The sequence below is a fragment of the Plectrocnemia conspersa genome, unplaced genomic scaffold, assembly GCF_051122295.1.
Source record: "Plectrocnemia conspersa isolate PC_06_02 unplaced genomic scaffold, ASM5112229v1 ptg000010l, whole genome shotgun sequence".
Classification (NCBI taxonomy): Eukaryota; Metazoa; Arthropoda; class Insecta; order Trichoptera; family Polycentropodidae; genus Plectrocnemia; species Plectrocnemia conspersa.
The window spans coordinates 30,579,332-30,816,471 of record NW_028277174.1 but is presented as its reverse complement, the minus strand read 5'-3'; the positions used below and the strand labels follow the sequence as shown (position 1 = coordinate 30,816,471).

The 237,140-nt window shown below is 29.4% G+C and overlaps 3 protein-coding genes and 2 long non-coding RNA genes across 60 annotated transcripts; 2 read left to right on the top strand and 3 right to left on the bottom strand.

Moving 5' to 3' along the window:
* The first annotated feature begins 15,842 nt into the window (after positions 1-15,842).
* Positions 15,843-154,140, top strand: Hr3 (nuclear hormone receptor 3 ROR-beta). 50 transcript variants are annotated; one of them, XM_088196060.1, is made up of 13 exons: positions 105,131-105,220; positions 122,957-123,029; positions 123,294-123,694; positions 137,920-138,033; positions 139,029-139,142; positions 147,523-147,685; positions 147,762-147,994; positions 148,676-149,374; positions 150,498-150,612; positions 150,690-150,844; positions 150,917-151,141; positions 153,523-153,673; positions 153,745-154,140. In XM_088196060.1, the coding sequence occupies exons 3-13, from the start codon at positions 123,454-123,456 to the stop codon at positions 153,866-153,868; spliced, it is 2,334 nt and encodes a 777-aa protein (XP_088052186.1). In that variant the 5' UTR covers positions 105,131-105,220; positions 122,957-123,029; positions 123,294-123,453; the 3' UTR covers positions 153,869-154,140. The 50 variants fall into 50 exon arrangements, with proteins under 50 accessions (XP_088052196.1, XP_088052193.1, XP_088052186.1 ...); XM_088196051.1 differs by having other exon boundaries at positions 137,920-138,042; XM_088196055.1 differs by having other exon boundaries at positions 122,957-123,164.
* On the bottom strand, positions 103,942-105,196 carry LOC148231349 (uncharacterized). Its single transcript, XR_015811213.1, has 2 exons — positions 104,306-105,196; positions 103,942-104,232 (listed from the first exon to the last, which is right to left on the bottom strand). It is a non-coding gene; the product is annotated as an uncharacterized LOC148231349 (long non-coding RNA).
* Positions 151,027-154,195, bottom strand: LOC148231347 (uncharacterized). The gene is made up of 2 exons (XR_015811214.1): positions 152,343-154,195; positions 151,027-152,302 (listed from the first exon to the last, which is right to left on the bottom strand). It is a non-coding gene; the product is annotated as an uncharacterized LOC148231347 (long non-coding RNA).
* Positions 154,196-164,602: 10,407 nt separating this feature from the next.
* LOC148231346 (uncharacterized) lies at positions 164,603-195,726 on the top strand. Of its 5 annotated transcripts, none has more exons than XM_088196021.1 (15): positions 164,603-164,749; positions 164,994-165,118; positions 165,190-165,325; positions 165,965-168,432; positions 177,759-177,897; positions 187,172-187,992; positions 188,060-188,198; positions 189,059-189,252; positions 191,818-191,956; positions 192,017-192,222; positions 192,302-192,479; positions 192,544-193,511; positions 193,573-193,683; positions 193,746-193,917; positions 193,985-195,726. In XM_088196021.1, exons 2-15 carry the CDS (start codon positions 165,019-165,021, stop codon positions 195,423-195,425), a joined length of 7,212 nt encoding a protein of 2,403 aa, XP_088052147.1. In that variant the 5' UTR covers positions 164,603-164,749; positions 164,994-165,018; the 3' UTR covers positions 195,426-195,726. The 5 variants fall into 5 exon arrangements, with proteins under 5 accessions (XP_088052147.1, XP_088052146.1, XP_088052148.1 ...); XM_088196020.1 differs by having other exon boundaries at positions 164,737-164,783; XM_088196022.1 differs by having other exon boundaries at positions 164,738-164,787; positions 193,576-193,683.
* Positions 195,727-195,859: 133 nt separating this feature from the next.
* Np (serine protease notopleural) lies at positions 195,860-236,650 on the bottom strand. Of its 3 annotated transcripts, none has more exons than XM_088196026.1 (10): positions 236,054-236,650; positions 222,679-223,111; positions 206,517-208,310; positions 206,003-206,455; positions 205,643-205,777; positions 199,396-199,573; positions 199,172-199,324; positions 196,595-196,710; positions 196,369-196,524; positions 195,860-196,298 (listed from the first exon to the last, which is right to left on the bottom strand). In XM_088196026.1, exons 2-10 carry the CDS (start codon positions 223,019-223,021, stop codon positions 196,138-196,140), a joined length of 3,489 nt encoding a protein of 1,162 aa, XP_088052152.1. In that variant the 5' UTR covers positions 223,022-223,111; positions 236,054-236,650; the 3' UTR covers positions 195,860-196,137. The 3 variants fall into 3 exon arrangements, with proteins under 3 accessions (XP_088052152.1, XP_088052153.1, XP_088052151.1); XM_088196027.1 differs by lacking the exon at positions 236,054-236,650 and adding an exon at positions 230,275-230,610; XM_088196025.1 differs by lacking the exon at positions 236,054-236,650 and adding an exon at positions 230,432-230,610.
* Positions 236,651-237,140: the final 490 nt, after the last annotated feature.

The window sequence follows — 237,140 nt, the reverse complement described above, 5'->3', positions numbered from 1 at the left end:
CTAAGATTTTCGGTAAAAAAACTTAATTTTTTCTGCCTAAATCGAAGAAACAAAGTTATATTAGAAAAAATATTATTTTAGTATTTTTGTGTTTGGTTTAATTAATTTTTTTATACTTTTACTAAGCATTTTTATGTAAAAGTGTGAATTTTTGACATGCATTATTTCTACTTAAATTAAAAAAACAAAAGTTTATTCATACAAATAATAGAAACAAATTGGAAAAATATTTTAGTATATTATATGTTTGGCATTTAAATTTTTTGCTTATTAAATTAGGCATATTAATGGAAATGTGTGACGTGTTGATTTATGCACTATTTCTACTTTATATTAAAAAGTAGAAAAAGTAAATATATCTACATAAATCTAAAAAGCTAAAAAAATATATTTAGTATTAATATTTTTTAAATAAGTTTTATTTGGCATTTTTATGTAACGCATTATTTTTACTTTAATTTTCAAATTAGAAAAAGTATAGTATACAAATCTAAAGAACAAAGCCATTTTTCGTTTAGTTTATTTATGTTTCAAATTCATGCTTTTTTTATAAATTCAATTTAGAATTTTTATGACAAAGTGTGACATACTTATATCAACAATATTTTTACTAAGATTTTCGAATTATAAAAAGTGAAGTTTATTAATATAACTCTAACTAAGTAACGTAGCCATTTTTATAAATAATAATATATAGTAAGTGTATGTTTAGCATTTGATTTTTTTAATAATTAAATTAAGTATTTTTATGGCAAAGTGTGACGCGTTAATATCTTAATTATTTCAAAGTAGATTAAGTGAAGTTCATTCATACAAATCTTAGAAAAAATATTTTAGTATGATATGCATATGATTTTTTAATATTTAAATTTACCTTTTTTATGGCAAAGTATATTCCATTAATACTTTTAAAATAGAAAGAGTGAAGTTTACGTATACAAATTAAAGTAACAAAGCGGTTTTGGTCAAAAAAATATAGAATATATATTTTTGGCATTTTATTAGCAAAGTGTGACGCGTTAAAATCTACTGGATTTTCAGTAGAATTTTCAAAATAGAAAAATTAAAGTTTATTTATACAAATCTAAGAAACAAAGCCATTTTTTTTTAAATAATATAGTATATGTAAGTTATAAAATTTAATTAGGCATTTTTAAAGCAAAGTGTGACGCGTTAATATTTGTATTATTTTTACTATAATTCTAAAATTGAAAGAGTGTAGTTAACATATACAAAGTATTAAAATAAGCGATTTTTGTGAAAACATATTTAAAATATGTATTTTTAGCTTTTAATTTTAACAATTATAAAATTAAACATTTTAATAGCAAAGTGGGACGCGTTAATATCTACTTGATTTTCAATACAATTTACAAATAGGAAAATTAAAGTTTATTTATTCAAATCTAAGAAACAAGGCTATTTTTTTAAAAATAACATTCGTATTTTTTATAAAATTGAATTTAGCATTTTTATAGCAAAGTGTGACGCGTTTATATTTGCATTATTTTTACTAAAATTTTATAATTAAAAATGTAAAGTTTACATATACAAAGTAACTAAAAAAAAGCGATTTTTGTAACAAAAATATTTAGAATATGTATTTTTAGCAATAATTAAATTAAACATTTTAATAGCAAAGTGTGACGCGTTAATATTTAATTTACTTACACTAGAATCTGCAAAGTAGAAAAAGTATTTTTTTATATACAAATCTAAAAAACAAAGTCATTTCTGTAAAAAAATAATGTGTAGTAATCATTTTTTTTTGGCAAAGTTAATATATATTTTATTTTTTACTAAGATTAAAAGCGAAAAAACTAAATGTATATAATACAAATTTATGAAACGAAGCTAAATTTAAAAAGATTTAGGATACAAAAAGGCACTTAGTATTTTTACAAATAATTTAGTCGTATCTTTTTAGCACGTAAAAAAGAATAATCAAATATTACGTATTAAAAACGTATGCATTTCTAATAAAAAAATATATTTCATTAAAAAATAGCAAATATTTCATAGATACATAATTTTCAATGTAATACAATAATAATTTAAATCAAAGATTAATTTTATCTTTTATTTGCATTTTCTATATTTGTGTCAAGAATCTCTTCTGTAAAATATTATATGTATTATGATATAATCTAGAAAAATAGTGACTATTTATTTTAAATTGCCAAGGAAATAACAATTAGTATATTTCTACAACAATATTTTTATATTAAAAACTCTATATAAATTGAATTCAATCAATTTACCTTGAAAAGTGTATTCGCTATTAATACATCACCTTTAAGTGGTAGCTGTATCACATTCACTATAATGTGCTGAGTGAGAAAAGGATGTAGATTTTGTGGCAAACTTGTAAAAATTGGACTCATTGTGATCAAATAAAGAATATATATTAAAATCGAATGCTAAATATAGCTTTTCATCGCAAACTTATTTAGTTTCTCAGCAATAAATAAAATATTATATATGTACATTCAGTGTTATCTATCGAAATGCCATGTTTGTAATAATATTTTAAATACTCCATTATACTTTTTTTTATTGAATCTTGCAACATTTACATATACCTAGATATACGTAAACTATCTATAGTCGTAACATTTTAAAGGTCTTATATTTTATTTACCAGTTTAGCATAAATATGGCACTTAAAAGAGCAACTAAATTGATAGTAACTTTACTAATGTTTCTTTGATTTAATGATATGATAATATAATATAATGAAAATTTCATATTCAATCCATGTGATTCGTAAGCTTTTGTGGTGTATTTTAGTGTCTTTCTAATGACGGGTTATTGGTATTTAACTGTTGTTAAATTTCTAAAGGATATGACAAATGTTACTTGGTAAATCGCTTGTTACACCATCATAGATCTTACGTCTTGTGTATTATTGGCATTTATGCTGCATTCTACAGTATATACCTATTATTAGTATTATTAACTCAAACCATTTGTTTTATATTGTAGTGCATATATACCTATGTGTAATATATAAATAGCAGCAATAATAAAAATATTATATAAATCATGCGATTATTTTTATAGTGAATTATTCTTAGGCGTAACTAAAATTGCAATACTGTTAAAGTCGTAAAATAAAATATTAAAATTTACACGTCCTTAGAAGCAGATAAAAATAAATATCTCACTTAACTAATATATAAGACAACATCAAAGAAAAGCTGGTAATAGATTTTCATTGAAATAAAAATATAAACGATAAATATTTTTACTGCTTCTATACATAACTTTCAATATTTGTATTAAAAGATTAATATAAATTATTTTATTGATAATGTTGTATGCAATTTACATACCTTGAGCAAATATTATAGAGAATTTAATCTCAAGCTCAGCAAACTTTGACCTTTTACTCACGAAAGCTCTTACAAAGCTATCTGGAAAGTAATTTAAATTTAATATGCAATGAACTTGAAGCTTTATCAGCAAATAAAAAATTAAATCGTACATTCTCACCTGTTGTTCTCTTCCGTACGAGATAAGAATGCGAGATTTTAGCGACTGCTTACACATTCAACCTCCATTGACCTTAAGGGTCACTTTTGGATTATTTTATAGTAGAATGTAGCAATCATTTATTATTTATTATTATAAAAGAGTAATTTGGGTCATGCTAATAAATAAATTATTGCAAAATAATAAAAAAAAAATCAAACGGTTTTTATTAATCAGTCGATGATATCATTTTTCGGAACAAACTTTTTTGTATTCTAATTGTTAAAATGATGCAATAAAAAATAACGGTGCCTAATATACTCAGTTATAAATATTTTATTTATAATAACGGATTTTTTTATAAACAATTATATGTAGAGTTTATAATGAAATTATATATATTATATAAATAGTTTAAAATATATATTAGTATTGTCTATTTACTAAAACTTCAAATTAAAGTCAATAAACATATTTGATTATGTAAAATATAGAACGCCTTATATTTATTAAAATAAATTAGATGTTAATTTGTTAAAATGAATTAACATCGAAATTTACGTTAGGATATATAGCAATAATCATCATGAAAGTAAATCAATATATTATAGTAAAATAAGCATAAAAATTTAAATATTTGTGGACATACAGACAAAATGAGACCCAACTTATTTTTTTAAATAAATTTATATGTACTGAACCTTTTAATGAAGCATAAATTACTAGAAAAAACTTTTTCATTTGAACTTGTACTTTGTTTCAAAGGAATTCTAATAATTTCTGTATATTTCATATGTGTGAAATAATAGCGTAATGATTTTTTTAATTATCAAGCATACTAGTGTTATATCTAAATTATTAAAAATCTAAATTATTGTGGACATGGACTTTATTTCTTGATTTTATTTAAAATAAGTATAAAGTTTATAATAAAAAAATATGGCATAATTTAAATTATAAAAATAATAAAAACTTATTTTTTTAATTAAATTTGTTAAAAAAAAGGTATTGCGTCAGTTTTACGCTTCTTGTTAAAAAATTGCATAATTAAATTAATATAGCACCACAAAAAAGAAATTATTTTTTCAATAAAATTTGTTTTATTATAAAAAATATCTATTGCGTCATACGTGTGAATTGATAGTGCAATATTTTTTTAAATAATGTATACAATTACAAATTTTAGATATACACTTATTCAGGGAAATATGCAATACAATAGAGTAAATTACTTAAAATTTAGATAAATAATTCTATACATGTTTGTGGACATTCAGACAAAATAAAACTTACCTTATTTTAAAAATTGAATCTGTTCTTTGTTTTAAAGAAATTTCTATAATTTATGTATTTTTTATATATGCAAATTAATAGAGAAATATTTTAATTTTAAAACTCATCACTATTAATAAATTAATACAATTATTTGGAACAATATACATACACAAAATAAATCGCATAAAAATCGAATAAAACCGCTCTTTAAATAGTTGCAGACATACAGACTTAACCATTTTTTTATTATTAAAACACAAGTATAAAGTTTCTTTGTTAAAAATATAGCATAATTTAAATTAAAAAATCGATAAAGCCCGACTAAATAGAATCTTATTTTTCAATATAATTTGTTTTATTTAAATAATATGTATTACGTCATACTTTTGAATTGATGGCGCATATTTTTAATTTCTCTGAATTTTAATATGCTGTAATGACAAACTTTAGATTTTAACTTATTTAAAGAAATCTAAAAATATTAGGCAAACAATTCTCTACATAATTGTAGACACAGATAAAATTACACTAATTTACTTTTAAATTATTAATAAAATTTATCTTATATAAAGCACAATTTTTTATCTTATATAAAGCACAATTTATCTTATATAAGGCACAATTTTAATTAACATTTAAAGATAGCACTACAAAATAAAAACTTTTTTTCCATTAATTTGTTTTATGGTCATTAATCTGAATTGATGAGACTTTTAATTTCGATGTCATACAATGACAAAATTTAGATATATTTTTATTTGGTGAAATATACAATTAGATGGAAAAAATCGCTTAAAAATGAACCGTTCTCTACATATTTGTAGACATACAGATAAAATAAATATCAACTAAATTGTTTTTAAATTATAGGTAAAACACACCTTTATTTAATAACTTTTTAATGTAAATACATAAATATTACAATTTAAACTAGAAGATAAATAAACAGGGTAGCCACAATAGAAAAACATTTTTTCCACAAATTTAGTTTGTGTTAAAAATATGTTTCAATGGCGAAATATTTGTTTTTAAGTTACTCTTAATTCCAATTCTGTTCAATGGCAAAATTAATATGTGCTTTTATTAGAATAAATAAGCAATATAATGGAGAAAATCGCTTCAAAATCGGATTAACTGTTCTCCACGTAAATTTAGACATACAGTTAAAATAAAAGTTAATTTATTTGCTTTTAAATTATTAATAGCACAACACACATATATATAATTATAACTGTTTTATATAAAAAATGGCACAATTTAAATTAGAAGCTAAATAAACAGGGTTTTAAGGTAGCCACAAATGAAAGAACTATTTTTTCTATAACTTTGATTTATGTTTAAAATATGCATCGATGGCGCTGTATTTGTTTTTAAGTTGCTCTTAATTTCAATGACAAAATGTTCTGAATTTTACCGAATAAAAATTCGATAAAATATACAATATGATTTACAATAATAATAGACAAAATTCGGTAAAATATACAATACATTGGAAAAAATCGCCTCAAAATATGATACAGATAAAATAAAAGTTATCTTATTTGCTTTTCAATTATTTATTTAACACTAGTATATATAATAACTGTTTAATATTAAGAAATAGCTAAATTTAAATTTTAAGTTAAATAAAGTGCGTTTGATGGTAGCCCTAAAAATAAAAAATATGTATTACGACATACATCTGAATTGATGGTGCAATATTTTTGATGCAGTGTAATGGCAAAATTTATATAAAAACTTATTCAGTAAAATATATAATACATGAAAATCAGACAATTCACTCTACACATAATTATTGACATGAAACTTGCCATATTTTTTGATTAAAAGTATAATAGAAGAAAATAAATAAAGCACAACAATTGAGGCATTATATTTTTTTAGTACTGTCTGTATTCCGTAATACACGCGAATTGATAGCGCAGTATTTAGAAAAAAATAATTAACGTCTTATATTATATATTAATATATTTTTTTATTTTGTTTTAATTTTCTCATTTTATGTACTATTTTTATTATTATTACATAACTTATTTTATTGATTTTTATTAAAGACAGATGTAAATTAACTATTTATTCAAATAAAAATTCATATAAATTATGACTTCATAATAGTTTTTTCGAAAATTTTATTTAAAAACAATAAAACAATTTTTATTATACAATATTCAATTGTTGAATCGATTTTTATAAACAAAACATACCTGGGCTACTTTTAAATGCGCAATTTTTAATATCAAGCTAGAGTTTTTTATTTGTATTATATATTTTAAAAAAATATACTTTTTATGATATAAATTTTATTAAATATATTAGATTCTATATTAAGCAAACAAATAATTTATATTAAAAATATTAGGAAATGAAATAGGGAAGGTGTGAGAATTTTATTTATTAATTAAATAAATAAACTTATAAATATTTCTACCTGGCGAGTTATCTATTGATTATTATGACTTCATAATCTTTGCTAATATCTCTTTCATCTTTTACATATTTATTTTCCATCAATACAGAAATAAAAATTGCAGAAAAATCGCATTTTCTAAATATATTTGTCTAAGATATTTATTCCTATCGCTGTACCAAAGTTGTTGCTGTGTTTCTAGTAAATTTTCCGATCATTTTAAATCGAATAGTTCCCAGCAAATCTCATTACAACTAGCCTCGCGCTGTAAACATGTTTACTAAAAATAAATATTTACACAATTTTCTAATTCGGTGAAATGTCTCAAAAACGCAGGAATTGAGACGATTTTCCAGCTTTATAAAAATTTCACCACATTTCCAGAAAAAACCTTTTCTCTCTCGACTACAACCCTGAAGGCCTGGGGCGTCTTTTCGTTGTGTTTTCTTGTCTTCTCTCGGCCGATAGTCGCACCGGTCGCGGAGGTGTGTTGCTGTTGTGTAACGGTCGTGGAGATGCGGCCGCAGCGTCCCGTTATCCGGTCCCGTTACGGACAGGTGGGCCGTGACGTCACAATAACGGCACACCGGCCAGGGATCGACAACCGGGCAGTGCGATAAATGGGTCAATGGCGAAACGGCAACGTCATCGCGTCGTTCGCAACACACCTTGCACTTACGGTTTCGTACGAGCGCTCATTTTCCGAATTCTTTGCTCGGGATTACGTGATCTCATTTTGTGACTGCATTCGTTTAAAAAATCATTAAAAGATTCTTTTTACAATTAAAAACAATTCTTTAATATAAAATTTCTAGATTAATTTTATACATATTAAAACAGAAATCGTATACCTATTTTTAATTTATTAGGTTGATCTTGCTTCATAACAATCGCCTAAAATTATTTGTTAATATTAATATAATATTAGCTTAAAATTTAAATCAATTTCAAAATTTTATGCTTCTCAAATTTTTTCAATATTATTATAAAATCCAGATCAACATAGTTTCATTAGGTCAAGTTGGGTTTGGGTTTGAACAGCAAATGAACGTTTCGAAACTGCAACATTTTAGAGCAGTATCAGTTAAATTATATTTTCGCTAGTATATATATATATACATATATATTTATTGGTGAAAATGTATTCGGACTTCACTAGTGAAACTATATCATTTATACATCGCATGTAAATAAATAATGATAAGTATGTAAATGTATATATTACTTCTTATGTGATAATTGAAATCATTTAATTTTACTAGCACATGCCAGATAAATTAAATTTTCACTGGTAAAAATATATATCTACCGATATGATTTAACTGAAATGACATATTTTAGAAAATATTTTCGGGATGGATTCGTGACTGTTTTCTTTATATTTTATTTGAGGGATAACCTGAGAATTTCTGGTTTAGAATTAGGGACGTCATTTTAACTTTTTTCAGAGAGGGAAGGGGGGGGAGGCTTAAGTTGTTTTAATATTTCGAATTTATAGTATTTCAATAAATGACATGCATTTTTCTGGCCAAATTCAAGCACACGCGGCAACTGTTTTAGAGTATTCGTACACTTGTACGATTCTCTGTTTTTATAAATATACCTGAAGTCACTGTGAAGGTAGTCGTTAGGCAACTTACTGTCTTGAAGTATTGCCAATTGTCACATTTTAATATTTTTTAGATGTTTTTTCGCGCTGAATTCCCTTATAGTATTTGCAGAAGTATTTTAACCAGAAATACTTCCATCGAGGATAAAGTGGCGTTTAAGCGGAAGTGTAGACTAATTATGCTGATTTACGGTCTTTACAATACGTTATTTCGTAGTCTTCAAATATGAAGTATTCAGTTCAAAATAAATTTCTTAGATATTTCTACATGAAAGAGTACGGATCGTGTCTGTAAAAATAACTATTTCTAGGGCACTTTTAATATTACTAAAGGGTGGTGCCCAGTGGTGAAGTTCTTAAAAATAAGTACCGAAACGCTACTCTCCTTCAGGTGGTCATTGAGATTTTAGGTTATGTGAACCTAAAGACGAGATTCGTGTATATTATTTATTAAAAATACAGTTTTTAATGATTTTACTATATTATAATTAGCTAAGAATATACTAATCTCATTGTCAATCTTATGATTCTGGAGTACCACAAGAATTAAATTTATGTCCTCTACTCTTTCTTTCCATTATCATTGATTTACATGTGGAAATTGAAAACTCATGTTATGTATTATATGCTGATGACCTGAAAGTTTTAGGGTATCCTCACAAATGCGGATTCCCTGTCTTTATAGAAAGACTTTGTAGAAGTAGTCGATCATTCAGCATTGCTTGGTGTCACATTTTTCAGATTTTCTCACGAAATACCCCTATAGTTTACTAAAGTGATTTTAAATTATTTTTTATTAATTTTTTAAAACGTTTCATATAATTAGTGATGTGTATATTTAAATATTAGCTGATTTGCAGCATATGTATGAAATGTTTTAATTAATTTGTATAAAAAAAAACAAATAGCATAGTCTGTAAGGTGCTTGATTAATAATCCAGAGGCCACTGGTTCAGATCCCCGCAGCAGACTCGAATTTTGGTTTTTAAAATAGCTGTAACGGGACATAAATTAGTTGTGAATTTTAATACATAATAGTTTATTTTTTAATAAGAGACATTCAAATTTCTTTCAAACAATTAAAAAGTATTTTAAAATATGATTCTTTTGGACATTTCTAAAACTCAATATATATTTTTTAATTAAAATTTAATACTAGCAAGTTTTAATGTCAAAATCTGCTATTTGCTACAGCTGTTATTCATAATTAAACTATTATTCACTAAAAAATGCTATAAGTTGCTATTAAATTATAGCAAATTATAAAAAAATTAGATGTTTTAAGAATAAATAAAGATCAATAAAGATCTAATTATTATCACAAAATTAATTTAAAATAATATTTAAAGAAATAAATGTGATTTTTAATTAAAAATATTGCTTAGATCGAATATTCCGTGATACTTGAGATCCATGAGATCAGGAAAATCTAGCAAAATCTAATTTATCAATATTTTAATTATAAAATAAAATTTAAAAATACCTAGGCCTTTTCTCCTACAAAAGTAATTATTTTGTAGGAGATTAGAAAAAATAAATTTAAACAAAGGCATTTTAATCGCCTTAATGTCTCAGACTAGTAATTTTGAGGTGGCGGGTTCGAGTTCCGATAGCGGCACTCGAATTTCATTTATAAAATTGTACTAATATAAAAAATAGAATATAACTTTATATTACACATACTAATTTATAATTAATAATATAAATGTGAATTATTCCCTAGCTTTCAGTCTGGTGGTTAATTCGTACTTGAAGGTATTCATTATGTTTAATTGATTTACCCAGTAAAACCCCGCTGTAACGCATTGGGATTACGCCTGTAAATTAAAAAAAATAATTATGAAAATATACATAGCTTCATTTATTATTGATCAACTGAATATTTAATCTAGTAGTGTTAAATAAATATTAATGAATATTAATAGCTTTTAACTTACTTTTATATTTAAATAAAAATAATTTTATATTTAATTAAAAGTAACACATACAGTCTGATTTTATAAGCTACAACAATATTTGAGCAGCATTCATTTTGAATTATTAACCTTCAATTGTTTTTATAGCTTTTTTAATATGATATATAAAAATAACTTTTGTGTTGTCTAATATATTTTAGTTAGGATAATATTAATTTTATGTTTATAAATACATAAACATGTTATTAAAATAGTATTTAAATTAAAATACAGCTAATTTTAATTAATTTTATTTCTAAAGGTATTAATTGAGTCTATGTAGGATTATTTTAATTTGCATTATCTTTGATAATATATCACATGATTATCTTATATACATAATTGTTCTATTTTACATGATTAATTTAACCAAAGTTATGTGTAATTAATAATATGTTATTTAACAATGCATTTAATATATTAAAACTAAATAAAATTTCGATATAATTTGCTCAAGTGTGCCATTTTTAACAAGTACTCAAAATGGCGCATTTAAGAGTAGCCTGAATGATAATTTTATTTAGTTTTAATATATATTTGATAGATATCGATCTTCTAATTTAAAATTAGTAAATTCATTTTACTGATTTTAAATTAGAGAATCGATTTCTGTTTTATTTTAAAGTGCATTAAAAAAAAGCAAAATATTCAAGTTTAAATTGGTTATTTGAACCATCGTCATTCTGAGCAACTCCGGTTTAATTATTTTAACCTAACCCAATGACGTCTTGGCACAAAACCGATATCGATACCGACTTTCGTCACCAAGCATTTTCGCACAATTCCTCGTATCGCACTTGCTCTTATTTGGGTCAACGTGTGTTTTTCGCGAACCGGCGCCGGCCCGCGGTTTGGCGCCCCTGATAACCACCGTAATATGCCGGTAACGTAACAGCAATCGAGCTGTATGCAGCGCGAGTGACGACGAGCTTTAGGCAATTTTGCGCGCGCGGAACATAGCGTTACTTTGAACTCTGAAACACGAGGAACGGCGACCTCGACCCATTTACCTTGCAATGGATTCACGGTTGTGGTCGTGGTTGATGAAAAATACTCAATGTGAGCCATGAAAGATAAAGAAGGATGTAGCGGTCGGAAAAGTTAAATGATTGGCACTGATTGCAAACAGTCGTTGAACCTTATCATTTTGTTTTGGACAGATATCAGTAAATGTTATGCAATGGATAAATACTTCTTAATAATAGTTATAAATATTATTAAAATAATATTTAATAGATATTGTATATATACATATACATACATATACTATATATATTTGGATTTATACTTTTCAAACGCAAATCATAAGTAAGCGGAAAATTGCATTACTTTTATGTAGAAGTAAGTTTAATCGTAGAATATGCATACCTAATTTACTGTAATTTTTCAGTAATTCAATATCACATTTGATATATAAAAGTCTAGTTGTTCTTGAAAAGATAATTCTTTACAATAGATGAAATATATTAAACACTGTATTCGATCTGAAAATTCAGATCGAATACCTAAGAAAGAACGATAAATTAACAACAGCACTATCTGAATTATATAATTTTAATGTTTTTATCGATTGATTAATGCAGCAAAATAAATAAATACTACATTCAGTTTCATGTCGTTATTCCTAAATTCTCGAATCTATTCCGAAAATATTTTTTAAAATATGTCATTTCAGTAAAATCATATCGGAATTATTTTCACCAGTAGATATATATTTTTACCAGTGAAAATATAAATTATCTGGCAGGTGCTAGTAAAATTATATGATTATAACTTTTCTATATGTAGTAATATATATATTTACATAATTATCATTATTTATGTACATCCAATATATAAATGTTACAGTGAATGTATATTTTTTGGTAAAGTTATATTTTTACTAGTAAAGTCCAAATTTATTTTCTACAGTAGATATATATTTCTACTAGCGATACTGCTCTAAAATGTATATGAAACTCAATTTGACAGTTGCGAAACGTTCATTTGCTGTTCAAACCCAAACCTAACCTAATGATAGTTCTAAAACTAATTTTAGTTTTAAAACTTTTATTAGGTCAAGTCCAAAATACAAACTATTAGGGGAAAATTAGCGGCAGAATAACTACAGACAAACATCGAATCTCACATATTGCTCCATAGTTTGTCTGCATTTCGATTTTACACTATGTTTTAAAAATATGACAGCTATCCTTATTGATATTATTATAGACTTCTAATATAAAATGGCTGTTCAAAATATATTCAAACCGAATTTTGGTCAATAGGAGAGCGCAAAAACAATTATCACTTCTCAGAAGGCAAAAATTCGCGGCAAAAGCAATAAAATCGTGTCGGAGCCGTCGCAGTGGGAACGCTCGGTAACGAGCGTTCCCACTGCGACGGCTTCGACACGATTTTATTGCTTTTGACGCGGATTTTTGCCTTCTGAGAAGTGATAATTGTTTTTTTGCGCTCTCCTATTGACCAAAATTCGGTTTAGATAAACTTTATTCAATTCTCACTCAAAATATTTTTATAAAAATGTTGATAATCGAGTTTTCACCACGATGGCACGATTGTATTGCTTTTGACCTGGACTGTAAGTTCAATATATGGCAACACTGAGCAGCAAAGAAAACACAACTAATTATCAAGTAAATATTATGAGTATTTTTAATGCATAATTAAAATATTTTGCATAAAATATGGTTTCAGACTTTTATATTTATTTGTAGCATAGAAAGGGTTTACTCGTACCTATTCTTATTTATTTTAGAAATTATATTACGATGTTAAAAATATATAAAATGCCAGTGTTGTCCCCAAAATGAGGCCCGGAATCATTGTTTTCTCAGGATATTGGTTCGCTCTTATAGTTTTAAAAGCAGAATAGTATTTATTATACACATCTTTAGTATCAAATCGTTATATTCTCTCTATATTTTCTTATCATAAAAACAAATTACACTTAAGCATTGATGAAATACTTGAAATATATTTTTATTTGCAATTTTATAAATTATTACCATTCTTAAAAAAATATTTTAAACAAAAATATGAAAATATAGATCTCCAATATTTTTTCTAGATAAATACTTCATATACTTTAACAGTCTTTTAAATGTATATTCTCTGCATAACATATCAATTCTTATCTTAACTACAAAACTCGATTTTACTTTAGCATTGATTAAATACTCAAAATATATTTTTATTTACACTATCATAGTTTATTACAATTACTTTCAATATTTAAACCAAAACCTTCAAAATATACATCACTAATATTTATTCTAGACATAAGGTATATATATACTTTAGTTTTTCGAATACATATTAATTGTTTCAGAAATCACTATATCTTTGACCTAATTAGTATAAAAGATAAAAAGTGTATTTTTTTTATTCATATCTTTAGTATTAATCATCGTTATATTTTCTCTATAACGTTTTAATTTATTTATTATTACAACAACATAACACAAAGCTTAAATCATTCTATTTTCGTCAATGATAAAATACTCAAAATATTTTTTTATTTGCACTTTCATAATTTATTAGGAGTTCTGTAAATATATTCAACAAAACCATAAAAATGTATTCTAGACAAACAGTTTTTAAATACTACAAGTCTTCCAAATACCAACGAATGTGTATTTAACTGTTTTATGAATACACATATCATTGCCTCCTATAGTTTTAAAATCAAAGTAGTATTTATTTTTCACATCTATATTATCTAACATCGTACTATTCCTTTTATAACTTAGCAACTCCTTACTTATTATAACAACATAACATAAAGCTTAGATAACTCTATTACACTTTATCTTTGATAAAATATTTAGAATAAATTTTGATATGCACTCCATAATTAATTTCTGTAAATATAATATATTCAACAAAACCATAAAGATATACAAAACTGAAATATATTCTAGACAAAGAACTTTTAAATACATTTACAGTCTTTTGAATACATATAAATGATTTTTTAACTGTCTTTCGAATATCTTCAAATATTTATTGAACTGTTTTATGAATCTCCATATTTTTAAGGAAAAATTCTGTTTGTTATTATAATATTCAATATCAATCATCAATATATTTTCTATATCATTTTTTAATTTAATTTTTATTAAAACCATAAAACACAATGTTTAGATAGCTCAATTACACTTCAGCATAGTATTTTCTGCATTCTTATAAATTTATGTATTCTAAAACTTCTGTTGCAACATGCCACAGACGTCAGATCAATACGTTACAACGTGGTATACACACACAACAACCACCAAATAAGTGAAACAGTCGAAGTCTGAAAATTAGTGACTTACATATGCATCATTGTAAAACTATTGTTAACGCTTCTTATGCATCATTAAATATCGGTAAAAATAATATCTGTTTCAAAACTATTATTGCAGCTAACAGCTACGATTTATTTTAATTATTAATTACGATATTAACCCGTGAGATTAGGAAAATATAGGAAAACCTAATTTGTAATGATCAATTCGAATTATAGTTAATTTCATATGGGATTCAAAGTCATGGCTTTCAGCTAATGGTCATCAAATTATACCACTGGACTATCTGGTTATAGTTTAATACAATTCTTAAGATTATTTATAACAAAACTAACATCGATTTAATGCATTTAAAAGTAGACTAATAAAGTATCAAACAAAGTTTTTCTATGCTATTTTATATATAATATTACTAATTGTATGGTATGTTTTATCAAAAATAATGATATGAACTTCAGTAATCGTATAAATTCTATTTTTAATGCTATTATCTGTTATACAATTTTTTTTAAACCTGTTAAGTACTATCATTATTGATGTATTTTATAATATACAACAATATTTTCAAGCTCTTTATAAACTGCTCGAAACCATTTATGTTAAGCATGAATTTATACTAAATATGTTTTTCTTTTTGTTTCAGAAAATCCCCACCGTCCAAAAAAGTTAATTTTTTAATATTTTTATTAAACATAGAACATACATAATTTATTTTACACATATATAATATATAAAAATACAAACATAACATATACAAACACATACGAAGATTATTATTATTACATAAATATATTTTAAAGAAGAGATTTTTGAAATCATTATTATATAATATACAAAAAAAATTGCACAGTGCCTTGCATATACAATATTCATATATAAAAATACAATTACACTTATATAATTTATACCGACTATAAACACCTGGGAATACGAGTGACCTGTGACATCATTGGCCTTGAACCTGGAAAGAAGATGAAGAGTTGGGATTCTTGCTGACGAAAACCACGACACAAAATGCCGAGTACAATAAGAGGTGAGCGATATTATTATGCATATATTTTTTGCGTATTTTGGGTTCTCCTTTTTCGGCCCGGGGTCGACGCCCCAGCGCCGGGGGATGCTAATGAACTTTGCTCGCCCCCGAGCTCAGGGGTTGATTCCCTCTTTGTGGACCGACACGCCACATTTTCGCTTTCGTTCTATGTTTTTGGTCAGTTTTTAGATTTTTACATTGATAGTGATGCGATTAAAAAATCGACTGACAGGAGACGGTGGGGTTGTAAAACAATAAAAAAATGTCGCCCAACTCTAGTTAAACAGTTGATAAGGTTCACGAAATGCATTTTTACAGTGCACTTAAAAGTGTTTAGTCTTAGATAAAAAAATACTTTTTACCATGATTTTCCTGTATTATCTTTTTTTATTTATTTTTCTGATTCAAGTTGTTTTACTGCTATTTTTAATAGGTGTGCTCAACCTAACAATGTATAGAAAGTTTTAGTAATAAATTTCTCTATTTAAATATAGTTTAGTCACAATCAGCGAATATATTATAATATAATTGTTTAAAATCTTAGCATGAAGATGCTTTATATTTACATAAATTGTGAATGTATCATATTCTATTTTTAACTATTATAATTTGGCAAAAGTCTAGGTTTTTATAAGAAAAAATAGACATTTTCTTCACATTTAAAATTTTACAAATAAAATTATTAAGCATGGTTATTCATTAAATAGTTTTTATTTATTGCTATAGTTTTTAAATATCCGACACACTAATAAAAGGCTACTTTTATACGCGCCGGTTAAAAAACTAAGCAATTATCTCTATCAAGTTTTTAAAATTTGACAAAAATATATACATACATTTTTAGAATCAATAATTTTAAATATCATATTTTTTTAATAATATTCCACAAAAGGGATTTTATAATCAATAATTCTAGATTTTAATTAGAAAACAATCTAAAAACTGGGAAATATATATTATACATTTTTAAAAATTTTGATTACTTAAATAGTTTTTGTGTAAAAAAAAACACATTTTTCTAAGCAAATTTTTATGGATATAAAAATTATATGTACAAAATGTAATTTTATATATTATAATTAAAAATAACATCCTTAATAAGAAGCTACATTTAATTGCACAGTGTATAGTAAATGTATTTTTTTTTATTTTTCGAACTTTTAAAATTTAGAAAAAAGTCTAAATTTTTATAATAAAAAGGTTTTTTTTTTCACTTATTAAATTAAATACATAATTAAAATTAATTTAATATTTTTCAATAATAATTTATTAGGTAATGATTTAATTAAAATATCTAACACAATAAAATGTTTTTTAAATGCATCTGTAAATAAATTATACAATTTATACCCTTTGACAAAAATATAAACAAATATTTTAAGAAGATTTTTTTTAAATAAAATTAATGGAAAATGTAATAATGTAGTTAATTAAGGTTGTTATATTTAAACTAATTATGGGCTACTTTTAAAAGCACTGTTTAATAAATGTATCCTTTTATATTATATTTGAAACCACTAAAAATCTATATTTTATTTACTTAAAAAATTGTAAAACTACAATTAATAGACATTGTGATTAATTTAATGGTTTTTAATTACCGAAATATTTGAAATAATAAAAGTGGACTACTTTTCAATAAACATCCTTTTCTATTTTAATTTTATTTTTTTTTAATTCTGCAAATAACTTTTTTTTATGATTTTCATAAACAAAAAATCTATATACTAGTTACTGTGAAAATTGTATAAATAAAATGATTGCACATTGTGATTAATCACATAATTTAATAAAACGAAAAATTATATCGAAATATCTGATAAAATAACATGGGGCTACTTTTAATAGCACTATATTTTCAATATATTTTATTCTGTTTCAAATTGTCATAATTTAGAAACATTGAATTTATATTGTTTTAATGAACAACAATAAAATAGTTTACATTTATTATGAAATAGACGTAATAATATAATTGGGCTACTTTTAAATGCGCCGTTTAATAAATATTCAATATTGTTAATTAAATTTTTTTATGATGAATTTTTATTTACCAAAAATATTTTAAGTTGTACAAAAAAAATATACAATTTTGTGATTAAAATTAAGCTTGAAAAATGTAATAAAAATGTAGTTTATGTTTGTTATAAAATATAAGAGGCTACATTTAAATGCGCTGTTTATTAAATCCTATGACATTCAAATTTTTATTATTTGTTAAATTTCTAAATATTTTATTTTTCCCATATAAATATGCTAAAATTATAATAATTACAAAATTTTCAATACTAATAAGGCTGTTTTTTCTGAATTTTTACATATATTTGGTCTTTACGATGTTTGTAAAAAAAAGGTGGCTCATTTAAAAGTAGCCTCGATTAATCATTTTTAGTATTATATATAAATACACATTATCAAATTTGCTTTTATATGATATATTTACATTTATATATACAATTAATAGAGATATAAATTATATTACTATAATACTCACTCACTCGAGATTATAAGATCACGGGCTTATATGCAACTAGCGCTTTAATTGCATGTTTATTCAATTTTATATAATACAAAATTATAGTAAACTTATTTACATTTGTTTGTAATGATACACTTTGTATTTATGAAGTAGATTTTATTTTTCACCTTTTATATTTATTTAATAGCGGATTTATTCCGTTGATTTTGATGAAAGCGTGTTATTAATAATAGGGTATGATCTCAGTGACTATAATATGGCTTTTTTACGAGAAAAAGCACAAGAATAAAGAAATATCCTTATATTTTTCATAAAAAAATCACAGTAACATAATACATGAAAGATGAAAACAAACCCACGTGCATTTATACGGAAATCCTCTCCCAAAGGTGTTTCTCGTCGTTACGATCGATTTCCCGGAAATAATTCAACTTCCGATCTGCGCGTCTGAGGGGAGGTGACGAGAGGGGTTCGGAAGGCGGAAATCGGGGTCGAAGAACCCCCTCAAGGCCGTTCGTTGACTCCCTACGCGAACAAGGGTTGCGGTCATTCTAACTAGTCCGACGCTCCTTGGGGTCTTCGCCCTCAGTTGACGCTCCGAAATGGAAATTTCGAACTATCTCAAGTGTCGGTTTTAATTTTCCCTTTCTTGCGTATCTGAACCGAGAAATTTGGTTCGAATCTGGGTCAACTGATAACGACACGGTTCACTATTATTCAGTCACCATCCTGTTCCTGTGCGAATAATTGGCGTGTGCGTTACTCATATGCGATAAGTCGAAGATTGGTTGGTTGGTTTTTCAAAGAAAGTGATGGTTAAAATTGCCACGTATCTGACGCAAATAAGTTGTTAATGACATTAGAAGACTCTAGGTCAAGAACATTAGTGGCATTTTTGCCAAAGATGAATATATTACTATTAAACCTGGTTATGCGTGCATTATCCCACATTAATTGTTACAGCTCTTTGAAGTGATCATTGTGGCAAAATGGTTGAGAAGCGGTAGCTCATGTAAAACTGGGTATTAATAAGTTCAGATTTATTATTTAAGCTCGATTTTTACTCTTATTATAAATATATATTTTTGCTTTGGGAATTTCCCCGTCTCCCCCCATTCTTAGCAGGACCGGCCGTAATTAATTTTCTAAGCACGTCACATGTTATCCTCGTGACTTGTTGATTATCGCTAAAAGACTGAGAAAGTACGCGATCTGAGACGCGTCGCTTGGCACTCCATATGACTACTATTGAGGCTGACGTATTTTATTCACAGAAATGAACATAAATTTTGCTATTTGAATAATACTTGATTCTGGTCGAATTATATCTGGCCTTATATTATTTATTAAATAAATTTCTTTAAATTTTTCGACCCTAATTTGTTTTAAATCTATTGTAAGAAATATCTGATTAACAAGTCCTAATCTTCTGCAACAAGGCGTACTTCACTTTGCTGGGATCCCAGACATTGAAGCTATATTCAGGACGCTACGAATTAACAGTCAGTTATGTGCATACTTAATCCAAATTCTTGCTCGAAGTTCTCAACGGAATTATTTATTAGTACAACATTTCTACCTACAGCATAAGAGAGATTATTCGGGCAATGAAATGTAGAAAATGTAACACTATTTAGAATAGCTAGCTTCTTGTTAAAACAGCGAATCAATATTTGTGCGTGAAGCCTATTGTGGCCACGGAACAACACGGACGAAAACCGTGTTGATGGTCTACTAAAACCTGCCGACAAAGAGTATATCAAACAACAAAGCTTTCCATATACGTTTTTTATTTTTTTTATTGTCATTACCAAGGCCATGTTTGACCTTTGTAAAAACATCCTTCGCTATTATATTGTTAATAACATATGGTATTTTAATTAAATTATTTGCTAAAATGCTTTTAAGTATGTACTTTTGATTAAAAGACATTTCATAGTTTTGAGAATAACATCAGTCTCGAAATTATGTTTAGCATTGATAAGACATAATATATGGAATTACTTGGCATTAAAGTCAAAGGCATTTATATTAACTTTTCGTTATAATGGTTTGAAACATTTGTAATAATAACTAAATAAATATAGTATAATGTTAAAAAAACACAATTATTTCTATTTTTTTATGAATATGTAAAAAATAATAGAATTTAAAGACTAAATATTTTTATTGAATATCTGTTGACAAATAAATGTTAATATTTGTTATATCAATAGTTTTAAGTGTAAATTAGCTGACTTATTCACAAAAAGAAATAAAAGTGAGTTGTTACTTGTAATTTATTTGTTATTATTAAAAATATTAGAATTTAACATTTTTAATTTTTTTGTCAATATTTCATGAGCTGGTTTTTATTAAAAATTATTTTTGATTACATTAGATTTTCATGTCTAATGTATGTAGATACATTAGAACGGTAAAAGCAAAACGACATTTTAAAGTATGTTTTATCTAAATATAGATGTAGATAATTTGTCGAACATTTTATTTTTTAACCAAAATAAAAGCAAACCAATGAAAGCTTTATTAACTTAATAAATCGCTTAAAAAGTCTTTAAAGAAAACTAATATTACTTATTTTGTAACGAACACAAATGCTGTTATCAGTTACATATATAAAAAATATAAAAAACGCCTAAAGCTTAGGGATTTAGCACAAAATTTCTACTGAGAAATAACTGAGAATACCTTTTTTTATTGCTTATTATGTTATGATTGTAAAATAAAAAATTAAAGAAACACTGAAAGCTTTGTGACAAAAATAATTTTGCACAAAATTGTCACTAAAAAAATACTTTCAAATATTATAAAAGCTGTTAAAACTGAAAAACTCACTCAAAATTGCCTCTAAGACATAACTAAAGAAAATTATTTTTTGTGTTCAGCTTCACTTATACTTATTTACAAAATGACGCATTTTAAAGTATCCCAAAGAGAAAAATAATACATGAAAATGTCGAAAACCCCGGTTATTATTTATTTATATGTCAAGAGTTTATTCTTAAAGCAAAATAGCAAATATAAAATCTATTTATATTGGTGTCAATAAAATATTTTTGTAGTGAACCGTAAGATAGTATATTTTTATATATATGTAAACACTTATAGGAGTATAGTATAAATAATAAAAAAATGATAGACTTAGAAATATAAATAATAAAAACTGAGTCATATATAGGATTGCTAATTGTGAGATGAGTCATTTTTAGGTCAATGTAGCAATTATGGCTAAACCTGCCGAAATGGTCGCGAAAAATCCCCTTTTTAAATTTGCTCAATTATTTTTATATCCTTATCGCGAGGGTTGGTTTTAATCATATTGCCTTTGATAGAATCAAGGGGAAAGTAGTATGTAAGATAGCTTGGTTTCTAACCCAGGTATTTGCATAATTTAATGAGCATTTTGAAGGTTTATACAATATATGTACATATGTACTATATACGAAGATGCTAAGATAATAAAATTAGAACTGACAAACGAAATTACAAATTGCCTACTTCTATTTACAAGAAAAATATACAAAAAATGTTTTGGCGAGGACGATGATAAATATTTTCATTTATCAATAAAAAAGTAGTATTTGATTGATTGATGACACATTATTATATAAAATATTTGGCTAATCTTTTTTGAAAAATTATTGAATTAGACTAACTCTTAAATATGGTTATTATCACGTGCTTTTTATGTACATATACCATAATGACCTTCGATGAACTAGGAACTGTCCACCGATAAGAGGTCAGCCTAATTCTCATGGATGTATGTATGCAAAATAGTCTAATACCATATTCCGTATTTATATTGTAATACTACTTTTGCTTTCATTCAACACACAACATGGCCAGATATAGCTCCGGTGGTCAATCACCCACGGGCCGACTTCCCGGCCAAGTTTTTTGACCCTATGACGTCACGCGGCGCAGTCAATAAAGGGGTGGTATGGGGAGGTCCGTGACCTCCCGCGGGTCAAAACGTATAACACCTCCGAATTACGGGAGAGAAGTAACAACGTAACACATTCGGTGACCCCTCGATCGCAATCGAAAAATACCCCGTGAAAATAGCGTAAAATATCCGCTTCCGGTACACTTTAGCAGGGATTTATGTCGAATTTATGCGCAATTAGCGCTACTTTTTAATAATAAATATTAGTGTAAGTCATTAATTATGCTTTAATTTCAGTTAAAAGTAGTTTAAATACGATAACAAGCAATTCATTTTATATAATATATTTTACGATCGGAAAATTAGTGGTTCAAGACTTTGCTGAAAATTCGTTAAATAGTATTTTTTTATTTCATGAATAAGTAGCTAATATATTTATATAAAATATATAAATGCTTTTTTAATCATATGTACATTACATAATATTTGTTTCAAAATTAATTTAATTATCCAAAGATCCAACCATTAATAATTAACAACTTTCAATTTTCACCGCTAGATGTCTATAACAAATTTCGTTAAATATTTTCTTTTTCCTTTCGCGTCAAACAAAGAAATTCTACGTTAATATCATTCAAAAAATAAATATTAAATAACAACTGTTTCGTAATCCAAAGAACGATGAAAAGTTTTTGTTTTGTATTCAAATAAATGTCTTTGTAACAAACAAAGATTTATCAAAAGATATTGATTGTCTTTATATTGAGCTTAATATTTAATATTTTGACTTATGAATTCAATCGCATTGAAAAGCTCTTCCAGAACCGCTTTTAAAGCATAATTTCGCGCTCCACCCCACCAGTCCATTAATCACTACTCCCTTTTTCCCATAGGCATAATGAACGCTTTTTAAAGGTTATACGTGGTTGTGTAATGCATATTATAATATGCAAATAGAAATACTATTTTTTATGTAGTAGTTGTTTGTAATTAGTCATTGGTTTATCATTTAAAGATTAAAAAAGAGAATTATAAATAATTATTAAAAAAATATAAATTACTTTTTACAAATAGTAATAATAAAAACCACTATTCTGTTACTTTATTTACTAAACTCAAATATTTAATTTATATATAACTATATATTTTTTGCCCTGTAATTTGCGGTTTATTAAAATTATATTTGGCAACAAAAATATTGACACAAAAATTTACATGTATGTATATAAATAGCTGTACAAATAGTAATCGTTTATTTATGTCTGATATTTTGCAAAATTAATCATTTTCCTCTGGCAAAAAATCAATTTCGTTACTGTTTTTCCTGATGTATCATATTAAGCTATAATGTAAAGTATGTTTAAAGTAAACTTTGTTATGAAAATTCCTCAGTTATATTTATTTTAAAATAGTCGCTTAGTTTTTACGACTACGTATATTATTTTAAAACACTAATGCAATAACTAAAATAGTATGAATTTAAAAGCTTGTTTTAAGATTTTTTTTGTAATCATTTTGTAGTTATACCAATATTTTGCTGAGCTCTTAATCTAATTATTGAGACATTTAAACATGCATTTTTATATTTCGCTATCGTAGAATGTGTTTTGTAAATAAAAGTTTTTTTATATAGAAAATTAATATTTTTCTGAACTAGTAATTAGGACGAGTCTTCCTAATTTGTATAATATTTTTAGCAAACCTGAAGATTTTATTTCATGAATTGAATTAATTTATAAACATTATTTTCTAATAGAGTATAAATAAACAGTAGGTATTTTTCAAACAAATGTTTAAAAAAAATCTATAAGAATCTACTTTCAAACGTTTATTTATATTGCCTATATAATTATTATTTAAAAAAAGGTATTTAGAATATTTTAGTTTCTAGAGAGCAAAGAAAATCTACATTATTTTCGTCGACATCTGAGAATTTTCTCAGTAGTCTGCACTATGTTATTTTAGATACGTAAGAATCCTATTATTATTCAAAATTAGTTTACTGTTGCATAATACTTCTTAAGATTGACACTGTAGTATGTTATATAACACATTAGTTGTTTTTAAAATTAATTGTTTAAAAATATTATAAAAAATAGCTTATTATTTTCGTTTCGGGTCACGCGGAAACCGCGTCAATTCAATTCTTTGCGTGTTTGCGGGCGACGCGTATTCCGCGTCATTCGTTGTACGAAACTTGCCTTCGCAAAAAACCTTCGACGTATGTGATAAATACACTATTAAATTCATATAATATGAGCATTAGTAGTTACACCCTCGACTTTCAATCACAATTTTTTTAATGAATTCTTACGTATTATTTGAGAGTTTTATTAGTTCTCACAGATGGCGTTAAATATATTTGTATGATTATTTAGATTTTTTTGTGTCATAAGTCGCATTTTTAAACAAAGAACTCTTCTATGCAGCTTCGCAGCTGTAGCTGCGGAATATAAAGTTTTAGATGCTTTTATGGCTATGTTGAATTATCGCTGCGGCCCTCAAAGTCATTGCAAATGCAGTGTAGAACACCATGTAAGATTCACATAAAAGAGCAAAAGGGTCTCTTAGAGATTATTTTAATTTGAAAGTTATCAGTGTTTTTTTTTTAATTGAAATTCGCAGAACACAGATTGAAAATCACTAAAAAATATATTTTTGAAGTACATTAAATTATGAAAAAGGAATTTCTTACAAAATTCATAAAAATAAATATTTAGCGTCATTAGTATTAAGATTGATTTGGAAGCTTCCCAAAATAACTCAAAAATAAATTGAATACGTTCAATTAGGAAGACATATCATAATGTTTATTTTCAAGATACCGCTTAATTTAAAAGTTATTGATTTTTTAATATACTATCATGATTTTTCAAAAAAAGCACTGTATTGATTTGTATCGACGATGCGACGAAATTGACATTTGTCAAAACCCCTTATTAACATTATTTACTTTCGACAACTTAAGCTTTTTAATTTATGGTTGTTGATGTTCTTTCAGCTAAAATGAAAACATATTTTAATATTAGTTTTAATGATGTTTCTAGATCAGAAAAAATACTGTTCTGTGGTACTGTATATACCAGGTCGGCTTTTAAGAATAGCGAAATCAAAAGCTCCGTTTAATTAGGCAGTCGGAAAAGAACAATGCTGATTCCGACCGCGCGCTTTTTGGCCGTTGACCTCTTTTCTCTCTTAGCCTTTCCATCATACTTTCTGACTTTTTTTTAATGCTGCAAAAGATATTTTGAAAAACCGTTTTCTTTTTATAAAAAATGGGAGAAAATTTTGTTTATTTTCTTTCTTATGACAATAATGTGAAGTGTAATTAATTTATATATTATAAACTATGGATTAATTTGTAAATTTTATTGTCATTAATAAGACTTTACTGTACCACTGAATATGCGCTATTTAGTTGCAAATCTTATTTAATACAAAAATAAATATTTAAAATAATTAATATGTATATAATGTTTGAATTAATGAATCGGGAACATCCCTAGGCAAAGCAAAATGGCGAAATGTCAGTCACAAATGTCAAAAATTGGCGCCAAATGTCTGCATGACATTTAGCGACCGACGATCAGCTGTGCGTCGACCGCCATATTGATTTTCCCTCCCCGCCCGTCTGCGTTCTATTTTGAAATCGGGGCGCGCCGCTTCCACGTTATCTTCCCCCGCCCTCGGTGCGTTTGTTGTGGCTACTCGCCGCTCGCTCCGTCTCTCTCTCGCGCGCGGCGCGCGACAGGGACGCCAACAGGGAAAAGCCATTTCCTCGGCGGCGCTTTCCCCCACCCGACGAAAATGCGTGCACGCGCTAATGGAAAGTTGTCACAATGCGTGCGCACGCGTGTGGGTGTGTGTTTGTGTTTGTATTGACGGCTTATTGCGCAATAACATATGTGCGCTTTGAAATGATAAATGCTGGATATCTCTTAGGTGCGGTTGGATTTTTATACGCTGCGGGCGAATCGTGTTATGTTGTATCGAAAGGTAAACTTATACGTATAAAACTTATAGAGGTTTATCTATGATGCGTGCAACTAAGGAAACGTCGATTTTTATTACCTTTCGCATTCTGCACTAAGCTATTTATTATAAATATATAACTAAATATATAAAACATACAGCTTATAATGATTGGCTAAGAATTTACTTTAGAAATAAATGCTTATCTCATGATCAATTTTATGATTTTGATGTACCGCTGGGATCCAATTTAAGTCTTCTACTCTTTCTTTCCCTTATCAATGACATATATGTGGAAATTGGGAGCTCTGGCTATACATTACATGCTGGTGACCTTGAAGTTTCAGAAGTTCCACACAAATGCGGTTTCGCTGTCTTTACAAAAAGACCCGGAGTCACTGGTAGTTGATCATTTAGCATTGTCAAATGTCACATTAGTACTTTTTACAGATCTCCTTACCTGGCGGAATTCTACTTTAGTTTAGGCGAAAATAATATCTTTAATGATTTAGGGTTGACGCGCAGCAGAAGTAGAGACTTTGCGATGCTCGACTTTGTTATGCGGTGCGCTTGTCACTTTAACAATTTTTCTGTAAGATATGGTAGATCATAGCACCCTGCTAAAGTACTTCTTAATGTTATAGAAAATTCAGGCAACAAATCAAATGGTCAGGAATTAAATTAACTTTGGGTCAGAATAAAAATCAGCCTGGTCATAATTATATTATTCAAGGTCAGAATAAATATCGAATGGTTAGATTAAAATTAGCATACGGTCAGAATAAAAATATAGGACGTTCATGTGAATTAAAAATATTATAGCATTTCATAAATATAAATTGGCAATAAATTATTTGTGGTGTACTTTTTTTTATAAAAACGAATTCAGAGGATTTTTCTCAAATATATCTATATTTATTTGTATGCATTGCATTCTCAACTTAAATAACTAGCAGAAACACTCACATGTGTATTTTTGTGAGAGTTTTATATGAATAATACATTGGCTCAGCATTTTGAGTACTGATTCGTAGAATGTAGGTTTAGAAAAAAATATCCGATCTTAAATTGCTATGTCATTTCCTTTAATGAAAATAATTTTCTGCATACTTTCCTGTACAAGAGCCAAAGTTTAAAACCTCATCAAGAATTAATAATTCTGTAATGCATATGATATTTTGTTTTGGTATCTTTTAAATGCGATATGCAACCAACTAATACCAAAATTTATTGCACCAATGGCAAAAAATCAACATAAAATCCATGCAATCTCAGCAACTGCTGAATATGATTATTTTTATTCTTGCTCTTTTCCTAGAAACATTCGCAAACATGTTTTCTCATTCCCACAGAATCGAAACATATTGGTAGATTTGAGTGTAAATTGTTTGTATATAGATAGTCTATAATTGCCGACAGTAAATTATAATATATTTTAAGGTTTATTAAGATATCTGAGGAAAAATTTTCATTAGTTCACTGACGTTCAATTTCTATTCTATGAAGCTACTTTTAAATATTTTGCAGAATTGTCGTTTCTGAAATTATTTAAATTGTCACAAAGAGTGATATTTCTTAGTAAGTCGTAATTAAAAGATGGAGGAATGTGAGTAAAAATTGTACATAATAAATAAGTGTATAAACGGCATATTAAAAAAACATTTACTAATATCTTAAAGACTTGAATTTCAATTTTATATGGACTCTAATGGGTTATTTTTAATTTTCATCATATCTTTGAGATTGATATTAGTTTTTATAATATAATTACAATTACTATCGATCATCACAGATTGGGTTTTCCTAGATATTTATGTTCTCACGGATGAATATTATAATAAAGTAGAGCTAGGTTTTTGCAAGGGAAAATTTATAATTAATGAATAAATAAGTATGCTTAATTTAATTTTCTTAATTGGAATTTTTGTATATAGCAATAATTTTATTCTAAGTACATACAGGTTACCATTGCAATCACGAGTCACATTTCTTCATATTTTTGATCTGATACATGATCAGCTATAAAATGTAACTCTTCGTGCCAATTTACACAATGTGGACGCTGCAAATGAATACCAAAAAGCTATTACGATTACGGTAACAGTCAGTTATAAGTTAGTCTCTCATGAAATTATTTATTTTTAAATGTTATGTGAAATTACTTCCTTTTAAAAAAATAAAAATAAAACATGCATATATATAAATATTATATAAACATGATCTAAACCTAAATTAGTGCAATATAAACACATATTTGCGTAATATAATTTAATAATGCAATAATACAGGGATTTTCAATACCGATAATTATGTTTTGTAGAAATTTGTGACTTGTTGATATTTTGTTAGATTTTGAATTGTTTTTTTATTACATTACAATTAAATTACAACTATACCTAATTTTTATGTTTAGTATCTTTAAACATTATTTAGTCGAATTATCTGATATGTTCATTTATTCAAAGTCAAACTGAATAAAACTATGCTTCTTATTTTTCTTATTGGTTTTTTTTTTTAAATTATAAGTGTACTTATTACATTTTTCTGTACTTAGTACTTATTACATGTATACATATTAATTTTTTAACTTTAATGTATTAAATTGTAACTGAAGAATAAGTTATTTCTTACTCATGCGGAATTACATAAATAAAATAAATAAAAAATTTATGCTTTGATATCTGAATTGTATAAACTACTGTGGTCTTCATAATTTTTTTGGGAAACATAATAAACAGGTTAAATTTCAACTTAAGTTGTCAACAATTATGTCCAATTATAATAATATTTATGCATACTTCGTGTTACAACCAATAATAACAATCTTCCATACAGTCAGGTACTTCTAAAAATACTTGATACGCTGATCCTTTATTGTGCTGTCTACGAGCTGCAATAAATAGCAATAAGACGGCTGTGTACAAAAATACTTTTGTCCCACTTATTTTTAAACTTTCATATATCCATTTCATTGTCGAAAAAAAATATTTTTGGAAATGCGGGCGGCAAATCTTTCTTCTTTTGGAACAATAAATCTAGATAAACATCGTCTTTGACAAAATATCGACCGCTTATGGATGCTTTCTAAATTTTTAATCCAGCGGCCAGAGCACCACTCGCCATTTTATTTCAATAAAATATATTCTTATATTACTTATCATTTTTTGTCATATACGATTATCTAAAAGAAATTTATGAAATTTTTATTATTTTATTTATTTAAGAATATCTTAATAAAATTTATTTTTGAAAGATTTATTTCTAGTATATTTATTTATTTCTAGTCATTTTAAAAGTAACTTTAATTAAATAAAAATATATAAATGTTTATGTGAATAATATAGAATAAAAATTACGTGAATCTGTATTATTGTACTCTGATATTTTATGTAGATAACACTACTTAGGATAATTCCCTATAATGAGCATAATTTTAGCTTCTGCTTTCAATCAATATGAGCATAGTTGTGTTCGTAATTCTAAGCCTTAAAAATATCTTTTCCTATAAATACAATGTACGTATTTAAAAAATATTTTTTTTATGGTACTACTGGTATTTTATTTTGTAATACTGTTAGTATTACCGGTACTGCAATCCCTAATAATAATATACTACAAAGTAAAGGATAGGAAGTCAATATATATTTTTTGCGATATATAATACAAACATATATATATTATGTAGTATATACCAGTTTTTTTGAAAATTTGTGACTACGGCGGGTGCATCATTACCGAAATATTAAATTGTAAGGTCTAAAGAATTTAATGTGAAGTTTGTAATACTTTTATTACAATTTAGCTTTATAATTGCAGATTTTTTTTGGGTTACTATCTAAATTTGTCAAAAATATATGTTTTAAAAAAATATTATTTGCCAATGAAGCAAATACAATGTAGTGCATTAAAACTATATGTGCTTCTTTCTTCAAAGATTACGTTGAAATCTCTCCAAAGTAGCAAATGCCGATATATAGGACTTCGGCAACTAAAGGGTTAATAACACAATTTCCGTTGTACACAAATTTCGAAGTAAAACTAAACCCTTGTTCTAGATTAGTTGTAACCGATAAGATTATATTGACCAAGTAACTTACTATCCTAGATAATAAGGATTAATTGAATCCTAACTTTTCAAGTTAATCTATCAATATACCACGTTAAACAGAATCGATTGCTTTGCCGAAGTCAAGCCGATAACCATATACTAAAGGAAAGTCGTATATTTTCTTGAACCTCCCAAGGCGCGTTACATAAACGCTTGTGTCAGGCCGCGCCTCATACTTTCGGGTCCGCACGCGTGCGTGGAGGGCCACAATGATGTAATATCGGGCAGGTGGTGCGTTCGACGACAACGGCGGTGCACATTTCCCCGTGCACGCGGAAAAGTGTGCTTTGTTGTGAGATGGCGGCGGGAGTGGGGGCGCAGGGTGTGCCTGTTTGGGGGTGGCTCGGGCCATCGACCAGCCGAGGGGGCGCTGGGAAAAGAGGGGCGCGCCCCACTGCGCATGGCAGGACACGTGCGACGCGAGAGGCCGGGCTTACACGTGGTCGAGTCGTGGATAATTTTTAATTTATTGTAATATTAACACTCACTTTTTTGTACATCTTTTTATAATCGAACAGTAACAGGTTCGCTTCACAGCGGCATTAAAGATTCGATACCACAAAATCTACAAAAATGACTCCATTCCTAGCAAAAAAATTAGTCGATTACCATTAATCACTTCATAAATATTATAAAATCACATTCAAGCAAACCGATTTAATTGATCTTAGTAAACCGGGTATAGATATTACGCTTTCTTTTAATTTTAAATTATATAAAATAAAATATGCTAACACGGTAATGATAATACAATATAGTCTGATGAACAAATTGGTTTTATATGCTTTCATTCCGCTGCCGACCAAATAGATACTATATAGATTTGTGAAACATATTCTATAAGGATGCTCACATGGTCAGTATTTATGTACATTGCTAAAGCTTTTAATCGTGTTGGAATTTCAATAAATATAAATTAATTTTCTGAATAAGTTATCTGTCGAATCATAGACCTTCGTTTGAAGTCTGAGTGAATCCGCAATGTACAATTATTTAGACTTTAGGGATTTTTACTATTTTATTCTTCAAAATTTGAGGATTAAAATGATGAAATAATATGCGAAATGACATATTTAATAATAAAGTATTCTGCTTTTAATTTACTATTTATACATTTAGTAAAAAAACATTTAAAATAAATAATGTAATTTTTGTCAGCACAACTGTCGTATTTTCTTACCTTTTTGTAATATGTGGAAGGCGATTTATTTGGCTACACTGGAACTGGGCGGCATACTGGCAACACTGTAGTTGCAGGCATAACTATGTACCTGTTTAGGTGACGCGATGGCAGTACATCTGGCCCGTAATATTTTTACTTTTATACTTATACTATATCAGTACTCTCTAGGGCACTCGCAGATTTTCATCTGCGACTGCCCTAGAGAGTCGCGATTGCGTCCTTAATCCTTAGTTGTCACGGCCACCAGGTCAGCGTTTTAGAACACTCTTCTTGCACCAGCCATAAAAAAATAATGCTTGCGTATAGTATATGTATGTATATACTATATGAAATTTTAAATATTTAAAAAAAATTAAACAGCTGTGTTTGGTAAGCCATTTTGAATCTAACTTCAATCTGGGTTAATAATAATGTTGGATCACCACTGCAAAATATTCATTGTACGTTATAAATATTACACTTTACGCTGGCATTCTCGTTCAGTCGCATCGCCTAACAAAGTAGATGTCTTCGCTAACGCTACATCCGCCTTGCCAGTGTACCGCATAGCTCCAAGGTAGCCAACTAAAACCGACCCCCATCAATATAATTGATGAATGATAAATGATCTACATATATTTATTTTTGCTTAGTATTTACTTCAAATCCTCGCAATCATTATATTTTTAGTATTAATATTTTTATCGAAAATTAATTAATCACAATCAGTCGAAAATTATATTATTAAAAAATATTTTAAACTTTTATGAGACATTTTCATTATTAGTTAATATTTTTTAGCAGAGATATTATAGCATCTCTGTGGCTTGCTACTTCAATTAGATTCAGTTCCATTGTGCTACATACTTTAGTAGTTTTTCCCAAAGTTCTAAAGTATTTTTTTAGCCGATGAAATTCGGGACAAAATCACTTATTAAGAACAATTTTTTTGAATCATATTCAAGAAGTGTTATGTTTATTGTTTGTGTGGTTAACTATAAAATTAGTCACAAAAATATATTTTGTATGTATGTATATTTATTTTTAACTGTTTCAGGAATTTAGATTACGTTTACATTAATTTGTTATGTAGCGTTCATATTAAGTCTCTTTATAATAATATTATGACTTATAGTATAGACTTAGTGAGAATCGAATGAAGTTCATATAAACCAAATTTTAGCCAATAGGAGAGCGCATAATACGAAGCTAAAAGTCCACGTCAAAAGCAATAAAATCGTGTCGTCAACGCTCGTTACCGAGCGTTCCAAAAATATTCCCTCATATTGACCAAAATTCAGTTTGAATACTTTTGATCAATATTCTCATATCAGAAGTTCATAGTAACCATATTTTTAAAACATAGTGTAATAACAAAGTGCAAGCAAACTATAGAGCAATATGCGAAGTGCGATCTTTACTTATTTTTACGCTTATTTTCCAATGTCGTCAACATCGAGGCAGCAAACTCCTCAATGTTTGTGACAACTTGAAAAGACGGCTGAATAAAACTCATTTACTTTTAGTGATTGAGTAGTGAATAACAAAAAATAATTTGTGTTCGCCAATGGGTGAATATAGTGTTTTAAAACATAAAGTAAAATTAATTGTTGGTCGTAAACAAGATCAGTTTTAATATATATAAAAAATCCAATAAGAGTTGTGTTGGCATTTTTTACTTGACCCAATTAATGTTGCAAAACTATAATTAGTTTTAGAACTTTCATTATGTTAGATTTAGGTTTGAACAGAAAATGCACGTTTCGCAACTGTCATATAATTTCACTAGCGCCAATCAGTTAAATTATATTTCCGCTAGTAAAAATATTCATATCTACTGGTAAAATTGTATTCAGATATGATTTCACTGAAACGGTTAGTGAAATTATATTTATACAAGTTAAAATATATCACATTTGTCTATTATGGCAGTTTTTAAATATTATATTTGAAGGTTCAGTGTAAAACAGCCTTAACGGAGCACAGCCGTAGGCCTCCTCGTAGAGCCTCCCCCCGCCCGCCTCTCCCCTGCCGTCGGTTCAATCCCACCAAAACAGCGGCGCGACCAGCACCGAAAACCCGGATGGGATTTTCGATCCCGCCGATCCCGAAGATCCCGGTCGATCGCTGGATCGCTGATCCCTGCTGATCGGCGATCCTCGGTAGACGCTAACGAAAACCCCTGAACGTAAAATGGACAAACATTGAACAGAGCAAAAAATCATAACAAATAAACATAACGTGAATTTGAGTGTGTGAGTGAGTGAGATATTGACGGTTTTCGTCGATATTGACTGATGGATCGTTTAAGGCTGATGTACACAGACTGATCGTTGTAAAGGTTTTTCCGCGCTTTTCACCTTGTGACCTTTGACCCAGATTCTAGCCTGGGGAGTGCAACACGAGCTGCTTCGAGTTTTCCCGGTCGATTTCGGCCGGAAAATGCCGAAGGCTGACGCAAAACAAACGCGGGCTTTAGGCGCTGCGGACGCGACATAACATCCGGATCCGGGTTGTCAGAATCGGGGATCGAGAATCACCGTTGTGTTCATAACGTATCGATTGAAGAAAGAGAATCCGACTGATTTGATACGCGGCTCGGGCGCTCGCTTAGTTGATTTAAATATAAATAAATAAGGTGTTCATTGATTAGTGCTAGTTGGTATTGTCGTCCTTTATTTATAGTATCTATATTATATTATATTATATCGAGTGGAGAGCTTTCACTATAAATGTTATCAATGTAGTAGTGTATAATATCTGTCCGCGTTATCGATTTTCTTCCACTTGCATTCACTGTTCCACTGCGGCGTAGTCGGTCATAGGTGCGTTTCAGCGCACATCTAGTCAAAATTGTGTTTTAGAAGTGCCGGTCGATAATCTGCGGCGCAAAACTGGCAAAATGTGCGGACAAAAGGTTTTGCTGGTGTACATGAAACCCGGTCAGATCAGCGGCACTATTTTTGACAGGCGCAAAGGTTGAGTGTTGAGTTGCTTTCGACTTTCGGACCTTCTGTGTTATCACCACGGTGCAACACCAAGCAGCCAAGCTGGCTAACCAAAGGGATAGTCAAAGGGACATTCCCCTGTCGCTGTCCCACCACCATCATGTTCCAGAGACGCAGGTCCAGGTGCAGACGTCCTCGGGGGCGTCTGGCACCAAACATCACCAGATCATTATCGATATCAAGCAGGATATCGACATGGACGAACTGTCGACCAGGGCTCTCACGGAGTCGGTCATGGAGACTCTGGCCGCCAGGTCAGTGCTCATCGACAACACGCACCACCACGTTTCCAACGTGGACGAGTCGTCCAACATCGAGCTGGAGACGTTGACGACTGTGAACGTGATCGTGGCCAGCGACGGAAGCGTCACTCCAGCGAGCACCGTTATCAGCTCGCCGAGCAGTCAGAGTCAGCAGGAGCTGATCAGTCAGCAGAATCTGTCCACGGCTGGTAGGGTAGTGGCGGAGAGAATAGCAGAGATCACGGCCAACGTTTCGGGCCAAACGTCCGCGCCTTCGGCTCCCGAGACTAACAACACCACGACGACGGCGGCCTCCTCAACGGCTTCAGGTGAGAAAGCGATTTTCGAACATCATCAAATTTAAATAAAATAAAATAAAATGCATACTATGCATTCTGCCTTGACAGTATTTCTTACATTTTGCATACATATAAAATGAACACATTTTGCAGGCAATGCATTGTGTCGCTGTTGTCTATGAATGCATTAGAAATAACCATCTAAAAATAATATTTAGTCCAGTGAAATTTCCCCGTATGTTTTGAGTCAAATCTTAATCATCAAGACGAAAATAACCCTTATCTTAAATTGCTCAATAGTCATAATTTGTTTCGAGTATTCTATAAATAATCATATTCTTTACAAATTTGCATAAAGCACACAAACATCAAATTAAAACCTGTTGCTTAATCGTTTTGTAAATACATAATATAATAAGATTTGTTTTAAATAACTCAGCCAAATTAATTCTTGGAATCTATTTTTAAGAATAGCAATTCTTGATAATTTAATTATAATCAAAATGGAGCTTTAATGCATAATTACTATTTACGAAGATATTGGTTGCTTTTTATTATTTTTCCATTTCATTAAATTTCATAGTATTTCATTAAATGACATGCATTTTTCTGGGCAAATGTCTGCAAAGTCTGGGCAAATGTCATGCTATTTAAAGCCGCTGGAGCGCCTAAAAACCAACATCCGCCATTTAATTGATATTATCTTTAATAATGAATAAAATACGGCAAATGTAATATAATACATTAAATTTGTGAGTTTTTTTCAAAGCAAGTTCAGAAACAAAAGTTGGATCAACTTTTACATATGATATACAACTGAAGGACTACTCTAAATTAAAATAAAACATTTAGCCTAATTAATTCTCGCGATGTGATAGACAAAATCACATCATATTATAAATAATACAATAACATTATTTTATGTTATTGTTAGAATTACCGAAAAACATACATTTCTAAGCATTTTGTTATCATATAAATATGTTTGAAATCAGTTAAATTAGGGTATGAAATAGACTTTTAACCTTTATAAGTCCAAATGCATGTATGTGATGCCCAAAATGATTTTACCATTGCAGTCCAGAAACATCTGTCATGCCCAATATATTTTCTGAAGCCATTTTAAATGATTTGATGATAAAACTTCCAGTATTTTATTTGTAGCTCAGAAATACTTTAATTAATATATGACAGTAAAAAGATTTATTAAAATTGTTAAGTTACTAAAATTCTTCATAAAATCCGTTAATCCATCGATGGATTTTGGACACAATTTTTTGACCAGTCTGTACCAATCGCTCAAAACCTAGACGTGTGAAATGTTTGATGGTTTGTTTTTGCATTTACTTACATATTTAATTTTTTTAATAAATTAAACTACTATTTTGTCGAATAAATTGGCATATATTTATTATTTTGTGTCCTTTTATAGGTCTATAATGTCACGAATGCTTCATTTTAATCAAGAGTACTCCTTCAGTTGTACGATAGATTTTTGCGATACATTGTTCATGCTGAATGATAGCATTTGTAAAGCTTGATCCCACTTTATTTCTGAACTTTTTTGAAAAAAAAAACATAAATGACATTTATTTCATTCGATGTATTTCAATAATTATCAAAAAAAGTAGCGGATGTTGGTTTTTAGGTGCTTCAACGGCTTTAAGGCGCATGATGTTGGTGAACAGGTGCCCTCTTGAATTTGGCCAGAAAAATGCATTCGAAACATAAAAAACAACCAAATATATAAAAAAAAACACCCTCTAGGAAAAAGCTGTAATTATTCTAAACCAGAAATTCTCGGTTTATCTCTCAAAGAAAATCTTAAAAAAAACAGTCGAATCTATCCCAAAAATTTTTTTTTTAAATATGTCATTTTAGTGAAATTATATCGAAATACATTTTCACCGGAAGATATATATTCCATACATTAAAATGTATACATTTACGTATTTATCATTATTTTATTGCATGCTATGAATAAATTTTACAGTGAGTGTGTATTTTTCAGTGAAGTTATATTTTCACAAGTGAAGTCCAAATACATTTTATTGTAAAAAAGTATCGTTTTAAAAATAATAAAAATAATTTTCGGTACTACCGAAGTACAACTTTTGCCCAAATACCAGTATCGGTACTAACGGTATTGTTATAATTGTTATAAATAAACACGAAAAACTATATATAAATCTTCGTGAATTTTATACACCAATCTTTTAAGTATTTTTATTTTCGACTCACAATCACTGTTATTCAATCGTTTAGATATTATCTAAATAATTAAGAAACACAAAGGGAATCAGATTATTATTCTTGAATGTGCTTAAACATTCTTTACATTATAATTGGCATACAGTCAAGATTTTTGCTAAAAAATCGATCAACATAAAATATTACACGCTAATTTAATCGTTATTACGAGCTTCGGTTTTTTCAATTCATCGTTTTTTAATATGTGCATTAAAATAGTTGATTTTGATAGACTATGATGCATTGTATTTTCCAAATTGCTATCAAATTTTTTTATTACAAAATTTTAATTGTCGTGTCCATTGTTATAGTAAATATTTGTTTGATTTTATCATTTGTATTACAAAATATGTGATACATAGGCATATGCGCTATTTTATTATATATATAAATAACCTAATTTATATGTAACATTATTATAAGACCTTAGGTACGATGAATCAGACGCAATTGATTGATATTTTATAATTACATTATATTGTATGGCACCCAAAAAGAAAGCTCTGGTTAAATACAGTAAATACAGGTCGTCGTTCTCAGGACGTAAAAATGGCCCAGAATCTTTGCTGACTCCTTAAGAAAGATCTCACTTCGTGGTGACAACTCTGTAGGTTGTAGTATCGGTGGAGAGTGTCGTTAGCGGCCGATACCTTAAATGGTTCCGGTTATTAATGCGCAATTTTTATTTACGCAATAATCCCGATCAATCTAAATCAAATACATGCTTGTAAGAGACATTTAATGGAGACTTGACAAGCTATGTGTTAAGTATACCCTGCGCCATGCCAAGAAAAAACGTGCATTCTTCTCTGGTCGATGCCCCAAGATCAACTGTAGGGTGACTCAAAACGCTTATTATCCCTGGCTTCTGGCACAGGGTTGAGGTTTCTCGGAAGCACTTAGAAACATGTTAAATGTTAACTATTTTTTATATTTTATAGAAAGGCTATAATTATTGTTTTGTCTTTTAAAAAAAAAGTTGTTCCAATAAATATTAATATCTAAGAAATGTCGTCATCATGTTTGGCGAAGTTAATCATTTATACTGATGTTTTGCAATAAATTTGCTTTACATATAAATCAAATAATTAAATTTTTGTGGCAAAAAAATGTATTTCAGTGAAATAAAGGTGTGTCATGAGTAGCGTAAAATAAAAAAATGACATTATTATAATGATAACAAATATTGTTTTGTGTGACTTATTTTTTATTACGTTAATTGTGAATTATTTATTAATAAAATAATTTTATTTTTAATACCTAGGATGTCATAGTGAAGTTATATTGAACTATTTTTTTATTTAAATAGGGTTTATATTGGTTTAGATATAGTTTTTAACCCTGATGATTACTTTTTTCTTAGATGCTTTAAGAAAAAGCATTTATCGAACCATTACTACAACTTTTCGTTAGTGATTCAATAAATACTAATGAAAATATTTTACTATGCAATTTCAAAGAAAATTGTAACTACTGCAATAAATAAAAAAAAAATTGAGTCAAGAAATAAACGAAAAGCCCAGTTCCAAAATCAAAATTCCTAATTACTACAATTGCTCCGAATTTTACGTACCTCTCTTATACTTCGCCGTCGAGAGGTAATTAGGAGTCAAATAAACGCATTTATCAAAACAGCGTAGCACGAGGAATTTAATTAAATAAATTTCTAAAGTTCCGCACATCTGAATGAATTTACACCTACAACTCCCTTTCTCTGTCTATCGCACAATGTTTGCCCATCGACCCCTCTCTTTCATTCCATTATGTAAGGAGAACGAATATTCACTCGCACATATTGCGCAATAATTCTCATTGTTCGCGCGAACGCATGCACACACGGACAGGTGTTGCGAACCTTTTTTTTATTGCGGACCCAAATTACCGTTACCTACTTGAGATGTTTTTTTTTTTGTTTTTTCAAATTATAAATTATTCTTTCTCTCTATTCAAGATCACCGTTTGCGCAATCTTTCACACGGACACGTTGCGGTATAATCGCGTTAATTAGTATCTGATTGTTTTGCAACCGTGTAGTAAAGTAGATAGAGAAGATCCCGTTGCGTACTACCGTTTCGCCCATTTTTCTTCTCTCTCTAATCTCTCTGTCGTCGCTGCTTAACCCTTTGAAGCCGTGCGAAAGTCGGCGTCATTTTGTGACGAAACAATGGTGTTCGATTGAAAACTACAACGAATACTGTAAACTATTGTGGGTCTACTTTTAAACGCGCCAATTATAATGTTTCAATGCATAACGTACTTTAGATCGAGACAGTGTTTTACATTTATATGATATGTAATGACACACTATCTGATTTTATAAAATACAACGATATTATTCTCACGCCTCATAATTGACTGGGCTGATTTTAGCAATTCAATTTTTAAATTTGAATATTTATTATGGATAAATTAAAATCTTACGAATAATAAGTACAAAAAAAATCAGTATTTATTAACGATTATGATATTATGATGATTACTTATACAGTTTAACCTTTTGTTACTCGTTTAATTGCTCGTATATACAGGTTTCTGAAAGTGTATGCTCTTTTAAAATACTGCGCTTGAGACATGCTGATAGTCTTTTATATAATAGCGTTTGACATATTCAAATAAATTAAAGGGCATTTTTGTGTCAGATTAGTTAAAAATACGCAGACGCGTGTTATTTGCTCATATTCTAATGCAGAGTTAAAAAAATTGTAATAACATACAATAGTTACAACGCCATCTCCGAATTTAATCTGTTAAAAATTATGTATAATAAAAAAATAGTAATGTGAATTAAATTTATGAAAGAATAACACTATACAATAATTTTTTTTATTTCATAAAGATAAAATAGTTCAATTTACAAGTGAAATACATTTTTTTCTCTTTTTATGTATTAATTTTATTTTTCAATTACAATTTTATAATTGTTAATGATAAATTCTAATACATGGTATATATAGATTTTAATTAGAATTTAGTTTTGAGCTCAAAATTATAATCAAAGATTTTTAAAGAAAATGTTTTTATTGATCGTTTCACATTTTAGTATAACATACTTTTAAGTTGCAATTTAAAGAGTGAATAATTTTATACAATAAAATAAATAATCTCTAGATTGTTCATTTGCTGATATAATGACTTTATATCATGAGAATCGTGAATAGCCGATAAAGGAGCAATTACTTTATTAATTTGCTATTAATAATTACAAAATAGTATACATAGATCGCAAAAATAATAAAACATTAGTTAGCATTGATTAAAAATGCCCATGGAGATACGGGTTACAGAGCACATTATCCGGGGGCACAGACCCATCTTGGGGTTCTTATCGGGGGGATGTATTTTGGTGTCGTTTTTGTTAAAATCACTCATTCGGCGGTGGGGCATGCCTCAAATGAGGCCCAACTAGAAAAAGTTTCAAGCTCGGTAATGAACCATATACCATATATTATTTAATTGTAGGCGGACAAACCAAAGGTTATATAGGACGTAACGTCTCACACTAGTAACTCTGAGGTTGCGGGTTCGAGCCCCTGCAGTGGCACTCAAATTTTTATTTTTATAAAAATGCGCTATTATTAAAAAAAATATGCCCCAGCTGCAGTGACATCTATTGATTATAAATTGTATAGCACATAATAATTTATAATTAATAATACAGATGTCACCGATTCCCAGAATATCAGTCTGATTGACTTACTCATTTAATACAGATTTGCCCGTTGTAACGTATTAGGCTTACGCCTGTCAGGTTACAACGGAAGATTTATTCATAAAATAAAATAAATAAATAAACTCCGGTGTCAATCGAAGATAAAGAAAACGCGCTGTCTGACGACCCAAGATCAACTATGATTTGGCTCAAAACTTTTAATATTCCTGGTGCTTGGCGAAGAAGCGAGTTTCTTGGAAGCACTCAAAAACGTGTGATAAGCCAACGATTTCAATATTTTTTCTGTATCATATCTTTCTCGAAAAGAAGTTTATTTTTTGTTTGCCAAACGGTAGCCACAATTTTAATAGTTTATCAGATACATTTGCGGTTTGTGATACTATTAAAGTCTTCAATAAATAGCCCGATCAGTCGAGGGGAAAGGTAGATTTTTGAGGCACTCCTTAGATAGCTTTATTTAATCTTTGCCAGTGGTTTCAAGATCAGTAGCGTAGCGAAGGGGGGGTCCAGGGGGTCTGGACCCCCCCCCTATTTGACGGAGCGCAGCCGGTGATTTTATGTTAATTAAATATAAATTACAAAAATTATCTTACCTTTTTTCTTGACAAACCCCCCCCCCCCTTGACAAAACCCTGGCTATGCCACTGTTCATGACTGCAGAAAGCAGTGTCCAAGAAACGTTTGACGCTGAACGGTTGACAAAATATATTTGCTTTAAAAAAATGCGGTTTTATCACAGGTGCAAAATTTATCATAATTTATTTTTTTAATCGCAAATAGAAAATTATGGCAAAATAAAAAATAATATTTTTTTGACTCCATTTTATTGAACTATAAATTTATTAAAATATTTTGTTCATTTGTGTCATTTTTTGCAGAAACTCGTAAAACATAGATAAACGTATTATTTTGCTGTAATTATACATTTTTTGCCACAAAGATTTAATTTTATGATTTTTGTAAAGTTATTAATTTACTCCTAGAATGTGTATTTTTTGATAACATTTTGTGATGATGACAATGATTAAATTTGTAGTACCACTATATAAATCAGGCCTGGACAAACTTTTTTGATAAAGGGCTACATTAGTAATTCAAAATGAACAGCGGGCCCGCAAGTGAAATACTGTTTTTAGATATATGTTATTTAATATCATGAAAAATATATTTCGACATAAAAATTAATTGATTTCCTTATAACCAACAATTTAATAAGACGAAACTGTTTAACATCTATCAACATTTTATTATTTTCCAGAGTTAATTTTGTAGTTGTGATTCTTAAAATTGTTTTTAAATATTAATCGGTGATACCATTTATATCATTTATATTATAAATGATAACAAAAACTTTAAGTATTTAATTTTAATTTTATTTGTGTATCTATTATCAAGCATTTTTGCTCTTTTTACTCGTTTTAACAAAGCTGCATTTTTTCTTTTTTTAAACCTAAAATAAAAAAAAGCTTTCGTTTCTATTATAAAACGTTTTTGCTTATTATTTTTTTACTGTAAGATTTTTTTACGAGCTAGGATTTAAAAAATTAAGGTCGTCATTTTAAAAAATGTTTGCGGATCATACTGGCTAACAAACTTAGCTAAGATATTTATAGGATTAAATATTATTAATCATGTTGATATAAATAAAACTACGGCAATTATCATGTACTAAAAAACCCACATTATTTTTTTTATTTCTATTTATATTTAAAACTTCTTTTCTTATAAATATAGTCCAAATGTACTGCGTATTATAATATAGTATAATCAATCATAAACATGTATTGAAAAACGATCTCTGCAAAAATATCGACGCTATCAAAAATACCTTATTGGGAAAAAATAATGAAACAAGCATTTAATTTTACATATAAGTCGTGTTATTTTATCTCTGTGTCAAAAATATTGCTATACAGTTTAATGAATATTATTTGTATGAATTAATTTTTTATTCAATAATCAGAAATGCGAAAAATTTAATTTTTATAGCCTGTTCTATAGTGTAAATTTTTATACCATTATAAGCATGGACTATATCAATATAATACCGAATTACACCATAGAGCAATGTAGATAGTTATTTGATTATGTTACATTCTTCCTGTTTGTGTTAATATACCAAATGACTTATGTTTCAAATTTTTACGCAGTAATGCAAATTTCTTCTGTCGCTTCATGTCACATTCTATCATTGAAAATGCAGCATCGCCAGTTATTCCTCCACGGCTCAGAGCCATAAGTCATGGCGTGAGCTTCAAGCACGCCGTTCGAATCTATAGATATTTTATACATACACACACAATATATATTTAGTAATCGTATCGGAACATAGTATGTTGCTGGATCTGAACCGGTATTCTCGAAGTACCGTTGTTCGGTTTACAGCGAGCGGTACGACCACCGAGCTTGCTTCAATAGAATATTTATTGACTAAAACCGGCTCTGTTAAGCCTCCGACTCGGAACCCCAAAGCTCTTTGGCGAAAGCTCGCGCAGCTATTTGGCATAGGCAGGACTTTCGTCCTTTGTCCTTCCTCGACTATTCGGTGGAGGTAGGTCATGAGATCGGCGTGTGGTGAATCGCAGTCGAGGAAAACGATTACCGTTAACTCCAACTACTGCTATCTAGGTAACGGGAGGCTCGAGTAACGATCCAATGACGAGGAGGAGCGGTGGCCAAACTTTTTTTTTCAAAGAGACAATAATATAAACCTTGCCTTATATGTATTATATATGTATACTAAAACGTTGCTTTTTCTTTTCCGCAGGTAAAGGTGAACGACACAAATCAATTCTTGAGTTATTTCTTTAGAGTAAGTACACTAGTAGTAGATTGATCCATATGATGTTATTGTATATTTTTATAAGTACTCTTTTACTGTGTCATTAATGTGAAAATTCAGTAAAAAAAACAGAAACGGTTTCGTATCGTTAACCGCACGGTAGTTGCCAAATAACAGATCGTTTGCGCGGAAGTTGTGCAATTTCGTTTTGCATACTAAAAAATCATAAAACAAGCCATTACAAATGACTAGGTATCTTACGTTTTAAATATCATGTTATCATGTTTAAAGACAAGCAATTTTCCCATAGATTTATTTTATAACTCGTGGTAAATCCAAGGAAATACAGTAAAAGCACAAAACATACGTTAAGATGCGCTAACATTTTTTTTAAATTAATAAATATCAATTTTATTTTTTTAAAGTATTTTACTGTGAATAATACTCATATTCAATTAAATTAAGATGCAGTTTCATAAAAAGCTTGGTGACGTATTTTTTTGTCAATTAATATTTTTTCTTGTATTTAAGATTTATTATTAATATAAATTATTTTAAATATAAATAATAAAAACGCACGGCGCCACGCTTAAATTTCACAGTTGCGAAACGGTCACTTGCTGTTCAAACCCAAACCTAATCTAAACGAATGTAATAACGGTATAATCGTTAATTTGTTTAGGTTAAGTTTGGGTTTAAACAGCATGGAAACGTAATAGAGAGTAACAACAGTTTTTTGAGCTTGGCGCCGTGCTAAGCAACTGCCCTTTAACCTTCTCAGACCCAGTGCACATTGCAATGTACAATAATTTTATTGCTTGTTTTTGAATCCATTTTTACCGGGACATTTTGTACATCAGAGTGTGTACCATATTATTAAAAAGTACACCATATTATTTAAAAATACAAAAAAAATATTTTCATGCCCATTTTGTACGAAAAATAAATAAAAATATTTTTCATGATACTTTAATGTATTTAATAAAAAAATTAACTAAAATATTTTTCCTACGAAAAACTAAAATTTAGGTCTGTGTAGGTTAGCACATTAGTACAATTCCCCACTTATAATTATTACTTTATTTAACTGAATGCCACATATACACTTAACCCTTTGATATCCGAAATCCGATATATCGATTTATGCTACTTTGCCAAGAATTGCCGAATTTAACGTCATCATTAAATAATATAGGCTATATGCTATTTGCTCCAGCGTATTTTTTATTAAATAATATTTTTATTATATATGTCGATATTTAGATACTGCTCTCAAAAAGTTCGGCAATTCATGGGTTAATTCGTTTTAGCGAAGATGATGATTTTTACTTTAAATATTTATCATATAAAAATGATGTAGATTTAAAATAGAACAAAATAGAGCTGTTTTATTTATTAAATATTAGCACAGAATCATAAATATTTGTTACAATAAATTGTAATTATTTTGAATCCCGATAGAATAATAATTTTAAGTATCGTGTAAATGTTAGCAAAAAACTTATGAATTTACATTAATTTTAATTTTAATTTATGTTTTGTAAAGCAAAAATATGATAGTAACAGTTTTATTATAAATTAAATAAAAAAAAAATATAAAATCGCAAAGCTCAACTTTAAATTAATTAAATATGTAGATTGTATCATACATAATTTTAAATTAATTTTAACTCTTTAAACGCCAGCGACTAATTAGTGAGTCACTTGTTATTTCTCTTGACGTGTCAGTATCTCTTTCTGAAAATGATTATAAAATACTTAACTTACTTTTTTTTTAAATAAAATTAATTTGCTTAATAAAAACTATAATTCGCTTAAAAAATAATCAACAAGGGACTGCTAAACGCTGGCGTTTAAGTGGTTAAAGTATTGAAAAATTATGTGTTTTGTCAAAAATCGCCTAAAAATACCTCTGATAATTATTCTTATAAAATAAGTTATTTTGTCTTAGTAGTATATTTTTTTATTTAATTTATATGCAGTATATTCTTATTGTGATTTTAAGTGTGATTCTTGAGAAAATATCTTAATAGCATAAAGTATAATTTTCGCTACTAGTTAAAAATAATATCTAATATCAAAAACATTTGTTGGTAAAATTGATATTTTTTCTAAATATTTAAAAAAAAATTACAGGATATTTTGACTGTTAAAATTTTTTAATTAGTGAATGAAAATGAGTTATATTTTTATTGTTATTTCGTTTTAGAATATACCATTACCTTAACACACCCAAAACTTCTGGGTCAAAAATGGATTATATAATATTTCATTGAGTTTATTTAGTCTATATAATCAAGTAACTGAATTTTCTCTGATGTTAACTTATAGTGAATGAACTGTACTTTTAATATACAATAGTTTTGGTTTGAAAACTGATTTATATCATATGTTAGCGAGTTCATTTAGACAATATTATAATCAAGTAACTAAATTTTCTCTGATATTAACTTATAGTAAATTAACTGTACTAGGTATTAAAATACATGTTTTTAATCAATCAAATTTTATGGTCTCTGCCTCCATAGTTTTTAATTATATGATGGTAATTTAATAATTAAAATCGAGTATATTTTGATTCTATCCATTGCAAGAATTTCAGATATTTTAACTTTCTAAGAAAAGATCATTGATTATTCGCGTAAAAGCTTATTGACTCAAAAAAGTGAAGTTGTTTGTTTTTATATCAAGTCACAGCTATGTGTATTATATTATTAGGTAAAAGTGTGTTTATGGTTTTTTCTAGTAAATAATCACACATATATTTTATTCAAACAATAAATGATAAGTGCTGCTTTTTATCAAAGCACTACCCAATCTAACGGTACATCCCTTAACAAAGAATCACTTACGCAAGGTCTAGTATCTCAGAATCGGTGCGTGCGTGGGAATTTTTTATTTTTTATACTTATGCCATTTTTTTATCCCTAATCGAGAAATGCAAGCGAACGCCGACTCGTCAGCCGACAAAAGGTTAGCGCAGCTTTTTTACGTAAGAGCCGGCGCCGTAGCTCAGTAGCTCAGCTCTTGCGGCTCGGAGCGGTCGTACAGTGTGCGTCGGCCCGCGTGCCACCGGTGTGGCGCAACACATTGCGTAAACGCGAATACGCACCGTTAACCCTTTACGGTCGGTACCCCGAAAGAACGCGCCAGTGACATTAGTGATTTATTGAATTTTTTCAAATGCGAACGACTCGATTGTGTTGATTGTTATCGACTAGGGGTTGGTTCACCGTAATTAAGTTTTATCAATTGAACAACTAGTGAAAGTGTTTGTGATTGAGAGGATGCTATTGTTTCAAGTGGCCCTTGAACCGATCTTCGTCTTGCGATTTTGAAACTCCATGTCATTTTTTCAGTCGTGCCAACGTTCATTACACACGAGCAATTTTCTAACGCCGAATTATTATGCAACGCACGGTGTTACATGCGCCGTAGTAGTAGTAGTAGTATACGAAAGTTGCACAATTTAACGTATCGATAATTACATAAATGCAATTATGCGCTAATATTATACACACAATTATATAATGTTGATATAAAATGCAGTACTTTAAAAACTGACTTTGAAATCATACTTTTAAAGTTGAATTATCGTATGACTCAATAACTTTCGTTAAGTTTTAAATGAAAACACATATTCAGATGATTACGTTGTCTTTTCTACAAAGGTTAAATTCAATGTTTATGTAAAATTACAATTTGATTTCAGTTGTATATTAGATTTTCATTATTTTAACCCAAATTAATCGATAGAAAAATATATATAGTACGTCTGATTTTAAACCACTAAAACGCCTTTTGTTGATTATTTTTTTTACAAATCATTTTTATTTAACAAATTATATATTTTTAATTAATAAAGAAAATTTTACTGGCTTTATTTATTAGTAAAACAAGTATTTTATATTTATTATTAGAAAGGGATACTGACCCGTGAAGGGAAATAACAGGTGACTCATAAAAAGTCGCTGGCGTTTCAAGGGTTAAGATCATATATCTCAACTTATAAATAAAATTACATGTTGATTTTAGATGTATCATTAGTTTCTTATTTTCTTTAGCTTGTATAAAATAAATCTGTTTTTAAATGATAAGGACTACTCTATTACGTTAGTAAATAACAGACTAAAAATAATTAAAAAAAATTATACTAAATTTTTTTTAACTACAAAACTTAATAAATGTAAAATACAAAATTGAGTTATAAATTACCTTAAAATATACTGTGCATATCAACCTATTATAATCAAGCACAAAAGTGCTTTAGGGCTATATTTTAAAATCGTTAGTTTTTTTAACGATATGCGGTTAATAGCTTTTTAACTAACAGTCAGTAGCTTTTTAACAAACAGTCAGTAAATTTTTCATTAATAGTCCATTGCAATTCTAATATTTAAAACTTTAATAATTATCAAAAACAAATATATTTATCAGATATTATTATTTTATGGAAAATAAAAAATAACATTGCAAAAATATTATTAATTAATATAATAATATTTAAATTAAGTTATTTGTAGGATTTCAATGTCATTACGATTTATTTCTTTATCATCGCCAAAACTTAAGCATATCCTTACGTTTTGCAATTAATGCAACAGGTTGAATAGCTTCTTCAATATAAAAAACTGACTCTTATTTTAAGTACTGATCATTGAATATAAGTACTGTCTGGTTATCTACTGACTACTGATGAACTGACTGTTTAATACTATGATTACTTAATATTTAATTAAATTATTGAGGAAAATAAATCAAAATTACTGTATAAATAAATATCGGCCTTAAAAAAAGTCAGTATTTATTGAGTCAGTAATTTTGATCAATTTGAATAAACTGTCAGTATTTTTAATAAATGGTCAGTAATTTGTACTGACCATTTAATTAAACTACTGACCGTTTGATTTTAATACTGATCATATTTAAACAAAATTACTGATTAAATAAATATCCGTATTTATTGAGTCAGTAATTTTACTCTAAAACTTAAATAAACGGTCAGTAGTATTAATACATAATCAGTTGCTTTGATAAATATTTTAATTGCTCAGTAATAAGTTGTACTGACGGTTATTAAAACTACTGACCGTTTGATTTAATTACTGACCAAAATAAAAAAAAATTACTAGCTAAATAAAAACTTGTATTTATTGGGCCAGTTTGTTTGATTTTGCTCAGTAATTTAAATAAATGGTTAGTTTATATATTAAATTGTCAATAAATATTGCATAAATGTAATTATGCGTTGCTAAATATTAAATTGAAAATTTGTATATACATATATAAAAATCACATATAATTCTTTAGATAGAATTGTTAGTATGTATATATGTAATAATATATTTAATTAGTGTTTGTATTGACGGAATGATGGGTTATTGAGTTTTATTGCCGTTTTTTAAAAAGTAACTGACCGTTTATGATATATTTATTGAGCATATTTTAATATTATTAGTGACCATTTAAACCTATTTCTAAATAAACTTAATATTTACTTTGTCGCCTTACCTTTAAAAATTAAAATAAAATAAATATTACAACTGAAATTATTAATAAATATAATACAAATTGCTATTAAATTGCAGTAAAAGGCATATACTTATTATATAACGACATTTAAAAGTAGCCTGATGTTATTGTCGTTTGTAAGTAATATCATGACACAACATATTTTTTTGCCAATTTTTTTCTATGTGATATATAAATCTTGATAGATAAGAGTTTTTAAAGTTAAATTAGCAATAATATGATTCCTAGTATCAGAAGTCCATATATATACATATATAATATTTACAGCGGTATTTGTTTTGATTGATATCTTTATTTATAAAGCTCAAATATCAAAGATACCGATAAAGTGATGCTGAATATTGTAAAATAAGGCATTTAAAAATCTAAGAAAGATATCGAGTTATACAGATTTTTATTATATGATTGATTAATTTATCAAGATTTTATGAAAGTATGTCTTTTAGTGGTGTAGTATCGCTTTAATATTATTTATTGTTTACTGATAGTGAGGTATTGATTTATAAATTAGAATAAATTTTAGCGATAATGTTATTTTAAAAATTGAAAATAGGTTGTCTACCTCTGGATAATACATAGTACTATTTTATTGTGTGCAGTCGTGTCTCTATGCTAGTTTGCGCAACTTGGTCGCTTATGCGTTTGCGCAATCGTGTGTGTGTTTGTGTGTATGTGTGTGTGAGTAAAAGTGATGCATTTCGTGCAATTTCCCGACTTAATTTTCCGAAGCGCATTCTAAGCGCGCGCGGCGTGCGAGTGCGTAGGGAGCGTTCGCTTAGAATGTAAGCTACTGGGTCACGCAACAAGTTGTCCCATTTGGAATTCGCTTCGGGATAAAATGGGTCAGCGGCTAAATTGGGTTAAAGTTTGATGAACGGATACGCGATATAGTATAAATATATGCATATACTACACGCATTCACGTATTGTGGTATTATGTGATCGTAGTAGATGACATCACAACCGCAGTAGCATTTTTTTACATTTTCTCTATATAGAAGCAATTTAATTATACGACAAGATTTTATCAAAATTATGTGTTGATATAATATGTATCATTACTTTTGGTTTTAAATTACTTTTTTTGGGTTAAGTTAATTTACAAAAAATAATCGATTTTTACAGTTTATTATGATAGACAATGATACAAACATGTTTTTATAAAAAAATTCGAAGACAACCTTTTAGAATTTTTAAAATTAATAAAAATTACAAAAGAGTTGTACTGTAAATAATTGAGATTTTTGTAGATTTTAAGTATGATTTAAATAGTTTACAAGGGATTTTGAGAGTAACTCTTTTAAAAATTTGTATTTATGGCATAAGTCATTTAAAAAAATATTTATCTATATTAAATATATTTTATAGTATTTTAAAGCTATATAAAAATCATTTTTAATTCTATTTTATAAGCTCAATAAGTTTTATTTTGTTATAATAATCACTGAATTTTATCTTAATGGAAAATAGTGTTTTTAACAACGGAACATATTATTTCCTGTATATTTCTATTAAATTATTTAGTTGTCATATTTTTAATAGAACAAGAAAACAATATTCAATCGTATATTATTTATTTTAATATTCATGATTTATTATTTATGAACATTACATAGTACAATACAAAGATATTGCCTTAAATGTTAAAGCTATTCTATTATATCTACATTGATTACTTAAGTATTTTATATTGTACTAAAATTTCTATAAATTTTAAAATTACTAATAAGAATATGTACATACATATGTATACATATGTATAGAAACATTAAATTTTAATATAAAAAGTAATTTGATATTAACATAATAAATATTACTTCATAATATTTATTAAAATAGAAATACCATTTCTTAGTAAGCTTACTGTTCCTATTACATAGTAAAATATAATCACACAAAAAATGTGATAATTGCTATTTTATTATTATAAAATTAAATTTTATATCGATTTTTTTTATGTAATAACATACTGTTTTTATAAAATACAACAATAAATAGTAATTATTGGATTGTATAATAAATAAAACATACTTCAATTGGAAGTAAATATATATTTTTTTTACTGTATTTTATAAACTATTTTTTTAATTTATATATTAGGTAATCCCAAAAAGAATTTCGTTTTTTTAATGTATTAAAAAATCATCTTTAAATGTTTATTTTTATTTTATTTCTTACTAAAGAAACTCGGCCATTTTTTATCCATCTCTCGATCATTATTTCAAGTGTAAAATATTCCGATAGCCCATTTTTCATTTAGAAGTATTGCATCGATCGAAATTAATAGTAGTCTATCAAAGTCAACGATACTATATATATATAAATTTTGGGGCCCATTTTTTTAATATCAATTTATGGAATCCATATATACACATACATAAATGTTTTTTTTTCAATTTTTTCTTGCATAGTACTATGTCACTCTAACTTTATTTATCCCAATTATTTGTAATCTCTTTTATAGATAAACTATGTTACTGTTTTAATAATATAAGTTATTGAGTTGTTTGTATTATAAAATTGTTTATTCTATGGTGCTAGTTTGAATGCCTTATATTGACACTTATAAAATCTGATACTATGTATTCAGATTTTACAGGTGAGAGGTGATGCGTTTATAATTCTGAATTTAAATCAGGCATGCTATACCGCTATTATCGTTATTAGATAAATATAACTTATAACTAAATTCCGTTGCAATAACACGAGGTCGTATATTCCGTGCATTTTCTCGCGAGCTTTATCTTTCGAAGGCTAATCCATAGCTATTCTATATACACACACACACATATCAGTTTATGAAAATGCAACCAAAGGTCTTCCTTTGTTGAGCAACGAAACTCTTTGTTCCTTCGCTAAACCATTATCCAATTATAATAACATCTTGAGTGTATCTACATTGGGCATCTAAGTCTGAGTCTTAATAACGGGAAATTTCCAAATTCTAATATTTCACGGTGCCGCGAACAGTCATGAAGATGGACGAAGATTCTTCGGTCACTACGCACCCATTTAGCAATCGTAAAAAGTTCTTAAAAACAACAAAAAAAATAGAAGTAAGCTTAAATCTCGAAGCGCAATCTGCCAGCTCACGACTTTGCAGTTAATGGCATAATCGTGTCGTACATCCCACCGAGACGACTCAAAGGCATTGTGAGTGCTAAAACTGTCCTTTGCTATAATACTGTACACTGAACGGCAGACTAGAGCTAGACCGCTGGAGGTGAACAACCCAGAATTTGATAGTCATGCGAATTAGAAAAAAAATCCGCGCTTATCACTAAAACCGAGCGTATCGCGTGCGACTAGAAATTTGATCGATCCAGTTAATGGAAATGCTGTTTCATTCATGCCATTACAATGATATATTTGATTACTGGATGTAATAAATTATTGACACAAATTTGATATTCACGTGTATTTAATCCTTTTCTTATTTTACTAAAGGGTAAAAACTCAAATGTTTAGGAACATTTTTTGCGATAATTTTGAGAGACGAGTTATGTTTATGCACTTTAATTGGAAATGCTTGTCGCATCTAAATTAAATAATTAATCTGCATTAAGTCAAAGAGGGTGCTGGGGGAAGTGAGGATTACTTTGAGATTATTTAGGATAAATTCTGTATGAAAATAAACAGTGATGTAAAATATTTCCGCCATTGTGCTATCTATAAAATATTAACTTCAATAAACCAAGACTCGTGATTTAAATCCACTGCCTAAAATATGTATCACATCCATCATCATTCAATCAGTCGCCAAATGCTTTTCCGCTTACGAAATCATTTCGCCATACCTGGTGACTAGTCGAGTTCATTAAACCTGACTTCGGTCATTTACTGCCCATTTTTTTCACGAATAGCGGATTGTTCTTTGGCAATCAATTCATTCCAGCTGTAAAAAGCGGTATACGTCACGTCAGATTTGAGCAGGACTACCTTAATTTTTCGTCCTTTTTCTTTGAGTTTATGATTATAAATGCACGTGTGTCCCGGTTTCTGTACATATATACATACACGTGCATGAATATATGGCCTTATTTTCTATGCATGAGAATGCATAGAAAGAGCGCATTAACGCGAGGAAGACCATCAGCAAGATGGACCACGTCAACACAAAGGAAAAATGAAAAAGTAGGTTAAATACATGTGGAAAAGGATAGCGATGAGAAAATTCCGAGCGTCTTATGCATGAAAATCATTTTTGATATGTACACCGTATACATAGATAGAGTTTCCGGTACTTTGTATGTTTTTAAAATACAATTTTCTATATCAATCCTATTGATAAAAATATTTTTGCTCCTACTAAAGTCTAACAGACACATATAGAAACAACTCACTTGAAGCAAATCATAACTTTCTTAAATATTATAATTTATAATATAAATTAACATTATCCTTACATTGTTTAAGAATCAACATTTTATTACATTTACCACATTTTATTATTTTTAAATTCAACTTATAAATACGGCTTGGATATATATTGAATATAATAGTTTAGTTTTATGTTGATATTCACAAAGAAAATAATCTCACCCCAAGTTAAAGTTGAGTTAGTTTTCATATTGTAAATTCAAAGTAACATAATATTTAACAGGAATAAATATTTACTCAAATATTTGGCAGTATTATTTTCAACTTTTTAATGTTAAACTTCGTAGAAAAACAAATTGATAACTTAAAGTTTATCTCCATTGCAAAGTTGGGCTAGCTTAAAAAAAATAAGAATAAGGCACAGCTTAAAATTAAATTTACCTTAGCTCTAAGTAAGAGGTTAATTTGTTTTGTAAATCAAACTAGCCTCACCTAAGTATAATAAAAAAAAAAAATTTTTTAATTATATTTATCAAATTAAACTAAACTCATCTTCAAGGAAAGTTAGTTATATTTAAATGTAAATTATTGTTATTAATCTCACTTTTAAGTATGTTAAAATATAAGTAAGCTAGCTGTAAATTTTGTTTGTTTTTTTTATTATTAGATAAATAAGTTTACTTACACTCTATTCAATCATATTAATAATGCTATTTATAATAAACGTTGGTATGATTACTTTTTAAATTTAGTTAGAAAATTAAACTAAATATAGTAATTAAGTTGAACTCAATGTTAGGTGGTCTTAAAAAATTAAATGAATTTGATCTATAAGTATAGTAAATAAAATATAAAAAAGTTTTTAATCCGTAAAAATATAGCATTTTAATTATTTTTTTAAATCAAACTAACCTCACCAAAAATTTAGGTTATTTTTTTTCACAAGCATATAATACAATAATGTTAAATTAGAGGCATTTTAAAATATATTAAACTTATCACAAATTAGCTTAAATTATCAAATTATATAACATGTAGGAATGAAGTTTAAATCAAGGTTAGGTTAGTCTTATTTTTAAATTATATTAATCTTATCTACCAAAATCTTAAAAATTAAGTAATTTGCTAGCCGAAAAAATAGGTTATTTTAATTTTTTTTAAATTATACCTATTTTTATGATTTACTCTACAAACATGAGATTAATGCTATTTACAGTAAATGGTTAGGTTATTTTTTTAAATCAAGTTAGGTTAGGTTGCTTTTAGGTAGATTTTTTTAATATTATGCTAGTTTAAATTATAAAAAAATAATATAATAAAACTCAATGTTATGTTAGTTTTATTTTAAAAAAATGGAAAAAAATCATTTTTTAAAATTTTTTTTTATTATACTTACCTTGTCATAAGCTTAAGCTTAAGATTAACTTATTTTAGATAACTTTAAGTTAGATAATTAAATAAAACATTAAAAACAACTTCAAGTCAAAGTTAGGTTAGTCCCATTTTTACTTAATGTAAATAATATTACTGCTAATATGAGTGCAGTTTAATGTGAATTAATTTTCATAAAAAATCACGTAATTAGTCAATTGTACATTAAACATGAAATTTAAAGATTTAATTACGATTTTTTTGTATGTATATATTTATTTTATGGTACATCTATGATCACCTTTAGGATTAAATCTTTAAATTTATTTTTTACTGTATTATTGACTACATGACCTTTTATAAAAATTTATTTAGCACTTAAAAAAAATCTATTATATTTTATTGAGCATGAGATAAATCCGAATTTATCTGCACCTATCACATAAAGGGTTAAAGTCAAGTTAAATTAATTTACTTTAAGCTAAAACAAAATATTATCGTGTAAAAATAAAGTTCAGCCTTAAGTTGGGTTAGTCTTATTTTTTAAATGAAATTTATTTTGCAACTGAGATGAGTGCGTTTTAAAGTAAAGTAAGGTTAAGTTAGTTCAAGCTATAAAATTTCAAAAAAATATGCAATGAAGTTCATATCAAGGTTATGTTAGTCTTATTTTTTAATGATATTAATCTTATTCTAAAAAACAGTTAATAGTTAGCAAAAAATAAGTTATTTGAATATATTTTTTTAAATTAGACTCAAGTTGGATAATTAAATAAAACATTAAAAATCAAAGTTAGGTTAGTTTTACTTTAATATAAATGTTGAAATTAAAGTTAAAGTTAATTTTCTTTAAGCTAGAAAATGAAATATGATTTAGAATAAAGATCTACTCAAAGTTAGGTTAGTCTTTTATTTGAAATAAAATTTATTTCACAACTGACATGAGTGCGTTTTAAAGTAAAGTATAGTTAAATTAGTTTTAAATACATTTATTTCACCCCTAAGTAAAAATAAGGGTGAAAATCAACGCAACTTACCTTTAGATTAATTTGTGAAAAAACCTACGCTTGACTAAAGGCTACAAATTAAATGTCAGTTTTTCAAGAACAAATATTTTTTGACAAATGACAAGCATATTTACTTTTTAAAAATATTTCATGTTGATTTTATCTAATTTTATTTTAAACCTGAACCATTAAATGCATCATCAATGTATATTTTTATTTCTAAATAAAAACATACAAAGAAAATATTTTATTTGTATTTGTCAATTTAACAATGAATTTTTGTAATGTTTTTTTTTTTGAAAAATGACATCACACTTAATAATATAAATTCTTATTGCTTGCGACACTTAAAATATAAACAAAAAATAAATAAACACTACTCTGTCGCTATTCGTCAATTCTTCAAGGATGTTTATGTTTTATCTCTCTCTCTCTTTCCATTTTCCGTGTCCTAGTTAAGGGTAGTTTTTTTCTTCTCGCCACCCGGAGCGAAGGAATGGGAAGTGTGGATGCATATACAGATATATGCATACACGTATAGTTCTGGCACATAGAGATTGTGTGTAGGAAAGTGCATGAAAGCAGATCGATGCGACGCTTGCGCAGTAGCGGCGTGCACCGACTTGCATCCATATCCATTTTATCGAACGAGGGACACTCAGTTCGCAATTTTGTCTGCAGAGACTGGACCACGGTTTGCATCCTCTCAATCCCTCATACAAAAATATGCTCAATACACGCAGAGCCGTATTTTTGATTCGGGCGACCGAATCGTATAAATGCGCCCCTGTGTGTATGTATCTAACCTCTTGTGTAACTTTTGCAGTAACAGACGTGTACAAATTTTCTACGGTAGTGTTAACTTAGTGAACTTAAAACTAGTGACGATGAAATTCGTGAAGAACGTTGGATATATTTTGGCCACTGACTGACAGTGGCTGAGCAAATGTTGTTGTTATCGTTTTAAACTATTGTTTAGTTATGAAGAAGAAAAGGCGAGATCCTGTCTGCTTCAAACATAGATCGAGGAACAAGGACGTGTTACTGTCCATGATGTTCGATACGTGAACGATTTTCACAAATACTCTTAAAACGAAGTGCATTGAACCAGACCAATTTTTATACATTCATATTCGAGTGACTATAATTTAATAAATAATATATATATAAAAAAAGTGATAGTGACCTTGAAAAATATAAAAAATACAAATTAATTTAATATTTATATTATATTAAAAGCCCTTTATATATATACAAAATAAAATATATTTATATTCGCGCGCGATAATTTGTTGCCCTGTTAATGAAAATTTATATAAATATTTATAGTTGAATAATAAAAGATATATTATTATATAAATATTAGAAGAAAAGTTACCGATTTCTACACGCATAATATTAATAACGGTTACCACGTAAAAAGCCAAGTTTATTTTATATATATTTAAAAATATAAATATATAAATATAACCCTGTACAAAGCAATATACCGTAATAATTTAATACTAATATAAATAATAGTGTATAAATATTGTATTGTGTCATACAAAACAACGACGTATGTGCCAAGAAGAACTCGTACACTTTGATACAAATTTATAAAATATATTTTTTATACGTTACGGAGATCTTCAAACTTGAGCAAGATGAACAGTTCCACGATGTTCGAGATGTGGAACAGTGTCAGTTCCAAATTGGAACAGGCGCAGTCCAACATGCAACAAACGCAGCAGCCGCACACGTCTGGCGGAAGTATCAAAGGTATTTTTGCACATTTTAAAACGAGATTTCGCGAGGAAGAGCGTGAAGATATGTATTATTGGAAAAAAATAAAAAGAGGAACATTTTGAGATGCACTTTGTTGCAAAATGCGCTTCTACTGAAACGTTGCTCAATAGCGTACCGAGACATCCTTATTGTTTGTTGATTTTTATTGTTGTTTGTTTATTCGCGAATTTTCTGTTAGGTTATGCAACTCTGCAGTGTCGTTTATATGCATGTGTTTCTCAATGTGAAAATAATATTATTATCAGCGGTTTTTCCACACCGCTTATTATGTTACGTTGTCATATGAATATATTGTGTATATATTATATGACACAATGCAAGGTTTTAAATCGATTTTTTCAGTTACAAAAATATCTTCTTCATACCAAACCCAAATTTGCTCTCCAACTATTGATTAAAAAAAGCTTATTCCTAGAGTTAAGCCGCGTAGCGAATTTTTTCATTAATAATATAATTATCTAGTGAATTACATTTAAAGTACATAAATTCCAATGCAAGTTTTTATATACTGGGATGTGACAAAATAATTGGACCAAACATTATTTTTTGTATTTTTGTATATTCTACCTATATGTAATTTAAAAAATTAAAAATCATATTTTTGCACATTTTCAATTTAAAAAATATTATCTATAAAAGTAACATTTACTCTATTATTCGCTATTATAGTCTGAATCATATCTGCCACTTGAGGGCTGTTTTTTTTAGACTTTCTGTGCCTGTGTCGATTTGGTGTGAGCTTCACTGGTAGCAAATTCACGGCTGAACTCTCGTATTTTTCTATGTCAGAAGAAAAGTGAAATGAAAATCAATTATGGGTTGTATATGGTCAAAGAAATAGAAAAAGATCAAATATCCGTTGACATCTTCGTTCTTATCTTATAAAAGTTATTAGACTTATAAAATGCGCTTTTATTTAAAACAAAGTGACATTTATTGATTTTAAACTATAATTAATAAAGACATTGTTTAGTTATTTTCACACTAAAGTAGAGTTAGCAAATTTACACTTTAAGCCATACGCTGTTCTAAAATTTCTATGAAACTCAATTTAACAGTTCCGAAACGTCCATTTGTTGTTCAAACCCAAACCTAATGGAAGTTCAAAAACTATAACGAGTCTTAGAATTTTTTTTAGGTTAGGTTTGTGTTTGAACAACAAATGGACGTTTCGCAACTGTTACAGTGAAGTTATATTTTTAATAGTATGAATATAATTTTACCAACTAGGTTAAAATGTATCAATCGATTCATTTATAATTCTGCTGGTCAATATCAGTGAATCTGTGTTTATTCACGGTAGACGTACGTTCGTAACATTTATTGAGCTATAAATTGTTCATGTGATCAATTGTCGCGGCAGTAAACTGCTAGCGATTAGCTGCTGGCGGTGAATTGCGGGCGATATATATTCATATACTCATTTTATATACGTAGCATGATAGGTTCATATTTCTGTATTATTATAATCACTTTTTTCAATAAAAAGTAAGCTAAGTTAGAACCTAACCATACCTTGGGCAAAACATATTTTTAATTTATTTTTAAATTAGGAACATGAACTAAATATGCTTTGCATATTACTTGTTTTATCTGTTTTTTTTTGTATTAAAAGTTTATTCTTAAATTAGATGGTTAGTTATATTATAACAAAGCGCAAAATAATGGATTTTTCAATGAATTTTATGCAAATGTATCAATATAACAAAAACTACAGGCATATATTATTAAATAAGTGAGCTATTTTTAAATCGAAGTCCATTCAATTGTATATATAAAGCAAAGAAAAATATAGTATAGAATTTCTTGCGATAAATTCGGAGAAAATTGAGTAAATAATTTAAGGATAACTGTAATATGAGTAATTCAAGTTTTAATAAACAAATAAATTGAATTGAGATCCGGCTTTCTACATGTTAATATATACACGTATATATAAGAAAGTTTTTAATCAACAACGGATAAAAAAGCGCAATAAATCACTACGCGAGTTTTGAGAATGTTTAGCATATTTAAAGAACATAACACTATTTTATAATTGATATTAAATATTCTTTTTCTCTAAACTTCAATCGATATTTGCAACGCGACACCATGTATAAAAATGCACGGTACAGTCTCGTCATTTTTTATATCTTTTAATAACAAAGATTGCTGTACGGTGTACGGTATCTAGTTAAAAAAACAGAAGCAGGTGATGTTCCCACAGAACTTTACCTGAGAGGGGATATTCATGTGGACTTTTATTTTTGGATTTACACGTGTTTAGATTACAATACATGTCGATAGGTACTTCTCGTATTAGTTTATTTGATAGACAATATGATATATAATTAATTTGATAATATAATTGTAATTAATTTGATATATTAAACGTTAGTATAAATATACATATTTTTTAATAAAATTCAGTTTGCAATATTAAATTCCTTTGCGTTTAACGCGTTTTATATTCGCGTTTCACGTTCATGATAATTATTAAAAATATACGTATAATTAATTTTACCACAGCCACGTTCGCTCAGTACGTGATAAACATAAATATTGCTCAAAACGTACATGGTAATTTTGTATGGCGGTTTGCCCATCTATGATTTATAACATCGTGGTCGATTTTTAGCAAATTTTTGTTTTCGCAATGTGTTAATTTACAGCGTAGTTTATAATCATAAAATAGTATGAGAGTTTTTTTATACATATGATCAAATATCATAAAAAAAGAACAGATAATATATTTTTATTAAAAATACATCATCATTTTAACAATTAATACAGGATAAAAACATATTTTTATTATTTTAAAAAAAACTGTTATTCAGTAACGTAATTAATAAAATAGTTAAAGTGAATATTGCCATTTAAATGGTAAACCCAAATTATTAACACTGTTACACAAATTACTAACAAGATATTACTAAACTATTAAATAATAGTAAAATAAAAAATAAAAATTTAACTTTGAAAATATATTGATTTTTTTGTGAATAATAAATAAAAAGTTTAGTTCTTTAATTTTAACTTATAATTATGAATTTTTAAAGTAGAAAAAGTAAAATTGTTTGTTTTTGACATAAACTTATTTTCCATGTACTACTTTAATTTCTCAAAAATATTAATAATATTTAAATAAGTAAGATATTTTTTAGTACAAACCTGATCATTATGATTTGATAATCCTTTATATAAAATAGTTATAATATTTTACTGATTTAAACAGGCACTCATAAAAGAAACGTGTACCATACAACTTTTCGTAAATATTGGTGTATGACTAGCTCGTTTTGAAGCTGGTTGGCTCATGTAATGGAAGAGTTTTCGAGCGCTGTCATCCTAGCCGCAACGGTAAAGAATAATAGACGCAGTCGCGACTCTCTATGGCAGTATTAAACTGTTTTAATCGCGTATTCTTAAGACATAAAATGCACTATGCATTGCCCTAAATATATATTAGTCGTTTTTAATGAATTAAAAATCACTTTTAACTGCTTATTTCAATGATATAAAACTCTTTCGCCGCGGCTGATTTTTTTGCGCACCATTTCTAAATTTGTTAATATTATCTGGAGAGCACCTACTCATGCCATATTTTGTAAAATATTATGGTTCAATAAATTCAAGTGATTTACAGCCTTAAATAATACTATATAATCATATTATTAGGCTCAAAGGTTTATTGCACCTTTTGGTGCTCAATGAGTACTGGCGATTTTCTTTCTGACTTCCATAGAAGCCATCCGCGGTGAAAAAGTTGAGATATAACCTTTCAGCTTCCGTTATTTTTTTTAGTTAAAAATATTCCGATATACATTTTTTCACATCTGCATTTTGATTTTTTCCGTCTAGGAAGTGTTTCATCGATTAAATTAAATGGTAGTTGGAGCAAGGTCTGTAGAACACGGTGGATGAGATAAAACTTTCCAGTCCAGATGTGCATCAAGACAGATATAACAAAAGACATTCAGGTTTCAACTGACTGTTAAAATCTAAGTAAAAAAACGACATTTATTTTTAGATTTCCAATTACACACATTTGTAAAACAAATTGAGCTAAAATGATTGCAGTATTAATTGAATGCATCGCGGTTGTCAATTTCTGTTTTATTTGCTGTTTAGGATCGTGTATTTGTCAGTTGGCGTATCCTTAAGTATCGATTCACTTAGGGTCTCTTTGGGGAACCCTAATCTAAAACAGTCCACAGTCGGAAGCTAAAAATCTTCATCTACTGATTGTTGACAGCACCCCCCAGCAATTTAAAAAAATTGAAGATACGTTGAATTGTATCCTAAAGCTTATAACAAAAATGCACTATGATATATGTAAATACAGATCATAAATCAAAGAAATTTCATCTGAATCCTCTCTTGATAAAAAAATATTCGCAATGATTCAATTTACAACATTTATATCATCAATTGTCTTCTAATGGTTATTTTTAGCATACGTTTACCAAAACCACTGCTCTACGATCTTCGCAAACAATAAGGCTTCTACTACATTACGTCGATTATTATGTTGAGCTCATCTTCTGGGTTTATGTCGAAATCCGATTTATTTAAAAAATATATAATAAATTATATAAAACCTGACCTTTCTCAACAACTTATTTTTATCTTACTATGCCGCGTACTTTTATGTTCATTCATCTCAATCGATCCTACTTTCTTCGCATTTATAAATGTATATGTGCTATTTTAAGTGTATGTTCGAGCGGGTCATTTATACATTAAATAAAAAAAAATATATTTAAAAAACGAAAAAAAAATCAACACCCTGGCTTTCCACCCACATCTTTTACCACACAATCAACATTCAGAGAAGGGCTCCCGCGGCACGCCCACGCGGAACCCATTTCGCGAAGCGCTGGATCAATGCGTCCGAGAATTGCGCCACGTTGCGCCACCGCGCTTAATTATTTGTAACGAAATTCAGATGTGTATCTCTAAAACCGGACGGATCGGTATATATCTGTCTATATACATATATATGTATATTATCCGGTAATGAGCACGTACGTTGATAATAGGCACGTTGTATGTAGGCAAAACGTTACGCGCTCTTACGTTACATAAAAATTCACGTGGCCCGCGATTGGAAAGTTGTGTCGTTTTTTCTCTCTCCAAACACGTCCAAAGACCGGAGCCAAAATCGTGATTCAACTTTCTATGGGGCCCGGGGCTGGCGACATCGCAACGACAGGATAATTACCACGATAAGCCGAATTTTTAAGGTTTGAGGTTATATAAGCGCGCCACGACTATCCGTTGTTAGGCGCGAAGGGATGTTCCAAAGTTATGGCGCAGGGCATGAGTTACAAAATGATTAAAACTGTTTTATAAATAATGCTAGTTATGTTTGTGGTAATTAATTCTGATTTTATACACTGGGTACGGCTAGTTTGAATGAATACGTTTACCGTTGTTTGAGTACTGTTTCAATTAATACAAAACGCCTCCGACCACCATATGAATAGATGCTGAGTAATATGAAATGGTGGCATAAAAAATCACCATCCGCTTCTGGTTTTTTTAACCACCATCTGAGAACTATCAATTTGGTTGGACCTTATACGGAAATGCACCGTTAGATCGCTCTTTGTCCGTTTGCACAAAAAGGAGCGGATCAGTGATCGATTATTATGTACATATAATAGTATTTTTTGTCCATTGATTTATTTCCTGTGATTATACGTCGTTCAACGGCTGTTTAGAACATGTGAAACACACCTGTCTACTCATCCAGCTTTGATTCGATTAAAGACTTTTAACAACCAGCTTGAAGTTACACATTCATAATATATGTTAAAAAAGGAAGCGACTCTAAAATCTATGTTGCTATAATAATGATTACATCAACTTAGAGAATGTTTTCATGTACTATATTTATAATCCTTGCATCACTTTGCATTCGTAACAACTTTGGTGCAACCTAGGGTTCTATGATCTCAGTCGCCGCAGAAGGTCACAAACATGAGCTCGGAGCGATCATTAATCCCCTTCAGCTATGAACCTCTCGTTATAGGCTGAAATACTGAATCGTATTAAGGCTGTTATTGGCCTGAAGCACAGTGCATGTATGACCTACTTAAAACAACTGCTAAATATTCCCAATAGCATATCCTTTGATTCGTATCAAGTATGATGAATTTGACAGACTATGGATCAGTTCTAACGTTGGATTCTGATCGTTATAATGTGTGTTTAAGTCTACATGTGAATGGTAGACATTTCCAAGGTTTTCCACACACGAGAGCCCTCCGGCAGATCAAAGAAGTGAATTGGTGTTGTCCACAATGTGACCCAGGTGAGCGGATTGAATGTCTCGACAACCACCGACTGTTGCAAAATCTGAGGGTTTCTAAACTGATATTACCACGGCAAAGAAATGGCTTAAGAGGCAGTAAAACCTGCATTTAACCGAAGAATAAAATCTATATGTTACAGCCTTTTTTTGCAAATGCTGTAATACAATATTTTGTGACATTAAAACCTTTAAAATATGTCAGTAAATATCTATATATACATATAAGACTTTCTTAGGTTTATAAAAATTTAATAGACGGTGAGTAAGAATCAACAAAAATCATAAACAATAATTCTATTGAATTCATTACCTTCCCAACTTCTCAGTTGATAGATGGAATTAATTTTCATGTAAGAGTTTCGTCTATCTTTTTCGATATGGTCTCTATACTTGTTCCGTTATTTTTTTTTATATGAATTAGTTGGAGTTTGAAATATCTATCGCAAAAATGACATGACATTGTTTGTCGATTTTCATATCGAATCTCTATATCCATATTTTCGAGACCTCGATTTTTCTTATTAGAGAATGATTTAGAGTCTATTCCATAAAAAATAATGTAAAAAATAGCATTGATTTTGTATGTATAAAATAAAACTGATTCTTCTGATCTTTACAATTATTTATTTTATTATCAAGGGTTTTTTATAAATAGTGAAAGTACTTAAAGTTCTGTATGTATTTCACTTTTTTAAAGTTTATTATAATATACTATTTATTATAAGTCCATTAAGACTTAATTATTGTGCTCTATACTTTGATTATGAATATTTGCTTCTGCAAAATAATAAATAAACACAAATATTTGTGCTTTTTGATATCGATTATGATACATAAACTATATATCTTATATATAATTGTTCTAAGCCGTTTCCAGACGCGTATGCTTTAAAAAAACATTATATTACATTATAACGTTGCATAATAATACACGTAAACAAAGGAAATATATTTAAATATAATAATAAAAATAAAAATTGAATTTGATCCGTTGATGTTTGGGCCACCAGTAATGTATTCTGTTGTTTCGACCAATGAAAAATAAGCATTCAAATATAAAACAAGATGGCGGACAGTAACGTGACAGTTGAATATAATTATTATTTATAAATAAAATTTCGTTACGCGACAATAATTTTCATTAATTCGTCATTTGACTGAATATAAATAATCGGATTGCAAATTAAATCGGTGTGTTATAACTATGAAAGTGAAATATATACATATAGTGTTGAGGATTAGAAGAATACATTGATTAAACTAGATAAACAATCATAAAACAATCTTTGTAATGAAATCTTCAAATTTTGAATTCCTGGCGACGGGCTCCGAGGCCGAAAAGTGAGTTTTTTCTTTTATAAATAATCGGATTGCAAATTAACTAGACGTGTTTTAACTATGAAAATTAAACATATACATAATGTGTTTAGGATAAGAAGAATACATTGATTAAATTAGATAAACAATATTCGTAATGAAACCTTCACATTTTGAATTCCCGTCGCCGGGCTCCCAGGCCGAAAAGTGAGTTTTTCCTTTTATATTACATAAACATGATCATTGCTTCCGATTTAATGCACATATACGTTAGATTTTAAGAATTGTAAATAAGCCAGGTACATTTTAAACGTGAACGTGTAATGTATCCTTAGTATGTATGAGGATTGAAAGTTAATGTCGATCAAATCGGCGCTGTCGCAGTGGAAACACTATATATATCATCCAACGGACTGCTTACAAATGAGTAGTTTCTTGGATGTCATTTAATAAACGACATTTTACAATGATTATAAATATGTGATTGCATACCTGGAATAATCGATAGCCAAAATATCTAAGAGTGGTTATTTTTAATTCCGATATGGCAAAATATGTATACGTCGTGGTTTTTATTCAATTTTTGTTCTGTGCCATCATTCCTCTTTCGGAATATCCAAATTCAAGATATTCAGTTACATCAAACTTATGTAGTATGTTCTTTATAAAATGAAATACTTGCTGACAGTGACTTCAACATGAGAAGATTCACTCTTGGTTTATATATACCAATTCTACATTGTAGCCATATAGGTCATAAAATTGTTCCATCATTGCTTCTGAAAAATAATTAAAAACACGGTCTCAAAATTATTAATATTTTTAAAGCTCACTTTTGGTCTAAAGTAACAGATTAGGTGCTTGATATTTTCAGTTTATTGTTTCTTTCTAATTACTAAATGTAATTAAAAACTGGCTTTTATATTTATACATAAAACATATAAACATTTTTTTAAATTATAAAGTAACTTATGGTGTAACTAAAAAACGTTCTTATTACTAAAATTTAAATTTATGATAAAATTGTGTTATATGCAGCGTTATAATCGCTCACATTGCACCAACTATAGGTGATCGCTTGTGTTGTAGCATCAGTAAGGTGTAGCAAAATATTTTTAAAAATCAGTAACATTTTTGAGCGGATGTGTAACCGATGCTATTTATTATTATTATTTATTTAAACTGTAAACCTACTTTTAAATTATACAAAATGTTACGTTTTAATATTATTTTATATTCAAAACATTTTGGTATTTTTTTGTTCTATTAATATTTAGCTGAGTTTAAAAACAAATTTAAAAATTAAAGAAGCGGAACATTGCCTTCAAAAGCACCCATTTTCTTGGTAATACTTTCACAATAAACATTATTTTCAAAGGGACAGATTGTAGTTTTATGACGCGGCTCTGTTTGTGTAAAATTTGTTTGAAAATTATTGTTGACTTTATTTCTTTTTGAACGTTTAAAAAATATTAGACATAAGAAGAAATATTCAACAAATATTAATTAGTGGCAGGTAAATTGAATCATAGCCCGGGCCTTGGAAAAACTGTGATTCCGGACCTTATGACAAAAATAGCATTTTATATATTTTTAACATAGTAATAAAATTTTTTGAATAATTAATAATAGGTACGAGTTAACCCTTTCTATGCTACAAACATATATATAAGTTAGCCACCGTTGCGACATATTTTCTGAAATAATATTTTATGCGAAATATTTTAATTAGGCATTAAAAAATATTAAAAATATCTACTAATAATATTAACTTGATAATTAGTCGTGTTTTTTTTTTGCTACTCAGTGTTGCCATATAGTGAATTTTACAATTCAGGTAAAAAGCAATAAAATCGTGCCATCTTGGTGAAAATTCTCGATTATCAAGACTTTTTATAACAATATTTTGAGTGAGAATCGAGTAAAGCATATCTAAACCGAATTTTGCCCAATAGGAGAACGCAAAAAACAATTATCACTTCTCAGACGGCAAAAATCCGCGTCAAAAGCAATAAAATCATGTCGTCGCCGTTGCAGCGGGAACGCTCGTTACACGATTTTATTGCTTTTGCCGCGAAATTTTGCCTTCTGAGAGGTGATAATTGTTTTTGCGCTCTCCTATTGACCAAAATTTGGTTTGAATATATTTTGTTCAGCCATTTTATATATAAAAGTCCATAGTAATATCAATAAGGAGAGCTATCATATTTTTAAAACATAGTGTAATATCGAAATGTAGACAAACTTTGGAGCAATATGTGAGATGTGATGTCTGTTTGTACTTATTCTAATGCTTATTTTCCCCTGATAGTTTGTATTTTGGACTTGACCTAATAAAAGTTCTAAAACTCTAATTAGTTTTAGAACTTTCATTAGGTTAGGTTTGGGTTTGAACAGCAAATGGACGTTTCGCAACTGTCAAATTGGGTTTCATATACATTTAGAACAGTATTAGTTAAATTATATTTTCGATAGTAGAAATATATATCTAGAGACATGTTTTCTGAAATCATATTTTATGCGAAATATTTTAATTAGGTATTAAAAAAATATTTAAAATATCTACTCATAATATTAACTTGATAATTAATCGTGTTCCTTTTGCTGCTCAGTGTTGCCATATAGTGAATTTTCAATACAGGTAAAAAGCAATAAAATCGTGCCATCGCGGTGAAAACTCTCGAAAACGCCTTTGTATTGTATTTATTTCTGCTTTTTCGTCGCTCTAAATATCTTTGCATCATAAATACAATTAAATAGATTCGTTGCAGATTATTCATGGGGTGTTCAATGTTCCGACCAACATCTTTCCTACATTTTAGGTGCGAAAGAGATATTTTATTTTATATTAAAATATTTCTAAAATTAATAATTAATTAAGGGTGGAATAGCGTATTTCGTCTATCTCAGGTTTAATTGTTGGACTTCTAGCGTTTCTATAATCTATAAAAGAAGAACATAGAACTTTGATGACACTCATTAATTTTGTCCATTTTTAAATTATAATCTTTAACTACCACCGAGATGAGTATAATTTGTATAACAATGACATGAGTAGAATAGCTCAACCCTTATAATTACGATAAGTAAATCTCACCATTACGCATTTTGTTAATTTTTAGCGCATTTTCGCGAAAGTTTCACAAGGCTTCTTTACAATCGACGTTGGAAAAAAACGGCAATGGCCATTCAACTGATATGCGATCATCAACAGTTGCGAAACACCACCGCGGTGCGTGGTTATACGTATGAATGTAGAAAGTTTTGTCGGTTGTTTGCCGACCGGTATACACACAATAATACCTGCGTATGTATGTATGGGTTAGCGAAATATGCCGAGTATTATTTTCGTTTCGCTTCCTTCGATTCCGCACCAGGATGCACAATTTTCAAGAGTTGGAACGCTTCCAACCGATTGCATGCCTTCATCTTTTACCATCGTGCATCCAAGAGTACCAAAGCAAATATGTTTGCTTCTTGTAACGTTGTACGTGACTGTTATCGAAGTAATACAATATGTCATAGTTAGGTACTGAGGCTTTCAATTCTGGTATAAATTTTAAGGGTAGTGTTATATTGAATAGAAGGAGCATTTTTATTATTGAAATTATACATTCAATGACTGATTTAATAATATCCAAAATTTTGCCAATAATAATTTTCCAGAAACATGTGTTCTGATTCCTGCGGAGAGTAGAATCGAAATGTATGTCTTATCATATTGTTATTAAATTTTATGTTATAAAGAAAAAAATATTATAAATAATATGACAAAGATTAGACAAATATATCAATCAACTCTTTTTGACTTGGTTGTAATATTGATGAGATTTTAAATGTGTATTTTATTTTAATATTTTTAGTAAAGTTACCAATCTAAGATTAAATTGTTTATCATTAATAAGCATCTGAGAAAGACTTTCATGGTTAATTATTACATATGCAAATCAAAGCACATTTATCCGAATTAATTAAGCGCCTGTAAACGGCAACGACCATTTGATGGTTTCAATTATTTTAAATAGATACAAATTACATCTTGATTTCGCACGTGTCATTATTATTACATCTGTTGAATAATAATCGAGACGAGTAGTTGTTGTAGATATAAAAAAATATGATTGTCATTTGCTTGGTCCGTTGCACTATGAGTCCTTGGTTGTGACGCAATAACACAGATCGACCAACAAACAAGAACATTAAGTTTTAGGTTTCTAAAAACAATCATGTTAAAAATCAGAGTGCAATTTTATCTCACTAGTCCAAAGTGCGAAAAGAAATTGGAGATAAATTTCGCTGTTTACTTAATAACCGAGATTGATTAATTGGTTTTGACGTATAACGTTTTTGATATTTATTGCCTTGCATTAAATTTTATTAACTGTTTTATCGTCTAGACAAGGTCTTAATGATTTTATGTAATGAAACGAGTTTTACTAGATCAACTTCGTCTTTATAATGTATTGCATAAATGTGTTTTATGAAAGGAAAACAATAATAAAGCAATTTACAAAAACTTGATGATTGAATAAATAAATATTAATATTAGGGACATTAAAACCTATCAGTCTATTATAAGTAATATTAACAGATTTTGCCACAAAGATAAGATAAATCGACATATTTAGTATTTTTTTCAATTGTTTTAAAAAGCATATATATTTCTTGATTTTTTGATAGATTTTATTTATAAAAATAATCAAAACTCATTTTTAATTTATTCTTTATTATGAACTATGATATTATATAAAATATAGTACATATTTAGTACATCTATATCACAATTTTTTAATAGAGTATAATTATGGATTTATGCAATCAAATAAAATAATATCAGTACAAAAATATCAACGTAATTTTAACCCTTTAAACACCAGCTACTATTTATTGAGTCACCTGTTTTTTCTATTCACGCTTCAATATCTCTTTCTAAAAATAAATATAAAACACTTGGTTTACTGATAAATTAAGTTGGTAAAATTATATTAATACTTAAAATAAATTGTAAATAATTCAGTAACTAGTTGTAAAAAAATAACATTAACTATAATATTATTTTATTCAATTAGTTTAGTTAGTTTTTTCAAAAATAAATGGTCAGTTTTTTATTATAAAAATCATAAAAAATAGTTCAAAATTCATCGTTTTTTGATTGATTAGCTTTTAAAAATACTCCAAAAATACTATAATAAATAATATATATTTATTAAATTTAATTAATATTTTTTATAAATAACTAGATTTTACTTACGGATGAGTAAAATCTAATAATATAAGAGCAAAATAAAAATAATGATACGTAAATTAGATATTTAGTAAATTTAAAAAAAATGTTAGTAACTTTTAAAAACAATGGTTAGTGATAATTTTAATATATCGACATTAACTTTGAAGATAAAAGCCAGTAAATTTTTTTAATGTTTTATGATTTTTCTAGTTACGATTATTATTGAAACATAATATTATAAATAAAAAACATAACTAATAATTACTAATGCCCTTTTAATATAATTGACAATCGTTTATTAGAATTACTGACCATTATAATAAATTACTGACCAAAAAATCGGCTAACACAACTTATGCAAAAACTGCGATGAACTGTAAAATCGGCATTACAATTTTTAAAATAAATTTCAACTATATAAGATATAGATATTATATTAGATAAAACCTAGCATAGAAAACACACAAAAACGTTTTTAATTTTGAAATTTACAAAAGCAATGTTTTTTTAAAAAAAATATTTTTATGAAAAACGCTTGGCAGTTTTCGCATATATGAGGCAAAGACATCTGGCATTAAAAAGGTTAAAAAAACACTATTTATTGTACCGCTGATTTTATTTAAAAAAAATGTTTAACACAGGTATAATTAAAAAAATACTATAACAGAAAACTATATACATATGTACATAATACAATCGGTACCACGCTATTTTGTTTAATCATACAATTTTGAAAGGAAAATCGACGAGAAAACCCTTGAATGTTTAAAATAAACTGGTCATACTGAACACATGTAACTCAAGTTAACTTACATTCACATACTAATGAAAAGAGTTCTTACTTGTACGATTTTATAATTGCTAGTTCATTAAAAACTAATAAATATATTTCTAAAATTATTTCGATAAAAATGATTTCATCTAAAACCGTCGTCCTTGCAACATAACAAGGTTACACCCCTAACCTTATCCCCTTTTCCCATTTCCCTGAAGTAACAAAGCGCAGTATCCAGCATCCCACGTCTTTTACGACCTTCCTTTACGTTTCCATATTTGGGTCACGTTTCTAACTTTATTTGCGACTGACGGTTAACCGAAGCGCATTCAGGAACTTGTCTACTTAATCTCTATAATATGAAAGATTGACGTTGTTGCTATTTAATGAAAATATTTTATTTATTTTGTTATATGGCTTTAAACGTATAAGTATATATAATTTAACTCATTTAAAGATCTGCGGAATATACAGCACCATAATTGTAAACATATATTATGAAAATTGATAGTGAAAATATTACTATAAATTCCATATTCTCACACAGTATGCCTGTTTCTGGTTATGGCAATTAAGCGGCCTATAATCTAATAAGAGAGTTCTAGTCGGCCGTTTGCGGCCGATGGCAAAAACCAACGCTCGTGCGGCCAAACAATAAATAGGTCGTGGTCATTCACTTTTTCCACCGCATGACCATTTGAGACTCGTCTCTGTCGTACCAGGACCGATTTTAGACTCAGATCGACAAGTGTCTCTCTCAGGGGTATCCAACCGCTTTAGCGACGACTAACCGAGACCGCTCCCCGCAAACTTGCGGCCTAACTTAATTATTCACCGGGTCCGCGGGGATCGGTCCAGACTGAGTTTCATCCTTGGTCTGACCTTTGAGTCTTCGCTAATGAATTTATAATTACACCGTAAAACAAGATTTTTGACACATAGATAAGATATCTTGACTGTGTATAAAATTACACGCTGATTACAGCTGATTTTTTCCAATTAAGTATTGTCATATTATCATAATACATACGACATGTGACTAAAAAACTGTGCTGTCCCCTTCATTTATTTTAATCCGAAAAACGTTTATAGAATGCACTATTAGATAGGATAGGAGTTAACTCCGAGATTTTACTTATATCTCCCCTATGGTCGCGAAACTTTGTTCTTTTGAACTCCTCTTAATCTGCGGGAACAGGAAAAAGTTACAGGGACCAATAATTTACGAATCAATAATGGAATATGAGCCAATTGCGTTATCGTAGTGAAAAAAACAGTAAAGTGAACATTGAAATCAGATCGAACGTGACGTACTTTTTTTTTCTTGGCCCTTTTATGACAATTTCATTACTTTAATTGATATAATAAATCACGTGAGCGTGATAAAATGCTTATTTTCTTAATTAACATGTTTATCACAGATAGTAGTAGCAACATGATATCGAAAACAAATAACGTTATTTTTACCACATCTCGTACAAGGGACAACTCGTGACTTAGTTTATATATACATATATATTTATCGATTTATTGCATCTTTGTGGCAAAAATGAATGCATTTTTTTTTATACAGTATTACTGTTTAATGTTGAGTTCGCCTGATATGAATTATCGACTCAATCAGCCGCAGGGATTATGACCATTTCTAGGCAAAGTCTTAAACAGTGTACGTCCGCGGAATATTAATTCGACACCATAACAAATCATGTATCGGTTGTGTAACATGTTTTCATTTGTGCATTGCGTTTTGTAATATTTGTCATATTTTATATGAGTCGGGAGTTATTGGTTCAGAGAAACTCACAGGTGTAGAGTCGTGTATGTTAATTTTTTTTAATCAAAAATGGAGACAATTTATGAGTTCGTGCATAATTGTAGATTTGGTTGTGTAATCATTAGATTTTTTTATTTGAAAAATCAGATATGAGTGGCGCAGCTAAAAGTAGCTTAATAAATAAATTTGATTAAAATGTGTTCAGGAAAAAAACTATTTAGGAGCATTAATAATGTTATATATGTCCTATATCTAGGAGAAATAATTAATTCATCACTCAAATAAATATTATTAAAACTATTTATTTTATTAAAATAGACGCGTGAAAATAATATTGTTGTAATTTATAAAACAAAAGAGTATGTTATTATATATAAACATACTATCAATATAGTCTATAATTTTATGTAAATATAATAGATATTATATTTTTCACGGAAATATGATTTATGATATTTTTTTAAATTTTATTTCAAAAATATTTTCTTCCTATTTGTATAAATTAAAACAATGTTGTAAATAAAAATTAGGATAATGGTGAAAAATATTTTTTGTATGAATTGACAATTCATTAGCCAATTCATTATTGTTGGTCTGTAGTGACAAAAAATATTTGTTTAAAGCTTAATATTAAAATAGCATGATAATATATAATGTCTTAAAAACTGTTTCAAATCCCAAATGTACCCTTGGTTTTTAAATTTCTAACGTGTCTGGGTGATCAGAACTAGTGAATTATTTATCATATACATTAGGTTTTCCTGGATTTTCCGAATCTTGCGGATGAATAATTAAAATAAAATTGAGCCATACTATTTAATTATATTTTAAAATTAATAAAATATATATGTAACACTGATTTTTGGACCTTGATTTCAGTCCGATGTCTCACTACTTAGTAGTTGTTGATTGTCTTTACTTCGTTGTAACGCATAGAGTGCTTGTCATGTTGCAACAGAAGATTTACAAATATTTATACCTAGTGTTTTTTATTTCTATCGTGTTTTTGAGGCTGAAATTATTGATTATTAATATATATATATATCATCACAAATAAGTTTTCCTAAATGTTCTTAATCGTGCGGATGAATTATTAAAAAAACGAGATATGTTGTATTATACATAGTTAAATATATTAAATTTAAGCTATTTAATAAAATATATGTGGTTTGATTTACAGATTTGATTTTAGTCTGATGTCTCACTACTTACTCAGTAGTTGTTGATTGTGTTTAATTCGTTGTAACGCATTAGACTAACGCCTGATGTGTTACAACAGAATATGGTACAATGACATATTTTTTATATCATATACTATCTTAAATTTGATGTCGAAGACATCGCTAGTACTATTAGGTAATCCCGGAATTAATGTCGTTTTTTTAATAGGCAACTTTGGCTTAGTATTTTTGGGTCCGATGAGCAGTGAAGACGTGCGTTGTAATTTTTTTCTTCTCTGTGATCCTTTGCCTTTCTTTTAAACAAAAAAAAACTTTTCTACCCCATTTACAAACAATGGCAGAGACGTGTCCTTCGGAAACACATTTAAGAAACTGTATGCTGTTTTCGTTTCATTAAAAAAAACTGCGATAGAAGCAACAGAATGCATTTATGACATTTACGATGATATACTGGACAAAAGAAAGTGCCAAAGTGGGTTCAAAAAATTTCCAACGGGCAATCTCGATTTGAAGGACGAGCTTCGAAGTGGACGGCCCAGTCTAGTGGATAGTCCAGCTCTAAAGGCGGAAATCGAAGCAAATCCGATTATGACCATTGATGAATTATCGAAGAAAGTCGGCACATCACGGTCGAACACCCATCGTTATCTTGAGAAACTGCGAAAAGTTAAAAAATAAGGTATCTCGGTTCCTCACGCGCTCACCGACGCAACAAAGCTCAACGCCTCAACACATGCAAAATACTGCAAGAAAAGCAACATTTTACCCCGTTTCTCCATGACTTTATCACCAGAGACAAAAAATGGGTTCTTTATCATGATATAAAAAAATAGAAACAATGGTTAAATCGAGGTCAAACCCCAATTCCAACACCAAAACCAGGACTACATCCTCGGAAAGCATTATTGTGTGTGTGGTGGGATTCGAAAGGTGTAATTTATTATGATGTTTTAAAACAAGGGCAAACTGTTACTGCAGCCCTCTATTGTGAACAGATGGACAAATTAAATACGACGTTACAAAAAATTAGACCTGCTCTTGTGAATAAAAGTAATGTCATTCTTCAACATGATAACGCCCAGCCGCATGTTGCCGATATTACCCGTAAAAAAATCCAGAACCTTAGCTGGGATGTTTTATTGCATCCACCCTATTCTCTGGACTTGGTACCGAGCAACTTTCACTTATTTCGCTTTTTAGAAACGCAATTAGGGAACAAAAAATTCGACAATTCGACAAAAACTGAAATCGGGTCTTTCGGAGTTCTTCGAATCTAAACCAAAAGCCTTTTATGAATAAGGAATTTTAGATCTAGTAACAAGATGGCAAATAGTCGTAGATAACACTAGAAATTACTTTGTATTAAAAAAATATTAAATAATTGAAAAAAAAAATAAGTTTGAGTTTTAATAAAAAACGACATTAATTCCGGGATTACCTAATATAAACGTTTTGGTGCAAAACATGAAACGAGGCTCCAACTGCTCGTCAACATCGATGTAGTCAAATTCCTCAATGTTGACGACTTAAAAGGACGGATAAAGAGGACTAAGTCTTTATCATTACTGACACTCATTTACTATTAGTGATTTTGTAGTGTAGAACATAAATTTTTTGGACGGCAATGGGTGAACTTAGTGTTTAAATAATATTATTGGTCAAAAACAAGTCCAGTTTTAATGTAAAAAAAATCTTTAATTTTTCGGGGATTTATGGTTGCCTCCTTAGGGGCGAATTCCAGTAGAAAATATGTGCGCGTAAGCGTCATTTAAATATATGTTAAAAACTATCAACAAATTACATACAAATTAAAAACTAGTTTCAAATTTTAGGCATTCTAAGTTGGTACTAAACGAATAGATATACATAAGTAATTTAATTTATTGCTTCTTAAATAATTAATACAATTCAAAGTAAAGATTAAGGACTATTTAAAAATGCTTGATTAATATATTTTACCTAATAAATTGTTAAATATGTTTTCATATTCCATGTAAGTTCATAATTAATAAGAGAAAAAATGTATAAGGGTTCATATTAATAATAACAAATAAGTTTACTGATTACTTATTACAATTTTAATTAATAAGTTTTGAACTTGAACTTGAATTTGTTATCCGATGCAAATCTGGTACTTTATCAAACACAAATATTATTACATAACATCAACAATAATGTCGATAATTCATGATGTATATATTTACTCGCGAATCATAATATTTACGCGAATCCGCAATTTTGTATACACAACGCTCTCGTATAGCGAGTTCATTCATTTTTTGCCTTTACTATGATAATTATAAGCGTAAAAATTGACCTTGATTTTTTTTCGGTCATTCTTAAACAAATTTATAAACTATATTACGCACATACGAAAATAAGCATAATACATAGTACATGTTTGTATGTGTTGTGCAAAAATACACACACTTTCTGTTTAATATTATGTATAATATATGCGTGTCTGTGTTGTAATTATAAAAAGGAAGGATGTTGTTGTTGAATAGTTGTTATTCGCCGGTCACTATCTGTTAAGATAGTGTTTACCGCTGCACTGACATAACGCCTGTACTGCACCTTGCGTCACATTCGCAGATCGACAACTGTCGGACGTCGAACGCAAAGAATTAAATATTTTTATATTCTCAGTTATTTTTATAACAACGCTTCATATTCTACGGAAGAATTTTAAGATGGCACTCTCATAAATAATTTATGATCTGACGTTTCGGCCACACTACTGTCTCTCCACCTTCAATCGAATTGATACATATATATGTATAATTTTTTTGTTCAGATTTATTCATCGTCCAATTATAATTATGGATTCTAAGCGACAAATATGTCAACACGATCGTCGCTTATTAAGGAATGCACTAACATTAGACTTATTTTATTAAGGCGGCTCTATTTACGTTTGCACATCCACTCTGACATCAAAGTTAATTCTTGGAAAGTGTTTACTTTATCCACTGGAGTGGAGTGTTTTGCCTGTTTTATGTAGCGATGTTGAAACTATCGATGCACTTAGATTCAGAAGCATAATTTCCCTTCCACTCTTACATAAGCTATTTCAAAATATTAATAATAAAATATATTTTAATTGAAAATTGTGTATTAATATGTATTCATAATTTTATTGCTGTAGCAATAATATAATAAAATAAATTTAGCCAATATTAAAATGTTAATATTTTATTAGTATTTTAAGTGTTATTTTACCTGATTTTCAACCAATTCCTTTCTAGTTCCATATTTATTACATAAAGGTGCTAATTAATAATCAAGAGCCGTAAGCTCAATTTTCGCAGCAGAATTGAATTAATATCTATTTAAATATTAGCTATTAATAAATATGGCGTAGACTTCATAGTTATAGCAATTAATTGTTTATAATTGAAGAAAAATATGTCACTGATTTTTAGTCTGGTATGTTGATTAGTACTCCGTTGCAACGCATTGGTCTAACGAATGTCGTGTTACAACATAATATTTGAAAAAAAAACATTTAATTCAAATATTTGATATAGGGTTAATGAGGTAAGATTTAGTTATTGTTCTAATATTTACATAATGTAAAGCATAGTTCTGCGATATTTTATAATTATAACAAAAATATTAGTCTACTACTATAGTTGCAATTTCTTTATGTCTAGTGGGCGTTACTATACATTATTACTCGTTGTTAACAAGGAAATTATATGTACAAGAAAAACTAAATTATCATAGCTTCTGATAATTTAATCTTTGTGGCAAAAATGTTATGCAGATTCACGTTTAACCGTAAAAATTTAACAATAAAATAATGCATGAAATCTTATCGGAATACATTTTTGCTGATAGATATGTTTTTCTACTGTACTCTATTTGCGTTAACACAGTCAGTTCGAGGGCTATCCATTTCATCATTATTCATAATTCAAATAAAGATGGCAAGTTTTGGTTTACGCCCCTACTATTAGCTCTAAAGAACACAATATAGATAAACATACGATTTACTTATCTAATAGGGGCGTAAACCCAAACATGTCATCTCTCTCTAAATTATGAATAATGATGAAATGGATAGCTCTCAAACTGACTGTGCTAACGCAAATAAAGTGTAGTTAAAATTTAATTGATCTTTATATTTTAATATCGAAATAGCGTAGTTTATAACGCATGGACTGGTAATTCAGAGGCCACGGGTTTATATCTTCGCAGCAGACTCTAATTTTTATTTATTAATATATGCTATTATTAAATCCTGGCCCTGCTGCAAAGTGGCATCTATTGATTGTAAATTAAAATTCATAAAAGCTTATTATTAATTATATAGATCATTGTGTCTGTGTTTTGATACTAGTCGGTACTGATTTATTCCGTTGTGACGCATTTGGCTTACGATTGCAGGTTTCAATGCAATATAAAAAAATATATTTATGTAAAAAATATACATAAAAAATATAAATTAAGTTTTAAACACATATCATAATCAAAATCATTAGCAAAGCTAGTTTTTTCCTTGTCGGGTTCATCAACTGAATTAAATGTAATGTATGTAGTTGATTATTATAAATTTATCTCGGTATTGTCACCATAACACATTACATACGCGTGTAACATATTAATCAAATTATCAATATATACACGTGTAATGCATTAATCGAATAATATGTAATTATCTTTATACACACGTGTAGCACATTAGTCATGTTATTACGTTTTAAGTATAAATGCAGAAAAATTAAACGAATAAATAATCAGTCGCTAGAATTTCAGAATCATACGGTCGTATTATTCACGGAGCATCCTTACTCCGTTTCATAACATTCGTCCATATGAAACGCTGTGCTATAGATCATATTTATTTTTATTAGAATTGCTTTGAAGAATGTTTAATAATCTAATTGAATCAGTTATTCGTTTTATAAAATATAGCAAATCTTTTTATTCCACAATTTCTTGTGAATTTGTGGCGAGATTCAGCTTCAGTATTATCAGTTATTTTAATAATGAAAAAATCTTTCCTTTTTGATACAAATCGAAAGCATAAATAATGTTGATATACAATAAACGATATATTAAAAATAGACACGAAACAAAGGTTGATCTTATTTTTTAACTCCTGGCTAATATTTGGTGACGAATATCAAAGCTGTATTTGCACTCCCAACCAGAGATGGAATCTAATTCTCAATTCTGATAGCAAGCAGTCGTCTTGGGATAATGTAAACCATTTTTTTCAAAATATCCGCAAGAAGGGTAACTTCTGCTATATGTCCATAGTCATTAGCCCCATAAAAATCGTTTTTTTTTTTTATTTATTAAGTTGGTGTAACATTGCAGGTGGAGCGATTATATTCAAAAGATTTCAACTCTGGGTCTGTTTTATGCATTGGGCACATCTGTCTGTGTTTACTTTGCCATTCTGCGTTAAATGCAAATAGCCGTCATTTCCTGTTGCACCACTGCTTTAAAACGAGCAACTAGTGATGCTTGTAAGCTTACATATGAAATTGAGTTGTTTATTTTTGTCAAAAATTGCAAAGTTACCGTATAGTGTGAACGACCCGTTCTCCCCTATCACGGCAAGGAAACTTTCTTCCCCCACCCCCTGATTTAGCACTACTCTGTGGGGAGTCGTATCGACCTGGTTGCCGCTGTGTGCGTTTAGAACAGCCGCGTTCGGGTTATCGACGCCTGCGTCGTCCTTGCGCGGCTGTTCAACCGCTGACACAGTTAGCGCACGCCCGTGTGTGCGTGAGCGGCGCGTGTTCACACACGCCTATGCGCCCGTTGGTGTGCGCGCGCACGTGACCGGCTGTGGGCGCACGGCTAAACTGCACCGGCGGAAAATCCTAATAACAAGTATCGCACATTATTATTTTATTTTAGCTTTATTTTTTTGTTCCAAATCTTATTTTGTTCGTTATCTAAAAAAATTACAACCACTGAACGAGAAAAAGTACATTCATTTGACATTCAGAAATAATTAATAAAATAGAAAAATAAATAAAATAGAAAAAGCGTTTGATAAAATGACTTTTGTAATTGCTAAAATTCCAGAAATTACTCATATTTCCGAACCAATGTTGTGTAGCTGTGGATTTTCTCAATGGCTGGTATTGATTTTTATCTCTTTTAAATCAATACGTATAATTTTAACTCTGTCTATACTGATTTATTGTAGTATTTTTTTTTGTACATACTGAGTAATACTTTTGGTAGAAGTTATATACATATAAAATTAAGCTTCGTACTGATTTTAAGCTTAAAACACTTTTTATTTTCAATAAATTAAAATAAATAGTCCCAATACTTTTTATGGAATTTTTAAAAACATTATTCAAACTATATTTTTTGGTTCTTCATATTTAAATATTCGAATATTTTATCGTCTACTATTCGATATTTGAATAGTTGAATGGTGAAATGGATAGCTTTCGAACTGACTGTGTTAACGCAAATAGTGTATAGTTGCAACGCATTGACTTAGGCCTGTCAGATTACAACGGAAGGTTTAAAATAAATAAATAAATAAATTCCTTAGCGAACCTCCACTGGAAGACGACGACCTGCGGGGTCTCGTCCGCCGATCTTTCGTATCATAAATGTATATTATCCATGAGCATCATATACCTATTATAATTACATGCATTAAAGGCGTTTGCTAAAACCCTAATGATGACATGAAAAAAAGAATAATAATATGCAAATGATTGCAGTTACGATATTTAATATTAAATAAATAAATATCCTCTAACTAAGATTCATTCTTTATCGATAAAAATTTCAAAGTAAATGATGAGATACTAACATATTTCATCGAAAATAATTTATAGGCAATTTACAAGGCAAATAGAAAAGCAATAAGTGTGTTAAAGCATTTTTAAGCTTTAATAAATAAAGGTTATTTTTAAACATCATCCGCTAACTCAATGGAATAATATTGATTGTTCTCTAGTTATGTGTGTAATTATTTGCAATTATTTTTTTTAATTTTTGAGGGCAGTGTTACGTATAAATAACTTATAAAAATTATATTTATAAAAATCAGATTTGTTAATTTATTAATAATTTATTTAGTTTAATAGTTAATTGTTACACCAAACAAATTTTAACTAAACATACATATAATACATAACATGAATAGAAAATAAAAAAGACATATTATTATAATGTATTTCTTAATGCAACGGATTGTCCTAGAAATATTATTATACAATTTCAGAATTCCATACATAATTCCCCTGGCAGTACTCGTTTTCTTATACATATCCTTAATTTTTCTCTATTTCTAGTATTAAATCTATGAAAATACATAGCTCTTATGTTTAGATACTTAATGTGATATATACGTTTTAATGCACCCAGTATTTTTTTTATCAAATGATTTTAATTACTAAGATCATATAATTTATATGTTAATTGACTCTTGCCACTAAAATCGTTATTTATGAGGCCTATGGCATTTTTTTATATATTTTTGAATACAAAAAAGTAGTTAAAGTGTAAAACTTTATTGTACGCTAACACAATAAAGTGCTATTAAAAACCAAAAATTCTATACTTATACAAATGCATATATAATGTTTTGTCATCACGATAGACTCGAATTTCATATGAACCTTATATCGTTTCTGGGAGATCGGAATTAGTGATTATTATATAATTATAATTTCGATTGATAATCATAGATTAGTTTTTCCTAGATTTCTTAGACTTAGCTCATAGAGAATATCATATACATATGTATAATAATAAAAATGTTAATATGGAATAAGACTTTGGGGTCCAGCCGTCCCCCTATTCGAACAGCGTGTATATTTTTAATATTTCATTCGCAATCCAATTAAAATACAATACTTTGATTATTTAAGTTACTTTACTTTAATTGTGTGAAAGGAAAATGCAGAGTTACCCAAAGAAACAAATGTCGATACTATTAAAGAAACTTGTGTCTACTCTAACGTGTATTGTAAAATTAAAAACTTCAGCTCACAAAGAGAGAGGAAGATATTTTAGTCCCGTAGATTTTTCAAAGCGTTATTCCTAAATACAAAGGACAGTAAGGGTTTGTCTCTGCATATAAAAATAAAAGAGTGTTTAACGGTTTTCGTAATAAGAAGTGTTTCAAAGCAATAGAGAATTGACAAGTCTCATGAGTTCATGTTGTCTGAATTTATAATAAACATATTTAAACATTTTCTAAAAGAAAATAAACCCAATAGACAGATCAGTTGAAACTTAATCTGAAAATTTTTTTAAAATATTATCATGACCTTGAAAATTATATGGCATTTCTCAACGTTGATATTCAGTCACGTAAAAAATAATTATCTAGTTGCACAATATGCTATGAGAAAACGTAATTAAAAACGCAAAAAAATATTTTTTTAATTAAAATTTGTAATAAATTATATATGTTGTTAGTTTATTTAAATACATTTTAACATCGTTTATTTTATCAAATGTTTCTCAACTTCTGTGTATGTTCCTTAATTTTTGTGATTTGATTCTGTTAAATATTTAAGGTTTTATAATGGTTCAGATATATTTACTTGCACAACTGATTTATGACTATAGTGTTATCTAACATTTTTTCCACTTATGCATGCATCGTGGTCATACTTTTCGATTGACAATCGGTTCGTTTCCCATTGTCGATTATTCTCGATTTCTAGGGGAAATGTGGAAAGAGTCGATTGTTTGATTTTTCGCGGAAATCTTGCCCCCGATGCGTAACAATGGAGATCAAAAGATCGTTAAAGACGTCTAAACCTATGGCAGTCGAAGCAGTAGAAGTGTTAATTCTTACCTTAAGAAATTATTAAAAATAAACAACAATACCAAGGGTCTAGCTTAGTTGCGACAGAATGGGTCATTGTTCTGCGAGGTTAGCGCGATACGCATTGATAAGAAAATTGCACGTACACTCAACTCGAAAGTGTACCATTTCTTCGATAGTGAAACAATTCAAATAGGCTATAAATAGAACCAGCTTTAGAGTCTACAGAATTTCAGATACAGATACGAGCTCGATCAAAGTTTAATTAGAATTCAAGGTGCAGTTTGCTGATAGCGCGCGTCTCTTGTGTACCTTAGTATCTTGCCTATCAGTGTATACCTTGACGGTTTTTTTCCAAAATAAACAAAAAGATTCGATTGCGAAACGGCCTGATCTGTCACAGCCTTTTACGGTCTACCAAGTCGTTTCTATCCTCATCTGCGAGGCTCAAAGCCACAGATGCCTCCATCTGCTGTACAAGCACGCCATAATAGACGATTTCACTTATTAAACCAAATATACATCCATGTTAAAATTAACTATAGTTTTTAAACGGTTATTGCTGTCGTTGATGAGTTGGAACAACATCAATTGTGAAGGTTCTGAAAAGATTTCCGATGGGTTTGCTAGATATTTTTAAACCGTATACCATGACGATGGGTCACATTTAGATTTTACTTATAATTACAATGAGACACAGTGTTCATCGTATTTGTTATCAATCAAAAGCTTTAGTTTGGTTGATATGGAACTAACTTTATTTCAAGATCATTGGAATTTGGTGTATAAGTGGACGTCATATACACAGATTTTGAAGAGGCATTCGATAAAGCTAATCATGCTTTACTTGTAAAAAAAATGAACTAATTTCGGGTTTTCTGTAGGTCTTATAAACCTATTTTCAAATTACTTGACCAATAGATATCAGTTCATCAAGTATAAAAACTCTTTTTCAGAACGATATAAGATCTCTACTGGAGTACTTAAAGGATCCAACTTGGGTCCATTGCTGTTTCTATTGTTCATTAATGACATAGAAATAGCAATGCATCATTCATTTTTTTTATTAAATGCAGATGACTTGAACATTTTCAAGAAAGTGCAGTCGATTTCGGATTCCGTCCACCCGTAGGAGGATCTCAATTTTTTTGAAGTGTTTATATAATTAAACACTAGAAATAGACAACCCTTCGGTTCTCGAGCAGCTCCAAATGTGGGCTCCGGAAGGTGGTTATAGTTCTCGGTCGCGTCCACTGTTCTTGTCTGTAAAGTCTAGAACTGGAGTACTTGCCAGATCTTCTCTGGCAAAATCAGTTTGTCTGCTCAATACTGTGCATAGAGATATTGCCATTTTCTCGTGCACATATGGGGTTTTGGTTCAATTCGTGTTGGACAATGCACATCTGTTCATGTGATTTGTGTCTGTTTTTATTTATATGTGTTTGCGTATATGAATTTGTATGGATGCATACGTATAAATGTATATATTTGTATGTATTTTAAGATTGTAATATATTTTATACTTTTGGCAATCGTGACGCATTAGGTTAACCTGTCAGGTCTCAATGGTCATATTTTATTAAATAAATAAATTAGGTCAAGTTAGATTTGGTTAATTGTTAAGGTAACAGTCAAATTGCATTTCATAGATATTTTAAACTCTAAAATAAAAGTTAAATTATAAAAATATATGTACAACTGCCGGTGAAAATGTATTTGATTATGATTTTACTGAAACACTCAGTAAATTAGTAATATACCAGTGAAAATATATCTTCACTGTAACATATACAACATAAACATATCAACTTCCAGCAATTGTTTTTGGGGAAATCAAAGATTCGAAGTTATTTTGTCATTCTTCCAGACCGTTGCACTTTTTTTATTATCGAGGATCTAATTAACAGGTGTCTCTATCTGTCATATTATAAACAAAAGAAAATTTGCGACACAAGATGCAGTCAAAAAAATATGTACTTCAGATTTTCTATCTACTACAATTTTCTATAGTTAAAATTGATGGTAAAATTATAAATATATATGAGAACCCATAATAACTTGAAGATGATTTATCACACCCAATTTTCTATCTTAATCTTCAAGCATTAAAGCCCCACATATACATATACATAAGCATACCAGTGCTTAATGTCCTTATTAAAAAGATCTTTTGAATAAGATTATTATGCAATCCAAAAATACATCTGAGTGCGAATTTGAGTAATAACCCGGAGCGAAACTGTCGTCCTTCCAGACCGTAACTTTCCCGAGTCCTTCCGGCGCTATTTTTAGCTGTTGATGGGTTTTCTTATTTTGTGCAGCAGTTTTCCGAGCGAAGGGCGCCAAACCGAGACGGAATTCAATGCTGTGAAAAATTTCACAATCCCCCTACCCGTGTACTTGCCTCAGCACGTACTCACCTCGTCGTCAGGGTCGCCAGTTTCGACATGTACATTCTAATCACGAAAATGCTAGTGGCGTCTTTAGGACTGGAGAAAAATCTAGTGGAAAACCTAGAGCTAAGCAAAAAAAATAATAATAAATTTATGTCTAAAAATATTATATTAAATACAGATATATTGCGAAGCTTTTCAACTTAAAACCAGACAATAGTTATACTGGCAATAAAAGCTATAGGGGTCATAAATAAGTCGCAATATACAGGGACATTGTAGTTTTACGATCTTATGCAAAGATTTTCCAATAACAAAATCCATAAAGACCTTTAAAACTAACTAAAAAACGCCAATTTTGACATCGATTCTTAATAAAAGTTACGTTACTGTAAGCACGTCTTTGCACTTTTTAACAGCTACCGCAATAAAATGACCATCAAACCGCAGTACTGTTAAATATATGCACTGTAGTTTTGTAATAAATTATACTAAAACAACTGACAATGGACCATAAAAAAGTTTAATTTAAACGCTGACTTTTAAAGTTAACTGTATAATTTAACCGTTAGCGTGCTTGATTTTATAAATATAATAAGCACACTTGCCAATGTGTACAGATGCTGTTTATACACATAATTAAATTATCCATGTACCTTAAAGTGTTAAAAGACGGTGATCTTTTTATTCGTGTTATATGTATGCATCACATGCATTCGCTTTCACATTGATGAGTCACACCGATGAGATTACAACTCCTTTTTGAAGCTCATCGTACATTTTTTCAGGGAGTATTATTTTTGGAATGCACTTCTGGAGTCATATGTCATGCAGAGCATTTGCATTCTTAAATCTCATCTTAGCGTTGAGTAATTGTTTAATGGTGACATTTTTCAAGTTTACGAGAGCGTTCTAACAGTTATTTATTTATTATTCAAGTGCTTTATAAGCTCTACCTATTTTTTTTACATTTATCTCGTGTACACGGAATTCAACTTTTAATATATGTATGTATTTATGTCTTTTTCAATATTTGTAATAGGATTTAATTAAAATTAATAGTTTCTAATATTAAATATTGATGAATTGCTCAAATATTGTCGCATTTTATAAAAAATATATTATGTATAGTTGTATTTTTAACAGTATGTTACTATTGTATCATATATATTTATTATTTCATTCTTCTTATCTTTTATGCATCTATACAGAGTGCTTCGAAATAATTCAACAGGCTTTTAAACCATATGTCATGAACCAGTAATGCTGTTTAAATAATCTTTATTACTGATATTAACGTATAACATTTAAATGTTGAAGTATTGAGTCAATGTTACGTTAAAAATAAAGTTAAAGTTTAATTGCGATTTTTTTATAAGGTCCACTAAATACAGGTGGGGCAAAAAGCGGTTTTCACTATTCTAACCGGTACACAACAATGTTAGATGATTTTTTCTTCCCGGAATTACAATAATTTGAAGTTTTCACTAATTTGAGGTTAAGATTTGCACAATTTTAAGATATGACTTTCCTGAATATTTACTTTTTAAATTTATTACGATACGATTTAATTTTTTTTTATTGATTTATTCAATACCGCTCATCTTTTTGCCCACCTTGTATTATTCAGATATACTGAATAATGTGGGATAAATCCGAACTTTGCATTTGAAAATCTGTTGTGGATTTATCCGCAGCTTATCGTCATTGCAATGGGCACAATAGCCGTTTGAATAGCTTTAAAAATAGTAAGATTATTTCTTAAGCTTCTTTAAAAAAAACAATTTTCGTATGGGTTTTCATAGAGAATCCATTTCTAATCGCAGATAATGATTCTCTTCAAGAATAGTTCGCTATTGTTTCTTAAAACTAATGAAGAACAGTCTTCGTTGCAGTTTTTGCCTTTCGGTCAATTCGTGCGGTACCTATTTGCCCATATTTTGCAACTTATCTAAGTCATCCAGACGTTGTAAAACAGTTGCAGGAACAAACACTTCCTTAGGTGTTATTTCAAAGACTAATATCACTAATACAAAATTTCTAACAGTACCTTTGCTGCCTAATTCCAAATTGTAATTTTTGTGGGTTGCGCCACATTTAACCACTTCATGACTGAAATGTTTAAAAAATACTGATATTATTTACTTCTCTCTTTTTTATATAAATAATAAATATCAGAAAAAATGTAGAACATTAACTCGAAAAACACGCTTTTTTATAATATTTTAATAATAAAATTGAACAGTAGAAATAATGATTTATAATTATATCTTTGAAAATCGAAAATTCCGCACATGTGCGCGACCCGTCCTTAAGCGTTTAAGTGTTGAATTAATTTTCATAAAAAGTAACGTAATTAGGCAATTATAGAGTAAGATTTAATTACGATTTTTTTATATGTTTATATTAATTCTATGCTACATTTATGTATATGCACATTCAAGATTAAATCTTTAATTTTACTTTTTACTGTATAATTGACTAATTACGTGACTTAATATGAAAATTAATTCAGCACTATTATTTTTATTGAGCGTGGGATTAATCCGAATTTCGCACTTCGCACGGATTTTTCTGCACCTAGCACATAATGGGTTAATAAGCTCAAACACAAAAGGATACGTAAATATTTTGTCGACACTAAAATGCATAGAAAGACCAAAAACATTAGGTAAAATATATAAAGAAATATGGCTATTTACTATGATCGTCTTGTTCCAATCATACAAAGACATCATTTAGGGATGGGACAGGTAAAGGAATTTGCCCCCCCCCCCCTCGAGCTTGGTTGAAAAAATGCATGTCATTTAATAAAATACAACGAATGAAATTTAAATTTATAAAAAAAACGACTAGGTACTAACTAGCCAACTTTTGCCCCCTCCCCCTCCCTAAATAAAGCTGCAATGACTTCTCTAAATCTGCACCATAAATTTTAGGGTTATCCCTAAAACACTCTTAAAAACAGTTTCGAATCTATCCCAAAAATATTTTTTAAAATATGTCAAAATTGTTTCTAGCATCCATCGATGGATTGACAGATTTTTTGTAATTTGCCAATTAGAGGTAAAAAGGTTAATAATTAACACATCTTTTTACCTTAATATATTAATAGAAGTATCCCTAAGTAACTAACAAAATAAAATATTGGAAATTTCAGCATCAAGTCACTCAAAAAGTATATTGGGCATGGAATAGATACCTTTGGACTGCAATGGTAAAACCATTTTGTTCATGGCATACATGCCATTGGATTTCTAAGGGTTAATATTTTGGAGAATACACTCCGATAAATCACATTTTGAGTTAAGAATAGCTGATAAACAATTGTTTATTCTCTCCTTTGTTGTGCCATCAAGATGCATATTTTGTACAAAAGATGTTATGTTCTATTAACCCTTTAAACGTCAGCGACTTATTAGTGGGTCACCTGTTATTTCTCTTCATCCGTCAGTATCTTTATTAAAATTAATATAAAATAGTTGGTTTACTAATAAATTACGCTATTACGTATTAAGAAATAATCACTTTTAAATAATTATTTAATTTATTTTAAAAAAATTATCAACAATTAATTCACTACTTACTTTTAAGTGATTAAAAGTTTAAACTGAGTTACTGGCGTTTAAGTGATTAAAAGTTTAAACATTTTTTTTTATAATCAACGAAGCACCTAATCATTGACTTATTATAATCCCGATTAATCTCGACAGGGACGTGACATGACAATAACATCCCTAAATCAACCAGAAACTATTCGGTTATCGGTTTCCAATCTATCCCGAAAATATTTTAAAAAATATATCATTTAAATGAAATTATATCGGAATACATTTTCACCGGTAGGTATATATTTTTACCAGTGTTATAATTTTACTGCCATGTGCTAGTACAATTATATGATTTAAACTTTTCTATACGTAGTAATATATATATTTACATACTTAATTATTTATTTACATGTTACAATGAATGTGTATTTTTCGGTGAAAAATACACATCTCAAATGACGTCCTTGTAATCATAGTATGTTTTTGACTATGTAAAAATCAGCCACTTGCTATGAAACAACCGAATTGAATAGAATGATATATATGAAAGAAACACTAATAAAAATGTCACTTGAGACATTGTGCACATTATCCGGGGGCGCAAACCTTCAACGATGCGCCATCTATTGTCGTTTTCGACTGAGTAAAAATATTATAGTTAAGCGATGACCTATCGTACTGACTTTTAATTTGTTATTTGAAAATTTCAAAGCTTGGAAAATTTCCAGAAAATCATCATATCTGTCCATTGAACCCTTGACACACTATTGACTTCTAAGCCCTCCAAGAAAACCTTGATGCATCATATTATTAAAATCTTCCACCGCCTGAGATTCTGCTTGTAATTCTCGACGCATTTCCTATCGTCACGTGACGCCATTGACGGTCCAATTCGGATGTTGCGCTGACCTTCGTTCTGTTGCGCAACCTAAACAATTTTCCACGTGTGTCGTGACGAAATTCACCTGCGTGCACGTGTAAATCTAACAAGCAGTTCGCGCGCTATCGGTTTGCCATCGCTGAATTTTAGCTACGAACCGAATAGAAGGAAAACCCGCGCGCGTACGAACCTAGGCAATTGGCTTTCACTTCTATGTGTCGGCTCATGTGAGCGCGTCGAATGTCAAAGTGTGGCTCGGGAGAACATAGATCACACGCAGGGCCGCATATGATTTTACTAAGCAATATATGTAATATATATAATCTACAAATCTGTATTTGGATTTTATTAAAATATAAAATTGTGCTTAAAATAACAAAAAAATACGCTGTGCGGTCAAATACATATATTTTCATTCTTCATAAAATATTTTTTTTCACTACGAGAGCAATTCAATCTCAGCATTTTAATTTAGACGCGGGCGAACCTTCATAGTTTTATATTTTTTCCGATACTTTTTGGGTACTTGTATAAACTAGATTTTATTTTGTTCCTATAATAAATAGAAGTTCACACAAAAAAAATCAGAAATATTTTTTAAAATATATTTATAAAAACATATGCTAAAAAAATGCTTGGCATTCTTAGCATACACCGCCTAATTTATCTTGGCACTAAAAGTGTTAAGTCTCATTGTCTTGGAAATAATAAAGTGGATTAAATATTTTCGTTTCTAATTTTCCAATTGGTTTAAATCTTCCATAGATTTTTAATCGATTAAATTGCAGTATTTTAGTGTAATTTAATAAGTGACATTTAATTAATCTTAAAGGAAAATTTCCAGTTTTTTTTACAACAACAAAATTACAGTGTAACATATTCTTAATTATAGTATAAAATTAACAATATATATTATACAACGGTTGATCTAATTTAGGCCAATTTAAATTGCATTCACACGCAGTTTTCTTGTGTTTTTCATACGTTTTAAATTTTATAATAAATATTTTAAGTGTACTTATTATATTTTTCTAAAATAATACATATTGTACTTATTATATTTTTCTAAAATAATATGTATTAAATTGTAACCACAGAATGAATTATTTCTTACTCATGCGGAATTAAATAAATGTAAATTAGAAAAAATCAGGAAAACATAATCTGTAATAATCGATTGGATATATATTTATATAATAATCAATAATTCCGATCTCACAGACACGATAAAAATTGAAAAACGCTAGAGTATATTTGAAATTTGAGCCTACGTCTTTCAGGTATTAGTTACCAACTTGCACCACTGATCTATCCATAATCTACTTTTTGGTTTATGGAAAGTGTATTATATTGAAATTGGGTGTAAAGTTACTTTAAAGTTTTCCTCAAATATAATTTGAAAAATGATGATTCTGATTGCAATGAAATGAAGTGCATTATCTATATGATTTATATTTTTTACTAAATTATATTATAATTGAGCTGAGGGCTATATTGACAGTACCTATACACGTTTGATCATATATTAACCATAACTGTTGCAACCAACTTCATACGGTACGCACGACAATGATGAACGTTACGATAAGAAAAATACGATTTACGATAATACAAAATCTATTGCTATTACATTGTGAAACCGACTTACGCAACCTCCAACCGGTCACCCGATTAAACACATAATATAAAACATAATAAATAATTCAGTGCAAATTATTATGATTGTGTCACGACCAGACACTCTATTTTTCCATGCGTCAAACGTACATTTTTATGGGTGGGACCGGTCGTCAACTTTTTGCGTAATAATTTTTTTCGAAAAAAAGAAAGTACGACGAACAACCGAGACACCCCACACGGTACAGTTTGAGGGTTGGTGGACGCTAGAAAGGGAGCGCGCTATGTGACGGTGCTGCGAGTGTGCATATGGCGATTATATCAGGTTACATAACAGCTCAACTTCGCTTTCTGCAAACCGATAGAAGGGGTAGCAAACTGGTGGCACGCGAATCATCTTCATGAGATTCCATTGAATTGTATTGCACCAAGATTTTTGGCAAAATATAACTCAATAAAAATATATTAGCTGTAACATTAGTCGTTTCACAATGAGGACTGGTTCTTAAAACTTTTTCTTTGACGAAGTATTTAATCATAATGTTTAATTACATTTTATGCTACTATACTAAAAATGCTAAATTTTATCTTTTAATTATAATTTATTATTAAAAATTAAAAATAAAATTTCGGTGCTTTAAAAAATGTCTCTGTTTTTTTAGATTAAAATATGTTACAAACTGTAATTTCAAAAGAATGGAAATTAAGTTACGCGTCACTAGTAGCTGTAAAAAATTCGATAAAAGTGTCAAGATAAGGCATTTGAATACATATACTCTCTCAATGTCAAATTGGTTCAGTTCGAATACTCATTTATATTTTTGCTTGATAGATGTGTCTATAAGCAATTGATTTTATATCATTTAATGATTCATCCAGCTACTATTCAGGACCGCCATTTGATATGGGCAGGTGGGGGCGTTTGCGTAAAACAGTGTAAAAAGCGACGTAAATGTTTTTAACTGGCAGTTGTAAATTCCACTTGTTAAATATTATACACCACCAGCGTAATTCGTTTCAAAAAATAGTTATAGGTGAAACGTCACCTGTTAAGGGCAAAATGTACCGAATCATTGCACACTGAATAAAGTTCACTGATCAGTGAAATTATAAATCAATTATTTGATACAAATTTAATTGACATAACGTAACGTCCATTTATTTATACCTAAAAAGAATCTAAACAAATTAAATAAACCCAATTTAATTTGGTTAGGTTTGGAGCTAAACAGCAAATGGACGTTTCGCAACTGTCAAATTGAGTTTTATAGATTTTAGAGCAACATATAATTTCACTAGCACATATCAGTTAAAATATATTTTCGCTAGTTGAAATATAATATATACATACAGGTGATTGCTTTCACTGAAATAGTTATTGAAATTATATTTATATTAGCGAAAAAATACACATTCAATGTAATATACACATATGTTTTATCGAATCGGTGAAATCGCTTATTGCGTAAAATGGACAAATAATTGTCCATTTGCTTCATTCGTGAATTAGGCAAATAAAAAGCCATTGAGATAGTAGCGCCCCATTAGTGTTTTTGGAACTAAGGCAAGTGTCATTTTTGACAGTTGCGAAATGTCACGTTTATGAATGAATATAATTGCAGTAAAAACTAGTAGTCTATGCTCTTATACTATCTGGTCGTGTAATGCCGTGAGATTAGCAGATATATTGTAATTTATTAAAATAAAATAATTATTAATTATAACAAGTTTTTCATGTAACAGTGAACAACTCATGAATAACTAACTCTCTGCAACGAATTATGGGTTGTTCACTGTTCTGACCAACGCTGTGTACCTAACCTGTAAAATTTGTTGTACGCCATATCATTAGTTCTTTTTTTGGCATTCTAAATGAAGATGAACTTCATTGTAGTTAATGATTAATTTATTTTTACATAATCAAATGACATTTGGCCTAGTTAGAAAAAATACCACCCGAGCGCTACTATCGCACCTAACCTATCCAACAGTTACACCGTAAGAGTTTAAAAATCGACCATACACCCACTATATATATCGTAAAAATATCTGTTAATAAAATTTGTACCTCGTCAAATTTATTTCCCAGACGCCAGAGTAGTAGGGGGTGGGGAGGGGCATAATTTAAATTTAATTCGCGTATAAAATCATTTATTCAAATTTAATTTAAATAAATATGACACAATCGATCAGCTTGCTATAGAAAAATCAAAAATAAATGCTCTATTGATAATTTATTTTTATTTATTATGAACATTTTTTTCTTAATAAAATTATCTATGCATTTTTATATTATAATATTTTTTTAAATTATTATTGTTAAATTTTGGTGTACTCCATAAAGAGTAATACATATTTAATAAAAAGATTAAATTTATATTTCGAATGGTAATATGTATTTGGAAATTGTAAAATATATATAAATGGTCAATTCGCGCATTCGGCAGATAATTTGCCTAATTCATGAATAAAGCAACGAGCTTGCACATTTCATGAATTAGGCAAATTGTCGCTCATTTTACACATTAAGTAATTTCACCGATTCAGTGTAACATATACATCAATACAATAACAATCATAAAAGAGAGAAAAAATACTTCGCATTTTTGAACATATTTGCCATAATTATGATCTAAATATAAAAATCAGCTTTTAAATAATTGAACATATTCGTTGTATCATATTTTATTTTTATCAATTGTGAAAATATAATTAAAAATTAAAACAATTTATTCTATGGCTAAATGATATTTGTTTTAATAGTAAAAATATTTATAAACGCCGTGTCAACATTCCAAATAGAAGTAAGGCCATGGATTCGGATCGAAATATTTAACTGACATCTCCGTAATTTTTTTGCTTTCATTAAGTTTTTATCTTTAAGATTTCATAAACAATGGAGGCAATTATTTACAAAGCAATCTTAATTAGTCTTACTGTAATAATAATTCATCACCGACAAAGTAAAAATTATTATAAAGCTAACCTAATATTTAAACAACTTATTTTGGTTTAATTAAATTTATTCCAGAATTTTGATACAAACGGGTGAAGTAAATATGTACACAACTTTATTTTATTAATTTATTAGCGAAGTAATATAGCTTAACATAACTTGAGCGAATATGTTGCAATAATGGGATGACTTAGCGTGCATACCCGAGCGTATAGAATTGATATCTTAAACTTGGCACCTATACTTTTGTATTTATTATAACATAACTATTTACTAATGAAATATACATACATTTAAAAAAATCAGCTTGACACATATATAATCAAAAGTGAATTATTTTTATTAGAAAGTAACTTTCTCACAAGCTTAATTCACTTTTAATTGGAAAAAAACTAATTGGGATACACTGAATACGAATGTACATACATATGTATATGTTAATGAAAAAATCAGAATTAGAACTTAAATTTATTTAAAATCTGGCAGATTACTCCAATATATAAGGACTTAACGATATCCTTCAAAGATTCTTAGACACGCCAAGAGTCGAAAATTCGTAGTTCTCATGTCTCACGTCTTCGGCGTTATATTTTATGGGAGATTCGTGCATTTTTTCCCCGCGAAGAGATCCATCGTGCATTTCGTAGCACTACTCGAGACGTGATAGCACAATCTCGTATTGCGCAAGATACAGACGCAGAGACGTGAGGAGAATGTGTCACGGGGGCCCCGAAAAACCTTCCGGTGAAATGTTGGTGAAAAAAGTCGCCTGCGATACGTTCGAATTCGACAAGCGAAAAAAAACTCGACGGGTTGTACGAAAGAGAAAGTTTCGAGAACGAGAATTTTTTCCTCTCAGTAGAAAGTCTCTGCTATATAAGAGTTATCCTTGCGGTGGACCGAAGGTATATATTTCGGGCTATTTTCTTTTGTGTGTGTGAATCACTGCTCGTTTAGCGATAGTGCAGTACCAAGAAGCGAACGAAATTATTATTATCGCACTTTCCTCAAACATTTAGGTCAAGGATCGATAAACTCTAGCCATGTACAGTTATATTAGTTCTCGCTAGCGCGAATAGCCATAGTACTTCATTCAACATGCATGTGTTCCTGGAGAAAGTTTGAGCAAAATGTAATAAATGCTAATCTGATCATACGAAACCCAGAGACGTTGGACTTAACGATAATCTATGTACACACAATAACAATCCCATGAACTTAAATCACGATTTAAAATTTAATGGATTCAAAAAATGTCTTCGAAGTAGTGAGGATGAAGTAATCGGGTTATTTTGTGTGATATTGACTAATTCTGTGATTGTAAAGCTTTCAAGGAAGGTCTGAGGTATTCCATGAAACTCAGCAACTCTTTTAAATTCCTAGATGCAAAGTTTTTTGCAGAAGGTTTTGCGATCTTCTAATGAAACTCTAGGTAACTTCTGTTTCTAGATTTATTGATAAGCTTATTGATATTATCAGTGTCCTAACTAAGGGTTCTCCGTCGAATATTGGATTATTCGAATTATTTGCCCGATTTTAAACTATATGAATATTCGAATATTAACTTTTTGGTGCAAAATATTTTGTATTCTTTAGGTATTCAAATTATTACAATACAACATAGGTAGTCGTTTTCTCTCTCAATATACCTGAGTGACTGGTGCCGCTCCAAAATCCATAGTCCTTTATTTTGTTTCGAAATGCGAGACAACTAGATGGTTTTTTTTAATAAAAAATATTTGTCGGCGTATATACTATGACCGAAATTCGCAGAATTCGTTCTTTGAACGAAACAAAATGTTGGAAGGTTCCGCCCTTTTTTGTGCGCCGCAAAGTTCGTGTTACGTCTTTGTATTTGCAGTCTTAAGACGCAAAGATTTTATTTCAATCATTTAAATAATTAGATCGCGGTTAAATTATTTTTATAGATACGGATACAATCTTAATGTATATCAAATTCGTTTCAAACATCGATAGTTATTGTGTAATATATACAGAAAATTGATCAATAACTATGTAAAATAATGAATTAAGCATTTTTTTGACACCCTTACAGTGATTTTCACAGCATTGTATATATGTAATTAATGATTAGTTAAAATAAATATTATTAAACAATAATTATATTTTAATTAAATAATATTTTATAGGCAATTAATTGATTTTATGCACTAATAGTATAAATAAATAAATATATATAAAAGCAAAATAATTCGAATGTGCAAATACTTCATCCGTTATATATTCAATACGAATAATTGCGAACCTTAGTCCTGACGGACCGTATGGTACGGAATGCTATATGAAAATGCCTATTCCTCTTCTCGTCCTGAATTCATTTTTATCACATATGTGCAATTTAATGCACCTATTTGTTTTTATTTACAAGTTAGATCATAAGTTGTTTACTTATATATATTAAGGAATATTTAATTCAAGAAGATTATTACAACCTCTGAACGAAATTTAATTATAATATTTTCCTTTCTATTTATTATTATACACTATGCTTTAAATTCGCATATATGAAATTAAAATTAAATTACGTGTGATATTAAGGTAAAATCACGTGTAGGAAGTAGGGTGTTATTTAATTTTGTACAGCATAAAAAAGCATTCTCATTCGTAGTAAGAATCCAATAAATAATTTTGAGAAGTTAATTAAAAAGTGTTAGAACTAATTATTTACTTATTTTATAAGTTTTCTATTGTTAAAATATTTTCTGATATTTTTTTATAAAACTGCAATATTTATAATAGCAATTCAATAACAATTTCAACAGCGCTGTAATTGGAAAACTTTCTTAACTTTTAAAAACTTTTCACTGGAATTATAATGAAACTGGCGTAGGAAGTCATAGGTTTGAATTTAAAAATAAGTTGTGTTACTAATTAAAAATATTTTGTCACCAAGGATACATTTTTAATTGCTAAATAAGTTTTTATTACGTTTTAAAAATTTCTCTTCACATAATATATTAAAATTTAATTTAACTTTACAAAGAACAAACTGTGTCGTTTATTTCAGTTGAAAAACTTAGCTTTAGTATACATATTATATTTTATATTAATATCCTTTGAATATAATAATAACTATTATCATATTCTCCAAAATCCAAGTGAAGCGTAAGTGGAAATAAATAGAAAATTTCTGAGATATCTCTATATCCGTATTTGTATCCTATATATGTATACACTATTTGGGTTAACACAGCCAGTTCGAGAGCTATTCATTTTATAATTATTCATAATTGGGAAAGAGATGGCAAGTTCTTATTTTTAGATTATTGTAATTAAGTAATACATAATTATATATTTAAATATACTTGCATAGTTTATTTCATATACTAAAAAAGTTTCAGTTTTTCATATACTATTTTTGAAAAAATAAAACTTGGTGTTGTATTAAAATTACGGAATAATTCTGCCCCAACTCGTTCCGAGGAAAAAAATATATGAATTTACAATTTTTTGCCTTTTATCTTGAGTTCCAGGTTGCGCAAAATATGCTCTTACAGTATTTAAAAAAATGTTATATTATTATAAAATTAAATAAAAAAACACATTTGTAAACTATCTTCTATTCATTTTTGCAAATTTGTTTTATCCTTACCTCGGGTGCTGCGTTTCTTAGCGCCGGCCCTGCTTTGTACATATATGTATGTATTATGAATATAGGAATTAAATAAAAGTACAAATTTAAGAACTATGATTTTGGAACAAAAACATACACTTTATATTGGGAAGCTGCAGCCATGCAGTCCATATGAACGGGCTGCTACTGATGTATACGATATACATATTATTTTGATTTTTTAATATGATTTTTATTTATTTTTTGTTTATTGTGACGTTTCCTTACTTATATGCTACATACTTCTTTACAAAATCTTCAATTGGTGAAAAATGGAACTATTTGCGTCAGTTAGCATAGACTCGTGACATGTGAGTGGGCAATTTGCAATGATGACAGCGTAGAAATAATGCATTCTTAGATTAATACGGGTATTGCGTTCTTTACTTAAAAGCTTCTCTCCTCTATTCTATTTTCGTATAAATTCAACACGACTATATCATGCTTATAGTTGGAGTATGTAATAATAATAAAAATAAAAACACACCCATAGGAATTTTCTCATTTTCCGATGTTCTCAATATAATCCAATCTGAACACTGGAATCTATACTACAGCAGTGCAACTCAGCACAATAGAGGGCACTGCCCTTATTTTCCCACATAATGCCCTACATCCTTATCTCTCTATCCGCAGATAAATAACTCTTGCGGATTTCTACTATCTCTGATCAGTTTCAACACAGCTACTGAAAACAACAGTATAAGATAATATCATATAGTACATCCGATCGAAAGGGAAAATTTCATAATCGGCATACAAGGTCGTCACATAACGTATAATACACGTACAATCGCGCCGGCGGCCGACCCGCGAATAAATCCCAGTGCATCGTGATATCTACGATGCATCACATGAGCTGACCGAGTTTGGCCGAAGATCGCCGAGTGGCGCCGAGTGGCTTCAAACGCGCATGTGCGCCCCGCGAAACTGGGTCACTAACGTGTCCGTGCATTTGTGTGCGTGTTGCACATCCACTCATATACACATATTCTAACACTACACATGACAGTAGGGATGTACAATGAATATTGATATTTTTCGATTAATTAAATTTTATATGCATTCTTTGCTGTGTTTATGGCGTTTTATACAGGTTTGTCATTTGCCTCCCTTCCCCATGAATTTGGCCATAAAATTAATCTAATTTAATGAAATACTATGAAGCTTAGTAAAAACGAAATATGGAAAAAACTAACACTGACTGGCTAACTTCCTAAGAGAAAACTGAAATGACGTCCCTGATTCTAAACCAGAAATTCTCAGGTTATCTCAAAAATATTTTTTTAAATTCATCATTTCAGTGAAATCATATCGGAATACATTTCACAGGTAGATATTTATTTTTACCAGGGAAAATATAATATATCTAGCAGGTGCTAGTAAAACTATATGATTTCAACATTTCCATATGTATTAATATATTATTTATTTACATGAAATGTATAAATGTTACAGTGCATATTCATTTTTTAATAAAGCTATATTTGCACTAGTGAAGTCCAAATACATTTTAATCAGTAGATATATATTTCTACTAGCTGTTATTTTATTTAACTGATAGGCGCTAGTGAATATGCTGCTTTAAAATATCTATGAAATTTAATTTGACTATTGCGGAACGTCCATTTGCTGTTCAAATCCAAACCAAACCTAATGAAAGTTTTAAACCTAATTATAGTTTTAGAACTTTTATTAGGTCAAGTCAAAAATACAAATTTATCTAACTCATATCTCAGATAAAATAAGGTGAAGAAGAAGTACAGACAGATGTCGTATCTCGCATATGCTCCATAGTTTGTCTGCATTTCGATATTACACTATGTTTTAAAAATATGATAGTTTTACTTACTGATATTACTACGGATTTCTGATACAAGATAATATTGGTTAAATTGTATTCAAACCGAACTTTGGTTAATAGGAGAGCGAAAAAATATTTATCACTTTTCAGAAGTCAAAAATTTATGTCAAAAGCAATAAAATCATATCGTTACCGAGCGTTCCCATTGCGACGGTGACGGCACGATTTTACTGCTGTTGAAGTGGATTCTAAACCTTGACTTAGGCCAGAAAAAGCTGAAATGAAGTCTATGGTTTTATAGTCATGATATATTAGAATAAAAAAATTGTAGTAGTAATTAAATAGTAGTTTTTCTAAATAATTATAAATGTGATTAAACCGCGTCTTGCAGGTGTATTCCTGTAGCATCAAGAAGTAGAAAGCTAATTCTGACGTACTTCTTGTTTATATGTTTTGTAGCTCCAAAGCTCGGCTGATCAATATCTGGGGTTCATTAGTTAGCATATCGAATCACCGTATTTTAATGAATTCTGTATAGCAGTTGGTGATTGTCTTAACATTTTAAAGTCTGAGAGAAGCTAGAATCTTGAGGCAAGTCGTACTTTTTCTTCAATAACTTTTAGGTAAAATGAAAAACTGTGCGTAATTACTTTATCTTTTAAAGAGCAAATATTATTTACAATTGTGCTATTTTATGCAATGATTTTTGTTAGGCCTTTAACCTTTAACGGCCGTTATTTAAATTAAAAAATCCAGTTAATTGAAAAACTGCAGCCTAATTGTTTTGTAATATGAAGTTGAATTCAATTTAATATTTCCTTAATGGCACGCATAATATAACCTTTAATATATTTTTTTCTAAATAAGGATGTAATATAATTTAAATTATGCTTTATCTAATAAAACATTTATTTCTCACGTGTCAAATCTCAAACTTACACGTAAAAGCCGTAACACATATACATATGTATTACAAGAACAATTTAATTATACATTCTTACCATATTTTTATTATTTTTTTAAAGATCTTATAGTCATGACTTGACAAATTTCCATAATGCGTCGTAATGGCCGATATACAAATAACAATTAAACATTTAAAAAATAGTAATAAAATTATTATGGTGCACACGTAAAATAAATGAGCACCATTCCACATAGTTTTCCAGCTTCTCATAGCTATCACCAAAAACATTATTGTGTTTGACAAGCTCGCTACGAATCTTAATGGCTCTTGCAAGAGAAACGTTCTCAAGCGCTGTTCTGGCTGTGACAGACGAGAATAAGGGACGCGATCGCGACTTTTAGAGCACTCTAAGGGTCGCAGCCCATAGTCACCAAAATTACGGATTTTGTAACAACGCCTTTTAATTAACTTTAAAAAGTGCATCATTGAGTAGACGCTACGTCGAGAATAGTTCAGTTAAGCCGCTCTTCATTTGTTGGCTCTACATGGGAATATAATAGTGGATATATTAACTCATTTTAGACAAAAATGTTAGTTTTTCTAAACATTTTTCAAAATATACATATGTACATCATTGAAATTATCTTCAAACGCAATCATGTGTCAAAATGACGGTTTTTTATTAATAAGAAAATCAACAGTTTTGTGATTATTGATCCTAGAACAACTTTTACCTTTTAATCATAAATCTTATTTTTATGTTTATTAGATCGGATAATGCGAGTTGATTCACAATTTATTTTTAAATTTGTATAATACACAACATATCCAATATGTTAACTGCTTGCTGTAGTTGTTTATTTGCTCATTTTGGAACTTTTCCACTCATTTATAAAAAAAATATTTAATGCGTTTTTTTATATATAAACACACACTCTTAACGTTTACAAATAGCATGATTGCGTAGTTGGTTATTCCTTATTTACCTCCTTCCTCGTTTATAATGTAAATATCAGGAAGACTAATAAGGTGTTATTTTCTTATGGTTGTTTCATCATAAATATGTTGAAATAGTAAAAAAATCGAAAATTGATTAAATTTTTACGGATATTTGTACTCCCCCACCACTAAAAATGCCTTGTTCCTATCTCAAATACGAACTCTGACACACATTTATATATTATTAGCATTAAATGATTTGTATATTATAGCATAATGCACTTAATTGTGTGAAATAAATAAATAAATAAAAAAAATATATATATATATACATATAGTATATAAAAGTTTAACCATCACTATGGTTACGTAAAAAAATTGACACACACACACACACATACGCGCGAGGTGTGTCGTAATAGTTTTACGCAGCTCTATCGGGTCAACGCACTCGCGAGAGTACATGCAAGCGAGAGAGAGACGGCACTAGCGCGCGAGAAAGAGAAGTCCGCACTACGTCACGACCCTACACAGCGAAAGGCCTTGCAAACGCAGAAGAGCGCCAGGGTTGCCAATCTGAAAAATAGTTTAATTCATTTTATAGGCAATTAAAAACGGACGTGCGTGATCGCCGTTCTCTTCGTGCTATTATAAAAATCAGATTTAAAATTGCCGTTATTTTTTATATTTGCTATTAGTATTGTAAAAATGTTGCTAGAACTCCTTGACCCGTAAACCGTTAACGTTGCGAGTCCCATTATGCGAATTTGCGTTTTTATCAATTACGTTTCATTATCACTCGACTTGGGTCTGAAAATTAAGTATTTACTACCTATGTTGTATTTCCACTTGAGTGTGTAGCTAAATGTTATTGCACAAATACCACACGTTTTTATCTACCGAAGATCTGAAAATGTGTTTGGTTTTCATTTCCGCGTTGCTTGCGAAATTAAGATGCAATTTTATGTTACCTCTAACATGACTGTTTAATTCTAAGAAAATGGAAATTTCTAGTAATACTGGTTTGCTGTTTTTGAAGAATTTAGAATCGGAAAATGATTCTTACCCATGACTATTTTTCATTAAATTTCTACTGTATAGTGGAAGTTTTTTACCTTGAAATGATTTTGGTTTATTATGCAGAAAAAATGTTTTTTTTTTTAAATAAAATATTAAGTTGCATAAAATATATTTCATTAGCATTATAAGAAAATAGCAATATTATTCGATCACATTTATTCTCCTAGTTGGTAATAATTAAACTAAAAATAATATATACATATTTGGTAATAAAATATATATTCATTGGTATACAACAAAAGACGGGCAAAGAAGATTTATAAACGGGGAAAGCAAGAATGGAGGATACTAAAAGGGGAATTATGAACAAAGGTCTTGTGTATATTGAACTACCAGCTGAACTAGAAGAAAGAAACCTATATGTATACTGTAGATATTAACACTGCACAGCTTTTTCGTTTAAGAACATAGCACGACCTCAATGATAATCATTTGAAGCTTTAAGAACTATGAACAGAAAAAAATATCAGAAAACATAATTTTAGCATTTAGAGTTGGTAGACCCTAAGCGAGCAGTTAAAGATTAGGAAATGTATAATGAGCCGATTTTGTTCCAAAACTTAGATTGGCAATTATGAACTGAGACAAGTCAAATCTATTCTAGTATAAATGTATACTTAAATCTAGAAAGTGTCTGACAAACGCAGTATTGGAACCAGTGGTGTAGTGGGACCGGAAAGATTTGTTAGAATATCTGGTAAAATTTATTTGAGTTTAATTGAATAGTCATCGACAGCACAGTGAAAAACACAAATACAACGCAACAAATAAAAAAAATAGGATATTCGTCTCCGAGTTCACATAAACTGAAATCTTATTGGTTACCCCAAAAGGGAGTATCGTTCCGGTATTTATTTTTTAGAAAACTGTTTGGGACGGGTTTTAACAATTGGGTATAATAATATTCATTATTAAGTGTTAAATCCCTTTTAATATTCTCAACTCCTTGTATAGAATAATATTCATGTGCAGTATTTTATCGGTACATGCGTATATTTTTATTTACAACTAGCAAAATATGGCAATACAAACAGTTTGTGCAATAAGTCGATATAATGATATAGACGTTCTGGAAGCCGTTCCGTATACTGAGTGCGATTCTTGTAGATTCAACCAGATCGGTCGGTCGAAGCAGCTGTTTTTCATAAGCTTCCAATGGTCGATTAAGCGAAAGCTTTAAAGTCGGAAGCAACATAGTAGTTCTTTAATTAAAATAAAATATTATTTGGGATGGAACTGAAATCATTGTTTGTATCTTATTAGACTCTAGCTTACCTTTTTTTGGTAATGTGTATCATGACAACAATGGTCGCTACCTGCTGGCTCGGATACGATATTTTGGCAAGTTGATTTCTTGGGGGTATAGTTTTATCGATTCATACCATGACATATTCCTTACTATTGATACCAAGATCACGATTACTTAACGAAGTATATGCTGAGATAAATCATGAGACATCTTTCACGTTTTATAAATGGAGCTGGAGTGCAAGTGCATTTGCGTTAAGATGTTTGGCTTATAAATAAATATTTTTAATTATAGTGGAATATGTTTCGTTATTACGGCTAACTTATAACAGCCGTATAGCGAGGCAAACAATTAGAAGCAAAACCAACAATTGGCATAATGATTAACATATTTGTTTTCTTTGTTATAGGTAAGCCTCCAATCCTGATCAGAATTCAGCATATCACCAATGAGGTTTGTTTTAAAGGCGCGCCTTTAGCGAAAAGTTTTAAAGTCGCGCCGGGGCGCGAGATGAGGTCGACGACCGTCGAAAATTTTACATCAAAGAACCGTTTCTCGCGAATAACATTGTTGTGAACCTATGGCCGTCTCGCTCTGGCGCATGCGCAGCGTCGAGACCGCGTCTCTCTCGACTCTGCATGCAAACGATGAATAACATTGCGCAATCATAATTTCGCGCAAATGTTTTGATTAATTTAATTAGCAACGATGGTAATAAACTGTCGAGATTGTGCATGACGCGAGACGAAGATCGCCCGCCGGCGTCGAAGAGGCGTCTGGACTGCGATCGTCGAGAGGGCGGAGGCGTGGGGGGCGAAGGCGCGGTGGGGGCTACGACTCGTTCACTTCCTAGTTGCGGCGCGCGCGCGCTCGCCGTTGCGCGCTCCGGTTCGGGCGGAGCAGGCGCCGGCGCGACTGTCGCCGTTCCGACTTTTGACAGCGTCTGTTTTAGTTGTAAAATTTGGCCGAAACGCTCGGATTTACGCGCACAATTTAAAAAAACTCCCGCCGCCGCCTTACGACAGTGCATCGAACTAACGAATTAGTGTAATATAAATATTTGAAAATCGTATGGGACTGGCGAGCAGGCGCCAGTGCGACTGCCGCTTTTCCGATGTTTTTATATTCATTTGGCCGAGGCGCCTCAAAATACGCACATTTTCATATTTTTAATATTTGGCCACGGCGACTTTAAAATGTACCAGTTTCGCGAGTGGCCGTTTGACGTTTCGACGTTCGGTAAACCGTGTCAAATTCGGCCGGCAGTTCATCGGCCCGAACGACGCCCACCGTTCTTATCGGTCAGCCAGCGGCCCAGGTGACGTCCGCCGTACTCTGGCTTATCTCAGCTCCGAGACGAAGATCGCAAAGCTTTCGCTTCCTGGTGAGATCGAGTCTTTCGACCGATCGAACGAAAACAGGGTTGCCAATCGTATCGGATTTACGAACATGCCGATGATTTCCCCCCATTGCGTGAAAATAGTGCGTTAGCGTGTTTTTACATAATAAAATATAATGTAAACCGTTACAGAGTGGACAGGATTTTTCACAAATATTTTATTATAATATTGCAATGTTGGTTTATAATTTACATGTGTACTAACGAATTTAGAATATGAACGAATAAACCGGATTTTACTTTATATAGGCAAATCCTAATGCAAAATCAATTTTTGTGATATTTAGACATTTGTCAATTGATCTTTATTTTAATTTTATTATAAAGCTTTTTGACAAAAAAGATAATTATAATTTTGAAATAAACAGATGGGGACGACATCCCGCAGACATCCCGCCAAGCGTGAGACGGTCCCACGAAAACACAATTTGCCCGATAGACATTTATGGAACGAACATATTCAATACATTCTTGATGTAAATTACATTTATTTTATATCCCTTAAAATAGTGTTTTAAGGGATATAAAATAAATCCTATCCTATCTTATTTTGCAGTTGGGAATTCCCTCTTTATGTGATAATGAAATCTTGTATTTTTATTTTCATCTTCCTGATTTAACTCTTAATGAGGTCTCGGTCGCTGGAAGCAATTGTGAGATGCTCTTTTTTCCATTCCGAAACTCATGCGCTTATTTGTATATCGCTGCATTGGAAATTCTCTGGATTTTTAACAAAGCACAAAGCTTTTTCTATATGCACGTTTAGCGTTTAGTATCTGTCGATTGCTTTACTTTGATGACTTGATTTATGATTAACCGGATGGGTGTGCGCGTGGAACTAGAGCGAGCGTTTTAGATAGTATAGTTTGGATAGATTTTTGTAAAAATTAAAATAATATACTATATAAAAAAATAATTGATCGAAATCCGATTTTTAACCGGATCTTCCCAACGTTGATTTTAGAAGACGCTAATTAACGGCAAACGAGCCTAATCATTAACGTATCTCTCGTTTTATGGCGGTCTACTGTCGGGAAATGGGCTAATCTAGAGAATACGGGCAAAGGAAAATATTAATAATTCACCGCAAGGCTGTGCTTGCTTTGTGTAATTTTATAGCGACGTTTTTAATTAGGAATTTCGATTTTACGACGCGTTAATGGTTTATATTAAAAATGTGATTAAAACGTAGGTGGGTTGGCGTGTAATAAAATTATTGCTTTAAATAAAAGCTGCCAAAGACTCGTGCGTATACGTGTTTTATTACAGTTTTTAAGCCCTGTGTGAAGCAACAGGTGTTTCAGTAGTTTTGCCAAAAGTTTGCTGGCTCGTTATCTCTTGCAAGTTTATGATGTTATTTATTTAGTTAATGAATTCAAATATTTTTTTATGTATATGGAAGCAATTTTTTTTGGTTTGTAGTATCTATCTTAGAATTCTAAACTTCTACTGTTCAACATAATTTTTTACGTCTGATGGTGTAGAGCTAGTGAATTGTACCGTTAATGATATACAAAACGTCACCATATTATTGCGCAATAGGTTCTAGGATATGTTAATAAATAAAGCTCAACAAGTTTTGCCATATGCTTACTGGTCCGATTCAGGAGCAACAGTATATCTTTGGTCATTAGGAGATTTGATTGCCAGACTCCGGATTAGTCTGGACTTTAGATCTCTTGTCTGGACTATATTTTTTCGGATTTTTTTACTATTTGTTAAGCTTCCAGGTCGATTCAAATGTCCACGTCAAAAGAATTGATAAATTTTAGTGATTATTTTCATACTAACAGAGTGGTGGACATCTGCCAAAATTATTACTGAACTTATCTTCTGAAATCTGTCAAAAGTTGTCAAAAAATTGAAAACAAGACTTTCTGATTTAATTAAATATTTTACGTGATTCCTGAGGAAAAATCAGTTAGGCTAAATTTACCCCCATTATCTTAGAGAAACTGCATTGTTTGGATAATAATACATATTTAATAGAATTTTAGATATTAATACATATTTTTTATACGTAGGACCTACATTTGGTCTATACATGCTGTAATGCCACAATTGACAAAAATGTTTGTTTTTTGGTCTAAAGTCTGATCCGGTGCTTTATTAATTCAAAATAGCAGTTATAAATTTCAGCGATCACAACCTCGTGTGTGTGCTTGAACTTTATTCTGATAAAACAACACACTTTTCGCTATCATTTCCAAGCGTCTTTCTTATTTCTCCACAAATTTCGTGTAAAAATATAACTTTTTAGTAGTATTATACTATATTGTTATGGTATGGCCCTTAGATTGGTAATCAATGATGCTTTTTTAGGAGGCGGTAAATCACTATTCTTTCACTGTTTCGACTTTTGTTTTTTATTTAGGCTGATAGTAGTGAAGCCATGCATCGTTGTAGTAACAAATCTTTCCATAAAAATATCAGGATTAGCAGCATAAAAACTTACATGCCCACATACTATACTACACATGGAACCTTGATTCGGTAATCTGCCATGAGCATATCGAGAAGCAAATCGATGTTTTCTTCAGTGGTAGCAGTTGCAGGATTTCAACTGTGATGGTCATCTTTAATGCTTTCTCTACCATGTTTAGCTTCAGCTGCCCACGTTTGAATATTGTATATGAGAAAAAAAGCATTCCCAATGTGTCTGCCATATTTTCACAAAGCCCTTCTTATAAAGGCTTAATTTTTGCACATTTTTCATTTTTTTTAAGTCGATAAGCACTGCTTCAAAAATTCTAAAAAAAACACAATTAACGACAAGTGACACTAATGACAGTTCACAAAACATACTTGTGCATTTAATGTTACTTTTAGTGTTTTCAATATTTATGATACAGTTGAAATTAGCGTTTAATTCTACGTTTACCCAAGTAAAGCGTGATTCAACTTCATTTTTCGAATTTTTAAAAAAAAACACAAATTTATGGATATCTTTTTTTTTTCTATTCGAACATTTGCTGTATTTCATTAATTATGAAAAATAGTATTAATTAAATGTCCGATTCTGGATTTTTTACAGCAGTCGATTTTTTCGATGACTTTTTCGTACATTTCAGACGGTATCTTGGCTATATTTACGCGGATGTTGGTTTTTACATGCACAAATGTTTCGGGTTTGTCGGCGTGGACATGACTCTTAGCGTAACTCCACAAAAAAATTCAACGGCGTAAAATCACATGATCTTGGCGGCCAGTTGACGTCACCAAAACTTTTCACGCAAAACATTCAACGTTGCATCCGATGTGTAACAAGCTGCGCCGTCATTTTGGAACCACATGTCTTCCACATCAATATCTTCGATTTTGTGGTAAAAATAATCGGTTATCATGCGTCTATAGTGCTCACCGTTGACTGTTACAGTGCTACTTTAATCATTTTCAAAAAAGTAAGCCCTAATGACGACGCCTGACCACAATGCGCATCAAACAGTCACTTTTTGGGCATGTAATGGTCTCTCGTGAACCATATTAAGATTTTTCTCACCTCACATGCGTCAATTTTGCTTATTAACATAACCAGATGTAGAAATGTGCATCATCAGTGAAGAAGATTTTCTTTGAAAAATCAACATCAACTTCCTGCTGCTCAATCCGCGTAAATTATTCGCTGTCCAAGATTTCTGGGCTTTAGTTATTGTAGTATTTATACTTGATACGGGTGTAGGTGCAAGTCCAGATGCAAAATGCGCCAAAGGGAGCCACAAGAAAAGCGTAAAAGTTGCGAACGCTGACGAATCGATAATTACGGGTCTTCGGTCACACTTTCACTTACAGCAGCAATGATATCGACTGAACGGGCGCCACGATAATGCACAGGCCTTACCCTATCAACAACGCTTCTAGTCTCTTCATTTTTTTTCATTACGTTGCGAATTGTTTGGTTAGTAGGACGATGACATTGACCATACTCTTCCCATGAATTTCTATACACAGTTCGTACAGAAATGTTATTTATGTATAACAATTGGTTAAGCGATCCATTTTGTAAATGTGTTATTGCAAATTATCATTTGCCACTTTGAACACGCGTGATTATTGACAGCTGTCTAATGTATAGTGCTGCCAACATAGGAAACTCGAATTGGATCAATCTGTACATTGAGTTATCATATGTTTAATAGCGCAATGTTAAAATCTTTACTGTGCGTCTTTTACTGTTACAAAGCTAATCTTCTTTAGTTTGATGACAGGTGACGGTACACGAATAATAAAATCGTGCCTTGTTTATTGTTAGTATTATTATACTATTCTTAAAAAAATGTAGAAATCAATTATTATTTCGGATGATTTTGTTGGAATGAGACTGACCTTTTCATCGCAAAGATAACTCCAAAGAAAGAATGACACGCACCGAGACCGCAAAGAATGCGCGCACGCATGAATGACCATCGGTGCCTTCAAAGGTCGCGCGCGACACCTCGTCGTCACCGCTATCCCCGAAAATTCCGCATCGGCGTCGCGACGCCCGGTAGCACCGAAGAACCACATGCTTGCAATCCGCACACGCACACTCAAATACTCGGTCAGGTATTTGTCGTGTGTGAGTGTATGCGCGCGCGCACAGTTCGTTGACTCGGTGACTCGGGGTCGCTGAACGGACCCAAACCGACGCGGCTGCGTCATCGCGGATTCGCCACCGCTGATTGCCTGCGAGGAAACCCACCTGACCGAAGTTTCCCGGGACAAGCGGCCGATGCTTTAGGTAGATTTCGATTGATACACTACCTACTGCAGGGTCTTACATCGTAACTTCCGCATAATGTCAATGCATTTCTTTGACTCTGCTCAGTAAACTCCAACATAATCATCCACCACACCTATTTTTTGCAACATAAAATATATTCAATCGTAACAAGCTTCATCAGCTTGAATGCTAATTTTCCAACAAGGGATTAAATTGGACAAGTCTCAGCTTCTGTCTGTCGATTCGTCCGGTACTCACTTATGCAGCTTTCTCATTTTTCCTATCGCAGCGAGGTGGCGAAAAAGTCACTAATTATGGGTCTCAATTATTGATATATGGCCATTGTCGAGATAAAATATTATTTTTTTAAACTATAATCAAATAGTTCCCTGACTAGCAGACCTTCCCTCAAATGCCAATTTAACTGTAATTAATTTCAAAAGATTGATAATATAATATTTTCTTAGATTTTTTTATGAATGGCACTCGTGACATGCTTTTGAGTGTTTAAAGACAATATTTTAACAAAAAGAGCCACTTCTTTATAATATGCTTAATATTCTGAATTATAAAGTCGGTTTTATACATTTTATATTTACCCTTTCGCTTTATTTCTTTTTGCTGATTGATTGTTCTAGTCATATATGTATGTGTGTATAATATGTACATATCGTATTTGTATCAAAGTGCCTTTTGCTAAGAAGCGTTAGGATACAATTCATTGCATTTTAGGCGTAGCGTCTACTCAATGAAGCACTTTTTGAGTTACTTAAGGGTGGTGTCGACAATCCATAAATGCCCTAGAGAGTCGCGATCGCGTCCCTGATTCTTACCTGTCTCGGCCAATATGTCAGTGCTTAACCGTTTATGTGCCAAAGTAACTTTGCTTTGTATTTCACATCAATGCCACCTATTTTTAGAATTAGCAAATATATATATCAAGTGTTAAACACTTGTCAAGAGTTTTTATAACCCAAAAGGAACCTCTGGGTGACGTTTTCAGTAATTTAAACACCATTTGTGTCAGTTAAAATCGAAGTGCTAGGGTTCTCATAACAAACCATAAATGAGTTGATTTTGCTTTATTAGCAAACTAAAATTTTTATACAAAGTAAAACATACAACAATGTATGATACTATTGCTTCATCCAAATATTATTTGAAAAAATCTAATTTTGCTCTAACTAGCAATTTTTAATAAAAATTTGCAAGTGGCTAGTGCCACCCCTGTCGACGTTGAAAAGAAATATTATTTTAGCCATTTTTAATAAAGCTATTAAAGTAGTAAATATACATAAATAGATTTAATATTATTTCATAGCGTAAGTAAGAGTTTTTGTGAGAGCCCCGTACGTGGCTCGTGTCTTTAGAGAGGTTAAACCCGTTTGAACGATTCATTCAGTGATGTTTTCGGCGATAGCTATGAGGAACTGGACAAAATATGTGGGATAGTGCTTATCTATAATAGTGTGAATCTTTAATAATATCTCTTTTCACCCCTCCTCGGTTATACCCAAGTTAACTCGGATCAACAAATTTCTCGAGAAAAATTATCTTAGCCTTTTTTTCTTTAAAATTACATTTATACGAATACGTTTTAATGTTTTACAACGACTGCATATTTTTATATCGTTGCATAGAAAAGAGTGGGTCCATGCAAGAAGTTTTTGAATCATTTTAGCAAAAGTACTGTGATCGAGAAGTAGTTAAAAAGTGTGTGTATGGTATGGATACGTATGCATTTTAGCGTATGTTAGAGTTGAAATATTGTATATGTATATATGTGAAATATTGAATACAAATTGGTTGTATTATGGTCATCATGACGCATTGGAGAAACATGTCAAATGATCATGGTCAGATTTGTAATAAAAATATATTATATATAATCGTATTTATGTGTTAAATATACACATATATTAAAGATCTTGTATATAATATTTTCTCGAATTTATTTAGTCTATATGACACATACTTATATGTTGTGTATTGCTTTTGTTCACCTTATTGTGAATAAACTTCTTTTAAATTACAATAAGAGCTCAATGACTGCATTTTCCCACTTCTTTATAATGGAATCCGGAAAATTTATAGCCCGCAATTTACCGCCAGCAATTAATCGCATTAGGAATTTATAGCCTAAAAATGATCGCTAGCATATTTTATCTTCAGGCAATTTATATAATATACATAAATTTATTAGTCATTTTAAATCGAAAATAATGTATTATTTTTACTATCCGCGCAGTAAATAAATACAATTTCACCGATTCTAAATTACTGTTTGTTACATTTTAACTGGCCTAGTTAATAAAATTATATTCATACTATTTATAAAATATTATATAGTATTAATATTAATATATATAAAATATAACTTTACTGTATCAATTGCGAAGCGTCCATTTGCCCATTCAAACCCAAACTTAACCTAATGAAAGTTCTAAAACTAATGTTTTTAAGCTTCAATTAAATTGATTAATTGAGGTTAGGTTTGGGTTTAAACAGAAAATGGACAATATGCAACTGTCAATTTGAGTTTCACATACATTTTAGAACAGCGTATAATTGTAACCTCTTAAAATACGCTTTGATTTAAAAACATATTTTTTAGACATGCCATACCGTCAATCAATCAATGAATAAGCGAGTTTGTATAAACACGTCTTAGATGCTTCTAGACGGTACAATATGCTAGCGATAATTTTTAAGCTATAAATTGTTTATGTGATCAATTGACGCGGCGCTAAACTGCTAGCGATCAATTGCTGGCGATAAATTGTCCTAGATTATAAAGAAGTACATTCAGATGTGTCTAGAAATTGTATCACCTGAAAGTAATTGGGCAGATTGTGGGTTTAATGCAGGTGTTTTGTGTCATAATTATAATTATTTTAATTTGGATTGCTTGGGCATAAGAATATTGTATATATTGATGCATTTATAGCTACGATCAGATTTTATGCACGTTGTCGATATTTGCCCTGTGCTTGATTTCGACTTCCGCAATGCGTGAGAAATTGCTTCGAACTTTGTGTAATGCCTTTGAACTTTATATGGAGCATAATATGATTCCATCGACTATTTTCATAATATAACAAACATCCAGATCCGTGTATAACGCTTTGAAATAAGTCGCAATTGATGTTATAAATATTATATTCATTAATGGTATCCATATAAAAACATTGAATTCATTTTTATTCATCCACTGCCACGATAACACAACACAAACCGCAAATATGATTAGCTTATTTTTCGAGTTGTTTATATTGGCTCGAGCAAAAATTTGCGTATTACTCATTTTCAATTACCTTGGAGCGTTTGGTAGAAGTCATTTCAGAAAAGAATGACATTTGTACAGGTGTGGTGTCAAGTCGAAGTCCATCTCTTATAGGAAAATTTTTGATTTTAACTATTTTACCATAGCGTCACTTATATGCCACGGTTCAAGCAGAGAACAATGCCATTTTTTATTATCGCCTCTTATCGCCCTTTCTTCTCCTCGGCTGATAATCGCCTACATCTGCCGGCTGAGATAACGCGCAGCTATTGCGCTATCTGAGCGGTAAACACTGAAGTTGATAAGGGTTCATAGGAGTTTGTGGAATAATTCGTCACTTTTTGGCGTTTGACTCGTGTGATGTAAGTTGGCAAAAGGAGGAAAGCTTTCCTTGGAGCGGCGCCAATAAACTCACTTCTGGGGATCATCGCTCTGTCACTATCGTTCACACGTCAGTATTTCCTTTAGACAGGAAAGCGTTCATAATTCTAATGAATTACTTCATCAAAAAATCGTTCTTTGTTCATCGAGTATTCCTCAGATATATTTTATGCGTTGAAATGTGAAATAACACCTGTTTCCTCTGTCATCCAGGTGTCGCCGTGAAAAAAATCTTGTTAACGACGATCGTGTGTAATTATAGGGCTGAGTGCTTTAATTGGTATATTTCAACGAAATCCATCTATTTCTTATAAATATAATAACTTTTAGGAAATAATTAATTATGTACAATAACTAGTACATTCTCAATTTAATGCGGTTGAACTATTGACCCATAAGATTGTTGATTGTTATAAATATCTAAACACTTACAATTTTTGTATCAAGATATAAAGATAATCTGGTATCAACTAACATATTTTTTTCTACGTAAAAAACATATCCTCAAGTACTCAAGACAGTGGCATAGCTAGGGGGGAAGGGGAAGCGGACCGCCCCGGGCGACACTTGCTTGGGGGCGGCATTTTTGGCATGGAAGGACCGTTCGTATAGTGTGGTTCTTAAACTGAATTCACTAAAAAATATTTATCTACGAATAGCTAACTTGAATATAAAAAACAATAAATAACAGTTTAACAAATGCTGATTTTATGCTTCGACCGTTCATAAAATACCGCCGTTATACGTTGTACTTTTCTCTATAATATTTGTTTTTGGTTTTTGATAACACAGCTGAAGTCAATTCTAAAACTACAGATAATTCATTCTGTAATGTTTTCTGTTCTTAAATTTAAAATATGTACCATATTTTATATGAAAGACATGTGACATAATCACTAGTTTTTTCACATTTAATGGCACATATTCATTGAAGAATATGTGCCGTATTACTATTTACATTTTTGCCTCAAATTATATAGTTAGCTCCCAAAAAATAGTTATGCTCTTCATATTTTATAAATTGAAATAAACTAAATGATCATTAAAGATTAGGTTTTTCAAGATATTTCTAATCTCACGGATAATTATCGTGATGAATTCTTAAAATAGTGACATGTATTGATTGTTAGCTGTACTGATAGTTTATAATTAATAAAACATATGTCACAGATAGGGCCGGCCGGAGGTGCATACCGCACAGGCGGTCGCCTGTAGGCGCCAAAAATCAAATTAAAAGAATAAAATTTCATGAAATAATTTTAGAGCGACACAATGATAGTCTCGTGGTAATCATATATTTTACTTTCTTCACTTCATCGCTTTTTTATGCACACTTTGCATAGTTACTATTATATTCTTTGTTCTGTGGTTGCCATACAGTTGTTTTAAATTTAAAAAAGCTTGTAGTTCATTTTAATTACTATAATTTTTTAATTATTTGCCGGTAAAGTAGTATTGGTGTATGATATTTGAATGTATATTCGAAACGGAAGATTCATGAGATACATGTAGATCAATTGTCAGTTACCACGTTTCTTGTCTTAGGGTTTGAAAGTATATATATTTTTTATATTCCTCTGTTCTTTATAGATTCATATTGAATAGCAAAGTGAATTCATATTGAATAGCAAATTGTATGCCATATAAAAGCCTCTAAGATGGCATCAATATTTTCAAACATCTGGCACGGACCCACCTTTTTTATGCAGCGTTTTTTTTTATTTTAAAGAAATGAGAATTCTCGATTCAGCTTTTTTTTGAGAAATGGTTCTCGAGAAGAAACACTAGTACTATTATACAGAGTATATAAAAGATAAAAATCTTAAAATACAAATACCTTCATTTGACAGTAGACTTCTTTGACTCTCAAAAAGTAGTCTTCCAGAAGTTATACTCTGGTGACATGCTAATAAATAATACGACTCCATCATTTTTCTTGGATTGAGTTAAAATATGATGTGTGTCTTGCGCACCCACTCATCGATGTCCCCCAAAGGCTGCGCTCCTTTTCCGGGTGTCTCAGTTTGGGAAGCACTGCTGCGATTTCGCATCTTGTCCGCTAATAGGTCGCGTGTGTGTGCAAACAGCTGTGAGGGTATCCCGCGGGTCACTGCACTTGCATGGCCTTTGCACGCGCGCGTTGCACTCGTCAGCACGTGCGCGCCAGGACTCCCTCGTCCCATGTGGGGTGCTAGTAAGAAAAAAGTTTGAGATTCGCAGCTGGCGCGCGCGTGACTCAAACGACGGTTCTCACCTGAGATTTCTTGCTGTAGTCTTTCGAAGATGAGACATCGAACGATGACTTGTGTTGCGATTCATGATGAAATGATGCGCAATACCGAAAAGAAATTAATTTTTTAATTCTTTAGTGACATTTATTAAAAAGTATATTCTTCTTTTTTTTTACAAACTATTTCGTTTTGACTTATTGTTAGTACTTTCGGGATTATTAATTTAATTAATAGGTGCATATAAACGATAGAAAACACATACAGAGCTGCGGTCAACAATGCGCGCTCTAATCTTATGGAGGACGTAGTGGTACTGGCTTTTGACTGGCCTTCAAAGTGGACTCTACTCCGTGGATACAGCTTTAGGGAGTGCAGTATTTGATGCCAATGAGGTCCACTCTTCGGATGTGCCTTCTATGTGGCCCCAACCAGTCAAGGGCGAAGCCCCGGCGGCAGGCCCGAGGTTGTAGGTTCTCACTGTGGTGCACGATCTCATTTTTTTAGACCGTGAAAAACAGTTCTTATCTAGTTCCGAGAAGCTGTTTAACATGCACTTATGTGCATAGAAAATAAACATACTAAAATATCAACACCTTTATCTTTGCTATTGTACCCCCTTGTCATCATTTTAGTCTAATGCTTTATTTTTGAGTCGAATCGTTACTGAATATGAGAAGTGGATTCTTTACTTTTAACCCATCGGCCTACCTAACGCCCGATTCGGCTCACTATTTTGATTTTACCTTCAAAGAATAAATATAAAAATTAAAAGAAAAAAATAATTAACGTGAATATTATTAAATATGGTTTTCAGTTAGACGGGTTCAGTTTCACGCGACGTAAAAGTGGTTAGATGGCAATCAACTCCTAATTCCAACCCCGAGAACAGAATAATGTTATGCATTTGGTAGGATATGAAAGGCATAATTCATTATGAGTTATTGGATAATAGGCTAATAATTACGACAGACACATAGCGTGCTTAGTTAATTTGTTTAAAAGCGACTCAGATCATTAAAAAACCTTCCCTTATAAATTAAATTAGGGTAATTTTACACCAAGACAGCGCTCGTCTTCATGTATACAAGAAAACGATAGAAAAATCAATGTGTTTTCTAAGGAACTCTTTCCTCACCTACATTTAGATCTCTGCAACAGTTTTTAGGTGGAAAAAATATTTTATAAAAAATGAATTAAAGAATTTATTGCTTCCAAAAAATACATTTTTTTTTCGAATCTGATATAAAAAAAACGATTAATATGTAGAAAAAGACGGAAAGCATATAATTTAGTAAAAGTATTACACGTTTTAATCTATAACTCATTTAATTCGCATCTTAAAAAACACAGTTGTGTAACACCCTGATACATACATTTTTTTAATTAAACTTTTTGTATGGTATTGTTTATGTTTTTGACTGTAATGGGAGATGGTAGGGCTTGCGTATCGCGCCTTTTCTCTTTCTTAATATTTTATCTAAACATGGTATTATATATAATTGTATAGCTACGTAGTTCGTTTTTAAAATGTATAGAAATAATAAAGTTAGTTCAAAAATACTATTAAAAGCATAACTGTTGGTGTAACGTGCTATTATTGCGGTAAATGACCCATTTCATATTCAAAGCTCTTTGTCCAAGATCATAGATTTGCACGCTGAATCTGAAAGATAAATGATGTGCATGTTATCCATGCGGATTCATGTAGTGATTTTATGTTCTAATTTTGTTTAATGCATATTGAACGCCCTTACTAATTATAATAGTTTAAAACCATACAACCATGGTAACGTGCACAACAGCCGCTTATAAATTATGATTATATTGCCGTGGCTTACATTAATGAAAGTATCTGAGCTTTTTTACTATCTATCGTAGACTAAAACTGGCCGTTTAAAAGCCTGTGGAGCTTGTAAATATATTGTTTCAGTTTCTAATCCTGATTAGTCATATTATTTAAAAATCCTAACTGTAGAATTTTTCAAACAGGTACTGTGCCCAATACAACCTTAAAGTAATACATCAATAAAAAATTCCTCGTGATGTTTTTGTTTTTCTTTCTATAGCTTGAACAGTACACGCGATATAAGAATTTTAAAAATCGTTCGGTTTTTGGGCCACCTGTAAGTGAAATTACCGTATTTACGTACATTTGCATAGATTAATTGCCACTCCTATCCGAAACGTAAAAATAATGTCGCAATAAATATAGCAATACGAATTGGACGTATCACAATCCGCGAGACGGTTTTAAAAGAGACTTTGATATATTCGCGACATTGCCTACTATTAGCCCAACTCAAAAAGTTTTTTTTTTTGTGAAAATTCGCAAAATAAATAAACGCTTCTGGATGTATTTACGTGCTCGGTGTCAAAGACCTTTGACAAAATTTATTCAGTGTGAGGTAATGAGATACGATAGTGAGAGATGCGGTGGCTGCGTGTTATAGGACGATACCGAAAATGTAAAATGCATAATAATAGGACGTTGAACCGAACACGTCGAGAATTGCTAAACGCCTCATTTACATCCTTTTCGAAAGTAAATAAATGTGCGATGGAGTGTACGGTATCAAATTCCGCAAAGTCCTAGATTTTTAATGCGCGTGGATTTTTAACGAAAGCTCTCGAATATCTTCGATGGCTATAATACATTTCGTTCAATCTTTAACTTTTGACTCTCACTATTTGATTGATATGTATTGATAGATAAGTTTAATGTAAATTTCAGATTAGATAATAAAATTCTATCATATAAATATCGTATCTATGAAGATAATTCGAATCATGAAAATGTATTGATAATTAGATAATAACGTATACAATATACTATATATAGTAAAAAATATATATAAACGTTAATACAAATGTTATAAAAAGATTTAAATAAATTAGCCAAAATTTGTTCATTAGGAAAATCCTTCTACATGGTCTTTAACCTTTTGGGTAAATTTATACACATCTGTTAATTTGTTAGTATACACCTGGGAGTGAGTTAATTTTACGTATTTTTTCATAATTATTTCCGTTGCAATTTATTTATTATTATTTTATATTTCATTTATAGTAAATTATATATGAAATTTTGTAATTCTCAGTGTTTTAGTGCTTTGATTGAATTAACTACTGATTAGTATGTTTTAATAATTTAATTCAGCATTTTTCTATTATTAAAATTCGTTCATTTATTCCACATATGTTTTATATATTATTCGGCTTTTGTGGATTTTTTATATATCAGTTCAGAGACTCTCAAAATTTTTCATAAAATAATTATAAAATATTTTTTGTCATGTTCATTTAGTTAGTACTCAATTATTGGTATTATTTTCTATAAAAAATATTTACATTAAATCAAACATAATTTTTTTATGTAAACACGTTTTTTATTTATTATTTCTTCAGTTATATATGTATGTAAATACAGTGAAATCTCTTTGAACGAATCCCGAAATAACGAACTTCCCAGTATAACGAATCTTCAATTTGTCCCCGAAAAACTTTCATACAAAATATTTTCATTATAACGAATAACGTCTCAGTATAACGAACTTTTTTGATCTTGCCACAATATTTCTCCAAATTCAGTTCGTCCTTGACGTGGCTTGTGCCAGATGGGTTCACAAGTGACATTCAAGGTGTTTCGCTGACCCTCAAACTTTTTTTATAAAACAATTTTTTAACAAATTGTGTTCATTACAGTATACTTAAAAGTGGTCAATTTGCTATTTTGATGCTGTAGTAATATAGTAATTAAAAATTAAATAAATATATATCATCTTCCTTACATTCAATATAACGAATTTTTTTCTTTGGTCATTTGAGCTTCGCTATACTAAGATTTCACTGTATATTACTATATGCGGTAACTTAAAACAGTGAAAGATCGACCACCGTACATGTACGGCGATACCAATTAAATTTAAATTGAATGAGATTTTATTGCTCTTGATTTTATTGACAAGCGCAAAAATCGCTTTAATGGCGTATAGGTAGAGGCGAGCTTAATTTATTCCGTTGCAACATAACAGGTGTTAGCCCAATATGTTTAAATGGGGTAAACACGATCAACAACTACTAAGTAAGTAGTAAGACACCTGATTGAATTCAGTGATATATATTTTATTAATTATAAACTGTTATTACAGTTTAAATTAATAAATTCACAACCGATTTTATTTTATTTATTCATCACGATATCAGTAGGATTAGGAAAATCTAGGAAAACTTAATATATCGTTATATCAAAATATAATTGTATAATAATCATTAATTTCGATCTCCCAGAAATGATAAAAATATAATATTACTATGGTCAATATGGTAGTTGAACTCAGATATTTCGGATATTAGTCTATAGCAATAATAACCAAAGGGGCTACATTCGATTACTGTAATAGAATTTCTGCCATTTTTTAATACATATATGATATTATCTATGAGTTCTTTATTATACATGTTTTTACACTTAATATTATTTAACCTTTCTAATGCCGCGAGAACATTTTATCGCTCGATGTAGTCACGACTCTAGTCTAGTGCCGCGCGAGACTGTTTCTCTTTGGCAAGATACTATTACTTAGGCTAAGAAAAATGCATTACAAGCCGTGTTGAGTTTATAGAGTTACTTATGAAGAAACATTAAAAATTATGATAATTTGAGTAGCAAGTTTTAAAACCACGAAAACAATATTTGTTTTCTTGAGCGACGCCAGCGCTTGTAACTACGTCCATACATAAATTACGTATTTTTTTTAAATCTAAAAATACGCATCACTGTGCTGGTAGATATGTAGTACACATTGCGGCACAAAATCGGTTAAATTTTACCCGTTAAACTAGAAAAAATTAGAAAAATCTAATAGATGATAATCGTTTGGAATTAAAATTATATAATAATTAATAATTTCGATCCCCATTAAGCGATGAAAACATTGAAAAACACAAAGGTTCATATGAGATTCAAAACTAGGTCTTTCAGATATTAGTCATTACTATACCACTGGTCTATTGCATTAATTATTTTTCTGAATTATTTTTTTATACGTTGCTATGCTACATTAGCAGATTTATAATAATAAATGCTAATAATACTTTTTGGATTGTATATATAATTATATAACTTACTTTCTGGAATCTTCAATTTCGATTCAAATTTGTTAAGATTTGATTATAATTAAGCCATTAAATTATACAATGTAATAATTGGAAATACCATTTCCATCAGTATTAACGACAGGCTACGCCCAGTAGTGTAGCTAGTGGGGACTGCTCCGGGCGGCACTTTCTTGGGGGCGGCATTTTCGCGATGGAAGGACCGTTTGTGTAGTGTGCTTCTTAATCCGATTGTTCCAAAAAATACATCTATATCTACGAATAGCTAAGAGCAAAGTCGAATATGTGAAAACGATAAAAAAAAGGTTGGCCGGTCGAAAAATTTGGCTAGTTTCTAAAAATCGTGAAGTTACACCATTAACATATTTCATTGAACTTGACAATTTTTTTTTTTTACATTAATTTTATAAGCATATAATATGTGAATGGTATATAGTATAGTTGGAGTGGGGTAGGTTAAAGTTTTGCCATATTAATGAACATACATATGTACATTAAGTTACAGATTTCTAGGAAGGTCAGATTTTGTATTAGATAATTGTACGGGGGGCATTCCCAGGCGGCATAAACCCTATCTACACCCCTTCATAAATTTATAAAAAAATAATAATTGTATCTCTATAATTATTAATTTATGAAATATTTTCTAGAAATGTCTCACTGCGTGGCAGGTATATTTTTACATGAAAACATCAGATGTTTCACCCCAAACTTACATTATTTTTCAAACCACCCAATAAGATTTTTTATAATCTAAATTTTGGATATTATTTTCTCAGGAGGAATTAATAAGATTCTAAAATAATTGGTTATATATAGAAAGTGTGTATAATATATTCTAGTTTATTTTAATAATAAAAAATGCTTTAAGCATATACAGGGGACGAATAAAGTATTGAGTTTTATAAGTAGTATGTTGAAATGTTTGTTGTAATTGGCCAGAAAATATTTTAATGATACATACAGATCATAAATAACATAATAATAACATAAAAAATAGTAATAGTGATATTTGTAGTCAATACTTTTTTAGTGGGACCTTTGTGACAGTAATTGTACAGTACCCATGCTTTTTAAGGTTGATTAACATTATATCAGAGGTGTAGGGCAGAGATGTGTAGACTACACGCGCTTTTTGAAGCTGTTATCACCACTGTTTCTACTATTTCTTACCGTATTTTGATTTATAATGAACTGTTTGGTGATTTTAGTGTTAAGCGATGGTATTTGAAAAGCGATAAAGAACTCGTAATTACCGTTGTTTGATCCCGCACATGTACTATTGTAATAATCTAAAGAGGTGTATTTGCTCGTCGCTTTAATGGCGCAACGTGTCATCGCGGCCAGATATCGGAGATAGTAGTTTATCGGTCATAGTACATTAACCTGTCGATGTGTGTGTGTGTGTGTTACGTATTTTATTTTTGGTCAGAAGCTAGTTTTTTACGCGATTTCGCCACGCGCGGTCGCGTGACGCCACTGCTCTCATACGATGCGCGGTCAAAGGCGACGACTGTTTGTTTTTATTTAAAAAAATACTAATAATCAAATGCTATATAACAATTGCAGATCAGTGCTTGTGTGTGATAAAAAGTGCCTTTAGTGAACCAAAAAAATGTGCAAATTTAAACAATTTTCGCGAGTGAGAGGAAGTTGAATTTCTTACTTTCGAAGTTCCATAAGCTCATCATTTCGAATCGTTTTTGCAAAGCAAATTATTAATTTAGTTTCTATTACATAGTTTTCATATTAGATTCATTTAAATAACGTAATATATGTAATTATATTTTTATTATACTTATTCCAAATTTATCATACATTCTTTTTTTTTTTTTTTGCTGTAAACTCGTTTGTTTTAATAATTTGTTACTGCAAAATTCTTCCCCATTTGATGTGCGATTTGCAGTGATGAGCGGCCGCTTTTAGGACAAGTGATCTATAACTGAATCTCGCCTCGAGCTAAGTGACGGTGCCATAGATTTAGAGAAGGTTGTGATATAGTTTAAGAATGAGGTGTAGAGATAGTGTCGGAAAGAAGGTAACGCAGGCTAGATAGTTCAGATGTCATGGATCCAAATCAATTCCATGAATTGTTCGGGTCCCAATGGCCGCCCGATTGCCTGGGGCCGGGCGGGTCCTCGCAAGGGCCCCCAGGTCCGCCGCAGGGCCCGCCGCCTCTACAGGGGACTCCGCCCGCCCCCAAAAGAGAAGCGCCCGACAGCACGACCCCTCCGCCCGTCGATGGATCCTACGGATCACCGGTACCTGGAATGTATATTGACAAGAAGGGTCCTAATTCCATCAGAGGTAACTAGAAGACTAGAATATGAATAATACATAAAATAAAGGTTGAAGCCATTGTTCTTCAACACTACAACAATTTTACACTAATTTTTGCAACAATTTATATGTAAAATTACACGATTATTTCAACTGCATCATTAGTTATCTTTTAAAAAAAATTAATTACATTTTACATTAATTACAAACATAGTTTTGAGCTCTAAATAAAAAGCGAAAATTTATGTTTTAAAATTGCTCAACAATAAAAATGCTATTCAAAAAGATTTTTTTAAATTAAGAGTTTTGAAACTATTGTGTAATTATATATGTATGTAAAAACAGAATTGTTTAAAATCACTCGAGCTTAACAATAAAAAAACAATTGTTTTACAATTAATTTTATTATAAAAAGTGCTAGTAGATGTCTAGCATATATTCTTATTTTTCGTCGTTTTGATTATCACTAAGTAAAATGCAAATCCATCCTATTTCTTATGCGCCTTACGTCAGTTATATACTTTTTATTCGTCTCTTCAGTAGCTTTTTCATGCATATTTAAGGCAGTATTTGGTACTCTTTCTCAAACACTACACTATCTGTCTAAAAGTAGGAAAACACGCGCTGTAGTCCAATACCTGGTACGCTTACTAATAACACGTTGGATGGTGAGACCGCGCCTAGCGCGTTCATTTTTACACAGTATCGATGCACACAACGCGCCAGGCGCGTTGTGCCCCAGAATACAGTCTTTTAATAGTTATTTGTAATTTATGTAAAAAATTGTGCAAATAATTCAAAATTTTAATTATTATGATTATTGTATGAATATACCTTTACCTCACTTGGCGTAATTTTGACCATTGCATACGTGTCTACAAATATAAGTGATCCAACTTGAGTTTCTGAACTTTTTTTATCAAACGAAAATTTGATGTATAATATTTCTTTAATTATTAAAAATAATAGCAATTAAATGGCCGCCTCTAGACCTATGTATATTGCAGCAGACAATACTTTCGATGACTTTTTCGTACATTTCGGGTGGTATAACTTGCCGAATGTTGGTTTTTAGGTGCTCCACCGTTTCGGGTTAATCGGCGTAGACACGAATCTTAGCGTAACTTTACAAAAAAATTCAACGGCGTTAAATTTCATGATATTGGCGGCCAGTTGGTGTCACAAAAACGTGAAATAATGCGTCATGGGAACTTTTCATGCAAAACATCCTACGTGTGGCATGTTTTGCTGGAACCATGTTTCTTCCACATCAATATCTTCGATTTCGTGCTAAAAATAATCGAATATCAAGCGTCTATAGCGCTCACCATTGACTGTTGCAGTCTGACTTTCATTGTTTTCAAAAATGTAAGACACAATGACGCCGCCTGACCAAAATTTGCACCATATAGTCACTTTTTGGCCATGTAATTTGTTTCTTATGAATCACATGAGAATTTTCCTGGCCCTATATGCGGCAATTTAGCTTATTAATATACAAAGAGAGATGTGCCATCAGAGAAGATTTTATTTGAAAAATAAGCATCTTCTTCCTGCTGCTCTAGCACCCAATCTGCGTAAATTTTTCGCTGTCCATGGTCTTCAGGTTTTAGTTCTTGTGTTATTTGCATTTTATACGGGTGTAAGTGTAAGTCCAGATGCAAAATGCGCCAAAAGGAGTCACAAGAAAAGCGACACAAATTTTTTGAAATTTTGTTATAATTTGACTACCGCTGCTGTATTTTATGGCAGAAATCTCAAATCATTGTAGAAAAAACGGCCAAAAGTTCAAACGAAATGGCGGTCAAAACGATACCTCATGCATCCTATTTGCAATTTAACCTTAAAATAAATAAATAAAAAATCGTTAAATTTAAATTTTGCGAACGGGTCGAAAGGTCAACGTTTTGCAATGTTTATATGTGTATGTAGAAATACGCGTAAGTTTATACACGATTTAGATACAGCGATCACGAAAAAATATACTATATCAAGAAAGGGGTCTCGACCCCCGAATCCGTCTTTGTCGTCACTTATCAACGCCAATCTGACTCATGCGGCCCACCCAGGACATTGAACTTGGGCTGCGCGGAGACACGAGGAAAAGAAAATGGCCAAACCCGCCTCGAGGTCCGAAGGGATTGATCCCGAAACACGTTTCGTGAGCCTCGCCCCTCCCTTCCCTGCCACTATCCCTCCTTCGGTTTGTTCCTGTCGAAGTAATGACACCCCTGCTGTCTTTTAGAAATTTTGACTCGTTTCCGACTCCTTCGATCACTTCGCGGGGCAATTTCGAGCGAGTCGACTCGCGTGACCTTTCGCAAGTCGGCCGTCGTAATTTATCGACGAGTGCGAAATTAAAGTTCGAAGAAGCAGCGATATTTTAAAAGTGGACAGATTGCTTCTAAGTTATGGTCGCGAGTTTCAGCGTTTTGTTCGCGGGTTTTGGCGACTCACGTGCGACTGCGCGCGATAAAGTGACAATTCGACAGTGAATGAAGCAATTATCGCATTTTTTCGTACGTTCACTCGTGACATCATAAGTCAAGGGATTAATTGCGTGTCACGCGTGTTTTATTTACAAAACAGCGCTGTCTAATTGGCAATTTGCCATAAATAAAAGTAACATTATCTATGAACACACAATAAGCTATCTAGGGCATTTGATACCCATATTCAATATTTTTAAATAACATATATAAATATATTTTTTTCAAATTAAGCTTTACTTTACATCGCTGTTAGACAAATTAGTGGTAACTTTAAACCTCAATATCCAATGACAAAATTATTTAAAAAAAAATTGCCTTGAAAATACTAAATAATATGATTCATTTTCTTTTAATCTGTGATATTTTCTTTAAAATAAAAATCGGTTAGGTAGTAACATAAAAAGGTAATCCCACTTTAGTTTCAGATTTAAAAAAATCTTCGTTTTTTTTAAATTCTCGCCCCATATACGGAATTTTTGCTTATTAACATACCCAGAGAGGCGGAAATATGATTCGATACGTTGCAAATTAATCACTCAGTAGGACGATGAAATTGATCATAATCTTTCCGTAAGTTTCAATACACAGTTCGTATAAAATTGTTATTTCTGTAGAACAATTGAACAATATTAACGTGTTGAGCGATGCATTTTGTAAATGTGTTGTTACAAACTAACACTTGACACACGCATGATTATTGACGGCTGTCTGATTTACAGTGCTGCCAAAATAATAAATTTGAATAAGATCATTCTGTATATGTATACAATATATACGTTTCTTTAAGTCACATTTTTGATGTGTTAGTGTTCAAGCAATAGATTATACTCCAAGGTATTTCTTGCTCAAATCGTTTTTGCTATGTCAGACTAAGTATCATGTATCTAAATGTGATTGATTCAAAGTTCAAAAACATAACTTGATTGAACTACCATTTGACATTTAACTATCAATCGGCGATATAAGTAGAGGGGGTGGGTTGCATGTAATGCATTTTCACATATGGACTATAAATACATAATATATTTTTCATCTATGTAGTGCTTCACAAAATACGATTAAAAATATCATAGATTTTCTTCACACACAGACTTAACTGCATAGTAATGTTTTTTCCGATTTTTCTGATACAAAACTTTGCTTATTAAACATTATAATTAATAACTGGGAATCGCTGACATATATTTTAAAAATGATTAACTTGATGCCACTTTTAATTAATATATACAACTGGGGCAGATTTTTTATTAGTAGTGTAAAAAAAATGATATTGATTAATAAATTGTGAATCGTATTTTGATAAATAGATTGTAAAAATCTTTGATTTGTATTTTAGTATTTTTAAAAATCTATAAAAACAACACCTCTTTGTATAGAATAATTAGCATGAAGAGAATAAGTTTTGTTAATTTAATACTTATTATAATAAACGAATAAGATTACTGATAACAGTACTGACCTACCTCATCATTATTAGAAAAACTTTTCTTCCCCGAAAGGTGTCGTTAAGGGAACCGTACGATTGTAAATCGCTAGGAGTAAGATCAGGAATATATTGAGAATGCTTGAGAAGTTCCCATTTTTTTTTTTGTAATACGAATAGCAACATATCACGCATTTTAAGAGGAATACTCTGGATAATCTTGCAAAATAAAACACAATGGAGCACTGCTCGAAAATGGTATATTCACTCATTGAGCGGTACCGCCATATTTCAAATGCAATATGAATTAGCTGGCAGTTATAATATTAAAGGACAGATTATATTCTAATTATAAATAAAAATAAATTTATTCACCCACATTTGAATAGCAACAATTTTGCCATCAAATCGTCAATGATTAATTTAATCGATTCAAATGATTTTTATTTAATTGCCCAGCTTAGCGTAGACAAATCTCAGTAATTTTTTTACAAATTCAAATCTCAACTGCGTGCGCTTCGTCCGGCGTGGACGTCTCTTTTTGGCAATAACTGCTCGGTTCTCGGGCATCATCATCGTGTCTTTGGTTAATTTGCCGTGTCAATGATGGTCGGCTAATCGGCGCGTCTTCTTCTCGACGACCTCTTAGCAACGGGCCCCGCAACTGTAATCGCCAAACATATGATCGGCGAGCGGCATGTAAAAATATATGCGGTAGTACGGGCGGCCCCGTGTGTACGAAAGGGGTCGATGACTTTAGCGGGACGCACACAGACGCGCGTCCGCAAACGCTCAAACTTTTAAGATTCGCAACTTATTTATTATTTTTTACAATTTAATTACACTATATAATAATTTTGATTTTTGTCGCAAAGATGAAATTACTCGGTTTGTATGGAAAAATACACGCTGATTTCAACCGTATCATTAGTTATACTCCAAAAGGTCTCATTTTTGAATTAACAATATTTAGAATTTTTTAAACGAAAATATAAATATAAATTAATTTAAACATTTTTTTATATAAATGTATATACATATATATTTCATAAGAAATTATTTACGATAATTTTATGGGCATGTATGACATAACCAGAACAATAGGCAAGTAGTGTAAATCGGTGACTAATACCTGAAAGACCTGGGTTCAAATTTCATATGGATCGTAGTGATATCAATTGTTATCATGTCAGGGGTATGGGAATTCATCGACGAATATTGTAATGAATAATTTAAAATAAAAATCAAGCTAGGTCGTATCTCAATACTTAGTAGTGGTTGTTTATGTTTATCCTTTTGCAACGCGTTGGGTTAACGCCCGTTATGTTGCATTGAAAGAAATATTAAAAACAATTTTCACATATACTTATCATAAATGTGATATGGATATTTGATTTTTAATAAATTTCATTATACTGAATTAATCTTCAGTATAACAAGATTATTGCCAATAAACGCACGTCTTATCTAATTATTTTACATATTTCTGAAACAGAACAACATGTTCTCCTCAGCAGAACATAATGTCAAACAACATTTGTGTCAAGAATATGTTAACTATACATACGTATGTACTTCCACGCGTAAATTATGTTATATTTGATTTTATTATGTGTGATAAAATCGAATATGACAAAGAACTAGGCATGCTAAAATAAATGCACTTTTGAAATCAACTTATAATAGATATTTGGGGAGGATCACTATATTATAAGCTTGATCCTGGTGAAATACATTAAGAAGTAAAAAAAATTTTGCCATATAAAAAAATAGAAAAACATAAAATAAACTGTCAATATATTATTAATATAAAAAAATCGATTCAACAATAGAATAAAAACTATAATAACTGTCAAAATAATGATAACCAAAACTAACGACATGAATATTTTATATACTATATAATATTTTTAGAATTTTATAAACAATTTTTGTAGTGATTTTCATATCAAAATATTTTTTTTTTACTTCTAAAATTCATATTTTTAATGTACAACATCAAACTAAGCTTTATATTATACTGACTAGATCGATAGATCAATGGTGTAAGTAGGTGACTAATACCAGAAAAGCCTAGGTTTGAATCTCACATGGGCCCTATCATTTATCAATTTCTATCGTGTTTCAGAGAGCAAAATTAGATCGAAAATAACCCCCCCCCCTAGATTTTCCTAATTTAACGAATGAATATCGTAATAAATAGAAATAAAATTAAGTTAGGTACATAGTGACATCTATTGATTTTAAGCTGTAATATTAGTTTAAAATTAATAAAACAGATGTCACTGTTTTACAGTCTGGCGTCTTACTACTTAGTAGTTGTTGATTGTGTTTACTCTGTTGCAACACATTCAACGGAAGATTTAAAAATTATATTTTAATCAATCGTAACATGATTTTTGAGTAATTTGTCAAAGCAAAAATATTTTTTTTGTTAATTTTAACCATTTGGAGTACTTTGTTCATACTATATTTATAGCTTTGATATAATATAAAAGAAATAGTTTTTTTATTTTTTTTTATTTATTGATCACTAAATTATTTAAATAAATATATTCATTCAAAATCATCATTATTTTTAATAAGGTAAAAGTATAAAAAAACTTTTGATTAATTTATCTTACTTTTAAGTACTCCATTCCTTTGGTTCCACGAAAACACGTCATTCTTGAACCATCTGATGCATGCTTTATCCTTAACATAAATCTCATATAAATAAAATAAAACTAAAAAAATTTAAGCTAATATAATATACGAATACTTCAACAATGATTAAGATCGTATACAAGCTATAAGTGTGTTGATGAAATACGCCGAAAGATATATTATTAAGTGGCAATGAATGTCATACTTATGCTATAACCATCATAGTCTATCAAGTTAATTGGCAATAATCACGTTCTAAGCGTTTACATTTTGTTTATAAGAATCAGTGAATACTGACTGATTTTCCACCAGTTGGTAGTTTTAAGTTGTACGGTTATTCAATCATAGGTAAAGGCATTTCATTAGAAATAGTTAAATATATTTTATTGGATATATACTATTATTTATACATTGTATATATTTTCGATTAAATCACATTCACTGAACGTGTCTTACCTAATACTTTCACAGATTCATGGAACAATAAAAACATTGACGAGTTTATGTAGCTAAATTCAAAAATCATTTATAGCAAGAATATGTTTTAGTTTAACATATTCTTGTCGTAATTTATATATGACTCCCATAGAACATGCTACATATTTAAGCTGTTTTTGAGCAATGCGTTTACTTGAAAGAATTCACGAAAATAAGTATGTATTGTTTATTATAACTAATTTTATATTTTTGCTTTAAAATCATTTATAAAAAATATTTAAATATACGTAGCTGAGAAGAGTTCTCGGAGAAGAGTTGAGGGCAAAGATTGTTCCCACGCCCGATTAGAATAGAGGCTCTGCATCAGTGCAAAATTTTGTTTTCCAATTTATTATATTCCTACCCATAAATTGGCGATAGTTGGCCGTTCGATGCGCAGATTAATCGTCGGCGTGTCAAAGGTCAAATCTGAGGGGTTATTGAACACCCAGCGCCGTTAATCATGGCTGTCCGTAGATAAAAATAAACGTTGCGCAATTACACGGAGAAAAGAAGCGAAATCATCGATCCTTCCGCGTGTGACGCGTGCCACGCGTCACCGGTCATTCGCGTGTCACATCTACGGTGACGGAATTCCGTGTCACTGGCTCACCGATTTTATTTCTGTTCGTCCATATACGCTCGAACATCGGCGATGAATTGGCCATTGTCCAAGAACGTGAGGCATCCCTATACAAATCTTACAATTCCTTTAAGCCACTGGTGCACGATATTAACTTGTAGCTCTTGTATTCGGCCGTGCAGCAAGAAAATGTCCAATAATTAAGAATTTCTTACATAAGACTCACAATACTTTAATTCAATGTGTTATACCCTGTAGATATTCTTAATGAATTTTTCTTTTTATAATTAGGATACTTTTCGAGGTAAATATGGCTTTATGTTTCATTGAACAGATTATGTTACAGATAATTGATATGAACATCGTATCCATCTAATATTCATTTCATCATGATTATATTTAACCCTATAAACGCCAATGACTAATTATTGAGTCACCTGTTTTTTCTCTTCACGCGTCAGTATTTCTTTCTGAAAGTAAATATAAAATACTTGGTTTACTGACAAAATAAACTAATACAATAATCATTATTAATTAAAAAATTGTAAATAATTAATCAATTTGTTTTAAAAAATAATCAAAAAGTGACTCACCGGTGAGCTGACGTTTAAGTGGATAAGAATATTATATATTTTATTTATTATTAATTATTTTACGTAATAAAATTAAACCTACCACAGTACGACGTTTCTTCAGCGCTTTTTGTAGTATCAATAAAAGTAAAAACGTGTAACGTGTATTAGATTGCGCATAGAATACGAAAAAAGTACGGATCGCTCACAGTATTCTATAACCGCTTTTCACGCTCGTTATTACGTGAATTGCTCGTTTATGTAATGTACGTAACGGCTTCGTAATTCTGTGGCGTGTCTATACTACAGATATTTATTTTTCTATTATTTATTCGATTTTTTAAATGAATCACTATTATTTATTATTATTTATTTTTTATTTTAATTGTAGAGATAAAAAACTGGTTTTGGAATGTGCAAGTCCATTTGATCAAATATAAAAACAGATTTTTTTAACAACACATTAATGATAAATCAAATTTTTATAATTTTTATATTGGTTGAATGATCGAAAACGATCGTAAAAAAATATTATAATAATATTGTAATTAGTTGCTATGTAAGTATTATGCATAATTTTCCTCGAGGCCTAATCGTCATAGCTCATACTTTTCTTGACCTATCGCAAGGTTTTTAACCCTTATCGGTCCAATGACGCTCTGAAGCGAACTTCCGGATATACAGCTGTGCGTCTTGCTTTTGTGGTTTATATTGAGTTAATAGTAACTTATTATAATGACGAATTTTATTTTATTATTTGAGTACTAAAAAAAAATTGCACAACAATATACAGCATTTTAAAAATTAATTACATATAAAATTATTTTAGGTTGACATTGAGCTTTGATATTCTTTTAGTTAACGAAAATCTCGTAGTTTTTCTCAATTTAAATATTTATGAAGAGCCGCATATGTAAATCTGTAGAAAGTTAACATAAATAAAGTAAAAAATAAATTTTAAGGGTTAATTAAACATATATATGATATTGCACAAAAATTAATTATACAAAAAATATTTTAAACAAATCTTGATTTGTTTGAAACATATTTGTAAAAAAATTGGTATGATTTATCTTATCTCAATTTTTTTGAAAGACATGTAATTTAGAAACAAATCATTGTTAATTTGTGGATTTGTGCAACTCATGCTGTTTTTCTGTTCGCAATTATTATGTGCTTTTGCGGCTCTAGGTGTTGAAACCTCCCCCCCCTTTCTTTTAATAATACTAATAGAAAATGGTAGATCTGTGTTTTTTCCAAAGCTTAGAGCCCAGAGACGTCAATTTGAGGGGGGGGGGGAATTTAAAAATGCTAGAAAAATACATGTTATTTAATGAAATACATACTATGAATTTATATGAAATCGAAATATGAAAAAACATGACCACTGATTGGACAATTTTTGACCCCCCCCCCGTCCCGCCTGTAAAAGCTTAAATAACATCCCTGATTCTAAACCAGAAATTTTCATGTTATCCTTTAAAGAAAATCTAAAAAAAACAGTCTCGAATCATGTCATTTCAGTGAAATCATTGGAATATATTTTCACTGGTAGATAAACATATATTTTTACCAGTGAAAATATAATTTGTCTGGCATGCGCTAGTAAAATTAAATGATTCCAACTCTTCCATACATAATAATACGCATTTACATACTTATCATTATTTATTTACATGCGATGTATAAATGTAACAGTGAATGTATATTTTTCTGTCCAAATAGATTTTTAATTTTCTCTATTTCTAGTATTAAATCCATGTACGTCTTTATTCCTTATTAAATACTTTATGCATATTATTACTACATATTATTTTCTAACTTATATATATAAATACCCAAAAAGATGTATTTTATATTTTTTTATATTATTAATTTTATCATTAATATATATTATAAACGGCATAATATAATTGTTTTTTGCGCCCTTCTATTGGTCAAAATTCAGCTTAGATATGCTTTATTCGATTCTCACTTATTGTTAATCGTAATATTGTTATAAAAAGTCTTAAGAGTGTTTCTACTGCAACGATACGATTTTATTGCTTTTGACGTGGATTCTAAACAGGAGCGTTACTTGGTATGGGGGGGAGGAGCAAGCAGAGCACTCTTCTCTCCTTACATTTGGCTAGAAAAATGCATGTCACTTAATGAAATACTTTGAATACAAATTAAATCTAAATAATATTAAAACCACCACTGACTGCCCAACTTTTGTCTCCTCCCTGGAAAAGTTGAAATGACGTCCTTTCTAGAGCCGCAAGGGCAAACATCTAAGCAATAAAAATATTATATAAATCAGTTAAAGACCTAATTTTCTTAACCTTAATTATTTGTATAATAAAATTATAAATTGATAATTCGTTATATAAAGTTAGTCAACATTTTATATAACATTTTTATCCTTATTTGGCCTCAGAATACAATTCAAGGAAAATAGCAGCTTATCTGCAAAACATCTAAAACAATAATTTCAAAACATAAAAAAATCACTTCTCCACGTTTTTATTTTCACGAAATAAATAATTACGATTAATGTACAATTGCATCACGATATTTTCTTGTTTTATGTAAAATGGCAGTAAAACTCCAAAAATTTCTCCATGCGCTGTAAATGTAATATGTAGTCATTTATGAGTAATATATTTATGTTATAAATCCAGGTTTCTGAAATATGTTAATTATATACACATAATTTTGTTTTTAATATTAATGTTTACATAAGTATGAGTTGAAAATGAGAATGGGGGGGGGGGTTATTGGCCATTTTAACGTATAGTTTTTAATCATTAAATGTCATTATCAGATTTTTATTGATAGCGTATTTTTATAATTAAATATAATAAATAAAATACCATTTTAATCTATGATATTTGTATGTATGCGTGTGTGAGCGATTTTTCTAAATTTACATACGCCGTCTTGTAAGTTGTGTAATTGGCCAATTAGCAGTGTTTTTAATTTCAACCCTAACAAATAATTTTCTGTCCATATTTGAACACACGTCATGCAATCCGTAATTTTTCTTTGTCCATTTTCCTCATCCGACCGAATACTGAAAAAAAATATTGAAAAAATAGCAGTTCCCACATGTTGAGAGGCGCGCGGTTCGGGTGTCGAGTGAGGACGTTCATTGACTCCGCGGGTCTGTTGACCCAGTGGCGCGCGGGTTATTGGACCCCCAATTGTGGCCGCCGCACACGTTCGCACAAAACTCTCGCGCCGCTTCTTCTTCTTCCCGATCGCCGCCACTTCTCCCACGTGCTACCGCGCACAGGGGCTCCCAACATTTTATCACCTGCTGCTTTTTATTCACCGTGTGTTAACTGAGTTGGATTGCGCAATGTCTACGACTGATGACGTAACGGATAGATTTTGGCGATATCGCGAATGCTCATGCGGTATCTGACGCGATAAAAATGTGATTGTTGTAACAAGTGTCATTTTTTTGGAGGCGCACATGTGCGCGCTTGTGTAGGGCCGTTGTTAAATGGGCGGGTTAATAACAGGGGCGCTAAAATTATGCACTTTTTTTAACAAAAATATTATTTTTACGCCTATATTCACATACTGATATTAGTAGGTATTGAGTTGATAGCTTCTGATAAGTACAATATATATTATAGAATAGTGTTACTGTGGCAAGAGAACAGGAACGGAGTGCGTCGCTCTGATTTATCCTATTATTTATTAATTTATTACAATTACGATTATATTTAAACATAGATATAAGCATAAACATTTTTAAATTAACGTGTGTCTGTATGTCATTGTCTGTGTTTTTGACAGAATTTAACATGGTACTTGGCTTTCAGAGATGGGAGGGCTTGCGTATCGCGCCTATATTTTCTCTCTCATCTCTCTTGCCGATGTTTCAAATTCCGATGTTGGGGTCAGTATCTAGGGCAAGGCTCTTTACATAGCCTTTGGATGCATTCTAGTTTATAATATTGTTCAAGGAACCTTATATTTAGATAATAATTTAAGATGTTTTTTTATAAACTACCCATATTTTCACATATTAAGTTGAAAATTCTTCTATTCAATGCCCTTGATTTGATAAAAGTTACAATTTGAACACAATCATTAAGAACAGCTTTAATTTTCGGCAGTTATGGATACAATTAATAGTTAAATTATTTAAATAATAAAATTGTAAATAAATAAAAAAAAAATAGTAAATAAAATTGTTGAATTTTATCTCAGTAGTCCGTTTCAGAAATGCGGAACCCTTTTAAAACTTTAGCAGAACCCAAGAATAACTAAGGCGTAGTCTAGAATTTTCCAGCTGCATCGTCTTCAGATTAGTTACACAATCAAGACGAAGTCAAAAACATAAACAATGATATATACTTACCTTATTGCACCACTATTCTTAATACACAAATACACGAAGCTAAGTTACTCGTGTTGGAGGGAAGCATTTTCGAGCTCTATCGCTAGTGCTACTCTATAACTCGCAATTGAGCATCGGTGGATTGTTGACACCGCCCCTCAGAAACTTATAAGCGCTTCATTGAGGACACCCTATATACAAATAAATACGGATACGATCTGTACTTTTATCTGATATATCTTAGGAAGTTCCTCTAAATCTTGTAAGGGATAATTTATGGATTGTAGTGTTTCTTAAGCATTTTTGACCATCTCGATTCTATACGATAACATTTTTTTGTTCAAAAAGATTAAGATTTATATGTGCTACAATAGTTTATTTTGTAGAAATACTTTTTTTACCAAAACACGTGATATATAGTACATATTTAATTTATTTAATTCTCTTATTTTAATACATATAACATATTCTCTACGAGCTGAGGCTCATTATTAGAGATTTTTAATACCATATATGTATGTATGTAGCTCGATTTTAATTAATCATCACGATATTTATCCGTGAGATTAGAAAAATCTAGTTAAACTTAATCTGTGATGGTCGATTAGAATTCTAATTATATAATAATCACTAATATAAATTTAAATATACTAAGATTTGTATGGTATTTGAACCCAGGTCTTTCAGGTCTGTAGTAGGAAATTTATACCACTCGTCAATTAATTTACTTATTCACTTGGGTAGAAGACGTGAAATTTTATCTGTAAAAATCAGTATTATTTTATACAAAAATATCATTATTGCTACAGTGGTGTATTGTATATAATCTATTGTTTTGCAACATGCATATGTAAGTCTGCTGTTCATAACATATCCTTGTCAGAAATAATTAATTGCTTAATGTATATATAATATATAAAATTATGCGTTGAATAAAAATCTGTTTTACAAATTAGTTCTCTTTTAATACGTGTAGTTTTTTTATTACAAAATATATACTATCACTACAAAAATACGATACATAATTGTAAAATCAAATACTATATTTTTGAAATCTGAGTATTGTTTTATGTGCGAATTGTTAAAAATTCGTGGAAATAATGCATAGAATACTTGAAATGACTATAGCAAAAGCATATGCTAACAAAAACTTGATAATTTTTCGTCAAGATTTCCATAAAAAACAAATATAATTGTATTATAGTGCTCAAAATTCAGCTTAAAGTGTGTTATTAAAATCAAACATAATAGTGATTTGAAGAATCTTGTTTTTGCGACTATATCTACAAATCTTATTGAAAAAACGAACGATACTAGATATTAACGTATAAATCTTGTGTGTTAAAATAATGTTTTAATGTGAAATCGTTAAATTTAGGTGAAATCGCGTTCTTATATGTTTGCCATGATGTATATTTTACAAAAAATCGTGTTGGTGACTACTCAGACGCAGACTACTCAACTGATTTTAATAAAATCTCACTGTAATGCTGAAATATAAATCTAAAGGTAACCGAAGAGGGGAAGGGGAATATTTACTTTGCCATTTTATATCCACTGTTTTCAACGACTACAAGACAAACTACTGCTTCAAATGCGGAGTTTTTGTGTAATAGTTATTGTTTAAAAGAAAGGATATTGTGTATAACAAGGGTTAACTAATAGTCCTTCGTTGCTTCATTTAAATTACGATTCTAATGTGTTATTTATTATTTATTTACAGCCCAGATCGAGATCATACCTTGCAAGGTATGCGGGGACAAATCTTCGGGTGTCCACTACGGGGTGATAACCTGCGAGGGATGCAAGGGATTCTTCCGCCGCTCGCAGAGCTCCGGTCAGTACGGTTAATATCGCACGCTTTTTTATTATGATTTATTTTATTTGTTTTATACAACGCAAGCATCGTCCGATTTACTAAGATTTTTTTAAATAATATTTTTCACAGAAGGGAGATGAATCAAATGTTATCTTACATAACTCGGGCGCTGCTTGTGTTTATATGCAATTTTCACACGTGTCGTTATGATCGATTCCGATAGATCAGTACACGTGTCGTTGCGATTACGTGACGAACACAATAGAGCCAACTTTGGTTCATTGCACTGCCACTGTGACTATGTGTGGCCATTGAGCTACGTTATTACATATCGTACAGTTAACTCGCGATAAACGTATTCTACAATTATATTTTTTTGTTGCGTATTTTTTCAATTCCCCTTTTAATTGAACGGTCGCGTGTGCATGGTCGTAGATCGTCGCGTTATGACCGCCCACCGAAATAACGCAGACATTTTGTTTTGCCTAATAATAGCAATAAGATATTCGCGTCGCGTCTCGGTATTGTAAATATTTTATTTTCGACGCCGGCTAATTGCGACCGCAAGCGTTCAATCGAACAATGGCCGAAAATATTTGCGTTTGGACCTTTGCGGATACGCATTTTTTCTTGAAAATGGCCGTCGCGTTATCGCGCGAAAAGGAGCGGTTTCCGGTTCGATAACCGTTTGCTGCTATTGTTTTTCGAAAAACAACTCTCGCAAAACAAAATTTGTTGTTATCGTTAGGTACTACTACTGGTCTGTTTGGAGCCAACCACTGTGACGTCATATACAATTTTGGAACGTTTCAACAGATTATTTTTATTGTAAAATCGAGCTTTCCTTTGATGACACATTGACAGTTCTTATGAATCATATCAATCTTAAAGATTATATTTAAATGTTGCCAGCCCAATACTGTGTATCCTTGCTCTCTTTTGTTTGCACGTTGGCACTACTGATTCTTAATGTATATATTGTCTCTTGACGTGTTTTTGTTGAATTTTTTCAGTGGTGAACTACCAATGTCCTCGGAACAAACAATGTGTGGTGGACAGGGTGAACAGAAACAGGTGTCAGTACTGCCGCCTGCAAAAGTGCCTAAAGCTCGGCATGAGCCGAGACGGTGAGTAACATTTCATATTTATTATCACATATCAACTAGTAAATTTTCACAGAATCTAGAAGAAGATAAATATTGTTTTAGAAAAAAGTCATTAAACACAAATATACATTAAAATATCAATAGAATAAATAGTGCCTTATAATTGCCGTGATGATTTCAAATATTTACCTGCTCTTCACCGAGCAGTAATCAATATTTTCAAGAGCTTGTGAACATGCCTTATGTAAATATTATAATGATTTAAAGCACGTCTACTCTTTCTATATTTATATAATTAATAAATAAAGAATAAATTCAACCGTGCATTAAAAAATATCCGAGTTGTAAAACTCGTTTTTATACCGTTACTTGTTTGCTAAACACAAACGAGGTATACGTAATTGTATTACTTACCATGTACAATGTACACTATCAATTATTACTGTTATAAAATATTCGATCGTTAAAACTCAACCCATCGAACTAATTAACCAGTAAATACGTTATAAAGCAGTCAAGCGTTATTAAAACATCAGTAAGTTAGCACATGCGCAATTTGAACTCAGTTATTCGAAAGTGTGTGCATTTTATATAAAGGTTAAAGTTTAATATTACAATAGAACCTTACAAGTTTCTCGATGATTTATAAGCAGTATTAACTATTGCGTTAAGGAAAGTAGTGTTAATTAACTTGATTTTCGTATTAGTGAATGCTGAAGTAATGGAGCTTTTAATTTTGTTGTTTGGTATGTACTTTATAATATTTTTTCTTATGAATACTAACTTTTATTTAACAATAACAATAAAAAGATTAATGAAGAGAAATTTTACGATTTTATGAAAACGTGTATTTTTGATGCTTAGTGAGATGATTTTCGATATTTTTCGATGTATAAAGAAGCCCGGGAAATATTTTTTTTAAATCTCTTGAAATTTGAGATGTTAGTATATTTAATGGAAAATGTGTTTTTAAATGTCAATACTGAAAAAAGAATTGCCATTTTAAAAAATATGTTATGCTAATGAAAGTTTCTGGTTTAATAGAAAGTTTTTTCTATTGTACAGTGGTATCTTGACTTATGATTTGTTATGTGACGAAGCTCGTAATTCAAATTACTCGTATGTTAAATCAATTTTTCCCATTGAAATAAATTAAAATGCTATTAATCCAATTCAATGGGAAAAATTGAAATGTATTAAAGCCAAAAAATATTGTAAATACATACTATCTAAATAAATGAAGTTTTTTTAGTTACGCCATACGTATTTTTGCTCGTATGTCGAGTCAAATTAAATAAAATGCTCGTTTCACAAAATATTCGTAAGTCGAAGTTCCACTGTATATAGAAATGTTTATAGAGCTTAAAATAAAAATTGAATAAAGTATAATTTCATAACTTTTTACAAAATCTAGATTTTTAAAACTAAGGAATTTTTTTCATAGATGTTTACAGAAAAGAATTAATTTTATTAGTCGAATTATGGATGACTTCGACTATTTTCATTATATTTTTTATTGTTCATTAATCAATGATAAACATCATATTGTTGTAATGCATTTTCGGTTTCTCAAATAAATTTTATTAATCTACTTATTTTATATTTATTTACACACATTTGAAAGTAGCACTAAATCTATCTTGCACTAAAATATTTTTTCTTCGTATGTTTATTTTATATGAATAAAATTGATGTAGTACATTTATATTATACACATATACAAATTATTTATTTTCGAGTTTTATTGAAGTAAAAACTTTGATTTCTGTGATTTTAATAAGTGCCGTGATTCAGAATCTATAAACGTTTCTAAATAGTGTTACCAGATTAAAAATATGTATTAAATAACATTAAAATTTATAATTTATTTCTCATATCTGTAAAATTTTCTCAATCTGCAAATAGTACCGAGAGTCCTTGAATGCATTTTAATATTTTTTTAAATAATAATAGATTTGTATTTTTATTAGCCATACTTTCCAGTTGCTTATAAACGCAGTCGATAAAACAGTGGCCCGCTTTTCCGGCGTCAGATCTTCGCTCGGCCATTTTGTTGCATTGCGTTTTCCTCTTACAGTGTTGCCATAACCATAAGCGCTTCTCTTCTCAGAAAAAGCCTATTTCGCAACACCGTCGTCATTACCATGCACTCGTACGCAATTCAAATTTATGAAAAGTGTTGCCCGCGCTGGATGTGCGGCAACACAGAGACCGTTAACAGAGCCAGGCCCGCATTGTAAATTCAAATAATCGCGAGCTTTCCTCGGTCTTTCTCTCATGCATATTGCATGCTAATTTTCAGCCATCTCGCATGATTGACAGGTGCCGGGCATTATCATCCGATGCATAATTCGGAGCTAATTTAGTTCCTTTTTCAGGGTGACGCTGAATTTTATATTCCCAGAAGAGAATAATTTGCGAGCGGCGCGTTTATACTTTCTCAGAAGCTGGAGGAAAAATGAATCTTTTTCCCTCGGCCATTAACATTCTTCTCCTCCGCGGTCATCTCATATTGAAACGCTTCCTGGAGAGTGGTCTTTTTTTAGGCGTTTCCTATATATGTTAAATCTGATTTTTTGACCGGTCAACGGCTAGACGTATTGCGTTTTAACCTCAGCAACCCCCCGAGGAGCTTCCATGTGGAAGGAAAAGCCATTATAGACCACCCTCGGCTTAGTAAATGTTACTTTACTCTCGATATATTAAATTATCTGGCTATAAATATAGTCGAGTATATATTTAGGTTCTTTATTTAGAAATACAGAATATAAAATAAAATATATTTTTTATTTACAAATGGTAGATAATGTCGAAACTATGGTAAAATTATATTGAAAAATGTCATTATCCAAATTATATTTAATAAAAAAAATACGAATATAATTTAAATGCAGAAAATGTTAAAGTGAGTTGCAACAGTATGTGCACAGCATTATATCAGTTGTTCAGATACTTAGTTACGTTACTATGTTATTGAAACCAATATTTGGCTCAGAGATACGACAGTAATTCATCTTAATTCGACAATACATATGACTTAAAAACGTATATTTCAAACTCATGACAGAATTATTAAAATAAATATTTCAAACGCGACCAACTTCACGCGTTGCACAATGTTTGAAGTGTAAAAATAAAGTAATTACGACGATGTCAAGCTTATGTGCATTTTTTCATTTGCAAACTGGACTAAATTGTATATATTTTCAATAATTAACGTATTTCATTACCATTACTTTTTATACTCACCTCACGCCGTTTCGTAGTGGAGTTGTTAAACCATATCCACGACGTCGAACTATCTTTGTTTTATTATATATAACAAATTATTTTTCCGTCTATTTGTTGATTGTTTCGAGCCGTCTCGCTACTCTGAAAATAAAATGATGTAATGGAATTACATATGTGTATACATAAATGTTTATAAATAAACGCGAAAACGCTAAGAAAAGTTGGCATCGAGATTTGAGCCAGTGACACTAGGTGAGTTGTGTTTATAAATAAAGCGGCCGATAACGGGTTACCGACCCCGAACACGTCACTGTTGACTACCGCTGGCCATTGACGGAGACTCCCAAAGTGCGGGCCGTGGTTCGCTGATAACGCGAGCGAAAATCAAAACAACAACAGTAATACTCGTATGTGTATGTAGATACATACATATGTAATGTGATTCGAGCGTAGAGGATGTAGCATTTTGGCAATTTTCATTTTAAATTGTAAAACATTGTTTCGTGACGTTGGTCATTTGAGCTGCGTCGTTATGTGTGTGAAAAAACTGATAAGAGATTGTTGAGTATGTTGACTTTCTACGCGTGCGATGCGTGCAGTTTGCATTTTTAAATGTTTACTCTTTTTTATTCATTATTTCTAAATTTAGTAACAAATATCCTAATTATATTGTTTAAAATCACTGCACTTAATTTATTTCACAAGAAAACTCGTATGGTTTTGAATACGAGCTAACCTTATCTTATTCTCTGGTCCTTCAAATCGAATAAAAAATATTATTTAAAGTTCATTTTGCCAATTCAATTGCAATCAATAATACTATTTATATACGGTTTTGTATAAAATTATATCAGTATATAAATAAAAAACTGCAGTCTTTCGTTGTTCTAATTTTTTTGAGATAACACATTTAATTTAAGTATTAAATCATGTCAAAATAAAAGTTCATAACATTACTTATATTAAAAAAATATAAGAAATCTCACTAAGCGGTTCAGTTTATCGTATTGTAGTTCTGGAAGGGAATGTTTAAATTATATGTATACAGTATGATACATGTACACATTAATGCATATTTTAAAACAACATATAACATAAAAAAATTATATCAATTCTAAAAAAAATATTTTTTTTAATAAAACATATCCGTTTTAGAACTTGTGGTATTTATATCGTACATTGGCACTATTCTAATCGCAAAACTTTTACTAGCTTTTGTTTATTTGAACTTGTTTGTTTGCGTGAATTTAGAATTTAATTATATGTGTAGAAATTTATTATATTTCATCTCAGATTTTAGTATAGCGTTTTGAATATATTTAAATTAAATAAAATTACTATTATAATACTTATTTATAATGATAGCGTTGAGATAGGTCATGTCGGGTCAGTTCAATTAATACAATATTGGGATAGGTCGCAACAGGTTAGGTGGTTAGATTATTTGTACAACTTTCAAGTTTTTCCTTGTGCGACATTTTCGAGGTCACAATCTAGAAATCGCTTAGCAACAGATTAAGCAATTGTTATCTTTTTAGCATTTGTTTAGTGATTATGTATGCTCAATGAATCATAAGCTTGGTCTTAAAATACTAATATAATTTATTAGATAAATTGCGAAATATATATTAAAATGGTAATGAATATTTCAAAGTTAGTTTAGTGGCATTTAAAACGGATGTCAGTGTTGCCAGTAGATTTTAATTGGTTGAATCCGTAAAGTGCGCTTCGAGTGGAATAGCATATTTATTACTATGTTCGGACCATTTTGGCTAGATTGAAAAAATAATGAACGGATAAAAATACAGAATAGCAAATAAATGTGGTCGATTTATACAAACGTTTTATTTATAGTTTGGCAGAATTTTAACTCTTCAAATAATAATTGTTTAGAATAAAATGCACCAAAGAATTTTATTTTCCTTTATTTTTATAAAAATGTCTTACTACTTGTTGTTGTTCTTTGCGATTTCCAATAGTTGAAAGCTTGGACGCACATTGACATTTATTTTGAAATTTCACAAGCACTGCATGTTTTATTTAACAACATTCTCAAGGAAAATTTGATGGTGTAGTACAACATTTTTGAATGTTTTTATCCATTAGTTGATTTTTTATTTATTTAGTTCTGATTTAATTTATTAAAAATATTTAGCAACGAGCTTTACTAAAAATCAATAAACGTGTGAATATTTATGAATTAATAAAAGCAGATACCCTAAATACCACAATGGACTGACATGTTAACATATTGCATTTGAAACCTAAAAGAATTTTCTCTTGACATTGCTAGCCGGCTAATTTAAAGTACCCTAACAATGTACATTTATGAATATATACATTTAATGCATACAATTTTTGACTAGTTTAAAATAAATAAATATCCAACATTTTACATTATTTTTTATTCTTAATAAATTAAAATATGTTTATTTGTATCTGGCAACCCTAGCCTATCAAAAGTATATGTTTTATTGAATTTATTAGAGTAAAAGAACAATATTATTTCCATCGCGGTCTTAACACAATTTTCCGTCTGGCATGAATTAAAAATACATGTAATTTTTAATATAATGTTTACAAAATCAATTATTTAATCACACAAGCCACGTTTATTTGGTTTAAATGGCTTTCGGCGGGCGTTAGTATGAAAAAAGTATTTCTCAGTATTATATTAAATCTGTGTTTTTGGTCCTAACAGATTTTCACGACGAGCATGATCTAAATTTATATATACATAAATAGTAAATTTTGTATTTTTTTCAATCGTTAAAACGGACAATTCATCACCATTTCCAATCGCTAATCACAGTAATCCACGTGCAAAATGTGCACCGTCTTTCTTGCGCGAGAGGCGCTGGTCGCGCGAGGCCATTGGCCCACTGCCCACTGGGACAACGGCCTCGCGCGCCCCTCGACATTGCGCAATATTCGCGTGACGTTTTTGGCCAAAACAACCGTATAGCTCGCTAGACTTTCTTCGGCGCTGGGAGATTTATTTTGTTTTATTACTGCGTGTGAACGTTTAAAAATAATGTGCGGTATTGACGGGGCTGGCAAGGGTGCCAACGTGAGAGTGCGGGTGTGTTTTCCCACGCGTACATAGTGAAAATAGTCGATTTATTTATAATCCTGAAATATTGGATTCAACTTTGGAGTTTTATTAAAAAATCGCATTAAAACGTATTTATAATAACAGCAGAGAAAGGGTAAAATAATATAATAATCGATATAAGTTATTATGATTATCACATGGGTCATTGTCCCTTTAACGAGATTATCAACACGATTTTATTGTGATAATTGGAGATAAAAGCAAAAATATTAAATAACACAATATATATTTTCGAGTGAAATAAATATGTTTTAAATTAAAAAAAATGCTATATTTATTCGGTCTCTTGAGATTATAGCGAGGAATTGGACACGGCATGGCCGTTTTAAGATGTTAATAGGTTCTAGACCAATGAAAATAAGCAATAATTATCTGCCCCAGCGTCAAATAATTATTGCTTATTTTTGCACTATTTATATATTTTATTATTATTTATAATTTGCTTGCATATGGCATGAATTATTAGAAGGATAATTAAATATTTAAAGGGAAAAGTTATGCAGCATCCATTTGTTCATTGGCAATGTTTGAAAAACACTAGTTGATCTTAACCAAATTTAGATACATAATTATATTAAGGCAGGGATGTCATTTGGAAGGGGCAGGGGGAGCATTTGCTCCTTTTGAATTTGGACAGAATTAGTAATTAATCTATGAATCTGAATGATATCCAAATATTAAAAAAATCGATCACTGACTAGCCAACTTTCGCCTTCCTCCATATTGAAAAAGTATGAACTAGATTCTGAACTAAAAATTCTCGGGTTATTCCTAAAAAAAAATAATAATAAAGAACCAGTATTGAATCAAGTCAAATCCGAAAATATTTTTTTAAATATGTCATTTCAGTGAAATCACATCGGAATACATTTTCACCGGTAGATATATATTTTTACCAGTGAAATTATAAATTATCTGGCGGGTGCTAGTAAAATTATATAATTTAAAATTTTTCGATACATACTTATTATTATTTATTTACATACGATGTATAAATGTTACAGTGAATGTGTATTTTTCAGTAAAGTGCAAATACATTTTCACTATATATTTCTTACATGCGAAAATATAATTTAACTGATAGGCGCTAGTGAAATTATGTATATGCTGCTCTAAAATGTCTATGAAACTCAATTCAAAACGTCCATTTAATGTTCAAACTCAAACTTAACCCAATGAAAGTTCTAAAACTAATTATGGTTTTGGAACCTTTATAAGGTCAAGTCTGAAATACAAACTAAGCCGACTCATCTCTCAGGGGAAAATAAGCTCAAGAAGAAACAGACGTCCTATCTCGCATATTGCTTCATAGTTTGTCTGCAATTCTATACTATACTATGTTTAAAAAATATGATAACTATCCTTACCAATATTACTATAAATTTATGATATGAGAGTATTGGTAAAAGTATATTCAAACCGAATTTTGGTATATTCAAACCGAACGTTAAAAACAATAAAGTTGTGTTTGTGGGAACGCTCAGTAACATCAGTGATATGCTTCATTCGATTCTCAGTTATTGTTAGTAGTATTGTTGTTATAAAAGTCTTAATATGAATGCTGGATAACCGAGCGTTTCCACAAACTAGCCCTAACTGCAAAATTATTTCTATTGCTTTTTAATTACAATACATACTAGTTTATAATTAATTATATAGATGCCAACGATTCCCAGACTTTCAGTCTGGTGTTTTAATGTACTTTAATTGAAGGTATTGTTTGTGTCTGATTGATTTACCCAGTTGGTACTGATTTACTACATTGTAAGACATTGGGCTTACGCCTGTCAGGTTATAACGGAAGGTTACAAAAGTTTTTCATATCCAAACTAGATAAGTTTTATGTCAGCCCTCTTTTAGAGTAAATAGGCTTTGCATTATCACGGACATATAATTTAAGGCACAACAACATTTATAAATAATCGTAAAAAGTATTAAAAAGTCTTTCTGCATGATTTAAATTTTTTTTTGTATAAAAATTTTTGTATATGTAAGAAGTACAATTTTGTAAGGTTTTTTTAAATACATACTCACAACAACATTCTTTAATTCCAGCCGTGAAATTCGGTCGCATGTCGAAGAAGCAGCGAGAGAAGGTGGAAGATGAGGTCCGATTCCACCGAGCTCAGATGAGAGCACAGACTGATGCTGCACCCGACAGCTCCGTATTTGACCAGCAGACTCCATCCAGTACAGACCAGTTCCACCATTATAATGGGTATATAAAATCTCCGTTCATCGTAGCTAATACATGTCCAATTCAAATGCTCATCCGCGCTAATTTATCATTTCAGTTACACGTATAATTCTCCGTTAGGGGCTAACCCGTATTCTAGCTCGTACGGAAATAATACCACATGTGGAGCTTTAGGACCAACGGGACTAGGAGCTGCAGGACCCGCGCCCCCGCAACAGCAACCACCCCCGCAGCACACGGGTTACGATATATCCGCTGACTACGTAGACTCCACCACCACCTTCGAACAGCGACCGCCGAGTATCATGGATGGAGATTTCATGGGGCATAGTGAGTATATTGAAGTCTGTTTAACAATGACCGTCCTAATCCTTGTCTTTTTTTTCTCTTTTTGAGGAGTATGAAAGTACAGGAAGCATTCTATAAATATCTAGAATAAGAATATTCTGCTAACTATCTCTACCAATTTTAGTAAATCTGATGGATCATTTAATAGAAAAGTAGCGGAAGATATGGTATTTACAAATATACAATAAGAGTTGATCAGCTTTTCTTAGATCTTAAAAAAATTTATTGCTGGTGTGTGCATATCAGATTTTTAGTTTAATATAATGATTGATATATAATTTTGGATAAAGAAATAAATTTATAAAAAACATATTTTTATGTAATAAACTATTTATTTTAGTTAAAACTTTATTATTTTATATAAAAAGAGTATTTACTCTAAATTAAAGAGAAATAAAAAACAAGAATTTGTGCAAAATCAGAAGCTTTACTAGGTTTGATAATAAAATTAGTAGCAGAAAGCTATTTTCATACTATATTGATGTCAGTGATTTAAATTAAGCGTAATAAATGTAAGTTCCGTGACTTGCTGTATAAAAAATATTTAATATGTAATACCAAGATTTAAATATTATGTTCTTTAGATGAAAGAATGCTTCCTTTCGTTTCACACTCCTCATTTAAGGATTGCTAAAAATATGGAAATGTTTATGCACGTAACAGCCAACGAACAGCAGCAACAGAAAAATCAGCAAACGCAACAACAGCAACAACAACAACAACAACAGCAGCACAGACCGACCAATATCATACAATCGTCTTCTACTGCCTCTGCGTCTTCAGCTCAGCACCAAACCACGATCACGTTAAACGATATAAGAATGTCCCGGCTTCAAAGCACTTTAACATCTCCCCAATCAGAGTTCGACAAGTTCACTTCTGGCAGCCAATCGAAGCAGACTTCCACGAGCACGTCTACAATCGCTTCGAACCAGGAGAGACTACAACCTTCTAACAGCACAATCGTTAGCATCAAACAAGAAAACTCGATGAACTCAATGGATAGTTTGGTCGCGAGCTACGTAGACTCTACGACGTTTTTAAATTCGCCGACCGGGAGCGGCAGCGGCGGAATGAACCAATCGAGTAGCGGCAACATCAACATGGGATCCGGACAAGGATCGCTCCATTTGCAGCAAAGCACGGTGTTGGTATCGGGACAGTCCGGTCAAAGCGTTCCCATAGGAAGTTTGAGTCCGGACGATCTCACCGGTTCCTCTCATCACCACAACATGAATCCTTTGAGCATAAACGTCAATCTGGGTTCCATGGGGATGGTCAATCCCACTATCGTCACTTCAAACAGGAGAATAAATCTGGCCGGACACAATGTGACGTTGGTGTCGGGAGACGAATTGACGAGTGAGTTCCTCGGCCCCTTTTGTTCATTGTTTTGCTTGATTTGCAGATTTTTTTTAATGTTTTGGAGGATTGTCGTTGTACTGGGACACTTGCATAGAATTCCCGTTGAACACTGATCTATATGTCCTATGAATATTGTAACTACCACCAGTTTTATGCATTATTCTGTAGAAAACACAATTATTATTATTATTATTATTATTTACATAGAAATGTTTGTTTATCTTAGATATGTTTATAATCATTTTATTTTATATATTTCGGCTTATTTTGCATGATAAATGAATCGGTGACTGAAGAATGAGCTAGTCACATAAATCTAGTTCTGAGATTATTATATGTCATTATAATATGACCCAATAAATCAACGAGAGAAAATAAAATAGTATTTTTTAAGATCATGCAGTATATAATTTATTTACATATACACATATATGTATGAAGACATTTAGTCAACTTTAAAGTCATTAGTAAGATATTTACTATTAACCTTAAAACATTCGATTGTTTCTTATATTAATAATAATAGAAGCACATATTTTTGTATAATTGTAAATTAATAGGTATCTCTGGCAACATGAACTGAAATTTCAAGATAAAATTTGCTAATTCGAGATCTGCATCTTTTGATTATGAGACGGGAGACTTTATAAATTACTATATAATCGTAAAAATATTATTTTTTTTAAAGTGAAAAGAGATTTATAAATCAGAAGAGCTTTTGGCCTTTGACAGCTATTTGTTTTTTTTAATGAAGCCCATTCTGCAAGCATCGATTTAAATATACTTTTAATTTATGATTATTGCAAAAAATACAAGTAAAAATATAAAGTGTTTATATACTTCTTACTAAAGTTTTTATTGTAATATTTAGCAATATTTCTATTTATGATTTACATGTATGTATTTTTAATTATTATATAGCATGTAATATCCAATATTATCAAAGTACATAACTAAATACTGTGATGTTCAACCAAATTTGATATTTGATAATGTACCACTATAAGAACGCAATTAGATTTTTTTATAGAAATTCTATGATTTTTATAGATTATTAAATAAACATTATTATTATATTTATAAATCGTTGAATTGATAAGTTTCAATTTTTATTTCACAGCCGAGGGGCACATAAGCGAGGTGCTGGTGAAAACGTTGGCAGAAGCTCACGCGAATACGAATCCCAAGTTGGAGTATATTCACGAAATGTTTAGAAAGCCTCAAGACGTTTCTAGGTAAACTACCGTTGCTTTACTATTTATTATAAATATCTATAAACATTTTTATTGTTTTGCTTTCTTGATTTTTTCAGATTACTTTATTATAAGTCAATGTCACAAGAGGAGATGTGGCTCGATTGTGCAGAGAAATTAACGGGAATCATACAGAATATTATAGAATTCGCTAAACTCATTCCGGGCTTCATGAAACTATCGCAGGATGATCAAATTCTATTACTTAAGACAGGTGAGTTTGCTTTTGATGTAATCGATTTGGAGAGCTTGAGTTTGAATTTGTGAAAATAATTATTTTCTTCAGGTTCATTCGAATTGGCCATCGTGAGAATGTCTCGACTTATAGACTTATCGCAGAACGCTGTGTTGTACGGCGAGGTGATGCTACCACAAGAAGCCTTATATACGTCGGACAGCGACGAGACGAAACTCGTGGCGTGCATCTTCGAAGCGGCTCGATCCATTGCACAATTAAAACTCACAGAAACAGAATTGGCATTGTATCAAAGTCTTGTCCTTTTGTGGCCAGGTGAGATTCTTAGATAAATTTAACTTTAAGATTAGTTAGGTTTAATATGATTTTATAATCATATTAAAATTGAACTGTATCTATTTACATATATAGGAATTAAACATTTTGTAATAGTAGAACGTAAACAGCTTTGTTTGGTACTTAGATTTATTATAATTTATGACAGGTAATGTTTAAATTTTGTAAAAATATAATTGAATCAGTAATCACATAATCTAAACTTTACAGTAATCAGTAAAAATTGCATAATATAAACAATACCAACTTTTTTGGGACTTTTGTCTGAGTGATTAGCCACTTGGGCAGCACCTGCTTCTCCTCTTCATTGGGACTGAACCTTTATCTTCTCATTCAAGGATGTGACAATCACTAGTGGCGGGATGTTGGATCATTGTAACAGTATAACGGGCAATATGTGGTTGAGAATTGTCACGCTGCATTAAAATTAATGTATTTGAAAGTCCACATAGCATTTGTCGTACTAGAATCTATTCCACTGGGTACATAGTGCCCTAAAATTAACCATCGTTCATTTTAAAACAGAATCGGTATAATCATTCCTACATATGCTTGATTTATTCGGTTTTAGTAATGCGGTATAGCGCTATTGGCTTCCGGCCGGTGGTACTGAACTTAAGTTTCATCTCTAGTAACAATCCTTCTTAGTAAGCTATCATGTGTTGCGTGTTTCATCTCAAGAAGTGAGGCTATTTAATTTACTGCTAGTCTCTCGTTTTTCTTCATGACGCCTTCATGCTTGATTTGGTTTATACAAGTCTGCTACAGATCTCGTGCCATTTCGGAAATTTTTAGTCTTGCTGGAGTGACAGACATGCATCAACATACTGCACCTACATTTGTCGATAAATTTCAATGAATTTCACTCCTTCACTACTAAATGAAGATTCCTTCCGGTCTTGGCAGAAATAAACAAATTGATTTCTGTGCAAAACAAAATTTAGGTTTTATTTTTTAAATTTACTATAAAATATTTTTGAACTCTACTTATTTCTTTTATTTTTTTTAAGAAACTATCGAAATTTACCTAAAATAAAGTGCGTAGGTCATATTAAACAACTAATACTATACCTTCAAGTTGCATGCCCGATTCTTACTTCCACCCGTCTGTCAATCTTCAAACATTATATTACACTGCTGCTAATTTACAAGACGATAGATCAGTGTTTTGAATTTTCACAGCTTTGATTCACCCTTGTAGTTATGATTCTATTTTCAAGCAATAATAAGCTTTTAGTTTTAAACGTATCATCAATAAATTTATAATGGAAGTTATTTTTACACTGAATTAGCACAAAATTATCCCGGTTTTTCTCACTAACAGAACACAAATCTTGAAATTTTAATGGAATACTTTGGTTATTTTATAGTGTAGGCCGAATCACTTGATCCTGATAAATAAATAAAATCGTTTATCGCATATCACTCTTTGCGTGGCATGCGATCGTAATACAATGACAGCCGTCATTGTTTTCTTTACATTTTAAAATAATTATATTAGATTTTATTGCGTTTAGTTTTTGGCAGCCTGTTCGTTAAAGATGTATGATACAATGTATTTTACACAAGGCTTAAACTTCACCATTAAGTGCAATGTAGGAACTCAAGCAAAAATTATTCCTCTTGCATTTTCATTGTCAGTTTTAGCAATTGTAATAATTTTAAGTTTAAGTCACATTGACTCTAACACATATGGTTACTTGTTAATTAGTACGGCGCTACGCTCAAAAAACACCAGTTGATACTCCCCATTGCGTTTCCCGTGCTTTTCAAACCCAAACCTAACCTAAAAAATTAACCATTATACCGTTATTATATTCGTTTAGGTTAGATTTGGGTTTGAACAGCATATAGACGTTTCGCAACTGTCAAATTTGAACGTGGCGCCATGCCAAGTTGCCAACTAACAAGTATCAAAATATGTTTTTTCCTTTGTAATCAGCATGTATCACTTAGAAGTAAAATCGAAGTTTAGCTAAAGCCAAATACTGCATCAGAAGCCAATATATGTACATAGCTCTATAATTTGTTCTTAGATGACACTTATTCTTTAATATTAGATTCTAAATTGATTTAATTAGTGTAAAATGGAACATGCTTTTAAACCATTTTTGACTCATATTAATTTTGATAAATTTCACGGAACACTTATTCATTTTTCACGGAACATAGATTAGGAAATGCAGAGATATATAATATAACGGAATAATTTATTTACAATATTCTGATCAAGTCAAAAATTTTATATATGTTTTATTTTAAATAAATCTTGTTTATGTTAATGCATATGTAACTCAATTTAAAATTAAGACTTTATTGAATGTTAATTGATTTTACAACAATTTTTGTATATTTTTCAGAACGTCATGGTCTAAGGGGCAATACTGAGATCCAATGCCTATTCAATATGTCAATCACAGCCATGAGACACGAGATTGATATGAATCACGCACCCATAAAAGGCGACGTCACCGTTCTGGATACCTTACTCACTAAGATACCCACATTTAGGTAAGAGCTCAATCTAATAACGGAGTAAGTTGTCGGTATAACGTGACTAAACTAATATTTTGTTATTTCAGAGAGTTATCTCTGATGCATATGGACGCGTTATCGAAGTTCAAGGCAGCTCATCCACAATATGTGTTCCCAGCACTCTATAAAGAACTCTTTTCTCAAGACAATTCTCACGACTTCAATACGTAGAATGGATAAATTCGCTTGCACTCTTCAGAATCAACATTAAGTTTTATTGTAAAGTTAAATAATAATTGTGATCGATTGTTAGTTTTTGGTCACGATACGTCGTTGTTAATTTTACATTTTACAAAATATTGTATAGATGTTTAATTTTTGTTAATTTGTTAATTAAAAAAAGTAAATTGCATTATAAAGTATACATATATATGATGAACGTTGATGGACGATATTTTGTTTAGATGTTAGTTTCGAAAGTGAAATAGACGATTATTTTTTAACCAATGTTTTATTTATTTTATATTTTTTTTCCAAAAAAAAAGAAAAAAAGAAAAAGAACTGAGTGAGCATAGTGATTTTTTACGACCATCGATTGATATTTTATTTTAATTTTTAATGTGTCAGCTTAACACTTATGCGTATATTCACTCGTTGGCCTTAAGGTATGTGTTGATCGCTTTGATTTCGAAATTAACACTAAAGTTTTTTTAATTGTATTAAAGAGATGTTATTTAAGTAGTAGTGTCGTAAAAGCTCTGTGAAAATTTATTTGCTAACAAATTTTAAGTCATGATTAAATCATGGGATAAATAAAGCTCGTAAATATTACAAAAATGATGTATGTTTATATATAGGGCTGCTGAGTTTTTTAGCCCTATGTATAATATTATATTTATTTGGTGGATTTTTAAATAATCTTCGTATTTTTGTTGTTTTTTTTACAGTTCTATTTTTTTTGTTATTTATTTAATCTTGCTTACTGCTCTCATTATTTATAATTAATTATTTTGACTGAATATTTAAAGAATGATTTTAAGAACTTTTAATATATAATTTTATTCGGATGGAAATTGTTAAAAAAATACGATATTATTTAAACGTCAACCTCATATATTTATATTAAATAGATTTTTATATTAATAAATATGATTTTAACATTTTTAAATTTGTGTCTTGAAAAGCAACAAATACTTTCAGTAATTTAAAAATATTTTTTAAATTATTTGTACATATTATAGCAATCATCTCTAAGAGATATTAATGTATAGATACGTTTGGTTATTGAGTTTAAAAATGATCTTATATACATATACGCAAATATATGTGTGTGTGTTTCATATTGAATTAAACAAAATTGTAATTTTAACAAAAAAAAAATGCGAGCCTCGCTCGCACGGAGGCTGCGGATTCATCCTAAATAAAAATATTATTTTATTTTTGTGTTTTTTTCTTCTGTTATTTTTTATTTTATTTTATTTTTATTTTTTAAAATTATCATCATTATTATCTCAATGATCTCATCATATATTGTTTTTTTTTTACTATGAATGTGATGTCCGATGTTATATATTTTCGGTATAAATATATTTAACGTAAAACATATATATATTTAATAAATATCGAAAGAGAACTGAATGTAAAAAAAAATACTTTATAGAAAAAGACTTTGTTTTTAACATTTTAACGTTGCGATTCATTTTTGTTGTTTATTTGCTTTCATAATTGTTTATATGTGTATTGAATTTAATACCGAATTTATCCGAATCTGAATATAAATATATATATATAATTATAATTATATACATAATTTAAAAATGTATATATCAAATATATACAGAGCAATATTATAATAAAATAAAATCTATTTTTTTTTATAACGATCATTTGACGATTTCAAAATAATTTGATTTATATTTAACGATGATTTTATGGCTCTGTGTATATTATTTATATACTCTAATACATATACAATTCATTTTTACTTGCATATATTGTTAATGACTGTACCACTGTGCCTTGCATAAAAATTCAAATCGTTAAAAAAAATAATATGCACACACATATGTCTCGGCTCAAAATTAATATACATATATATTTCATGTTCATGTACTAAATAACTTTAAACTGTCTATTTGTTGTTGATTAATCAGTTTCGTTCAGTACGGAACGTTATTCTGTATTGGCGAACTTCGCAACAATCATTATGTAATTGTTTGTTATAATTAAATATACGTATATGTTTAACGATGCGATTTCATGTAATATGATAATACATTCATCATCCATCCTATTATTTCATCTTTATCCCGATTGGCATATTTTTTTTTATTATTCATTACTTCGTAAAGGTTTATACTTAGAAAGTAATCGCGGTAACACCATCAAAGGCTTACTCAATAAAAGCGAACGGCATGACGGACACACATTGTGATGAATGTGTTTTTTTAAAGACTTGAATCGATGCACCAAAAATGTGTCACTTGAAATTTGTGGACTATACGTGTTAGATTTTTTTATTAGTAAATTTAATGATACATAATGGGTACTAGAAATATTACTTTTAAAAAAAAATATTTAATATAAAAAGAAACAAGGAAAATAGTTTCTCCCGTAATAAAATTTAATAATAATATAAGTAATATTTTTCTTATCCATTCTGTATTATATATATATACATATATATGTATAAGATATGCCAGAAGTGCGAGAATTAAAAAAATGCATTTTTTTTAATTAGATTTTTTTAGTAAGATTTCAATAGTTGAGATCAATTGATTTTGTACTACCGATGTCACTAAAAATATTATTAAAATAAAAATAATTTCAGAAGAAATAAAACACAATTATTTGGTTTGCAATCAAGACAGCTCTGATCTCATTTCTTAATTAATTACTTTAGAAATTAATTAATAACTACTCTTTAAATAAATATACATGCACTCTGTATGTTGTTTAGACTGACTGGGTGAATAAGAATATTGGAATTTCGCCGCCACTGGCAATTCAACTAATTTGTCATAGAAGAGAGATATGAAAAATTTGATAATGTGCATATATATTATTGTGCGTGAAACAGGGCAGTCATTTTCACCCCGTTTTTTTCATCGACGTGAATTTTGTCGCCCCCGTTGTACCGGCGCCCTGACCCATTAGAGTACAAATTTTATTTTTGGTCTCATGACATTTCGGCGTCTAATATTGGTTTGAATGAGACTGAAAAATTATACACGAGCACAAATTATGATAAGTTTATTTGATGTATAAATTCGCGTCATAAACGATACATAATATCTATAGATTAAAATAATGAAAGATGTTATAAATAATAAATAATTTCTGGATTTATTTAATAAAAAACACGATCAATAAATTTAATTTGTCGTTTGTTAAAAAATAAACTAAATAGTTTGAAGTTTGTTTAATTATAAATGTTTGAATGACTTCTTTCACAACCGCTGATATGAATGTTGAGGTATTTTTTCAGTAAAATTATTAGCAAATACAGCAGTAGTGCTAGCGTTAAATAACTGTTGGTTAGATTTTATTGTTAACTTTTATACGAGCGCTCGAATTTAATTTTTAATCTTATCGATAATTGGTCTATAAATGTATGCATTTTGATATTCACTATTTCGTACTTTTATTTATTATAATAACTAAAAACCCAATAATAAAAACAGATTTTATTAAATATATTAGTACGAATTAATGCTCATTAATTTATATACATTTTTCGAGACATCCTGTATTTAATTTATGTGTTACTTATAATTATTCGGAAACGTGCAGGATTGAGGTAAATAGAGATGAAAATATAAGAAATGTTTATGCGACATTGTACCTGAATGATATGAAATACTTTCCTTTTTTGTCATATTAAATTATTACAGAAAAATTATTTTATCTTTGTGTATAGATATATATTATATACATAATATTATTTTACGTGTGAATAAATAAATAATAATAAAAACATATTACTTATATATACATATGACGTTTGAACAAAATGATATTATAAAATGATAAATATCTATATAAATGCAATACGAATCAAAAATAATTACATATATTATATATACACAGCTAAAATAACTCAGATTAGTTTCACAAATACAATATTATATTGAGTGTTATTTTCATTTTTAATTTTGCTTTTTTTTTAAATACGAAATCCATTATGTAATTTTATTTACTTAAAAAACGATTTTTAATAAGTAATTATCATAAGTTTACACAGTTAGTACATTTACATACAGAGTCGTAAATTTAGGCGCCCTATTAAATTGTCGCCCTGGGAATTTTACTTCACGAACGCGGCTCTGTATTCGTATGTATGTTTGATATATATTGTTTACCTAAATACATGTATTATATAAAATATATTATAAAAACACATACATTTATAATATAATATCCGTTTTTGAATTACGTTTCAATAAAATAAATAAAAAAAAAATCTATATTGTGAGATCAACCTTTTTTATTATTGTTTATAATGATATCATATATATATATAATTAAATTTCTACAAGGTAATTCCAAAACAGAATGTTAAAATAAATGTATGTGTATTTTTTAGGATATCACGAAAATATTATACTTTTATTGAACTTTCAAGATATTCACGTATCTGGAAAGTTTAATAAATATATTAAATGTATATGTATATACATGCAAATTTACGTTATTGTTATACTGAGTTTATTGTCAATAATATAAATTATTATTATCATTATTATAATTATTATTATTAAAAATTAAAATATATATTATGTACGATTAAGACAATTATTTCGTTACTATAATTTTACTTTTTATTTTATTTTTTAATATATATATATATATAAATTTATATATATATTATAAATATATGTATATATGCATATACATATAAAAAAATACCTTACTAAAAAACTATGTTTCATTTTTATTGTTATTACACAAATATTACAAGCACATTGTTTTATTAAAAAAGACACAAAGTTCATCACAGCATATCGTGCTTTTCTACTACATTTCCTGAGCATCACATTTCTTTGTTCAACGGTCTTAATTACTCAAGGTGTGATGAACTTGACAATGCAACATCTCAGGGTTCAGCTTGAAGAGGAAGCGACAAGATTTAATATAATTTGCTACCATAAGGATGTACAAACATATATATCCATTGTTACGCACAATACAAAAATGGATTCGAAAATAATAACCGAGCGTAAAAAACATTATTCGTTGTAGGAACAAGACCAGACATCCCGTAATAAGATCACGTATGATAATTTTTTGAGTTGCCCTTGAAGTTTAGACACATACGGAAGCCAACCGAGACGAAAGATAATGGCAAACGAATATAAATATCTAATTTGTACTTAAAGAATTGAAATACAAGTAAAAATTGCGCAGACAATGAAAAGAACGACTTACAACTTTTCTACTTACAGAAGCTTTCAAGAATTAAAATCTGGAGAATGTATTTCTGACTGAAGATTAGGTGTTTTAGTCCAACAGCTTATGCTCTCTATATAATATATTTATTTATTTAATAAAATTATGACCATCGTGACCTGACAGGTTAACCTAATGCGTCACTTTTGACAAAAGTATAAAATATATTACAATTTTAAAATACATACAAATATATGCATTTATATAAATTCATATACACAAATACATATAAGTAAAAACACGAAAACAAGATAAAATAACAGACATAAATCACCTCAACAGGTGTGCATTGTCCCACACGAATTGAACCAAAACCCCATACGTGAACGAGAAGATGGCAATATCTCTATGCACAGTATTGAGCAGACAAACGGATTTTGCCAGAGAAGATCTGGCAAGTGCTCCAGTTTTAGATTTTACAGGCAAGAACAGTGGACGTGACCGAGAACTATAACCATCTTCCGCAGTCCACATTTGAAGCTGCTCGAGCACCGAAGGGTTGTCTACGATTCCTTTGAGCAATTTCCAGAAGTATTTAATTATATAAACACTTCTGCTAGTTGAAAAAGAAGCGTATCCCAGCGCTCCCAAAATAAAAGCACAGATAATACGGGTATTCCTCCAAGTATAAATATCGAAGGAATTTGCGTTGTACTTTTTCCAGCTTCAATTCATTACATTGACTCATTACGCCTGGAATACAAATAATATAGCTAGTTTCTAGTATGCTGCGGACTAGAGCATCATAAAGAGTGCGCAATATTTACGTATTTCTTAAGATAAAACCGAATTAATGATCTGCTGTGAGTGTCTGTAATGTGCTGGATACATTTCCAACGTTCTTCGAAAGTCACACCTGTCAAGAATATATCTGCCGAGATGGTAGGAATGTTCTGCTGACATCCACGACCTTGAAAAGGCAATTGTGCAATTTTGCTACTACAAATATATATTTGTAGTAGCGAAAATATAAGTTAACTGATGCACTTAAATGTCTATGAAACCCAATTTGACAGTTGCGAAACGTCTATTTGCTGTTCAAACCCTTACCTAACCTAATGAAAGTTCTAAAACTAATTATAGTTTTAGAACTTTCTGTAGGTCAAGTCCAAAATACATAAAAGCCAACTCATCTCTCAGGAGAAAATAAGCGGAAGTACAGACAGACATCACTTCTCACATATTGCTACATAGTTTGTCTGCATTTCGATATTAAGCTATGTTTTAAAAATATGCTAGCTATCCTTACTGATATTACTATCCACTTCTATTATAAGAGTGCTGATCAAAGTGTATTCAAACTGAATTTTGGTCAATAGGAGAACGCAAAAACAATTATCACTTCTCAGAAGGCAAAAATTCACGTCAAAAGCAATAAAATCGTGTCGGTGCCGTCGCAGTGGGAACGCTCGGTAACGAGCGTTCCCACTGCGACGGCATCGACACGATTTTATTGCTTTTGACGTGAATTTTTGACTTCTGAGAAGGGATAATTGTTTTTTGCGTTCTCCTATTGGGCAAAATTCAGTTTAGATGTACTTTATTTAATTGTTTTTCGTAATATTGTCTTAATATAAACGCTGGATAATCGAGCGTTTACACAGCGATGGTACGATATTATTGCCTTTGACCTGGACTGGAAATTCACTATATGGCAACACTGAGCAGTAAAGAAAACACGACTAATTATCAGGTAAATACAATGAGTACATATTTTTAATATTTTTTGCTGCCGAATTAAAATATTACGCATAAAATATGTCGCAATGGTGGCTAATTTTTATGTTTATTTGTAGCATAGAAAGGGTTAACTCGTACCTATTATTATTTATTAAATAAATTATGTTGTTATTGTTATAAAAAAATATATTGTGCTTTTATCCAATAAAATTAAAAAAAACTGAGATATGGTAAAAGGACATATCTTTACAAGAAACATTTAAAACAAATGTGATTTTTTTGGATCATTAAAAAAACTTAATGAACCGATTAACTAATTGAGTAATATATTAATATATTATTAAACCAATATTTTTGTGAAAGTGTGAAAGTTCTGAAATAAATATGAAAATACACTATTTGTCACAGAAGAATCATTAATTACAATAGTAAGTTTGCAAATGAGGAAAATCGAGTTAAAATTGAAATAAACGTACAAGAATTAAGCTATTGCAAAAAATGCGATGGAATTACTTAATTTTAGCAGGAAGCAATTATGGCAATTACAGAGCTTAATTAGTTAATGCAATTTTAAATAACATATATTTATATAAAATCAAGGCTGTGAATAAATATACAGATATATTAATATTCACGTAAATAATTTAAAAAAATACTTAGCTTTTAAAGCTTAAGTAAAAAAACACTATAGTAATTAATTTTCTAAAAAGTTAATCTCTTGTGTTTAATAAAATAAATTCATTCGCACTGACTAGAAAAATTGACCCCAAACCATGATGTGCATGCAAAAAATTGACATAGTAGCATTTTAGATCAAGAATCCAAAGTGGGTTAACTAATAACAACAATCTTTGATATGTCATTAATTTCGCATATGACTAAAGGCTATACTCAATCCCTATTGACATACATTCTTTTTTTAGCGACACAATACCGTTAATTTTGATATCAATATAAAAAAAGTGCCAACGGTTCCGATTCATACACGGCTACAAGTTTTATTTATATGTAGATGGTGAGGTCACTCTGATAATATACAATCTATACTAGGATGTGTATTTTTTGCAAGTATAAAAAATTGCATATTTGGAAATTCTTAATGTGGTTTACGCCGTTTAAGTTGTAAGATTATGGGTAAATTATTCTGTCCCTTTTGCTTAACAGGCAATCGATGTTGCATTGTCCTTTTCGCACTAGTGATTGTTTCAAATTCTTGACAGGACAATGCAAATTTATACACAATTGGATGGCTTTTTATGGTGCGGAAGGAAGCGATTGATTGCAAACCATTTATTGGAAAATACTTGTTTAGTATTAAAGCATAAACTTTATTTATTCTAAGTATTATTTATTGTTTAGAATACATCTAAACAAAAATGAAAAGTGTTTCCAATCTTTAATTAAGTATGAAATATATTTTAGATACTAGTATAATCATATAAAAAATATTATATTGAAAATTCAAAATAAAAATAAAATGTAAAGTATTTCTAATCGTTACAAATAAAAAAATATAAAAATTTTAATACAGTAGTCAAAAAATCTTTCCCATATGTTGACTGTACGTTTCTCAAAATTCTAATTTATTTTTTATTCTGCGGCGTAAGATGACGCATTTCCCTCCCCCCTCTGCACCATACTCCGCCCCGCAGACCCAGCGGCTTCTACGGTCAAAGACCGTCATCAATTTACTATGGGAGTTTTTTAATAATACACCATACCCCAAAAAACATAAGCACTCGGAATATTATTAACTAAATGTACCGTAACAACAGAAAATAGACAATTGATATAATAAAGAACACACGTTTAATGTGTAAATATATTTTCAGAACTTTGAATTATTAAAGAAAATTAAATAAGAACATGTCTTAAAATAACTGCTATGAGCAAAGTCATAATGGACTTCTTGCACGGACTCACCCTTTCCTATGCAGTGGTATATAAATATGCAGCCGTTGTAAAACATTAAAAAATATTCGCATGAATTTAATTTTTAGCCATATCAGGATAAATTAATTTTCTCGATAAATTTTTGAGAAGAAAATTCATAAAAAAAATTAACTCGGGCATGACTGATAATGGGTTAAATGTAAACATATATAAATTACCACATATATATTGACAAATTTAGATGCCGCTATCAGGCGGTGGAGATGAAATTCCAGGTCTTAGAATTTAATCTTCGCTGGCGTGTCGAGTTGTATTATTGTTGGCTACGATTTCGGTAGAGCAGTCATGATATATTTTCTGTCTGGACGATCCACTAATATTTTTTTGCTCATCTCTACTGGTGTGACTCCAGTGTCACATATTTTATATACATAATTCGAGACAGCGCTAGCGAATCGCAGATGAGGATGTTTGCGAGCCAATTGCATCGCTTCTTAGACGCATCCACAAAAAATAAATACTTATAGGTGATTTTTTTATATTTTCGTTCTACAAAAAATATCAGCATTTTTTTGGTAAATATTAGTCTATGAATAAAATATTTCAAATTTTCATATCATAATTATATCGATACAAGTTTCCATGGAAAATTGCAAATAGTCTCTCTTTATTTAATTGGATTCTTACTATACTAGCAGTCAATGGGTTAAAATATATCCTAATTATATGTAATATTGTATAAAGTTTGTGTTACATATTTAACATAATCACTACCCAAAGAATATGTTTTGGAAAGGGGTGGCTGTTATTTTTAACAATAATTAAAGTTTCCCACTAGGTAGACCACTTACGATTTTTTAATACTAAGTAGTAGTATAACAAATACCAAATAGTAATAGAACAAGAAATAGTAATCTTGACAAGTAGGAATTATATTGAAAATATAAAACAAACTGTCAAATTTTAAGTCTCTAAAAATCTACCATTAGACAATTTCTACAAATTTCACTAAAAGCGTCGCAGTAAGGATTTTGCTTAGAATAAGAAAATGCAAAGTCAATAAATTAACTAAGAATTAAACGTTAGTTACATTTAATTAATTTATATAAACGTACATTTTTTTATAAGTTTAAATAAAAGGCAAAAAATTAAAATAAATAAAATTAAAGTACAAGAATTATAAGACCTACTAATTTTTGCATGAAATAAAATTATAGAATTAGGAAAAATACAAATTTATAAAATTAATAAATAAAAAATAATTTTATAAGCTCCTCAGGTCTAAGTATATAAATAACACTTATAACTAATTAAATTTGAAACTAACAAAATATTTGACCAAAACTTGCGTCAAATGCTTAGTGGTTTGTCTGCAAAGTGATACTCAAAAATATATTTCTTCACTGATAGTTTTGATAAATGAAACGTTCAACTATAATTGAATTAGTATTCAAGAAATAAGTGGTAAATATATGAGAAAAATATTTAAACGAGTTATTATATCTGAATTTTTATGCATATTTTAAGAAGCGCATATTCCGTAAAAAAAATGATTAATTTCCCAATTTTTATAAACGGATTAGTTGCTGGTATAAAAAAACCGCAGCTAAATCCAAAACGTCTGTGTATCCTGTGTCATTCTACTCCACAGAGGTAACTGCTTTATGAAGTACCAATCATTGGTAAACTAATAAAAAACATATTTATGTCCCCTTTTTTTATAACATTCGTTTGGTTTAAAGCAGATCTTTAAACCTACTGATTCTACAGTAAATAGCAAATAAAATATTTTTTTTTATTTAAGTAGGAGAACATAGAAGAAAATTTTGGTTTATCTTATTCCACCTGGACTTCGAAATCTCTAATGCTATATATTTATCGGTCATTCTGTACGTGTCTGTTAGATTCGAATTAATCCGAGTACCATGTCGTTATAAGTATATCATACGTATAATACTTACACCTGTTTTCCGTTTCGCACACAAACCTCTTCCATCTTCCTCGCACCAGACGTTGTTCTTTTTTATTTGCTGGCGTTTCCTACATTTTTTATGACTCTTCTTCAGACTGGTCATTCTGCTTTGGGATATGGTAACACGCGGGTCCATCTGCCAATACACGCAACGTCAGTCCGTGATTTTTTCTAACTAAAAAGAAACGCATTTGCATATCATAATAATAATAATAAACATAAAAAGTTGAACCAATTTTAATTGTTAGTTAAATATATAAATACAAAATGGCGCCTTTCGAATAAAAACCGCGTAAACTAGTGCTGCCACCTATTGGCAAAAATTAACATTTAATTAATATTTAGTGCTGTGTTTTTTTTTAGAATAAACAATGACATTTTAAACAAAATGTGTTCCAAAACTATAATAGTGTTTTTTTGTGTGATTTATTTGATTGCATTTTCCAAAGGCATCACCATCGACAGCCAATTGGTTCAGAAGAAAAAAGGTACATACATTTTTATTATTTTTGTTTGATGATAAAGTAGGTAATTGTTTTATCCACTTACAAAATTTCAGTATGTTTCGAGAGAGTGGCTCTTGGTGAACGATTGCCAGTTTCGGACGCAACAAGAAGAATAGATACTTCTGCTTTTGACAAATGCGAAAATGAATGCACAGTTGACGAGGATAGGTGTCACTCTTTTAGCTTTGGGTATGTATAATATAACGTTTAATATTTAATAATTTTCAGAAAACAATTGCCATCAATTAATTTTTGAATATTTTATATTTATCGCTTGTCCATCTTTAATTTTCTATCGGATTATTTGCCGACACACAAAAAAAACACACACACTTTACTTTTCGATCAAGTGGAAGCAAGCTTATGTTATATTGTAGTTATTCATAAACAGGATACAGACCTTACGATTCCCTTTAGTTTGGTTATCAATCTATAAGCTTACTACCGATACGAAAAAATAATATTCTAATGTTTTGAAAGAAAGCTGCTTATTAAAACAATGCACTTAAGATATTTCTAAAGCTTTTGATTGCTCTTGATAAGTGTAAATTATAATTAAAATTATTATTATTCTAGAAAAAGCACAGTTTTTATTATTACATAATATTTGAAGCTGTTCATGGCGATTGATTGCTATAGTAAAATTAATCTCTAAAATATTATTCTTCTCTTCTTTTTCTCAAAGCTTATCTTTATATATTTAAAAATATTATTCCTTTATGTAATTTTATTTAATATATTAGGGCATCTGTCTATTTTTAACATCATTCTAAAATTATTATTTTTGAAATCTTGAATAAAAATTAAGCAAATAATTTATATTTTCAGAATCAGCGCAAAAGGCAATGGCACCTGTGAGCTGAGCGCTCGAGAAGTAACAAACTCAAAAGATGTTAAAATCTTGGGAGCAATCGCCGATCCAGATTTTGACATTTTTGCTAAAATAACAGACTGCGAAGACTCAGATGAAGTTAGAGATCCTTTGGTCAAACCTAGGCCAGAACAAGACCCAATTTTAGGCAGTCCTACAGACAGACCCCAAAACGACAATCAGTACGGAGCCAGTGGAAGACCTCCTGCATACAATGAAAAGCCCAATTACAGTAGACCTTCTACTAATAAACCGCAATATGGTTCGAACTATGGTGGAAGCAGCAATTCTTATGGCTCAAGCAGCAGTTCCTCAAACTACAAAGGAAATAACAACAGCGGATCTTACTCTTCCAGTTCGAGCTCTTCTGGATCTTACAACAGCAACACTCACCAAACGAGTCATTATGGATCTAAACCAGATCCACATCGCGGCCAAGACAAATATTATGAGTACGAAAACACAAATAGATACCAGGAAGATAAACTTCATTGGAAAAGACCTGGTAATCCGTATACTGACAACGGTGCGGACATTGAATACCCAAGCAGATTTGGAGAGAGGTACCCTTATCCCCAAAGACCATATGAAAACGATCGACCATATAGGAGGCCAGCTGATTACGATCGAGAATCTTACAGGCCACACGATAGACACAATATGGGCTATGGTGCGGGTTATGATGATTACAGGCCTTATAGTTATTATGATAGACCGATTGGTCCAGAGAGGCCTTTGTATCACGATAGAGAAGATTCTTACAGACCAAATATGAATCAATATGGGCAAGGTGGACATGTGAATATGTATAGTGATATAGCTCATGTTTATGGACAAGAAATAGCCGTGTCTCATGGTAGCGGTAGTATGAATTATGGAGGCACAGGCTTCAACAGGAATCATAGCAGACCTTATAGACCAGACGATGGATATAGAGGAAATGGGTATGACAATTTAAGCCCTGATTATGGTACGAGATATGGTTCTAACAGACATCCACAAAGACCGATGGATAGATATGATGGATACAACGACAGACCTTCGTATAGACCTAAGCCTGAAAACTTACCTTCAGATGGTGGATATGGTGACAGACCAGATTATACACCTGGAACTCCATCGTATGGTTTAAATGATAAATATCCAGCAAATAAACCTACGGTTGGTTATGGCGATAGACCTAAGCCTGCTAACTTACCTTCAAATAGGCCAGATTATTCACCGGGAAGACCGTCTTATGGTACAGATGACAGATATTCAACATCAAAACCAGATAATGGATATGGCGGTAGACCTAAGCCTAATGTACCAGCAGTTCACATTTATGAAAGACCACCATATGACACAGGTGATAGATATCCATCATTAAAACCAGACGATGGATATGGTAATAGACCTAAGCCCATTAATTTACCTTCAGATAGACCAGATTATACTTCTGGAAGGCCGTCGTATGGCACAGATACTAAATATCCGACATATAGACCTGGTGATAGATATGGAGAGAATCCTTACAGACCTGGTGATACATATAATGATAGGCCTTCTAGGCCAAGACCGGATGAAAATTATGGAGGTGCATCTTATTATCATTCAAGTTCTGCAAGCTCGTCATCTGATTCTTCTTATAAAGAAGAAGCATATTACAGCAGGCCTGGCGATAGGTATCCTCCTATGAGACCTTATGACGATAAAGATCCTCCTAGGAGGCCTTATGATGATCGAGATCCTCCTAGACCTTACGATAATAGAGATCCTCCTAGACCATACGATGATAGAGATCCTCCTAAACCTTACGATGATAGAGATCCTCCTAGGAGACCTTACGAAGATAGAGATCCTCCTAGAATACCGTATGATGATAGAGATCCTCCTAGAATACCATACGATGATAGAGATCCTCCTAGAAGACCATACGATGATAGAGATCCTCCTAGAAGACCATACGATGATAGAGATCCTCCTAGAAGACCTTACGATGATAGAGATCCTCCTAGGAAACCTTACGACGATAGAGATAAGTATCAATATGAATACGTCAGCTCACAAAGTGGACCATACAATGATAAAGATAGGCCCGACGCTGGGTATACTTCAAATGACGTCGATAGCGATAAGTACAAGCCAAATTATGGAGGATCCACTACAAGACCCGTCAATAATGACAGCGGTTATTCTAGTACTTCGAAGAGGCCTCAAGATTCATATGGCACTTCAACAAAGAAACCGGGTTACCAAAACGATGAAAGACCCGACCCTGCTTATGAAAACAGACCTGAAGATGATATGGGAGGTGGGGGATATGGAAAAGAAAAAAATGGAGGTGGATCGAAAGGAAACAGGTACGACGGAGACAGCTCGAGGCCAGAGGGTCCACCGAAAAAAGGCTATGGGACTTTAACCGAAATCAAGCAAGACCTTAGCGGTGAGTAGTATAATTTTGATAAGTTGTAATTTTTAATGATGGATTTGGTGCAAGTACTTGGAGAACAATGCGAGGTCAAAATTTCATTAGAATTGTTTTATTTAAATAAATATAGCATTTTTTAAATTGAAGAATTGCTATTTCAATATTTTAGTACATTATGAATAAGGGCTGCCATTATTTACAAATTTACTAATGATAAATTGATTAATTTGCTAAAATTTGTTATTAGCTTTTTTCTTATAAGGTCTCGTTTTTTTAGAATTGGTTGTGATTTTTCTTATGAAATGCTAGATTATTTTTTTTAGTATTTTTGCTTAGACAAAAATTTTATTATTGCTTATCATATAAGCAATCATAAATGTATAAGTTGTATTATAATATTATAATGTAATGTTATTAAAATATTGTTCCAGTAAATGTGTATTTTACAGTGAAGTTATATTTTCACTAGTATTAATTTATTTGCAATAACTGTTTTATTAAAAAAATTAGCAGTAGATATATATTTGCACAAGCGAAAATATAATTGTAAACCCAAACCTAAGCAAAATAAATTAACCTAATTAAAGTGCAAAAACTATAGTTGAATTCAGAATTTTTATTAGGTCAAGTTAAGCTTTGTTAATTTATTTAAGTTAGGTATTAATTACATTTTTTTTAGTTTTGCTTTTTAAAATGTATTGGAATATAATTTTACTAAAACGTCAGTAAAATTATAATTTTACTGATAATGCACATTTACTGATGTTAAATATATAAATACATATACAATATTAAATTCGATAAAAAAATATGAATTAGTTCAAAAACTATAGTTAGCTAAAGAAAATATATTTGGATATGATTTTACTAAAATGCTAGTAAATATATAATTTCACTGGTAGTACACATTCACTGTAACATATACAATAACAACATTTATAATCTTGTTAAAAAATATTGAGCAATATTTTGTAACGATTTTTATTCAGAATTAATATAAATTTACATATATTTAAAAAAAATTATATATAATAACATATTGTTTGGTTTAAAGTAATAAAAATTTAGTTTGTATTAAAAATTATTAAAGATCATTTTAAATTTATTTCTAAATATAACAATAACTATTTTATCTTTGTAGCAAAAAGTGCTCCATTGTATTACAACGAATATATTATTTGCTGATAGTTAATTTAAATAATGTTATTTATTAAAAATTATTTCAAACTACTTTTTTTCAAATAGTCATAAATAATTGTTTATACAGATTTTAATGCCAGGAAATATTTACAATATTTTATTTAATTTCGTTTTTTAATATTTTTTGTAAAGTTAAATTAAATATAAATATTATTAATATGTTTTAATTGAAAATAACTTATTTATATGATATAAATTATTTTTTAATATTTAATGCATAAAAAGTGATTTATTTAAAATATCTTTTAACTCGTGAGAGATTTTTTATTTAAAATAAAAACATTGATAGATATGAAACAAATCAAATTTCAAGTATTAAATATATAATAAAAACACATCTTTTTACAAAAATAAATTAGGTATCTACCATATATTTTTATAATATATATAATTTACATATTAGTTATTATTTTTCTATAGAATTTTATATAGCACTATTTTATTAATTACAAAAAAATGTACTTTAAAATTGATTTTTAATATCTAATTCTTTAAATATGATTATTTTGAAAATATCGTTTTGATTATTTTATATATTTCTTAGCTGGAAAATATATTATTTTACAGCAGCTTATTAAGCATTAAAAATTATAGTATACATGTTTTTCTTTTCTTATTATTATTTTAGAATAAATTTATGTATTCTTTTACTATTTCTCCTATGTTATGTATCCAAATAAACAGAAAACCGGAAAAACTTTCTTGTTGCTAGAAAAATAATTGCGTTTTTTGACATTTAAATTTAAATAAATTTGAATGTCATAAAACGCAATTATTTTCCAGGCAAAATGACAAATATCAATGGATTCCAGACGTCACAGTTCTTGGTGCATTTTTCAATTTTCTAACAACTCTCCACCATAACTTTATTTTTTTAACAACAATTCTAATAATTAAAATATGCGCAAAAAAATAAACCGTTTCTATGGTTTGAATCAACTTTATTAAAACTATTTTTATGGATTTCATTCAGTTCGTGCGGCAATTGTTTGTCAAACTTTTTTAATTTATTTGTTTTGAGTATTCAAAAACTATTGAATTTCTAACTTCATACTAATATGCAAGCTCTTAAATTGTTGTGCGTTGTTCTGATTTAATCGATCTTTATCAATTAAAGAAGGATGTCGACGAATATTTTCAATACATTTTTTAATTGTTGCATCCTACATTCATTGACATTTTTCACAAACGTATTACGTTTACAAGCAATTTCCGCTTCTTTACTGACCATTTTTTTAAATCTCACAAAAATGAAAATCAAGAATCATAAAAAATCAAATTTGACATAATCAAAATACAGATTGAAAAATGATATTATCATAAACACTATGAAATGATATTTTTATTCAACGGAAGGTCTTATTCAGAAAGTATATTATACAGCGATTAATCATAATAGTAAATTGGCGTATTTATTTATGTTTTAAAGGAGGTTTCTCAAATGTTTATTGCAAATCCCACGCGTGCATTTAAAATAAGGTCAATATTATACGCTTCTAAATAAAAATGTTGTACCCAAATAAATATATAATTAAGCGATAAGCAAAAAGGCTATCGTAGCCAGGCGCTAAATGTTGAACAATGCCTTAAAAATTTCTTAATTAATACAATTTTTTAATCGTAAATTTTAGAACGTGGTTTGCGCAAGTGTTTTTTTTTGTTCCATTGCGCAAAGGTTCAGCTCGCTGACAGTTGTTTGCCGAGGTCCGGACCACAATATCGTTAATATCTTGAGGTCACATCGGAAAAGTGTCCGACCGAAAAATTTGAATACCATTGTTTTATTTTTCAACTAGATCTCGTGCGTTCAAGGCGCGTCGAGTATTGTCTGTGTCTCGATTACCACATAAATACATGGAAAACGCACCCATACACGTTTGCTTGATTTTTTTTTATTGTGGATTTGTTGTTATTTTTATTTAGACATGACTTCACAGCGATTAATTGCGTTTTAAATAAATCAAAAGAGAGTAAAAGAGCGTAAGAAAAACACGTTACTTAATTTAAAATAATGTTATAATATATAAAAGCCAATTAACCACTAAGATTTATATTCACAAATTGATTTTGTATATGTCATCGATTATTAGAGGTCCTCTTTAAAAAACTGTCTAATTTTATTTTTGATTTTTCAACACTTTTACTCTTACTAAAAACAAGCACAAACAGCAAAAAAAATAGTATTTTCTAATCCCTCAAATACACGCACCCAAATAGCACGTTTCCAATTTACAATGTTATTGGGAAGGGGGGGGGGTGTGTCTATTGAATATGGATTTTTAATTCATATAAAAATTTCCATATTTTCATATCAACAAAAAAACGTATCATAATCATTTATAAATGTAATTAAAATTATTTTTTATTGTAATATTTATGTATCGTATTGAATAATAATATATTTCTACTGACTATATCTTAAAAACCGAGACCTTATCGCAAAAAACTAATGCAGCTAATGAAGTTATTATATCTTTATGGCGAAAATATTTATAACAAAAAAATATTAAACGGCGCAGTGTGTGTGTTTTTATGAAATACAACAATATTTGCGTACAGTTCGTGAGCATTTGAGAATCGATTTGTGTTATAGTATAAATGAATTTTATTTTCAATAAATAATGAAAATAAAAAAAACTCTTGCATAAATGTACCCTTCGTTGATTTTTAACATGTACGATATCAGTAAATATATAAATAGCTATTAATGCTAAATCAGTTGATCTCTCTTTATCTAAAAATAACTAACACAATATATCTAAACTTGTAAAAAATATATAAATATGTATTACCGTTGTTTTCTCAACGATCATCGTGATTCGGAAAAAACTTTTGTTAAATAATAATGAAACTAAATTTAATTATTAAATTAATATTTTAACTTAAATATAACTAACATTATTCATAAAAAATATAATATTTAAGTTTTAATATGTATAAAATATTTGTTAAAATTATAACTGTAAAGTCAATTCATCAATATATTTTTCGATTTAAAAACATCGTTTTATTTTATTAAATTAACTATAAACCATACTTCATATTAAAAATATTTTAATAAAATAAAAATAAATTTTCAAATAATTTTTTAAATTATCATTATTGCTAATGTCATTAGCTTTTTGCTACAATTTTCATAAAAATATAGGGTTAAATTATTTATTGTAATTTATTATTTCATGGTTATTAAAATTAGGTCTAACAATATCAAGGAAATACTTAAAATAACAGCAATCCATTATAATAAATCTCCATGGGATAAAAACGTATTAAAAACAATACCCAAATCTCAATGCAAAAATGAAATTTTATTTACATATTTATTTAAAGATTTTAATCGGTGACGCTCGTTTGTATCACGCTTTTACATACACGATGACTGCATCGTGTAAAAATTTGGCTATGTATGCGAAAAATAGCAATTTGTTCATAGTTATCGCGGCCCATTGTCCTCGGAAGCCTTGAGTTTAGATGCTGCACTATTATTCCAACAATGATTCACTTGCACTCGACCAATGCAGCTTAATGAATATTCATTTAGTAGTCTGAGCTCACAAAGCTGAATCCACAAAATAAATAGATTTATGGGTCACTCTGTAGCTGAGTAATATATTTTTTTGCTAGCGAACCGCGAGGATGTATATAAATTTATTAAATATTAATATGTCTGATTGACTTATACATTTACCCCACTGTAACGCATTGGGCTTAGGCCTGTTAGGTTAAAAAAAATATTTTAAAATTAAAAAAAGTATTTAAAAGTACGCAAAAATAAATTTTGCAAAAATCGACATTCATTTAGGAATTAAATAATACACCGACTTGTATTTGAATACACTAAGTGCTTTTTGTTTAGGTTTATTTAACATATACATTTGTATGTGGTCCTAATCTATCCAAATTTTTTATCGTCACGTGTGCTTGTATAGTAGTGTCTTCACAAATATCTATAAAAAAATGTTTAATTACGCTTTAAACAAGTAATTAAAACTAACTTAGCTTAATGGTTAAGATGTGACCTCGATACGATCAAAATTAATTTTATTATTTTTTGTTTAGGATATTGAGGTATGTAATATTTTATAACATTACAATATGTTTAAAAGATATTGTAGAAAAATCAATATGTTTATTTAAATTATTAATTACAATATGTTAAAACATATGATCGTGTGTTTATTTCCTGTATTTTTTGTTATCTAATCAGATTTGCTTATCTTTCATAAGATAAATCACAACCTTCAGGGGTATGAACAGAACACATAAGATTACAAGTGCATCAATTAAATTTAAATAAAACTCTTTTCTATAATGGTATTAACTAAAATATATTTTATAGGGATTTTATTTAAATTACCATTGAAATACCGTTTCAGTGTGCGATTAAATTTATATGCATAGTTTTTCACACATGTTATAATTACATATATAATTATTAACATTATTTTCAATCAGATAAAGATTCAGTTCACGTTTTCCATGCAATTTTCCAGACCGACCTTCGCCATAGGAAGCGTTTTTCGCGTTTCAACATCTCGCGGATCTTCTTTATCTATTGTTTACGCTTTTTTTCGATAGGTTTACACGATTTTTTTCCAAACTCAAGGGTGACCTATGTATGTACGTACATTTAAAAGTGATGACGATGTTTTTTATATAGCCCAACTAGGAAGTGTCATTGTTTTAGTTCCATTGCCCAAATGTAAATTGCTCTTAATCACCTCACTAACGATGACTGCATGCACGCATTGAAGTATTTTTATTACGCAGGCTCTCAACCTTTTTAAATAATTCACTACGGCATTATCGAAAATTTTGATCGGTCACCGGTTGTTATTATAGTTAGCGGCCATTGTTGCACTTAACTATGTATAACAACATAATAGCTCTGATATAATCTCATCTATGTAGTAATTATTATGCATGCAATTATGATGATCGTATTAATAAAAAGAATAAAAGATTGCTTATACGCATATTTAACATCATTTTTAACATCAACTTTGAATGCAAAAAAACATATTGTCATATCATTAACCAGATTTTTTTTGTAATATTATATTAAAGTAAAACACTAGAGCTTTAAATTTATAGGATTGTCATAAACTTAAGTTGTTTTTTGCTGACACTGTATAGTAAATTTGTTAAAGTATAATGAGGTTTTATTTTTTTTCTAAATCTTGTTAAACATAAAATAAATTTATTATTCTTAAAAATTAAATCGAGTTGTATCAACAATATGAGAAAAAAGCGTAATGAGCAACTATATACATTTTTTAAATAATAACAAATTTATATATTACAGTTTATAAAAACTGTAGTACTTTTAATATCAACATAAATTCACTATACTTTCCCAATATAAAAATAATATTCGTACTAACTATATTTTTTTATAAAAGTATAAATTTGTCAGAAAAAATATAATTGTTAATTTTTGTATGTTTACAAATACATAGAAAATTTAATGATTAATATGTTCTTCTTTACCTGATTTACGATAATAAATATGGTTTTTTGCAATGTACAATATTTTATTTTGCAATTTATTTTTAAATCATCGTTATTGCTTGTTAATAAAATTATTTGTTATATATAATATTAAAAAACATTTATAGCATTATGTTCCAATAATTACAATAGACTTGAAAGGGATATGGAAAATTCAATATCAGTCATTGAGAAAGTCCACAGCAGCATAATATGAATAAGTCATTTCTGGAATTTCGGCAAATACAATGTGTTTTTTTAATCATTATTTTGTTTGCAACTGCTTGTTTATTAGGTTTTAGCTTGGTTATGACTGTCATAAAGAACTTGAAGATAAGAAAATATTTTTTGCAAAACAAAACAATTGCATATAGAAAAAAATTGACTTCATTAGTTTCTAAAGTTACATTCATCTAAAAACTACATAAAAATATATTTCATTACAAAAAATATTATCACTGATTATGTAACCAATTTAGGAGCTTTATTTAAAGTGTCAGCAAAATTTATGCAGTAAAGTTTTCACAATGTTTAAATTTGTTTTCTGCAAAAATACATATCATCTAGACGGTAAAATATGCTAGTGATCATTTATCTATGCGATCAATTGACGTGGCGGTAAACAGCTAGCGATTAATTGCTGGCGGTGATTTGCTGGCAATTTTTTTTCCTAAGCTCCGGTGAAATATAGAGTAAATAAGACATTCTGATTAAGATAGTTTTTTGTTAGGAATTTAATACTTTACTTTTATTTATTATTAGGTATGTGCAAGCCGCTTTAGTAGTGAACTTTTTTTTTCTAACATAGTTACGAAAATAAAATAATCATCAATATGTTGTTATTGCCTTAATTATTTGATTAGAATATGAAATGTTGCTAAAAAGTAAAGACTCCAATCTAATAACATGCAAATTGTGAGAATTGTAGTGTAAACAAATTTAGATTTTTGCGAATTAATCTCTATGCTTAAGTAAAAAAAATATAAAATTGTATGTATTGTGATTTTTAACTCATTTAATACCGTGTGCGCATTTTAAGTATTTTTTCATAAATTTCATTCCGTCAACATATGCCGGCTTTTATACGTACATTCATCAATCCCTAACTTATCCTCATTGAATTTTGCAGCTAATATTTGAACCTTAAATGATCATGTCCTTTTTAAAGTAGCTCAGTGCCATTCAATATTTTAAAATATGAATTCTTATTTTATTTTATTGTTTTACTGATTTTACCATTGTGAATACAAAAACAATAAATTATAAAATTACATTTCAAATAACACTGTGTATGAATATTGGCTCATAAAAATATAAATAAGTTCTGGTATTCAATGTGTTTATATGATATGTATTTTTATATAATTAAAAAAAATGTAGGTTATTTGAAAATAAATTTCTCAATTAAAAAATATATAAAATAGCAAATGATACTATATGAAAGAAATATTAATTTTTAATATTTTTTTCAATACAATGCGACACTTTGAAAATTATTTAATATTTTACTTAGTTATTTTACAACTTTATAACAAGGCAATATATTTTATTTTTTATTATTATTATTTTTTTGGTCAAAAGTAAAAATATATTTATTGCAAGAACATGTGTAGTTCTCATTCTGTATGTAAATCATACATTTTTCGTGGTGTAGACAAGTGTAGTTAACATGTTCTTAATTATCTGTTCTTCTGTTTTCATTTACACGAGTCCATGAAACTGTCACTTCATATATTATTGCAATGGGGTCTTTAAAAATAGAGTAAAGCTTCAAATTATCTTCACCAATGCATTACTATGTAAAAAATATAGTCCTCTTTTTTTAACAACTAGGAAATCCGTTTACATACTGGAAAATTAAAATTTGTTTAAATAAAAATAATAATGTCATTGTAGTAACTTTTCGCAGTTTTTAAACCCTGGAGTAGTTTTTCCAGTTCTGAACTCGACAGTTTTTCCGCAAAATTACTACTATTTTTTCAATCAATTCGACGCTAATACGCGTGCGAATCTAAAAACTAGACGAAACCTATCAAGGTAGACGATAATGATCTGCGTATAAAACGGAGAGTGATCGCTCGTCAGAATCCCAGTCAACGCCGAACCGGTGGCAAACGCGCATGCGCCAAACGTCAAACAATGGCGAAACAGTTTTCCGGCTGCGCATGCGCACCGCGGTGACTTTTCCAGCTTTGCATTTCAATGGAGATGCGGATCGGCGATAAGGGGTGGCTTTGTTGACATTCTGTTCCTGTGTTGTATGAATCGTTTACACAAATGAAAACGTTTTCGCCTCCAAATGGAGCGCGCGAGTCGCACGCGAACGAAATAGTGTGATTTTATACTATTTCATTCTGCATAATAAAAGTTACCAGTGTTTAAAAATTTATTGTGATATTTATAAAAAAATGAGTAATATTAAATGCTCTTCTGTGATAATGTTCCTGTTAAATATATTGCTGTTCGCGAACGCGTACAGTTCCGTAATAATCGTCGAGGATGCGAAAGGTAAATTGTAACGCTTATCGACGATCGTTACAAAATCGATTGTAACGTATCGATTTTTGCGCATCACTGGCTTTTGACGTTTGATAGGTGTGCGCCGGCTTTTTATAAATCTGCTCATATTGTTGTTGTTTTTTTTGTTGTAGCTTGTTATAGAAGAGTGCTCGCCGGAAAGAGAGTTCAAGACAGAGTTGTGCTGAGAGTCGTTCCATGCGAAAGATTAGAAGATTGCCAAAGAGAATGTTCAGAAGAAAGAAGATTCGATTGTGAGACTTTCAATTATAGGTATGTCAGTTTTTATTTTTTTTAATCCTTAGTCAAAACATGACGTACTTTAGTCACTGCATAGCAATTTTATGGATATATTATTTTATATATTCAAAAAAAAAATAATCATGGATCGAAATTTCGTTAGCAAAAGTTTGAATTATTATTTGACTTTTTGTCTACAAACTTTTCATCAAAATATTTAACGAAGTAGTTTTCTACTGCATAAAATATGTTTACATATGATATTTTAAATATTGTAGAAAATTATATACATATGTGTTCATAATTTATATTAATAATATTAATATGACTAGCTCTGAGTTTGAATCACATATGGACTCTAGTGCTTTTAGATCAGAATTGTTGATAATAATATAATTATAAATCCACTTGATTATTAAAGATTAGGTGTTCCACGATTTTCCTTATTTTATTGAGAAATAATTAAAATAAAATCAAGCTAAATTTTGCATAATTACATTTATTGAAGGCTATAATAGTCACTGATTTTTAGACTTTGATTTCAGTCTGGTGTTCCGCTACTTACTTAGTAGTTGTGTTTAATCTGTTGTGACGCATTAAGCTAGCGCAATGAAAGATTTAAAATAAATAAATAAATTTAAATATAACGTCACCTAATCGGCATGTGCTTTAAAAAAACCTGATTTAATAATAGCAATATATGATACTATCTTGTTAGTAGTAGGTGTTTTATTACCTACTTTTAGTCAAATTTGTGATTAAAATCTATAAAATTGTTCCAAAAACATCGAATTAAAAAAGTTGAATAAACTTTTGTATTATTATTATATATCTCAAATTTTACAAATATTTAAATTAAAAATATATTTTTGGGCTCACTTAATTCATCTATAATACATACATTTTTTTTTGCTAAATTAGTACCATTGCATATAAAGTAGTTTTATATTTTAAAATTATGACTAAAGAAAAAAATAGATCTAATAGGATATTTACCTAAAAAATAAAATAAACAAATATTTCTGCCTATATCCCTTAAATTAACTTGAACTTTATATTCTAGCTCGTTTAATTAAAACATAGACACTTACTTTAAATTGTGATAACTCTTTTTTATATATTTTTTCCTAATTTATTCTAAAACTTCTGTTGCGATGGTTTGTAAATTTTCACAAAGTTAAATATCCTTTATTATTTTCAGTTGAAATAGCTTAATATTAGAATATTTTTATCGTATTATGTGTAACTTAGCTTGAATTTATTAAGTGATTTCAAAATTCATACGTGAGATTAGAAAAATCAAGGAAAACCTAATCTGCGATGATCGATCGAAATTATATTACAATGATAGGCAAGTAAATATTGAAGAAAAATCTTATATTACCAAAGAAATAGGTAATTTATCACGTTATTCATTCGCAAGATAAAGAAAATCTAGGAAAACCTAATCTGTAAATATCGATCGGTATTATAATAATATAATAGTCTCTAATTCTGATCTTCCAGACTCGATAGAAATTTAAAAACACAAAGTTTCATATGGATTTCAAACCTAGGTATTTCAAGTCACCGACTATACTACTGGTTCTCGTGCTGGTAATCGTTTGATACTTTAAATTGTAGCTCGTTCGATACTGATTTACTACATACTACCGGAAAATGAAATTGTGATACTAGCAGACAGTAATTAAATTCTAGACTAGAAATATATTTTGCAACCTATTAAAAAAGTATGTTTTAAGAAATTATAGAAATATTTTCTCATCATAGTTGTATTTTAGCAAAATTATTTAATATTATCAAAGAAATAGGTTAAATTAATAATACTATTAAACCGATATTTCTAATAAATTAATGTCAATATTTTAGTATTAGAAAGTTGGTATTGAAGCTTTAAATTATTCCAGCATTTCAATAATTTTTATATTTGGATGTTTTGTTATTAAAAATTTAACTCATTTGATGTGAAATTTTAGAATGTTATGATATTTTTTTTACCAAGCTGTTTAACCCTTTAAATGCGAGTTAATATATACACATTTGTTATTTGGTTAGTGTACACCGGGGAGTGATTTAATTTTACGTATTTTTCTATTATTATGTCTGTAGTTCTTTATTTAATATTATTTTGTATTGCATTTATAGTAAATTATAGAAAAAAATATTAATTCTTAACGTTTTATTGCTTAGATTTATTTTACTACTTTTTTGTATTATTATTTTTAAAACTTTTCTATTATTAAATTTCATTAAATTATTTGACATATTTATTATATATTAATTCGGTTTTTGTAAATTTTTTTATATCAATACAGAGACTGACAATATTTTTTTTTTATTAACATAAAATATTTTTTTGTAATATTCATTTATTTCGTACTCTTTAATTTATTGGTATTATTTTCTATTGAAATCCACACTATTAATTCAAATTTAAAAATAATTATAGTGTTTTTTATTCATAAATTTTTCAATTATATGTAAATATATAACTATCTGAGGTATTTCAATATAGTGAAAGTTCGACCACCGTACATGTACGGCGATACTCTTCAAATGGTTAGGAGTGTATAAATTGTTTTAGTCCTTTCAAAATTTAACGAAATTCTACAGGTACTAGAGTGTCGTAAAATTGCTGTATTCAAAAACCTATTTTGCTTTTATATTTTTATTTTTTAAAGGAAAGGAAAATTTAGACTGAAATTAGTGTATTTTTTATGACTAAATATTGTTTACTTGAAAGTAGAGAGCGGCGCAAAACTTTTTTAGGATTATGAGCTTACAGCCTATGTAATATATATATATATATATGTATATGCTTTGGATATAAATTACTCTATGCTGTTTTCGTCATTTATATAAGAAAGTGGAGCTTTTAAATTTATTTCAAATAAATCCAAAATAATTAGTGCACAATCTAGAAGCTTTAAAATGTGCAAAAAATATATAAGAGTTATTATTGCAAAATATGTTTTACCCCGTTAAGTGTAATAGTACAGTTATAAAATAGTTATAAATCAGAAATATTGAAATTTTGTGGTTTTAAAGTTTTTCATATTGAGTTCAATCCGTAACTTTTTAATATTTTCTTTTTGGAATCATAATTTACATAAAATATTTTTTAAATTTTGTATTACTTACAGTTTTGTAAATCTCATTAAGTAAAGTTCAATTATATTTATATTTTTAAATACCATAATTTCGAAATTAAAATATTCAATTCAATTTAAATAGCCGTCGGTCGCTCACTGTCGCGAGGTACCGCAGCAAGTTCAACTAAATTGTATTATCTTACAAATTGTTATGTTTCTGCGTGTTCCGGTTTCCTTTTCTCGTTGTTACGTTGCCTCCATTTTTGATATAAAAACATTAGGAATTTTCACACTTGTAAATGAGTCTAACCAATACTTAATAGCTAATGAATGTGCATCATAAAAAATGTTAAAGTAAGAGAATTCAATCTTTAAACATGTTCGTTCCCTGTGAACTGGAACTTAGATAGTATCACAATTTTGTGGCAAAACTTGAATAACCTGTCAAAACACGTAAACTGTTTGATTTGTTACACTATAGGTATTTGTTGTAACAGGATTCGCGATAAGAACAATAGACTTTTGCGCAAGATTCGCGCATCCTGCCCGTTGCGAAATCGAACCGTTCGTGCAAGGTTACCATTGTTATGATGATAGATAGATAACACCGCAGGTAAACAATGATCACGATATTATTTGTTGAAGTGTGGAAATGTGCACCGTGGTTATGTTCGACAAGGCCGAGTGTGTTAAACACCATAAATCTCGATTTGTAAGAATTTAAATACAATAAACGTATCGATTATTGTTGTTGCTCATACACATTTGTTTTTCTCACAGCCGATAGAAAAACGATACAGTTATAGACTTTGTGTGTGCTTAATTGTGTGTGTATGTGTTGCATCAAAGCTGACACGCATTAAAAGGCGCATATCTTTATGGCTTGATAACCATCTGTCTATGCAGTGGCGAAATTTTCCCAAGGATTGTGCCAAAAACCAATTAAAGGCGCGCGTGTCGAAAGTGTATGAGATGCTGTATCGATAAGGGTAATTAAACGAAGAAAATTTGTATTAAAGCAAATATAGATTAGGAGGAATAATATGCGATGATCTTAGAATATCGATTGTATTACTAAAGTTGTGAAATGTCGGTTAAAATAATTTAATGCTAAACATTAAACTACAATGAATGGCACATATTGGATTTAATAATGATTTAAATTGACTATTTTAAGTTATAAATAATCAATATACATTTTTTTGTCACAAAGATAAGATAAAATGCATATGTAAAACTACACTATAATGGTAAATCTGCTGTTATTTATTGCTGTAAGTTGTTTTTATTCAGAATATCGGCAATTTTATTTTTAAATTAATTTTTCTGCACAAATCATTTTTCAAATTATTGTGAGAGTTCTCTAAAAATTTTACAATTTCTACTTTATTATAAAAATTAAATAATGATATTAAGGTGCAATAAAAAATATTTAAAAACCGAATACTTTTGCAGAAAAGTTGAATCAAAAAAAAAATTTCCGTTATCTAAATAACGAGACATTATAGCGATAAAATAATTATGAATTTAACTATATTGTGTAGCTATAAAGCAATTTATTTTATATTTGTGATAAAAAAGTGTAAACTGATATTTTGTTATTAAGCTATGTTATATATTTCATCGGTGAAATTATATTTTCCCTGGCGTTGCAGTGAAATCATACGGTAGATATGTTAATGTATGTTTTTTTCATATTCGTGGCAATAAACATTTTAAATAAATAATCTACAACAAAATCAATCAAAGCGATTTCTTTAAATTAAATTGTATTTTTTTTTATAAAAATTATAAATGTAATCTAATCTCAGAATTTTAATTATAATCTAAAAAATATAGGTTTATATTATTAAAACTATATAATATGCATTTTTAATTGTAAAAAGTTTATTAAATTAAAATTATGTTTTGCACTAATTTATAAAATGAAATAAATATAATTTTGTAATTAAAAAATCGCTTTTAATATTCTGTATTGCTAAATAATATATGCGAGGGTTTTATTAATATTTAAAAGTTACTTTAAACTTTCTAGGTTTTAAAAACTAAGTTTAAAAAACAGAATAGATAGTAATAATAATTTAATATTTTAAGCATTTTGTGTCAGGTGATCCTTTCTTTTGACATTTTTAAAAATGTATTTCAGCGAAATATTGCATTTGTAAAACTATATGCAGTATTTCGTTTTACTTTTTTTAAATCATGGCTAATTTTAGATAAATTATTTAACAAATATATAATTACCCGTCTGTTTTATTATATGTAATTGTTCTCTATAATATGTTTATATTTGACAGTTAAGTATAAATGGTAGCAGTGACATTGCAGAATGTTATTCCAAACATAATGACTGCAAATTTCATGACGCCATAGCTTTCCGTACAATAGTTGGGAATAGATATAAAATACTTAGTACTGCACTATAACCATATAAATAATAAACTTGACTATAACAAAAAATAAATATACTAGAAAAAAATTCCGTTTTGAATCCATGTTAGGTTCATCATCTTCTTTAGGGCGAGGGTGAAGTCTTAATCGAATATCATCTTACGCAGATTGTATATTTTTTGATTTGATCTATCAATCCGATCGACAATAATTATTTCATAATAAAATTATTACTTTATAATACGATTTAAAGATGATAATTATCACTAAGACGGTGGCAGCACGATTTAATGATTTCTCAGAAGTGATAATAAAACAAAATAAATTAGAACAGAACTTTGAAAATAACTAACACTATTACAAAAAAACGTCATTACCGAGCGTTCCCACTACGACGCTGTGCCGTCATAGTGGGAACGCTCGGTAATATATCAGATGACGTGTCTCAGTCAATGCCGTAGGTACAAAAATTACTCTTGTCGACGATCTTATCGATTGTAAGAAATAGCTTCAGAGTGCAATTAACAAAGTCGGTGACTGTGGTTCATAAATCTGAATGAGAGCGAGTCTCACCATGTTAATTTAACCAACCGATGCAAATGCCCTCTAACTGTGTCAATCAAGCAGAAGATGCTCCCCTACTCTAATTTAGCAAAATATCTTGGCATGACACTCGATGCCAAGTTGCGGTATATTAAAGTCAAACTTCACACGCAACGTGTGATCCTATTCGCGGTGTTGATTCATTACAAATAAACGCAAATTATTTATACAAAATTAAGGTCAATTTGAAGACGAGTGAGATGGTGGGGAGGAGAGGGGAAAATATTTTCTCAGGATCATATAGTACAACTAAGCTAATTATATAATAGTATTGAATTTAATGCAATTTAATATTGAGATTTGGGTTGCCAATTATAGGTGGGATCGATTGTAACTCTTAGTGAAAGTCAGATAAAAAAATACTATTAGTGCGAACAGGGGTATATATGGACCCCAGATTTATTGAAAATTATTTTATAAGTAATGGTTTTTGGCTACAGTATTTTATTTTTTATTCAGGATTTTTTTATGTCCAAATATAAATTAGCTATATTTTCAGCTCCAAAAAAAATATTCTTGTTGATTTTACATAATAATAGGATTTTCGTCTTGTTACAATTACAATTGTAAATTTCTGTTAGCAGTTCTATGTTTATTTGAAATAAACAACACCAAAATGAGAAGCGAAAAATCTTATTTTGGGGTTTTTGCTCATCTTTTTGTATTATACTACTAAAATGTTCGATTAAAAAATTTATTAACATATTTATAAACCATTTATTTAATAAAATATAATTTTAATAATACTAGTAATTGAAAATAGAAATCAAAAACATGATGAGAAAATGGGGTAGTCGCATTCCCCGCTTCGCCCTGGCTGAATAGAAAAAATATATATACAAAGTTTGATTGACATTGCTCAAATTGAGTATATTAAAATATATTAATATTACCATTTAATTCTACTAACATGTTTAGTTAATTTTCTATTAATTTCTTCTATAAAGCTGTATTGTAAAAAAATTATTTGAAGGATAATAAAAACAAATTGCGGCAATGTCATATTATTTAAAATTAAATTAAAAACTGTGTTAAATATATTTAAGTTAAATGTGGATAAGAGGTTGATGTTTCTTTTTCAATTATATATTTAATTATAAATAATGATTAACATATTATGTATACTTAAAAAAAAACTATAAATAAAGCAAATCTTATAATTAAGAAAGCAAAAAACAGTGGTATTATAAGGCAAGAACTAGGCAACTCAAATTTTTGTAAACAAATAAAATATAAATATTCCACAAGAATTAGTATCAAATGTTTATATCTGTTTTTTTAAAAGGCAAGAAAATTAAAAATTGCTTTAGGGGAAAAAATGTTCTAGTTTATGAAAATATTCAGATTTTTTTGAGGCATCGATGTATAAATTAGCATGATATTAATTAGTCATATTGAATGGTGTCTTTAATTTATGTTGAGTCTGGGAGATGATAGTCGTTATTCCGATCGATTATCACAGATTAAGTTTTCCTAGATTTTCCTAATCTCATAGAGTTGACGTTTTCAATTAAAATTGTCTAATTGTGTCTCTGTATCATGATCACGATGAAAAGTTTGTGCAACACGTTTTCTAGTAGAACATCACGTAACTGGCCTATCCAAAAACTTCCGCCGGTCCAGTTGGCCAGTCCGAACTGGAACGGTCCGGTGTTTTGCATGAGCATTTTTTTGTTTCAAGGTACCGCTTTGGTACGTAATCCAGTATGGAAAAGACAATGGGATGATGGCTATCTCGAAACTCAATAATGAGTCGGGTCGTTGCATAATGGACGCCGGTTAGTGCTGGCGCACGGTGTGAAACGGATCAGGGTTACCCGTACACCGCACTTTTTACACCTGACACCCGGGAGAAAGGCCCAGATGATGGTACATCGCGGAAGCTGAGAGGAAAATTCTCTGACGAAACGCCCCATTGTGTGCACTAGGTGTGTGTTTTGAAACTGCCAAAAATGTTTGCATTCAAGCGATTCGCATTGAGAAAATTTTAAGCGGATTCGTTCGAAGACTCATGCATGTATGCAAAGGAAACTTTCGCAGAAAAGAAAATGAAAATGATACTACTGAAATTTTCATTGCGCAAGCAATTTACCGTAGGAGTGTTTTATTATGGGCTGTGTTTGTGTATTGAGGTAGATGTTGAATATGTAGATTTTTTATGGTACAAATAATTTAGTACCTCAATAAAACAATCTGATCACGTCACATTTTCTTCAAAAGAAGCACATATTTAAAATTTGTCTACGAGATCTTTTTGGCAAATAGCGCATGAAGTTCAGTAACTTATAGCAAGTGGAGTCGTAGATGATATTGTAATGTAGAAATAAAACTTGTTTTAAAGATTGATCTTGTTAATATATAGACTAAGTTCGTTAGCGAATCTGATCTGCCATATTTTTTAAAATAGCAGATATTGAAATAAATATAAAAAATTGGTAACTTTATTTAAAAAAATCATGGAGAAAAAATCTTTAAAATTAAAATAAAAAAAATAAAAAATGATCTTTCTTACACCATTTTTTGTCATTTATGAATGATATAATATAATGAAATTTGTGGGCACAGTAAATGCTGTGATGTTAGTTATATCGACATAAACATAACTCTTATAAATGTCTTTGGTAATTAATCCGCTATCTTGTTTAAAATGGCGGGTAATAAAAAAACATGATTCTCGAGTTCTTTTCTAATAATGATAATTTGTTAAAAAATTGAAAGTTCTTACATATATTATTTATTGCCTTGAAAATACTTTTCCTTATTACTTTTTCAGTACTGACCTTTGTTTATATCCATTACCATCATGATTATAAATCGTTGTAAAAATACTTCATATTGATTTAATCATGTCTACATAATCTTTATGGATCTAAAGAGTAGCGCTATATGGACATTAACTGTGAATTAATATTAAAAAAAATACAATAAAAGTTGGCATTGAGAATATGCATCATCGCAATACTAATATCTGATGACTTAATAGTTAAATTGAGGTAAAAAATATTTATATCTAATTGGTTATTAAGTTAAAAGACGCTTTGATCAATCGTGTGCTTTTAATGATTTCTCGGCCTTCTCTATAATTGTGATTATCACAAAAAATATGGTAATGAGGCGAAAAGCAACTTGTGCGAAAATTGAACGAATCATACACACTGACTAATTATTACGAAATGCTGTTTTCAGAATTGTTTTTACACTGTTATTGTTTATCTTTCAAGGCTCGATCCGTCCAACAGAGGCAGGGGAATCTGCGAGTTGACAGCCACTCCAGTGTCTCTTTTAGATCTAAGAAAGGACTTTATAGAAGACAGAGACTATGACTTTTACGAATTGGATAGGAACAGTGCTCCGGATTGCAGTCTCAGTTGGCCCTATTGGTTGACCCAGAACGTCGGACACTCGAGTAAACCTGGTTGGACTTTATACGACGACAGGAATCAGAATAGAGAAAGGTGGCCTTCGCATAACTCGGAACACAGGCACAGCTACGAAAATAAACAGCAAGATCACTTCAATTGGAAAGGTTGGAGGGATAAATACGATGGTTTTGGAAGGCCTTATATGCCAGATTCAGATAGAAGATGGGATAGGAACTTCGTTCCTTACGAAATAGCCGGTGGTGATAAAAAAGATAAAAAATGGGGAGAGTATGGTGGTTCATATGGATACAATCAACACCATAGTAGTCATCATAGTAGCCACGATGAACACAAATCGTCTTTTGACTATTGGGGCTTAAATAATCATGACAAACATTATCTACCAAATAATAGTTTATATCCACCGAGGGTATCACATCACAACTACGACAAAGATAAAGGTTTTAATTATTTAGATCTTGGACATCATCACATGCCAAGTCAGAGTCAGAGTCATTCGTGTTGCGGTGGTTCTAAAGAAGGATTTTATACTTACGGCAACAACTATGGATATGATTCTCATGGTTCTAGTCATGGATCATCGCATGGACATGTGGAGCATAAACATGATGATAAATATGATTGGGCAGGAGCTCAAGGAAGTCAATTCAAGCCAAATGGTATTTTTTTACTGAAATATATGTATAGCTATGATCATTCAATTGATTAATTTTTTTATTGTTTCAGATTGCTCTTCCAGATCAGGTAGCGGTTTCAGGATGAGTCGCAACGTTGTTAGAAAGTCTTTTTTAGTACCTGATATTTATGAATGTGAAAAAATGTGCTTCTTGGAGGAACATACTAGATGCAATTCCTTCAGTTACAGGTATGTATTAAAAATATAAATAGATGTTCACACAATTTTTTGTTTTTGTTGTTATATGTTACAGTAAATGTGTATTGCCAGTAAAAATATATTTTCACTGGCATTTGATTTTAATGATTTTAAGATTGCAATATTAATCTGTGCATTTATTTTCTATTATTTTTCTTCACGTCTAGAATTATTTATTGTAAATTATTATTATTAATACTAAAATATAAAATGCACATACATTCATAAATAAAAATAATACAAGATAATACACCTCAGCGATGGCTAATTTGAATGGATTTAAATAATCTATTACACAGTGATAAATTTATATGTAATTTATACAATTTTCAAGAATTTTTTTACTTAATAACTAAATTCTTGGTATTATTTTGTAATAAAACAATTGTTAGTTTACACTCAAATAACGCACAATCTTCAAATGTCCAATCGCGGCGTTGTCGAGCCCATTCCAATTTTTCAGTGTCCGGTATTCGCATACTTTTTAGCTGCGGTAACTCACGACAGTGAGAGATTGACAGCTAGTATAATATTATATATTATATTTCTAATTATTACTTACACATTTAGTTTTAGTACATATTGTATTAAATAAGTATTTAACATTACAAATCACTACAATACATCGTGTATCTCTTAAGATCTACATATTTTTATAATAAATATCTCCATTTTGTTAAAAGCTTTCTTGCAATCAATAAATCTTTTAAGGGTTACGTAATAAAAAATTTTCAAGGGCATTGCTATATATAGTGTTCTGATTTGATATATGATTTTTAAAATATAAACTAAAATCAGGCCCTTTATTCAATATGCTTATCTTTAATATCTGATACGTTCTTAATTCACAGATATTCCGACGGTCCATCAGATAATTGTTTCTTGAGCGACCGGTTCTACCATTCTTTGGACTTGTATAACGATGTGCAGCCAGACAGGGACTTCGACACGTATGCCATGAACGAAAACAGAAAGTACTGTCAACATGCGGCCCACAGTCCTCCCGCGGGCCACAACAGAGGCCCAGAGGACAGGATGGAGAGCGGTTAGTGACGATCGTGTCCTTTGCAAATATAATAATGATGACTGAGTCGTGAGGGCAAAGAAGACGAATTTGCCGTGTTTTTTTATTTTGTAGACGGATGACAATGGACGGAAAAGTGCATTTATTGCGCAAACGCCATTGTTTGCAAAAATCGCTAAGTTATTAGATTTAATAGTGGTGCAACTTTGATTAGTCGTTATCCGTGCGCGTGCGCCGTGAATAATTTTCGTTTTGATCGGTCGAAAATTGCCGTGGTTAATGATCCTCTAGAATGTTTTCTGCATTAAAAAATATAGGTTTGCAGTTTTATAATGGTATAAAATACAACCAACAATTACTATAAATTAAAAGGTAACCTAACTAAAAAAATATATAATTTAATCGATGCATGCAGAAAGGATCTGAAGATCTATTTTTGAAAAACAGTTTTGTTTAAATTATGCTTAAGTAAATTGATACAAGAACAAGAAACATAAATAATTGAAATGGTTCATGAAATATATTTTAAAAATCCTAAAATTAATAAAGATGTTTTTTAATATTTTTATGATTAAATTTTATGGTTGGCAATACTTTTTTTATTTTGTCTAGTAATTAAAAGATTTTGTATTAATTTTTTACTTATATTTAATTTAAAAGATATTTATTTATTATTTAATTTATTTAGCCAACAATCAATCTGTGAAATGCTTTTCTCTGAATCCCGATTGTTGTTCGCACATCATATTTAGTGAAAAATTAAAATAATTTAATGATTTGTTTTCTACTTCTTCCCTCACCTTTTTAGTAGAACTCTGAAAGATTTGGGGGACTGCTTGTCTGGAGCAGATCGAGTGGTATAAATAGCGGCTGCTTTTCTCGGGCTTCTTCGGTCACTTCAGTCGATTCGTCGTACCTCCACTTGGTGCGAGCTCGGCTGAACTCTTTAAAGTTTCGTTACGATTTAATAACCACAAAAAAATAGAGGAGTTTAAACTCTCAATTACTTCTTGACAATTCGGTTCGGGACTAGATTATTTGTTTTTGTCTCATACACATCTAAATACACATTTTGTCCCACTATAAAAGTTGAATTCTAAATTGGGTGAATCATTATTCTCTGATCAGGAACGTTATTGGGGGAGGGGGAAGAATATGTGGGGGTATTCCCCCCCCCTTGAAAAATCTGAAATAACGTCCCTGATTTTAAATCAGAAATTCTCATGTTATCTTTAAAAAAAATCTAAAAAAACGGTTTCGAATTTATTCTGAAAATATTTTTTTAAATATGTCATTTCAGTGAAATCATATCGGAATACATTTTCACCGGTAGATATATATTTTTACTACTGAACAGGTGCTAGTAAAATTATATGATTTCAGCTTTTTCATACGTAGTAATATATACATTTGCATACTTATCGTTATTTATTTATATGCGATTTATAAATGTTACAGTGAATGTGTATTTTTCAGTGAAGTTATATTTCCACTACTGAAGTCCTGATATATTTTTACCAGTAGATGTTCATACTAGCGAAACTGTATTTTAACTGATTCTAGTGAAATTATATGCCTATGAAATAAATAAAATATGTATAAAACACATTTTGATAGTTGCGAAACGTATATTTATTGTTCAAACCCAAACCTAACATAATGAAACATCTATACATTAAGTCAAGTCCAAAATAAATATAAACTAAGCCAATTCAACTCTCAGGGGAAAATAAGAAAATAATTAAACAGAAACAGAGCAGATTACGAATGGCCACTTAGGGGGCAATCCCGAATGCACGTTTTATATTTTCTCAAAACTTCGAAACAGATACTTTAATTCTGTAGGATTTATGATGGGTACTTTAACTTCATCTGCAAAAAAGTTTTTTTACAGTAATGTCACATTTTAAGAAAGAAACCCTTTTATACGTTTAAAAGCCGTTTTAAAATACCCCACGCTGAAACAAGCTCTGTCACATAAAATAATTTAAAAGCATAGTATTATGATTTTCAGGCTAAAAGCTTTTCGACCGTTTATGGACCTGCCGATTTAATCCCTACATTGGGTGGTCCAATTGTTGAATGATATAGTAGTTAAATTTATGGAATCAACAAATTAAACAAGTACAAACTTTCAGAAACAAATGTTAATAAGCAGTAATATCAATATTATTATTAACTATAAAGTTTTATACATATTAATGTCGGATTCATATATAATATCTGTGTTTTATCTAAAGGTGCCATAAACATGTTTTTTGTCTTGGGGATGCTTCTTAAAGAGAGGATATTAGACGTTTCTTTGTATAATTTAATAGAAATGTATTGATTTTCATCAAAAGTTGATATATAACATTTTTTTATTAAAATATTATATATCTGTGATAGATTTTCTAAAAAAATAACTGTAAGATGCTGTAGTTTTAAAATATTTTGCTTAAAAATATGAACCATTTTAATAAAATATATTACTAATGAGCAAATCATACAAGTAAAATTATCATTAAAAAATCTATTGTCCTGTATAATTTTCGTAGAGGGTTAACTACATAGTAATTTGACTATACGTTTTAATAATATTTTCAGAATGCTTTTGGCGTACAAGATCAGGGAAAAGACTTTCTTCTGGAGCTGTAAAAGCAGCACTTGTGACACCAGGCATAGTAGAGTGCGAAGAAGCTTGTCTAAAGACACAGACATTCACTTGCAGAGCATTTAGTTTTAGGTATGCTTCATAAATTATATTTAAAAAATAAATTACATCTTAATTGTTAATTATTTTCAGATATGGCCCACCCATAATAGGTGACATTTTGGAAAACTGTCAATTAACAGATTGGCCGCAAGTAAGTAGCAGTAACAAAGGACTTACAGAATCGCCTCCTTGCGAGTTATACGAAAGAGGTAGCTATGGACATGGCTGTGAATCAAATCCTTTCGCCTTGGATTCTCCAAATGCTTTAGGACCTGCCAGAGAAGATAAAGACGATAGTTGTTACCATACTACTATAATAGATAATATATTCATGAATCAATTTATGAGTAACATTACTTATATTTTTAATTTTAGCGTGCTTCTTACAATACGACACGTCTGCAAAGCTACTTCCTGAATCCGTCAGAGTCGGATCTAGAGTTCCAACCGAAGAAGATTGCAAGATTCAATGTAGTAAGCTTCGCCAAGCTGCCAGAGGCAGAAGTCTTTCGCCGGAACCTGTTCCATTAAATTGCATGAGTTTCTCTTATACGTAAGGATTACTATTAAGCTGTTTAGTTGCTTGAGAGCAACTTATAATATATTATTATTTAAAGGTCCGATCCTAAGCTGTCACCCCACAAAGATAACTGTCTCCTATCTGACATTCAACTGAGAGATCTTCAACCGGGTTTGGATTACACGCCTTCTAAAACGCATTGGCTTTTTGCTTACAACACTTTCGATCCAGTCTGCAATCATGGTGAAGTACCTAGACCTGGAATTGGAAATAGATTCGATGAGCCTTCAAGGCCGCAAAGACCTGGTGGATACTTACCTGAAAGACCGAGCGGACCTAGTGGACCTTCAGGACCTTCTGGACCACCTGGACCTCCGGGGCCTCCTAGTTTACCTGGTCCTCATTACAGTCCTGGAAGACCGAGCAGTCCTGATTATGGTGGACCAACCGGACCGAGCGGCCCTGGTAGACCTATTATAGGAATCGGATATGGAGGTCCTCCGAGTGGACATGGTGATTACGGAAGACCTGGAAGTGGCAGCGATTATGGAAGACCAGGAATTGGTGGCGATTATGGAAGACCCGGAAGTGGTGGTGATTATGGAAGACCCGGAAGTGGTGGTGATTATGGAAGACCCGGAAGTGGTGGGGATTATGGAAGACCTGGAAGTGGTAGTGGTTATGGAAGACCTGGAAGCGGTGGTGATAAAAATCATGATACATTCGACGATCTTGGTGTGGACACTTGGTCTGTGTTCACAGTTTCTGGGTGGCCTTGTAGAAAAGGCACTAGATGTGCTCCCAATTCTATAGCTGGTTATTGGAGTTGCGAGTTGGAAGGCGGCGAAGTTGGAAGTTGGGATTATTGTTGTCATCCGGAGCATAGATGTGGTCATTCTAATGGTTTTAACTACCCTTGGTGTTACGTGGGTCCTTCCAGGCAACAATGGAGACCTTGCAGCGATAGATATTATCCATACGCTAATAATCCCAGCGGAGGATATGGTCCTGGAAGACCGAGACCTGCAGGTCCTGGATATTTACCAGATAGAAATGATATATCAGGTATTGTATTTAAAATGTTTTTAGTCCAATTAGACTTGTTTTTAATTTAATATAAAATCAGTAGGATACAACAGAAGGCCTGAACCTCCCGGAGGAGATCGTAGATATTGGGATGATCTTCATAAGAACGGGCCACAGTCATATTACGATGAACATAACAATCCAAGACCTGGTGAGTTGTTAATTAAAATTAATATATACTTAAAAGTTTATCTATCAAAATTAATTTTTTAGGTTTTGTACGAGTGCCTACTGTAGAAAAGAATCATATTAGATATCAACACAATTATGGACCAGAAAGACCCTTAAATCCTCAATGGGTACCTATTAGAGCTCCATCTGGACCTGAATCATCAGGACCTGGCTTTTTAGATCCACCTAAGCCTGGTGGTTTTGGAGTTCCAAGGTATTGCTTTAATATTTTTTAGCACAATAATAAACAATACGGTTATTTACATGAATTTATATTTTAGATATTGGCCTGTTGCTTATCTTCATAAAGAAGGACCTCCTAACTCTACTTATTATAAATCAGACATTGAAAGCAATAGGAATTCTATACCTAAAGGCGATTTTAATAGAAGAAAGTTCGATGAAGATTCTAGTAATAGAAGAAAAGATGATATGCCTAAAATTGAACAAGAAAAGAAGAAAGACGAGAAGAAGAACAATGGAGCTGCCCAAGTATTATCTATTGATTCAAAAGCAGAGAGTTCTAGAAATGGCAGAGATAAAGATAATAATGCAACGAAAATCAATCCAGATAAAGATGAAAAATTAGTGCTGGTATCATCGAGTAATGATGATCCTAAAGATAAGCGTGGAAGAATAGTGGAAAGGAGTCAAAGTAAAAATGATAATGGACTCATGAAGCTAGATGATAAACTTGAAAAGTTTACTGATGATAGCGTAGAAGTGTTTATTGTGGATGAATCAAATAAGAGTAAATCTGTAAAGGACGCTAAAGCTAATTTAGAACGATTGTTAAAAGAAGAGAAACAGATTGAAGAAATTGGGAAGGCTTTTAAGAGGAGAGATGAGAAGGATAAAGTTGTTGCAGAAAATAAAGATGAAGCTAGAAGCTCCCATGGAAATTATCAGAAGGTTTTTGTTCCGGTTGATATTGAAACCAGATCAGAAAGGATTGTGAATTATGAAAGTACAAATTCTAGGCAAGGTAGAGCTTATGATAATAAAAGAAAGAGTGGAAGATATGTGGTGGAAGAAGTTAATAAGGCTAAGAATGATTCTAAAGTCCATGATTGTACAACAGAAGCTAATGTCATAAGCAATAGCAGTAAAATAGTTAATTCGTCTCCTAATAGGAGAGGAATTAAAAGCGTCAATTGGAGACAGGCAAACAATAATAGTAATCCAGTACCTCTTATTCATAACGAGAGATCAAGAATCCAAAAAATATATAATATGGATGAAAATGTGACTAAAAATCCAAAGAGTGCTGTGGTTAATAATGGACAGGTATTTTATGAGGTTTTACCAGTGGATGATAAAAAGCAAATGGCTCATATAGAACGGGTAGAGCTTAAAAATTATGGTGTCAATGTTAAAGTAGCAGAAGAAAGCAAGAATAAATTTGATAGTTCTAAAACATCAAATCCAAGAAACACTCGCTCTGAAGTGGAAAGCGTTTATGATATTCACGGTGCAAATTTAACTGATAGTATCAAGTATTCTTACGTGGATACCATTGATATGACTGCCGATGACTACTTTACTAATGCCAATGGTCAGTTTGGAGCGAGGACTGGTCAGGTCAAGAAGGTGGAGATGCCAAAGAGGAACAACTCTACGAGATTAGTGAAACGAGGCAGAAGAAACTTTAGATTGAGCTATGATCCATCAGCTGTGAGAAGAAGGCTTCTGGAAAGGCAGAGGAGCTCGGAAGTTTTGTGATATTATTAAACAAACTATTAAAGTGCATATTTAATCATTAGAATTAATAATTATTATAGTCCATACGCTTTAATTTTTCACTTTGTGGTAAGCCACGCCCTTAATTTTATTATATAAAGTGCGAAGTTAAAGTGTACTACAACACATACAAGTATTTTTACCATTTAAACAATATTTTAATTTAATTTAATATACCTTTTGTATCTAGTTTTGCAATAGATAATGTTTTATTTAATAAACTATTTTGTAATAAAATATGTCATACATATTTTTTATGATAATAAAAAGATAAGGAAATATTTTTTTTATGTTTTATTGTAGGTTATAAAAAAGTTTATACAGTTTTTTTATAACAATATTTGTTGATAAAATCTTAAATTAAAAATATTAAGCACCGAGTCTATTTACAGAGATAATTCGGAAAGATCAAGATAACGTACTTAAGTTTTTTATTAAATAAATAAATAGATATAATATAAAATACATTATAAGATAATTTATATTATACAATTAAAGTTTTTTTTAAATTTAAATTAAACTATTATAACTAGGCTTATATATTTTAAATATATTATTATAAATTGTTTTTTTAATATTTTCACATCACTGGTATCACTATATATTTTAAATTAATAAAAATATAAATTATTAAAGTCATTTTACTCAGGTTTTTTGTAAGAGTTCTAAATATTTGTGGCACAACACAATAATTTTAAAATTGTAAAATTTGATTAATCCAATGTCTGAATTGAGATATCCTAGTATAGACTCCTGGTTGATTCGGTTCAGCACAACCGATTCCCCAAGAGATGACTCCTGCCAGCAAGAATCTCTTATCAGCTCTCTGAAGAACCATTGGACCACCAGAATCACCTAAAATATAAAAAAATATGTTTAAGAACTACTTTATAATTTTAATAAGTCGTAAATATTAATTTAATACCTTCACAGCTATCAAATCCACCTTTTCTCCAACCAGCACAGATGAAGATATTAGGTATATGTTCAATGTAACCAGCACTTCTGTACATGCTCTCACATATTGCATTTTCTATGACAGGAACGCTAACTTCTTGAAGAACGCTCGGTAAAGGTCCATCTATAGATTTAAAAATGTGTTTTAAAAGTCAATTACATTGGGATTAAAGTTTTATTGACTTCAAAAATACCTTCGTAAAGTCTTCCCCAACCGGTGACATATGCTGTTTTTCCAATAAAGCCGTCATCGTCCGTTGGAACGCACACAGGTAAAATATTTGGCTGGAAAGTGACTGGTTCGTAGAATCTGGAAGAAAATTCGACCAAATAAAATTAGCCTTGACTCATAAACTTTGTAATGATGAATTATTATGACTTATAAATTAGTATGGTATATCTAGCTATTTATTAAAATAACTAGTATTGTTGTTCAATAATTATTAAAAAAAATTTTGAGTATTTAAAAAAAATAATGCACAATAAAATATTGTTGTATCTTATAAAATCAGACAATAGGCTATTATGATATATACATATTATATCAGTTTACAATTAAATTATTATTGTATACATATATATTATATCTGTGTGTAATTATTGCTGACGTTATATAGTTAAAGAATTTTTTATTTTATCACAAAACCAATATTTTTTATGAAATAAAGTTACCATTAAAAAAATGCAGATAGAAATTAAAATTTTACCAACGGTTTAAAAATTAATTGAACCATGATGCCACCAATTTTTTTTTCTTTAAAAATAAAATGCTTTGATCTAGTAAGTTTTAAGATATGTCATATGATTTTTTTCTCATTTTATATATTTTTCTAAATTAAAAAATATTTATTGTACAATAGAAAAAAAAACAAAGTAAGACTAAGAAAAATATTGGTATTTTAAGCTAAAATTTAAAACACAAAGATCCATAAAAATACCATTATTTTAATAATAATTTTTAATAAACATTATTTTAATAATAATTTTTAATAAACATTATTTTAATAAACATTATTTTAATAATAATTTTTAATAAACATTATTTTAATAATAATTTTTAATAAACATTTTATTTGTCTAAGAAAAGTAATTTGATTTGTTAGTTAATTTGTGAATGTGTCTTTTTCAGTAAAGTTGTATTATAACTAGTATGAATATATTTTCACCAACTAGGCCAGTTAAAATGTATCAAACAAGTTTTGAGTTAGAGTTTCAGTGGCAGTTTACAGCAGCATTTAATTTAAATAATTTTACAAGCGCCTATTATGTATACGTATATAATTTTACTAAAACAGTAAAATTATTATACTAGTGAAAATATAAGTTCACTGAAAAATATACATTCACTGTAGCATACATATTTCTCATTATTGATAGCAAAAAAGCCATTTTTAATTCCAAAAATATTTGCAGTGACATATCAAAGTATACACCACTTTATTTTAATTATAAAATAAATAGCTGATTCTTATATTTTCGCTAGTAGAAATATATATCCACTGGTAAACATGTATTTAGATATGAAACATTAATAAAAATATAAATTCACTAGTTAATACACATTTACTGTAACATATATTTTTTGTTTTTTAAATAGTTTTTAGCTTTGCAAAAAATTAACCATAATTACCTGTCAAAATTTTAATCGGATTTTCCTAAAAAAAATTGAAAAATTATATTTTTACAATTATTTTGGTCAACTTTATTTGCCAGCCTGATTCGCATTTTTGTTTAAAAATAGCAACTATTTGAAAAAATAAAAGAAAATTTGCCAAAATATTAACTTTTAAGTTGATTTTGAAATTTAAAAATTAATATTAAATTAACAATTTAAATACCCAATTTTTTTTTATTTTTAAGGCTTTTTTAATATAAAATGTTATTATACTTTTTAAGAGGAAATATATAAAACATCTTTTTCTATACAATACAACAATACTCAAGCAGTTCATAAAATTAATAAATGAACAGATTAATACTTTTTTTAATCAGGTTATATTTAAAATTAGTCGTTAAAATTGAATCATTAAAATATTTTAACTACTTTTTAATAATCTTCGTTAATTTTTTAACGGGTAAGATAATCATATTTATTAAAATAAATTAATCTTGTGTATTTATATTGAAAATTTGTAAAACAATGAGCAAATATTTTTTTTATATCTGATATTAACATACTGTCTGATTTTATAAAATACAACAAAAGAATTTTTTCGCATTTAAAAATATTGTATATATAATAAAACTTGTATTTAATATACAATTGTAGCATTTGAAGTTAGTTCCAAGTAATATAGAAAATATTTCAATTACGATTTTAATTTTGTCTATATATACTAACCAATATTAAATTTTTTATATTTTTTTATGTTTACGTGTATATAATATATATACAGAAAAATAATAATATTATTTTATTATATATAATTTGATATACTCTCGCGTTAAAATATAATGATGGATTTTAAACGGTTTATTTGTATACAATACAACAATATTCGAGCAACAAATTATGTATCCAAGGATAAATGATTTACAAACATTTGTTTAATTCATACTACTTTAATATACTCTCTTTTGTTTTTTTCAATAAATAAAATAATATTAATGAATAATACAAATGAAAATAAATGAAATCTTGCAAAGAAAAATTGTCAAAAAACAATTAATTAGATTATTTTTTTGATAAGAATTTTTTGTACATTGCTGTATTTTAAATCACTAAAAACCACCAATAATGATTCAGAAATGTTTTTTTAGTCAATGCTCACCTTAGCAACGCCAAATCATATTCAAAAGTCCTTGGATCAAACTGTGGATGCGAAGCGACGATTTGGACCCTACGTTCTTGAAAACCGTAAGGCTCTTCCTCGTTGGCCAGGTCGTGCTCTCCCAACCTCAACAGCAGATCTGATGGAGGCACGCTGAAATCAAAGATACGTTAATGTGAATTTAATCGTTTTAAAGAGTAATCTTCTGATGAAGTGTTAATTACCTGTCGACGCAATGAGCAGCAGTGATTGCCCAGTTCTCGTTTAGTAGGGCAGCGCCGCATTTGTGGAGATATGTAGACGTCCTCCACTGCCTCAAGGATATCTGCCATGGCCACCTTCCGAAGCTGGACCTAGCTCCTCCGACTATCCTGGCTTCGGGCCATAATCTCCTGCCGCACACTGACAACACCAAAAGAGTAGAGTTCAGCATGAGCATACTGCCAACCTCCATCGCAAACACTACACTGATAGACACACGAGTCTACTCTATTCACGTGCGCTCGTCCAAGCCATGTCACTGACTGCTTTGAGAAAAATCAGGAAAAAGTGTGTCCAAGATGTGTGCAAATTCTCATACGAGCGCCGAGGACGCGCGCACAACAATAGCGATTCATATTCATATTTGTACGAAAATAACACAAAGGACGCCCTTCTGAGTTAAGAGATTAACGCATTCGGTATGCATCTTTATTCGCGTAAAAAAACTACGCTTGTGACATGTGTCACGCTACGTTTAGGGTTGCCAAACCTTTTTGTATTTTTTTTATAATAATAAGCTAAATTAAATATTATTATATTTTTACTAAAAAAAACTTTTCTTCGTACAGAGGTATTTTCTTAATTTTTAAAATACACAATTATTTCTCTAATATTTTTTTTCAATTATATAAAGAATTATTTAGTTATAAAGTATTTTAAAATCTATATAAAAAAACTATTACACTTATAATTCATTTCTTCCCAACATAGTATTTCCACCTTAATTTATCTTACTGTCTTTCATACTTTTATTTTTATTAGTTAAAAATCTGTTCCTTAAATTTGCAATAATTGTGTATGGACATTATAACCTGAACCTAATATGTGTATTATTTATTTTCTAGCACGATAGGTCAGTGGTATAAAACTGAAAGATTTTCTTAAATTCTATCTTGTCTGGAAGGTCAGAATAAATTATCAATTTATAGTTATAATTCGATTAAATATCAAAGTTTATGTTTTCCTAGATTTAATTAGCCTTGCGTATTTATATTGGTATAAATTATTAAATATAAATCGAACTAGATAATATAATTATAGTTCATAATTATCAAAATATATGTCTCTGATTTACCGACTATTTTAGAGTCAGTCTCTAAAAATAATAAAAATGAACTCTTGCTGTCGCTTATCATAATATTACTACTCCAATTAAATATTCAATAAGTTAATATACCTGTATTTATAAATTAAGAAAAAACACGTGACTTACATCACTAGAATAAAAAAATAATTAGTCGTATTACTCAGATTTAGATCCAAAATAAGGTTTTTTTTTGAGAAAATACGATGTTTCCAAGTAAGTCTAAATTTTGATTTGATAGCACAATTTACTGTTTTAAAAGTTTTATAGTTTGATTTATGAAAAACTATCGTTTTATTGAAAGGATCTGAATTATTTTTTTTTCTTTTAAATATATTTTCTCAAATTCCTATTAAAAACTGGCAACTACTAAATTAAATATTTTTTTTTAAAAACTTGCTAAGCTGTCAATTTATTATTTACACCTTATTTAAAAATGCTAATTAAATTTTAATTCCGAAAATTATGTTACAGAAGTTAATATAATAATATCCAAAAATAGTGGAAAATTTATTTGGTTTATTTTATTATAATAATAACATATAGTTAGTAGTATCTATCAGATTAAAATTTATATAAAAAAAATATTTTTAATATTATATATTTTTTTAGATTAAAAACTTTTATTGCAGTTTACAATTAATATATATAGCCAATACAAACAACATAACTCAATTTTATTTTAATTATTCATCATGGTTTTCATATCTGAGATTAGGAAAATCTAAGAAAACTTAATCTGCTATAATCGTTTGTACTCATATTTGTATAATATTAATTAATATTAGTCTCTCAGACACAATAATAATTAATAAAAAAACACAAGGGTCAATATGGGATTCAAATCTATCTATCGTATATATAAAAAAAATACTATTGCTGTAATTATTTTTTATTGACATGTATTTCTATACTTTTTATTTGACTATTGATGTAATTGTAGTGATATTGAGTTATACTTAATAAAACTACAATTAGAATAATATATACTAATAATATTATGAGGGTAAAAATATGATATTGTATTAAATGTTTTAAACAATGATGTAAATATATTTTGCATTACTTAAAAATGAGTGTAAATCTAAATTAAATAAATCTATAATTTATTTTTTAAGACTAGTTTTTCTCAATAACAGCTTTTTAAAAAAATTGTCTTTAGAAAAAAGTTTAAAATAATAATTGGTATCTATTAATCTATGTTTATATTTATTTATTATTATGATTAAATATTTTTTATTATTTTAAAATTAACGCATGGTTATAATTATATAACACATCGAATATTACAAAGTCGCGTTATCTTATTTTTGTATAAAAAATATACAAATTTACGCAATGATAATATAAAAAAAATCAACGAGCTTAAATTAAATCTATTTTACTTTCATTATTAAATTAAATATAATTTTTAATGAATAAAATCTGATATGTACATGGTAATGTAAAAAAGTAAAATTCAACTTTTACAACCATAAAAAAATGATGCTTATCTTCAAAACTTTATTTTATGTTTCCAAAAAATATTATAAACTATAGGAATGATTTTATATTGAAATATATAATAATAATTGCAACATTATACGTTTATTTGTAGCATTAAAACATAATTTATGTCTTTTGGTCACTGGATCTTTTTGTATTCTCAATATATTTTTTAGGCAATACAACTTTGATATAGAAATTAAAGAAAAAATATAGAAACTAATAATGCAACGACGCAAATAAAAAAATAATAAATATTATTATGCAAAGTTCAATTAAAAATGATTGCTTGCATTTATATTTTACAATTAAATATATACCCAAAATAATAATGATGTCGTTGTCGCAACAAATAATTGTTGCTGATGTAGGCAAAACTGCATGACAAAACGTCATTGTCATGCATTTTTTTAATCTCATACAACGCAGCTTAGATCTTGATTTATGTTTTAAAGACTCAGAGATGAGTCGCGAGATGTATATTATAGATCGTTCTGCATGATTATAATTGTCGAAAGAAAAAACTTGGACGGGTGAACGAACCGAAACCGCTAAAAGCCGTTTGAGACCGAATAAAAAGGTTCTAATGTATCGGGACAAAATGGCGATTTTGCGTGATCGTCCCGGCGATTTATGGGCGATATTGCGAGATTTATATTGTTGCCGTAAAAACGTACGATGTGTATAGATCTCGTTCGGAAACTGCAAAACGAAATAGGTCGATATAAAACCTGGGTTGGCGTCCTCCCCGCCTAGGCGTCTGTCTCGAGAAGATCAGGTATTTTCAATCAATTTTTTTTAAATAAAAAATACTCAAACATATTTACTAATAATAACAATTTTTTTAATACAGTAATTTTGCCACTGAATAAATCTTAATTGAACTATTTAAATAGGTTTGACGTACTACTACGCGTTGAGGTCTTTTATGTTTCATACGAAGTGAAACGAGATATTTCCATCAAAAAAATATATTTATAAATAAAAAATAATCTTAACGTCTATAATAATAGTACCAAAATTTAAAAACATAATAGTTTTGTTCATGAAAAAAATTGATTTATTTAAAAAGGTTTGACGCGTCCCTACGCGTTTATGTCTTTTATGCTTCATACGTAAAATGGATAATCAGCTATATTATTTTTAAATGCGTTAATATACTGTGTGAATAATAATATAAATAGTAAAATAAATACGTTAAGCAAACACTTGAGTCAATAAATTAAAGTTAAACGAGTAAAATACTGTGCTAATTAATTATATATAAATATAAAAAAGTTCTGCAAAAATTTAAATCCAGTTGATACATTTTAATATTTATATGTGATTAATAAATACTAAGTATTACTAATATATTAGAAAATAATTATTGGTCTTGGAATATTTCGTCAAAGCAAATACTAAAAAGTATTATTTTGCAGAAAAATCTAAATCTAATTGTAACTAACTAATGATTCAATTGAATATATGATTTAGTATTTAAGTTCATTATATTTAATATTTGTAAGTAAGATAATATTTGTTCCGTCATTAAAAATTTGTTTTTTTGTACAAATAATAAACTACAAATTTACTGTATTTTATTTTGTATTAGATCTCAATAGCAATAAAAGTCGTTATTACCGATTAATTGGGAAAGCACGCGACTGATAATAATACATTAACCACACTACACAATTTACGTCAATTTTAAATCATTAATTATCGATCACAAACCGATTGAAAATCCCTATCGATCGTGGATCTTTTCAATGTCATATCGGTTTTTTTATTCGATTTTATCGCGTCCTTACACGAGGAGCGTGCGAAAGGTTATAATGAATTTAATAACAACACATAATTTGTATTGAACAAGACCGATAATGATGGCTTTTACAATTAATATACGCACTAATGATGAAACCCTCTCTCGATCCAATAATTCAGTTTTAGAAATGATTTTTTGTTCATATTTATAATTTATATTAGCAGCGCTAAATGGTAAGGTCACAGTAGAGCGAATGTGGTTTGTTTAGTGTGATTTTGATATAAGGGCAAATGCTCAACGTAAGAAGGCGGAAGTTTTTATAGTGACGGGGAAGACAATGAGCGATTTTTATTATTTTAAGATTATGTGTAATTTGTAAGCTTCCGCGTCGCACGATGTTTATTACAAATTATATAGTTATAGACAAGATTGATCTTTTAAATATATTTACCTAGTTATAAAATTCCTTAATTAATAGATGCTTTTAACTATATATTGTATTTAACAATGTATTGACGGAAAAACCTTATCTAAAGTAACAATATCATATTAATCAAAAGTAATAAATTGATTAAAAATATATAATTACGCGTAAATTTTTTTATATGCTTATAATTGAACTATGTAAAAAGTTTCTTTAAAAAAAAACTATTTTTAAGATACAGTGTTTCTATAACATAAAAAAATATTTTACACAAATATTTAATAAGCAAGAAATTTCTATCTAATTAACAATTTTATCTAAATTTATAATTTTTATTAGTTCCTACAAAATGTTTTTTAAATCGATTATAATTTTGTCGAAGGCAAAATAAATTAAATATTACTAAAAACTTTCATAAGGCAAACTTATTTATTTTAAATTATTATACTATATAATTTATAAATTAGTATAATATTTTTAAATAAGGAATTCATTATCTAATATAATGTAATAAATTAAATATTTTAAATGCAATAACTACAGCTCTAAAATAAATATTTCATAACAATAAAACTAGTACGTTTTTTAATAATTGATCTTGCTAATTATGTCTAGTCTGTCCAGTATTTTCTTATGACACTTATCAAATATTTTTAACTAATTAATAAGTCTAGTAATTATATTGAGCATTAGAATATATACATATATAAAAATTCTGAAACTTTAAAATGCAAGCTCTCAAAAAAAATCTAATTTAACAATATGCATAATTAAAAAATATTATTAAATACTTTCCACAAAAAGTATTTATATTTAAATTAATTTTAAATACCCTTTGAGCCCTTAATTTTTTTTATTTAATAAAATTGTAACAAAATACTACACATGCATAAAAAAACTAAATAGCAGATAATAATCATATATACATATAGTATAAATGCGATCATTCAATTTTTCTATAAATAATATATTGTAAGTATAAATTGTTGTAATTTTCCTTTTTATACTTAACTCAGTTACAATAATTCAGCTTTAAACTTATAATTAAACTACTACTAATTAACTTAGTTACAAAAAACTCAATTCAATAAATTATTATCTGACAAAAAAACAGTATTTTAAAATTAAACTTGTACTTAATTATTTATTATTGCAATATTATCTATATCTTGTGTATACTTTGTATCCTAATATAGTAATTAAAGCATTTAAAAATATTTATTACTATTTAATTTAGCAAAAAATAACGAATAAGTGGAAAATTAGTAGTCTTTTTGCAGTATCTTAATTATTATTCATTTCGAATGATTTTCTACAAAATCAAAAAAATTAATTTGTTCAGAAATTTCAATAGATCATTTTTTTTCCTAAAACGAAAGCTCTTAGAGCTGATAAAAAATATACAATAACTGTAATTTGAACTGAAGAATACTATGCCCTTAAAACTATATATAAATAAATTATTCTTACTATCTGTATAATCAGTCATGTTGACTGATTCAGCAGTTGGTATTCCAGTCGATGTAAATATTTCGATTGGTGATACTGTCGATTTTTCTGTTGATTGTGTGTCATCCGGTAGAGTAGTGCCATTTACAGACGATTCTGTAATTAGTATACAAATTATTTATCAATAACTAATATTTATATGAATCATCAATAGTGAAAACATTTTAAAACCCATTAATAAACAATTTTAATAATTGATATACGCACATAATATAATCTAGTTAGTGTGTATTAATGATTTTCTTAAAATATAGACAGTTAAAAAATGCTATATTTACAAAACATTAATGCGTTTTTTTGCTTTGAACAAAAAATACACACCTGTCGTACTCAAAGTATCATTATCCACCGTTAGTGTTCCTGTAGTCGATGATGCATTAGCGACAGTTAAGTTTCCATCTAAAATCGGTGATACAGTTGTAACGTTTATCTTCGCTAATTCTTCAAATACTGTAGATATGTTATAATCTACAGTTCCACCAGACACGAGCATGAAAGTTGTAAATTCTTGCTCAGTAGTTGGAGTTACTGTGCTATTCTCAAATTTAGTCTCGTTGGTTGGTTTGGAAGTCGTAGTCAATTTAGTAGTTGATGAAGTTGAGCTTGGAATTGTAGATTTTATAGTAGTAGTAGTAGTAGTAGTCGTTGGTTTCGGAGCTTCTGTAGTCAATTTCACAGTCGTCTGATTTGGGATAGTAACGTTTTCAGTTGAAGGTGTTACAGTCGATAGCAGTATCCATCCATCAGTTGGAGATACTGAAGACCACTCTTGCTCTAGAATAAAAAAACATATTATAAAAGCATATTGATACATTTTTAAATCATTAAAATATACCTTTAGGTGTAGTATTAGATATCGCAGATACTGTAACTGCAGGCTCAACATAATTAGTCCATGTCACTAAACCGATTTTTTCAGTTGTGGTTGAGGTTGTAGTTGTAGTTTTTTTAATCTCCAAAGTAGGCTTAGCACTTAAAGGTGCATCAATTTCGTTTGTTAAAGGACTTGGAGTTGTAGTTATTTTTGGTTTTGTAGTTGTGATTGGAGTTCGATTTGCTTGCGTCGGTTTTACAGTCGGTCTTCTTGTTGATGGTGTGGGTTTGAGTGTAGTTGAAGGCTTAGTTGCTGTAGTTGACGTATAATTATATTTTGTTATACTCGAAGTAGTCGTAACGTTCGTTTTTGTAGTTGTTAGTGGTTTGTACGTTGTTGTTGAAATTATAGTAATGTTGACAGTCGGTCTTCGGTTTATTACAGTCGTTGATGGTTTTTTTGTAGTTGAGATTTTAACTGGAATGGTTGATGTTATATTGGGTTTTTTTGTTTTTGTAATATTTGGTTTTGGCGTAGTTGATACAGTTGTTAAAGGTTTTTGGTAGATAGTCGTCGGTTTTTGACTCAAAGTTGCCGGTTTTTGACTAGAACTTGGCTTTAAAGAGCTTGTGAATGGTTTATAAATTAACGTTGTTGGTTTTTGAGTGCTTGGTGATGATACTGTAGTCGGTCTTTTAAATACGGTTGTAGGCTTTGTAGTAGTCGTCCTTCTGTTTGATAAGGTTGAGTTGATCGGTCTTTGGACGGTTGGTCTTATCGTTGATTTTGTAGTAGGCGTTGCTTTTGTAGTCGTAGAAACTGGAGTTGTTCTTTCTGGTTTTGGTTTGGAAGTTGTTAGTCGTTGAGTTGTTGTTAAATTCGCTCTTGTGCTTGTAATTATCGGCACTGTATGGCTAGTTGTAGGTTTGGAAGGTCCTGGCGTAGTCGATGGCAATCTTGTGCCAAATGGAAGATTCGATTCTGGTCGTTGAGACGGTCTTTTAGATGAAAAGGTGAACGTTGTTGTTTTTTGAGTCGTCGTTTTGCTCGCTGTCTGAACTGATTGGTATGTGGATAGCTTTAGAGGTATTTCAGTAGTTGTAGGTTTTGTCGCTATTGGTTTTCTAGTTGTTGCCGCTGGTTTTGAAGCATTATACGCTTGGTTATTTATGTATATTGTAGTTTGAATGGTGCTGGTGGTAGGCGTAGGAGCTTTTGATTGATACGTCGTTCTGGCGGTAGTGGTTTGGTACTTGTCTTGTAGTGTGGCATTGTGTCTGGTCGGTTTCAAGCTCGGGATGATTTGTGGTTGGACTTTCTCTTCGGTCTTGTTGGCAGCGAGAGCCACCGGTTTTTTGGTGGTCTTGACTCCTGTTTGAGTGATCTTGTTTTGATTCGTCGTTGGAAACTTTATATACGTGGTGGTGTGCGAACCTGCGGTTATCGGTTTTTTAGTGATGTAATGCGTCGCGGGCGATTCCAAGATTGACGAGATAGGAAATTTAAAGGTTGTCGATGGCTTCCCTGAGGTCGTGCTGGCTGGCGAAGATGAGACATACAGCTCGCCTTCTTTGAGCACAGGTTCTTGGATTGGTTTACCGAAAATCGTATTATCTTCTATATTATTGTCGTTAATTGAAGCGTCAATGTAGTCTGGTATTTGGCAACAAGATCCGAAGTAGAACCTATCTATACACGTTCCTAAATGAGTTCCATTGGCTTTCAAACAGTCGATTGCAAACATACACACACCCTCTTCTTTAGTCCTTCTTGATACACATGGCAAATGTCGAATGTTCCTCCCACTGGGTATTACTGAAAAATAAAAATTCATGATTAATATTATTATTTTTTACGCCTCAAGAGAAAGTCATGATCAAATCTTGGGCGCACCCATGATTCATCTTTGCAAAAACGTGGTCATTCAACCGTTATAATATGCATATCTTACGAATCAATAATTTATAGTGATAATAAATTATATATTAATATCTATTTTTTATTATTCATTCCATCGCATAAATCTTGATGACAGTCTAAATTATCATAATAGGATTTTTATAAACATAATTTATTATTAAATATAATAAAAATAAATCAACACACCAAAAAGATATCCCTCCTGTTTGACATGTGTTTTATATACAATATAAGAGATTGAAAATAAAAGTATCGGTTAATTGTAAATAAAGAAACAGGTTTACAGCTAATTATCATTTAAATTGAATCAGATATTCTCGGAATTACTCATCGTAAGGCTAAAATATTACCATCATTGTATTTACGTATAATAATACCTAGATTCTTAACGGTATTTTGTATCCATTATAATGTCGAAGCAACGTTTTGAATTATTGTATAATTATATGTTTCAGAAAGACTTCGACGAAGCAGTGATGAATTAGTCATTGTTTTCAGAATTTTGAGACGCTATAGATGAACCCTTACTTATAATATTATAATCTTTATTAGTTTATTGTAAGATAATTCATTATTTTTATTATACAAATTAAAAAAATAATACTCTATGTTAATAGTAAATTAGAAAACTATAAAATGCACATAATCATATGATATTAGGCTACAAAATTTCTCTAATAAGGATCTAAATGTAGCTCATAGAGAGTATCGCATACATAAAAATAAAAAATATAATTACTATTTTATTATTATTTATATGATTAAAATAATAGAACAAGTAAAAAAAGATTCCACTGGATATCTTACAACGTGTTATTATTTTCACCTAGTTGTTGAGAATTTTTTTTTAATAATTATGAGATATTCGCACAATTAATAAACTGCATAATATATTAATTTTAGTTATGTTTTAATGATAGAAGAGTTTTGACAGTTTGATCATATTATAATATGTACTATTATCATAAAAAAAATTGATACAAATATAAATTAAATTGGTCGTAAAGACAAACATATATTGCTATAAAAATGTACTGCTCACTTCTGATATTTTACTAATTATATTGATAAATTATTATTAATTTTAATAATCACTCTAAATACAGTGTATAAATACCTGAATTTTAGCTTAAGCGCTGCTTAATGTTTGTCGATTATTAGTAAAATAAATAGTTGTATTTAAAAATAATTTGCTAAGAGGTTTTTAACAACTTTTCTCTACAACTTAAAGTCAAATTAAGTCAACTAAATTAGTTAATTATAAAAAAAATATATAATACACTAAGAGAATAAATTTAAGTAAACACAATGTTAAGTGCATGTTATAAAATTAGCATTAAAAATATATATAAAATTATGTAGGTGAAATAAAGATTGTATTTTTTTTATATCTAAATTTAAAAAAATCTATAGAATAAATACAATTAATTTTGCACCAACATTTAAAAACCTATTGATGTTATTAATAAATCAATAGTAACACAGTGCAAAAATATGTTATAACAAATATAAGATTTTTGTAAAAAAAATTATTAAAGTTGTGTTTTAACCATTTTTTTCTTTAAAAAAATAGTTAAAATCTTAATTTGATTTGATATAACAATTTGATACAGTTTTAGACTTAGCATTTTTTCTATAAAAATAGGCATAAGATTTTTTTAGTAATTTATAGTATTATTATAAATGCTTCTGCTAAAATATTTTATATACATATAATTACACTTGAAAGTTATTTCATGTCTGGGAGATCTGGATTAGTGATTTTTTAATAATTAAAAATTGAGTTTTCTTAGATTTTCCTAATCTCACAGATGAATAATTAAAATAAAATCGACGTAGGTCGTGCATAGTGCCATCTATTAATTAAAAACTGTGATAAAATTTTATAACTAATATAGATATCACTAATTTACACACCGATTTCAGTCTGGTATCGCACTTGATATTTGTTAATTGTGTTTACACCATTGTAATGCATTGGGTTAGGGTCTATCGTGTACAAACGGAAGATTTACAATAAATTATTAAATAATATTCTTAAGATTAATGAATTTCGGGATTGATTGATTGTGAAAAACAATCGAAAAACGTTAAATGTTTGATTCGCCTGCACTTATCACGTGCGAGATCGCCCGATAATAACTCTTTAATGATGCAAAACGTATTTAGTGATTATGTTTGTAATTTCATTATTTACATTAATTGAGAGAAAATTATTGTAAAATAAAAATACAGGTGTTTATAAATAATTTTATTTACCGAATTATTTCGGTTAGATATTTCAAAATTAAATTATGTACTCTATTGTATATATGTTACAATAAATAAATATTAGAAGGGAAAATATTTTTTTACTGGAATTTCAGTGAATTCATATCAGGTGCTAGTGAAATTATATACTAAAATGTTCAAAACCGATCCTATTCAAATTAACTAAAACTAATTATAGTTTTTAAACTTTTAATAGGTAAAATTGGGCTTTGGTTATTTGTTTAGGTTAGGTTTGGGTTTGAACAGCAAACGGAATTGCGTTTTATAAACACTTTAGTACAACATTTAAATTTTACCAGCTTATAGAAGAATTATAGAAATTTGTTTTTCTGTGAAAAAATATAAATATAAAACACCACTTCGTTTTAATTATGAAATACATATTTTTTAGTAAGAAATTTAGGGCTATATATTTTATCAGCATATAGAAATAAATGCAATATTATGCTAGATTTTTTTTTTATATAAACCAGTGAAAATGTATTTAATATAAATTAGACCATCTGTTAGGTCTCAAAGCTTTTAATAAAATTGACGCACTGAGCGTAAGAAGCAAACCATTTAAATACGGAATAAAAAAATACGTTTCACTCTCATAAAATTTATACGTTATCTAAATTATTCTGTATTTTTTATATTTTATTTACGTGTGAATTTGACATATTTATTCAGAATGCCCCAAATAAAAGCTCTATTTTGTATTAAAAATTCAAGTTTATATCTTTTAAAGGAACCAAATACTAGCGTTAACTATATGCCAAGTCGCATAAAAGCTCGTATGGGGGCCCGGTCAATTTACCGTAAAACTCGTTTTTTATTAAAAAAAATATATATTATATATTTTTTAAATGCAAATTAAGCTTTTAAACACTTTTTGCATACGAAATTTTCAGTAAGATTTTATTTTGCAAGGTTTTGATACTTTTAATTTTTACATTGGCTGCCATTTTGTAAAATTTTTTTTTTTTTTATACAGAACGTATTGGGGGTGCTCGGTAGTTCTATACGATACTAAAAATTTAATTTTTAATCTTTAAAACCAAGCAGTTAGGAGCGTTAGCTCTTCTGAAAGTCTCAAAATGGCTCGTATGGGGGTCCGATCGAACTGATACATCGCTTGTTTTGAAGCAAAAAACTATTTTTTTTATATTTTATTTAGATGTAGTTTAGGCTTTTAAACGTTTCATGTATAGCGATCTTTTTGTTAAAATTTAAACCTACTGAGTTACGAGTATTTAAGTTTTTATACTTGTCGCCATTTTGCAAAAAAATGACACATTAGAGTTTGCTAACGAATATAAATACTGTTGCAATTTTACTACAGAAAAATCTAATTTAATAATTTTTAATTATAGTTCTCGCCAAACAAAGCTTTTATTTAATTTAGTATATATTAATACACTATATAATAAAACTAATACAAATAATATTATAGTATTTAAATAAAATATTATTAATTACTGTTGTTAACAGTAATTCGCACATCATCTATGATGGCAACTCAAAAGAATTTGCTTTATGACGTAAGACCTTACATTTTAACGGTATCTATCATAGGGATTGTAATGTTATCTGGATTATCTAGCTAGATCACTTCCACGAAATACTGCTATCACTTCCGCGACAATCTCATTACCTTGTAACAGCTATAACAAGTACACAGCTCGCTTCAGCATGCAAATGGCATTTGTGCAAGAAGTGGGTCATCGGCGTTCACCGTTAATCGGTTACCGATCGTCCGAGTTCACGATCTGGTGCCATTGTCAAGGCTGAGTGTGGGCGGATTCACAACCAGCCGACTCTTTCACAACCAAAGAGCAAAAACATATTTACCTAAACCCGTCCGGCCGGATGCCGGATTCCGAGATTCGGAAATGACGCGTATTGGTAACTTTCTTCGTGACGCATCGATAGAAAGTTACCTAACACCATAGACATCCTATTCGGGTGAATGGTGACGAAACGTGGACGACATCGAGATGGATGTTATAAAGTAACGATCAAGCATCGAGAGTGAAAGCGCATCTGACCGCTCTGTGAGTGTGTAGATTAGTCAAATTTTAAAAAGATCTTACGGGTCAGCCAACAAAAGTAGTCACGTAGTAGTAGTAGTAGTAGCAGTACCAAGAGTGGCTTCACACTCTGTCGACTTTGAAAAGTAAAAACGGCGCCGCTGCTTTTCAATTTCTATGGAAGTAATGTGAGAAAATCTGATCTCATTTGCCGAGAAAAAAGTGAGAAGCGCTAGCTTTGATTGAAGTAATTTCACTATGGCATAATAGTAGATAATGAAACATTGAACCATTTACGTTAAACCACGATGAACCGTATCATTAAATATATAAATTTAAAGAGCACTAAGTTGTTCTTGAAATATATAAAACTTCCAATTTCAATGATGCCACTTCAATCATAATAGTTGAACACTTTTTATAAAATTTATGGCAACAGAACGTATTATTATAATCTTCATAGAAAACCGCAGATATTGTATTATATTTTATAGCATATAGAACAGTTAATTTGCAGAACAGTGAACGGCGAATGCAAAGTGTTGTAATATAATACAAAGTATTGATTGTCATACTTCATCAAACAATGTTCTGGATGTGTAAAGATAATGTAATACACAATAAATATGTGTTTAAAGGATCATACAATCCAAAGTATTATATTAAATATTATTTAGGGTTTCGTAGCTCCACTACCGGCTGTTCACATCAGTATTCGCACGTCCTTCGTGTCAAATAAGTGAATCAGGATAAGGATCTCGGCTAAGTGCAGACGTTAACCGGGTTTCGAATTCGTGTCCTTCGAATCTGACACCGTTCGCCCCCGGAATACCATCGACGGAGGAAGTCAATGGTTGTGGTCATGACACATTCCAGGTCATGACGATCGTTACGCCTCTTTTGTTGTTTGCTCGAAACGGTGACCCGCTTCTGTCACGAACGTTACTCTAATCATTAGCGCTTTTCATTACAGGACATTTTTTTGACTAAATTTTATATGATACCGTAATGGACAATATTAACATAAATTTAGCTTCGATTCGTCTTTTTATTTCAAGTCTAACTAAGTAATGAAAAATATAGGGATAAAAATATTATCTATTTATTTTTCACATAATTCATTAAATATTTGATTGAGTTTATTTAATCATTTTTGCAAACACTCAATCGTATTTTGCCTTTGCTGTACCTTTTTTTGTTAATAAACTGTTCATTGTTGAAATACTAAATTGATTTTATTCGTACAATAATATGCAGTGTACTTATACTTGGCAAATTAAAAAAAATTGTACACACTTAAAATTTTGGTACCAATGGAATTTAATCTTTTAGTTGCTTATATAGAAGGAAAATATTTGGCGAGCCTTGTGTTTATAAAACTGTAGATTAATCAATTATCACCAATGGTACAAAAAACGTAGATGACAAACTTCAATTAAAATGTTCAAATACCGAATATATTTGTAGTAAAAACTTTTAAAAACATAGTTGTGTATTATTTCTGTATTCATATCCAGCGATTCACAAGTGAATGTTACAGTTAATGTGTATCACCAGTGAAAATATATTTTCACTGACACTTCAGTGAAAGCATATTGAGATACAATTTCACTAGTAGATATATATTTATTTATTTATCTGGAAAGCTCTAGTGAAATTATATGCTGCTCTAAGCTGCTATTTGACAGGTTAAAAGTGGTGACAACTGACAGTTGTGAACGCTATTTGTAATTATAGTATATATTTTTTTATAAAAAAATATATTTTCAAAAATTTTGTCAAGGCAAAAATTTACAAAAATAAAATAGATGCTATGAAAAAATACCAAAAAAATAAAATTTAATAAATCGGTTTCAATACTTGTTATTATATACAAACATAATATTTTCTATGATCTAAAGTAGCTCATTATTAAAGATTTTATTTGAATATTACAATAATAATCTGTGAGATTAGGAAAATCAAAGAAAACCAAATCTGTTAGAATCGATTAAAATTATACTTAAATAAAAATCACAATTTATATAGGATTCGATTCCAGATCCTTCGGGTATTAGCCATTAATTATACCACTGGTTTTTCGTGTGTAATGAATATTGAAAATCATATTATATTAGTCGTATTATGTATTGTTAATCTGCTTATTTGTTGGATTTAATTATTAATATATAAATCTAGAAAGCATGAACATTTTTATCTTATTATGAACTATTATTTTACAATTGTTTATAACAACATAAACTGACGTATTTTGTATTAAGACGCTATTCTATTATTATTGTTTTAGAATGAAAATAAAAAAAGTTAAACCATTAGTAGTAGTTTCTAAAAATATATTGATTGAGTTTTGATCTATGTTTAACTACAGATTTTATACTTTATCTGTTATTTAAAATATTAGATAAGAATTTTGTCAATTATTTTATGTAAAAATGTACAATATATCTGTCTTAATATATGTATTAATTTTTCCTCGGCTATTATAATATCAATGATTCAATTTTTACTGTGATTTTCTAAGTAATTAAAATGGTTAATGAGTTACGTTCTAATTGTAAAATAATTTGTAAAACAAATATTAAAACCAAGGCAATAAATTGCTTTTGTCTTTAGGTAAATCTATTTCAGCAAAACAATAGATATCGTTTTATTAAATTGCTGAAAATTTGTATAGGTATATTGTATTTACATACAATATACCTAGATTTTTAACGGTATTTTAGATAAAGTACAATATTAAAACAATGTTTCGAATTTATGCATAATTATGGGTTTAAAGAAAGACAATGTGAATAATAAACGAGATTTCGATGAAGCAATGATAAATAAGTCATTGTTTTCAAAATATTTAAATCTGAAGTTTAACCCCTTCCCTATAATAATTAGGCCTCTATTAACTCATACAAAATACTCTAAGCTATAAATATATAAGACTTTAAAATACAATTAATAATCAAAATATTTCTTGTTATCTAAACATGATTTTATTATTATTTGTAGCATGTTTTTCAGCTCATGTTATGTTAAATTAACAGTTGTTTTATTATTATGTACATATAAAGATATTTTTTAAGGAAGTTATTTGTAAAAAACCCATAAAAAAATAATGTGTATTAAAAATTGATTTTAAGTGTTGCAATTATATGGTAACAAATTGTCTTCAATTTTATATATTTTTTTTATGTGTATACACTGGTTCTGAATTACCAGTTTTTGTATGCTAGTATATTAGCGAATTTAAGATGAAAGAAAATTGTATAAAGTTATCCAAGAATCAAAATAAATGCTACTGGAAAAAGAGCTATAAATATTTTTTAACAAAATATTGAATTTTTAACATTGCTATATAAAAAAATTGGGGTTGTTTTAAATTACATAAACTAATAGTTTTAATATATCTAAAGTATACTAGTATAAGATTATTTTAAGAAAAAAAGTCATATTTTTTAATCAAACTACAGATATTTTTTTAATAGATCGATCGATCGATTGAATAGAGATGTGTCTAAAATTCTTCACAGCTTTGAGCCTATATTTTTACTATAAAATCGTTTTTATAGTAAAAAATAACTACAAATACAATTTTTTTATCATTGAAAATTTAAATCAGACTAATTTATCACAAGAAAAAATATTTTAATCCTATCCCTGGCTTATATTAAATATTATATACATATATATTTTTTTATAGATTTAAAATAACGTTTTATATATTTATTTCTATATTAAAACTTTATGATGTAGATAATTTAATTTGGAATGGAATTATTTGATTATTGCAAAAAATTTGAAATATTCTTTGGCTATCTTGATTTTTATACAAAATAGACAATATTTTAAGATAAAAGTAGGTTATTGAAATAATTTTATTTTTATTTCTAAAATCTTAAATTATTTAAAAATGGATATTGAAAGCGAAAACTTTCATTTTAATAGAAAAAGAAAGTCGAAAAAATCGTGTATTTAAAATAAAACACGTTATTGTAAATATAATTCGAACTCGCTTTCTTATTATAATATATATTAGTTTAAAAACTAGTAACCTAATTTAAAGGTATTAGTTACTAAATACATTTCATTTTTATTTTTCAACACATTTTATGATCAAGTGGTGTTTTTCTTGTCACATAAAAATATAAATTACAAAAATATATGATTTGGCATACGTTTTTGCACAAAAATAAAATAATTTGATTTATATGTAAAATTATGTAATGATTTTAATTGCTTTTTTTAGATAAAGTATAATTTCAGCAATATAATGCCTTTAATTAAAATTATTATGAGAAAAAAGTAACCACATTACTAGATTTTAATAATTAATTAATAATAATTAAATTAAACATTAATTTAATATATGGTCTAAAATAAAGTATAGTTCGAATTATAATATAATATATTTAAAATTAAAAATATAATTTAAAATATTCTTTCAACGCAAAATTTTGCAGAAATCTTTCAAAAATAAAATTGATAATATAATTTTTGTTTAATTAAAAAAAAATTCAATTTAGTCCAAAAATAGTTTTAATTTTTTTAATTGTAAAGCGCATAGTATATTATATTTATATATACAAATGCAAAATTTTAAGTAGCAAGGCAAAATTTTACAAAACATCTTAAAAATAAAATCAGCAATAAAAAAAATTATTCATTGAAAATTTTTTTTTAATATTTTATTTTTATTAAAAATATGATAAAATTCTAGTTATCTTACAAGTACTAAATATGTATCTGTAAGTGAAGTATTAATATGTAGCTACATTTTAATAGCATAGATTGACATGTTTTATGTTAAGCGCTATTCTAGAGATCTTTTGAAATATACCAAACCGAGCTCTTTTACAATGGTTTTACAAGTACTATTTATCTACAAATGTTTTTAACAGCATATATTGTCACATTTAACAGTTAAACGCTATTCTGCTTCTTCTGTTGTTCCAATATATTTTCATTAGGAACCACAGATCTTTTAAATTAAGCTAAACCGGCATTGTTAAATAGCTCACTGGATATGATCAGATTTCCACTAAGGAATCGGCCATTGTTTGTTTTTGTGAGCATGGCTTCCAATCCACCAAGTGGACCGTTATTCATGTGACAAACGGGTTTACTGGTGACCATTGTGACCCACTTTTATATTCGCTCGTCGTGACTCATGGCAAGTTCACGGACTAGCCGTTTCGTAATAGTCGACTTGCGGTATTTAGGGATTTTCGGGTCGTTGTGCCGCACGACATGTCGTTATTCGGTTGAAAAATGACGATTTTCACGGACGTGAATTTATATAAAAAAAATATAACAATAAGCTGTTAATAAGATACGAAGAACGATAAGAAAGCCTTGAAAGCTTTGGTATTGGAATGAGAAGAATGGTTTCATTAGTAGAAAAACATTCAATAAAAATTTCAATTGAAGCATTGTTATATTATTACAATTAGTATTTAAGATAAGTGCTACAATAGTACAGTTTTTTTTAACAAGCAACTATGCACTTTTTGCACAGATAAATAAGGCTAACAGCAAATTGATTCAAAATCTACACGATCCATTAAAGTATCGTTTTCGATGCAATTTTGCTATTTTATACTAGAAAACATAGCGATTTTGAAATACTGATATTAAATTAGGTAATCTCGAAATGAATGTCGTCTTATAAATTTAAGTTTTAATAATCAGTTGTGTTTTGACTGTTGATACCTAAGTACGTATTTTTGTTGTTCCTAAATTAGTGCAAATTTAGACTCCTTAAAATAAAATGAGCCCTAAAATTTATGATGGCAGATTTTTTTTAATTGAAAAATTTATACAAAATGATTTATTATATGAATTAAATAATAAAAAAATAAACTACAGCCACTAAAATTCATTAGATATCCGCTGATGCAGAAATGAAGGAAAATTCTACTCAACTATTTATTAGCTGGCCGAGAAACTATACCAGTCTGATTTAACAGTGCGTAGACACATTAAGAATATTAGGAAGACTTAAAGACAATGTGTATGAGTTCCACAAGAATTGAGCAAAGAAAATATGAAAACAGACGATATAAAAAGGGGGCGGGCGCTTGTATTATTTTACATCAAAGCCTCCAACATATAATTCTAATGAAATTAAAAAAATGATCGAAAGGTAGGACATCTTTAAAAGAAAAATATGTTTTCAATCATTAAAATAAAAATAAACACTTTAAAGTGATTTTTTTGTTTCATTAAAAAACGAGATTACCTTGGCCATAATATTGGGACACCCCTTAAAATAGCGCGTAACTCTTTACAAGTGCATAGTCTAATCTAAATATTTAAAAAGGTAGTTTTAACCGTAATTCTATAAATTTGTCGTTTTTTATTGCTCATTTGAGTCTTAAACAAAATTGTTCAGTCTCATTTAAGTGACTTTTATGCTCAGTTGTGTGATTTCAGCTTTTATTTATCGTTATATTTTTATATTTAATAATTTATTTTGCATACAATATTTAAAAATGCTAAAAAAATATTTTTATTGCATTCGTATATATTGCATATTATTTACTGAATATATCACAAATTAGTGAACATATACATTTTTCACGATACGCTGTCTAAAATGCTTTGAAACGGATCAACGAATGTGGTTCTTACAAAGCAAAGGCAAGAACTAGAAGAAAACGAAAGACAACTGTCCATGAAGATCGAATGTTAGTTCGCGACCTCCTTAAAATTGTCGAAAAATGTCATCAAAGCTGGCTGCTGAAGCCTCTGCAAGCAGAGGGCCACAGTGAGAACACAAACCGTGGCTTTCAGAAATAAATAAAACTCAAAGGTTAAAATGGGTTCGAAAACACTGAGATTGGACATCTGAAGATTAGGTGAAAGTCATATGGTCCGATGAAACCAACTTAAAGATAATTTTAAACTAAAATTGGTTATTATAAAAAATATATTAAAAATGTATAGAGCAATAATTTTTTTAAATAATCATACTTTTTTTTAATATTATTTAAAGTTTTTGCGACTCCTGGTGAAGTACACGTGCGTCGAAGAGTCGGATAAAAATGTCTTATTGATTGCGTAGTACCCAATGTCAAATATTGTGGCGGAAGCGTTATGATCTGGGGTTGCATGGCTGCAGCAGGAGTAGGAAGCCTGTACACTTGCGAGGTTAATATGAATAGTGACGTATTTCAATTTTGAAATCCACTTTAATTGATTCCAACTGGGAAATATTTTCAAGCACAGACCACGCTATTATGCAATTCCAGCAAGAAAACCCTCCATGTCATACTTCGCTAAAGAGCAGGGGTTAGTTTGCGTCAAAGGGTTTGACGCTTTTTAGATGGCCTACATAGTCACCAGACCTAAATTCTATAGATAATATAGGGGCAAAATTAAAAGAAAAGGTTTCCCAACACAAATGCAAGCCCAAAGACTGCGAGAAAAATTACAGATGGTATGGAGAAAATTGTCTCCATCTACCCGCAAGTCATTATTTTACTTCAAATTTTTTTTTAAGATATATCACATTTATTTTGGGGGAGGCGGGTCCATTATTAAGGGCAAGTCTGTTTTTTAAAAAATGTAAATAACATTTTCTCCCATTTTTTAACATAAGTAAAATTTTTAATAAAAAAATTGTTAATATAATAAATAATTTAAAAAACATAAAATTAAATTTTAAGTTTTATAAATTTAATAGTTAATTAATTCTCGAGTTCTCGACAACTTTTGCCAGGACATAAAATCGAAACATGTGTAAAATTAAACGCTGATTTATTCGTTTTAAAGCAATTTAATATTGTACTTTAAGAAAATTGCTTTCTAGATTTTAACTATCGAATTTAAATAATTAAAAAAAGTCGATTTTGACTTTTGCACTTAAAAAATATTACTTTTATTTTTTTATTTCGTTAATGTGCTTCATATTTTTTTAATTTTTAATCATAGAAATCCAATTAAAAATACTTTATTAAGGCAAAAATTTGTAAAAATTAAAAAAAAAATACACTAACGATATGATGGTATTTTTTTGTTAATTAAACATAATTTTATTTAGTGCTTAAACTTATCTTTAAAATATATTAAAATGTACTACGCATTATTCATGAGAGTGTAATTACGACATATTTTTAAATATGTTGTCAAAGCAAAATAAAAATAAAATCGCTTGTATTAAAAAAAATTACTAAAAAAATTGGTATGGATATAATAAGTTTTTTTTTATATACAATATATTTAAAAACTCTTAAATTTTTAGATGTCCTTAAATAAGTATAATTTTAATATTTAACCCTAAAAACATAAAAATTTGCAGAAGTTCTATAAAAATAAAATTAATGATATAAAAAGCAAGACTACTCTGAACAAAATGATGTACCGAAAATCCATCTTAATATTAAATAATAAAAAGCTAAGTCTTAGTAGTCGTTACAAAAAACAAATATCTAATAATATTGTATAAAAAAATATTTAAAATATTATAGTAATACGTGTATAAGCATATTTTAGTTATTATGCAATGATTGAGCAAATAAAACTTGAGTTTTAAAAAAAATGGATTGATGAGATTATTATTCAATATTGACAGATTTTCTAATAGTAAAAGCCTTAACGGGTTAAGTAGTTATATCACGGAAAAAAATATATGAAGTATTTATTTAGAAATAAATATGTACATAAAATCTAAAACTGGAAAAAGAGACACTTAAGAGTAGCTAAGTATTAAAAAATAAAAAATAAATTTAGATTGTATAAAATAATAGTATTTTTATAATTAGTTATTATTAAATTCATATGATTAAATACATATAATGAAACAATTAAGTTTGGCGTTTAATAAAAAAATAGTTAATATGCATACATAAGCAGCTCTTTCTCGTCTCACTGGTTTTATCACAAACATGTTTATAAATTAGCCTAACGAATTAATTTACGATATTTTAATACGGTTAAGAATAAATAAAAAACTATATACAAGGAGAAAAATCAACCCTGAAGCTATTCGACGAAAGTAGCCATTACACAATTGCTCAGAAAAATTTCACTCGCGCCTATTATATCATTTATTACGATTACAGTCGTTATAGATCCGAGTGGATCGTTATTATTATTAACGTCCGTTAACGGTAACAAATAAACGGACGCAGGGTTAAGCGGAAAATTAAATGGAAAGCAATGAAACATCCAGCGCTTCTCAATGATAAAACTTTGAATATTCATAGTGATACAGGTACCATTATAGTTCGATTTGCATACAAATAATATGAAAAGAAAGTGCTTTAATTATTATTGCTTTTTTCTATTTTTAGGATTCAGTTTTGGATGATAAACATCTTTTTGTGATGATTTATACTGTATTTGTCACATTAATCTAATAATATAATTAGTATTACAATAAAAAAATCGCCAGAAAGTTATTTGTTACAAGACTTAAAAAAAAACATAATAGTCACTTAGAGGATTTTACACATTTCTGGGGAAAGTATTGTTTATAAAATAGAAAATATATTTACTAAATAAAATATTTTATTAAATTTTCTTCTACTTTAAGAATCATAACATAGAATTTATAAAAAGGATAAATACTATGATAAATACTTAAAACATTTTTTGATATTTTGGCAAAGAAAAAAAAATATTTTTAAGAGTCATCACGAATGAATAAATATGAATATAAAACTATTATATATTTGGATGAATAAACCTATAAAAATGCAATCGGACCTATAAAACTACATTTATTTGATACAGTAAATTAACTGTAAGACTAATTGCTCACCGAGTATAATTTAAGAACCAGTTGCTATTCAACGAGCAGACACACTTTTAGTAATACTAGACTGCAATACAATTTGCTAATACATATAATAATTAAATTTTTGTATTTTTAAAAAATATTATTTTTTATTAGATAAAATATAATAAAAAATGTGCCTACTCAATTAACACCTTCAGTAAATTAATTTAATTTTACTATAATATTTTTATAATTAAGCTGTACTCACAATGATATGTTGACAGTTGTTTCTCGCTGATGACGGGCGTGGCTTCGACTCCACAAGAGGTCAACATTAAAAAACAGTTTAACACTACGAAACACGTCACTAGGACGTCACACATGATACTGTGGTTCCTACTGCTTTTCTTGCTAAAAATGTCACTAAACACAGTCATCAGGCTACTTTTCGCCTCGTAACGGTCCAGTCTGGCACTTTGATTTGCTTTTTGAGACAATGATCCCGATTGATCATGGTCGTAGGATGTCCTCAGTTTAGAGGAGCTGTGTTTGTCTGAAGAGTTGATGACGACGCTCCTGTCGCTGGTCTTCAGAAGCTGCTGACGTTCCATTTTGAAGGTTTGTTTGAAGAATTTGATAGACTAGCTAAGGTTGTTTCCCATTGTCTGTTGATTAGGAGGAGTTCAAAAGTAGATCATAGTCTGAAATTAAAAATAAAATAATTAATTATATCTTATTGATGTTAAAAATAGAGATATTTTTATAATAAATTTTATTTATAATATTACTAATTTTAAAATATAATATTATATATATTTAGAACAAATGTCCATAAGTTATGAACATTGAAGCTACCAGTAAAAAAACAGATGTCCAATACGTGTGGACAAAGGACTCGAAAGGGTTGATTTTTTAATTGAGTGTTTCTCAAACGATCTGATAAACCTATGACAATATTTTGATAGAGAAGTTGAGAAGAGTGGCTTATTGTACATGGACAATTTACACGAAACATATAAAATATAGTTGGTAGAAAGGGTAGAATATATAGATGAAGTTGTATTCTGATTTGTACGTACTACTGCAACGACCATTCATCATAAAGCGGAATAATCATCGTGTCTAAGAAAAACCCCAGATGTGATTATAAACCCTTTAAATCATGACCAATAATATTTTTTACGAGACAAACTAGTGTAATAAAAAATATTTTTTGTGAGGTGAAAATATCACATCCTTTGTATGAATAATTACAATAAATTTTATTGTAATTATTCATATTCATACACAAGGACGTCATTTCAGCTTTTTTCAGAGGAGCAAAAATTGGGCAGTCAATGATAGTTTTTTTTATATTTCAACTCCATTAAAAATAATAGTATTTCATTAAATGACATGCATTTTTCTGACTAAATTCAAGATTTGGGATCCATGGCAAAAGCAATAAAATCGTTCCGTCGCAGTGGAACGCTCGGTTATCTAATGTTATTAACAATATTACGATTTATAATTAGTAAGAATTGGTTGAAGCATATCTAAACCAAATTTTGACCAATAGGAGAGCGCAAAAAAACAATTATCACTTCTCAGAAGTCAAAAATCCACGTCAAAAGCAATAAAATCGTGCCGTCGCCGTCGCAGTGGGAACGCTCGTTACCGAGCGTTCCCACTGCGACGGCGCCGACACGATTTTATTGCTTTTGACGTGAATTTTTGACTTCTGAGAAGTGATAATTGTTTTTGCGCCCTCCTATTGACCAAAATTTGGTTTGAATATACTTTAAACAGTTCTTTTATATCAGAAGTTCATAGTTATATTGGTAAGGATAGCTATCATATTTTTAAAACATAGTGTAATATCCAAGTGAAGACAAACTATGGAGCACAGCAAATGGATGTTTCGCAACTATCAAATTTAATTTCACAGACATTTTAGAGCAGCATTTTAGCGCCTAGCAATTGAATTATATGTTCGCTAGTAGAAATATATAGCTACTGGTGAAAATGTATTTAAACTTTACTAGCGAAAATATGTATAAATCACTGAAAAATACAAATTCATAGTAATATTTATAAATATATTACTTGAGAAAGTTAAAATAAAATAATTTTACTTGTCAGTGGTCGTTTTTTTTATAGTATTGCATTAAATGACATTTTGGTTAAATTCAAAGTTTAGATCTGCCCCCCCCCACCCACCCTTACAAATTCTGTACACACATATTGATCAAATATAAAATGGATAATGATGGATTTAGGAAGCAAGAATCTAATAAATTTATATTTTATTACATACATATGACTTTAAATATTTTTTTTAAATTTCCAAAGTCAAATTTAATAAAAAGGTAATTTATCATTACTGTTATTTTATTATAAAAAGTAATATTTTTAAAATATTAATGCAACTAGTGTTTTATTTTTAACTTTTTGCTAAAAAAAATTGTGTACCACCGTCCTCCGAGTATGCCGTGTGTATTTTTTTTGCAAATACTCGCATATTTATTTTTTTGTTAAGCGGAAAATGTTTGAGGATGCCGAAACGAAATGTGTAATACAATATAACTTACATTATGAAACAATACTTTCAGACTATTAAATAGGGATTTCCTATCACTAAATGTGTTTTGCGAAATAGAAGAATAGCCGGAGAACTTTGCATCTTGAAATTATGTGAGATATATATTTCATATGAGAAAATATAATATATTGAAATTAAAATGACCAGGTTCCTTTTAAAAATTACATGCATGTTCTCAGGTACCCGGTTCCGATTCTACTCGGGTCGGAAGCCCTAGATAATCCCAGCAAAGAAAATCATTGCTCAGTCAAGCTTCAATCATCGTTATGAGCCAATTAAACGTCTCATCCTCATCACGAGCAGAATCTACTACAAAACTAAAGAACGATGACTTTTAATTGATCTAACCCTCATCGAAACAACATAAACATATCAATGTTTTAATGTTGAACAACATTTACAGCGATGTGTATCGAAATTCATCTTTTCCACTCGGCTAAACGTCAGCCAACGTTCGCGGAGCAAATCTGTCATGAGGTCGTGCAACCCATCCGCCTTTCCAGCGCTCCTCAAACGTCGGCAAAGGAAGTGCAGCGAATTTGCTTATATATACACACACACACTCGCCGACACCGAACCAGGGCTCCGTTGGCTTAATTACCTCGGAGCGTTCGTTGAACCTCACCTGTTATAACAGGCTTAACGGGACTCGAACCCAAAGTGGCCGATCGACGAGTCGTTATTCAATCGGACGTCGCGTCAGATTCCGATTGTTCGATAATCGAGATCGATTATAATCGCGACCGTTTGAGAGCCGCTGGATTCGTTTCGGAGCGTGCGCGCGATGTATGGACGTATCATAAATATTTGAAAAAAATGAGAATAACCTCAACAGCTGATTGTAAGAGAGGTCATTTTAGAACATTGTTCTTAAGTGTAAGCGCAAATTAAAGTGCTACTTTTATTGCTGTATCATGAAGTTTTGTAATGTTTTATGAACATGTTTTATGTTTTTATTACCAAGTGGCCATTAAAAAATTGAAATGCATATCAGTAATTAAGCTACATATAATATTTATAGCTGTTTCAAAAAAAAAAAATTTTTGCACGAAGATAAAATTGTGTTTTTTTACTAATATTAATATTGATTTTTTTAGGCACTCAGATAAAATATTAGGTAAATTTGATTAAAAATGAATCGAACAACTCCATTAAGAAATCAGCGATTTAAGAGTAGTATAAATTAGCCAAATTGGTAAAATTGTGATTTGTGAGAATAATATTATTGTATTTTTATAAAACCGTACAATACAAAGCAAAATCATTTTATTAGTTTTACCAAATGATAATTTAAATATTTGTTAAAAAAGTTGCTTAATAAATATTTTTACTTCTGACAGTATATTATAATAATATTATATAACTATATGGTACTGGTTGCAAAATCAACAGAGAAAATATAAAAATAGTAAAATTTTTAATCTATTTATAATCAGTATAATATTCAAATTATTATATATGTATATATATAATATGTATATTTATAAAATTCACAAAAATATAAATTAGTATACTTATTATAAAAAAAAAATATTACAAAATTAACCCAAAAATAATATTGTTGTATTTTTATAAAATCGTACAATATAACGGCAAATCATTTTATTAGTTTTCCCTAATTGTTAATTAAACTAATTGCTAAAAAAATTGTTTGATAAATATGTTAACTTTTTACAGCCTATTATAATAATATTATATTACTTTATTGCAGTGGCTGCAAAATTAACGAAAAATTTATAAAAATAGTAGAAATTAACCGAATATTTGTTTTATATTTCTATATTAATAAAAATTAATTAATATAGAATCTATTTTTATATTATTAAAAATAATAATACAGAATTCACCCAGTCGACAATAAAGTGTAATAATAATATTGTTGTATGTTTATAAAATCTTACAATAATATTTTTTTTAAAAGCATAATTATCATTTTACTTTTGACAATCAAATAGAGGTTACCAAACAAAGTCTCGCGGATCAAATTATGTCCTATTATATATCTGATTTACGAGCTTACTATTAGTACTGTCAATTTTTAGGGCAGAAAAAAATAAACTAGTTAAAATTATTTTCTTAACGAATTAGATGGCAAAACATTTGGTTTATTGTACGATGACATGTCTGTACCAAAACAATATATCATACGCCGTCTTAGTAAAATAAGCACTCGACAAGATATTTACAACTTACAGAAAATCAATGATCAAAAAAGTTTTTCGCAAAAATGTAATATTAAAAAAGAGACTGTAACTAAAGTCAGTTCACGAGTAGCTCATTTACTAATAAAATAAGGCCATTTACCAATAGTAAATTAAAAAATTGTTTAATTGCTTCATTATTTTAACATAACAGTTACTAGAAGTTTTGAGCACATTGTGAGTAACATCAATAGGCAATTGCAAGATTTTTTGACTTCTCTTAAAAATAACTATTACTTCATTTATTTTGAATAAACTTACTATTAGAGACATGTATTTATATTAATTTGTGAAAGATGTTAAAAATTAATAATATATAATAATTAATAAAATATATGCTTTTTTATAGCTCACTTAAATTTTGCTTATATATTGACTCATGATCTAATATAAAAAAATATAACTTATATTTTGTAATAAAATATTTATAGTTTTTAGCATCATGAATTTAGATGTTCATTATATGAAATAATATTTATATTACAAACTGTATAAATTTAAAATTAAGTTTTAAGTTCTAGATTAAAATTATAAATATTTAAAGAAGATATGGTAATTTTATTTATTAAAAATACTATTTTACTGTAAGTATAAGTATTAAAAAATCGTTAAATAAAAATAAGTTACATCGCGATGTTACTAATAATAATCTCAAATTAGATGCATATAACATTTAATTTTCAGAAATTATTCTTCGAGATAATTTATTGGAAAAACACTACACGGCTAAACACTTATTTTATACAAACAACAATGAACTATTTTTTTCACTACGAAATTTTTTAAATATGTTTATATTTAAATATTTGAGTGAATTTCTACTTTATATATTAATATAATAAATAAAAATATAAATTTTTTGCTAGTGATTTTAAAAACTCTATTAAAATAATATATTTTGCTACTTAAATATGTATTAAAATTGCTAATAAATATTTTTAGATTTCTTTTCTAAAGCATAATCAACATTTTCTAAAGAATAAGATGTTATAAAAAAACAAGCTGATTACACTAAAACATTGTTTTATAGTACTAATAATTATTATCTATCGCTTGTTTTATTAACCCTTTGTGCGCCATGTGCGGATAAATCCGAATCACCGTGTACGGTTCACAAGTGCTGAGTTAATTTTCTCATATATAATTTTAGTCACAGTAAAAATTAAATGAAAGAATAAATCTTTAAGGTGAATTTAGATGCAATATAAAATTAAAAAAATTGTAATTAAATCTTTTACTGTATATTTGACTAATAAAAATTAATTCAGCACTTAAAGGGTTACATAAGATTGTATAACTATATTTATTTCAGTGCATAATAGTCTTAATTTATTTTCAAACATTTTTATTTTTTTATAAAGAATACAAGTTTAAGAAGCAATATTCTAGTTTATAGATAGATTAAATTAAATGTATAAATATATATAAATTCCATTGTATGGTTAGGTTTCAAGAAAGCTTATACGGTATTGCGGAAATAAAATTTCTCAGACAAGCTTAATCTGATTTTGACAAAATTTGAATGATTGGTTAATGATAATAATATTACACAATTGCTGATTTAACAATGTATGTTTTAGATAAAAATTTGCATCACGTAGAAATGCAATTTTTTTTGCTTGAAACTCTAAATTAGTTTTGATAAACGTGAAGAATTTAATAATTGAAGAAGTTATGCATATTTCGTAATGGCGATAAATTAAAATCTAATAACCAAAATTATAGATTAAAAAACATGGTTTAAAAGAAGCTAAAATAATAATATTACAAATATATATTAAACCATATGTTTATATGCCTGTATTTAAGGACATTTGCCATATGTATTTCAACATCAGCTAGTTTGATATTCAACAGAGTTTCTGTCTTTTTGCATGTGTAAAAGCTCTATAGAATATAAATCACAAAATCTATAAATATAGAGCCAAGTACTCATTCTAAGAATAACGATTTAATAGCATTGCAACTTAAAAGATTTATAGTTATAATTCTCTTAAAGTTAATTATTCACATAAATGATGTCTAATCTACGTAATGACAAAAGTCGTTAAAATAACATCAAGTTTAATTAATACGCCTATCTTTTACGCACCATAAATATAATTCGCTCCGTTACAACATTTCAAAATTATCAAATGAAAAACTTGATCTTTTCCTTGTGAAAATGATAATAACACACATGTACACATTTGGAATTCGTTGATAAAATAAATGATCGGCGGTCGTAACTGTAAACGGTCGAGATGACCGATCCAGTCATTCGAGATAGCCGCAACGATCTCGCATTAATATTATATATGAGGCAGATGGAATTTTAATTTAATCAAATTATAATAAGAATATATACATAGTGCTTAAATTATAAGCGAAAAGTTTGGAAAGCTCTGGATTTGTATAACTGTGGCGAATTGCAACAAAATCAAGACGTGATTGATGCAACGAGGTTTGACCTTGTGGTTACACAATATGTATATAAAATTCATATTAAATAATATCTATAATGAAATATAAATTCCTTAGTTCTAATTATAACGTATATTGATTTTAAAATGTTAAAATAATATTAAATACAATAAATTTTTATATAATATAAACAAGCTACTTACTGTACAACGTTCAGATTATCGATTTTGAATTTTGATGAAAATAATAGATGAATATCATTTTATTTGAAATTGTAAAAAAACAATATTTATTAACAAAATACATTTATTACTAATATTTAAAAAACATATGAACCGTTCCTATTTATTAAATTTACTAAGCAAAATAAAAAGATAATGAACCTATTCAAATAAATTACATTCTACAAATTTATGTAGATCATAAATTTGCTTTATGTTCATATTATATATTTATAACTAAAAATCATACGTTTAAACACTATAAAATAAAATGTTAAAATTATATTGATTTCCACTTATTATTAGTATTACTATACATTGCGCAAAAATATGTGATGATATTTGTCAAGAAATATGTTGAGTCAACAATTTGAGAGAAAGTCAATATATATGCACGTATTGTATACCTTAAAATAATTACCGTTATTATTGTTATTAAATATTTCATATGTACTTACTTTTAAATATATGTATATACACAAATCATTAATTAATAATAATATATCATATTGCTTTAACACATATTATTTTATTATATCACTTTATCATTAAAAAATATTGCTTATATTTTACGCAAATAAATGCACAATTTATATGCTGTCAATGTGAACACACCTTTATAAACGCAAACGATTCGAACGCGCGGGGTGGCGGCAAACCCGCATGTTTTATTTTATCTATCTTTTAAATATTTTAAAAATACACTTTTTTCCCAAACACTTATACGTCAGACGTGAAATTTCAAGTGTTAATGTCGCCGAACGAACGACCTCAACGACGGCCGCCGACTGACTAACTGTTAAATACATGTGACCCACAAAACAAGGAATCGTTTGCAGCTTTCCAAACTTCGGCGACGGGCAAAAACCGAATTCCTAGGATTTTTTCCGGACGCCACCGACAACTTCCGGAACCCGCCAGACGACCGAAAAAATATGACTGATAAGGTTTGGCCGTAAAAAAATATGCAAATCCATTATCGTTATCTTTTACCTGCTGCTTAGGTTTCGATTACACTGAGCTGATTGAATATTTTTAAAACATATTAATTACTAAATTTTTAGAGTATGTAAAATAAAGATATTTTTAGCATATTTTTTTCTATTGCAACATAATTAACTAATATTTATATACATATGTATATTTTAATGAATTATATTTACACAATTGAGTATAATACAAACATATTCTTCTTCATGATTTTTATTTATAGACGCGTGATTATCAATTTTGATCTATTACAGAATTCATTGGATTACATAAGATTCATAATAAGCATAAATAAAGCATCAAATCTGATTTTTAACTTGCGATAAAAAATTCCTGTTTATATTAAGCTTCTGGGAAGTTTTTCAAGATAAGTTAAGTAGCCGTTTAATGCAATACCGCAAATCGTTTTTATAATATTTTTATCAATAGTAATAAACACCTTAATAAATAAACAAAGATAAGATTAAGTTAGTTTTATATCTTTATCACTTATAAACATTATATTTTTTATGTTAAGTATTAAGTAGTATTAATCTAACCCTAAATAATAATGAGCTGTTCAAAATTACTTGCGTGAATGGCTATTTAGAACCAAATTAATTATGCAGCGTAATAATATTGTTGTATGTTATAAAATAAGACGATATGATTAATAAAAAAATAATCAATTAAATTAAAAATCATTAGCACTAACTAACTTTATGTAAGTGAATAATTATATAATCGTTAATTACTTTCTCGTTTTTAATACTTTAAATAGACAATAAAATAAAATCAAATTAAATAAAAATACAATGGAAAATTCGCGTGATGATATAAATTGGATTAAATAAAATGATAAATTATTAATATTTTAAATATAAGACTCATATATTTTAGTTTAAACTATATCTGTTTTTTTATTATTTATTTATTAATATGTTAAATGACGCATTGAGAAAACCTCTTAAGTCATAATGGTCAGATTTTTAATGATAATAAAAAAATATAAGTATAAATTTAAATACTTTTGCTACAAAAAACATTAAAATACGAATCAAATAATAAATATACTACATATGTATTTCTATATGTTTTTGTTTATTTCTTTATAAAAAATGCTATAGTATTTTATAAACACAACAATATCATTCTTACGTGTCGGAATCAATAAGACTGATTTTTAAAAATACAACAATATTTTAGCAGCATTAAATATGAAAAATTCTGTCGCTTATAAATCAATGATTTTTTAACTGGTATTATCATATTTAGTTGCTAAATGCAAAAGTTGTACAATCTTAGTTATGGTAATATTTCGGTCATTATTTTTTTTGTAATGTTAAATTTTGTTTAAATTGTTCAATTTAATTAACAAAAGACTACATAGATTATTTTTTAAACGAGTCTAAAATGGGTGATAAAGAATCAAAGACTGCTTGTAAATACTGGAAATGAAAGCTCTTAAGATGAAGTAGATAGTAAGAAACTCCATAGACTCTGTTTTTTAAACAAATAGTAACATAAAAAGCTTGAAAAATGGGTAGACTGAATAAAAACGTATTTATGAAGTTTTTTCTTTGCTTTTTTTACCCACAGAAACGGTTTATTTTTCAATATCATTGCAACTTGCGACAAAAAGTATAACATTTATGACAATAAAACGCTGCATATGCAATGGTTTGGCAAAAATAAAAATTCACTAAACCACAAAGAAATTCACTAAACCAAAATTACAAAAAAATACAATTATAGTGACTGCGCTTTGTACAATCAACTATAATATTTTAAATATTTTTTTTTTATAAATAAATTGTCAAAATGCAGTAAGAATCGCGTCGTATGGTTCCCACAAAATTCTCTTGCACGGCAATCTCGCATGACACGACTGTCAAAAAGTTTAACAAGTTGGGCTGTGAAAACATTTCTTTTACACAATATTCATTAAAAATCTGATCAACAGATTATCACGTATTAAAGCAGTTCAACAATTTATTTTTATGTGAGCTTTTTTTCGAATAAGCTGCCTCCAAAAGTGCATTTTCAGAACACCCTTATTTCGATATATAATAATATTTTCCTTGCATTCCAATAAATCTTGCTTGTATTTGCAGTGAAACAATTTTGTTTTTACTATTGCTTATAACTAATTTTCACCGAACTCTCTATTTAATTCACGTTGTATTATTGAAATAAGTCATTGTTTCTAAACGTCAAGGTAAACCATTGACGTCAGTTTCATAAATTGGCTTATAGTATAGTAATAGTAGATATGATCGTAATATTCATTAGGAAGGCATTCATTGATAATTTTATATTTTGATTCGATAGGTTTGTTTGCGGTTTATCGCCAAGTGAGCTAATTAGATCATGACTTCGAGCGGAAATTAAAGAAAACGTTAAGTAGTTTGCGTCGTCCGGAATGTTACGACGCTTCTGTATGGAGTTCAATATACTCGGACTGACCTTCCGCCGCACTAGTAGCTACTGGCAGACGTTGCCAAACTTTTGCGTAATCGACACGTCTTTCGGTGACACATGTCATTAATAAAAGAAAATCGTGCGAAAGAGATAGCCTTTAATAACATTTCCCACACACCTTGACGTTCACCTACAGTAACAAAATTTTCTGTTAAATAACTATGATTCATTTGGATTTCGTTTTTAACTTTAAGTACTAGAACGATGATTCAAATACAATTTTATAACTCGGATATAAACAATTTGGTTCTTACGCGTTTTACCGCACCCGACCTAGATAAACGCGGAACCACATAAAAATAATTTAATCTAATTTTTAAATATTTTTTGACTACGTATACTTATACTATAAAATACCCAAAAATATTTTTTAATTCAGCTTGATGATAGAATATGTTGTGTCATACATTTTTAATTCATTTAAATTTTATTTATGGGCACTACATTATTTATGCTACAAATATGCAAAATTAAAAATGGCTGGTGTTTGATATTATGGTGGATGGCCGAATTACTTGGCCACAAGCTAGACGAAACTTTGACAACACTGACGTGGCGGCTGCGAGAGAAATGCATTATTCTTCTGGCGAGCACAACAAGAACAAGACGACCGGCGGCACCTCGTCCACTAATCTCACATAAAATTCAATATAACAAAATGTAACTAATTAATTTCAACAAACTACTCATCACTGTACATTTTTAACACAAACTATAAATTTGTTTATTAGATTAACTCGCAATATAAATAAATATTGGAAATTTGCTTAGAATGTAATTCAAAGCATGATTTTGACAAATAAAAATATTAAGTGTAATTAAACTGAAATATTAAAAATATTTACGTGTTACAAGGTGCCACAAAAATACAATAAATCTTTCGCTGTAACCTGACGGGCGTAAGCCCAATGCATTACAACGGGGTAAATCTGTATCAACTGGGTAAGTCAATCAGAAATAATGAATAACCATAAGTTACTATTAACCGCCAGACTGAAAAAGTCTGGGAATCGGTGACATCTAGATTAATAATAATAAATCATTATTTGCTATATAATTTATAATCAATAGATGTCGCTGCAGCTGTTTTTTTTAATAATAGCGCATTTTTTATTAATAAAAATTCGAATGCCGCTGCTGGGGCTCGAACCCGTAATCTCAGAATTACTAGTCTGTGACGTTACGGACTACGCTATTCCGTCCATAATATGATAGGAAAAAGCTAATATGAGCAATATTTAATATATATATTTACATACATATATAATTATTGTTATTAGAAACCTATTTTTATAATTTAGTGATGGCGTTAAAATATAAAAAATAAATTTTATGTGTTTATAATAAATTCAACAATTATTTAAAAAAAATTATGATGCAAAAGTATTGAAAACAATAATTTTACTGAAAATTTCAAAAACAAATTTTATAATCTTAAATTTGAAAATCTTAAAAAATTATGTTGTAAAATATTGAAATCAGTAATTTTTACAGAAAATTAAAAAAAAATGTTTTCTCAAATACATAAAAAAAATTTATGCAGAAAGATGATACATCTGGAATTAATTGTAACAATTTATAGTTACAGGTTTAAAGCTGAAATATGTTGATAATCAGTCCAATATTTTATAATAATTTTTTTTCTCTTTTACTTAGAATTTTTTGGGTTGTCATATTTTTATTTAATTTAACTGTTACTTTTTATGCCTTATTGTATTTTTAAAAGTATATATAGTTGTGTCAAATTCCAATAACTTTCATTATTATATTATAAGTATTCTGCATATCACAATAAATAAAACTATATTACCTAACTATTATAATATAATACAAAAAAAAGAAACATTTTTTTAAAACTTTTTGAAACATGTTCTATATATTGAAATTTTTTTATTTATTAATTTTTCCGTTGTAAATTGACAGGCATGAGCCAAATGCGTTACAGCGCCCAAATATGTACCAACTGAGTAAGTCAATGAATACCTACAAGTAAGTTTTTACTACCAGACTGAAAAAGTTTGGGAATCGGTATTATCTATATTATTAATTATACCATTTATAATCAATAGATGTCACTGCAGCTGGGCCCATTTATTTTAATAATAGCGCATTTTTATAAAAATAAAAATTTGAGTGCCACTGCCGGGGCTCGAACCTGCAACCTCAGAGTTACTAGTCTGACACGTTACGGACTTCACTATTCCGTCCTTTTATGAAAATGCAAAGTGTATATGAAATTAACTCTAGTGGTATTATAACTTATTTTGGATAAAAAATATCAAAGTTGGTCTTCAAGTCTAAAAATTTAATCACACACAAATAAATTTTACCCACAATTCTCATAAAATAATGTATATATTTCTATATATACGATGCTTAATAATTATAATTAAACATTGTATATAAATAAATAAACATAAATAACATTAATAATGAGTTATTGTATGCTTAACCCTGTTTTGTTACGTAACTATGTATGTATCTAAGATATTAAATTAAATAATCGTTTTTTCTTCATAATAAAATCTTTTGTTTTATTTACATTTGTTTAATAATAGAAATTCAAAAATTTATATATTTAATAACATTTTTTTACTATATATGATTGCGAAATATGTTCTTAAACATGTGAAATAGAGCAACAAATCATCTGTATTATTTTAACTTTCAACTTGTTACTATAAAACAGTTTAATGTTATTATTATTTAACTTGCTTAACCTTTAAATTATGCCTTTTCAAGTGTGCTTAAATATAAATTATAAAAAAAATAATATTTTACACATACCTTAAAATACAATAAATATGAATCAAATTATAACGATCTATTTTGAAAATATGTAGTATTGCCATCTATCACACAACAGGAAAATCGTTAATTTTTGGGTGTTCTTATCCGAGTCGGCACTATTTATCTATCGCGATTTTCTTTTCGATTTGATACTCTTCTTTGTCTGATGCTTCGATTTAGATTCGCGATCGCGATAACAACCGGCGGGGGTTCGGTGCGAATGAGTTATAGACCTTGACCGCAGCACGGTCATACTGGGACTGGTCTTTCTGCGGCCCGCGGACTTGCCCCTGCTTTTATCATCGACTTCCACCGACATTATAGGATTCGTAGTTTTCCCACACTTTGCTACCACTTTTTTACCACTCTTCGTATTCTTCTGCGCATGCCTTTCCGCTGACTTGATTCTTTCGCAAGTTGACTCACATATCCAGGGACAGGATAAAGGGGGAGTTTTCCTTTTTAAGTAATATGCACAGGAGTTCAACGCACTCGTAAATCTTCCGGGCTGATCGTTAAAAATCGAAATAGCCCTTATTGAGCGTTTTGGCGAGCGTGAAGAACTTAAGTGGCCCTTTGGAAAAGGTAATATTCTTGGATCTTGCGATTAAACGCAACGTGTAATAACGTCGTTCTGCGGTTTTGAGTCTTTGATGTGTGTATGTGAGTGACAGAGGTTGCTAAATGCGTTTTTATGAAATATCTTATGTACTTGAAATATATTTTTATTAGCTCTAATTACATCTGTAATATTTTTTAGCATACTATCAACTAATTACTATATATACATTATCAATTTTACTCCCAACTCGATTGTTCCAAGATACTTCCAAGCCTTCCAATATTTTTGATTGAAGGCGTATTCACACACTACTTAAAACGCCGCATTTTCTATTACAATACTATTAGATTATTTTAAATATTAAGTTACAACTATCATGATTTTAATATTATATGTATATTTTATTAATGAAACTTGAATATTAATATGGTGAGAAAAATATCAATGAAAATCTGATATATTTTTTCAGCAAAAACATCGACGCATTATTATAAAATATAACAAAGTCATGGAAAATCATTC

What these genes read in the sequence shown, in the direction of transcription:
- LOC148231346 (XM_088196019.1), top strand. Translation starts at nt 164,747, where the DNA reads ATGGTAACACGCGGGTCCATCTGCCAATACACGCAACGTCA. An exon ending in TGCCAATACACGCAACGTCA is followed by an intron (nt 164,788 to 164,993) that starts GTCCGTGATTTT and finishes GTTTTTTTTTAG; the next exon opens with AATAAACAATGACATTTTAA. An exon ending in GGTGGTTTTGGAGTTCCAAG is followed by an intron (nt 193,918 to 193,984) that starts GTATTGCTTTAA and finishes TTTATATTTTAG; the next exon opens with ATATTGGCCTGTTGCTTATC.
- Np (XM_088196026.1), bottom strand. Translation starts at nt 223,021, where the DNA reads ATGGAACGTCAGCAGCTTCTGAAGACCAGCGACAGGAGCGTCGTCATC. An exon ending in TGATACTTTGAGTACGACAG is followed by an intron (nt 205,778 to 206,002) that starts GTGTGTATTTTT and finishes TACTAATTACAG; the next exon opens with AATCGTCTGTAAATGGCACT. An exon ending in TGGATTTGATAGCTGTGAAG is followed by an intron (nt 196,299 to 196,368) that starts GTATTAAATTAA and finishes TTTATATTTTAG; the next exon opens with GTGATTCTGGTGGTCCAATG.
- Hr3 (XM_088196052.1), top strand. Translation starts at nt 123,454, where the DNA reads ATGGATCCAAATCAATTCCATGAATTGTTCGGGTCCCAATGGCCGCCC. An exon ending in GCTCGGCATGAGCCGAGACG is followed by an intron (nt 139,143 to 147,522) that starts GTGAGTAACATT and finishes CTTTAATTCCAG; the next exon opens with CCGTGAAATTCGGTCGCATG. An exon ending in TCTTGTCCTTTTGTGGCCAG is followed by an intron (nt 151,142 to 153,522) that starts GTGAGATTCTTA and finishes TATATTTTTCAG; the next exon opens with AACGTCATGGTCTAAGGGGC.